Genomic DNA, 277,500 nt, shown 5'->3' on the forward strand with positions numbered 1-277,500 from the left:
GATGTAAACAATCTGAAGTACTGTCATTATATCCACCGCGATTTGTCCAAAGTGTGAGAAATAAATAACTTATTGTCAATCCATCGCAATCTCAGTCCTGCTTAGATCCCCGGCTGCCTCTCGAGTGGCGAATCTGCGAGTTCTACTATGGAAAAGGGATCTTTCATGAATATTAATTACGCAACGTGACGTATGCTGAATGGCGCGGAATGATTTGGCCGTTGGTGCGTAGGCGGTTAGTCTGTTGGCGAATGAGCGGGTAAGAATTCCCTTATGAATAATAAGTAGGCACTTGAGTTGAAGGTTACTAAGCAACGTCAGCATTATCTGATTAATATTCATAAGAGAAGTCTTTGCCGTAGTAGGATATGAATGGAACAGCGACTATGGAAACTCCAGTAGGCCAGAAATTACACACGATGGACCCAAACAACACTGAAATGTCTTAAACTGACATCATTTGTATAAATCCATGACCCAGACATACTTTGTGTCTGTTTATTGCGGAGACAGCGATACATAAAATTAAAAATATACTAATAATAAAATCTTTAAAATGATTATTTTAATACACGAAAAAAAGATTAATTTCAATACAATGGTATAAATCTGAAAAGAAAACTGTGTTTACTAAAAAAATGCTTAATTATTATTATAATTATTATAGGTAAATTATGCATAATTGCATTATACAAATAAACCAAACCATAAGTGCTGTTAATTAATATTAGCCTACTCAACTCACGTCACACTATGTCTGCTAAAGATTTAAATAAAAGGTATTTTGCGCCACCTTCTGTCCATCTTGAACTGTATTCATCACCAACTGATAGGAAACAAGTCTACTGTACAACATTTAAGATAATTCATATAAATAACGCATCAAATTTTTGTTAAAATAATTTCTGTCTAAAAATATATTGCTCTAAAATAGTCTTAAATATAAAAGAATAGCAGAGTCTAAATCACAACTGTAACGATAACGGCTCAGAGAAATGATACCCACTGGAATCATAACGATTTTTTCCCGCTGATGAACGATAAACATTGTCAGCCAATTAGAATCCATCTTGCTTTAAAGAGCGCGAAAATTAATAAATAAATAAAGTAGCAAAGAGGTGAAAAAAAAGTTGAAAATATTATGTGAAATGAGTGACATTGAACCGTGTGCTCGTTGAAGTTCACACAGCCCGGCAGGGGGCGAGAGAGCTCAAAGCACATAATACAGAATAAGAGTCCCCGAGTAAATCACAATAAAAACATCATACTGAGTAGAATGTGAAAGAACAAATGTAGTAATAAAATAACAAAAAACTTTGCGTCTTGAGAAAATATTTTATTGTGAAATAAATGAGTACAAAGTCAAAACCTGTACTAAAGGAAAATGGCTAATCTTTATATAATGTTATAATTCTATAGAAATTAAACAAATAATAGCAATACAACGCCTTACATTCAAAACAGCACACATCTTGACAGAGAGGACACACTAGTCATTTTACAGTCATCATAAAATAAAATAAAAATAAAATAAATGTGTAAAGACAGAAACAACAGGTGGAGAAAATGAATGAAATTACATAATAAAAGTTCATATTTGACTAAAAATATAAATCTTTGACCTCAGGTCAAGTGTCAGTGAAAACGTGCAAATTGGTTTATCCAACAACATAATTTCTTCAACTCAAAAATAGAGGCAGTGCAGCAAAAGTGGGCTTTCTTGGCATTTATCTGAGCCTATGGTGCACACTAAGGCATAAAATCAGTGTTCCTGTATCTGATGATGTGTTTCCAGACATTCTAGTGCATCATCATCGTCATCATCGTCATCAGGCATACGGAGGTGGAAGCGACTCGAACGGCAGAAGCCGAGCTCTTCATCATACACTCGACCCGAGACCAGGAGCCGTTGTTCGGCTGCGCTTCGATGCCCAGCGTCTTACACAACACATTATACACATCCACTGTTCGCATGGGGCCGGCGCGGAAGTTCCTCTTGAAGTCTGGAGAGAAGGAGAAACATCATAATGATAAAATTGTTTCATTTATATAACAATTATGCAAAAAATATAAAAATTATTCAAATATAAAAATACACGCTGACATTTAAATGTCTCTTCTGCTCACCAGGGCTGCTTTTATTTGATCAAAAACGCAGTAAAATTGTGAAATATTATTATAATGTAAATCAACTGTATTATATGTGAATATATATTAAAGTGTAATTTATTCCTGTAAATTTTCAGCATCATTTCAGTCTTCAGTGTCCCATGATCTGTCAGAAATCACTCTAATATGATGATTTATGATTATTATCACAGTTGTGCGGATGCATATTTCTGTGGAAACCGTGACCCAGATTCTTTGATGAATCAAAAGTACGAAATTGATCTGAAATAGACTCTTTTGTAACATTATTAACGTCTTACCTGTCACTTTTGATCAATTTAATGCATCCTTGCTGAATAAAAGTTAATTTCCTCCAAAAAAAGTAAACATTTTCATGGTTAAATTATAAAAAAATATTTTAAAAAAAAGGTTAAAATAAATGGTAAATATGTATTTTTTATATATATTTTAAATTAAATATTTTAGTTGTATTTAAAATATTTGAATTATTTTATACTTTAATTAAATAAATAAATAAATAAATAAATAACAGTTTCATAATACTTTTTTTTACCATTAACAATATTATTGATATCACTTTTGATCAATTTAATGCATCCTTGCTGAATAAAAGGTAATTTCCTCCAAAAAACGGTAAACATTTTCATGGTTAAATTATAAAAAAATATTTAAAAAAAAAAAAGGTTAAAATAAATGGTAAATATGTATTTTTTATATATATTTTAAATTAAATATTTTAGTTGTATTTAAAATATTTGAATTATTTTATAATTTAATTAAATAAATAAATAACAGTTTCATAATACTTTTTTTACCATTAACAATATTATTGATATCACTTTTGATCAGTTTAATGCATCCTTGCTGAATAAAATTATTAATTTCTTCCAACAAAAAAAAAATGAATGGTAGTAAAAAAAATTACAATAAAAATAATCTTTTTTAGTGCTATCAAAACGATTAATTGCATCTAACATAAAGGTTTGTGCTAAACAAACTTTTATGTGAATAAAATAAATGCAATAATACAATTTAATTAAAATAAGTAAAATATAAAAGTATTTATTTAAAATAAAATATAAAAAATAGTGCTTTCAAATTGATTAATCACTATTAATCGCATAAATGTTTGTTTATATAATAGACGCACACAAACACACTCACACACATAACAGCACTATTTTTTTAATAAATACTTTTATATTTTAATTATTTTAATTTAATTGCATTATTCCATTTATTGAATTCTTTTGTTTGTTTTTTATAAAGTATTATTTATTATTTATGAACTTCACCTGGTCCTTGTGCCAGAAAGAATCCCCTCATGTCCACAAACTGGTTGTCGTACCCGTGCCACCCGTGCTGCCATCCCTCCGCTTCTGTCGAGCCGTTCTTCCAGAAGGGCAGTTTGGCTTTACTCTGCAGAGACGGGCAGAAATCAGTGTGTGGGTGTGTGTGTGTTCTCTCTTATCCAGCTCGGGGTCATGGAGGGACGTTGATGTTTTGGTAGTGATGGAATGACACATTATCAAAGTTATTTCAGGCAAGCACACAAGAGGAAGACTGTTGTTTCTGGGTTTATGTGCAAGACTGACTCATTCATGACCGAAGACTTTCCTGTCAGAGGTCGAATTGTACAAAAGCAACATATGGTGTTCTCCTCTCGGACTGAAAAATGTTTTTCTTTATCGGATTGGTGCAAAACTTGGCAAAGGGTTTGACACTTCCTGTGTGAACACACAAAAACTCATGGTCCTGTAAAATAGTCCTCGCATTAGAAACGAATATAGAGTTTCCTCTAGTGGAAGCGTTCGGTACTGCAGCCGAACACACTCGCACTGAACGCTCGTTTACTGAGAGATCAGCTCACATGTGCTTAGCTTGGATTTTCTTGCAGTTTTAGAGGAAAACGTGCTTTTGAAAATATATATTTCATATTTAAAAATGTAATCGTATTTTTATGCATTTTTTTATAACAGTAACAACAATTTTTATAATAACAATTTTTTTAATTTTTTAAAACTTTTTTCACTTCAGGAATAATCTGGCGTGAAATCAGGAATTAAACTTCAGTCTGTCGCTCTAAAGCGTTTAAGATTCACCACGGTTTAAGTCGGACATTTAATATTCAGGTCTACACTCAAAAATAAATAAATATATTATAAATACAGCGAAAATATTATTTAGTATTAAAAAAATATATCAAACTCAAATATAGTACATTCATTTAATTGACCAAAAACTAAAATAAAACATTCTGTCGTCTTTGAGTGACATGTGAAGAGGAACAGTTACACGGAAACCCAGATCCTGCAGGAGCGGATGGGGAAAGTTAGCGCAGATAAGCACAAGTAAGTTTGTAGTTTTGGTTGAGTCACTTCACTATATAGTGTCACTGTAGCATAGATATCTACATCTCCATTTGGTGAAATCCTACAACAAGGCCGTTGTGGACAGAAGGACGCCTCTGACCTCGGTGATGAACCAGCCGGGCTCGGCCACGAGCGTCAGCGGCGACACGAACCGCCCGCTCCTGTAGTGGAAGCGCTGCGGGATCTCCTGCTTCTTATACACATCCATGTTCCTCACGCCGCTCAGGTTCTGATACATCTGAGGTATCACACACACACACACACACACACACACACACACACACACAGTCGGGTTAGGCAACTAAAGTTCATACTAAACATCAAAATGTTTCGAGCTCTTGTGTTTGTTTATTTGTTTGTTTGTTCTGGCCCTGTCGTCACTGGTAAACATGAGTGTGATGTAACAATGTTGTTTATTTGTTTATTTGCTTGTTTGTTTGTTTTGTTTGTTTGTTTGGCCCTGTCGTGACTGTTAAACACGATTGTGATGTAACGATGTTTGTTTGTTTGTTGTTTGTTTTGGCCCTGTCCTCACTGGTAAACACGAGTGTGATGTAACAATGTTGTTTGTTTATTTGTTTGTTTTGGCCCTGTGGTCACTGGTAAACACGAGTGTGATGTAACGATGTTGTTTGTTTGTTTTGGCCCTGTCGTCACTGTTAAACATGATTGTGATGTAACAATGTTGTTTGTTTGTTTGTTTGTTTGTTGTTTGTTTTGGCCCTGTGGTCACTGGTAAACACGAGTGTGATGTAACGATGTTGTTTGTTTGTTTTGGCCCTGTCGTCACTGGTAAACATGATTGTGATGTAACAATGTTGTTTGTTTGTTTGTTTGTTTGTTTATTTGTTTGTTTGTTTTGGCCCTGTGGTCACTGGTAAACACGAGTGTGATGTAACGATGTTGTTTGTTTGTTTTGGCCCTGTCATCACTGTTAAACATGATTGTGATGTAACAATGTTGTTTGTTTGTTTGTTTGTTTGTTTATTTGTTTGTTTGTTTTGGCCCTGTGGTCACTGGTAAACACGAGTGTGATGTAACGATGTTGTTTGTTTGTTTTGGCCCTGTCGTCACTGGTAAACATGATTGTGATGTAACAATGTTGTTTGTTTGTTTGTTTGTTTGTTTATTTGTTTGTTTGTTTTGGCCCTGTGGTCACTGGTAAACACGAGTGTGATGTAACGATGTTGTTTGTTTGTTTTGGCCCTGTCATCACTGTTAAACATGATTGTGATGTAACAATGTTGTTTGTTTGTTTGTTTGTTTGTTTATTTGTTTGTTTGTTTTGGCCCTGTGGTCACTGGTAAACCCGAGTGTGATGTAACGATGTTGTTTGTTTGTTTGTTGTTTGTTTGTTTGTTTGTTTTGGCCCTGACATCACTGGTAAACCCGAGTGTGATGTAACGATGTTGTTTGTTTGTTTGTTTGTTTTGGCCCTGTGGTCACTGGTAAACACGAGTGTGATGTAACGATGTTGTTTGTTTGTTTTGGCCCTGTCGTCACTGTTAAACATGATTGTGATGTAACAATGTTGTTTGTTTGTTTGTTTTGGCCCTGTCATCACTGGTAAACCCGAGTGTGATGTAACGATGTTGTTTGTTTGTTTGTTGTTTGTTTGTTTGTTTGTTTTGGCCCTGACATCACTGGTAAACCCGAGTGTGATGTAACGATGTTGTTTGTTTGTTTGTTTGTTTGTTGTTTGTTTGTTTGTTTGGTTGTTCTGGCCCTGACATCACTGGTAAACCCGAGTGTGATGTAACGATGTTGTTTGTTTGTTTGTTTGTTTGTTTTGGCCCTGACATCACTGGTAAACCCGAGTGTGATGTAACGATGTTGTTTGTTTGTTTGTTTGTTGTTTGTTTGTTTGTTTGTTTTGGCCCTGACATCACTGGTAAACCCGAGTGTGATGTAACGATGTTGTTTGTTTGTTTGTTTGTTTTGGCCCTGTGGTCACTGGTAAACACGAGTGTGATGTAACGATGTTGTTTGTTTGTTTTGGCCCTGTCGTCACTGGTAAACATGATTGTGATGTAACAATGTTGTTTGTTTGTTTGTTTGTTTGTTTATTTGTTTGTTTGTTTTGGCCCTGTGGTCACTGGTAAACACGAGTGTGATGTAACGATGTTGTTTGTTTGTTTTGGCCCTGTCATCACTGTTAAACATGATTGTGATGTAACAATGTTGTTTGTTTGTTTGTTTTGGCCCTGTCATCACTGGTAAACCCGAGTGTGATGTAACAATGTTGTTTGTTTATTTGTTTGTTTTGGCCCTGTGGTCACTGGTAAACACGAGTGTGATGTAACGATGTTGTTTGTTTGTTTTGGCCCTGTCGTCACTGTTAAACATGATTGTGATGTAACAATGTTGTTTGTTTGTTTGTTTTGGCCCTGTCATCACTGGTAAACCCGAGTGTGATGTAACGATGTTGTTTGTTTGTTTGTTGTTTGTTTGTTTGTTTGTTTGTTTTGGCCCTGACATCACTGGTAAACCCGAGTGTGATGTAACGATGTTGTTTGTTTGTTTGTTGTTTGTTTGTTTGTTTGTTTGGTTGTTCTGGCCCTGACATCACTGGTAAACCCGAGTGTGATGTAACAATGTTGTTTGTTTGTTTGTTTGTTTGTTTGTTTGTTTGTTTGTTTTGGCCCTGACATCACTGGTAAACCCGAGTGTGATGTAACGATGTTGTTTGTTTGTTTGTTGTTTGTTTGTTTGTTTTGGCCCTATCATCACTGGTAAACCCAAGTGTGATGTAACGATGTTGTTTGTTTGTTTGTTGTTTGTTTGTTTGTTCTGGCCCTGACATCACTGGTAAACCCGAGTGTGATGTAACGATGTTGTTTGTTTGTTTGTTGTTTGTTTGTTTGTTTGTTTTGGCCCTATCATCACTGGTAAACCCGAGTGTGATGTAACGATGTTGTTTGTTTGTTTGTTTGTTGTTTGTTTGTTCTGGCCCTGACATCACTGGTAAACCCGAGTGTGATGTAACGATGTTGTTTGTTTGTTTTGGCCCTATCATCACTGGTAAACCCGAGTGTGATGTAACGATGTTGTTTGTTTGTTTGTTGTTTGTTTGTTTGTTTGTTTTGGCCCTGACATCACTGGTAAACCCGAGTGTGATGTAACAATGTTGTTTGTTTATTTGTTTGTTTTGGCCCTGTGGTCACTGGTAAACACGAGTGTGATGTAACGATGTTGTTTGTTTGTTTTGGCCCTGTCGTCACTGTTAAACATGATTGTGATGTAACAATGTTGTTTGTTTGTTTGTTTTTGCCCTGTCATCACTGGTAAACCCGAGTGTGATGTAACGATGTTGTTTGTTTGTTTGTTGTTTGTTTGTTTGTTTGTTTTGGCCCTGACATCACTGGTAAACCCGAGTGTGATGTAACGATGTTGTTTGTTTGTTTGTTGTTTGTTTGTTTGTTTGTTTGGTTGTTCTGGCCCTGACATCACTGGTAAACCCGAGTGTGATGTAACAATGTTGTTTGTTTGTTTGTTTGTTTTGGCCCTGACATCACTGGTAAACCCGAGTGTGATGTAACGATGTTGTTTGTTTGTTTGTTGTTTGTTTGTTTTGGCCCTATCATCACTGGTAAACCCAAGTGTGATGTAACGATGTTGTTTGTTTGTTTGTTGTTTGTTTGTTTGTTCTGGCCCTGACATCACTGGTAAACCCGAGTGTGATGTAACGATGTTGTTTGTTTGTTTGTTGTTTGTTTGTTTGTTTGTTTTGGCCCTATCATCACTGGTAAACCCGAGTGTGATGTAACGATGTTGTTTGTTTGTTTGTTTGTTGTTTGTTTGTTTGTTCTGGCCCTGACATCACTGGTAAACCCGAGTGTGATGTAACGATGTTGTTTGTTTGTTTTGGCCCTATCATCACTGGTAAACCCGAGTGTGATGTAACGATGTTGTTTGTTTGTTTGTTGTTTGTTTGTTTGTTTGTTTTGGCCCTGACATCACTGGTAAACCCGAGTGTGATGTAACAATGTTGTTTGTTTATTTGTTTGTTTTGGCCCTGTGGTCACTGGTAAACACGAGTGTGATGTAACGATGTTGTTTGTTTGTTTTGGCCCTGTCGTCACTGTTAAACATGATTGTGATGTAACAATGTTGTTTGTTTGTTTGTTTTTGCCCTGTCATCACTGGTAAACCCGAGTGTGATGTAACGATGTTGTTTGTTTGTTTGTTGTTTGTTTGTTTGTTTGTTTTGGCCCTGACATCACTGGTAAACCCGAGTGTGATGTAACGATGTTGTTTGTTTGTTTGTTGTTTGTTTGTTTGTTTGTTTGGTTGTTCTGGCCCTGACATCACTGGTAAACCCGAGTGTGATGTAACGATGTTGTTTGTTTGTTTGTTTGTTTGTTTGTTTGTTTGTTTTGGCCCTGACATCACTGGTAAACCCGAGTGTGATGTAACGATGTTGTTTGTTTGTTTGTTGTTTGTTTGTTTGTTTGTTTTGGCCCTATCATCACTGGTAAACCCGAGTGTGATGTAACGATGTTGTTTGTTTGTTTGTTGTTTGTTTGTTTGTTTGTTTGTTTGTTCTGGCCCTGACATCACTGGTAAACCCGAGTGTGATGTAACGATGTTGTTTGTTTGTTTGTTTGTTTGTTTTGGCCCTGACATCACTGGTAAACACGAGTGTGATGTAACGATGTTTGTTTGTTTGGCCCTGTCGTCACTGTTAAACATGATTGTGATGTAACAATGTTGTTTGTTTGTTTGTTTATTTGCTTGTTTGTTTGTTTGGCCCTGTCGTGACTGTTAAACACGATTGTGATGTAACGATGTTTGTTTGTTTGTTTGTTTGTTTGTTTGTTTGTTTTGGCCCTGTCCTCACTGGTAAACACGAGTGTGATGTAACGATGTTTGTTTGTTTGGCCCTGTCGTCACTGTTAAACATGATTGTGATGTAACAATGTTGTTTGTTTGTTTGTTTATTTGCTTGTTTGTTTGTTTTGCCCTGTCGTGACTGTTAAACACGATTGTGATGTAACGATGTTTGTTTGTTTGTTTTGGCCCTGTCCTCACTGGTAAACACGAGTGTGATGTAACGATGTTGTTTGTTTATTTGTTTGTTTGTTTGTTTATTTGCTTGTTTGTTTGTTTGGCCCTGTCGTGACTGTTAAACACGATTGTGATGTAACGATGTTTGTTTGTTTGTTTTGGCCCTGTCATCACTGTTAAACATGATTGTGATGTAACAATGTTGTTTGTTTGTTTGTTTTGGCCCTGTGGTCACTGGTAAACACGAGTGTGATGTAACAATGTTGTTTGTTTGTTTATTTGTTTGTTTTGGCCCTGTCGTCACTGGTAAACATGATTGTGATGTAACAATGTTGTTTGTTTGTTTGTTTTGGCCCTGTGGTCACTGGTAAACACGAGTGTGATGTAACGGAGCAGAGCGCACCTCCTCAAACTTGTCCTGTTTGGGCCACAGACTGACCACCGGCCCCCTGTCCATCATCTTAATGACGTGTGACATGTCAATGAAGTTCTCCAGTTCGATCACCTTCTCCATCCACTCCAGCTCCGTCATGCCGTGATCCGAGAACAGCACCACGTTCACATCATCTCTCATGTTCTTCTCCTGACGAACAAACACACGTGTTTCAGATGTTCAGATGGTTCTTCCACTCTCGCAGCCCAGTTGAACATACCTTGATTTTCTGGTTGAGTGTCTGGAGGGCCTGATCCAGGGAGCGGACGGCCCGCTGTAGTTCAGGAGAGCCGGGGCCAAAGTGATGCCCTTCCACATCTATCTTCTCATAGTAAATAGCAGCCATGTCTGCTTTATTGCTCCTGTTGGAAACATTCGAACCAAATCATCTCATAATAACAAACACACTTAAAGGAGTAGTTCACTTTAGCTGATAATTTACTCTCCCCCGTGGCATCCAAGATGTCCATGTCTTTCTTTCTTCAGACGAAAATAAATTTTTTTGATGAAAACATTCCAGGATTTTCTCCATATAATGGACTTCAATGGGGACCAAACGGTTCAAGGTCCAAATGAGAGTTTCAGTGCAGCTTCAAAGGGCTTTAAACCACACCAGACGATGAATAAGGGTCTTAGATAGCGAAATGAGCGTTCATTTCAAAAATAAGTAAAAAACTTCGCGATCATTTGAGCTTATAAAACTTAAACTTTGTTATTTATTTTTTAAATGAACGATCGTTTCGCTAGATAAGACCCTTATTCATCGTCTGGTGTCGTTTAAAGCCCTTTGAACAGTTTGCACTGAAACTCTCATTTGGACCTTGAACCGTTTGGATATATATTGCGCTTCGAGTGTGTTTGTGAAAGTCCCGCCCCTTCCCATAACCTCCAGTTTAACACACAACTAACTAACTCAACCAGGCCCCGCCCCTTTATTCTGCGCATGAATTATTATAATGAGGAATATTGTGACGTGTTCGTTCCCGGGAGAAACTCCAGACTACAATGGAGGCGTTTCAGGAGTTCAGGAACACTGACACTCATATAGAGAAGAACTGGAGCGTTTTCATGATCATTGATCACACACTACAGAGAGATGAAGATGAAGATGTAAAGAAAGCATGATAGGTCGTTACTTTAACATATTGAGAGCGTTCTCCATGGAGTCGGTCAGGTTCTTCTCTGAAGGATTGTACACGTATTCCTCACAGAACGAAGGTCTGACTCCAAGAATCGTCACTTCACAACCTGAACGGACAGAAGCACACATTACAATATGGTGATAATATGCAAATTAATGTTTAAAATTAATTAATTAATTAATTAAAAAATAATAATTAATCCACTTCAAATGTTGACTACTGTATGTATGTGTATATATATATATTTATTTATTTTTTATTTTTAACTTAATTTGAATAAGCCTGGTCCCACATTGTTCTCTGTTGATGCGCTCTAAAAAATGCTGGGTTGTTTCAACCCAAATTTGGGTCAAATATGGACAAACCCAAATGTTGGGTTAAAAATGCAATTAAAAAATGTACAGTTGAAAGTGAAAGTTGAAGTTGGGGTAAAATTTGAAATTACATTTTTAACCCAACATTTGGGTTTGTCCATATTTGACCCAAATTTGGGTTGAAACAACCCAGCATTTTTTCAACATTTGAAGTGGATCAAAACTTTTCATCAAAAGTTATACATGAATTTTGAACTTTTTTGATCCACTTCAAATGTTGTCCACTGAATATATAGAAATATATATAGTTTGTCCATATTTGACCCAAATTTGGGTTCAAACAACCCAGCATTGTATAGAGTGTGGCATACTGACCTGGCCAGTAGTACATGTAGACTCTCTTGCCCAGCTTCTGCATGGTGACCCACAGCGGCTCGGACCCGTCCCACCACAGGGGTAACCGGCTGTCCGGATTGGTTCCGATCAGGAATTCCTTCATGGTGTCCTTATCCCACATGTAATTCCCAGTCATCTGGTGCACCTCGCAGTAGCGTCCTGTAAATGAGGAGCGAAGCCGATGTTTAGTGTATAAGTGCGTCATTTGGGACACAACTACTATACAGACCATAAGAGCTTTGCATTGCTCATATATTTCATATCTCAGGAGACTCGATATGTTTCCATGTGTGGATCGCTATCAATACCAACAATGGATGATTTCTGTGTCGATGGACATTAAACCGAGCATTGCTGTGCGTACAGGCCACTAAAATAAGATAAGTGGGTTTATTCGCACGGTGAAGGCATATAAATGTTACTAATCTTCTTAGAATTAAGTTAAAATTCAGTCTAAATATTGTTGCATTTATTATGTCTAAATAGTTACATTTAAAAAACGATTTGAACAATATATTTTAGATTTATTGTAACAATAAAATATTATGATTATATATCATTCACAGCTTTTGAGGGCAGAGCTCTTGAAACACACAGCGCATTTATATATTTAATTAAATTTCAGATAATTTGCGATTCGATCATCAGTCGGTTTCCAGAAGTAAAAACTGTAATTAATTTCCTCCATTGGGAAACAGATATTTTGCGATAACTCACAAACCTTTAAGGCTGATAAGCGATGGTATTTTCAAGCATTATTTTGGCTATTTTGTTTTAAAATAATCATGTTTAACAGCAGAATACATGGTGAAAACTACATTACCCATAATGCTGTACAGAAAATTCCACCAATCAGAGGGCCAAAAAAGTTACCCCGCCCACTCCAATGATGCACTGCCAATTACATAATCGAGTCAGTCTCTGTACACTCAAATATTTCAATATATATTATGCATATTGTGCAATAAACATGAAATAGATTTAGCGTATTTAAATGAGTTTTGTGTTTCTACATTTCAGTTTTTAATTCATTCGCAATGCTTCATGGGATTGTAGTTCTTCTCACTCAAGCTGTCTTGTATGGCGAGCCACTTTAGCTTTTATTCATTTAGGATATGAATTCTTGATATCAAGAATTGAATTGCTGATATCTGTAATTGTATTTTCACTAGTGAAATGTCACCACAGGCTGCCATTCAAAATCAATTGTTGATATCAAGAATTGAGTTTTTACTAGTAGAAATATCATTTTTGATATCAATAATTACATTGTCACTAGTTGAAATGTCTATTCTTGATATCAACAATTCAATTGGTACTAGTAAAAATGTTAATTTTTGATATCTGAACATGTATTTCTGATATCAATATTATTTCAGATATGTAAAATGTCTTTCTTACTAATCACATTCATGATATCAGAAATTAACATTGTCACTAGTAAAAATGTAATTATTGATATCAAAAATGATCATTGTTACTAGTAGCAATCCAATTGTGGATATCAAGAATAGACATTTCAACTAGTAACAATTGAATTCTTGATATCAAAAATGAAGGTTTTTACTAGTAATAATTGTATTTCTGATATTTTCAACTCAATTCTTGAAATCAACAATTGGTTTTGAATGACATATGGTGACATTTCACTAGTGAAAATACAATTGTTGATATCAAGTAAACACGCTACAGACGCCACATAGGCTTTTGCATGAAATTTTAATTTCTAATTAGTTCTGAGATGTTAATGTACAGTCTGCAGGACTGCCCAGTGTTTAAGAGTCTGAAGCGCTGACTCTACAGAAGTTCACAGTGCAAAGAGCAGGGTCAGCGCTTCCAAGAAATGCCAACATTAAACAAGCAAACACACTCTGTTAATAACACCAGAGCGGGTATAAAACCATCAGAGCGTCCAGAACTCTTGGCCAACCCAACGTAACACATTAACAAATCACAAATACTATATGATGCTCAACAAGTGTGCACGTTTAAATATAAATTATGAAGTCTCTTTTGTGCAACAAGCTGCATTTATGAGTACAATAAACATACAGTAAAATCTGAAATATTATTCTAATGTAAATCTGCAGTTTTCTATGTGAATATATAGTGAAGTGTAATTTATTCCTGTGATCAAAGCTGTATTTTCAGCATTATTACTCCAGTCTTCACTCTCAGAAAAAAGGTACAAAAGCTGTCACTGGGGCTGTAGCTTTTCGAAAGGTACACTTTTGTCCATTTTAAGTACTAATTTGTACGTTTTATGTGCTAATTTATACATTATGTGCTAATATGTACATTTTTGGTGCTAATATGTACATTTCAGGTGCTAATATGCACATTTTAAGTGTTGATATGTACATTTTAGGTGTTAATATGTACATTTTAAGTGTTGATATGTACATTTTATGTGCTAATATGTACATTTTTGGTGTTAATATGTACATTTCAGGTGCTAATATGTACATTTTAAGTGTTGATATGTACATTTTAGGGTGTTAATTTGTACATTTTAAGTGTATTTTAACTTAAGTGCTAATATGTACATTTTTGGTGTTAATATGTACATTTCAGGTGCTAATATGCACATTTCAGGTACAAATATGTACATTTTAAGTGTTGATATGTACATTTTAGGTGTTAATTTGTACATTTTAAGTGTTGATATGTACATTTTATGTGCTAATACATTTTTGGTGTTAATATGTACATTTCAGGTACTAATATGTACATTTTAAGTGTTGATTACCAAAAACCAGGACACTCGGCCCAGCAAACACATGGGCCAACTCAAATGATACTCGAAGTTTACTCAAAGATAACTTATTAATTTCAATACATTTAAAGTAGGTTATGCCTCCTCTGTATGGATAGAAAATGGTTATATTGTTATATGAAAACAGGACATGTCCTGGGAAAACAGGACAGTTGGTAACCCTAGATATGTACATTTTAGGTGCTAATATGTACCATTAAGCTACCAATATGCAGCCTTAAGGTACAAAAGTGTACCTTTTGAAAAGGTACAGCCCCAGTGACAGCTTTTGTACCTTTTTTTTCTGAGAGTGATTCAGTGTCACATGATCCTCAAATCACTCTAATGATGATCTGATGCTCAAGAAACATTTATTATTATTACCAGTGTTGAAAACAGTTCATATTTTGGTGGAAACAGACATAATTTGTATGTTTTATGTGCTAATATGTACATTTTTGGTGCTAATATGTACATTTCAGGTGCTAATATGAACATTTTAAGTGTTGATATGTACATTTTAGGTGTTAATATGTACATTTTATGTGCTAATATATACATTTTTGGTGCTAATATGTACATTTCAGGTACTAATGTGTACATTTTAAGTGTTGATATGTACATTTTAGGTGTTAATCTGTACATTTGATGTGCTAATATGTACATTTCAGGTACTAATATGTACATTTCTGGTGCTAATATGTACATTTCAGGTACTAATATGTACAGTTTAAGTGTTGATATGTTCATTTTAGGTGCTAATATGTACCATTAAGCTACCAATATGCAGCCTTAAGGTACAAAAGTGTACCTTTTGAAAAGGTACAGCCCCAGTGACAGCTTTTGTACCTTTTTTTCTGAGAGTGATTCAGTGTCACATGATCCTCAAATCACTCTAATGTGATGATCGGATGCTCAAGAAACATTTATTATTATTACCAGTGTTGAAAACAGTTCATATTTTGGTGGAAACAGACATAATTTGTATGTTTTATGTGCTAATATGTACATTTTTGGTGCTAATATGTACATTTCAGGTGCTAATATGTACATTTCAGGTACCAATATGAACATTTTAAGTGTTGATATGTACATTTTAGGTGTTAATATGTACATTTTATGTGCTAATATATACATTTTTGGTGCTAATATGTACATTTCAGGTACTAATATGTACATTAAGTGTTGATATGTACATTTTAGGTGTTGATATGTACATTTTAGGTGTTAATCTGTACATTTTATGTGCTAATATGTACATTTCAGGTGCTAATATGTACATTTCAGTTACTAATATGTACAGTTTAAATGTTGATATGTTCATTTTAGGTGCTAATATGTACCATTAAGCTACCAATATGCAGCCTTAAGGTACAAAAGTGTACCTTTTGAAAAGGTACAGCCCCGGTGACAGCTTTTGTACCTTTTTTTCTGAGAGTGATTCAGTGTCACATGATCCTCAAATCACTCTAATATGATAATCTGATGCTCAAGAAACATTTACTATTATTACCAGTGTTGAAAACAGTTCATATTTTGGTGGAAACGGATGATTTTTATTTGCTGCACCGAAAGTTCAAAAGAACAGCATTGATTTGAACACTATTTAATGCATCCTTGCTCAAACTAAATCTTCCTTGTTTAAAGGCATTGATGAATGTTATTCTATGAGAGATGAATCATGGCACAGCTTTGCTCTCAGTTGTGTTGGGTTTCTCTGTGAAAGCTTCGTGCGAGGGGAATGTGCTCAAACAAAACACCAGCATCAGCAAAGCATCGGCAGGGATTGTGAACGCCGCCGCAGGTCAACACGTGTGTGCTGGAGCTCAGCCCAAACAACCCAACATATGCCTCTCCCATAACTAAACTAAATAACTCAATTCCTACACAGTGTCCCTTTAAATAAATAATGTACTCGGATATTTCCATCTGCTAGTTTACTGTTTTTCTGAAACAGATGTTTGAATCTAAGTGAGAGCGAGCTGTTTCTGTGGTTATTGTGGAGAGAGATAAGACTGGTCTCTGTTATCAATAAACCCAAACAACAAAGAGAGAGTTCCTGAGGACCTTTACACTGGAAGAGTGTCTCAAATCTCACATCAGGATTGGATTAGGCGTTGAAGCCTGTGCCAAGGTGTGCCATGCTTGTGTAAGGCTTCACAAACACATAATTAGAGTTCATAAAATCTCAGCTTACTACATTATAAAGGTGAAAACTGTTTTAAAAAGACCTGCACTGACTAATAATCATGGAGGACTGCAGCACAAGATTGTAACTTATTTTAACATACCAACTAAGGTAGGGCTAACACTTTACAATAAGGTTCATTAGTTAACATTAACGTAGCCTATTAACTAACCATAATTTTGTTGATCTTTGTTAGTGTTCGTTAATAAAAATCCAGTTTTTGTTCATGTTAGTTCACAGACAGTGCATTAACTAAAGTTAACAGGATTTTAATAAAGTATTAGTTAGTAAATGTTGAAATTAACATAAACAAAGATGAATAAATGTTGTATACGTGCAGTTCATGCTAATTATCGTAGTTAACTCGTAAAGTGTTAGCTAGTGGCTATTTATGATTGCATTTGTTGTAAAAAATAAATAAATAAATAAATAAATAAATAAAAAGTTGGTAAGGCCCACCTGTCATGAGAGAGTAATAGTTTGGATAGGACAGACTGGGGAAATCTGGAGTGAGATAATCCACTTTTACACCGTTTTCCACGATCTCTCTGAATCCGGACAGGTTTTGTAAATCGTCCATGTAATCATAACGGAATCCATCGATGAGAAACACCAGGAGTTTGCGGTTAGCGTCGCAGCATCGCGACAGGAGCAGGAAAAACGCGACGCTGATGTTCAACGCGACGCGAGTCATGATGAAGCTGAAGCCGAACTGACGGAGAGAAGAAGAGGCTCGATCATCTGATGATTCAGGAGAACTCTCCGGCACAGTGGGCGTGTGTGTGTGTGTGTGTGTGTGCGGGGAGAGAGAGTCCACACACACACACACACACACACACACACACTGACTAGACGGATCCTTCAGGAGGACTTTTTTCTTTTCTATTTTTTCTTGCGTAAAAAATCCCGTATTTTTTACGGAATAAAGCTGGCAACTTTGGTTGCCAGAACAATTCTGTTAAAAATACATTAAAACTGTAATCACCTTTACAGAAATAAACCGTATTTCATTTTCTGAAATTTGTTGATGTATACCCACCCAGGTGAAAAAGACGTCCAATTAAGTGTTTTAAAAATGTATTGAAATATGTTTTTAGTACAATACAAATATAATGTAATGCATTTACACTTAATTGGACGTCTTTTTCACCTTTTGAAAAATTGATTTCGGTTTGGTACCAAGCATATTAATAACACCACATAGACACATAAACAACATTAAAAGCTGGATTTTCACCACAGACTTTAAGTTACATCTAATTTGACAACATGAAACAAACAGACTGATTGCCCCTCGACTAATCACTGGTCTAGTAGTCACAGAATTATAATGAAGTACTATTCAACTCAACAAAAAAATAAATTAATTAATTTAAAAAAAACTCTACAATTTAAACGAGTTCAGACGATTCTCAACTTCCTCCATCATGCACAACAAGCAGAATCTGTTTACCTTCCATTCGAAGATTAATTAACATGCAAATTGGCCGATTTGAACTCAAATGAACCTCAACAAAGTCCTTTTCAAACCCAGCTGAAAGGAAAGCTGGGAACTCGAGCTCGCTGTTGTCACGATAGGCCTCTGTTTTGTCCACGACGTTTCCGTTCACAAACATATTTACAACCTCCTGTATTTACAACCTCCAATATTTTCTCCTGTTTAGAGGCATGTAACCTACAAAACACTCTCGGCCTGAAAACTCTTGGCCTTCAGTTTGCTCTAGTCTACACAATCTGTACAGCACTGACCTCTCGTGTCTGAAAGCTAGTAAAGCAGAAATATTACAAACAAACTGAAGTGTGTTTAGTCCGCCACTGGGTTGTGCAATAACCTTAACTTTATACCCTCGTTCAACTGTTAAACCGGCTAAATAGAGGCTTTACACACATACATTCACCAGTTACTGAGGGGAATTACACCTGTGTTAAACACATGTTGACTTGTCTTGGATCGTGTAAAGTTGAGTTGTCATATATAAAAAAATAAAAATATAAAAAAAAAAACACACGCGGAGACTTAGACGAAAAAAAAAACATACTGATAATTCACAATGAAAATATACAAGTATATTAATCATGTCATAAAGTAAACAAGAATGCGTTTTAGGCATAACTTACCTGTCCCTAACGGTGGACTTGAAAAAATTAATTTTTGATATGTTTTATCTTACCTCAAGGGCATCCAAGATGTAGGTGTCTTTGTTTCCACAGTATTTTCAATTTTGACAATTTTCAGTCAAACCGTTGTTGTCTATCAGTCATACACTGGAGGCTAAGGGGGTCCACCAAAGAGCAGCACAGAGAAGTCCAAATTAAACATGATTTAATGACTCGTAAATGTAAGTACACATTGATGGCCTAAGACACGAAACGAGCGGTTTGTGTGAGAAAACCAACAGTATTTATATCGTTTTTACCTCGTGCAATGATAGCCATGACAAAATGATCTAACGGCACGGGAGCTTCGGTCTGCGCATGTGCTGGAAGTGATCGCCTGCGCGGCTACATCACTCTTTGTTTATACAGAGATTTCGGAAGTTTTACCTTTCACTAAACATATTTAGATATACGGGAAACCGCAATGGAAGACGATTTCGGTATATCTAAAAATGTTTAGTAAAAGGTAAAACTTCCGAAATCTCTGTGTAAATTGAGTGACGTCACATGCAAGCGATCACTTCCGGCGTAACATTGAACTGATTCAGTTCGGTTCAGTTGGACATTGAACAACTGATTCAGATCACTGTGATTACACGAGGTAAAAACGATATAAATACTGTTGGTTTTCTCACACAAACCGCTCGTTTCGTGTCTTAGGCCATCAATGTGTACTTACATTTACGAGTCATTAAATCATGTTTAATCTGGACTTCTCTGTGCTGCTCTTTGGTGGACCCCCTTAGCCTCCAGTGTGTGACTGATAGACAACAACGGTTTGACTGAAAAATGTCAAAATTGAAAATACTGTGGAAACAAAGACACTTACATCTTGGATGCCCTTGAGGTAAGATAAAACATATCAAAAATTAATTTCAAAGTGAACTATCCCTTTATTGATCATCCATTTTACTTATTTTGTTTTATAAATGGTTTCATTTACCCGAGCTTCACTAGACTTTTTTCCCTATAAAAGATTTTCTACATTTTATGATTTTATGGTCAAAAGGCATTGAATACCGCAGGAATTATATTCATTCATATAACGTTTTAATAGTCTTGAATTAGAATAAGTTCCTCTCGCATCATCTCTTCTCTTCTCTGATGATGTGGGCGGGGCTATAACCTGTCACTCACATGAGATCAGCCAATAGCAAACTACAACCATCCCCCGCCCACATTTATTCTTGTCCCAGAAGCGTTTCACTCGAATAAGAGCCACGAGAAACTAATTCAATTCAAAAGCGGATTTGAGTAAAACAACCATGGAAAATGACTCCAATATAAAAACACAACCAGACCAAGTGATTCTCTTTAATGTCTTCAGTACAGACACACAGCAAACAACCCAACTCTGGCCCAAACAGTGTAGTCTGTCATTTATTGTCATGATCACGTGATTTTTATACACCAGAATCATTACAGAAGCCCTTGAATGTGTATAAAGATCGCACACATTATCCAGGACTTGAATACACTGCTGTAGACGAACACAAGACAAGCAGCACACACATACACACACACACACACACACACACACACATCTTTTTATGTTCACATACAGTAGAAAGAGACACATTAAAAAGATTACATTTTTCTTTAAAAAAAAACCAAAATCATAAAAACAAGTGCTTTGTTTCGTCATAAAAACCACTAATTCACACAGGATTGTTTACATCACAGGGCCTATAAATGTAAAACGCCATTGCATAAAGGTATAAAAATATATTGGCTCGCACTGAAGGTCTTAAGATAAGTTAATATTATGCTGTTTATGTGCATATCTGGTAAAACGTCATGATTGCGAGCTACTAAAGTCACTGATTCCTCTCCATAAGGTGCTCGGGCGGCTAAAGGCAATTAGGCAACGATCCCTCCTATTTACACATTCAGAATGGCTTACGGACTCCCTGAATTTCAGCTCACGTGTCACTTCCTGTTTGGGAGGATGTGGTTCAGCTCCCGTGGGATGGTCCATGTGTGTCCCGTGAGCTCATAGGTCATGGCTAAAATGGCTGATAGTGTTCTCCACGCGTCCACCTCGGGGTTTGGTCATCAGCAACTCTTGACGGAGGACTTGGACACGTCGGGAGTCTTCATGATGACGCTGGCTCGGCTCTCGTGGGCCGCCGGTGCGCCCGAGGGTCCCGGCGGGAGCGGGGATGAGGGGAAGGGGTTGTCCCAGGACGTCCCACCAGGGAAGGGGGCGGAGTCTCGGACGGTGGTTATCTTGAAGTTGGGCTTGTCGGGAGAGATGAAGGAGGACATGCCGGGAAGGGGCATCCGCTTCTTGTCTTCGAGTCCGAACAGTGAGGCCTGGAGGCGCTGCAGGAAACACAAAAGCACTGTCAGGGATCATATCGCATATATGGACACTAGAATATACAAGAATACTCAGATTAAATACCAGCACAATCTTTTAGAAATCGGAGAAAAAGTAAAAAATATATATATATATATATATATATATATTACGTTTCTATTTCTTAAATTTAAAAATTTCCATGTATTATTTTATTCAAAATTTTAATTAATCTATTATATGTATTTATTATTTAGGCTTAAATAAATCTTTAAATATTCTTATTAAAATATCTATTAATTTATTATAATCAAATGTTTTAGTTATGTATTTGCTTTCATTTTATTTTTTATTTTTTTACACTGTTTTAAAATTATTAAATAAAAATGTAGTTTAATCCCATTATTATTTCACACATTTTTTTTTTCAAAATGTAAATATTTCTTGACTAAAATAAATATTTCTTTATTATAATTAAATGTTTCATTTTAGTTATTAATTTATTTGTCCTTTTTGCACTTATTTAAAATCAATTTGCATTCATTAAATGAAATGTAAATGTATTATTTTATTATTGTATGTATTATTTTAATCAAAATTTATGTTTATTCTATTATAATTATATATTTATTATTTTATAATTTTTAAATCAATTAACATTTAATTTTAATAAAATGCATTTTTTTTATTTTTAATCAAAATTGTTTAATATATTAGAATTATTTATTTATTTATTATTTAGGCTTTTTTTCATTTAAATATTTTGTATTAAAATATCTATTTATTTATTATAATCAAATGTTTTAGTTATGTATTTGCTTTCATTTATTTTATTATTTTATAAGTTTTTATACAGTTTTAAAATCAGTCTGCATTTATTTAATAAAAAAAATAGTTTGATCCCATTATTATTTTACACATTTTATTTATTAAAAAATAGAGATTTAAACATTTCTTTACTAAAATAAATATTTCTTTATTATAATGAAATGTTTTTAGATATGCATTTACTTTCATTTTATTTATTTTTCCTTTTTACACTTATTTGAAATCAATTTGCATTTATTAAATGTAAATGAAATGTATTATTTTAATCAAAATTTAGTTTATTCTATTAAAATGATATATTTATTATTTAATTATTTACACAATTTTAAAATCAATAACATTTATTTTTAATAATAAAATAAAAAATATAATAAAAATTCTGTTTAATCTCTTATAATAATTTATTTTAGGCATTTTTATTAATTTATTTTTTATTTAAATAAATCAATATTATTATTAAAATGTCTTTTTATTTATTAAAATAATACATATTTTTTACTTTACTTTCATTTTATTTGTATTACTTTATTAGTTTTTACACTGTTTTCCTCTAGACTGGCTTTCGGCCCCCCCGGGGTCCAGGACCCGTTTGAAAACCCCTGTGAACTGTGAACACGCAGATGTGTTGCTAAATCGTTTTAAAAGCAGTGGTGAGTGTGTTTTTAACAGTAACTGAGCTTCAGTGTCGCGATCCAGAGCACAAAGGTCTGTCAATATTCCTCTAACCAGGAAACATCACTATATTTTCATGAATTACAACCTGAAGTTATGTCATAAACACACACACACTTCCTTTTGTTCAGATTACGATAATCCCCGCCACACACACCACTTCCGCTTCAAGCCTTTCATTGTTCTCTCCAGAAAGACGTTAGTTGGCGTCCACACACTCAGTGTTTTAACAGCTCTCAGATCAGTGATTATTTACAGCTGCTATTGTTTCCCTGGCAGAGTCGACTATCACACACTGCAGATACACACACGCTTCCTGACGACACACTGAGGACACACACCTTCCAGAAGGGCTTGAGAAGCCAAACATCAGGAGGGCAGACAAACACTAACAGCGGTGCAGGTGTAGGATATAAACCGCCGTAATATTTGATAAATTCATTAAAAATCGGTTTATACACACACACACACACACACACACACACATATATATATATATATATATCCTTTTTAGTCATTTTTTATTTGTTACGAAATAAAATAATATTAATATAATATAAAATATGCTGTTCATTGTAAGATTAAATCTATTATAATCATATATTAATTGAAATCAATTTGTATTACTTGGTTTTCGATATATATAATATCCATATATAATCTATTTATCTATCTAAATTAGAATTATTACAATTAATTATATTTCTAAATGATATATTTTTTTATTTAAATCAATTTGTTATTTATTTATTGTATTATTTGTTGTGTGTGCGTGAGTGTGTGAGAGTGTGAGTGCATGTGAGCGTACACTCTCTCTCTCTCTCTCTCTCTCTCTCGCTCTCTGCGTCACAGATCTGAGGCGCAGGAACCGAAAACAGCGGCTCGATGTCACACACACACACAGATCCACGTGGACACACACAGAGCGCTCGCAAACGGGAAATAGGAAAAGCCACAATCTCAGGCATCAAACATAAATCACAAGACCAGGCATTTAAAACATCGACATTAGTTGTGTGGCTTTCAGTGTGTGTGTGTGTGTGTGTGCTGCTTTTCAACACATCTGTCTTCCAAGCGGACTAACCTCTCTCCCAGCAGATCTAATGTGTGTGCGCTTTAAAAATAGACCAAAATATTGATGATTCATCTCTCGCACGTTTTGCCACAATTAAAGAATTCCACCTTAATTGACACAACGTTAACAGGAACTGGGTCAAATTGTCTAAGCGTTTAGCGTAGTTGTGCTTGGAGTCGATTGATTTGTGATGATGATAGTGATGAATCAGAGTAAATTGTGCAACACCAGAAATTGTAGACACACGTTAAAAAAAAAAACAACTAGAGAGAACTTGAAAATATTAATAAGTGATTATGTTGTAGTCAGTGTGTCACAAAGTGGTTTTGTGTGTTTTCGTTATTAGTTATTGGCCGTCTATTATTTATCCCAGGTGTTTCTCATTTCTCACGCCCCCTTGTTATCTTGTCTAACTCGTTTGTCCTTGATTATTTAAGCCCTGTGTTTCTGCCCTGTCTTTGTTGGTTGTTTGAATTTATGTGTGTTACGTTGGTGCTTTCATGATTCTCGAGTCCTGCTTCTAGTCTTGTGTCTTGTTTCAAGTTTGTTAATAAAGCTACACTGCGTTTGGACCCAGCCTCAGCTCTGTTTCTCCGCACAGCGTCACACAGTGTGAGCTCTTTTGACTTTACTATACGTTTTTTGTTTGTTTCCACCACAGAATAAAATATAATTAAAGAAAACAATTCTCAGAATGTTTATATCTCACAATTATGACTTTATAACACACAATTCTGACTTTATAACACTTTATAACACACAGTTCTGACTTTATAACACTTTATAACACACAATTCTGACTTTATAACACTTTATAACTCACAATTCTGACTTTATAACACTTTATAACTCACAATTCTGACTTTATAACACTTTATAACACACAATTCTGACTTTATAACACTTTATAACTCACAATTCTGACTTTATAACACTTTATAACACACAATTCGGACTTTATAACACTTTATAACTCACAATTCTGACTTTATAACACTTTATAACTCACAATTCTGACTTTATAACACTTTATAACACACAATTCTGACTTTATAACACTTTATAACACACAATTCTGACTTTATAACTCACAAATTTGACTTTATAACTCACAATTCTGACTTTATAACACTTTATAATACACAATTCTGACTTTAAAACACACAATTCTGACTTTAAAAAACAATTTTGACTTTAAAACACACAATTCTGACTTTATAACACAATTCTGACTTTATAACACACAATTCTGACTTTATAATACACAATTCTGACTTTGTAACACAATTCTGACTTTAAAACACACAATTCTGACTTTAAAAAACAATTTTGACTTTAAAACACACAATTCTGACTTTATAACACAATTCTGACTTTATAACACACAATTCTGACTTTATAACTCACAATTCTGACTTTATATCTCACAATTCTGACTTTATAACTCACAATTCTGACTTTATATCTCACAATTCTGACTTTATAACACACAATTCTGACTTTATAACACACAATTCTGACTTTATAACTCACAATTCTGACTTTATAACTCACAATTCTGACTTTATAACACTTTATAATACACAATTCTGACTTTAAAACACACAATTCTGACTTTAAAAAACAATTTTGACTTTAAAACACACAATTCTGACTTTATAACACAATTCTGACTTTATAACACACAATTCTGACTTTATAACACACAATTCTGACTTTGTAACACAATTCTGACTTTAAAACACACAATTCTGACTTTAAAAAACAATTTTGACTTTAAAACACACAATTCTGACTTTATAACACAATTCTGACTTTATAACACACAATTCTGACTTTATAACTCACAATTCTGACTTTATAACTCACAATTCTGACTTTATAACTCACAATTCTGACTTTATATCTCACAATTCTGACTTTATAACTCACAATTCTGACTTTATAACACACAATTCTGACTTTATAACTCACAATTCTGACTTTATATCTCACAATTCTGACTTTATAACACACAATTCTGACTTTATAACTCACAATTTTGACTTTATAACACAATTCTGACTTTATAACACACAATTCTGACTTTATAACACACAATTCTGACTTTATAACACAATTCTGACTTTATAACACACAATTCTGACTTTATAACACACAATTCTGACTTTATAACTCACAATTTTGACTTTATAACACAATTTTGACTTTATATCACACAATTCTGACTTTATAACACACAATTCTGACTTTAACACACAATTCTGACTTTATAACTCACAATTCTGACTTTAAAACACAATTCTGACTTTATAACTCACAATTTTGACTTTATAACACACAATTCTGACTTTATAACTCACAATACTGACTTTATAACACTTTATAATACACAATTCTGACTTTATAACTCACAATTTTGACTTTATAACACACAATTCTGACTTTATAACTCACAATACAGACTTTATAACACTTTATAATACACAATTCTGACTTTGTAATGCACAATTCTGACTTTATAACACACAATTCTGACTTTATAACACAATTCTGACTTTAAAACACAATTCTGACTTTATAACACAATTCTGACTTTAAAACACAATTCTAACTTTATAACACACAATTCATAGAAATAAAGTCAGAATTGTGAGATAAAAAGTCGCAATTACCTTTTAAAATGTTTTATTCTGTGGCGTAAACAAGCATATGTAGTTGTAGTTCACCTTTTTTTGCCCAGTAATATCAGATAAATACCATAACCAGGTTTAATATTTTGTTCTAACCTCAAATTTAAAAAAATATATAAAATATTTTCCTCATATTTAATGGTTTAACCAGACTTATAGGATCATTAAAAACAAATATCCCTTACTATTACCCACAACTGTATATTAACCTACACATAATGAATGCTTTTTTAATGCATTCACAAAGGCACTTTTACAATACATTTTTTGCAACATATTTCTGCATCAACCTTCTATCCTTCACCTAAAAAGGCTCACGGTTAAACTGTGTGTTTATATTGTTTGTTTGTAAGCAGCCAAATAGATTTATACGGTAAGGTACAGTTGGTTTATAAAGATCTGGCAAGCTTCTACAAGACTAATTATAAAACATTACACTGAGGAAATGACCCGAGAATAGTTTACTCAAAGCAGCTGTGCCAGCGCTCGCTCAGAGCATCACAGTATCACACACAAGAAGCCGACGTGAACCAGCGCTCGGGTTAGTTAGACAAACGACTGAGCAAACAGTTGAGCACTGACAGCGCTTTAAACGTAACCCTCAACGGCCACAACAAGCCTTTCACAGCCTCGAGACACACACAGACGTCCTCTATGCACATATGCAAATGCCAGTTTGTGTTGCTGTGTATTCAGTACAAGAGTGCGATAAAGCTTTCTTTGAATATCTGTGCCGTCAAACCGATAAGCTACAAATATATTCTCCTCAAGCTATACAAGCATGACGTTTATATGATAGCGCCTCGTGTGGCGATGCTGAGAATGCAGCTCGCATTTACGTTTTAAAAGAAATGAAGGTTTTTGATAAAAACATTCCAGGATTTTCTCCATATAATGGACTTCAATGGGGACCAAACGGTTCAAGGTCCAAATGAGAGTTTCAGTGCAGCTTCAAAGGGCTTTAAATGATTCCAGACGATGAATAAGGGTCTTATCAAGCGAAACGATCACTCATTTAAAAAATAAGTAAAAAAGTTTAAGTTTTATAAGCTCAAATGCTCGCCTTGCTCTGTTCTGTGATGCGCGTTCGTGACTCTTCTGTTCATCAAAATGGACGAATCTTTTTTCGAGTCATTTGGTTCATTCAACAAACGAAATGACTCAAGGCGAGCATTTGTGCTTATTAAACTTAAACTTTTTCATTTATTTTTTAAGTGAGCAATTGTTTCGCTTGATAAGACCCTTATTCATCGTCTGGTGTCGTTTAAAGCCCTTTGAAGCTGCACTGAAACTCTCATTTGGACCTTGAACCGTTTGGTCCCCATTGAAGTCCATTATATGGAGAAAATCCTGGAATGTTTTCATCAAAAACCTTCATTTCTTTTTGACCGAAGAAAGAAAGACGTGGACATCTTGGATGACATGGGGGCGAGTAAATTATCAGCAAAAGTTTTTTTTAAAAGTGAACTACTCCTTTAAGTATTTTAAACTAAAGTAGTAGTTCACTTTAGAAATTAAAATTTCCTGATAATTTACTCGCCCCCATCTCATCCAAGATGTCCATGTCTTTCTTTCTTCAGTCGAAAAGAAATGAAGGTTTTTGATGAAAACATTCCAGGATTTTCTCCATATAATGGACTTCAATGGGGTCCAAACGGTTCAAGGTCCAAACGAGAGTTTCAGTGCAGCTTCAAAGGGCTTTAAACGACACCAGACGATGAATAAGGATCTTATCTAGCGAAACGAGCGGACATTTATAACAAAATACACATTTATATACTTTTCACCACAAATGCTTGACTTGCACGTTTTTATGTAATCACGATGAAAGGTCAGGCGGTAAATGTAGAGTAGAGTGAAAAACTCCATCTAATTTTCTCCTCCAACTTTAAAATCATCCGACATCGTTGTTTTACCTTTTATTTGTAAATGGCGTTTGACTTAGTCTTTGCACGTTCGCTCTGCCTGTACTTACGCCTACATCACGCTTGACCTTTCAACCTGATTACATAATGTGTGTCGCATCACAGCTCGTGCAAGACCAGCATTAGTGGTTAAAAGTATATAAATGTGTATTTCGTTATAAATGTCGGCTGGTTTGTCTAGATAAGACCCTTATTCATCGTCCAGAATCGTTTAAAGCTGCACTGAAACTCTCATTTGGACCTTCGACCCGTTTGGACCCCATTGAAGTCCATTATATGGAGAAAAATCCTAGAGTGTGTTCCTCAAAAACTGTCATTTCTTTTTTTTTCCCGACTGAATAAAGAAAAACATGAATATTGGATGAAGTGGGGGTGAATAAATTATCAGGAAATTTTCTTAAATGAACTACTCTTTTAAGGAATAATGGAAAAATTATTTATCCATGCATCTTTTATTTTTAATGCATGTCTCTTAATCTTGAATGAGAATAAATTCCTCTCGCAGCATCTCTTCTCTTCTATGATGATGTGGGCGGGGCTATAACCTGTCACTCACATGGCTAAAACACAACCATCCAATCAAATCCACACAGACTCAATCAAGCTCCGCCCACATGTGTTCTTGATATTCAGAACAATAGACCACAACTTCTTTCATACCAACTTTAAGTGCACTGTCATTGTGTGAAATCAACCGTCGCAGTGTGTTTTGGCCGTTAACCACAATTCATTTCGTCACAAGCCCTGAGGCAGTCGCATTAAACCAACAAACCTGTACACAAAAGGATTCTGGGAATTGCTTGTACACACCCATTAAAAGCACTCTTCGTTTTGGCCACTTTCACTGCATTAACAATGCTGTTCTGTGTCTTATAGTTTTTTTAAATGTTATTTTTGCACATACCTCTTTGGAGTCTTCCTCGCTGGCGCTGTCTGTGTCGCTCTCTGCTGGAAGACAAAAGAAAACAAATCAGATTTATCAGGGATTTCCTGACTGACAGGTTATCGGATATGGGTGGATAAAACAAAAATACTCGGCGGTTTGTAAGCCATAGATATTCAACACTTACACGATTTAAAAGTTAACAGATACAGTGTCCTCAGGGACGGTCATTATTTCTAATGCTTTACATTCGAGGCGCCTTTTTTTCTACACGTTCTTCTTTTTTTAGTGTGTTTGACCATCAAAACACTCCAGATCTGTGTTTCTGAACTCCTGAAACGCCTCCATTGTAGTCTCGGGAACAATATTCCTCATTATAATAATTCATGCGCAGAATAAAGGGGCGGGGCTTGGTTGAGTTAGTTAGTAGTGTGTTAAAGGGGCGGGACTTTCCCAAACACACTCAAAGCGCTCGACCAATCACAACACACTGCTCCAGCCGACCAATCAGAGCACAGTGTGCTTTCAGAAGGCGGAGACAGGAAGTAAACAGAGCGATACTGACAGACTGGGAAGAGAGGAGCCGCAACAATGGAGAATAATCTAGTAGAGCCTGAAAATACATCAAGACTCTTTAAAAGGGTGTAATAAGGGCTTTTTAAAGTGTTGTGGAGATACTGGATGATACACTCTAAAAAATGCTGGGTTGTTTTAACCCAACTTTGGGTCAAATATGGACTAACCCAGCCGTTGGGTTAAATTTTTACATTACATTTTTAACCCAACATTTCGGGTTTGTCCATATTTGACCCAAAATTGGGTTAAAACAACCCAGCATTTTTTAGAGTGTATAAATCATAAAAACTAAAAGAAAGTCTGGCATTGTGTTCGTGTTTACCATAAATATCTCAACACTTTCATCCAGTAAAACCATCACTTTGAGCCCCAGGCACATCTGAGTAAAAAAAAAAAAACAGGATTGTTGATTGGAAAACACAGAACAACAGGACATGAGTCAACATTCCCGTCCGTGTGCAAGAGATACCGAACAAGTGCTCATAAGCCAACAACGAGTTCATCCCGCATTCAACACGGTCAAGTTTTTTTTTTTAACTACTGCAGGAAGTCATTTGCATTCCTTACTCGTAACTCGCTCCCGTAGGGAAAAGATGAAGCTCGTTAGGAAATGCTGTGACTGTAAGCTTGTTGGGACTGAGTATTAAAGTCACCATGACCATTTTATGGAATATTGCTCATAAATGATTATCCGTGCACATCATTATTGTTTTAATAATGTTGAATCAGAATAGCTTTCTTCTCTGGGGATGTGGGCGGAGCTTTAACCTATCACTCACATGAGATCAGCCAATAGACCATTTCGCAAGATGTAAACAACACTGGTCCAGAAGCACTTCCTGTTTCAGTTTTTTAACACTACATATAAGCTGGGATAAAATACAACCAACAGAACATTTAAAACTGAATCGAAAATTTAAACAAACATCTTTAAGATGTTTTCTTTACATGTGAAATAAAGAAAACAGTTACAAACTGAAACAGGAAGTGCTTCTGGACCAATGTTGTTTACATCTTGCAAAATGGTCTATCAAACCACAACCATCCATTTAAATCTAAATTAAATCTGTTCATCATATAAAGTGGAAATTTGGACTAAACCGGTCAATTCGTAAGGATTAGTTTTACCATCTCTTTATGAACTTTTTGAAGCGTCGATTTCGATTCTGCTTATCGATTTCTAATTTCGATTCCAATAAGGTAAAAAAAAAAAAACATTTAGTCTTATTGTAAAACATTTAACTGAAGCTTTAACATTTAACTCGGGACTACAGGTGAAAATTATTCTCATTTACAGTCTTTACAGAAATGTTAGTCTGTCCATTAAAGTGCACTGTCCCGATTAAATAAATAAATAAAATAAAATAAAATAAATAAATAAGCTGAATACCACGAAAGAAGGTTAAATAACACTCACACAACTAGCCGAACTAATATGAATATCGAGCATTATTAAAGACAAAAAATTAGCAAATCGCAACAAATAGATGAAACTGAACAAAGATGCGATTGAAATAAACCGTGATTAACTGTAACTGTATTGTAAAATAACACTGCGCTTCATGAATAAAATATACATTAGATATTTTAAGCGTTTTCACTCTTTAATTGTTTGATTAGTGTTAATGCAGGAATATTAGTGCTGTCACTTTAAGAGCCGTCCAATAGTTACACAAACACACACATATGACATGTTAAAGGGATACTCCACTTTTTTTGGAAATAGGCTCATTTTACAACTACCCCACAGTCGAGTTTTACCGTTTTCGAATCCAATAAGCTGATTTTCTGATATTTAGAAGAATATCAGTGATCAGACAGTTTCTGGTCTCATTGACTACCGTAGTATTTTTTTTCCTACTATGGAAGTCAATGAGACCAAAAATTATCTGGTTACTGATATTCTTCTAAATATCAGAAAATCAGCTTAATGGATTCGAAAACGGTAAAAAAAACACAGAGGGAGTTGTAAAATGAGCCTATTTCCAAAAAAAGTGGAGTATCCCTTTAAAATACTCACTAAAGGAATTGATAAGAAGAATCGAAATGGATTTTCCCAACCTTACTCAAAGCGGTAGTTGCGTAGCTGTCAATGGAGGAACAGAAATCTCTCAGATTTGATCAAAAAAGATATTAATTTGTGTTTCGAAGACGAACAAAAGTCTTACGGGTTTGGAACGAAATGAGGGAGAGTAAATAATGACAGACGTTTCATTTTTGGGGGAATTAACCCTTGAAACACTTCAGTGCATCACATGCACGTATAGCTGGACTGAATCAGGTGTGTGTTCTGGCCTCAGCGTTACACATTAACTCCGTTACAGTACAGAAGTACGGCCGGCGTGACGCAGACGCGTGTCCTTGAGATCTCTAATGGACATTGAACAACACGGCCAACACACACACACACACCTCAACGCCTCAAAACACGATTCAAGAGGAGACTCAAGCTCATTTAAAATGAAGACCTTTTTCTCAAATAAGGAGCGCAGTCACACATTCCAGTAAAAAATAGCTAAACATTGTTAAAATACAGATACATTTACTTGAATTAGCAAGCATTGGGGTCAAAATAAACTTCAAAATTCAAAAAGAAGATTATTTTTTTGAGCCCATTGGCAGATATTTAGTCAAATCTAAAAAATGTAGTCTAAAAAATTCTAAAAAAAAAAAAAAAAAAAAAATCTAAAAAATTTAGTCAAATAGTCAATCAGAATTAAGTAATGTCATTTTGTTTTGATGAACTTTTGACTGTATCTACTTTGCAATAAATGATTTGCTTCCTCAGTATTGCATAATATCTAAATATCTAAACGTTCTTGAATAAACATACAGTGACCTATGATATTAAGTCTTGTGTTCTGAAATATTTATAAAAAATAAAGTTAGTTTATGCCTTAAAACAAAAATAAAAATCCGAAAATTAACTTTTTATGCAAACTCAATTTATTTCAGACTATATATATTTTCACAAGTAAATGTCTCTTGATGTGAGAATGTTTCTAATGCTGATTTGTTTGTTCACAAACACAAGAAGGGCTGCTTGATTGTGGCAAAAATCATAATCACGATTATTTGTGTCAATATTGTAATACTATGAGTGGGTCACATGACCAAACCTTGTTTATTTAACGATAGCAGTGTATTTCAAGTATATATATTTGTGGGATATAAGTTTGCAATGACAAAATTTTAGATATCAGTGAAATTTCACAATTCCTGATATCAATTTCGATAGAACAAAAAAATATAAAAAAAATAAGTAAACCATCAGTATTACAATAAAAAAAGGCAAATTACAATATATAGGTGAATCTCAAAAAATTGTATTTGTGTCCGTGGATTTGCCTATATTTGATTTGGTGTTGAAAATGGAAACGTCTTTAGATGTTGAAAATCGATTCAATGAACACTTCAGTCTCAAAAATCGACCAGGATTGTTCACAGAAGTGACAGCCCTTTACATTATACGTACATACTATTTTTTAATATCACGCACATCCCATTTTGCGAAAGTCGCCTTACATGATTTTACTGATTTGTACGTTAAGTTTGGGCTTTACAGGAAGAGTGACAATAATTGTTTAATAATCGAAATCAAAACTCAATTGCGATTTGCAAATCTATCGGGTTTGGAAATTCCTATTGATTAAAAAGTGGAGATTAAACTGCGTCATCACGGCTCAAACACAGTTCAGTGTGTGCAAATCTCCAAAATTACACCATCAAAATTTGGACAGATGTAAGGCTCTGAAGGCCATGCTGGATTAATGTGAATATAGTCAAGGCTAAGTTATGGAAGCTTGTTTCCACTAAGGAATACAAACACTGAGATTTTTCCATCTCACAATTATGACTTTTTTTTTTAAATTGAGACATTAACTGGAGTTATTTATTAAGTCAGAATTGCAACTTTATTTCTAAGAATTGTGAATTTATATTTCATAATTCAAAAATATATAATCACAAATCTGACTTTTTTTTCCTCGAAATTGCAATCTTGCAATTTTTATCTTTCAATTGCGACTTTATATCTCGCAACTTGCAATTGCCCAACAAAAGTCATAATTGCATGATACAAACTCACAGAATTCATATAAAACAACTTTATATTTCACAATTTGGACTATGTAACTTGCAATTGCGAAAAGATTGTAAGATATAAATTTTCCGAGTATAAACTCGCAATTGCAAGTTTATATCTCCCAATTCTGAGAAAAAAAGTCAGAATCATGAGATATAAAGAAACTCTATATCTTGCAATGTGGACTTTATAACTCGCAATTGCGAAAAAGTCCAAATTGAACGTTAATTTTATGCAATTCGGACTTTTAACGTACAATTTGAGGGAAAAAAGTCAGATTTGTGGGGTATAAATTAGCAATTGCAAGAAAAAGTCAAAATTATGAGTTTATATCTCACAATATTAACTTTATAACTTACAATTGCGGGAAAAAAGTCAAAATTGTAGGATATAAATAGTTCTGAGAAAAAAAGTCAGAATTATGAGATATAGAACAACTTTATATCTCGCAATGCGGACTTTATAACTCGCAGTTGAGAAAAAAGTCTAAAGTGAACGGTTAATTTTTTGCAATTCGGATTGTAAACGTACAATTGAGGGAAAAAGGTCAGATTTGTGTGATATAAATTTGCAATTGCAGAAAAAAGTCACAATTGCATGATATAAACAGTTCTGAGAAAAAAAATTGAGGGAAAAAGGTCAGATTTGTGGGATATAAATTTACAATTGCAAGAAAAAGTCAGAATTGTGTGATATAAATTTACAATTGCGAGTTTATATCTCGCAATATTAACTTTATAAATTGCAATTGTGGAAAAAAAGTCAAAATTGCATGATATAAACAGTTCTGAGAAAAAAAAGTCAGAATTATGAGATATAAAACAACTATATCTCGCAATTTGGACTATATAACTTGCAATTGCGAAAAAAGTCCAAATTAAACGTTTTTTTTTTGCAATTCGGATTGTAAACGTACAATTGAGGGAAAAAGGTCAGATTTGTGGGGTATAAATTTGCAATTGCACAAAAAAAGTCACAATTGCATGATATAAACAGTTCTGAGAAAAAAAAAATTGAGGGAAAAAAAGTCAGATTTTTGGGATATAAATTAGCAATTGCAAGAACTTTGAATAAACTGTGAATTGTGAGTTTATTAAAAATTTTGTAACTTTATAACTTGCGATTTGGACTTTAAAACTTAGTTGCAATTGCGAAAAAAGTCCAAATTGAACGTTTATATTTTGCAATTCGGACTTTTAACCTACAATAGAGGGAAAAAGTCTGAATTGTGAGATATAATTCGCAATTGCAAGTTTATATCTAAAATCTGAGAAAATTAGTCAGAATAATGAACGATAAAAAGATATTGTTTTTTGTATCCCGTGTCGGACAAAAGCTTCCATACTAAAGGGATGCGAGTGCACGCGTCCAACCAACCTCCGTACGAGGAGACGGGGGAGATCTGCAGGGGGTAGAGGTCGCGGAGGTCACTGGAGGTCACGGCCTGATCCTCGTTCTCCGTCACCACCTCGATGGTCTGACACACGTCAGGAAGGTCGTTGATGATCAGGTGGTCGTCCCGCCCGTCAGCCTCTGAGGAACGGCAAGAAGGAAGAGAGAGTGAATATGGAGAACAGTGAAGTGGGAAGTGAGTGTGTTTTCTGTATCTGTGTGAGATTTCATTTTTCACCGAGCACACATGCAGCTGAACTCGATTTCCCATGACTCTATAACCAAATGATGCAGTGGAAACCATGTTAAAAACAAATTAACCGGCTGAAAGGCTTTTTGTAAATGAATTACGTTGCTGTTGGTTTATTTCTTTGCCAATTCAATGTGTATCGCAAACCTCGGCTCATATCAATGCTGACTTGCAAAAACAAACACACACTGAGCTCACCTTTTACCCCGATAGTGTGCATTACTGAGTCAGGAGGACGTGAATAAACACAGAAACAAGGAGATCTGGATAAACAGGTTTGTGGGATCATATCACCTCCTAAATATTAAAGGATGAATCTTGTGTTGACGAACATGTTCAAGTCATATTATTTCTACTATTTGTTTTTTAAATAAATGTTTTGCATAAAGTGCATGTCATTTGTGTACTGAATATAATTCATGTTGATTTTTATTGAACAAAAATAAAATTTTTGGTCATTGAAATAAAGCTGAAACAAATATTTGTTGAAAAATTGGTGGCATGAAAATGTTGAAGCACTAATATTATTAAGTAGAAATAACAAAAAGTGGAATAAAACTGAATTAAATATAAATAGCAATATTTAATGACAAAAGCACATCACAAAAAAAAAACTAAATTAATGTGATTTTTTAACTAAAATAATGATATAAATAAAAACTTAAATAATATAATATTAATTTTTGGTAACTGAAATAAATCTGAAATAATAAAATAAAACATAAATATTTGTTGAATATTATGAAACGAAAAAAAATTGTTGGCTTTAGCAAATAAACTGAAATGTGTTTATGTTGAAGCACTACATTTATTATATGCAAAAACTACAACTGAAATAAAAGAAAAGCACAACAGGAAATTAATATAAAACCTAAAAAACTAAGAATATTCAAAATATTAATAAAATGATGATAAAACTAAAATAAAAACTAAAATAATATTAATTTACATTAATTAGAATTAATACAATTTTAGTATGGGAATTTGGTGGGTAAAAAAAAGTCAAAAATAATCCTAAAATAATATAAAAGTCCTTTTCTGCTTTGATTATGGGGTGGAATATGAGTTTCATATTTCACAACTCAAAGTTTGAGGTGTTTGAGAGAAAGGCTGTGAAGCGATGCATGTGTTTTATAATGTAGGTGAACTCGGACAGGAGAGGCACGACAACATCAGGAGAAGCCTGAAGCATTGTGGGTATTTGCAGCAAGTGACTGAGGAACACTGAACAAACGCTGTTGTGTTTTCAAGGAGCCTTTCATATTCGCTCACACCACAAGTCATGCTTTTATTCTTTTTTAAAGAGACTCCTAAGATAACCCTGAGAGAGAACACATTTAACACACTTATTATCAATAATACATTTTAATAAAATATTTTAAATTATATTTAATAAATGATTAATAAATAAAAATATAAAATACACATTAAGTTTCTCTTTAAAAAAGCATGACATCAATGGCTCGATGTGTAGGTATTATTATTATAATTATTTTAATTATAATTCTTTGTATTTTCATATACAATAATTTTATATTATTATTATTATTTGTATCAAATATGAGATTATTATTTTAATAAAACAACTAAATATTTGGGGGGAAAATGATACAACAAAATATTTTAAAAAATAAAAAATAAATACGCATTAAGCAATTCACAAGTGTTTCAGGGGTATTTTAAGTAATAATATTTTGGTAATTATTTTAGAAATAATTTTTTTTTGTATCATTTTCCCCCTAAAATTTTTGTTGTTGATATAATTATAATTAAGATGATAATTTAAAAATATTTTATACAAAATACAAAACATTATTATTAAACTAATAATAATAATACCTTCACAACAAGCCATTGAAAAGTGTTCATTTTTAGTTATTAAAACATAACAATAATATAATTATCTCCCAAGTTATCTTAGGGGTCTCTTTAAAAAACAAACAAAAGCATATAATATTTATAATATAATATAATATAATATAATATAATATAATATAATATAATATAATATAATATAATATAATATAATATAATATAATATAATATAATATAATATAATATAATATAATATAATATAATAACCCTTTCAAATTCTGTCCAACCAGAGCAGAAGTCATTCTTTATTAAATATAAAGTTATAACAGCCCTAAAACAAATCACTTGAATGGCTTGATATGTATTTTATATTTGTATTTAGTAATCATAATAATAACAACTTTGTATATATTGATTAAATCTATGCATCAAATATGATGGTGATTTGCAATTTGGGGTGAACTATCCCTTTAAGTAAAAATGTTTTTGGTTGAACTAGTGTCAATAAGCCCAGTTTTAAGACACTCATCATAATGGCGTCATTTATCGGTCAATTCAACACCTGAGAATCACGACCTGGTTGTGTGTAAAAGTGTAAACAGGAAAAAGTGTTGAGAACAGGTTCCACCTGTGTTAGGTCACATGACCGTGGCACAGGTGTGGCGGGTGGATCCGGACTGTACCTGTGCCGTAGTAATCCTCCTCCTGCTTGACAGTCACCGGGGACGAGCCGTTGCTGTTCTCCCAGCTGGAGGCCTCGGGACACTGGTTAACACACACACACACACCTGAGTCAACTCGGATAACAACCTATATATCACTGCAGCTTTTCTGACTGCACACAACAACACACACCCAAAAGTGAGAGTTCATACCTTCAGCTTTTCTTCTTTTTCAGCAACTCGCTTCTTTCCTGTGAGAAACACACACACACACACATCTAGATCAATGCATGCAAATCATGAAGTCCTTTTAAACCCCAAAATCAAATATTTTCATATGTTACAGCATGAGCATATATTATTGAAATTATAATTGTTATTTATAATTATATGATAATTATGTTATATATTATATATATATAAATACACACACATGCATGTATATTTAAGAAAAAAAATATTTATACAGTATATAAAATATTTATATTTATATAGAATATAAATTATATATAAATCTATATACAGTATATACATGAACATATGTCTTAAATATATTCAAGCATGTGTGTTATATATATTATATATGCAAAATAATTATACACAGTGCACCCACATTTATTATGTAAACACAAACTTTTATTTTGGATGCGATTAATCTTTATTTAATTTCTCTATATTTTCTGCCAGAATATTATGGCCATTGTTAGACCTACAGTACCTGAGGATCTTAAATAACTTGCGAAATTTTTGAAGTTTAAAGAAAAGAATAAAAACATCCTTAACATTGAGCTTTGCTGTACTAAAGGAAGAGACATTAATAACAATTAATAATGGGTTTTGATTAAATGCTGTTCTTTTTAACTTACTATTCATCAATAAATCCTGAAAAAGTATCACAGGTTATAAACATTGATAATGACAATGATTTCTGAAGGATCATGTTTAATGATGATGATTTGCATCACAGAAATAAATTATATTTTAAAATATATTACAATAGAAAACTATTATTTTAAATTGTAATAATATTTCACAATAGTACTGTTTTAAAGAGCATAAGACACTTCTATTTACAAATATTAAAAATGGTAATGTTTCCAAACTTTAGACCGGTACTACATGTGTATATGTATAACGATTGCATTGCAGTAATGATAAGTTGAAGAAAAAGGTATTATATTGTCCTGGAAATAATGTAGAAAAATTAATTAATTAAAAAAAATTGGGGGTGAAATATGACATGAACATATTTTCTTCTCAGCTTTTGTGAGACACATCACACAGACTAAGTGGGATCATAGCAGAATTATTATAGTTAACTAACACTAAAACCATGAAAAAAGTGTCACTTCAAAATAAATTTAATTTTAACAAATAAATTAAAATGTAAAAAAAAAAACCTTCAGACTTAATTTTCATGCAGTTTAAGTTCTACTCAAATACCTAAACTGAAATAATAATTCATAAAAACTGTTTAAAAACAAACTAATGCAAATGTCCAAAACGCACAACAGGAATGCCAAAACTTGAACTAAAATTAAAATGGTATCACTACAAATACCACTTGAGTGCTATGGTTTGAAATGAGAAATGTCTTTAAACTCCACATCATCATGTCCAGGCATGTCAGGTGTGTGTCTGTGATGAAGTCAGTAGCAGTGTTTACATGGACCCTAATAGTGTTGTCACGGTACCAAAATTTCAGTATTCGGTACCGATACCAGTTAAAATTCACGGTTCTCGGTACCAATTTCGGTACCAAAGCTTAGTTTAAATTTACATATATTTAAGTGTTTATCACGGTTACAAGTATGGAAACTGTACATTCGTATTATAAACACTTTAGAAAAAGATTAGATAAAATGACATAAAATAAACAATAGTATACACTAACACATTTTTAAAGTTGTTTGTAAAGTTTTAATCCATTATTTATTTAATGCACAATGAATTAAGTGAACAAACATGAACAATCAGGTGTTTGTAATAAATAACATTTTCAAACATTAATTAATGTTGTAAACATATATTGTTCACTCAATGTGTTGATAACTAAGTAATGTTTATGAATGGTATCTTTGTAGCATTACCATAAAACATGTTTTATTTGACTTGACTGTCCTTTTATTTAATCTAAAACGGCATTCATATTTAATTTTAAAAAGGCTTTTTAAACCTGCTGAGTTATAAAGGCAAGAATACGCCTAGAACTGGCATTGACATTAAATGATAATACTAATACCATAGTACTCTGGTGTCGGGTAGATACTACTGTGCTCATGTACTCGTAAAACTACCCCGAAAGCACTTTAGAGGCCGTTCACATGTCGCGCGTGTTTTTTAATTATATTTTTGCGCGTGCTTATTCTTTCCAAAGCGCTTGCTCTCACGCGGCGTCTGTCGTTGCTATGCAACGCCAACGAGTTTTTATTAGGAGCGCGCTTGAATCACGCCTATATTTGAAATTGCGAATTTGCATGTAATCGGCCTCTTATGGCAACGTGACATTAGCCTAATCCAAAATATTTCCATATGTGGCTCTTTCCTCCTTTCGTTTCAACAAGTGGATTCAGAGAGAGAGAGAGAGCCATATCAGCGTTAAAGAGGACGCAACTGTGCACGTTTCAGACATCGCGTCTAGAACAGAACTGGATTAACCTGGTACTCGGTACCTAGAAAAGCTGGTACCGTAACATTTTTTTTTTTTTTAGTACCGACTTGGTACCGAAGTACCGAGTTTTTTGACAACACTAGACCCTAATAACCCCGCTGGAACCGCACTCCTGAACCCTCATCCCGCAGCAGTGCTCATCAGAGAAATACATACATATAAAGTCTGCTCTTTAAAACGAAGAAAAGAAGCGATGAAGGAGAATAGTTGGTGCAAACAGCGGGAAACTATATCCGTGCAGTGTGAACACTAAAGTTCAAAAGGTGTCCGTGTAAAGGTTGCTAGTGCCAGTAGGGGTGCGTGTTATCGACTGACCTCTCTTTGAGTGCCTCTCAGACGCTGACAGCATCTTGTAAACTCTGAAGGCGTTTGTTCCCTTTTTGATGCTTTTGTCCTTCACCTCTTCTATGTCGGGCAGGGAGTTCATGGCACAGCGGAAGTTTGCCTTCCATGTTTTGGGGTCCGGTTTGTCACCTGGTTGATATTTACCTAAAGAAATGGCAGTGGAAAACCAGACACACTTATAATATAGAATAACATTTCTTGATCACTTCAGCTTCTTATATTTGTATTGCCTTCATTAAATACAGATGTAGAAATAAACTATATATAAGATTGAGAATATCACATATATACTGTTTATATATATATATATATATATATATATATAGTGTTGGAATCTTTGGATTTATCAAATAAGTGGCCTCCCAGTACACCCATCAACCAACTAATAAAACCCAGCATCCTCCCAGTACACCCCACCAACCAACTAGAAAAACCCCAGCATCCTCCCAGTACATCCCACCAACCAACTAGAAAAACCCCAGCATCCTCCCAGTACATCCCACCAACCAACTAGTAAAACCCCAGCATCCTCCCAGTACATCCCACCAACCAACTAGTAAAATCCCAGCATCCTCCCAGTACATCCCACCAACCAACTAGTAAAATCCCAGCATCCTCCCAGTACATCCCACCAACCAACTAGTAAAATCCCAGCATCCTCCCAGTAAACCCCACCAACCAACTAGTAAAATCCCAGCATCCTCCCAGTACATCCCACCATCCAACTAGTAAAATCCCAGCATCCTCCCAGTACACCCAATCAACCAACTAGTAAAACCCCAGCATCCTACCAGTACATCCCACCAACCAACTAGTAAAACCGGCATCCTCCCAGTATATCCCACCAACCAACTAGTAAAACCCGCATCCACCCAGTACATCCCACCAACCAACTAGTAAAACCCGCATCCTCCCAGTACATCCCACCAACCAACTAGTAAAACCCGCATCCTCCCAGTACATCCCACCAACCAACTAGTAAAACCCGCATCCACCCAGTACATCCCACCAACCAACTAGTAAAACCCGCATCCTCCCAGTACATCCCACCAACCAACTAGTAAAACCCGCATCCTCCCAGTACATCCCACCAACCAACTAGTAAAACCCCAGCATCCTCCCAGTACACCCCACCAACCAACTAGTAAAATCCCAGCATCCTCCCAGTACATCCCACCAACCAACTAGTAAAATCCCAGCATCCTCCCAGTACATCCCACCAACCAACTAGTAAAATCCCAGCATCCTCCCAGTACATCCCACCAACCAACTAGTAAAATCCCAGCATCCTCCCAGTACATCCCACCAACCAACTAGTAAAATCCCAGCATCCTCCCAGTACACCCAATCAACCAACTAGTAAAACCCCAGCATCCTACCAGTACATCCCACCAACCAACTAGTAAAACCGGCATCCTCCCAGTATATCCCACCAACCAACTAGTAAAACCCGCATCCTCCCAGTACACCCCACCAACCAACTAGTAAAACCCGCATCCACCCAGTACATCCCACCAACCAACTAGTAAAACCCGCATCCTCCCAGTACATCCCACCAACCAACTAGTAAAACCCGCATCCTCCCAGTATATCCCACCAACCAACTAGTAAAACCCGCATCCTCCCAGTACATCCCACCAACCAACTAGTAAAACCCCAGCATCCTCCCAATACATCCCATCAACCAACTAGTAAAACCCGCATCCACCCAGTACACCCCACCAACCAACTAGTAAAATCCCAGCATCCTCCCAATACATCCCATCAACCAACTAGTAAAACCCGCATCCACCCAGTACACCCCACCAACCAACTAGTAAAATCCCAGCATCCTCCCAATACATCCCATCAACCAACTAGTAAAACCCGCATCCACCCAGTACATCCCACCAACCAACTAGTAAAATCCCAGCATCCTCCCAGTACATCCCACCAACCAACTAGTAAAACCCGCATCCTCCCAGTACATCCCACCAACCAACTAGTAAAACCCGCATCCTACCAGTACATCCCACCAACCAACTAGTAAAACCCGCATCCACCCAGTACATCCCACCAACCAACTAGTAAAACCCGCATCCTCCCAGTACATCCCACCAACCAACTAGTAAAACCCGCATCCTCCCAGTACACCCAATCAACCAACTAGTAAAACCTGCATCCTCCCGTTACACCCCATCAACCAACTAGTAAAATCCCAGCATCCTCCCAATACATCCCATCAACCAACTAGTAAAACCCGCATCCACCCAGTACACCCAATCAACCAACTAGTAAAACCTGCATCCTCCCGTTACACCCCACCAACCAACTAGTAAAATCCCAGCATCCTCCCAGTACACCCCATCAACCAACTAGTAAAATCCCAGCATCCTCCCAGTACATCCCACCAACCAACTAGTAAAATCCCAGCATCCTCCCAGTACATCCCACCAACCAACTAGTAAAACCCGCATCCTACCAGTACATCCCACCAACCAACTAGTAAAACCCGCATCCTCCCAGTACATCCCACCAACTAACTAGTAAAACCCGCATCCTACCAGTACATCCCACCAACCAACTAGTAAAATCCCAGCATCCTCCCAGTACATCAACCAACCAACTAGTAAAACCCGCATCCTCCCAGTACATCCCACCAACCAACTAGTAAAACCCCAGCATCCTCCCAGTACATCCCACCAACCAACTAGTAAAACCCCAGCATCCTCCCAGTACATCCCACCAACCAACTAGTAAAACCCGCATCCTCCCAGTACATCCCACCAACCAACTAGTAAAACCCGCATCCTCCCAGTACATCCCACCAACCAACTAGTAAAACCCGCATCCTACCAGTACATCCCACCAACCAACTAGTAAAACCCGCATCCTCCCAGTACATCCCACCAACTAACTAGTAAAACCCGCATCCTACCAGTACATCCCACCAACCAACTAGTAAAATCCCAGCATCCTCCCAGTACATCAACCAACCAACTAGTAAAACCCGCATCCTCCCAGTACATCCCACCAACCAACTAGTAAAACCCCAGCATCCTCCCAGTACATCCCACCAACCAACTAGTAAAACCCGCATCCTCCCAGTACATCCCACCAACCAACTAGTAAAACCCCAGCATCCTCCCAGTACATCCCACCAACCAACTAGTAAAACCCGCATCCTACCAGTACATCCCACCAACCAACTAGTAAAACCCGCATCCTCCCAGTACACCCCACCAACCAACTAGTAAAATCCCAGCATCCTCCCAGTACACCCCACCAACCAACTAGTAAAATCCCAGCATCCTCCCAGTACACCCAATCAACCAACTAGTAAAACCCCAGCATCCTACCAGTACATCCCACCAACCAACTAGTAAAACCCGCATCCTACCAGTACATCCCACCAACCAACTAGTAAAACCCGCATCCTCCCAGTACCTCCCACCAACTAACTAGTAAAACCCCAGCATCCTCCCAGTACATCCCACCAACCAACTAGTAAAATCCCAGCATCCTCCCAGTACACCCAATCAACCAACTAGTTAAACCCCAGCATCCTACCAGTACATCCCACCAACCAACTAGTAAAACCCGCATCCTCCCAGTACATCCCACCAACCAACTAGTAAAACCAGCATCCTCCCAGTACACCCAATCAACCAACTAGTAAAACCAGCATCCTACCAGTACATCCCACCAACCAACTAGTAAAACCAGCATCCTCCCAGTACATCCCACCAACCAACTAGTAAAACCAGCATCCTCCCAGTACACCCAATCAACCAACTAGTAAAACCAGCATCCTCCCAGTACATCCCACCAACCAACTAGTAAAACCCGCATCCTCCCAGTACATCCCACCAACCAACTAGTAAAACCCGCATCCTCCCAGTACACCCAATCAACCAACTAGTAAAACCAGCATCCTCCCAGTACATCCCACCAACCAACTAGTAAAACCAGCATCCTCCCAGTACACCCAATCAACCAACTAGTAAAACCCGCATCCTCCCAGTACACCCCACCAACCAACTAGTAAAACCAGCATCCTCCCAGTACATCCCACCAACCAACTAGTAAAACCAGCATCCTCCCAGTACACCCAATCAACCAACTAGTAAAACCAGCATCCTCCCAGTACACCCAATCAACCAACTAGTAAAACCAGCATCCTCCCAGTACATCCCACCAACCAACTAGTAAAACCAGCATCCTCCCAGTACACCCAATCAACCAACTAGTAAAACCCGCATCCTCCCAGTACATCCCACCAACCAACTAGTAAAACCAGCATCCTCCCAGTACACCCCACCAACCAACTAGTAAAACCAGCATCCTCCCAGTACATCCCACCAACCAACTAGTAAAATCCCAGCATCCACCCAGAAAACCCTAGAAATCAACTATAAACCGTAGCAACCATTCAAAACTCCCAAACAACAACAATGCCAACAACAACAGCTCGTCTCGGCAAATGCAAAAACAGCATCCGAGTTTTAACCAGATCGGCTTCAGAGTACGAGATTTTCACACTCAGTCGGTATGTGTGTGTTTATGTTGACACGTGTCAGTGTTCATGCTGACTGCACCTGTATGTATGGCCCAGTTTCGGAAGAGAGGAGCATCTTTCTCCACATCCCATCCGTGTCGCGCGGCGTGCATCCATGGAATCTGGAATATTCTCTTCTCCTGCAGGCAAAGAACATGCAAAACATGTCACGGACCAAGACACACCCTGCATGTGTGCACTTTAAAATGACAAAACACTTCACGAGTAATAGCATCGTGCTCATGGCGATTATAGTTTTAAAAAAAATCCATGCTATAAAAAGACTAGCACAGTCACTGTACCTTGTTGACCCATTTGAGCCCCGGTATTTTACACGAGTTTATCTGCTCTTCTAACCACGGCCTCATACGCATTCTCTCTACCGGCATGCTGTCCTAGAGAAAAAGAGAGAGAGATCTGGCATTTGTCACGGTTTGACAGCAGCTTTTCCTCCTTCAACAGGTTGTACATTCCTTCATGACTTTCCAGGAAGAAAGATGACAAACTTTAACCCCATTTCTGAAAGCAAAGCACCAGGAAAGACCGTCTGAATCACAATTTACTGAAAGTTACGGCAAACAAAATGATTATGAGAAGATTGGTTTTTGCTCCATGAGTCATGCCCTGAATGACAACACAAACAGAGGACGCAGAAGTGTGTGTTCGTGCATGTGGCTAAACCTGTAATATTGATCATGCATGATGACAGACATCAGAACTGCATGATGTTTCTTGATTCTTGAATATGCAAATCAAAAGTTACCGATTGACCAATTTGAGCTCGTAAAAAGGTTTATAGTTAATCACAAAGAAAACGCACTCTTTAAAATCGTACGTTTGTCACTCAGACCTTTGAGCTTTTATGGTCCATTACGAAGTGAACAACAACATGCATGCATTTCACTGCATACTAACATGAGAATTATGATGCAACATTGTTAAAACACAATCACAAAACCATAACTCAATAACTAGGGAAGCATGACGAAATACTGGTCTTATATCAGCTGATGTTAGCGTTTCTAGCTCACTTGTACTGGATATTTCACTTTATGTGCCAACATAAATGGAAAGCATTAGATTATGAGCTCTATTTCTTAAAGAAACCCGTTTTTAACATGCCATGTGAATATCAAGCTATATGTCTCAGCTTATCACTGATACAGATATTGTTGCACCAGTTCGTGACAGACTCTTTCCATTGCAGTGCCAATGTTACACCCATGTAAGTCAATAACAATATCCACAAGTCCATGCAAACTTCTCAACAGCATAATTTGATAATAAAACACGTGTTATTCAATAGGTCTGCACTGTACTTACTGTAAAATGACATTGTGGCGTCCAAAGTGGCCCAATCATTCTTACAGTACACTGAACCAGAAGACTTCAACCTCCTCAAATAAGTGTGTTAGTGTTGTCAAGTCAACTCAAAAGTGAAAATAAACATTCCTTGATTCCCATTGGATCCAAACACCCCTTGACTTTCGATTTTACACTCACCCTACGTGGCCTACAGCATAAACATGCACTTATATTCATGCGAGCCCCCATAAATACATGCGGAAATGCGATTTATTACCTGCGACGCGTGGAAAACACTCCAGGAATAAAAGCAAATAGTCTGTGAGGAGTCTTGACAATTTGTAGTTCTCGATAACAAAACGAAAAGTCAAATGGGCTTGATTTCGCTCTTCAGATCGAAAGCAAAACAAGTGAAGGAAACAAGCGCTTGGGTGGAAATCCCCAGTGTGCGTGTGTGTGAGTGTGTGGTGTGCGCTTACTTCGTGTTTACAGATCCTACTATGGTGCGGAAGGGTCTCATGAATATTAACGACGTGGCGAGCCGTTCGCGAGCTGATTGGATGGCATACGAGGAGGGCGCAGTGACACGGAAAGCTTGACTCATGAATATTAATGACGTAGCGAGACGTTCGCACACCGATTGGCTGAAAAGCAGAGTTGGTTTCTTATACAAAAAAAATTAACTGGGAAAATCCATAGTACAAATAATAGAAATATCTTTGTGTTACCACACAAGGAAAATACATAGTATATCGCTCGTGAATATTACGAAAAAATATTTTTTTATTGTATATTTTTATTAATTATTAATTAACATCACTGACACCTTATTGTATTAAATATTCAATAGTATATTGTTTATATCGCAATACTACATATTAATGAATCGAGCACTTTGAAATTCACATTTACTGGAGTTAAACCCAAGAAACGTCTTTGGACCCACTTAATATTCATGAGCCTGGTCTTTGCCATAGTAGTTTTTAGCTGCTCTGCTTATTGGCTGCAGGCTGAAATGCGAAAGTCGATTTCATTTTCACTTCCTTGTTGTTTCGTTATTGCTTCTTAAAGGCGAAGTTGCAGCGTGCAGAAGTGCTGGCTGTGTTGGACTAGAAAAATGCCCAAAGTTTCATGTTCCTGAGAGTTCAGTTGTGATATATCACATATATTTATGTGCAGACTGTATTCAAATTTGCATTCGCAATGTTTTTTGTGTAAGTGCACATATTAGTTCAGTCCATCCCTGTAGCTGGAATGACATTTGCAAAAAAATCATGAGTTTTAGAGATGAGATTGGCAATGCAAGTTGTTAGTTAAAGGTATAACGTCAGCTGTGCAATGCTATCCTCATTGTGTCTACAGTCCACACACACACACACACACAGTGTCATATCTTATCTCTGCTGCCAAGCCCTGCAACTCCCAGCATATGATGCAACACACAAACTCTAGCAACACAAACTCCATTTAAATAATGCATTAGACTCACAGTCTTTACTAGAGAAGTATAATTGCAAAAGCATTTCTAAAACCCACTTTCTTTCTTAAATCATCCGGGTTTTCCCCTAGTATAGGCTAGTTTTGAATCAAACAACACACAAAGGAAACAGCTTGCTGGAGATTTGAGAAACAAGACTGAAACAGAAATAAGGTTAAGGTTTCGAGGAGCAGTTCTGCTTTCTGTTGCATTTCTCAGGAACACACCTTGTTTTTCAGCTGATCTGGAACATCGCGCCACCTAGCGGTGAAGAAACACTGTTCTCAGATCGCGGGGGGATTACGTCAACAAACTGCATGCTGGGAAGTGCACTGTAAAAAAAATTGAAATCACAACGTTTATCTTTTGTCAAATCAACTTAATTTATGTAGAAAACATAAATATTTATGCATAAATTGTACATAAAAATGTTTATGCATAAATAGTAATATGATAACATACTGTAATATTTTGAGTTTCTGATGATTAAATCAATGTTCTAACTTAATTTTTCCATTTCAATGAGCTTTTAAGGCAACCAGATTACTTCATTTTTTAAGTTAAACCAACAATATATGTTTACAGTTTTCAAAAGTAATAGCATGAGTATTTATTTTTTAACTATAATTTAACATCAACTGAATATGTGTGTGTTTCCACATATGTAGACATTATACACTACCTTTAAGAAGTTGTTTTTGAAAGAAACACTTACAGTCATTTTTTGACTGTATTAGGGATTAATTTAAACTGAACAGAATTCACATATTAAATATATGTACATATTTTTTTTTAAATATTTAAACAAAAAAAAGTCTGTTTTGCTCACTAATGCTCCATTTGATTAAATCAGTGATATTGTGAAATATTATTAGTGTAAATAATGTGAATATATAGTAAAGTGTAACTTATATCCTGTGATCAAAGCTGAATTTTCAGCATCATTACTCCAGTCTTCAGTGTCACATGACCCTTCACAAATCACTCTAATATGATGCTCGACACACACACTTTTTATCTTTTTTTTTGACATTTCTCTTCTCATCTTTAGTATTTGCTCAACTCAAAGCTAATTACACAACGCACACAAATGAAATACAAAAGTAAAATGTTTATTTATCATCATTAAAACTGTGCTAATCTTTTATTCACATATTCTTCCTGTATGAATCTTTATTGCATGAAACATTCAACGACACAGGCATTCAGATGAGGCTTACAGAGCATATAAAGATTAAAAAAGAGCTGTCTGTCAAAACCAACACTGTAAACATGTCCCACACCACAACTAAAAAGAATAGATAGTCATTTAAAATCCTCCCATTAAAAACAGTACATTAAAATCAGAGTCTGTCACAGGCAAACCCAAAATTATTCAGACACCAGATTTCATTTTTGATATTTTTTAACTAGGACACTATAGTTCATTTATATAAGTGAGGAGAGACACATTACACCCAATAATTCTTCATTCCAGTCAAACTTATACAAATTTGGGATCAGAAATGAGCTCTGATGATGTTTTCTTCAGTGTGTTTTCTGTTTTACACACACACTGAACAACATGAAGCATTGCTTGAGCTAAACTAGTATTATCTAATTGTGTAGTTAAATTGAACAGATATTCAACATAATTCATGTGTGAGAGTCGAAGGACGGACAAAACCCGTCAAATATCCACTGATCTGAGAACGCCATTTATTCCCATTTTCTAAACTACAGCGAATAAACTGTGATAAAGTGAGAAGTGTTGAAGGTGTCTGAATAAATTGTACAAAAAAAGTGTTCAACTTAATCAGTAAAGAAAAGATGAATTATTTAGGGAAGTAGAGGTCTTTGGTCAGCATAGATACAATGCAAGGGATCTGTTTCTTCCCACCGAACCCTGGCGTATTACAGGAGGATTCGAAGTCCAGCGCCACCTTGTGGTTGACCCGCGTCATGATCTGCATGATCTCCAGTTGCTTGCTGTATTTTGTCAGCATCTCACAGAGCGAGGAGATGAACCAGGAGCCCTGAGCGACGTTCCTCCAGGCGTAATACCCTGAGGGGAGACGGAAAACACACGTTTGAGGACGAGTTTGTGTGAGGAAACTGCCTCGAGCGAGACGTCAGATACCTGGTGCCGTGGAGTACGCGTACAGGAAGTCGGCCTCCACAGGAATTCTCTTCGTTTCCGTGTCATCTGGACCATCCGTTTCAATGCCAGAGTCCAGTTTTGTGCCTCGACAGGCCTGGACACACACAGGGTCAACACATCCGTGAAAGAGCAACTAAAGCACTCTATGTGGTGTTTTTAATAGAGAAAACGTGTGTAAATTCATAAGTCGACAGCATAAAACACGCTTTGAAATCGCTGGTGTTTCTGACGTCACAAACGACCTTGTAACCAATCAGATCAACGTGTGATCGTCAACCAGTGGATCTCTGAGTGATTTTAATTCATTTAATTTTTCAATGTCATGCAAGATGTCCACGTCTTTCTTTCTTCGGTCGAAAAGAAATGATTTTTTTTGATTTTTGATTTGATTTATTATGGATTGGACAGACAACCATAATCCAAAGGATAACATGATAAAGTGTAAACACTTATTTCCAACATGGTCCTTGGTGTCAAAAAAAAAGACATACAAACATGTAACTATTATAAGACAAAAATAAAACATTGAGGTTTGAAGGTTGAAGGTTTGAAGGTTTTTGATGAAAACATTCCAGGATTTTTCTCCATATAATGGACTTCAATGGGGACCAAACGAGAGTTTCAGTGCAAACTGTTCAAAGGGCTTTAAACGACACCAGACGATGAATAAGGGTCTTATCTAGCGAAACTAATCTTTTTCCGAGTCAATTCGTTCGTTTCGTTCGTTGAATGAACCAAATGACTCGGAAAAACAGTTCGAACAGGAGAGTCACAAAGGAGCAGAGCAAGGCGAGCATTTGAGCTTATAAAACGTAAGCTTTTTTATTTATTTTTAAAATGAGTGATCGTTTCGCTTGATAAGACCCTTATTCATCGTCTGGTGTCGTTTGAAGCTGCACTGAAACTGTCTTTTGGACCTTGAACCGTTTGGACCCCATTGAAGTCCATTATATGGGGAATGTTTTCATCAAAAACCTTCATTTCTTTTCGACTGAGGAAAGAAAGACATAGACATCTTGGATGACATGGGGGTGAGTAAATTATCAGGAAAAGTGTTTTCAAAAGTGAACTACTCCTTTAAATCTGTATAATGAAGAAGACTGGACTCGTGACGCTCACCTGAATGAAGAAGAGCTTGGGTTTTCCCACCAGCGAAGGGCAGCGATCTCCTCTGAAGAGCTCAAACAGGTTCTTCAGCGGTATAGATCCATCCGTGCCATAAATCAGCCCGTCGTCTCCATGACTCAACAACACACACACAAACATGGCCGACTTACTGTGATCCTGCCGAGACACTGAGGATGGAAGACCTCGTGAGATTACAGGCCATTCAATCATTCTGATAATCAATCAGTGATCATGCAAAATATACCTTTAGTCAACAAATCCATCATCTGTGAGACAGTTTGATCATTTGTAGCGCTGACATTGAAGTCTAGCTTGGAAAAGGTCTCCATCACATTCTTTGCATCCTCGTCTGTCCCGTTACGAACTCCCATCCCTGTATAAAAGAGATTAATATGAGGACAAACAAACACCTGAACTAAACCTTTAAAGGGTTAACCCTCAGATGTTCCTCACGGCCTTTTAACCCGCAAATGACTTTTGCTGAATTGTGAATTTTAAAAAGTGTTCTCTTTGTCCACTTTGTACGGCTCTCGACCCTTTCTAGATCTACCGAAGAAAAAAATAAATAATGATATCAGTTTTATGTTAGCGTGAGAAAAACAGTAGCACTCGTGGTCTTGGGGTCTCCGAAGATGTTATTTTTTTAACAGAATAATAGTTTTTTAATGTATTACAAATGTAATTTTACTGTGTTTATTAATGATTTTACTCCACATTTGTGCAGTTTCTGGAGGATTTATGTACAAAAAACAGCTTGTGTAAAATTCACTTTATAAAAGACCCACCAAATTTCTAAATTTTACATGGTTTAGTGTAAATATTGTGCCCATATTTTCAAAAATGTAGTTTTAAAAGTAAAAAATGATCATTTTAGCCACTAGATGGCTATAGAGCCCCAGTATATGCTATTTGACTCACTGAAATATATCTTTTCACAAGTTTTTCCAATTGGATTCATATCTAAATTTCGTGAAATCATAATTCTAACAATAAAAATGACTTTATTGATGTTTAGAATTTTTTGTACTGATTTTTTTCTCAATAATGTTACATTATGAATCATTCCTGAAAAAGATAAAAAGTTGAATTTTTACAGTTTATCATTTATTTAATAGAACAGAATAATAGTTTTGTTTGTAAATTTACTCTGTTTATTAATGTTTTTATTCCACATTTGTGCAGTTTCTGGAGGGTTTATATACAAAAACAGCTTTTAATGTAAAATTCACCCACCAAATTTCTAAATTTTACATGGTTTAGTCTAAAATCTTTGCCCATATTTTCAAAAATGTAGTTTAAAAAAATTATCATTTTAGTTTAAACTATTAAATAGCATATATGGGCTATAGAGCTCCAGTATATGCTATTTGACTCACTGAAATATATCTTTTCACAAGTTTTTCCAATTGGATTCACATTTAAATATCATGAAAACACAATTCTAACAATAAAAATGACTTTTTTTTAATCAAAATTGAGCATATTTTTGTACTGATTTTTTTCTCAATAACGTTACATAATACATTATGAATCATAAGTTGAATTTTTAGAGTTTATCATTTATTTAATATAATTGTACAAATGTAATCTCCACTTCAGTTATAACAGATGTACAGTTATATTATATATCGAGTACAAACCGATGTTGTTTGAATTCTCCGCTGTAATGCGATCTCAAGCGTAATACACCGGATTGAACAAGCTCTTTCTCATGTATAAATGCAGATATTAGCTTGAAGATCAAGTGATGTAGAATCGAGCCGACAGCCAATCACACGCTCCGAATCGATCAAACTTCTACCCCGACTGCTTTTCTACCCGGAAGAACAAAAATTGTTCAGAAAAATAACCTGTTTTGGAGTGTTTTTAGTATTGTTGCACTTCATGAAATTACAATGACAATAAATTAATATTATTATTATTATTATTCAGTGATGTGGAGCCTGTAATTTCTAAAAAATGTGTTTGGGGTTTCATGACCCTTTGAACCTGTGTGTTGCTTCCCAGCTCTTACCTGTTTTCCTGTCGAAGTTCTTGTTGTTGATGATCACGCACTGTCCCAGACTGCCGTAGTTCATGTTGTACTGGAAAGCATCAGAGCGTGGTTTGGCATCGGTGTGATCGACTCCGGCATCGGTGAGGAACGGAGTTCTGCGAGAGCAAACACTTTTATGAGTCTTTCCTAATTAAAGTGGAAATTATTGCCGGTCACTTCAGGAAGGGGTTAGGTAGCAGATCCTTTCATTAACTTCACACTGTGAACTTCACAATCAACATGAAACGGAAACTGTGCTCGTCTTTTCTTCCCTATTGTGACGTATTGAGAATGAGGAGTTGACTCGGACTCGACTCTCTCTGGTCTCGGTCTCGACTCGGACTCGACTCTCTCTGGACTCGGACTCGACTCGGACTCGACCGTCTCTGGACTCGGACTCGACTCTCTCTGGTCTCAGTCTCGACTCGGACTCGACTCTCTCTGGTCTCAGTCTCGACTCGGACTCGACTCTCTCTGGTCTCGGTCTCGACTCGGACTCGACTCTCTCTGGACTCGGACTCGACTCGGACTCGACCGTCTCTGGACTCGACTCGGACTCGACTCTCTCTGGTCTCAGTCTCGACTCGGACTCGACTCTCTCTGGACTCAGTCTCGACTTGGACTCGACCGTCTCTGGACTCGGACTCGACTCGGACTCGACTCTCTCTGGACTCAGTCTCGACTTGGACTCGACCGTCTCTGGACTCGGACTCGACTCGGACTCGACTCTCTCTGGTCTCGGTCTCGACTCGGACTTGACCGTCTCTGGTCTCGGTCTCGACTCGGACTCGACTCTCTACGGACTCTGTCTTGACTCGGACTCGACTCTCTCTGGTCTCGGTCTCGACTCGAACTCGATTCTCTCTGGACTCGGTCTCGACTCGGACTCGACTCTCTCTGGTCTCGGTCTCGACTCGGACTCGACCGTCTCTGGTCTCGGACTCGACTCGGACTCGAGTCGGACTCGACTCTCTATGGACTCGGTCTTGACTCGGACTCGACTCTCTCTGGTCTCGGTCTCGACTCGGACTCGACCGTCTCTGGTCTCGGACTCGACTCGGACTCGACTCGGACTCGACTCTCTCTGGTCTCGGTCTCGACTCGGACTCGACCGTCTCTGGTCTCGGACTCGACTCGGACTCGACTCTCTATGGACTCGGACTCGACTCTCTCTGGTCTCGGTCTCGACTCGGACTCGACCGTCTCTGGTCTCGGACTCGACTCGGACTCGACTCTCTCTGGTCTCGGTCTCGACTCGGACTCGACCGTCTCTGGTCTCGGACTCGACTCGGACTCGACTCGGACTCGACTCTCTATGGACTCGGTCTCGACTCGGACTCGACCGTCTCTGGTCTCGGACTCGACTCGGACTCGACTCTCTCTGGTCTCGGTCTCGACTCGGACTCGACCGTCTCTGGTCTCGGACTCGACTCGGACTCGACCGTCTCTGGTCTCGGACTCGACTCGGACTCGACTCTCTATGGACTCGGACTCGACTCTCTCTGGTCTCGGTCTCGACTCGGACTCGACCGTCTCTGGTCTCGGACTCGACTCGGACTCGACTCTCTCTGGTCTCGGTCTCGACTCGGACTCGACCGTCTCTGGTCTCGGACTCGACTCGGACTCGACCGTCTCTGGTCTCGGTCTCGACTCGGACTCGACCGTCTCTGGTCTCGGACTCGACTCGGACTCGACTCTCTCTGGTCTCGGTCTCGACTCGGACTCGACCGTCTCTGGTCTCGGACTCGACTCGGACTCGACTCTCTCTGGTCTCGACTCGGACTCGGACTCGACCGTCTCTGGTCTCGGTCTCGACTCGGACTCGACCGTCTCTGGTCTCGGTCTCGACTCGGACTCGACCGTCTCTGGTCTCGGACTCGACTCGGACTCGACTCTCTCTGGTCTCGACTCGGACTCGACCGTCTCTGGTCTCGGACTCGACTCGGACTCGACTCGGACTCGACTCTCTATGGACTCGGTCTTGACTCGGACTCGACTCTCTCTGGTCTCGGTCTCGACTCGGACTCGAGTGAGGTGGTCTCGACTACAACACTGGACATTGGACAACATAAGTTTCATGGACAACATAAGTAATAATAATAAAATAATAATACTGCTTCTCCAAATACAGCTGTTTTGCACTTTGTGTGAGTTTGTTCCTGTAAGGTCCCTTATCTTTTAGCATTGCTTTACTTTCTTCCTTTTTTTCTCGTATTCTTAGATCCGTCTCTGTCCTGCCAAAATAATAAATGCGCGAAAATTTAAGAGCTCTGGAATGTTTAGTCGCGTCTATGGGTTCTAAAGGCGTTGCCCCTGGTAACTGATGGCGTCTCCATATCATGGCCGACCAGCTCAGACCCCGCCCACAACGGCACGTGACTCCTCATTCTCAATATCAGAGTGAAACACCTGTCACTCACACGAGATCCACCAATAGAGACAGAGCGGCACGCATCATCATAATTTGAAACCACACCCACACCGTCTCAATTGACTTTGTATTGTGTGAAGCGGCCTCCTCGTCAAATCTGACTTATACAACACTGGTCCAGAAACACTTCCTGTTTCAGTTTGTAACTGTTTTCTTTGTTTCACATGCAAAGAAAACATCTTAAAGATGTTTGTTTAACTTTTTGATTCAGTTTTATATGTTCTGTTGGTTGTATTTTATCCCAGCTTTTATGTAGTGTTAAAAAACTGAAACAGGAAGTGCTTCTGGACCAGTGTTGTTTACATCTTGCAAAATGGTCTATAACAAAAAACAAAGTCTAAAAGCTGCTATGTGACGAGGTGTACGGCAAACAAGCTAAAAAAAAAAAAAAAAATACTTTTTTTTATAAGCTGTCAACCCCAAAAAACAAGCGTTTAAGGACACAAAAGTGAAGCAGTTTGTTCACATATTTTTGTTTGTTTGAAGCAGTTTGTTCACATATTTTAGTTTTTCTTCTTAGAGGTGATCTGAATATTTGTGGGTTGAAAACTCACGAACCTGTTCTGCCCTCCAGTTATATTTTCCACATATACTCATTTTGCTCATTCCTGTTTTGCTGGCCTTTTGTGTTCACACACTATTCAAATGATTAGTCATACTATAAAAAGTCCCCTTGTGGTGTAAATCCAGCTTTTAGTGTTGTTTATGTGTCTATGTGGTGTTTTTAATACGCTTAAACCATGTGTAAATTCATAAGTCGAGTATTTCCTCCTTAAAACTGCAGTGAACCAAAGACAGTCTCAAAAATACGTTTTGAAAACGACCTTGTAACCAATCAGATCAACGTGTGATCGTCAACCAGTGGATCTCTGAGTGAGTGAGTGGAGGCGGGGCTAATTTGCATATTCATAGCACCCTGCATACTAAATGAGGCGAGGGTGTCGAGTTACATTCAAGATATTTAAAGGCATTAAGATTGCTTTTCCAAGGAAACCTATTATAAATATGTAATTTTTGGTGATCAAAGCATTTTCTCAGTCAACAATGAGTTCTAACTCATATCCTACATATATCAATCGACGGTTTCTTGCAATTAAATGTTTGTAATGAATCGATTTCCACCAAAATCAAACACATACCCTTGTTCTTCCCCTTTTCTGGCGTCCACAGTGTCTTCACCCCTGGGTTTTCCGTCCGACATGGTCACTAAAAGAACACAAAAGAAACAGATCTACTAATTAATAATGCAATAAATGTTACAAAAATAATAAATATAGGTATTATTTATTATGCGTTTTGTATCCTTGCAGTTACAAGAAATGTAGCACCAGTAAATTACAGTAAGTGTTTATCTGTAATGTCGTGTCATTGTATTCACATCCTGCTTATTTCCTTCCGCCATGATTTTGGTGGTAAAACCGCAAGGACATTTTTAGGTTACGGAACAATAAGCAATATATAATCATATATTCTGTTTGTGTCAAACTTGGGTTTTTGTTGAGTCAAAAACAAAACTGGTTTCAAAGATATTTCCTAAAAAAAACCCCAAAAAAACTAGCCTACAGGACGGGCGTGTCAAACTCCCTTAAAATACTAAGAGATAACTTGTTTCCTTCTTTCTAGATTTAGATGATCATTAAGTCACAATGATCACAAATATTATTATCATAAGATATACAAACATCATTTAACAGCTTGATGATTGATGAAGGCTGGGTGAGTCAGTGTCACCCAGAAAGTAGGTCAGGCAGTTTCTCTTTATTGCCCATGTCACATTATTAAGTTTAATGTTACTCTTCTTCTTCTATAATACGATACGTTTTAGTCTTAGACTGTCTCAGAAATGTCAAAAACAACACACAGACAGACTTAGACACAGACTTACACACAGTCACGTCTTGTTATCTAAACCCATTCGTCATTAAAAACACTCCAAAGCATGCAGAACTTTTTTTAAAAGATCAGTAAAAAAAAAGCAAAGGTAAAAATGCAATTAATGAGAATAACATAAAGAACTTACAGGTGTGTTGGCAGATACTTTAATTTCCTTCTGAAATAGAAACTGAAATACAGGTAGTTTTTATAATGAGGAAGTTGTGGAGGGAGCGCGCAGTTTACGGTAAATTCATAGGCAATGCTTGTATTAATTAAGCAATGTTTTTTTTTTTAAATCGACCAATAACGTAAGCCTACTCGTAAATATTAAATAAATTCCGCATACGTTGCCATTTATTACCATGACCAGTAGTAAAGTGTTCCGTGAGACTGTTGCTCCGCCCACATGACATCTACAACAAACGAGATTTTACGCATGCGCAGTAACATCACACATTAGGATCACTAGCGTGAGACGTTAAATAAACACACTAAATCATCTTTTGTGTATGTATTTATATTATACAGTAGTTGTCAGAAGTGATGTCTGGCCATGTGATTTAAGATATATATTCAAAAACTGTAGTTTTTTTTTATATATATATAATTTTTATTCACAGGCAACATTAGCCTACAAATTAACTTCTTACCAATGAATTAGTACGACTCTTTTGGTCAGTAAAAAAAACTTCTCGGTTAAATTTATGTTCTCTTCAATTGTATGCTACGTGTCAAATCAATCTGAAATCACACTATTTACACTCGTACATTAACTATAAGCAATTATTCAATAAAGAGGTCGATAAACTAATGTTAGTCAGTCAGCAAAACGAAATGCGCGCGACTTACTGTTGAAGACTGAGGTAAAAGCGCGTGCTGGAGAAGCGCGTGCAGAATCAGGTCAGAGGCGCGCAGTAAAGAAAGTTTCACGTTTTTATGATTGGTATGATTTCATACTATACGCTTAACCAAGGCTTAACATTTTTATCTGTAAAATTGGATTAATCTGAAAATGATATTGCATTTAATCCAGGTTTTAATAAATAAAGTTTATCTGCAATATATATATATATATATATATATATCTATACATTTTTTTTTTAAATGACACAATAATAAAACGTAAAAAATAACTTGTAGGAAACGTCTACTATATATATATATATATATATATATATATATTTTTTTTTTTTTATTTTTTTTTTTATTTTTTTTTTCATATACTGTATGCACACACAACACACAACATGCATTGCTGGATGCACAGTATTTTTATGACTGAATGATAGAGGCCACACAACAAAGTAAAGTCATAAGTGTCTCTGTGATCTATGGAGATAATTGTTCAAGGGAAAAAAAACATCTTTATTTCAAACTAATCTAAAATGACATACATTTACAGCATGCTGATCGAGTTCACTGACAAGAAATTATGCATTTAACAGATTTGAAGGTTTATCAAACACACTTAAAAGGAAATAAAAGCAGTGTTGCGTTCATGAAAAACAACTTGTATTTGCTTTGCATGTGCTTACACTCTAAAAAATGCTGGGTTGTTTTAACCCAATTTTGGGTCAAATATGGACAAACCCGAAATGTTGGGTTAAAAATGTAATGTAAAAATTTAACCCAACGGCTGGGTTAGTCCATATTTGACCCAAAGTTGGGTTAAAACAACCCAGCATTTTTTAGAGTGTACCTTAGCAAACAGCAGAACAAAACAAAGAGATTTCACTACAGTAAGTAATAAATCTTTATGGTATTCAGTCCAGCAAGTTCTTGAATTACATGCATTGTAAGTCATGAGAGACTGGAGGAAAGGTGAGGAACTGGGCCGTCTGTCCTGAAACACAATGACTATGCACTGATTCTTCAGTTATTGTGTTAAAGGGGCCTGAGTAAATGTTGTTCATCACCCGGATGTCATTATATAACACACACATTCCAGAATACCAGGCAGTTTAAAAGGGGTGTGTGTGACTCCAGATCTGCAAGTTCATTCAGCTTCAGTGTGTTGAGAGACGGCTGCGCTCACGGCCGCCAAAATGATCCTCTTTCTGGTTATTGTGGCTTTGTTAGTAGGATATTTTATTTTTCATAGGATTTTTGTTCATAGGAAGACCTTCACCGGCATAGCCAAACTACATGGGAAGACAGTCATTGTAACCGGTAGGTGAAACAGACGTTCGTGCAAAAGTTTATCTGCATGATTTCTCAGAGGTTGTTCAACTTCGTAGATGTGAACTCGGATGTGGATATTCAGGAAAGTACAGAGCTAAACAGTGGATGTGGAGAGAAGCTCAGACGATTATGATCATTTTAACATCTCTGACTTTTGATTTCAGACATTGCAAATACTGAAGACAAAAATGGAGTCTATTTTCTAGAAGAAATACTGAGCAATTCAGCAAAAACCTCCATTTAACTGTGATATTAAAGAGATATCACGATTGTTATTTCCTGTAAAAATCACAGAACTGAGAGTCTTTTCTTCTAAACTAAAACTAAATAATTATAATCATTAATCAGAATTAAAGCTGTAATAAATTATAAATATTATATCTTAAACTAAATTACTAAAATGACTAACTGGAAATAAATACAAACTAAAAATGAACTAAAAAAAATACAAAATAAAACCTACAAGCTAAGAAAAATGACAAAAGCACATACATAAAAAAATACGTAATAAAGTACTAAAAAGACTAAAAAAATAAAAGCTTCAAAATATTAATAAAAACTACACTAGTGTTGCATATTACAATCTAAAAAATGCTGGGTTGTTTTAACCTAATTTTGGGTAAAATATGGACAAACCCAGCCATTGGGTTAAAAATGTAATTTAAAAATGTAACCCAATGGCTGGGTTTGTCCATACTTTACCCAAAATTGGATTAAAACATTTTTAAAAGCATTTTTTAGAGTGTAGCATTGCATGACATATACTAGATAAAACAGAATATGTTTATATGGGCCTCAAAATGACTCCCCCAGAAACAAAGTATAAATTTTGTGGGGGGGAAAGTGTGTTTGATTTATTGACCTGGTAAATTGTAATGAAACCATAGTTGTGCTTCAAATATTTCTGTGGCCAATTGAGGTCAAAAGGTTGTGAAGGTCATAGGTGCAAATACTTCACATGAAGCTGATTCAGTGCCACGCTGAATCATACAGAACACATATTCATGTGTATTATAATCTTACCTGTGTCTGATGTGTGTGACAGGTGGGAACACTGGCATTGGGAAAGCGACCGCGTCTGCGATGGCGGCGAGAGGAGGCCGAGTGATTCTGGCCTGTCGAAGCAAACAGAAAGGAGAAGAAGCAGCTCGAGAGATTAGGATGGTGAGTGTGAGGAGGAACGGGGCAACATTTATATGTGTGTGCCACTGATGTGTTCGTATTGACCCAGTCGACATGTTTCTACGGTGGCCCTTAATGGACACACAGGTGTTTCGTGACCATGTTCTTCGTGGAAAGAAGCTAGCTCAAAGTACGCAAATAAAACACTGACACAATGATGAACAAGCAACAACAATAATATTAGCAATAACATCGTTTTACTTAATAATTAAGTCAAGTCACCTTATATAGCGCTTTTAACCAGATTCATTGTTGCAAAGCAGTTTTACAGTTGCTACTATTGTTTAGGCTTTAGGGTTAGGGTTAGGACCCTTAACTCGTTAATTAAGAAAAACAGCAAAAAAAAAAAATTCTCATGAAAAATTAACTCATTAATTCAGAAAAACAGAGCAAATTTTTTTTTCTCATGAAAAATTAACTCGTTAATTCAGAAAAACAGAGCAATTTTTTTTTCTCATGAAAAATTAACTCATTAATTCAGAAAAACAGAGCAAAAAATTTTTCTCATGAAAAATTAACTCATTAATTCAGAAAAACAGAGAAATTTTTTTCTCATGAAAAATTAACTCCTTAATTCAGAAAAAAGAGCAAAAACTTTTTTTCTCATGAAAAATTAACTCATTAATTCAGAAAACATGCAGAGAAATTTTTTTCTCATGAAAAATTAACTCATTAATTCAGAAAAACAGAGACATTTTTTTTTCTCATGAAAAATTAACTCATTAATTCAGAAAAACAGAGCAAAAACTTTTTTTCTCATGAAAAATTAACTCATTAATTCAGAAAAACAGAGCAAAAACTTTTTTTCTCATGAAAAATTAACTCATTAATTCAGAAAAACAGAGACATTTTTTTTTCTCATGAAATATTAACTCGTTAATTCAGAAAAACAGAGTAGATTTTTTTTCTTCAAGTGAATGCAATACACCTCCGTACTATTGCACAAACATTGTAAAAGATAGAATATTATAATACTTTCCTTATAGGAAACTGGAAATGAGAATGTGATCTTCATGCAACTGGATCTTGCGAGTCAGAAATCAATCCGCTCATTTGCTGAGAGCTTCCTGAAGGCCGAGCGCAGACTGGACCTGCTCATTAATAACGCAGGTAACACACAACGTGTACAGAAAAACAAACACAATTAAAGTGATGTCTTTTAGGATCAGGTGACACTGAAGACTGGAGTAATGATGCTGAAAATCACAGGAATAAATTACACTTTACACTCTCAGAAAAAAAGGTATAAAGCTGTCACTGGGACTGTACCTTTTCAAAAGGTACACTTGTGTACCCAAAGGCTGCATATTGGTACCTTACTGGTACATATTAGCACTTAAAATGAACATATTAACACTTAAGCTGTACATATTAGCACCTAAAATGTACATATCAACACTTAAAATGTACATATTAGTACCTGAAATGTACATATTAGCACCAAAATGTACATATTAGCACATAAAATGTATATATTATCACATAAAATGTACATATTAACACCTAAAATGTACATATCAACACTTAAAATGTGCATATTAGTACCTGAAATGTACATATTAGCACCAAAAATGTACATGTTAGCACATAAAATGTGCATATCATCACATAAAATGTACATATTAACACCTAAAATATACATATCAGCACTTAAAATGTACATTAGTACCTGAAATGTACATATTAGCACCAAAAATTTACATATTAGCACATAAAACGTATATATTATCACATAAAATGTACATATTAATACCTAAAATGTACATATTAGTACCTGAAATGTGCATATTAGCACCAAAAATGTACATATTAGCACATAAAATGTATATATTATCACATAAAATGTACATATCAACACCTAAAATGTACATATCAACACTTAAAATGTACATATTAGCACCTGAAATGTACATATTAGCACCAAAAATGTACATATTAGCACATAAAATGTATATATTAGCACATAAAACGTACAAATTAGTACCTAAAATGGACAAAAGTGTACCTTTTGAAAAGGTACAGCCCCAGTGACAGCTTTCGTACCTTTTTTCTGGGAGTGTGCTGTATATTGACATAGAAAACAGATTATTTACAATTGTAATAATATTTCACAGTTTTTACTGTAATTTTGATCACATAAAAGCAGCCTTGGTGAGCAGAAGAAAGTTTTTTGTGCTGAACTGTTGACCCCCAACATCATGACTGATACCTGTTGTGTGTGTGTGTGTGTGTTGTCCAGCACTGGCGTCTCCAGGACGCACTGAAGACGGCCTCGGGATGATCCTGGGTGTCAATCATATCGGCCCGTTCCTGCTGACCCATCTCCTGCTGGACCGTCTGAAGGAGTGTGCGCCGAGCAGGGTGGTCAACGTGTCGTCCTGTGGTCACGATCTGGGCACGATTGACTTCGACTGCATCAACACACACAAGGCGCTCGCTCTGGGCTCGTCCGACGCTGATCTGTTCAGGGCCTACACTAACAGCAAGCTCTGCAACGTGCTCTTCACCCATCAACTGGCCAAGAGACTGGAGGGAACCAACGTCACATGCTACAGCCTTCATCCAGGTCAGAGATCCAGAATGCAATGCACGCTCATTTGGACAATGCAGTCTATATTACAATTGGTTAAGTTATGTATTTCAGAAATGTACATATACAAAATCAGTTTAATTTAAACAAGGAAGTAATTTAATGCAGATACAACGAGTTCATTGCAGTGTTGGGTAAGTTACTCTAAAAAAGTAATTAATTACTAGTTAATTACCTCTTCAACAGTGTAATTAGATTACTGTACTAATTACTCTCTCTTAAAAGTATTTAATTACTTTTAATTACTAATTACTTTCAAAATCCCAAATCAATCTCAACCAGCTGAATAATACAAGGATAGACATGAATCTGTTTTAATTCTTTCAAATAAATACTATAAAATTGCACGAATTATCCTTAAACAGACCAACATTATAAAAACATACTTTTTAGCATCAGACAATACATTTTGATGTTAAACCCACTATTGTTTTATGTCTGATCTCATGACTTTCATACATATTTTACAATAATTACGTACGAATTTGTACGAGTGCGGTCGTAATATTTAGACACCTCATACGAATCGCTGTGAGATCGGATTGATCTATACACAGTTTTTACCTCAATTACATCAGAAGTAACTGTAATTAAATTACAGATAAATTAAGAGTAATCCCTTACTTTACATTTTCAAGGGAAAAGTAATTAAATTACAGTAACTAATTACTTAGTAATTAGTTACACCCAACACTGGTTCATTGAAGTTATGAATACTAGCTTATTAACAAATGCTTAAAATAAAAGAAATCTATTTTGCGTTTAGATTAAATTATAATACATTTAGTCTGAGAGGTTTATCTCCACTTCGGCAGCACTTACATGCACCAAATTTTACAGTTTTATTCCTACCTATAGTCTGAAGGTTTTTTTAAATAATTTAAACAGTTCAATCCTATAAAAACATGATAAAATGTATTTTTTCCCGCCTGTCGGCAGTATTTTCTGATTTATGAATAGATAAAAAGAAAAATACAAAATTCCTTCTGTAAAAACCTTTAACTCTAATATGTCAACAAAATCAAACTGTTCAGTTGTTATCAATTGTTCAGATTTCCGCTGTGTAAATGTTTAAAATCATGCCTATTTAATTTAAATATTTCAGAAAACTCGTAACACAAAAACATTTTAGCAGTTATTAATGTAATCAAATAACTATGCTGATATCTATTAGTTGCCATTTTTCTCTTGCACCCTTAAAAATAAAATTCCAAGTTTTTATTTTTTTTTTTTTAGCATATGCCATAAAATTTTGGCTTCCCAAAGAACCTTTCAGTAAACATTATTAATATAATATATTCTTTCAGTTCTAAAATAAACATTTAATTAAACTATATATATATATATAGTTTAATTAAATGTTTATTTAATTAAATGTTAATTAAATATATATATATATATATATATATATATATATATATTCAATTTTGTAAAAAAAACTTTTGCTGATAATTTACTCACCCCATGTCATCCAAGATGTCCACGTCTTTCTTTCTTCAGTCGAAAAGAAATGAAGGTTTTTGATGAAAACATTCCAGGATTTTCTCCATATAATGGACTTCAATGGGAACCAAACGGTTCAAGGTCCAAATGAGAGATTCAGTGCAGCTTCAAAGGGCTTTAAACGACACCAGACGATGAATAAGGGTCTTATCATGCGAAACGATCGCTCATTTAATAAATAAATAAAAAAGTTTACGTTTTATAAGCTCAAATGCTCGCCTTGCTCTGTTCTGTGATGCGCGTTCATGACTCTCTTGTTCGAACTCGTTCATCAAAACGAATGAATCTTTTTTCAAGTCATTTGGGTTGATTCAAAGAAAAAAAAAGATTCGTTAATTTTGCATGTTCAAGCTGCACTGAAACTCTCATTTGGACCTTGAACCGTTTGGTCCCCATTGAAGTCCATTATATGGAAATGGAAAGATTCCATGGATGTTAAAGATTTTTTATGGAACCATCAATGCCATTAAAGAACCTTTATTTTTGAGTGTATTCACCCGTGTGTCTTGCCTTAACAGATCAGTCCCAGTTTTCCTCCTTCTAACAGTGTGTTTTCCATGTTTGATGTGGTTCAGGGTCGGTGAACACAGAGCTCGGCCGTGACATCAATGAGTGGACGACGCGTATCCTCAAAGCCATCGTCGGATGGTTTGGTGCGACGGACCCGGTGTCGGGCGCTCAGACGACGCTGTACTGCGCTCTGCAAGAGGACATCGAACACCTGAGCGGACGATACTTCTCCGACTGTCAGCTGGTGCAGGTCAAGCCCGAGGCCAGAGATGACGGCATCGCCAAAAAACTGTGGGACGTCAGCGAGAAGTTGTGTGGCATGAGTTGAACACACAGACAACAAGGGCTGGTATTGAGACAAATTTCACAATTCGATTCGATTACGATTCGATTCAATATTGATTATTTTGGATATCAGTTACAATAAATGGCTTGAGTTGAACACACAGACAACACTGGACACTTTGCTGTGAAATATGTACTGTACTATTTTTGTTTTTGCACTTTCTCTTTTGGTATATAGTCGAGTCACCTTCATTTATACAGCGCTGTTGACTATATAGAGTTTTAACAGGAGATTACAGTCACAGAGAGTGTTTACAGTAAATCTAGAATAAACTTATTGTCCAGAAAAAGTTAGTTTAGATTGATTCACTTCAGTTGCCAAGATCATTAGTTATTAATTTAGGGGCAGCTTATATATATATATATATATATATATATATATATATATATATATATATATATATATGAAGAGTTCAGATGCAAAAGCCTCTAAATGCCATTTGAAATTTTCTTCTTTAATGATGATTTTTATCAAACTTGTATATTTAAGTTCAGTAATTTCACTTAAATGGCAATGATAATTACCTATTAATTGTTATTTAAGTGAAATCACTGAACTTAAATATACAAGTTTGATAAAAATCATCATTAAAGAAGAAAATTTCAAATGGCATTTAGAGGCTTTTGCATCTGAACTCTTCATATATATATATATATATATATATATATATATATATATATATATAAAAAAAAAATATATATATATATATATATATATATATATATATATAAAATGTATAGAGCTTAATCTTTCTGTACAAAATGACCTCAACAAATATATAACGTAATGACGAGTTTCAAACACACAAATGCTTTACTAGTAAATTACAAGTAGGAATCACACTTACTGTAATTACAGTAAGTCCAACATGGAGTAAATGGGAAACTCTAGATAATACACCATTTGCAGTGTTGGAGGGGCGTGTTGATTTGAAACATGGCGGAAACAATTATCAATAATATAATAGCATTATATAATTTTAGAAATCACTATTATTGAAATTATAGTAATGATAACGTGTTTTTCAGAACTCGAAATTTGGAATCGGCATGAAACACTTATCTAGTATCAATAATATCTTATATCTATAATCTATAAGCAAGTCAGTTGCAAATAGTGTTAATTACACAACTTTCAAAGTTTATTTTAGCTAAAATAAATTTAGTTGTGATACAATCCATAAATAAGGGATAGACATTAATATTTGAAGAGTTCAGATGCAAAAGCCTCTAAGTGCCATTTGAAATTTTATTCTAGATTGATGATTTTTATCAAGCTTGTATATTTAAGTTCAGTAATTTCACTTAAATGGCAATGATAATTACCTATTAATTGTTATTTAAGTGAAATTACTGAACTTAAATATACAAGTTTGATAAAAATCATCATTAAAGAAGAAAATTTCAAATGGCATTTAGAGGCTTTTGCATCTGAACGCTTCATTTGTTCTCCATTTTGAATTCAGATGTTGTGATTTGGGTTCATTGTTCAGAATCCAATTATGGAAACACTTTAATGTGAAATGCATTATAAAGGATTTCAGAATGTAAATTATAATTTATGTTCTTCACATAAACAATTGTAACCATTATAATATTGGCAGATTCCCTGTTGATTTAATGCATTTTACTTTCTAAAGGTTTAGTGCTGCTTTCAGGTACACCACCGATCATTACCACGTGACGCCACACACGCGACTGTTTTCATACTGTATTTGAATGTTTGTGTTTTTTTTAATAAAGAAATGTGTTCATGTATCTATCTTGCAATTTGTTGAAGAAGTGTCATTGTGTTTCAAACAGCAACTTCAGAAGAAGAAAAAGGCAAAATATTAATAAAATGGGTAATAAATTATTTGTTTAAAATGTTGTTTAGGGAAAAAAAAATACTGATTACTGGCTGATAAATACAGCTGAAAAAAATCTATGTTAGTTCTGGATTTGGTGCTATTTTATGGCATACAAAAATAAAATAAAAAATGCACCGTTAAACTATCCAAGCTAAGACCAAAAACAAGATTGAAGTATTTACTAAGCATTTTTTCTGGACAGGCAAGGAGGACAAGATTAGATTAGAGCAGGAAGGGGTTTAGACTAAAAGCCAGATCAAACGTCGGCCGTGACTCGGCAGTTTTTCTGCATGTTTGTTCAGGGACCTGTTGAACTACAAACAAGCATGTGCATAATTTTAGCCCAAGAAAAATGTAAAAGGCAGCAGAGGCCTCCTTCATATTCACACAATAAAAATGCATTTAAAATATACCTTGGGTGATCTACATCCTTAAATACATTTTTAGTTTTGTTTTAGTGCGTGTACCTCTTAAAAATAAAGGTTAAATTCCTTTGATAGTTCCACGAAGAACCTTTAACTCAAAGAAAAGTGTGTTTCTTTTAAGAAACTGTCGACTAAAAGCTTCTAACGCTTTAAGGCAGTGCTTTAATTTTTCATATTATTATCTTTTTTGTTGATCAAGTTACATTTTACTTTTACTAAACATAAATGGGAAATGTTCATTTTAAAAAATAATGCCTAAGTTGTACATTAATCTGTTTTTGTCCCGCTCGTCACATGAACTGAACCGCATTAACAGATGCATGTTGACATGCACGTTCATCATATCTATCCACAGTTTTGCTCGTTCATTCACTCAAAGCGTACACTCTAAAAAATGCTGGGTTGTTTTAACCCAATTTTGGGTCAAATATGGACAAACCCGAAATGTTGGGTTAAAAATGTAATGTAAAAATTTAACCCAACGGCTGGGTTAGTCCATATTTGACCCAAAGTTGGGTTAAAACAACCCAGCATTTTTTAGAGTGTACATTTAATCATTTCTGTGATAACACACGGAGCCCAAACGCAGCACCAGATCGTTTTACCCTAAAGCACAGTTTCTATATACGAGCCCTTTATCAGACGAGCTCGGGTGGGGCATTCTGGGACAACGGTCACACACTTTACCTTAAATACACACGCATCAAGAATAAAGGAATGATAAAGATATAGTTCTAAAAATCTTTCTGAATATTAAAGAATAGCAGTGAAACGGCTGGATCAATCAGACATTATTTATCATATTCAACAAATAATCGTTCAACGAATATCAACGAATTTGTATTTTGATGATCTAAATGATTGTGAATATTATTTGTCGATACCTACGCAACATATTAGTATTACAAGAATCTTTTCCAGCCATATAAGTTCTTTCTTATTGTACAAAATGTTGTCAACTTTTTTCAAAATAAATAAAAACACTAAATTACAAAAAAAAAACACATGTAAATGATTCAACTTCCAAACAAAATAATGTTTTCACAAGATGGAAACTATATCTCTGATGTCCCCAGAGTGTGTGAAGTTTTAGCTCAAAATACCCCACAGATATTTGTATATAATAAAAAAAATCTTCACTTTTTGAGGGTGAGCAAAAACACACCATGTCCCTTTAAATGCAAATGAGCTGCTGCTACCGGCACAGGGGGCGGAGCTTCAAGGGCTGAGTGTGTGTGTGTGTTAACAGCTCCGATTACCTCACACAGACACACTCTGAAAATTTCAAAAACTTTTAGCCTTTTATATTCAAACTCATATTTTATATTCAAACTTTATATTCAAATTGTAAGTCAGAAAGATGGAGAGACTCTGACAGACCGAGATGTGAAATTAACTATCTTCTAGACATTGATTAGCATATTCTATCCTAATAATCTATAAATCGTGTTCCCGGGGGCGGGGTTTATGTAAATTCTAGGGTTGGTGATGACACTAACTTGGGAGGAAGCTCATGTAGTTCTATCAGCCGTTTGTTGTAGTCCTTAAAAAGTGATTTCTGTAAAAGCAAATCTCTCCCTTTGCTCTGAACTTTGAGCGTTGTAACTTTGCAGATGTTGTTTATGCTCAAACCGCAACATTACACACTAACTACAGCTAGAAATCATAATCAACACCCCTTAGAGGTCGATATCTCAAATGAGCTTTCAGTAAGATTATGTTTGGTCGCAGTACCATACGCTTCCACTAGATGAAATCCGTCTCCCACTAATTTCCAATGCGCTCATTTTTGGCCGCGAACAAATGTGAAAGTCGCAAGTGTGATTTTTTATTAGGGCTGGGTATTGAGACAAATTTCACAATTCGATTCGATTCAATATCGATTATTTTGGATATCAGTTACAATAAATGGCCATTTTTCTCAAGGGAATCAAATCTCTGAACTAATGCTGTAAACTATGGGAGTCTAGTTGTAGCCTATAGGCTTCATTAGCCTAATATGAAGGTAATAATGAACTGTTTTGTAGCTATACAAACACTTAAATTACACTTTTAATTATTTTTATAATAAGAAGATTATATGAAATATTAACATTTAAATGGTGGCTGTCATAAAAACTTGACATGCATTAAATATTGAAGAACATTAAGATTATAATGCATATGTAATATGGTGTATATATTTAGCAAAATGCTCCTCTCTAGAGTTATTTTTTTTCTAGCTGACTAACGAGTTTATGTGGGTTTTCTGAGGTAAATATTTATGACGAAGCTGTTTAACTGACGTCTTTCCACGGTTGAAACGCTGATTGAGTGAATCAATGTGACATGATCCGGATTTGGATAAGTTGTCCTCTATCTTTAACACACTTTCAGATGCTCATTCATGTTTATTTGGCGCTGTGACTGGTATTATTAAGCCGGAAGAGAGATCAGCGCTGCTGCTTCTCCAGAGCGATCTCACGCCACAGCGACAAAACGCTGTTTATGTTTCTGAATTTCTAAAGAAAATGGACGTAATTTGAAAATTGAGACTTTGTTTCATATCAATAGTAACAAAGGACAAAGATTATTGCCATTTTTTGGATGCGCGCAGCCGCGATACAATGATCCATTCATTCAAATGAAACAGGATGACTAATCGATTCTTGAGATTTAAGAATCGATATCGGTCCGTAAAGATGAGAATCGATTAATATCGAGAAATCGATATTTATTAACCAGCCCTACTTTTTATACACACAAAAATATTCATGATTCTCACTTGTGATTTTTTTTTTTGCTTTAAAATAGACTCAAAACAATGCGTAATAAGATTAGAAAGTGAAATAAACTCAAGCTTTCATTTTAATTGACTAATCTAAGTATCCACACAATAAAGTCACAAAACTAATAAATAGTCTGACAAACTACCATTGTGTTAAATTGTATATTTCCCGAGTTACTGTTTTTCTGTTTCATCCAAAACCTGCTGTAGATTGTCATTGATGGTCTTAAGCTGATGTTCTGTTCCCATGATGCCCCTGGCTTCCATCAACATGGCAGGCATACACGATGGCCCATACTGTCAGGCAAAAGAAATGAAATGAGAAAAGGACAGAACAAAATAATCAAAACTGAACCCCTGAAGGCTTCACTACCGTCTCCACTTCATTGGGGTGATGGGTGCGGTGCGTCCGGTACTTCCTGTTGAGCTCCTGAAGGCTGGAGAGCAAAGCGGCCCCTTCTCTCAGAGACCTGAGCCTCAGCCGCATCTCATCGTGATCTTTCTGAAGCTCGCTCAGCTTCGTCTTCTCTCTGAAACACAGATAAATGTAGGGATGCACCGTTATGAAAATTTTGACCAATACCGATAACCGATATATCGGCCGATAAACTTAAATCCAAGTTTTTATCTAATTTTGAGAGTCTGATTGCAAAAACAAAAGTCTCACAATTAAATCCATGTCCCAAGCACACAATTATAACGATGTTCTCATTATAGTGTTATGTAGCTGATATAACAGATGTTGTGCCGAACCGTATTTTCATTTTTTGAAGAGATTTCAATCATATTTCAAGAAATTAAAAAACATAAACAGTGCTCAACAAGTGTCTCAGCTGAAGGGAACAATACATTATTTATCACCTTTAATATATCGGCCACATTTTCTTACCAGGCCGATAACGATAACATTAAAAATGAACATATATCGGCCGATACCGATACGCTGGCCGATATATCGTGCATCCCTAGTTAAATGTAATATAACTGTAATGATAGTTTTTGCACAACAGTTGTGACATCACAGTATAAAAAAGCCAATTAAATCAAGTTTTTGCTTACTTAATGAGTTCATAACTGGCTTCCACAAGCCTGGTCCTCTTCTGGTTAATATCTCTATTGATCTGAAAGACAGAACAAAGTTAATGCCTTCAAAACAAATGATTCAAGTATTTATTAGAATTAAAATACAGGTGAAACTTGAGAAATCAGAATATGATGCAAAATTTCAGTAATTCAACTTAAAAGCTGAAACTAATATATTATATAAATTTAATCAAATCATTAGAATAGTTAAAATTAGAATATTGTGAAAAGGTTTTCCCATAATCATCAACATTATAATTATTTTGTATATATAAATACATATGCATGCATGTATATATTTAAGAATTATTTAATAAATCCTGTATATATATATATATTATTATATATATATATATATATTATTTAGTAAATCCTGTATATATATATTATATATTATTATTATATATTATTTAGTAAATCCTGTATATATATATATATATATATAAATACATAATCTATATTATATATATGAATAAAAAATTTTCTTAAATATATACATGCATGTGTGTGTATGTATATATACAAAATAATCATACACAGCACACACACATATATTATGTAAACAAAAACTTTTATTTTGGATGTGATTAATCGCAATTGATCTTTGCACAGCCCTAAATATTATACAATCTAAAATATTACACTTGACACTTGATTAGTAATATTAACCGTCTAGTTCTCTTCGGTCACTTTTGACCGGAAAATAATTTGTAAAAACATTTATTGTATTGTAATTTCACCAGAATGGCATGAAACTGTGTGACTAGCGGCACTGGGTATGAAAACACACCATGTGACCACCAAAGGACATTAAAATTAATAATATAATGCAAATACTAATAAAATAATGCATGAAAACCTTTCACAATATTCTAATTTTGTCTTTGGCTGTGTCTTTTCATATCAGTAATCCATAATCATCAAAATTATAACAAATAAAGGCTTGAAATATCTCACTTTGCATGTAATGAGTCTATATAATATATCAGCTTCACCTTTTAAGCTGAATTACTGACATAAATGAACTTTTGGACCATATTCTGATTTCTCGAGTTGTAATGGCTACGTATATTTTCCAGATGAGAATCACCTTGTTATTGTATCTTTTCACAGACTTGAGTTCCTTTGTCGCTGTGATCTATGAACAAGTGGCACATTTATTATCATTATTATTACTATGACAGAAGCAACACTTCATTTATTTCTATGACAGACAACAATTTATTCTTTAATAGATTTATTTCTATGTAACAGTCTCACGATCTCCGAGATCTGCTCCTCAAACGAGCGGCTGACGGCGTCGATGGAGCGCTTCACGGGGTCAGAGGTCACGCTCTGCCTGCAGAGAACCACAAACAACAGTTTCAGGGTTCAGTGATTTGATTTGCTGAACTGACATCATGTACTCACTTATACTGAGTGACAAACTCCTGGAAAGCGTCGAGCGCCACGTCCAGATCAGTGGCACTTCTCGGATCTCGGGGTCTTTTAGCGGGACCGGCTGACTCTGCAGAAGGACGGATTACATTTATGCATTTGGCAGATTTGATTTCATCTAAAAACCATTTGCATTGCATTCAAGGAACACATTTTATTAGATAATGCATTACACAGTTTGGTATCGCTGTGATTCATCACTGTGCCGGTTAACTTTGTTCATGGCTAACTATATTTGAAACGATTTTTTTTTAAGTTCATATACAGAAAACGATTGTGAAAAATACTTTCAGAACCAAGAAACGTACACTATTGAAGCATTTGATGGCCATAATCATCAAAATTATAACAAATAAAGGCTTGAAATATCTCACTTTGCATGTAATGAGTCTATATAGTCTATATAGCTATATAACTGACATGGTGCCTCACATAAAAACACTTAGCACATACATTCAATACATAAAAAAAAAAACATACACATATACATATAAATAAATAAATAATAGGTAAAAAAAATAAAAAAAATAATATAATAAAAAATAATATAATAGTTTCACCTTTTAAGTTGAATTACTAAAAAAAAAAAATAGTAAACAATTAGTAAAACTTTTGCACAATATTCTAATTTTCATAAGCTGTCATCCATAATCATCAAAATGTCTGTGTTGTATTTACTTTATCTATGAATTTCTATTATGATCTTGTTTGTTGTAAAGAAGGGACCCCCTTGAAAATGAGATGGTTCATCTCAAGGGGCTATCCTTGAAATAAAAAAAATAATATATATATATATATATATATATATATATATATATATTTTATTAAATACTTAAAACCCCCCAGAATAAAAGTAAGTAATTATGTCAAAATGATTTTAACTCGTTCAGTACCTGATGAAGATAAAGACTTCCTCTTGTGTCTGCGACTAGACGATCTCCTCTTCGCCGCTTTAGGTTTCTCCATGCTCGGGTGCTGGAAAGGACAACAACAATTCTTTGTCCTAAAACACATTTTTGGGTGAAAAGGATGAAAGAGGAAGGATTTTTTTGACGAAGAAATGAATGTATGAAAATCTAATTTTATACTATATATAAATAAATAAATAAACATATATATAAAAACAAATAAATCAGATAAACTGCGTCACAGCTATATATATATATACATACATATGTACACACACATATATATATACATATATATTATATATATAAGCTGTGACGCAGTTAATCTGGTTTATTTGTTTAAATTGGTGAGTGAAAAAGATCATTTCAAACCACAAATCATATATGAAGATACTGATGACTAAACATACAAAACTGTCATCCTCATCCGTGAGCTCCTCTGAGGACGCCGGCGACCTCTGTCTCTGAGACACTCCTGGGGTCGGAGAGGTTTCCTTTGATGACCTCTGACCTTTTCCTGCTTTCTGGAAAAAGAAAAAAAAATGCATTCCAATTAAACTCTATATCTGAAAAGTACTTTCTTCTCTATTGAGTCGTATAATATCGGAGTGAAACGCTTCTGGAACAAGAACAAATGTGGGCGGGGCTTGATTGTGTCTGCAGGGATTTGATTGAATGTTTGTAGTTTGCTATTGGCTGATCTCATGTGAGTGACAGGTTATAACTCCGCCCACATAATCAGAGAAGAGAAGCAGTTTAAATCATCGCTAATAAACACTGCAATATTCCATAAACACAAGAATTGGCCATTTTGATTTCATGGTGACGAACAGATAGATAGACAACTGAAAAAATGAACATACAAGTGTCTGCTGAATGATTAAAGTCTCCCTGTGGTGTAAATCCAGCTTTTAATGTTGTTTACGTGTGTATGTGGTGTTTTTAATACGCTTAAACCGTGTGTAAGTTCATAAGTCATCAGTATTTCCTCCTTAAAACTGTGACCAAAAACACGCTTTGAAATCGCTGGTGTTTCTGACGTCACAAACCACCTTGTAACCAATCAGATCAACGTGTGATCGACAACCAGTGAGTGGAGGCGGGGCTCATTTGCATATTCATACAACCGTGCATACTAAATGAGGCAAGGGTGTCGAGTTACAGTCAAGATATTATGAAGTCATTATTTTGTTGATCAAATATGAGTTTTAAGTGATTAAATGATTGACTACAGGGACTTTAAATAGAAATGTAGAAGCGGTTCAACTTGAAGAGACAAGCGTCATCCTAAACGCTCACCTCGGACCCGGTCGTTCTTCTCTTGTCTGTATTCTCTCCGCCTTCTGATATAGTCGGTAAAGGTCTTCCTTTAGCTTTTCTACGACACAGAAAGCCTTTTCGTTATTATTATTACGGTGATGCCGAAACCCGTTGATCTGACACTCTACCTGACGACTGATCTTCCTCCGGGATCTGGGGTCCGAGACGGCTCCTGGTTCTCCTTGGACGAGGCGCTCTTAGAAACGACTCGGGCCTTTTCGTTAGCCTTAGCTTTATGGGTTTCCACAGCAGATCTCCGGGTCTGTTCTGGTCCAGGACTCAGGTCTTCCTCTAAAGCTGTGCTGTGAAGCGGGTTCCCTGCAGACGACAACAACCACACGCTAAAGTCACTTTATACAGAAGAGTTACTCTTTAGGGGTGTAACGATGCCGCATATAAAGCAAACGGTGGACTTTCTACACACCGTGAGGAGAATACTGATCTCCCTGGAAGAAACTGGCCTTCTCTATGGATGAGATGTCCAGCGCTCGTGGAGACTCAGTGCTCGCTTTCACAGTCTGAAAAACACACACTTCTGTTAATTGTCTGCAAACTTTAAGTGGATATTATTGCACGTACTGAATAATAAGTATAATACAATACACATATAACACACTGTTACTTCAGCCCACAGTTCAGGAAATACTATATGTAAATATAACATACTAATTTTAATATTATAAACAATAATACAATATTTGTCATTAAATAATATAAATATTTGTGATACTATTTATTTCAGGGCAATACATTGTATAATATTGCATTAGTAAAAGTAATAAATACATATACTAACATCAATAATAAATTATTCACTTATAATTCCTGAAAGATGTTGTTTTAATACCACCAATATTTAATTAATATTTAAGTGAATAATCATAATACATATTTAAAATTAAACATGTTATATTTACTTTCTGGCTTATTATACGCAAGTATGTATAATATTTAATACATGTGTGTCATATTGATAATAATAAATACTGCATTATATATCATACACAATGACATTAATATTGCTGGATAAAAACAAAATACAAATATTGCTGGTATTAAAAATACACGTTTCAGGAATTACATGTCAAAAAATCTATTAAAATTAGTAATATTAAATGCTATTATATCGCAAACAATACAATATTTGTTATTACCTAATATAAATATTGGTTATATTAATATTATACAATAACAATTTATGTAATATTACGTGTGTCATGTTAATAATATTAGTCATATTAATTACTACATAATGACACACAATATCAATATTATTGCTGGATAAAAAATACAAATATTGCTTGTTTTAAAACGACGTGTTTTGGGAAATACATGTTATGATTTCATGTCAAAAATAGAATGTAATTAGGATTCAAAACATGTAAGCTAACGTTAAATGAGAAAGCAGCTAATAAACACTCACCTGTAGCTCCCGCTGAACAGCTTTCAGTGTTTTCGTCATCCTATTCATCTTTACATTAAATTAAACACATATAATTATCTGCATAAACAACAACAATCAGAAAGTAACAACTGCAACAAAGTCGGTAGGGATAAGGAAGTGTTTTACCGCGAATGTTTGAACGCTTGGACTGAACCATCTCAGAAACGGGGGCCGACCAAACAACGTTAGGGTGTGTATTTCGTTTATATACAAAGTAGGAATGATATTTTACAATTTATTAGAGTATAAACTTTATAAATTTGAAATTAACTAAAGTAGTCACTTTTCATACATCATTTTCTTTAAAAATATTAAAATATTTTTTTTCAAATTACCCCTCCAGACTTATATACTTATATAGCATGTTCCTTCTCTGTTTTGTGTAAAGCGCACAAGGCGGGGCAACGCGTCATTTCCGTCTCTACTGCCCTCTGCTGTTCTGGCGCAAATTAAATAACTAAAATTACTCGTTTCATTACAATATTAGCAAACAAAGATGTTATGCTAATTTTATGTATAATTTGATTCAATTATGAATAATGAAAAAATAGATGTTTATAGTCTATTTGCAGTCAGGTTTGTGAATCTGAAAACATTTAGATTCTCTCTATATATTATATTTAAAAAAAATCTAAATAAAAATATTATAAATAAATAAATATGAAAATAAATACATGAGGGAATGAATAAATACGTAGGGAAAAAAGGGGGGAAAAGTTTTGTTATAGCGCCCTCCAGTGGTTATTTATTTACCTTACGATCTCTATGCAGAGTGGAAACGCTAGAAGCGATTCTTTAGTGGCTACTTCCGGTCTCTCGCTCTTTCCATCCGAGGTGGAAACACTATAAACCAAGGACGCGGGTGGTTCCGCCTAACTGACTGAAACCAGCTCAACAGAACCGCCACTTCCCCCGGGACCACAACCACAAGGTACTTAACCAAACAAAATCAGCGCTACGAAATACTCCGCTTTAGATACTTACAAATATAAACACTTTTAGTGCGGAATTCGCGATGGAAACACCTTAACTTGTGGTGTCGCAGAATTAGCATTAGCTTTGAAGTAAGTTAGGTGTGTTTTTGCAGCTCTAATAAGTGACAGGAAACGCATTTAAGCTTTCAGATCTAAATACAGAGTTTATTAATGTGCATTTAATTGATATCTGAGAGTTATTGACACTGTGAGGACGTGCTGTAGTCAAAAAGAGCAACAAAACGTAGCTAACGTTAGTTCAAATAAGCATGTTTATATATTTACTCGTATATGAATACCACAGGTGTTTTAATTCATATATTTATCTGATATAATGGTGTTTGTTTTAGTCTATCCACTGTATTGTTAGCAGTGGCCTGTTAGCTGTGTTTATTAATCACGTGTATTGATTAATATTATAATGTAATGCTAATGAATCTGTCATCTGCACATCTGACACCATCATTTATGTTTTTAGAGAGCTCTGGCTTTCTCATTCTCTTGAATTAGGGGATTTTTATTAAATCAGATCATATCAAGGACATTTGCTGATCACAGCAGACCATTATTAGTGGTGTGTCATAAGTGGGTAAATGAGGAGGCGAACACTGACCTGTCAATCATCACTGAGCTGATCATACAGTGTTTTGTTCTGATTATTGAGGTTGGAGAGTTTGAGTCGTGTGCATCTGTGTTTTCAGCATGGCAGCAGATTATTGCACGACCAAATCCTCTCTGTGACCTTCAGAAGTTCCCATAGGATCTTCCACATGTGTGCTTTTATTTTTGGAGAGGGCTTGCACATGTAGATTCACGCTACAGGATTTCTTTTGAGCAACTTTAAGGAGTGAGTTAATGTCAAAACGAGACCCTCGGTGAAACCCGAAAAATTACAATGTGGTGCAAAAGTTAATTTATTTCAGTAATTCAACTTAAAAGGTGAAACTAATATATTATATAGACTCATTACATGCAAAGTGAGATATTTCAAGCCTTTATTTGTTATAATTTTGATGATATAATTTATATATATATAATAAGAGTCTTTATAATATATTAGTTTCACCTTTTAAGTTGAATTACTGAACTTTTGCACGATATTAAACTTTTCGAGTTTCACACAATTAACAAAAAAACATAAAATTGGGCCTAAATGTAATGTATATAAAATTCAAACGTGTTGGTAAGAGGAAGAAATAAATAAATGACGGCTATATATTCATTTGTTTTACAAAAAAAAATGTTTTGTATCACTTTTATCATAATTTGAATATCTTTTTATCATGTAATGTTATTATTTATTATTACATTTACCTTATATGAGACGTTTCACTGTTTTACATTTAAAATAACTTTTTAAATTTGTGTTTATATACCGTAATATGTGCGTGTGTTTGTGGTGTACACACACTTAACCTATATTATATAAACACATACTTTGTTAAATGTTGAATATTAGTCCACATGACTATATTTCTACTGAAAATCTTCCTCAAGTTTTGTTGTAATACATATTTCAATTTAAACAATTTCATAATTAAAAATATAGTAAAAATCCTCTGCATTTATTTATTAACGCTTAATAAACGCTGATAAAATGATAAACGCTTGACATATCTCGTGCCAAGTTTACTACATGTTTGAAAAGATCAGTGTGAACATTATTTGTGTTACACAAAGTCACATCGTTTTAGATCGAAATGAGTGTAAATGTTATATATAAACCAGGTGAATGATAGACAATACTTTACAATAGACAAAACTTTTCACTTTACATGAACCCTTCAGATTATATATCGGAGTAAAACTGGGAAGTTGGAGAAAAAACTACATGTTGTGATTGAAATATACAGATAAAGTGCAATTAAATGTGTATTTTTGGATCTCAAAACTGACCAGTGCATGAAAATAACAAGATTTGCCTGTGGTTTCTTGCTTTGAGATGATAACGCACTCCTACACTCGTGTTTGATTCATTATATGCCACTTATTTCGCCAAATGACGAACGATAAAAAGGCAATATTTGAGGCTGAACGGGTTCAGATAAGCAGATGTCCTCCTGCCCTCGGTCTGTCTGGGACGCCTGATCTTTGGTTAGGTAACATGTCTTATCTCAGCAGTTAGTGACGCAAAAGTCTGGTTAATGAAACACGTCTGGCTCTGAACCAAGCGTACTTTTCACACAAGTCCTGAAAATTAAATCTTTTCCGCCCCCCAGTGGCCGGTCCCAGTATAGGTCATAAACCCCGCCTCCCCGTGTTATTCAACGGCACGTGACACCAACTAAACAATTAAATTACACTTCAAATATCATTTTCCAAAGACAGTTTCTGTCATTTACTGTAGTTTTTAATCACGCTGCTATAATTTCAAGTGTTTGTTTTTAGTTATTTGATGCGGTTATTGTTATTGAAGCATCAACAGGATCTTCGGAGGACTGAGGAGATTGGAGCTTTAAATTTAAAATCTAATTTCTATAATTTCTAAATAAAAGTGCGGGGCATGTGCTAGCGATCGATTCTGCGAGAGTGAGGGCGGGGCCTTGATTTCGCGGCTTTACTTCCTGCTCACGTCTGGTGCCGAGATCGCTACTATCGGGACACTCGCGGCTTCACTTCTTGAACAATGGAAGAGAGCGAAGGGGCGTCGTCCATCTTTTTTTTTTGTCTATGATCCGTCAAACGCACATATTTATAGACTAAACGCATGATACGTATGCGCTCGCCGTCAGCGTTTTCACAAATTCACGTTTTTGAAGTTTACACGATTTCTAATTTTTCAAATCTTGCGTCTTGGATCCTGTTTGAAGGTTTGCGTTCTCCAGAGACACTGCCGTCGTGCGAATTAACGGCCAGAACGCATTAAACGTTTCTGTTTTCTGTTCGAACGATGTCGTGTTAGCGGCCGCTAAGTGAATAACTAATGATCTCAATCAAAGCTAACTTTAATATCTGGACAATAACTTTATTCTAGAAGCCTAAACACTCTGTTACTGTAATCTCCTGTTATCACTGCTTTGAAACAATATACAGTCGATCAAAACCTTTCATGAATTTAACAAAATCCGTTCAACTTTGAGCTTTTCAACATTTTCGAATGTTGATTACATAGCGCTATATAAACGAAGGTAACCTGACTGCAAATTTCCTCTCTTTCACAGGTTAAAATGGGCGTCTCTTCTGCTGACCAATCAGATGCTTAGTTTCCCATGGGGGTCGTCACTACCATGGACCCGGATTCTGCCCGGCAACCGCAGGGCAAGTTAGGTAACGCTAGCCACGCTGTGATCGAAGCTAACGTGGGCCCTCGAGGAAAGCATTATCTGTGCGGCTCGTTCGCCGCGTTCACCAACATCATCGTGACCTTCCCCATCCAGAAGCTTTTGTTCCGGCAACAGCTTCACGGCGTCCGCGTGACCGAAGCCGTCCGACAGCTACAGCGCGACGGATTGGGTCGTTTGTACCGCGGGCTTCTTCCGCCTCTCCTGCAGAAAACCACGACCGTGGCCATAATGTTCGGCTTGTATGAGGATTTTTCCCGGTTGCTTCTGCGTCACGCGCGGAGTAGCGGAACGCCCGAGATTGTTACGCGTAGCACCGCCGCGGCGCTAGCCGGCACAGCTGAGGCAGCGCTAACGCCGTTCGAGCGTGTGCAAACGCTTCTTCAGGATCACCGGCACAACGGGCGCTTTAACAACACCGCACACACCTTTAGGACTCTCCTGCGGGATTACGGCGTGAGGGAGTGTTACCGTGGCCTAGTCCCGGTTTTACTGCGCAACGGCCCGAGTAACGTGCTGTTTTTCGGGTTGCGTGGGCCGATTAGGCAACGGCTTCCCGACGCCCGCACCCGCGCGGGTCACATAGCTAATGACTTTGTGTGTGGCGGGCTGCTAGGCGCGGCGTTGGGAATCATGTTCTACCCGCTAAACGTGGTTAAGTCGCGAGCGCAGGCCCAAGTCGGAGGCGAGTTCGTTCCCTGTCGGCAGGTTCTGATGACGGTGTGGCGGGAACGAGGCGGGAGCGTCGCGATGCTGTTCCGCGGAGCTACGCTCAACTACCATCGCTCTCTTCTGTCCTGGGGGATCATCAACGCCACGTACGAGCTGCTCCTCAAAGTTTTCTGATGGTGCACTTTTTTCCCAGTACAAGCCAAAATTGAGGGTTTCCCAGCTGCACTTAAATGCACAATCCACTTATACATGTAAATACTGGCGTCGTTGTTCAACTATTTCTTCTGTGGAATCGAAAAGATGATGTTTTGAAAGTTTTGGACCCCATTGACTTCCATTGGTTTCCAACATCCTTCAGAATATCTTGTTTTTTTTCTAGAAGAGATATTGGTTTGGAATGAATGATTGCTATTTTGATTTTTTTTTAAGTGTAACATCTGCACTTAATGACGTGCCGATGCTGATAAAGTCCGCCCATGTTACCCGGCTACTATAAGTGTTGTGGAGTGTATCGTATGTTTCTGTATTGGCTCTTTTACTCACTTTATTGGGGGTCTGTGGGACAGGGATTGAGGAAGCACGGTGTTGCACTACTGACATTACATTTATAAGTGTCACGCGCAGTTTAACTGAGCGTTCGTTCATGTGTGTGATTTGTGGATCCCACACACACACAATATCAAGCCCATGATGATATTGTTTTTGCCAATCAATCAGAAAACATCCAGATGTATTCGAAGATTTTCATGAAATGCTATTTTTATGTAACAAGTGCTTTTTGCGACATAAATGAAATGTTCACGTTTTTGTGGGTGGAAAGTAAACAATTACTCTAATTGCATTCTGGGTGTCATTATTGACGTTTATGATGGTTAGGGTTATTAATTTCTGTTTTATCCGTTTCTATACAATTTGGTGCATGTTATTTAGATTTTTTTTTTTTGTTAACTTTTCATTAATCAGTTCTCAATTGATAATCAATTTTATTTTGTTTCGCTTGAAAATGTTACGTTGTGACTTTAAACTAAAAAAGCTTATTTTTATTTTTACAGGAAAATCAAATGCTATAAATACAAGATGAATCCTTCTCAGCGGTGGCAATCCCATAATGCTTTACAAGCACAGTAAAAAACAATCAATATGGTGTTGAGGAATATTTGTATTATTTAGACTATTTCGCCTAATATTTGTGTCTTATCAGGTGTATTATGGGTATAAATGTTATGTATTACAGCTTCTCCATGCTAACACCATGCATGTGATTCGAGGGGACGTATTCGTCAGGTCTTAATATAGTGCTTTTCACAATATACATCCATTTCAAAGCAGCTTTACAGACTGGATCACTAGACTACAGTAATTAATTATTATATATTGTAGGGATGGGCAACAATTAATCGCGATTAATCGCATCCAAAATAAAAGTTTGTGTTTACATAATATATGTATAATTAATTTGTATATATAAATACCCACACATGCATGTGTATATTTAAGAAAAATGTGTTATTAATGTATCAAATATTTATATTTATATATAATATTAATTATGTGTAAATATATATAAAGTATATACAAGCAAATATTTCTTAAATGTATACATGCATGTTTGTGTATTTATATATACAAATGAATTATACACACTACACACATATTATGTAAACACAAACTTTTATTTTGGATGCGATTAATCGCGATTAATCGTTACCCATCCCTTATGTATTAGCTATCTTGTACATGATTTCAGTTTGAAAATCCCTCTTTTCTGCTGGAAAGTTAATGCTTATTTCTCTTATTTACTTGTATGGTTAAGATTTCTCCAACTCAGAGTTAGGATGCTGTGTTAAAAGGTAGTTGCCTATGTAGACAGCAAGGGAGGTGATCTACGTTTTGGAACAGCTCCTAAACTCTTAGAAGAAGAGATCCAAGTGAAGCTCGAAAAATTTGAATATGGTGCAAAAGTTACTTAAAAGTTGAAACTAATATATTATATAGACTCATGCAAAGTGAGATTTCAAGTCTTTAATGTCTAACATTTTTGGATGTTGACATGTTTTTGAGTTTTAAACATAATTTAACTGAGTGTAAAATGACCTAAAGCACAGTTTCCTATATATGACGCATTTACAATAGAAAAGAAAACATCTTTCAGTGCTCCCTCTGTCACAAAGCCACAGATCACTGTGTGTGTGTGTGTGTGTGTGTGTGTGTGTGTGTGTGTGTGTGTGCTCAATCCCATCATTACCTCAGTTTGAACTGTGCAAGTCTTCGTCTGAGTTTAATCCAAGGCCTAATCTGTAATCTCCTGCGAACTCACAAACAAATACAGTGTGACAATTCACGCTTTCAGGGACTGGTAGACTTATAAAACACAAAATATTGCAAAATAACAGATGTGAATAACAAATAAAACCAAATAAACATAAAATCACGCAGCGATTTATTAACATGCAAACCTCACAAAACGGGTCAATAACGGTAATATTTCAATATCCCAAAATCAACAGAAATGATGTTGCTAAAGAAAATTTTAAAATAATAATACATTAGTTCCATAGCAATCGTCATTCAAAAATCAAACCTTTATTATCATGAACGCAGTAGAGGGAATGCAAAGCATATTCTCGATCGTCCCTTCTCATTTGAGCTTTTTGTTTTGTGCACTTTGAAAGGCAATCGTCTGCATACGACACGTCTCAATACATACGGTCCTTACAAGCAGTTTTTTTGTTGCTACAAACGCAATGGCAGTTCATAGGACCTTCATATTACAGGAAGATTTCAAGTTCGATATGAAAGTAATTTCTGTGAGAAGAATGAATAATAACACGTTACATATTTGTCTCTTTCCTTCTAATGACAAACTAGCTTTGCGTCATCTGACTTGATAACCACAATCTGTGTGTGTGTGTGTTTGCTTAATGGAGTGTCTAATATGGGTGATAATTCTTTACATTAGAAAATTGCTTCCAGATGGCAAGTAACTTGAACTAAACGAGGATGATGTCATAATTCATCCATTGACCTCAGGTTGGTCATGTGATCTGGGTGATTTAATTATGTATTCTGGACGGAAGTTGCGCTTTTAAACGTGATCTGGAAATGGACATCATTTTAACTGGTCTGAGATCAGATCATGGCAACTGAATATGCTCAAGTACTTTAGAGTATAGATCATATTTTTATGATATACAAATCCTAAATAAGCGTCCTTAGACCTGAAACATACTTAACGTGCTCTGTTGCATAAACAAACCCAGGGGCTGATAGAGTTTCCTTCACATGTCAGATTTGTTGTTGTTCTGGTTGCTGGCTGTAATAACTTGCTCAGCAAGATTCTCTTCAAACGGTTGCTCAGCCATGATAGTAGGCCGTTTACGCTAATGTGCTGCAATGATGCTAAAAAGGCAGTGTGTTATGCGTTACGCTATGAAATTGAGCAGGGGCCTGTACCATGAAGCCGGTTTAGGTGGATAGCCAGGTGTGTGTAAGTTTAGTTAGCACCAACCCTGGGTTTTTGGCACTCTATGAAAGTGGTTTAGCGTGTTCATCGCCATAGTAACTCGCGCTCCACGGCTAACCTGATCTCAAACCGGACTTGGACCAATCAGCTGTGAGCAAAGTGATGCGATAAAGTCACTCCACCTGTTTCCACTCCACATTAAAGCTCAACACAGCAAATGATTTTAAAGACGAAATCGTCTGGCTTTTAGTAGTGCTTACTTAAAATATTAATTTTGTATGATTTAGGTGTATTATGTAATTATTATACCCTTAATCGATCACACATGTACAATTTTATTATTATGCAGAGTTTAAATGAATAATATATAAAGGTAATATAAATACGCTTTCGAATCGATGACTACATGTTCAATTCTCTCTGTATAAACTATATAAACTAACTGGAGACCGTTGTCCTCTTTCATAGTAAACATGTAAATTTGTTTAAATTCTTAATATTTTATGTAACAAGTGAATTGCGCAGCTTCTCTCGTTTCGAATGAGTTTCTCAGGCTGTTCGCGACTGATGATGTCACTCCTAAACTCAGGATCAAAGCCTGAGCTGACAGAGAGCATCATGGGACCAACAAACACTGGTTGGATTGGTTTAGTTTGGTCAACTCTAAACTAATCCTGCAACACTTAGTTTGTTCAACTACCATCATGGTACAGGCCCCAGTTGTCATTAGAAGCAACTGCATTGTGTGGAGCATGTTTCTGGCCTTATGGATGTTTAATACATACGCCACTTTAAAAAACATTTCCTAAACCTTTTTGTTTAAATTAAACAGAAGGCAAAATAAACATATACGCTGCGTTTGCATAATGATGCAATCGAAAAAAAAAAAAACGTTCACAACGATCCTCCAAGATTAAATATAAGGCCTAGGTTTGCCAGGGAAGTCCTCTAAAGTGAAAACATTAGTGATTTACAACAAATTGAAAATTATTTTGATATGTATAAAATGTAAGAAAGTATAATATGTGGAAAATTTCGGATACAAATCGTGAAGCTTGCATAGTCAAAAATGGGGGAAGAGTGAGAATTTGAGTGGTTTGGCTATCGGTGGGATTGCTACAGTAACATGGTGACAACGTTGTTGTGTAAACACGCCCCAATTGTGCTATTGCGTCTTTGGACCACACCAATCTCCGTGGTTGACAGTCAGCTGATAAGTCAATATAAAAACGAACATCAAAAGCCAAACCCGACACGCCGACATGGTTACAAAAATCCCAAACGGCCACACTTCTATTGCCATCAACTCTCATTCTACAGTCAGGAAAACCTATTGTAGACTGAATGAAATGAAAGTCCTTTGGATCGTCTGTTGAGACGCTACTGCATAAGTATTTGGGTTTTTTAGTGTTTTGTCCCAGCATCTACTGTTGACAGCAACATGGTGTCGGCCCAGATCCAGCCGCGTTTCCACCGCAATTACCAGGAACTATTTGTCCCAGGAACTTTTTCCCCCCAGACCGCTTGCTTACTGCGTTTACAACGCGGGCTAAAGTACCGGTCCAGGGCGGGAAGATTATGTAGTGACGTTGAACTGCGTGCGACTGCTCTTCCTAGCCTGCGCGTTTGATTTGAGTTTTGTATGGAGGAGATTCAAGCTGTGCTGCTTTTGTGTGCGATTGGTTTACTAACGAGGTAATTAACAAAAAGCGTATTCAGAAAGCTTGTAATGCTAGATATTAAAAGTAGACGTTTGTTATCAGCGGACATTGACCGTGAGATGGATGGGACGATCGCGCGCCATCGGGCACAAAGAATAGCGTGGCGAGAACCAATCAGCATGTTCGGCGCACAAGTCCCACCCCGAAAGTTCCTGAACTCTGAAAAAGTACCACCTCGCCAGCAGGGACTTTCTGGTGGGGGAGATTTTTACCCGGAACTTCATTTAGACCCTGGTTCCTGCGGTGTAAACACAGCGAGAACCACCCCAAAGTTCCTAGTTCCTGCGGTGGAAACGCGGCTTATCTGATACACATGGATTCCACACGACCCAGATGTAGGCCCGATCTGGTACACATGGATTCCTCATGAACGAGATCCAGCCCATATCTAATACACATGGATTCCACATCTGGTACACATGGAATCCACACGGCCCAGATGTAGACCAGATCTAGTACACATGGATTCCACACGGCCCACATCTGGTACACATGGAAACATTATGGCCCAGATCCGGCCCACATCTAGTACACATGGATTCCACACGGCCCAATTGTAGACCGAACTAGTACACATGGATTCCACACGGCCCACATCTGGTCCACATGGAAACCACATGGTCCACATCTGGTACACATGGAAACATTATGGCCCAGATCCGGCCCACATCTGGTCCACATGGAAACCACACGGCCCACATCTGGTCCACATGGAAACCACACGGCCCACATCTGGTCCACATGGAAACCACACGGCCCACATCTGGTACACATGGAAACATTATGGCCCAGATCCGGCCAACATCTGGTCCACATGGAAACCACACGGTCCACATCTGGTACACATGGAAACATTATGGCCCAGATCCGGCCAACATCTGGTCCACATGGATTCCACACGGCCCAGATGTAGACCGAACTAGTACACATGGATTCCACACGGCCCACATTTGGTACAGATGGAAACATTATGGCCCAGATCCGGCCAACATCTGGTACACATGGAAACATTATGGCCCAGATCCGGCCCACATCTGGTCCACATGGATTCCACACGGTCCACATCTGGTACACATGGAAACATTATGGCCCAGATCCGGCCAACATCTGGTCCACATGGATTCCACACGGCCCAGATGTAGACCGAACTAGTACACATGGATTCCACATGGCCCACATTTGGTACACATGGAAACATTATGGCCCAGATCCGGCCAACATCTGGTCCACATGGATTCCACACGGCCCAGATGTAGACCGAACTAGTACACATGGAATCCACACGGTCCACATCTGGTACACATGGAAACATTATGGCCCAGATCCGGCCCACATCTGATACACATGAGCCGCTTTCCGACCGGAGGGACTTTTGCAGTTCCTAAAACCTAACATTCCTATAACCCTTTTTTTCTCGTGTTCCGACCGGACTAAATTGGGGATTTTTTAGTTCCTCAGACCGTAGTTCCTATAACTCTTTCAGTACCTAGTCTAGAGCGAGGACTTTTTTAGTTCCCTTTCCCTAGGTCTACGTTGATTGGTTCAACTTATAAGCCATGCCCACTGTCAACACGGAACTTGTAGTCTGCCATACGCGGTGTGTTTTTGCAAAACATTACAACGAGGATTAAGACAAACATAACGCATTCAACCAGCCAATTGCTAATGCTAGCTAAACTTACCCGTCGTTTTGTTTGCCTCCTACGCTCGGCTCTTTTATCTTCTTCCATCATATTACTTAATATCATATTACGCTGGAGCCTTCGTCTTCTGTGTTTCTCTGTACAGAACTCAAGCATAATCTTTAAACGCCGCCGTTCGTTCTCTGTTATTAAGGTCCCGGCAAGGCAGAATAGGAACATTGCAATAGCCTCCTCCATGCTGGTTTGTTGTTGTTGTATGTGGCCGCAAGACCGTCGCCGTGCTTGCGCTACCCCTCCTACCAGTTCCTATGGCCACTTGGCCAGTGCGAACGCAAGCAGCAAAACCGAGTTTGGGGGAGAGTAGTTCTTAGAACTGTTTAGAGCAGTTCCTATAACTAAGTTCCTGTAACTACTTGGTCGGAAAGCGGCTATGGATTCCACACGGCTCAGATGTGGGCCAACACTATGTTGCTGTCTGGGGTGTCTGTTCACTTTGTTCCTTCAATCTGTAAAGAGCAGCACAACTAAACTAAACTAAACGTGAAAACGAGTGAAGCTTCATAACACTGTTTAACTCAGTTAGAGCAAGAGGTAGGGATTCACATACACCCAAAACAAACAAAATGCAGGTATGGCAAGTTAGAAACCACGGTGCACATATACTGTATGTAAAAAATAAATACATACTACAGACTGTACATACATCAGGAATTAAAGAACTGTTAGAAAATAGCTATGTCCGAATGCATAATTCCAGTACGTTTATAGGGAGACTTGGCAAGACAAACAGGTTAACATGTAACAGTCCTCACTTGTTAATTCGCTAACTGTGTGTGTGTTCACGGCACTTACTATTACTCTTGTGTGCCAGCACACAATCCGTTTTTAGATGCCAGAAAGGCATCGCTACTTTAAGTACAATTCTCTGCTCGCTCGCTACGATCCCTTGAGAGGGTCCCGGAAGGTACAGTTTAAAAGTTCAGAGGTACATTTCCATTGTCTATGTCTGGTGTCCGTGTCCGAAACAGTTGTGTGAGCGAGAAGACTGTTGAGATGAGAACCGTACACTGCTTGGCCAAGAGTCTGACACCCTCGCCCTCTCTTGCTGTTTCTACAGCACCTACAAACTCCTTATACAGGTCCACGATCTCCTCAAGCTTCCCAAGCGCCTCATCTGCATCAATATCCCCATGACATCCTCCGCAGTCCGAACAGGGAACTCGCATGCAGGTTGAGGCAAGTTGCACTAGAGCTTCAAAGCTGTTCCCGAGTGACACGAGAGCATCGTCAGGTGCCCATCCTACCCGTGTGGCTCTCTGGCATCCCGATGCCAACCTTCGTGCCTCCGTCTGAACCAGGCATCTCTCGGTTTCTGAAAGCGAATGCCTATTCACGTTGTCATTTTTGCATTCCCCCTTGAGGGTTGGAGGGTGTACAGTAGAAGGTCCTTTCTTCAACACTAAAATAAGTTCATTAATGTCTCGCTGCAAACAGGCATAGCCGTCTTTAAGCCCTGCACCTTTCTGACGGGTAGCATAATGGCGGCCTTGCAAAAAGCTGAGGGGGTTGTCTATTGGTCCGTAGTGGTCTAGAGTCAGAGATTCCAGGGGTCTGGGCGGGATCAGGAGTGGACTGAGTTCTGAGGATGTGGATAAGGGACGAGGGGAATCTCTGAGTAGGGATAGGACATTTGGAGAGGGACCAGAGAGGGTTGCAGGGGAGGCACCTGGGGTGGGTTGAGGTGGTTTACTGATCTGGTTTCGACGGGAGAATTCGTATACGGTCAGATCATCGTCAAAGCCGCAGTTGTCCTCTGTATCTCCGCTGAAACAGTTGGCGTAGACTGTATGGCAGCCACATGCGTCACGGTTTGTAGAGGACAGAGGGGAAGCATTGTCAAGTCGAATCTCTGAAGGGTTGCCTTTGTGTGATTGAGGTTGTTCGGACTTGCAGGTCCCAAAATGCCGGTGCAACTCTGAGGCTTCAGTGGACAATTTCTGCCTCAGGTCAGGATGGCTTGACGACATCGGAGGTTTCCCATTGATGTCCTTCACGGGAGTTGTGGACACTTCCTCCGGTCCGTCTTTGAGCTTCACAATGACTACTTCAGCATCTTTCTCTTTCCAGTCAATCAAAGATGGCACTGAAGTGGCCTTGGGGGACACCTTTAATTCGTGATTCACACCTGTCCCATTGGTTGCTTTATTACCTGCTGATGAAATAGTGTTGCTGAGTGCTACTGTCCCCAAGATCTCTTGGGAACGGGTGAGGTACCAGGGCATATCTTGAATTTTTCCACGCAAGGCTGTGGCAGACAGACGTCCGGACGAGCCTGTTCTGCTGGGGAAACTAGTCCCGGTTTGAGTTGGATCTTCAGGAACAATATTCACAGACTGAACTGAGGGAGAAGGTAAGGGAGATGGAGATGGGGTAGGAGTGGTTGAAGCACTTGTCGGTTTGACTGTAGAGCTTTTAGCCTTTAGTTCAGTTCTTAGGTTCTCATGACTAAGTGAAACACCCTTACTCAGTGTAGAGGGTGGGGAGGTACTGGAACCATTTCTCTGAGACCAGGGGTGTAGAGAAAGACCATTGGGGGGAACTTTTGCCTTTTCCCCAGGTTTTTGTAACTGGGCATCAACTTCCTTTGAGGGTGGGAGACCATTGGGGGGAACTTTTGCCTTTTCCCCAGGTTTTTGTAACTGGGCATCAACTTCCAGTGAGGGTGGCTGTAAACCAATGAATGAAGGCTTGGGAGGAATTGGAGGCTTTGTGTTAATCTGGAGGACTTTATTTTCTGTTTTTATAGTTTCAAGGGAGTCTGATGATCGTTGTTGTAGAGGAGCCTTTTTGTCTGCTGTTATTTTCCCAAATTCAGTTGTTCCTTTGGCATTTGTTGGCTCTTTCTGACTTGGCTTAATGTCTTGACTAAGTCCTTCAAGATCCACATGATTTGGAATAGTCTTCTTTTCTAGACAAGCTGGGATATGGTCAGATATTCCATTTTGATGTCTGGGTCCATTTTGAAGAGTCTCCAGGTCTACCAAGTTCTGCTGGGGAAGGGTAGATTGGCGTACAGCCGTAATTATTGAGGAAGACATTGGTGGTCCAGGGCCCGTGACTGGTTTAAACTCCATGGTTTCTGGCTCCATCTCCAGAAGGTGAGCATTTCGGCCAGGGATGTCCCCATTGCAGTGCTGGGCTTTCTGACCCGTAGAGTGGTTAGCAGAGAAAGGTTTAGGCTCCACAGGTGTAGGTTTAGGGGGCAAAATCATTGAGGGCTGATGGACCTCCAATTCAGGGTTCTTAGACTCAGGGATCCGAGGGGTGAAATGGTTGGCAAGTGAAGGTTTTTCTTTGACGTCCTCTGCTTCCGCACTGTCCTCCTCTTTGCTAGCTCTGAATTCAGGAGCTTTTATCTCGTCCACAATAACCTTGAGGTCATAAACGCTAAGAGAAGGATGCATGTTCTGAGAATTTGAGCTTTTCTCTGCAAAAGAAGAAGAGGTATGAGAGACTTGTACGTTTGATGAAAAAGCATCAATAAAAACTAGAGCCCGACCGATTTTGGAGGCCGATACCAATACAAATATTTTTGGGTTTTAAAATCCGATATTCCGATATATCGGCCGATATTTTATTTTTTTTCTATATTTTTTTTAAACTGGACATGATAGTCACAAATTTTGTCATGCTTAATTGAGTTAAGAGAACTGATGGGGATGAACTTTTAATTGTTATTCAAGCAATGTATGTATCGTGAACAACTCAACGAGAGAGTAGAGTGCCCTCTGGTGGAAAAACTATACAACTCCCAACACTCATGACATGGTTCAAGCGTGTTTCATCTGTTTTATGTTATTTTTGAAATATTCATTTATCGGCCATTATAACTGCCGATACCGATAGTTTGGAAAGTCCCTAATATCGGCCGATAATATCGGTCTGCCGATATATCGGTCTGGCTCTAATAAAAACCTAGATATTTAACATTTTAAAGGAATATTCCAGGTTCAATACTTGTGGTAATAATATCGATTACCTTCAGAAACATAAATTTGACTCATTACTCAGCAAAAATCATGTAAAATAAATGCAAAAATAATTTAGACAAATTTACAAATTAAATTTACATTTCTGCTTCCACGTTTAATTTCAAGTGCTTTAACATAACAGTAATTTTAGCTTGTTTTTTTTTTTTGGGAGGGACCAGTCAAAACATCTTTCTCTATTGCGTTCATCTGTTGCCGATGGAGCTCAACTTGTATTGAACCTGGAACAGTCCTCTAAGGAATGCACATGTTTTCTGGTAAAAAAAAAAGATGGTTCACTAACCTGTGAGGCCTTGGTCTGTGATGGGAGGGGTAAATCGATCTTGGGCATCATAAAATTCATCCTCCGATGAATAACTGTCCCTAGAGCCTTTTGTTTTTTCAGGGACATCTGAGGACACAGTTCCCTTCAGCACAGATTGTGCTTTTATTTTTGAAGATGGTCCCTGTGGTTTAGCTTCATTTGCCTGGTTCTTTGGGAAGCTGTTTCCCTCTTGTCTACATGCTGGATTGTTGTGAATCCTGGTGAAGAGAGCCTGAAAGTTCACTCCTGCTAACTTAGCATTTATGCTGTTAGCGGTACAGGAGGCTAACACTGCCTCAAATTCTGCTGACATGGTGGAAATGTGATCGTCATCGTCCTCCTCGCTCAATGCATCGTCGCTGGCCGCAGGCGGACTCGGCAAGCTGTCTGACATTTGCGAGAGTTCAGAGAAGCACATACCTGAGTTATTATCGTAGGTCAGGTCACGAGGCCGTCCGGGTTTGTTTGAACTGCCCCTGTCATGCAAACGCTCTGACACCTCTAAGAGGTAAGGGTGATGGACATCCAAACTTGAGGCCCCAGATACAAGACCAGAACTTGGCTTTTCTTCCAGAGAGACATCCATTTGGCCAAGCCCGCCAATGGCTGCCTTGATACTCTCCTCTAGTGCATTCAACGAGTTACTGGACAGACTGGAGAAGCTGCTGTTGACCCGAGGGTCCGTGTACCATCCAGTCTCCAACAGGGCGTCCATTCTCATGGCGTAATCCTCATCTCCAAAAGACTCTGCCTTGCTCGCCTCGTCTCCTTCATCCTCTAAAAAGGGATGTGTTACAATCACTCTGACTCTTTCTGCTTCCGCTTCGCTTTTTCCCTCGGCTTCCTCTCCTTCCTCCGTTCCATCATTTGTATGAGTGGATATAGTGTCTTCAGTGTCCAGCAGTCCCTCCATGGCATAGTCATCCTCTGAACAGTCTTCAGAATCGCTCCCACATCGAGAAACATACCCTACACCAACACATTAAAAGAAAGATGAGTTTTAAGAGAGAATTATTGACTACAGGGGGACTTTAATGGCTTCAGAAAACTTGAATTAAACAGTGCAAGAGAGAAAAAAAGGTCATGTCATATTACATGCCAGTACCTTCTTCCGCCGGAATGCGTCGCATTTTAGGTCTCGGTCCCCAGCGAAAAACATTGATGTTTGGGTCCACCAGCAGTTTGCAGTATCCGGCCAGGAGACAGGACAGGTCTTTCGCTGCTACGGACTCCATTAACAGGGCAATAGGCTGGAAGTTGCAGGAGAAAGAGATCGTCTGATAGTTTGTTTATATTGAAAAGGAGAGATAAAAACATATTTCTGTCCCTGGGCTTTTATCCACACCTGTATGTTTTGAAGGCCCAGTTTCAGCAATTTAAAGGGATAGTTCAATCAAAATTAAAATTAGCCCATGATTTACTCACCCTGAAGTCATCCTAGGTGTAATGACTTTCTTCTTTCAGGCGAATACAATCGGAGTTATATTAAAAAATGTCCTGGCTCTTCCAAGCTTTATAATTGCAATAAACTGTTTTTTAAGTCCATAAAAGTGCATCTATCCATCATAAATGTGGATCTATCCATCATAAAAGTGCATCTGTCCATCATAAAAATGCATCTATCCATGATAAAAGTGCATCTGTCCATCATAAAAGTGCATCTGTCCATCATAAAAGTGCATCTGTCCATCATAAGTGCATCCGTCCATCATAAAAGTGCATCTATCCATCATAAAAGTGCATCTGTCCATCATAAAAGTGCATCTATCCATCATAAAAGTGCATCTATCCATCATAAAAGTGCATCTATCCATCATAAAAGTGCATCTATCCATCATAAAAGTGCATCTATCCATCATAAAAGTTCATCTATCATCATAAAAGTGCATCTGTCCATCATAAAAGTGCATCTATCCATCATAAAAGTGCATCTATCCATCATAAAAGTGCATCTATCCATCATAAAAGTGCATCTGTCCATCATAAAAGTGCATCTGTCCATCATAAAAGTGCATCTGTCCATCATAAAAGTGCATCTATCCATCATAAAAGTGCATCTATCCATCATAAAAGTGCATCTGTCCATCATAAAAGTGCATCTGTCCATCATAAAAGTGCATCTGTCCATCATAAAAGTGCATCTGTCCATCATAAAAGTGCATCTATCCATCATAAAAGTGTATCTGTCCATGATAAAAGTGCATCTGTCCATCATAAAAGTGCATCTATCCATCATAAAAGTGCATCTATCCATCATAAAAGTGCATCTATCCATCATAAAAGTGCATCTGTCCATCATAAAAGTTCATCTATCATCATAAAAGTGCATCTGTCCATCATAAAAGTGCATCTATCCATCATAAAAGTGCATCTATCCATCATAAAAGTGCATCTGTCCATCATAAAAGTGCATCTTTCCATCATAAAAGTGCATCTATCCATCATAAAAGTGCTCCACAGGTTAATAAAGACCTTCTGAAGTGAAGCGATGCGTTTGTGTAAGAAAAATATTCATATTTAAAACTTAAAATAACTTTTATGAACTTCAAAACAGAAACACTAATTCACTGCCATTATAAAGCTTGGAAGAGTCCGGACATTTTTAAATATAACTCTGACTGTATTCGTCTGAAGGAAGAACGGATGACATCAGGGTGAGTAAATCATCTTTGGGTGAACGATCCCTTTAACAATGTTAATTTGAATCTGTTGGCACACGTGTACACACCTGGATGTCCTGCAGGTAAATCTTCACCATGCTGACTCGGTCAGACTCTGAGAGCACTTCTATTCGGGTGATGTAGTGGAAGTCAATGATGGTGGAGATCATGTTGAGCTGGTGATTTAGTATTTGACTGATCCCGTATCTCGCTCCCACAAGCAAACTCACCAGCGACTCCCTGTCCTGCAGCTGTAAGACACACATTTACACCAATGTTCATTAATATATAAAGGATATAGGTAGCCCATATCACGCTCTTTTACAGTGATGTGTTTCAGGCTCTACTAGATTATTCTCCATTGTTGCGGCTCCTCTCTTCCCAGTCTGCCAGTAACGCTCTGTTTACTTCCTGTCTCCTCCTTCTGAAAGCACACTCTGCTCTGATTGGTCGGCTGGATCAGTGTTGTGATTGGTCGAGTGCTTTAGTGTGTTTGGGAAAGTCCCGCCCCCTTCCATAACCACCAGTTTAACACACTACTAACTAACTCAACCAGGCCACGCCCCTTTATTCTGCGCATTAATTATTATAATGAGGAATATTGTGGCGTGTTCGTTCCCGGGAGAAACTCCAGACTACAATGGAGGCGTTTCAGGAGTTCAGGAACACTGACACTCATATAGAGAAGAACTGGAGCGTTTTACACACTAGAGAAAGATGAATGGAAAACAGTAGGTCGTCTTTATCTGATTCATGAATGAACTAATCCTATGAGCAAGGTCTTTTTAACGAATCACTCGTTTCAGGGTTTATTTTTATGCCATTGCGAAAGACGCAGCTATTTTATCCAAATCTCTTCCCGCCTAGAACAGCCAGCTTATATAACATGATCAAAATTAATATCCTTGAAAATGGGAGGATGCTTGACAAGATTTTATCCAGCGTAACATTATCTTCCAAAAAGAGATAAAAAAAAGAGGAAATTTACTTGGGAAAAATGCAATAAGGTTCTTCATAACCCCCAATAAAATATGCAAACTGGGAATCAAAAGGCTGGTGAATGCTGGAGAAAATGTGCAAATATAATGGCAGGATCTGAATAGAGAAATGCAATGAGTGAAATCTTGAGTATAACTTTAAAACAGAAATTGTAAATGATGTGGAAGTGGTTGAAAAGAGATGAAAAGATCACATTGGCTACAGAAAATAAGTAAAAAAGTGTAACCCTTGACATAATGTATTGCAGAATTTGATCGAATCATGTAATCATGAATGTGACCAGTGCATGTCTATGGATGTGTGTGTACATGTGTACACAAGTATATGTTATGATGAGTACATACATATGTATTGTAAGTTAGTGCTGGGCGGTGTACCGGTCCATACCGATACTGGGGTTTATTTTTGTTATGATATTAATATTTAATATTCCACAATACTATGTTGCTTAAACACTGTCGCACTGGTGATGCCATGAAAACCGAGCGTTTTTCAGCTAGGGTAGAAAATAGCCTATTATTTATTCATTTTGATGGTTTTTATTGTAAAAACCAAGCGAACATCATAAGTTGAACTCAGACAACACAATGAAATTATTTAAAAAGCCAGTTCGTGACCCCTTTAAAACTAGTGTGGAACCCAATATTCACTCAAGACAGTAATAAAAGGCATTCTAACCCAAATAATAATACCGTCATATATCGGAATTCGCCCAGCACTATTGTGAATGTTTTTTTATTTTTTATTTCTTTCTTTTATGTATTTGTATGGTAAAAAAAATAAATAAATAAAAAGAGAGGCAAATAAACACAGCGTGTCTGTGTCAAATACATTCCTGCTGAGTGCGTCAGGTGCAGGACGTCTCTCACCAGCATGGTGGCGCTGTAGCTCCTCCCACTGTACGACATCAGCTCCGCCATCTGGGTCAGATAGGCCAGCCGGGCCTGAGACGCAGAGATCACCTGAGGGGGCGACAGAGAGGCTCAGCAGTGGGATGCGCACGCTAAATACACATTCGACACGGAAACCCAGAGTGTTTGATTAAATGTGCAGGATATAACCTACAGGATCATCTTTGACACAATATACATATAAATATGTGCATATAAAAATATAAATATAAATATACACACTGCCGTTCAAAAGTTTGGGATCGGTAAGATTTTTATGTTTTTAGAAGTCTCTTCTGCTCACCAAAGCTGCATTTATTTGATTAAAAAAAACTAATATTGTTAAATATTATTACAATTTAAAATAACCGTTTTCTATTTTTATATATTTTAAAGTGTAATTTATTCCTGTGATCAAAGCTGAATTTATCATCATTACTCCAGTCTTCAGTGTCACATGATCCTTCACAAATTACTCTAATATGATGATTTGATGCGCAAGAAATATGATTATTATCAGTGATTTGATTATCAGAAACAGTTATGCGCAATTTTAGAAGTCTTCTATGGAAGCTTGTTTCCGCCACTGAATAAATAAAAAAATAATAATAATTGCGACAATTGTGAGATATGAAGTCGCAATTCTGAGAAATAAAGTCGCAATTCTGAGAAATAAATCGCAATTCTGAGAAATAAAGTCGCAATTCTGAGAAATAAATCGCAATTCTGAGAAATAAAGTCGCAATTCTGAGAAATAAATCACAATTCTGAGAAATAAATCACAATTCTGAGAAATAAAGTCACAATTCTGAGAAATAAAGTCGCAATTCTGAGAAATAAATCGCAATTCTGAGAAATAAATCACAATTCTGAGAAATAAAGTCACAATTCTGAGAAATAAATCACAATTCTGAGAAATAAAGTCACAATTCTGAGAAATAAATCACAATTCTGAGAAATAAATCACAATTCTGAGAAATAAATCACAATTCTGAGAAATAAAGTCACAATTCTGAGAAATAAAGTCGCAATTCTGAGAAATAAATCACAATTCTGAGAAATAAATCACAATTCTGAGAAATAAAGTCACAATTCTGAGAAATAAATCACAATTCTGAGAAATAAATCACAATTCTGAGAAATAAAGTCACAATTCTGAGAAATAAATCGCAATTCTGAGAAATAAAGTCGCAATTGCAAGAAAAAAAGACAGAATCAAGACTTTTTTCTCATAATTGTGAGTTTACATCTTGCAATTCCGACTTTATAACATAATTGCGAGTTTATATCTTGAAATTCTGACATCTTTTCTCACAATTATGATATAAACTCGCAATTGCGTCTTATCAGGCCAATTCTAAGGAAAAAAAAGACTTAACTTTTTTTCCCCTCAGAATAGTTTATATCTGACATTTCTAAACACGCAATTGCGACTATATAAATCAAATCTGACTTTATAACATGCAATTGAGCCTTTATTTCTCAGAATTGCGTGTTATAAAGTCAGAATTACGAGATGTAAACTCGCAACTGTGAGAAAAATAGTCAAAATTACCTTTTTTAATTTTCATTCTGTGGCAGAAACAAGCTTCAATAGTCTTCTCTTAAAAATCTTACCGATCCCAAACTTATATATATCTATATCTTTTATCTACCGCATGGCTTATCACACACACACACACACACACACCTTCTGCCGTGGCTCTAGCAGTGACTGGATCTTCTTCATGTGGTGATTGAGAGCTTTCCGCAGATCTTTCTCTCTCATGTTCCTCAGCAGGGTGGGAGAGATGAAGCTCTCTAAGCCAAACTCCTTACTGACACACACGCACACACACGCATGTTTAATGACAGTTTTATAATGCATCAGAGTATCTGTGAGTGTATCCGTGCGCTCTTACACAACACTCTTAACGGAGGCTCTCGTCGTCTGTCCGCAGCTCGCCAGTTTCTCGTGCATGTGGAGAGCGGCGAGTCTCAGCGCTGTGTTGCATTTCATCTCTACAGCGTAGCGTTCCTGTAACACATCTCCCACACTCTACACACACACACACACACGTACAACAGGGTTACTATAGTTCAAGAGGACCTGTGAAGTCATGATTAGAACATGTTTTCATGATGGATTTAACCCTTGTGCATCAATTAAAAAAGTTACACAGGTAAAAAGAGGACAAAAATGTCCATGTCAACAAAACTGTCATAAAAACGACTTAAATTTGGTATCATTTTAAAGAAGACCCTTCGCAGATTATTGCTGAAGTGAAAAAATAATAATAAGTAAATCCAAAAAAAAGTTATATAGGTATAAGTTTATGAAAATTATTTATAAAAAATATTTTACATAAAATATATATTTTATAAATCAGGTTGAACTCAAAACTGCAATAAAATCAAAGCCATTAATCTAAATAGGTTGTGTTCCAAATTTGAGGTTGATTTCTCAATAAATGAGCTTTCGGTAACAGTTTGTTTGGGTGTAGTAACATATTTTCCCCATCGGGTGGCAGCAAAACCCCACTGGAGCTCACAGTGACTTCTCTCTCAGTCTTACAAACACACACATATTTTTTAATAACACACATACTAACCACACTCTGACATCCATACCAACACACCCACACAAATATCGTTGCATAATTTATCCAGTTGGCTCTATAATATGCCGAAGCAGAAAACAGGAATAAAGTGATATTTGTTTTATAGGCCAAACTTAAAAAAAATGAAACCATCTGATAAAAAAAAAGTAAAAAATAAACATTTGAAGCCTTGCCATCAGAATGAAAGCCTCTAAACAAAGATTGCATAATTTTATAGTTAACTAAACCGGGGATTAAAAATGGCAGTTTTAATGGGGACATTTTTGTCCAAAAGGTGCTGAGAGGGAGTATTTTTTATACCTAATGCAAAAAATATATTTTTTTAAGAAAATAACGGTGAAATAGTAAAATTCCAATAAAAATACACACCTGTGCCAAGTTTTTTGCAGTTAGCTTTAACACAGGCAAAGTGATCAAAAAAACAAAACTGAAAAGGACAAAAATGTCCACAAGGATGCACAAGGGTTAACACACGGCCGCGCCGCTAACACACACCCGGACCAATGCAGCGCCAGGCGCGACGCTAGTGTGTTATGCTAGTTTCAGCCCGACGCAGTTTTCATTTTCAAGTCCGTTTCAGTAGCAAATGCATTTGAGCTTCAGACCGTGGGCTTAGATGGTTAAAATGGCCCCTGAGTGTGTGTTATTGTCCCCATATGTGAGTAGTGCAGTGTGTGACCTGGTGGAAGAGGTACTCGAAGGCCACGGGATCGTCCTGCAGGAGCTCCATGGGGTCTCGTGGGATGAAGCAGACCCTGAACAGACACCTGTAGTCGTGCGAATCCTTCTTCTGCACCACCTGGAGGAGCACAACACCTCGAGCGCTTATTACAAACTCCACTGGTGCAGTTATAGTTATATAGTGCTAGAAAATGGTGTCTTCATGCATGCATAGCACTTGTCTTAGGAAGTTACTCACAATCTAAAGTGATTTAACTGCAGTATTTTACGGAAAGATCCTTCCCAAAAAAAATTCACATCAGGAAGTTTTATTATTACATTCAGAAACAAATATTTTGCCTTTGCACTCATTATTAACAACATTTATTATAAACACCAAGAGTAAATCAATATACAGCAGTCAACATTTGAAGTGGATCAAAAAAAAGTTGTCGTAAGATAAGAACGGGTATTGTTCAAAATTCATGAAAGGTTTTGATCCACTTCTAATGTTGACTACTGTAGTTTAAGCAAAACTTTGAGTAGCGGCGAGTGTGAAATACAAATAACTTGGGCTGAAGTACCGTATGTTAATTGCATTATATCAGTTGCTTTGGATTATAACACGGAACGGCGGTGCACTCGTATCACTATGAGTGGGAGAAAGTGCAACAGCAATATGGCGGATTAAGTCCCGCCTCCTACAGAAAAGAGCCAATCACTGATTGTTAAATCGCAGATTAATCTTAGAAGCTCCAGTCTCTATAAATACAGTCAGTTTCTGAGACGCCGGGAAAACACTGCTTTCTGTCATGATTCGGGCATTTAGAAACAAAATCTATGAGACGGTGGTTGTCAGATTTCATTGGTGTTTCAAATGTGAAATTTAATCGTAATCTTTTTGATTTTTGGAGAATTTAATGTTTCGCCATTCAAAGAGTGAAAGTACTTGTCAAAAGAGCCTTTATTAGTTATAATTGTGATGATTATGGATTACAGATTATGAAAACCTCAAAGTCAAAATTAGAATATTGTGAAAAGGTTTTCCCATAATCATCAAAATGATAACAAATAAAGGCTTGAAATATCTCAATTTGCATGTAATGAGTCTATATAATATATTAGTTTCACCTTTTAGGTTGAATTACTGAAATAAATGAACTTTTGCACCATATTCTAATTTATAATAACATAAAGTAGCAATACAATAACATGGCAATAAAAAAAGAAAAACTGAAGGATGATGGAAAGAATCAGTGAAATATTTTTTGAACTGGCAGACTGGAATGAACTGTCCAAATGAACCAATTCACTAATATGAATCAGAGAGAGAGAGACTGTATGTGTGTTTCAATAATGGTGAACAGTAGTCGCTATATAGACTGAAGATGATGTGTGTGTTGTTTGCCTTCTGTATGAGCTCGTCCTCGTGCAGCAACAGTAGTTTAGTGATGCTGTATTGCTGTTCCAGGACCAGTGAGAAATGCTCAATCGAGCGAATGGACAGCCTTTCTTTCAGAGTCAACACGATGTCCTGCACACAGAGAAAACCACATCCACACAACGGCATTACGCAATCTGGACGTTAGTGAGAAGTCAAGTCCGCTTTATTTATATACAATACTGACTGTTTCAAAGCAGCTTTACAGAAAATAATGCAGCAAAGTTTCTTTCCAGAAGGAAATAGTGTCATTAGTCAGTTCAGTGATGCTTCATTTGTTGTAAAAAAGTTATTAGTTTAGTTTATTTATAGATTTAGCCACTCTGGAGAAAAGCGTGATGTCATGGTCCAGCTCAGTTCAGTTCTCATATAATGCTGTCAATGCAGGAGATCAATAATATTGCTGAATATTTAATGAAATTAAATGTGTGTAGAAGTAAAGAAGTAAATAGGAAATTATAATAAATATCCCCGCTGACTGTCGAATGCAGTTATACGCCTCAGGAATGAAGTAAATGACTCTCTTTATGAATCATTGGCTCACCCGATTGATTAGTTCGAACGGCTGATTCATTCAGGAATGAATCAGCCATTTGAACGAATCAATCGGGTGAACCAATGATTCATAAAGAGAGTCGTTTACTTCATCCCTGAATGAATCAGCCGTTTGAACGAATCAATCGGGTGAACCAATGATTCATAAAGAGAGTCGTTTACTTCATCCCTGAATGAATCAGCCGTTTGAACGAATCAATCGGGTGAACCAATGATTCATAAAGAGAGTCGTTTACTTCATTCCTGAATGAATCAGACGTTTGAACGAATCAATCGGGTGAACCAATGATTCATAAAGAGAGTCGTTTACTTCATTCCTGAATGAATCAGCCGTTTGAACGAATCAATCGAGTGAACCAATGATTCATAAAGAGAGTCGTTTACTTCATCCCTGAATGAATCAGCCTTTTGAACGAATCAATCGGGTGAACCAATGATTCATAAAGAGAGTCGTTTACTTCATCCCTGAATGAATCAGCCGTTTGAACCAATCAATCGGGTGAACCAATGATTCATAAAGAGAGTCGTTTACTTCATCCCTGAATGAATCAGCCGTTTGAACGAATCAATCGGGTGAACCAATGATTCATAAAGAGAGTCGTTTACTTCATCCCTGAATGAATCAGCCGTTTGAACGAATCAATCGGGTGAACCAATGATTCATAAAGAGAGTCGTTTACTTCATCCCTGAATGAATCAGCCGTTTGAACGAATCAATCGGGTGAACCAATGATTCATAAAGAGAGTCGTTTACTTCATCCCTGAATGAATCAGCCGTTTGAACGAATCAATCGGGTGAACCAATGATTCATAAAGAGAGTCGTTTACTTCATTCCTGAATGAATCAGACGTTTGAACGAATCAATCGGGTGAACCAATGATTCATAAAGAGAGTCGTTTACTTCATTCCTGAATTAATCAGCCGTTTGAACGAATCAATCGAGTGAACCAATGATTCATAAAGAGAGTCGTTTACTTCATCCCTGAATGAATCAGCCTTTTGAACGAATCAATCGGGTGAACCAATGATTCATAAAGAGAGTCGTTTACTTCATCCCTGAATGAATCAGCCGTTTGAACCAATCAATCGGGTGAACCAATGATTCATAAAGAGAGTCGTTTACTTCATCCCTGAATGAATCAGCCGTTTGAACGAATCAATCGGGTGAACCAATGGTTCATAAAGAGAGTCATTTACTTCATTCCTGAATGAATCAGCCGTTTGAACGAATCAATCGGGTGAACCAATGGTTCATAAAGAGAGTCATTTACTTCATTCCTGAATGAATCAGCCATTTGAACGAATCAATCGGGTGAACCAATGATTCATAAAGAGAGTCATTTACTTCATTCCTGAATGAATCAGCCATTTGAACGAATCAATCGGGTGAACCAATGATTCATAAAGAGAGTCATTTACTTCATCCCTGAATGAATCAGCCTTTGAACGAATCAATCGGGTGAACCAATGATTCATAAAGAGAGTCATTTACTTCATTCCTGAATGAATCAGCCGTTTGAACGAATCAATCGGGTGAACCAATGATTCATAAAGAGAGTCATTTACTTAATTCCTGAATGAATCAGCCGTTTGAACGAATCAATCGGGTGAACCAATGATTGATAAAGAGTCATTTACTTCATTCCTGAATAAATCAGCTGTTTGAACAAATCCAATGTCTAATTTCTCAGCCAGATTTGAAGTGCAAGTTAATTAGTTTAACAATTTAAATGGCTAGATAGATAGACAGCCCTAATAATAACTAAAATAAATCAAATTCATGTTAGCTTAGCCTAATGTTAACATAAAATAGTGTTTTTGCCAAATGCATATTTTCATCATTTCACAAAAATAAGGTTCAGAAGATGAATAAGTCCTGAACCCTAAACATCAGTCTCAAACCTTGACGGTGGTGGTCTTGTGGAACTTGAAGGCTTTGGTCTGGCCGTTCTCCAGGTAAACCTTCAGGACGTTGGGAAGGAAGAGAAGAGAGTTTCCCTGGACACAGTGAACAAAATATGGCAGTATTAAAAGATTTATTTTAGGTACACTCATATAACTATGGCTAGGCAAGGCGAGTTTATTAATATAGCGCATTTCACACACGATTGTAATTCAAAGTGCTTTACACAGAAATGAATTAAAAAGTACAAATATGATACATAGATAAACTTCTCATCAGGGAAAAAAAAAAAAAAAATCGGACCAAATTTAAAGTCCATCTGTATTATTTAGCTTATGTACTAGCATAACATACAGATGCCCGATTAGCCTGATAGCTTAGCATATACATGCATTTGTACTTACCCTACATGTATTCACAATCATCTTTAATGTAATTACTTGTTAATTTAACTTTTCCAACAGTTGATATTTGAAATCACCAAAATAAACACGCCCCTCCCCATTAGGATCTTGTTGGCTCCACCCTCAAATTTACAAGCACACTATGCAACACAGGCTCCTCCCCCCAAAATGAGTGGACACGCCCCTTATTGCTGATTTGTTACAAGTATTTTTTGCTGCTCAGTTTTTTTTAACTTTCAACAGCGTTTCTCAGAAATCACTTACTGCGCCTTTAAATGTCCAAATATTCAGTTAGAAAAATAATGTAGTGTTCAATTACTCACTTAATAGGCTATTATTAGTTTAAAGTCCCCCTGTAGTCAATAATTGTCGTGTATTTTCTTCCTTGACCAGCAATAATGACCACTGACGACTTGAATTGAATAAACTGAACTGTTTACTGAAGTTTCTGAACTTGAATCATTAGATACAGCGCTCGCACATGAAAACAATCTCTTTCTCTTTTTTTTCCTCACATACACTGATGCATTATTGGTAGAATTCTCTTAAAGCTGAACACCCCCATTAATGTCAAACTGTTTCCGTTATTATTAAAGATAACAAATTCACATTTCTATTCTGATTAATTCACAACATCCTCCCCCCCATGAACAAATGTTCATCAACTTAAATCTCTAATGCATAAAGCAATTGAACGGGTCTCTTCAACACAGTCCCTGTGGATGTACGCAAAGCACAGGATCTAACTTTGCCATCTCTGCCTGGAAACAGCTCTTCAATCTTTCCCAATTTCCAGGTTTGTCTCGGCATATTGACATCTCCTATGAGCACAACGTCACCCATTTTCAACTGAGTAGGTTTCTGCGTGTTGCAGGAATGTGCAGATTTCAGATCCAGTAGATAATCCCTCCTCCAACGATTCCACAGGTTGGTCATGAGTCGGTTTCTGTATCTCCACCTTCTTGTCATATCACCCTTACTCACAGTGGGATGATCATAGTCGGCTGGAAATGGTTTTGGAGGTAGTGAAGTGAGTCGTTCACCAACTAAGAAATGTGCTGGCGTTAGTGGCTGCGGCTCATCAAGCTCATTGTGAACAAAAGTGAGAGGTCTGGAATTCAGTATGGCTTCTACTTCTGCAAGAAGCGTAGACATTTCTTCAAATGTGAGCGATGCCTTTCCTAGCACCTTCCTCATGCTCATTTTCACAGACCTTACAAGTCTTTCCCAAAATCCACCCCACCAGGCAGCTCGTTCTACAATGAAACGCCAAGTTATTCCTTTTCCTGAGAAGTATTCCAGGATTTGTGGATCTTTGATGGCTTTCCACAGCTCACTAAGGTCTTGGTTTGCTCTTTTAAAGGTTTTGGCGTTGTCCGAATAGATGACTTTACACAACCCTCTTCTGGAAATAAATCGCTTGAGTGCTAACAAGAAACTCTCTGTCGACTGACTTGAAACCAGTTCTAAATGCACCGCTCTCGTGACAGCACATGTAAACAGAGCAACATAAGCCTTGCATAATGCACGATCACCCTTCACATACAGCGGTCCTGCAAAGTCTATGCCAGTCACTTCAAATGGTGGTTTCTCAGATACTCTGTCCCTTGGCAATGGAGCCGTGTCCTGCTGTGCGGGCTTGACTTTGAATCTCTTACACACAGTACATTTTGACAAAACACCTTTAACGATTTGTCTGGCTCTCAAAATCCAGTATCTACTTCTTGTTTGCACTAGTGTGTCTCTCAAACCAGAATGCATGATGAATTCATGGTTGTACTGGACCAGCAACTCACAATATCTGTCTTTGTTGGGCAAAATCCATGGATGTTTCTCTCTGTAGCTGAAGTCTGACTGTTGGAGTCTGCCTCCAACACAGAGCAATTCGTCCTCGTCCAGAAAAGGTCTTAAATCTCTGATTTTTGAGTCTGCGTTCAATGTCTTTCCAGCTTTCAGCGAACTGATTTCAGGACTGAAGCTTCTTTCTTGTGTCAACTTTATCCAATACTTTTCAGCTTCAAACATTTCATCTGCAGTCAACTCACCACGCATCTTGGAGCTTGAACTGGCATTATGCACAAACCGCTTAATCCAAGCAGTAACTCGCAGAACTCGCTTTAGCTTACTGTACTTCATTAAGTCCACAACAGGTTCCTTTTCTCGTTTTTCACCACTGCTGAGTTGCACCACAATCTGCTGATCTTGTGTTAACTCACTAACCACAATTTCGTCACTTGTCTCTTCTTCACTTTCTTCCAACGGATTCAGTGTAGTCAGAAATGAAGGTCCGTTCCACCAAATCTCACTTTCCTTCAGGTTAGCTACAGTCAGACCTCTGGTGGGAAGGTCTGCAGGATTGAACTTGCTCCTACAGTGAGACCACATTTCAGGATTGGTTAAAAGCTGAATTTCTGACACTCTGTTTGCCACAAACTGTTTCCATTTGTGAGCTGGACTGCGAATCCACTGCAGCACAATCATCGAATCCGTCCACATATGAACTTGATGAAGCTCCATATTCAGAGGCTTTAACAGACTGTTTCCGAGTCTCGCTCCAATTACTGCTCCCATCAGCTCAAGACGGGGCAGTGAGATCTTCTTCAATGGGGCTACCCTGGACTTTGAAGCAACGAGGCATGTTGTTTTTGTTCCATCATCAGCTACTCGAAGCAGGTAAGCAACAGTGCTATAAGCTTTCTCGCTTGCGTCACAGAACACATGGAGTTGATGTGCGTTGTGTCTATGCATGCATTTTAATCCATACCAACGAGGAATGTGTATGTGATGGATCTGTGGTAGCTCTGCACACCATCCTTGCCATTCTTGTGCAAGATCCGAGGGCAGCTCCTCATCCCAGCCAAGTCCTCGTATCCACAGCTCTTGGAAAAGACATTTTACTCGCACAGTAAATGGAGTCAGAAACCCTATTGGGTCGAATATGCGAGCAGATAGCTTTAGAACACTTCTTTTAGTATTCTCTCTCTTCGCTACAGCGTCCAACAGTGCAGTCAGGTCAAAAACAAATTCATCTGTTTGAGTTCTCCATACCAAGCCTAGTACCTTCAGCACTGATCCATGCGTTTCTGTCTCCTCAGCAGGTTCACTCATTGTCTCCTTCCATTTTTCCTTCAATGCAGCACAGTTGGTTGTCCATTTGCAAAGATTCATTCCAGCTGCAGACATAATCTCTTTTGCACCAGTAGTTATGTCGAAAGCATTCTCAACATCACTTGCACTCGAGATTAAGTCGTCAACATAAAGTGATTCTCTGATGATCCTTACTACTTCAGGAAATTGGTGTTCATATTCCTTCAGATGCCTTCTTACTGTAGCCGCTAGGAGGAATGGGCTCGGGGACACTCCAAACACCACTCTTGTCATCCGCAGTACACGTAGCCTTTCACCTGCGTCTTCATGAGGCAGTGCAGTGAACCATAGGAATCTCACTGCATCTCTATCCGTCTCAGCAAGAGAAATCTGCAAGAAAGCCTTTTCAATGTCTGCAGTAAAAGCAATCTCATTCAGTCTGAATTTGATCAGTATGCCAAGCAGATCTGGATTCAGGTTAGGACCAGTAAGTAGACAGTCATTTAATGATGGAACCCCAACTTCATGTGATGAAGCATCAAATACTACTCTGAGCTTTGTGGTTACCTTGTCCTCTCGAAGAACAGCATGATGAGGCATGTAATACTTTACAGCGTTTGAAGATGATCCATTCTCCACAACATCTTCGACAATGCCCTGCTGAAGGTAATCATTCACCACTTCATTATATCTGTGATACATTACCACATCTGACCGCAACCTCCTTTTCAGTCCTTCAAATCTTTTCTTTGCGATTCTGTAGTTATCTGGGAGCTCTGGTTTGTCAGGTCGCCATGGCAGCTCAACTTCATATCGCCCGTTCTTATACTGAGTAGTTTTTTCAAACATGCGAAGAGCATCCTCTTCTTCAGGGCTGTTGGACTGCTGCATGGTAATGCCAAGGGATTCGGTCTCCCAGAAGGCCTTCAAGCGTTCTGAAACCAGTGTGTCTTCATCAATATGGATGTGCATGCATGCTGCGTCAGAAACACTGGACATTGTGACTGGTCCCTGCACTGACCATCCAAAAATACTCTCAACGGCCACCAGTGCATCTGTGATTCTTTCCACTTGGCCTGACACCACATGCCAATAATAATCTGCACCAATCAGGAGAGACAACTCTGTATCACAAGTGCCTGGGTCTTGATAGTCTGCCAGCTGCAAGCCTTTTCGTTTCATTTCTGCTTGGATGTGCTCACCTGGAATCTTCATCACAGCAGTGCACACTTGTGGAGTTTCGAGAGCCTCCACTTCCACTTTCTGATCTTTGTTCCAGATGCTTTGCAGAGTTACCTTCACTGTGTTGCGCCTGGATGTTGCTGGTGCTGTGGATCCGAAGGTATGAAGAGTGAACGTTTCTTGCTTCATCACAGGTAATTTTAAAGCTCTCACTGTGTTCTCGCTGATGAAACTTCTCTGGCTGCCACCGTCCAGTAAGCAGCGAATGCTTTTACGTCCACCAGGTCCTTCTGCCCACGCTCTTACAGTCTGAAGGAGCACCGTGTTCTGCTTATCGGACTGCATTTTAACAGAATGGGAAGCAAATGAAGAAACTACATCATCTTTATCGTCGATGTCTGAAGTGGTTGTTTCTCCTTTCTCACACACAGTGCTATGATGCCTGCCACCACACACAGTACAGGACACTTTGGCTTTGCAGAATCTTGCTATATGCTTCTGTCCAAGACAAACAAAGCATCGTCCCAGTTTCATCAATTTTGCTTTTCGTGCAGCAATTTCAGTTACTGTACACAGTTCTGTTTTGTGCGCTGCGCTATCACAGAAAAGACAGTTTGGTATTTTTTGACTAGAGGTTTGCAGCACTGCAGCTGATGGCATGTTATGTTTTTTCTGCTTCATTTCAATTAATGTCTCTGGTCTTTTAAATGGTTTGTGATAGCGCTGGCTGTCTTTGGAATTACCTGACTTAATCAGTTGCATTGTTCTTTCTCTGCTCAAAATCTCGTTCTGCAGAAATTCCATAACTTCTGAGACTTTCCATTCATCACTGGATCCTCTTTGTCGACTGTACTGAAGTGCAATGTCTTCCGGAATCATTTGTAGCAGAACAGGGCATAACAAGCTGCCATATGCTTCTGATGCAACACCCAGCGATTCTAAGCTACGAATCTGTACTTCACATTCATCATAAAGTTGTCTCAAAGCACTCACGTCGTAGGATTTCTTCACTGGGCAGAGATTCAACAACTTGGTCATGTGCGCATTAATGAGCAGATCTTTTCTTCCGAACCGGTTCTGAAGCAGATCGATCGCGTGATCGTAATTGCTGTCGGTCAACATCAGTCCCGCTATAGCCTTTGAAGCAGCGCCGGCTACATATGTCTTTAAGTAATTAAACTTCTCTGTTTTGCTTAGCGCGTCATTTCTGTGAATGGCCGTTTCAAACTGATTCCAAAAGTCCTGCCACAAGCTAATGTCACCGCTGAACTTGTTGATGATTAACTTGGGTAACTTAACTGTTTGTCCGCGCTGCGCTGGTACTGCATCACGCGGCCTGCTATCAGTGTTTTCCCGAACTCTCTGCATCACGCGCCGCACGCGGGCTTTCGCGCTGATGACTCGCTGGCCATACTCCTCAGCGTCGACAACTTCATTTTCAAGATCCTCCACATCTGTATGCTCCTCTATTTCGTGATCTAACTCCAGCAGCGTTTCCTCTTTTGCAGATAACATGGCTAACAGTTCACATAATCTGTCAACGACTGGATCTTCCTTGCTAACCTCCGTTTCAATGTCTTGCAAAAGTCTCGTCGTGGAACCGCGCACAGCTCTCCGTTTTCTGTGTAGTCTTTCAAGTCGCTCCGCCATTTCGGATGTTGCTTGCAAGTTATCCCGGGTTTTCGGCACCAAAGATTGTCGTGTATTTTCTTCCTTGACCAGCAATAATGACCACTGACGACTTGAATTGAATAAACTGAACTGTTTACTGAAGTTTCTGAACTTGAATCATTAGATACAGCGCTCGCACATGAAAACAATCTCTTTCTCTTTTTTTTCCTCACATACACTGATGCATTATTGGTAGAATTCTCTTAAAGCTGAACACCCCCATTAATGTCAAACTGTTTCCGTTATTATTAAAGATAACAAATTCACATTTCTATTCTGATTAATTCACAACAATAATTGTATCCCTCAAAACAACAACAAAATTACAGATTTAAATGTTTTTTCCTAGAAAAGAAATCTTCATCTTCATCTTGAATGTAACTCGACACCCTCGCCTCATTTAGTATGCGCGGTTCTATGAATGTGCAAATGAGCCCCGCCTCCACTCACTCACAGATCCACTGGTTGATCTGATTGGTTGGGTAGTGTGTGACGTCAGGGTTGGGTTTACCTGAGTGTGTCCGTTGACGACCACCTCTTCTGCAAAGCGCACTTTAACGGGGTTTCTTCTCAGGCGAGCTCTCTTCTCTGCCGTTATGAATGAAGACTTGGGATTCTGAAAGCAAAAAGAAGCTTTTCTTTTAGGGGTGTAACAATGTATATCGTGTCACAGTATATCACAAAAATGCAGCAATATGTTTTATGTATAGTTCACCCAAAATAAAAATGAAATTAACGTTTTCACGCTTTGTGTCAGTACTATATTAAACTACTATATATAATGTTGAATATAATGTATAATAATGCAATGGGGAATATTTGTGGGTCCTGATAATGTCTGATGTTATCAGTAAAAGATGGCCGGCATTATTTTAAATATATCTAGTCAGTGACAGATTGAAAAAATATTTGTGTACTATAATTCTGTATTTTCAGCTTCAGAATAATGAATATTGTTATTCTGGTGTCTCTATTGTTCTGTAAAAGTGCATCTGTCCATCATAAAAGTGCATCTATTCATCATAAAAGTGCATCTATCCATCATAAAAGTGCATCTGTCCATCATAAAAGTGCATCTATCCATCATAAAAGTGCATCTGTCCATCATAAAAGTGCATCTGTCCATCATAAAAGTGCATCTGTCCATCATAAAAGTGCATCTGTCCATCATAAAAGTGCATCTGTCCATCATAAAAGTGCATCTGTCCATCATAAAAGTGCATCTATCCATCATAAAAGTGCATCTGTCCATCATAAAAGTGCATCTATTCATCATAAAAGTGCATCTGTCCATCATAAAAGTGCATCTGTCCATCATAAAAGTGCATCTATTCATCATAAAAGTGCATCTATTCATCATAAAAGTGCATCTGTCCATCATAAAAGTGCATCTATCCATCATAAAAGTGCATCTATTCATCATAAAAGTGCATCTATTCATCATAAAAGTGCATCTATCCATCATAAAAGTGCATCTGTCCATCATAAAAGTGCATCTGTCCATCATAAAAGTGCATCTATTCATCATAAAAGTGCATCTATCCATCATAAAAGTGCATCTGTCCATCATAAAAGTGCATCTATTCATCATAAAAGTGCATCTATTCATCATAAAAGTGCATCTGTCCATCATAAAAGTGCATCTGTCCATCATAAAAGTGCATCTATTCATCATAAAAGTGCATCTATTCATCATAAAAGTGCATCTATCCATCATAAAAGTGCATCTATCCATCATAAAAGTGCATCTGTCCATCATAAAAGTGCATCTATCCATCATAAAAGTGCATCTGTCCATCATAAAAGTGCATCTATCCATCATAAAAGTGCATCTGTCCATCATAAAAGTGCATCTGTCCATCATAAAAGTGCATCTATCCATCATAAAAGTGCATCTGTCCATCATAAAAGTGCATCTGCGAAAATAATAATCCAGCCCTGGACAATGACCTTGATCTGGGAAAGGCGCTTTATAAATAAAACCTACTGTTAATATTATCAGTAAAAAACAACAAACAAGACAACAGGACGAAGAATGGTCAATACACACCGTCATATTTCTGAGGATCGTCATGGTTACAGAGTCCTGGCAATCCCTGAGGGCGGAGCATAAATCATAAATCATAAGACATCATGACCTCATCACATTTACACCAGCAGAGTTCTCCAGAGGCGTCTGTCACCTGATCATCCGCTCCGTGTGTTCAGGAGAAAGATCTTCTACCACTTTATTGTTCACTTTTAGGATCTGATCTCCAGGAAAAAGCTGTCCGTCTGCTGGGCCTCCTACAAATAAACACACACACACAAGATTAAATCTGATACACTAAGTAGACTCAAATTAATTTAACACTGAATTTAACCAAGTTTACAAAGTGTATGCGTTACTTAGAAACATAAACAATACAGATATGTGCCAATGGTGTCGTCGTTTTTGATTATGAATGTGCCATTTTGAGTAAAAAATGAACTCCAATTGTCACAAAATGGCAAGTTACGGATAAAAATTATTTTAAAAAAATCAAATAAAAATGTCAAAAGCTCATGACAAAATCACAAAATCTTTCATTTAAATTCAAATTAAATATAAAGGCTAATTTAAAATATTAATAAATAAATCCGAGCTAAAAAATGTTTACTAAATATATTTTAAATATATTATATATATATATATATTAAACTCCATGAAAAAAGCCCATGATAAAAAAAAAACTTAAACTAAAATTAAAAATTAAATCTGAAAATATAAAACTTAACTCAAAACATGAATGAATAAGGTTAAAAATTATTTAAAAAAAAAATCAAATAAAAATGTCAAAAGCTCATGACAAAATCACAAAATCTTTCATTTAAATTCAAATTAAATATAAAGGCTAATTTAAAATATTAATAAAGAAATCCGAGCTAAAAAATATTACTAAATATATTTTAAATATATATTATATATATATATATTAAACTCCATGAAAAAAGCCCATGATTAAAAAAAACCTTAAACTAAAATTAAAAATTAAATCTGAAAATATAAAACTTAACTCAAAACATGAATGAATAAGGTTAAAAATTATTTTAAAAAAAATCAAATAAAAATGTCAAAAGCTCATGACAAAATCACAAAATCTTTCATTTAAATTCAAATTAAATATAAAGGCTAATTTAAAATATTAATAAAGAAATCCGAGCTAAAAAATGTTTACTAAATATATTTTAAATATATATTATATATATATGTATTTTTTAAACTCCATGAAAAAAGCCCATGATTAAAAAACAATTTAAACTAAAATTAAAAATTAAATCTGAAAATATAAAACTTAACTCAAAACATGAATGAATAAGGTGTTTACAAAGTTTACAAAGTGTATGCGTTACTTAGAAACATAAACAATACAGATATGTGCCAATGGCGTCGTCGTTTTTGATTATGAATGTGCCATTTTGAGTAAAAAATGAACTCCAATTGTCACAAAATGGCAAGTTACTAAACCTAACAGCAAAATGAATGATAAAATCAACCTCATTAATTATTCATTACACATGATGCTCACAAAAGTTGAGTAGTTTTACTTCATTTTATAACTTAATGAGCATAAATGAGTCGTAATGTAGAATTAACTTAGCTTTTTTAATTCTTGCCTGAACTAACCTTTTCATGTAAAAGTTACATTGTTATTTTCTGTAGTATTTCACCACAGAATCTTTTTTTCAGGCAGTTATAGCGTGCGAGAGATGCTTCTGTCGTATTGTGAGCTGTTTTTGCACATTTTTTATGTAGAAATGAATGCGATGAGATTCCTCGTCCTCGGATTTAAATTGTACGATTTTATGATCAGCAATCCTCGTAATGCAGAAATCAATCAACAGATTTTTAAAGTATTTTAATGCTGACCAAAACTAAATTTATTTGATCAAAAATACAGTAACATTTTTGAAATATTATCACAACTGTGAATATACAGTAAAGTGTAATTTATTCCTGTGATCAAAGCTGAATTTATCATCATTACTCCAGTCTTCAGTGTCACATGATCCTTCAGAAATCACTCTAATATGATGATCTGATGATCAAGACACAGTTATGGATTACTATTATTGAATATGTTAAATATGTCAAAGTTATAGTGATGAAGTTGCATTGTTAATTCATTATTCATGTCTGACTGAGAGTCTCTGCATTGCTCTATCCTGCCATTTACACTCATTTGTCTTCATGCCAAACACACACACACACACACACACACACAATTGTGTGCTGTAGGGCTGTGAGGTTTTCCCTCTGGGCTTTTATCAGCTGTTTCTGCAGCAAAGAAGAGAGACGTCAGCACTGCAGAATCAGTGTGTGTGTGTGTGTGTGTGTGAACACAGGAGCTTTGTTGCCAGATCTAGTGAGCGAATCGATAACTGTCTCCAGAAATGGAAGCTTATGAGTGGCTGATTTGAATTTGAAATGCTTTAAAAAGGCGGGAAACATCTTGTTTTGACATGCTAGAGATGTCAGAAATGGAATGAGTCTCCGTAACTAGGCAACAAAGACCTTATACACACAGAGTAGATGCACTTATATTACTTATGAACGGTGCAACACAATTATACGCCTCCTAAATAAAAGCGACTGGTAAAGTCTCCCCATCACTGCGGCCACAAACATGGCCGTCGAGAGAACAGACTCTCCGTGAAAGAGACTGAGCCGTCTGAGCCGGTTCCTGTGGTTTGATTCACTGTTATTAGTCAACAATCAGAGAGAGAAAAGATGGGACCTCTGCAATTACACTTTATCTCATGGAAATAGTTCATTGAAATGATGCAATTGACTGCAATGCATTCTGGGATTGACTTCTGTCATGCATTTCAAAGATTTTGGTCCTTTGACCAGAAGACTACTGTCTAGTTTTGTAATATTATGAATTATTATGAGATTGGGTTCAGACTGAGAATAGATGAAGCTGGTGTCAGAGTGTGTTTGTGTGTGAGAGGAAGAGATTGCGCACCTGCATCTTAATGAATGAAATAAACGAGAGGAGCAGGTGTTGAGCTCGCAGAACTGACATGACACACACACATCCTATCTAGGAGATTCACTTTTGACAAGCGAAACGATAGTTAGCTGAAACTGAACCCATTTTTTTGTTGCTTTAAATAAAATAAGACTTTTTAACTGAAATAAAATAAAATATGAAAAACTTGACTTATTCCCATGTACTGAAATATCTGAAGCTGAAATAAAAATGAACAGAAACTACATGATAAATGTTTTTTTTGTTTGTTTTTTTGACAAATACGTAAATATAAAATATAGTTTAATATATTTCATAAAAATAAAATTATATTTTAGTATAAAATCTAAAAATAAAAACTAATTCAAAGTATTTAAACTTGACAAAAATACAACAAAATGACATACTTTAGCTAAAATTAAAATTAATGGATCATATAAAATAAAAACGAATTGAAAAAAATATGTAATAAAAAAACACAAAAAATGACTAAAACGTTACCTAAAATTAAAGTGAAAATGGAAAATATAAAAATAATTTAAAAACTAGATTTTTTTTTTTTTTTTACAAAAACACAACAAAATGACAAACTTTAGCTAAAATTAAAATGTAATTCAAAATAGTAATAAAACATGTGTAATTAGAGAAAAAACACACACACAAAAGGACTTAAAATTTAACTAAAATGAAAATGGAAAAAATAAAAATAAAAACAAATTAAAAATATTAATAAATACTATAATACTAAAAATAACACTGCTTCTTATAAATATAAAAGATCTCGTCGTGCTGTTTCATGATCTCCTGCACTGTAAGGACAGCATCCAAACCCGGCTTCGCTTAGATCATAATCTGTGTTCAAAAACAACCTTCTCCGGCGCGTCCCGTAAGCCGAACTCCACGTGTGTGTGTGTGTGTGTGTGTGCACCTGCAGTGACGTCCCTGACCAGCAGGGGGAGCTGTGCTGAGAGACTGAAACCATGAGAGTCCAGGACAGAGTCTCGGATCACTTCCACCGTCACTTTCACCGGGAAGTTCTGCCGGCCCGAATCCCCGGAGCGAGACCTCCTGCCTCCTAAAATACGCTCCCTATGAGAGAGAGAGAGAGAGAGAGAGAGAGAGAGAGAGACATGTCTTTACTGTCACTTTTGATAAGTTCATGCATTCTTGCTTAAAGGAGTAGTTCAAATGTCCTGATAATTTATTCACCCCCACGTCATCCAATATTCATGTCTTTCCTTCCTCAGTGGAAAAGAAATTAAGGTTTTTGAGGAAAACCTTCCAGGATTTTCTCCATATAGTGAGATTTATAGTGAACATTACACACTAAAGACAGATGAAGATGCGAAAACACCGAAATATCAAACTACTGTACACACACACACTCATTCCACCTCAACAAGCACTGAAACTCACAAGCTGGAATTTATGGCCCATCTAAAACCTGCAACCCTAATTAATGTGAAACACTTCTAAGATCTGATTAGTGTGTGTGTGTGTGTGTGTGTGTGTGTGTTACTCCACCTGCTGAGAGAGTCTCTTGAACGCCGCAGCCATTTCCCCACGACCTGCTCGACCCGGCCGACCCGACGAGGAGATCGACTTCTGCTTCTCTCGCTCTCCTCCATCTAACTGAAGACAGAGAGAACGATGGAGAGAGAGATGGTATATTTATGCATAACATGGAAATGTTTTTTTATTGTTGTTGTTTATTTATTTATTTATTTTTTCACCTTTATTTATCTACATATATGTTTATATATTACTATTGCTTTGGCAATATTGTGCTATTTTACAGTCATGCCAATAAAGCTCATTTGAATTGCATTGAATTGAGAGAACGAGAGAGAGAGAACGAGAGAGAGAGAGAACGAAAGAGAGAGAACGAGAGAGAGAACGAGAGAGAGAATGATAGAGAGAGAATGGTAGAGAGAGAATGAAAGAGATAGAATGAGAGAGAGAGAATGTTAGAGAGAGAATGATAGAGAGAGAATGATAGAGAAAATGGTAGAGAGAGAACAAGAGAGAGAGAACGAGAGAGAGAGAATGATAGAGAGAGAATGACAGAGAGAGAATGAAAGAGATAGAATGAGAGAGAGAGAATGGTAGAGAGAGAATGATAGAGAGAGAATGGTAGAGAGAGAATGATAGAGAGAGAATGGTAGAGAGAGAATGGTAGAGAAAATGGTAGAGAGAGAACAAGAGAGAGAGAACGAGAGAGAGAGAATGATAGAGAAAATGGTAGAGAGAGAACAAGAGAGAGAGAACGAGAGAGAGAGAATGATAGAAATGTTTTTTTATTGTTTATTTTTTTTTATTTATTTTTTTTTTCACTTTTATTTATCTACATATATGTTTATATATTACTATTGCTTTGGCAATATTGTGCTATTTTACAGTCATGCCAATAAAGCTCAATTGAATTGAATTGAATTGAATTGATAGAGAAAATGGTAGAGAGAGAACAAGAGAGAGAGAACGAGAGAGAGAGAATGATAGAGAAAATGGTAGAGAGAGAACGCGGCCCAGAGAGAGACGCGTCTGCCCGTACTGTGAGCAGGGAGAAGTGGAGACCGACCAGCTGCCCCAACTATGAGGACATTAGAGGGACTTTTTACACAAAATTTGAAATACTTTACCCCTAAATTCATGCAATTAAATAACAAAACACAATTACAACATCTATTAGGTGAAAAAAGAGATTGTATCACACTAGCAGCCAGATACATTGATGCATGTCACAAAAAGAGAGAGACGACGACCAATCAGTGATGCGCCAACACACACACACACACCTGTACACCACACACTCATACGCATTGTTTTTCTAAATTCTTCACAGAATTTTTAAATGTTCATAAACTGTTCCATTTTATTTATTTTACACTGTTAATTTGTACAATCAATTTAAAATGCTGTATTATTTTACTATGTTGATGTCTTTATAATTATTCTATGTATTCCAAGCTTTGGCAATATTGTATGATGTACAGTCATGCCAATAAAGCAATTTTGAATTGAATTGAATTGATAGAGAAAATGGTGGAGAGAGAATGGTAGAGAGAGAACGAGAGAGAGAGAATGATAGAGAGAAAATGGTAGAGAGAGAATGATAGAGAGAGAGAATGAGAGAGAGAGAATGATAGAGAGAGAATGATAGAGAGAGAGAATGATAGAGAGAAAATGGTAGAGAGAGAATGATAGAGAGAGAGAATGATAGAGAGAAAATGATAGAGAGAATGAGAGAGAGAGAGAATGATAGAGAGAAAATGGTAGAGAGAGAATGATAGAGAGAGAATGATAGAGAGAGAGAATGATAGAGAGAGAATGATAGAGAGAGAGAATGATAGAGAGAAAATGGTAGAGAGAATGAGAGAGAGAGAGAATGATAGAGAGAAAATGGTAGAGAGAGAATGATAGAGAGAGAATGATAGAGAGAGAGAATGATAGAGAGAGAATGATAGAGAGAGAGAATGATAGAGAGAGAATGATAGAGAGAGAATGATAGAGAGAGAGAATGATAGAGAGAGAATGATAGAGAGAGAATGATAGAGAGAAAATGAGAGAGAGAGAATGATAGAGAGAGAGAATGATAGAGAGAGAATGATAGAGAGAGAACGAGAGAGAGAGAATGATAGAGAGAGAATGATAGAGAGAGAGAATGATAGAGAGAAAATGGTAGAGAGAATGAGAGAGAGAGAATGATAGAGAGAGAATGATAGAGAGAGAGAATGATAGAGAGAAAATGGTAGAGAGAGAATGATAGAGAGAGAAAATGGTAGAGAGAGAATGATAGAGAGAGAATGATAGAGAGAGAGAATGATAGAGAGAGAATGATAGAGAGAGAATGATAGAGAGAGAGAATGATAGAGAGAGAATGATAGAGAGAGAATGATAGAGAGAAAATGAGAGAGAGAGAATGATAGAGAGAGAGAATGATAGAGAGAGAATGATAGAGAGAGAACGAGAGAGAGAGAATGATAGAGAGAGAATGATAGAGAGAGAGAATGATAGAGAGAAAATGGTAGAGAGAGAATGATAGAGAGAGAATGATAGAGAGAGAATGATAGAGAGAGAATGATAGAGAGAGAGAATGATAGAGAGAGAATGATAGAGAGAGAGAATGATAGAGAGAGAATGATAGAGAGAGAATGATAGAGAGAGAGAATGATAGAGAGAGAATGATAGAGAGAGAATGATAGAGAGAGAATGATAGAGAGAGAGAATGATAGAGAGAGAGAATGATAGAGAGAGAATGATAGAGAGAGAGAATGATAGAGAGAGAATGATAGAGAGAGAATGATAGAGAGAGAATGATAGAGAGAGAGAATGATAGAGAGAGAATGATAGAGAGAGAATGATAGAGAGAGAATGATAGAGAGAGAGAATGATAGAGAGAGAATGATAGAGAGAGAATGATAGAGAGAGAACGAGAGAGAGAGAATGATAGAGAGAAAATGGTAGAGAGAGAATGATAGAGAGAGAGAATGATAGAGAGAAAATGGTAGAGAGAATGAGAGAGAGAGAATGATAGAGAGAGAATGATAGAGAGAGAGAATGATAGAGAGAAAATGGTAGAGAGAGAATGATAGAGAGAGAGAATGATAGAGAGAAAATGATAGAGAGAATGAGAGAGAGAGAGAATGATAGAGAGAAAATGGTAGAGAGAGAATGATAGAGAGAGAATGATAGAGAGAGAGAATGATAGAGAGAGAATGATAGAGAGAGAGAATGATAGAGAGAAAATGGTAGAGAGAATGAGAGAGAGAGAGAATGATAGAGAGAAAATGGTAGAGAGAGAATGATAGAGAGAGAATGATAGAGAGAGAGAATGATAGAGAGAGAATGATAGAGAGAGAGAATGATAGAGAGAGAATGATAGAGAGAGAATGATAGAGAGAGAGAATGATAGAGAGAGAATGATAGAGAGAAAATGAGAGAGAGAGAATGATAGAGAGAGAGAATGATAGAGAGAGAATGATAGAGAGAGAACGAGAGAGAGAGAATGATAGAGAGAGAATGATAGAGAGAGAGAATGATAGAGAGAAAATGGTAGAGAGAATGAGAGAGAGAGAATGATAGAGAGAGAATGATAGAGAGAGAGAATGATAGAGAGAAAATGGTAGAGAGAGAATGATAGAGAGAGAGAATGATAGAGAGAAAATGGTAGAGAGAATGAGAGAGAGAGAATGATAGAGAGAGAATGATAGAGAGAGAGAATGATAGAGAGAAAATGGTAGAGAGAGAATGATAGAGAGAGAATGATAGAGAGAGAGAATGATAGAGAGAGAATGATAGAGAGAGAGAATGATAGAGAGAGAATGATAGAGAGAGAATGATAGAGAGAGAGAATGATAGAGAGAGAATGATAGAGAGAAAATGAGAGAGAGAGAATGATAGAGAGAGAGAATGATAGAGAGAGAATGATAGAGAGAGAACGAGAGAGAGAGAATGATAGAGAGAGAATGATAGAGAGAGAGAATGATAGAGAGAAAATGGTAGAGAGAATGAGAGAGAGAGAATGATAGAGAGAGAATGATAGAGAGAGAGAATGATAGAGAGAAAATGGTAGAGAGAGAATGATAGAGAGAGAGAATGATAGAGAGAAAATGGTAGAGAGAATGAGAGAGAGAGAATGATAGAGAGAGAATGATAGAGAGAGAGAATGATAGAGAGAAAATGGTAGAGAGAGAATGATAGAGAGAGAATGATAGAGAGAGAATGATAGAGAGAGAATGATAGAGAGAGAGAATGATAGAGAGAGAATGATAGAGAGAGAGAATGATAGAGAGAGAATGATAGAGAGAGAATGATAGAGAGAGAGAATGATAGAGAGAAAATGATAGAGAGAATGAGAGAGAGAGAGAATGATAGAGAGAAAATGGTAGAGAGAGAATGATAGAGAGAGAATGATAGAGAGAGAGAATGATAGAGAGAGAATGATAGAGAGAGAGAATGATAGAGAGAAAATGGTAGAGAGAATGAGAGAGAGAGAGAATGATAGAGAGAGAGAATGATAGAGAGAAAATGGTAGAGAGAATGAGAGAGAGAGAATGATAGAGAGAGAATGATAGAGAGAGAGAATGATAGAGAGAAAATGGTAGAGAGAGAATGATAGAGAGAGAGAATGATAGAGAGAAAATGATAGAGAGAATGAGAGAGAGAGAGAATGATAGAGAGAAAATGGTAGAGAGAGAATGATAGAGAGAGAATGATAGAGAGAGAGAATGATAGAGAGAGAATGATAGAGAGAGAGAATGATAGAGAGAAAATGGTAGAGAGAATGAGAGAGAGAGAGAATGATAGAGAGAAAATGGTAGAGAGAGAATGATAGAGAGAGAATGATAGAGAGAGAGAATGATAGAGAGAGAATGATAGAGAGAGAGAATGATAGAGAGAGAATGATAGAGAGAGAATGATAGAGAGAGAGAATGATAGAGAGAGAATGATAGAGAGAAAATGAGAGAGAGAGAATGATAGAGAGAGAGAATGATAGAGAGAGAATGATAGAGAGAGAACGAGAGAGAGAGAATGATAGAGAGAGAATGATAGAGAGAGAGAATGATAGAGAGAAAATGGTAGAGAGAATGAGAGAGAGAGAATGATAGAGAGAGAATGATAGAGAGAGAGAATGATAGAGAGAAAATGGTAGAGAGAGAATGATAGAGAGAGAGAATGATAGAGAGAAAATGGTAGAGAGAATGAGAGAGAGAGAATGATAGAGAGAGAATGATAGAGAGAGAGAATGATAGAGAGAAAATGGTAGAGAGAGAATGATAGAGAGAGAATGATAGAGAGAGAATGATAGAGAGAGAATGATAGAGAGAGAGAATGATAGAGAGAGAATGATAGAGAGAGAGAATGATAGAGAGAGAATGATAGAGAGAGAATGATAGAGAGAGAGAATGATAGAGAGAGAATGATAGAGAGAGAATGATAGAGAGAAAATGAGAGAGAGAGAATGATAGAGAGAGAGAATGATAGAGAGAGAATGATAGAGAGAGAATGAGAGAGAGAGAATGATAGAGAGAGAGAATGATAGAGAGAGAATGATAGAGAGAGAGAATGATAGAGAGAAAATGGTAGAGAGAGAATGATAGAGAGAGAATGATAGAGAGAGAATGATAGAGAGAGAATGATAGAGAGAGAGAATGATAGAGAGAGAATGATAGAGAGAGAACGAGAGAGAGAGAATGATAGAGAGAGAATGATAGAGAGAGAGAATGATAGAGAGAAAATGGTAGAGAGAATGAGAGAGAGAGAATGATAGAGAGAGAATGATAGAGAGAGAGAATGATAGAGAGAAAATGGTAGAGAGAGAATGATAGAGAGAGAATGATAGAGAGAGAATGATAGAGAGAGAATGATAGAGAGAGAGAATGATAGAGAGAGAATGATAGAGAGAGAGAATGATAGAGAGAGAATGATAGAGAGAGAATGATAGAGAGAGAGAATGATAGAGAGAGAATGATAGAGAGAAAAATTAGCAGAATATCTCTCTACTGTCAGAGATAGAAAGCAGAGACAGATCCTAACCAGGTACAGGCTCAGTGATCACAAACTGGCAATTGAAACAGGAAGACACAAAAAATTGTGGCAACCAAAAGAAAACAGAACGTGTGATCACTGTTTGACAGGTGAGGTTGAGACGGAGATGCACTTTCTCCTAAAATGTGAAGCGTTCAAAGACACAAGGGACCTTTACTTTAACAAATTTAACTATATAATCCCAAATTTCATAGACCTGGATGACATTTCTAAGTTAAACTTTCTCCTGGGAGAAGGAGACAAAACTTATCTTGCTGCCCAATATATTCAAACATGCCACAACCTGAGGGGCAGTGAATGAGTGATCGACGCGCACGCGCGCACGCACACGCAAATATATCCAAATATTGTGTTAAGTGTTTATGTATGTGTGTGTGCATGTGTGTGTGTGTGTGTGTGTGTGTGTATATGTATATATATGTGTGTATAGAGTATTTGTATATGTTGTATATGCTTTGGCAACATTGTTTGAAAAACTTTCATGCCAATAAAGCCCCTTTGAATTGAATTGAATTGAATTGAGAGAGAATGATAGAGAGAAAATGAGAGAGAGAGAATGATAGAGAGAGAGAATGATAGAGAGAGAATGATAGAGAGAGAATGAGAGAGAGAGAATGATAGAGAGAGAGAATGATAGAGAGAGAGAATGATAGAGAGAGAATGATAGAGAGAGAGAATGATAGAGAGAAAATGGTAGAGAGAGAATGATAGAGAGAGAATGATAGAGAGAGAATGATAGAGAGAGAATGATAGAGAGAGAGAATGATAGAGAGAGAATGATAGAGAGAGAGAATGATAGAGAGAGAATGATAGAGAGAGAATGATAGAGAGAGAGAATGATAGAGAGAGAATGATAGAGAGAGAATGATAGAGAGAGAATGATAGAGAGAGAATGATAGAGAGAGAGAATGATAGAGAGAGAGAATGATAGAGAGAGAATGATAGAGAGAGAGAATGATAGAGAGAGAATGATAGAGAGAGAATGATAGAGAGAGAATGATAGAGAGAGAGAATGATAGAGAGAGAATGATAGAGAGAGAATGATAGAGAGAGAATGATAGAGAGAGAACGAGAGAGAGAGAGAATGATAGAGAGAGAATGATAGAGAGAGAATGATAGAGAGAGAGAATGATAGAGAGAGAATGATAGAGAGAGAATGATAGAGAGATCAGTCAACAGAACATGAGGACGAGGATAACACAGTCTGAAACATAATATTTAAACTCAACAACATCAACGTTGGCCATAATTCTCTTCATTAAAGGCCCGTGACTTCTGACGTTGTGAGGCATGTCGGATAGCTTTATGTTAATGAACTCCTAAAAGTTGACGTAATAGAGTGCCGAAGTTACGACATCACTCTGTAGGCCGAAACGCGGAAGTGAGTTAGCATTTTAGCACTACGGTTCCCTCGCTCTAAAGCCTATGGGGTTTTTGAATGGGTTTTTGCTAAATGGCCTGAAATAAGGTCTGTGGTGAACAAAGCCTCGAAATATTTTCACGTTTTGATCTATGACACAGAACACACAGTTATAACCTGCTTGTGGTTTTTTAAACTTTATTTTTAAAATCTTTATATAGGCTTCAAAATGTATAAATTTTGGATTAACTTGTAAAGATTATCTCTAGAAATATGAGTATTAACAGTTGTGCTGCTTCATAATTCTGTGGAAACCATGATACATTCATTCATTCATTAATATATATATATATATATATATATATATATTTCTACGCTTCTTTAATGAATAGAAAGTTTCAGCATTTATTTGAAACAGAAATCATTTGTAACATTTTAAATCAATTGAGTGCATCCTTTCTGAATAAAAGTAATAGTTTCTTTAAACTTACTGTCCCCAAACTGACAGTCTTACTTTAAAGTGTTTATGACATCATCTTGCACTCCAATCTTTTTGTCCAATCAAACGCTCAAGAATGAAAATGCCCCGCCCCACAGATTATTAAAGATTAAAGATTATTGAGTATTAAAAGGAGGGAAGGACAACTTCCTGTTTCAACAGGAACTACATCAGCATAGGAAAGGAAATTCATTTTGCATTTGTAAATGGGTAAAAAACATTTTACTTCAATTACTGTTGCATTTCAGAGTGAAACAGACACGGCTGATTTCATTCATACTCTCTCTCTCTCTCTCATATATGCTTATAGCAGTGGCGCAGGCATGAAGTGACACCAGGCCTGGCGTTTAGAGGACAAAACGACGTCACAAAAGACAAGATCCCACATGCATAATAACATCTAGAGATGATAGAAACACACACTGTGCCTCTGCAACACACACACACATTCAATCCGTCTAATTACCTGAACGTCTTCTGTCAGTCCTGCTGCTACAAACACACACGCATCGCTCTCTTCTAGCCACTCACTGCTGTGTGTGTGTGTGTGTGTGTGTGTGTGTTATCCTTACACACTCACAGACCTCTAAACTGCACTTCCAAACACATTCTGGACGTCTGATCAATACAGATTTCTTCCTCTGTGTTTCATCATGCTCAGAATAATCTGCCTGATTATGCACTGGTTCGCGTGGCATTGCATTGCTGGAGAGGGTCATGTGACCTTTAACCTTTGCTCTATGAGTCAATGATTGCATTCAGATTCAGATGTCTATGAGGTTTAGGCACTAAAACTAAATGCAATGCAAGCTATGCTGAGCATATTAATCCACAACACCGGACAGATACTCTGTGCAAACACACCGATGGAAATGCATGGACTTAAGATGGACACATATCGACGGTTAACAAGCTTAAACTAAAACTAATAATTTAGAGCTAAATTCTAAATTTTAATAAACAAATTTAAGCTAAGTATATGGAATATATACAGTATATATATATATACAGTATATGTATATATATATATATATATATATATATAATTTTTATTTTTTATGACAAAAGATCATGACAAAATGACTGAATCTTTAATTTAAATTCAAATTAAATATAAAAATACAAAAGCTAATTTAAAATATTAATAAAGAAATCCGAGCTAAAAAATGTTGTAAAAATGTTTACTAAATATATATATATATATATATATATATATATATATATATGAAACTCCATGAAAAAAGCCCATGATTTAAAAAAAAACTTAAACTAAAATTAAAAATGAAATCTAAAAATATAAAACCTAACTCAAAACATGAATGAATAAGATTAAAAATTATATAAAAATCAAATAAAAATGTCAAAAGCTCACGACAAAATTACTAAATCTTTCATTTAAATTCAAATTAAATATAAAGGCTAATTTAAAATATTAATAAATAAATCCGAGCTAAAAAATGTTTACTAAATATATTTTATATATATATATATGAAGAGTTTAGATGCAAAAGCCTCTAAATGCCATTTGAAATTTTTTTCTTTAATGATGATTTTTATCAAACTTGTATATTTAAGTTCAGTAATTTCACTTAAATAACAATTAATAGGTAATCTTCATTGCAATTTAAGTGAAATAACTGAACTTAAATATACAAGTTTGATAAAAATGATCATTCTAGAAGAAAATTTCAAATGGCACTTAGAGGCTTTTGCATCTGAACTCTTCATATATATATATATTTAAACTCCATGAAAAAATCCCATGATTTTTTTAAACACTTAAACTAAACTTAAAATAAGATTTTATAAGATAAATAAGATTAAAAATGATATAAAAATCAAATAAAAATGTCAAATGACAGCTCATGACAAAATTACTAAAACTTTAATTACTTTAAGAGAAAAGCTCATTTAAAATATGAATAATATACTATAATAATATAAAAAAATCCTAAAATAAAAAAACACTGTGACTGTACCCTAAATGTTTATATTCACATTCTCGCAGGCCTAAATATAACAGAAGCAGACAGAATAAGAGATAGAGAGCACCAGAATCGACCCGCTTTATGACACAGAACAATAATCATAAATCAGCGTTTTTGCCTTTTGAATGCAGACGTGTTCATCTCTCTGAAGATGCCTGAATCCCAGAATCAAAATGTTCAATTATGAAACTAATGTGATTCATCATTAAAGAATCAGAATCCAACAGTGTCAAAGCAGCCAAACTTAGTAAACTAATACTTAGGATTAATGATATGAACATAATATCACAGTACGAGCGACAGTATCTAACATCCATGATCCGATGGAGAAAATATTCAGATTCACTATGTAAATGCTGCTTCATGCCATCTATGAATATAAACCTAGTTTTATACGACCTCTTGACCTCCTTTACATTCGCGGCTCTCGTGGGGCAAACGTGATTAATCCCGCGAGCATTCAGAGCACTGAATGTGTGTGTGTGTGTGTGAGAGAGAGAGAGGTATTAGTGGATTACGCCCACCGGGTAAGGGTGTCATTTAGTCGTCTGCTGATCTGGACTGATCCGGATCTGCAGATCTGAGACCGCTTTAAGCAGGAGAAGCTACACACACTTCATCCCGGCTGGAAAAGATAATTGGATGAAAGTAAAGAGACTGCAGAGAAAATAGCAGGGTTTTGTGTAGGGAATTTATGCACGGTATAGACTAGAGTGTGTGTGTGTGTGTGTGTGCTGACTCAGGTAAGAGCTGCTGCCCTTGTGGAGTCATGAAGATATCAATGGTGATAGTTTTAACTCCTGTTCATCCATAAAAACATGAGACCTCTTTTCTCTCCACCTGCATTTCTCCATCTTACGAGACTCAGACCAAACCGCCGTTATTACGCCATTTTACAAAGTCTTGTTTTTGTCTCTACTAGAACAGGTTTTCCTGCTTGAATGTTGATTATTCTCCTCATATTCTCCATTGTTGCGGCTCCTCTCTTCCCAGTCTGTCAGTAACGCTCTGTTTACTTCCTGTCTCCTCCTTCTGAAAGCACACTGTGCTCTGATTGGTCGGCTGGATCAGTGTGTTTTGATTGGTCGAGGGCTTTGAGCGTGTTTGGGAAAGTCCCGCCCCTTTCCATAACCACCAGTTTAACCCTAAAAGCCGTATTCTGGACAAATGTGGGCAAAATAGTTTCGATTTATTTCTAAAAAATACTTCCCTTGATACTTCCCTTTTCCTAAGTTTGCCTCCTGAACACACAGTTTTTTTTTTTTTGACTCAATTCTACAATGTTAAGCGGGTGAAAAAAAAACTCCTTAATCTTGTATTTGGGTCAAAAATGGGCACCCATAGAAATGAATGGGAGAAACTGTAATTTAGAGCAATCGAAAATAAGACAGCAAAGTCACTTCTTCTTTAGGTTTTAGCTCTAAGAACTTATTGGAACGATATTTTAATGTAGTAAAAATAAAACATAAAAATAAGCATAATTTACATAGAAAATATGGTACTTTTTGAAGTAAACAAATTCAAAAATACCCCCCCCCCCCAAAAAAAAAAAAAACCCACCATAAATGGATAGACAAAACTTTATCGAAGACAGTAATATAACATTTATAATAAATAGAACTTATTTGAACAATATTTTAATGTAGTAAAAATAAAACATAAAAATAAGCATAATTTACATAGAAAATATGGTACTTTTTGAAGTAAAAAAAAATTCAAAAATACCCCCAAATTAAAGAAAAAAAAACACCATAAATGGATAGACAAAACTTTATCGAAGACAGTGATATAACATTTATAATAAATAGAACTTATTTGAACGATGTTTTAATGTAGTAAAAATAAAAAATGAAAATAAGCATAATTTACATAAAAAATATGGTACTTTTTGAATTAAATAAATTCAAATATACCCCCAAAATAAAAAAAACACCATAAATGTATAGACAAAACTTTATCGAAGACAGTGATATAACATTTATAATAAATAGAACTTATTTGAACGACATTTTAATGTAGTAAAAATAAGCATAATTTACATGAAAAATATGGTACTTTTTGAATTAAATAAATTCAAAAATACCCCCAAAATAAAAAAAAACACCATAAATGGATAGACAAAACTTTATCGAAGACAGCGATATAACATTTATCATAAATAAAAATTAGGATCACACCTGAGTCCTCTGTGCCCACATTTGTCCACAATTACAGGATTTGAGGGCTACCACACTACTAACTCAACCAGGCCCCGCCCCTTTATTCTGCGCATGAATTATTATAATGAGTAATATTGTGACGTGTTCGTTCCCGGGAGAAACTCGAGACTACAATGGAGGCGTTTCAGGAGTTCAGAAACACTGACACTCATATAGTGGAGCGTTTTCATGATCATTGCCATATCACCCACTCCTAAATCAAAGTTTGGGAATTAGTGCTGTCAATCAAACACCTAATGATGCTCACAACAACAAGCATCGCTCTATTCCTCATCTATTAATCAGAGTTTATCGAGTTATCAGTCATTCCAACAGGATCACCGTGTGGTTCAGAATCAGATCACGCCGGAAATCTGCAAAGCATCTATTAATGTTTCCTACAGTAACTCTACACCCTCCCTGCCATGTCTGTCCCAACCCCCATGTCCTCCCACACACACACACACACACGTCTATAATAAGCACCATGCAGACTGTTAAGTAAGACCACTTGCTCTCATCACGATCCATTACTGATAGAAGCACTTTTCAATATGTAACCGTAACCATTGAGCTCAGTAACTGGGTCACGCACTCGAGAGGATCTTCCCCAAAGCGAGACTGTAGATGCTAATCTGTTAGAGGACACTCAGCATTAGTATTTATTATATTTGCTTGAGTGCTTCACATTGCTGGTTGACTGCTCTGGCCTTCAACACTCATGCAATGTGACTGTGACCCAATGCAATGTGTGTGTGAGGCTGACCTACATGTAAGTTGATGCAAAAGCAATTACTTTCCATATAAATAGTCATTTATATTTATAGCTATACTTTTATGGAGAAAAAAAAATAATAATTGCTTTCATTGAACTCATGTACTATTCCTTCTATGCTTTTAATGTTGTTTATGTGTGTATGTGGTGTTTTTAATACACTTAAACGGAGTATTTCTTCCTTAACACTAGAAGTGCCAGAATTATTGTTTATTTCGTTGATGAATAATTTTCGTAATTATTTTCGTCAACCACATTTTTTCAAAGACGAAAACGAGACGATAACTAAAATAAAAACTAGGTTTGAATGACAAAAACTATGACGAAAATGTTTTGCGAAGCGGTCAATAGGCTAATAATAATAATAGATCAATATGACCGTCTATGGCCGAAATAGGTAAATATGAAGAGTACAGATGCAAAAGCCTCTAAATGCCATTTGAAATTTTCTTCTAAAATGACCATTTTTATCAAGCTTGTATATTTAAGTTCAGTAGTTTCACTTAAATGACATGAAAATGAAAATTTCAAATGGCGCTTAGAGGCTTTTGCATCTGAACTCTTCATATGTTTTTTTTTTTTTTTTTTTTTTTTGCCTTACGTTTACGTAACTTAATTTATATGAAAAGCATTTTAAATTAAAGCTGCAAGCAGCGATGGGCGGGCCCTCGCACCTGTAGCGCGTCGGGGTGTGAGGCGGCCGCGTTGCATATTCTGGAACTCAGCCGGTGCGGCTGTGAATTTGCTACGCTTCATTAAAGGTCACTTCCTGTTGCCAGCAGGTGGCGCTATGAATGTGGGTGAATGTCGGCATGTAGATTTGTTCAGGGCGGGACTCTTGTCAAATGTGTAAAATTTCGTTCAGATCTGGGCATTTACAGCCAAGTTACTACAACTTCCTGTTTCATTGCGAATCATCGACGCCACGGACACGCCCATCGACGAAAACGCGCAGATAGCACAACTTTACATCGTCAATGCCTTTAAAAGGCACAGCAGAAATTTTAAGTTGATCCGACTAAATCCCTAGGAGGAGTTCGTTAAAGTACGGAGTGTGTAAATCGTCCCAAATCGGTCGCCAAATTCAAAATGGCGGACTTCCTGTCGAGTTTAGGGTATGGGTTCTTGAGGCTTTTTTGTGCGTCTGGTCATGGTAGATGTACCACAGAAATTTCGTACATGTCGGTCAAACAAGCGGCGGGGGCTGCTTCTTTAAAGGTCACTTCCTGTTGCCAGCAGGTGGCGCTATGACTGTGGGTGAATGTCGGCATGTAGATTTGTTCAGGGCGGGACTCTTGTCAAATGTGTAAAATTTCGTGCAGATCTGGGCATTTAAAGCCAAGTTACTACAACTTCCTGTTCCATGGCGAATCATTGACGCCACGGACACGCCCATCGTCGAAAACGCGCAGATAGCACAACTTTACATCATCAATGCCTTTAGAAGGCACAGCAGAAATTTGAAGCCGATCCGACTAAATCCCTAGGAGGAGTTCGTTAAAGTACGGAGTGTGTTAATCGTCCCAAATCGGTCGCCAAATTAAAAATGGCGGACTTCCTGTCGAGTTTAGGGTATGGGTTCTTGAGGCTTTTTTGTGCGTCTTGAAATGATACACATCCCCACCAAATTTCGTGCATGTAGGTTGAACGTGGACGAGGGGCTAATTTTTTGCAATTTTCTAGGTGGCGCTAAGGAGCCATTTTGCCCCGCCCATCCGCGAAACCCACAAAATACAAAATTTTTCACCAGTCCTGACATGCGTGCCAAATTTGGTGAGTTTTTGAGCATGTTGCGGCCCCAAAAATGGCGCTTACTTTGCAGAAAAAAGAAAAAAAAAAATAATCCTAACAGTTTCAATAGGGTCCTCGCACTGTTAGTGCTCGGGCCCTAATTAAAATACAGACAATTTTAGGAAAAGTCAGGTACCAGCAGGATTTTATTATTTTTTTCAACAAAGCTATTGTAGATATAAAATTCAAAACGGTCAAAAAGACGTTTTAGTTGTGGCCGTTCTAGTGTTAAAACTGCAGTGAACCAAAGACAGTCTCAAAAACACGCTTTGAAATCACTGGTGTTTCTGACGTCACAAACCACCTTGTAACCAATCAGATCAACGTGTGATCGTCAACCAGTGGATCTCTGAGTGAGTGAGTGGGGGTGGAGCTCATTTGCATATTCATAGAACCGCGCATACTAAATGAGGCGAGGGTGTCGAGTTACATTCTAGATGTTTGAAGGCATTAGGATTTTTTCCCAAGGAAACCTATTATAAATATGTAATGTTGGTGATCATAAATTTGTTTTAATGGATAAAATGCCTACAGAGGGACTTTAACAGCAAACTACCTGTTTACACAGTGAAGGTTGCATTTATTCAAATATCTTAATCCCAGAGGGAGAGAAAGATGAATCCCTGTGTGTTTCTAATTGAAAATGCGATACATCTTTTCACCAGAGTAGCTTGATCTCACCTGGGTGTGGTTTGTGTCCTAACAGCTCCAGAACGCAGAAATCTCAGCGCGTGATTGGACGTCACATCTCTCTTGTGTGGATTGGCTGAGAGGTGGCAGAGGCGGGCCCTCACAACCATCAGGACCAATGAGAACTGATCTGCTAGGGAAACAATCACAATCATTATCATAATTAGAGTCTGAAATGTATGTATACATGAAGAGTTCAGATGCAAAAGCCTCTAAATGCCATTTGAAATTTTCTTCTTTAATGATGATTTTTATAAAACTTGTATATTTAAGTTCAGTAATTTCACTTAAATAACAATTAATAGGTAATTATCATTGCCATTTAAGTGAAATCACTGAACTTAAATACACAAGCTTGATAAAAATGATCATTCTAGAAGAAAATTTCAAATGGCATTTAGAGGCTTTTGTATCTGAACTCTTCACATGTACTACTAACATCATGTGAAAAAATGAAGGAAGTCTGGATGAAACAGAGACTTTTATGTCTATATTTGATTGTTTATACACACATGCATATTGAATATAGCAAGCCCCGCCCACATTTGTTCTTGTTCCAGAAGCTTTTCTTTTAGATATACGACTTTAAAACAATCTGAATCTACTTAGCAACGACGACTGTTTGATTGAAAATATGATATGAATATATTGAAAATATTTCCTTGAATAAGTCGTTTCAGAGCAAATACTTTGAGATTCGTTGTTACTAATGTAACTAATGTATTTGAAAGCCGGTAACCGATATATCGGCCGATAAATCGAAATCCAAATTTTTATGTGATTTTTGAGAGCCTGATTACAAAAACAAAAGTCTCATTATTAAAAGCCACGTTCCCAACACACAATTATAATGTTCTCATGATCAGCTGATATGACAGACCATGTATTTCTAATCATATTTCAAGCAATTCAAAACGTCTAAAGTGTCTCAGCTGGAGGAAATAATCCATTATTTATCGGCTTTAATACATCAGCCAATTAATGTTATCGCGCCGATAACGATAACATTAAAAATGAACATATATCGGCCGATACGGATACCGATATATCGTGCATCCCTAGAAACAACAACTTTAAAGCCATTTCAGAGCAAACACTTTGAGATTCGTTGTTACTAATGTAACTTCTCTGGTTTATGAGTGGCATTAGACTTGGTAAATCTGATTCATTTCTAAGAATTTAATTCAATGTATCAATTTCAAATGTTTCCTGAGAAAAAAAAAACTAGAGATGTACCGACATGAAAATTTGGGCCGATACCGATAACCGATAAATCTTTGTATTTGAAAGCCGGTAACCGATATATCGGCCGATAAATCTAAATCCAAATTTTTATGTGATTTTTGAGAGCCTGATTACAAAAACAAAAGTCTCATTATTAAAAGCCACGTCCCCAACACACAATTATAATCATGATCAGCCGATATGACAGACCATGTAAATCTAATCATATTTCAAGCAATTCAAAACATCTAAAGTGTCTCAGCTGGAGGAAATAATCCATTATTTATCGGTTTTAATACATCAGCCAATTTTTTTTATTGTGCCGATAACGATAACATTAAAAATGAACATATATCGGCCGATACTGATACCGATATATCGTGCATCCCTAGAAACAACAACTTTAAAGCCATTTCAGAGCAAATACTTTGAAATTCGTTGTTACTAATGTATCTTCTCTGGTTTATAAGTGGCATAAGACTTGGTAAATCTGATTAATTTCTAAGAATTTAATTCAATGTATCAATTTCAAATGTTTCCTGAGAGAAAAAAAAAACTAGAGATGTACCGACATGAAATTTTGGGCCGATACCGATAACCGATAAATCTTTGTATTTGAAAGCCGGTAACCGATATATCGGCCGATAAATCTAAATCCAAATTTTTATGTGATTTAATAATTGTGATTTAAAGTTGTTTAATATATAGGAAAACATTTTTATCGTGCCGATAACGATAACATTAAAAATGAACATATATCGACCGATACCGATACCGATATATCGGTGCATCCCTAAAAACAACAACTTTAAAGCCATTTCAAAGCAAATACATTGAGATTTTTAGCATTAGACTTCTAAGAATCAGTTCAGCCTGTTCAATATCATCCAAGACATCTCGAATATCATCTGAAATACACAAAGGCAAACCTTTTGACTCTGTGTGCGTAACTGCACACCTGGTCCGCATCCGAATCAGCAAATAAATCTGCATATCCGCACTAATCCTGATAGATTAATCTATTTTCTGTGCTGAGCCTCGTCCGTCGAGCACACACTTTATTAACGTTTCAGAGTGTGTGTGACTCTGTGACTTTCACTCCAGTGCACGTGAACTCATGCGATGGCGGCAGTCATGCAACAGTCACGAGAGGCTCGCGTACGTCGGGCTCGTTGGGTCTCGAAGCTTGTGATTTCTGAGAAACATGCATCTCGACTTTCCCAGTGTCCCCTACAGCAACCCGAGATATGACGCTTGCCCTCTTTACGCAGCATGTAACTAGCTCATGCAGACTCATGAATAATGAATTTCAATAATGCAGCTACTGTACTTGAGCAAGACTGATGCGCCAAAGAGAGAGAAAGGTGTGATGAGAGATGGAGGAAACATAACAATAGACATGGTGATTCCCATTAGAAAGAAATATATGGAGAACATATTGAGATCTAATCCAGCTTTTAATGTTGTTTATGTGTCTATGTGGTGTTTTTAATACGCTTAAACCGTGTGTAAGTTCATAATTAGAGTATTTCCTCCTTAAAACTGCAGTGAACCAAAGACAGTCTCAAAAACACGGTTTGAAAACGACCAATCAGATCAACGTGTGATCATCAACCAGTGGAGTGAGTGAGTGGAGGTGGAGCTCATTTGCATATTCATAGAACCACGCATACAAAATGAGGCAAGGGTGTCGAGTTACATTCACGAAATCAAGAAAAAAATTGATTCATTGTCATTTTGGTGACTAAAATGCCTCATATTTGACAAGATATAGGCTACCCAAGTCAAACATTTCTCAATTCTCCCAATTTAGTATCTCAAAGTAAAAATACAAACAATACAAAATTAAAACATGCTATCAAATCAATTTATAATATAATAAATATGAGCTATAAAGTATAAAATCCACATTCAAAACGTATAGTTCAAGATTAATGTAGTTTTCAATTTTGATTTTCAAATGTACTTTTACTTTCAAACCACTAATTTTAGTGAAAGGTTTTTGAGTGGATTTTCTTTTAAAGGGATAGTTCACTTTGAAATTAATTTTTGATATGTTTTATCTTACCTCAAGGGCATCCAAGATGTAGGTGTCTTTGTTTCCACATTTTCAATTTTGACATTTTTCAGTCAAACCGTTGTTGTCTATCAGTCATACACTGGAGGCTAAGGGGGTCCACCAAAGAGCAGCACAGAGAAGTCAAAATTACACATGATTTAATGACTCGTAAATGTAAGTACACATTGATGGCCTAAGACACGAAACGAACGGTTTGTGTGAGAAAACCAACAGTATTTATATCGTTTTTACCTCGTGTAATCACAGTGATCTGAATCAGTTGTTCAATGTCCAACTGAACCGAACTGAATCAGTTCAATGTCACGCCGGAAGTGATCGCTTGCGTGTGACGTCACTCAATATTTACACGGAAGTTTTAACCTTTTACTAAACATATTTAGATATACCGAAATCGTCTTCCATTGCGGTTTCCCGTATATCTAAATATGTTTAGTGAAGGTAAAAATTCCTAAATCTCTGTATAAACAAAGAGTGATGTAGCCGCGCAAGCGATCACTTCCGGACCGAAGCGCCCGTGCCGTTATCATTTTGTCATGGCTGTGATTACACGAGGTAAAAACGATATAAATACAGTTGGTTTTCTCACAAAAACCGCTCGTTTCGTGTCTTAGGCCATCAATGTTTACTTACATTTACGAGTCATTAAATCATGTTTAATTTGGACTTCTCTGTGCATGCCCCTTAGCCTCCAATGTATGACTGATAGACAACAACGGTTTGACTGAAAAATGTCAAAATTGAAAATACTGTGGAAACAAAGACACCTACATCTTGGATGCCCTTGAGGTAAGATAAAACATATCAAAAATTAATTTCAAAGTGAACGATCCCTTTAATAATAATAATCACAATAACGTTGACTCTTACCGTGTTCTCATTTCTCCTAAAGTAAACATAATTTGTCATTTGCAACTCATTTTACTAGCATGATGTGAGGAATCTCTGGGCGAAACTGGATATAACAGAAACTTGGATTCAAATGGATTGAAAGTGTGAAAAGGTTTTCATAAGCTGTAATCCATAATCATCAAAATGATAACAAATAAAGGCTTGAAATATCTCACTTTGCATGTAATGAGTCTATATAATATATTAGTTTCATGAGTTTCACCTGTATTGTAGTGAAGTAAAAAGTAAAATGTTACTCCAGTACAGTACAGATACTCAAAAAGTAAAATGTCCTTTACCTCTGGTGAAAACTAGAGAAAGTAAGCAGCATCGGCTGAGCGGTGCAATACAGCAGAGTTCATCAACAACCGGTCAATGAGCATCGGGCAAATCAACAGGCCACGCTTGAGTCTGACAACAGCCTGGCTTTCCAAAAATATGCTATTTTCTGCTTATCGAATATATAGAGCAACCCTGGAGATTTCAACCGGCCCACAGCGCCGAGAATAATCCCTATGGAGTGTGTGTGACCACTGGACACACAGTCCCCGGGGATCGATAGTGGTCGTGTCAGGCCAAACGGAGAGTTCGTCTCCATCACATCTGAGTGGGACAGAAATGAATGTCTGCTTGTGACTCTGACGCTTACAGCTCCGTCGAAGGAGACCGAACAGACGATAAATCTGGCATGCAATCCGTCCCTGCTTTACCGAAGATTAATGTTCCCTAAAGTTGTAATGTTACCTAAAAAATTTTAGGATTTTCATTGGGTAATGATTGGTATTGGCATTTTATTTTAAACATTTTACTTTTAATATATGTGTATCTAGAGGTCTGTAATGTGTATTTGTATGTACATATCTAGAAATGTGCATTATATTTGTGTGTGTATGTACTTTTACATATGTATATTGGCATTTATCATTATTGGTTATTTACTTATTTATTTTTATTTATTATTATTATTATTTATGTACCTTATTTTCTTGCTACTTATATGCTGGCATGAGGTGGGGGGTTGTAAAAATGTAAAAAGCTTTAAATAAAATATTTTAAAAAATAAAAATAAAAAAAATTAGGATTTTCAATTGGCTTTTGGATAAGCTCTGTGACCAACAAAGGTTTATGATTCACACTAGAGCCCGACCGATAAAGGATTTTGAAAGCCGATACCGATACAAATATTTGTTCGTTTTAAAATCCGATATATCGGCCGATATTTTATTATTTAATTTTTTTTTATTTCAGAAACGATGATAAGAGATGATCCGTCTCATTGCTATAACTGTCACGTGCAATTAAAGAAATACTTCAGTCACATTGTCAAAAGTTAAAAGGACAGTCAGTCAACTAGGGCTGGGTAATAAATATCGATTTCTCGATATTAATCGATTCTCATTTTTACGAACCAATATCGATTCTTAAATCTCAAGAATTGATTAGTCATCCTGTTTCATTTGAATGAATGGATCATTGTATCGCGGCTGCGCGCATCAAAAAAAAAATCGCAATAATCTTTGTCCTTTGTTACTATTGATATGAAACAAAGTCTCAATTTTCAAATTACGTCCATTTTCTTTAGAAATTCAAAAACATAAATAGCGTTTTGTCGCTGTGGCGTGAGATCAATCTGGAGAAGCAGCAGCGCTGATCTCTCTTCCGGCTTAATAATACCAGTCACAGCGCCAAATAAACATGAATGAGCATCTGAAAGTGTGTTAAAGATAGAGTACAACTTATCCAAATCCGGATCATGTCACATTGATTCACTCAATCAGCGTTTCAACCGTGGAAAGACGTCAGTTAAACTGCTTGTAATCAATGTGATCGTCATATTTACCTCAGAAAACCCACATAAACTCGTTAGTCAGCTAGAAAAAATAACTACAGAGAGGAGCATTTTGCTAAATATATAGCCACCATTTAAATGTTTATATTTCATATAATCTTCTTATTATAAAAATAAATAAAAGTGTAATTTAAGTGATTCATTCATTATTACCTTCATATTAGGCTAATGAAGCCTATAGGCTACAACTAGACTCCCATAGTTTACAGCATTAGTTAAGAGATTTGATCCCCTTGAGAAAAAATGCCATTTATTGTAACTGATATCCAAAATAATCGATATTAAAATCGAATCGAATCGTAATCGAAATCGAATTGCAAGCTTGTGAATCGAAATCGAATCGAATTGTGAAATTTGTCTCAATACCCAGCCCTACAGTCAACTACACTGTAACAACGTAACTATTACTAGCTAATTCCGCTTCGCTCTCGGCTTATTTAGCAGCAGCAAAACTGGACATGATAGTCAGTATAGTCAACGACTGTGTAGAGCGCCCTCTGGTGGACAAACTCTACAACTCCAACACTCATGACATGGTTCAAGCGAGTTTCATCCGTTTTTATTTTATTTTTTAAATATTCATTTATCGGCCATTATAACTGCCGATACCGATAGTTTGGAAAATGCCTAATATCGGCCGATAATATCGGTCTGGCTCTAATTCACACCAAGGATAACTATAACAATAACAATACTAGAATGTACATTTGTAACTCATTTTACTAGCATAATTGGCCGAAACTGGATATAACAGAAACATTCATCGCAAGGACTTGATTTTATAGAGAAACTGAGCTAAAACAGAGCACCAAAAGTCATTTTCAGAGGAAGACAAAGTACATTTTAGGTAATTGAAGACATTTTCCTTCATTTTTGCAATAATGTGCGCTACTAAATCAATAACAATCAGACCATCTTGATGATTTCATCTTGACTTTTAGGAGAGGCTGCGGTAGAGCATCTCTCAATCTGTGAGCTTCTTCTGGGTGGAGGAGAGTAAAATGGACATAAAAAGCAAGAGATAAAAGAGTGAAAATGTTCTTTAGTAGAGAAGATAGTGGCTGACGGTGTGGAAAGGGATGGGATGATGGAGGGAACGCCAGAACTGATGTGTACCTTGAAATGCAATGTAAGTCACTTCGGATAAAAGCGTCTGCCAAACGCATAGATGTAGAGACTGGACGTGAAAACCAGACATGGACAAATCTTACTACAGATACTGGTCAAACATTAGTTGTAAAGAATAAAGACTGCATTTAATGAGTCTATATAATATATTAGTTTCACTTTTAAGTTGAATTACTGAAATAAATGAACTTTTGCACCATATTATAATTTTTCGAGTTTCACCTGTGAGAAATGTGCAGAATTTGAATATCACCAACAACATAGAAACTCTCGCCCTTTCTCCTTCCGTCTCTCGCCCTTTCTCCTTCCGTCTCTCGCCCTTTCTCCTTCCGTCTCTCGCCCTTTCTCCTTCCGTCTCTCGCCCTTTCTCTTTCCGTCTCTCGCCCTTTCTCTTTCCGTCTCTCGCCCTTTCTCCTTCCGTCTCTCGCCCTTTCTCTTTCCGTCTCTCGCCCTTTCTCCTTCCGTCTCTCGCCCTTTCTCTTTCCGTCTCTCGCCCTTTCTCCTTCCGTCTCTCGCCCTTTCTCCTTCCGTCTCTCGCCCTTTCTCTTTCCGTCTCTCGCCCTTTCTCTTTCCGTCTCTCGCCCTTTCTCTTTCCGTCTCTCGCCCTTTCTCTTTCCGTCTCTCGCCCTTTCTCTTTCCGTCTCTCGCCCTTTCTCTTTCCGTCTCTCGCCCTTTCTCTTTCCGTCTCTCGCCCTTTCTCCTTCCGTCTCTCGCCCTTTCTCCTTCCGTCTCTCGCCCTTTCTCCTTCCGTCTCTCGCCCTTTCTCTTTCCGTCTCTCGCCCTTTCTCTTTCCGTCTCTCGCCCTTTCTCCTTCCGTCTCTCGCCCTTTCTCCTTCCGTCTCTCGCCCTTTCTCCCTTTCTCTTTCCGTCTCTCGCCCTTTCTCTTTCCGTCTCTCGCCCTTTCTCCTTCCGTCTCTCGCCCTTTCTCCTTCCGTCTCTCGCCCTTTCTCTTTCCGTCTCTCGCCCTTTCTCTTTCCGTCTCTCGCCCTTTCTCCTTCCGTCTCTCGCCCTTTCTCTTTCCGTCTCTCGCCCTTTCTCTTTCCGTCTCTCGCCCTTTCTCTTTCCGTCTTTCTCCCTTTCTCTTTCCGTCTCCCGCCCTTTCTCTTTCCGTCTCTCGCCCTTTCTCTTTCCGTCTCTCGCCCTTTCTCCTTCCGTCTCTCGCCCTTTCTCCTTCCGTCTCTCGCCCTTTCTCCTTCCGTCTCTCGCCCTTTCTCTTTCCGTCTCTCGCCCTTTCTCTTTCAGTCTCTCGCCCTTTCTCCTTCCGTCTCTCGCCCTTTCTCTTTCCGTCTCTCGCCCTTTCTCTTTCAGTCTCTCGCCCTTTCTCCTTCCGTCTCTCGCCCTTTCTCCCTTTCTCTTTCCGTCTCTCGCCCTTTCTCCTTCCGTCTCTCGCCCTTTCTCCTTCCGTCTCTCGCCCTTTCTCCTTCCGTCTCTCGCCCTTTCTCCTTCCGTCTCTCGCCCTTTCTCTTTCCGTCTCTCGCCCTTTCTCTTTCCGTCTCTCGCCCTTTCTCTTTCCGTCTCTCGCCCTTTCTCCTTCCGTCTCTCGCCCTTTCTCCTTCCGTCTCTCGCCCTTTCTCCTTCCGTCTCTCGCCCTTTCTCCTTCCGTCTCTCGCCCTTTCTCCTTCCGTCTCTCGCCCTTTCTCCCTTTCTCTTTCCGTCTCTCGCCCTTTCTCTTTCCGTCTCTCGCCCTTTCTCCTTCCGTCTCTCGCCCTTTCTCCTTCCGTCTCTCGCCCTTTCTCTTTCCGTCTCTCGCCCTTTCTCTTTCCGTCTCTCGCCCTTTCTCTTTCCGTCTCTCGCCCTTTCTCTTTCCGTCTCTCGCCCTTTCTCCTTCCGTCTCTCGCCCTTTCTCCTTCCGTCTCTCGCCCTTTCTCTTTCCGTCTCTCGCCCTTTCTCCTTCCGTCTCTCGCCCTTTCTCTTTCCGTCTCTCGCCCTTTCTCTTTCCGTCTCTCGCCCTCTCCTTCCGTCTCTCGCCCTCTCTTTCCGTCTCTCGCCCTTTCTCCTTCCGTCTCTCGCCCTTTCTCCTTCCGTCTCTCGCCCTTTCTCCTTCCGTCTCTCGCCCTTTCTCCTTCCGTCTCTCGCCCTTTCTCTTTCCGTCTCTCGCCCTTTCTCTTTCCGTCTCTCGCCCTTTCTCTTTCAGTCTCTCACCCTTTCTCTTTCCGTCTCTCGCCCTTTCTCTTTCAGTCTCTCACCCTTTCTCTTTCCGTCTCTCGCCCTTTCTCCTTCCGTCTCTCGCCCTTTCTCCTTCCGTCTCTCGCCCTTTCTCCTTCCGTCTCTCGCCCTTTCTCCTTCCGTCTCTCGCCCTTTCTCTTTCCGTCTCTCGCCCTTTCTCTTTCCGTCTCTCGCCCTTTCTCTTTCCGTCTCTCGCCCTTTCTCTTTCAGTCTCTCACCCTTTCTCTTTCCGTCTCTCGCCCTTTCTCTTTCAGTCTCTCACCCTTTCTCTTTCCGTCTCTCGCCCTTTCTCTTTCAGTCTCTCACCCTTTCTCTTTCCGTCTCTCGCCCGCTCTCTCCCCGCAGGATTGTGGGATTGCATGGCATCAAGAGGATCATTCTATGGGATCTGGCACTGAACACTCAAATCCAATTTGAACTGAGAACAAGGCAAGTAAAAGACGAGGCCAGACTGGGTCAAGACGGGCCGCAACACAGCAACTTACTAAAGCAAGAGCTAAACTTGCTAAATCACATGGCAGTGTCTTCAGTGCATTTAGGGGTGTGGTCCTGGTCAATCTCCTGAACTCCAAACTGAATGTCAGAATTGGAAAAAAGCGTGAATTTTGAGCGTGGCATGGTTGTTGGTGACGGGCCGGTCTGAGTATTTGTGTAATATATATAATATACTAAAATATTATATATAATATACTAAATATATAATATATTAGTTTCACCTTTTACGTTGAATCACTGAACTTTTGCACCATATTCTAATTTTTCGAGTTTCACCTGTGTATAAAACAACAGGTCAGAGACTATTAATATGGGTTTGGAGCAACATGAAGGTAGGTGAGTAAATGTCTATTTCTTTAATAATGTAATATTTCTGCTTATTTAATCATGCATTTCCTGTAAAGACGTCCAGAAGGGTGTTTTGACACAAAGCTCGACTGCTTGTCCACAGTGGGGTTCGTGCGCGAGCAGAGAGACAAGCTTTTAACCCTCCAGGTCTAAATGCCACTGACTTTTACAGATTCCTCTGAGATGTCATTTGGCAAATGCACGTCAAATGCAACATGACCAGTCCTATTGGCTGAAACACATACAGTAATAAGATGTGGCATATGCTCTTGAAACCCAGGACTAAAGCAATGGCGCAGACGTTCACAGCTTCGGTCCGTAACTAGGTCAGATTCGTTTCATCCAACACCCAGTGACCCACAGCCGAGCGAATGCTTTAGTCTCGGTATAATGGCGTTTCCTTTGCTTTGTCAGTAGTTTGTTGTTTGTGTTGAAAATGATTCCACGTTTCCTCTTTAGCACTAATTAAATCGGCCTTCTCTCCCCCGTTCTGCCTGTCAGAGCCGGCCATTAGCATAATAAAAGAAAGAAGCTTTTGTGCGACCTCTCAATTCAATTCCATCGGCGGCCGAGGGCTTTCAGTTCCCAGCATGCTGTTGAATCAGACACCATTTGGGGATTAATATTACGCATTTGCACATATTAATGGCTTGCATCAGTTAATTAGAGGATGTAGGGACTTCTGAGGGTCTGTGTCTTGGGACACGGTGTTTTATTTTTTATTTTATTTTCAATAAAAAGTCCATTTTAAATTAAAAAAATATATTTTTTAATTTATTTTACATTTTATTCATTTGAATTAGCTTTTTTGGTCTTCGGGTTAATTTCAGTTTATTTTTTAGTAATTTTGTTCTTCTTCATTTTATTAGTTTATTGTTTTTTGAACATTGCTATTTAAGTTTAATTTATTTTTATTTCATTAGTTTATTGATTTTTTTGAACATTGCTATTTAAGTTTAATTTATTTTTATTTCATTAGTTTATTGATTTTTTTGAACATTGCTATTTAAGTTTCATTTATTTTATTTCATTATTTTATTGTTTTTTGAACATTGCTATTTAAGTTTCATTTATTTTATTTCATTATTTTATTGTTTTATGAACATTGCTATTTAAGTTTAATTTATTTTTATTTCATTAGTTTATTGATTTTTTTGAACATTGCTATTTAAGTTTAATTTATTTTTATTTCATTGGTTTATTGTTTTTTGAACATTGCTATTTAAGTTTCATTTATTTTATTTCATTATTTTATTGTTTTATGAACATTGCTATTTAAGTTTCATTTATTTGTATTTTCATTTCATTGGTTTATTTTTTTTACAGTACATTGCTATTTAAGTTTAATTTATTTTTATTTTCATTTAATTGGTTTATTGTTTTTTGAACATTGCTATTTAAGTTTAATTTATTTTTATTTCAGTTTTAGTTTTATTTCCAGTGCTTCAACTTGTTTCAGTTTTATCCCAATCAACAGAAATGTTTTAGTTAATGACTGAAATGCCTGATTAAAAATGCATTAAAATCAATTGCTATTAGTCGGTTAGCTTGTGCTACACAACATTAACTTTTAGCAGATATAAGTTTTAAAGATGTAGTTTCTGTTTCTGCAAAAAAAAAAAACGAAAAAAAAAAAAACGTTTGTTTGACGTGATGCACACGAATGTTTGTCCCAATATGATTCTCTCTAGTATGAATTATTAACACCTCCTGATCGCGAATCATTAAAGCACTACATACACATAGAAACTAGCAATCTAAACCATAATTAAACAATTTAATAATCAATTAAAAGGGACTTTCCACCCGTATGATATTACGCTGTATCCACATTGGACCCGTTTGGAAAATAGATTCTGCGGCGCCATCTTCTGGTCAAACACGGCAAATTACTCACAGTGCATTCTGGGTATTCTCTAGCCGTTTGGCGTACATCGGTTGCACGCTCGTTATTGCGATGCATTTTGGGATAGATTGAGTGCAGTCAATCACTGTGGTTTCGGACAACACTATAAATGGCTGTTCCCTCAATAGTGCCATATTTAATGGTCTTACGATTAGTAGACACGAGGGGTCGCACCAATGGAGAAACAGAAGCGAAGCGGCTATAGGATCACATGTGCGATGACAACCAATCACATTACAGCCTTGAGTTGTGCGAGTCAACCACTGTTTACGTATACCATAGAAATGAGTGAGAAATTGCATTGAATAATAGGTGTCGCAAAATGATCCGTGACTTTTCTTACAAAACGGCATTTTTCAGTCGAAACTCTAAAATTAAACGAATCCAACATGAATGTGTAAGCTCAAACATGTTGAAGATTAGCCAATAGCCAATAGGCTGTCGGTTCATTAAACGATACGCTTCGGTGAAGCCTCTCCTCCAGTGACATCCATTCAAAAAACGTGACTTATTTTGGACTGTGGAAACTGGTTTGGATTAAAACAAGATAAAAGTGATTCAGATCAGCCGTTCAATTATGCAAAAATGCACTTTAAATGATGCTGGGTTGTTGTTAAAATATGGACAAACCCAAATGTTGGGTTAAAATGCAATTAAAAAATGTACAGTTGAAAGTTGGGTTAAAATTTTAAATTACATTTTTAACCCAACATTTGGGTTTGTCCATACTATTTTACCCAAGGTTGGGTTCAAACAACCCAGCATTGTTTAGAGTGTGCTTAATTTAGAGACTAATTGTCAAATTATGGAGACAAGAGAAGGTCAGAGGTCATCATACAGCAGAAAATAAACCTGTGTTTGTGTTTGTGTTTGTGTGAGTCATGATGAAGCGAAAGTGAATTTTGGTCACGGGATCGTCCTGTATTTCCTTATGTGTAATTACAGCAGAAAATACATTGCATGTTCCCCATTCATCATCACTGAGTCATCAACATGAGCCTGACACCACACACGCACACACACACACAAACTAATGCTTGAGAAGTGAGACATACAGAACAACAGTCTGGTTCAGGAAGCAAAAAAATTCCCTATATTTTGCATAACAAATGAATCTTTCAAAACAGAGAAACGAGTTCTCGGGGATAAACGCCGATGTTTCCTTTTGCAGAAGCCCAAAATCATCATTATTATGCATTATTAGCATTAATGTTGTTTTTAAAAATCATGTTTAATTGCAGAATTTACTGCATGATATGAATTGTTCATATACTTTTTCACTTCAACTCAAAGATTGCAATATTATCATTTATATTGTAAAACTTTTTTAATGCCATTGAATTGGAAAAAATTCAGGGAGAAATAGTTTGAAGCAAAAATGCAAAAAATAAATAAATAATAATAATAGATTTATATTTTACCAGATATTGGTTTAGAAAAATAGCATGATTTTCTTAAGATAAATTTATATACAATTTACTCTGAATTATTTTTTTCTTTTTATTTATTTATTAATTATTTTTTTTTTTTTTTTTTTAAATTTTATTTACACCTTAGAATTAGAACAACAAAAAAGGACAATGATAATAATAACAATACAAAATATATAAACAAAAAATAAGATAAATATTATAAATTTAAGGATGTGCAGGAAGAGGCAAAAAAAACTGGGTTTTTTTTAATTTACTGTTTAAAATAAACTTAAACAGTAAAATTAAAATAAACTAAATTTACTGTTTAGTTTATTTTAATTTCCCATTTACATAAGCTTGTTTCTGCCACAGAATAAAAAATAAAAAAGGTAATTGTGACTCACAATTTAAAAAATAGCATGTTTTAAACTTTAAACTAAATCTTTAAAAAAAAAAGTTATTCTGTGGCGGAAACAAGCTTCGATACATAACTTATTTCTTCATAGAGAGTAAAATATACATTAAAAAACACATATCTAAAACACTGTCCTGATATCAGCAAGAAATACATTGACAATATGCCTATTTAATGAAGATTCAAAGCAGTGTTTGTATATTTTGTGTAATAGGGGAACTATCTGCAATGCCAGAACGCATCATAATAACATGAATATCTACTTTACAGGATTAATCCAAAATAATTTCTTTGTATATTAAGTTACTTTTCACTTACAGGTAGCCTGTTTTTACTCCAGAATCAGCATGCACAAATCACACACACATACTCTCTCTCTCTCTCACACACACACACACACACACACACACACACACACACACACACACACACACACACACACACACAATAATCATGTTCCTTATGCTCTACACTTCCTGACACATTGAGATCATCTGTCTAGTTCAGTTGTCTGTGGAGTAGCACATGGCTGCGCGTGCACATCGCCTAATTGCGAACTAGTCTCCATATAAATATATGTAAAATTGCGCTAAAAATATCTAATGCTGCAGCATGAGGTCTCGTGGAGTCGACATGATGTGCTCAAGGGCCCGAAACGGAGAGATTGAGAGGGAGAAAGAAAGAGGTTGCATCTGCCACACCTCACTCATTCACAAACACGGACGGCGGCTCACTGTACGACAGAATCAGATTTACATCCCACAACACATGTGCAGTCTGAGCCATTTATAGTCCAAACGCATCGCAAACGCCACAGTGCGTCAAGAGCGCGTCTCAAAAAATAGCCAGCAGCGATCACTGAACAATAGTAAACACGCGAATGCTCGTCCGAGTCATTAAAGAGAATCGGTTCATTTGAACAGTTCACGTCAATGATTCTCTTAAAACGTTTCTGTGATTCGTTTTAAAATATAGTGTTATATTAAGCGTAACAGACAAAGCCAGCTCGTGTTGTTACGTTTGTCACAATTACTGTTTATTCAAGCTCAAGTTTGGTCGTTAAAAATACAAACGTGAGAACGTACTTTGATTAGGAGCCAATACTAGTTTTCACCAAAAATATGAACTAGGAAAGATTTCACAACGTGTATGGACATTTTTGCTTGATTTTTGCACTGGTACGTTCATCAACAACAACACAAACACACACATACACCAATTGATCTGCTAACTCGAATCGCTACAGACAGAATCGATTCATATGAACGAATCGTTTACGAACTGGACATCACTACAACCATCCCCAATCAGTGTTTAAACAATCATGATGTGACCACTATGACATTCAGACTAAAAACAGAAACGTTTATCCTGAACAACTCACAAAATCAATCCGTCCGGTCCGACGCGAAGTCCAAGATGACCTAACGTACTCCGCTCAGAAAGACTGTTTCCTCAATCCAATGTGTTGAACAGATTTGTCCAAATCCATACCGGTCATCTGATTCCAGACAGAACAAGTCATGTGTGTGTGTATCTAGTAAACAAAGAAGAAGAAAAAAGGACAATCTTTTGTTGGTTCTCCCGTTTAATCTTAATCCGATTTGAATCTTCCTCACCGTCCGTCTGTCCGAACAGCGGCGAGCGCGAGCGCACAATGGAAATGAATCTAAACCCTTTAAAATACACCGAATCTCTGAAAATGGTTCACAAACACATGTCTAATGAATGAACGAGCACGCAGAAGAACAACGGAGACAGCTGCACCCACCTCGTGGTTTGAAAGGACACCGGTCCGGTCCGGTTCGCGAGATGTGTGTGGACCGGTCCGGTCCAGAGATGGAGAGCCAGCCCGGGGATGAAGGAGCAGGTGAACAGGGCTGATTCGGACGGGAGGGATAAGTGTGTGTGGATGATGTTTGGGATGTGTGTGTGTGCTGGATGCTGTCAGGATAGGGACCAGTTTAATCCTCCATCTGAACGCTCTCCTCGGCCACCCCTCCCTCATCGCTCCTCAGTGATGTCCGAATCACTTTTTTGAAAGGGTTCTTTGTACTGATTTGGTTGAACCGATTCGCAGCGCAGACTGTGATGACGCGTTTTAACGGTCATCAGCATCGTAAATTAAATGTTTTTCATATTAAAAAAAAATGTATTTACATTTTAGGATACTTTATATAACATTACATTTGTATCAAATAAAATGTTTTATTTAAGTTAACGATGCTGTGAGGGTGAGTGTTATTTGCATCGTAAATAAAAGTTTTCGTGTTATTTGTTATTTTCTCCTATGACAAATCTAATCAAAAGGAATATTACTTAGTTAATCTGATACTTCTTTTGGCTAAATTTAGTATTTATAAATGTACATTTGGAGGAAATAAGCCTTCTTTAATTTATTTTTAAGGTCAGGAATTCAACAATACCTAAACACGTTTTGTTTAAAAAATAAGAAAGCAGCAAAGTGTGTTTCAATTTGTAAACATTTTCACATTTTTATTTAACTTATATATATATAGGCTATTTGTCTTTTCTTTATTTGTTTACTCATGTTCTTGACTCTAGTAGCTAAGTCTTTAAAACCTATGCACAAATTAAAGTTTTTTTTTTATGTATGTACATTTATAACACTATATTTTGTATTATTTTACCTTTGTATAAAATTATTAAAAAAACAAACAACAACAAAAAGTTAGCCTAATCCTGCAGTTAAGTGAGATAACATCAAACAAATTGTGTGAAGGTCGAAAATACAATTAAAATGCAGGAGCCAGCAGTATTTAATTCGAAAAATAGAAAAATTTATTAAAACATTTGCAGCAAAAAGATAAACTGATTAGTTTGGATTGAATGGGCAGAAGTTGAACTGCATCATTGTGTCAATATAAAGACTTATTGACGAATAAAACACTTACTGAGTGAACATTAAAAGTTTGAGGGCGACTTTAGGCCATATGTAGGCTAGATTACATATTACAATTTAGTTGCTGAGTTGTTTTAAATAAATCTAACAAGTTTGCTGAGGCGAATTTGAGAAACGTTAGATAGAGAAGTTGCTAGTAAATAGACAAGCTGTGCTGAGTTCGTTCGTGTAAATTAGAAAAGCTCTATTTTAGTCGTGGGATTTACCCTACAATTGTGTCACATAAACATAACTAAATATGTACTTGATCAAGTAAAAAGACGACGACTGTGAACACTTCAGAGTGACGCGTGTAATGAATCGACTGATCGAGCTTTGAATCGCCTGAACCGAAGTGTCCGACCGACTCTGAACGAACCGATTCGCTAAAAGGAATCAGACTTCTGCACGCTATCATCCCTCAATCCGATGCCTTCTGTTCCTCACACTCACACACACACACACACACACAGCCGTCTGCCCCCCTGGGGTCCTTCGCAAGGTCAGTCATGTTAGAAAAGAAGGAAATGAACGACTGGAGAGTAAATTGGACGAAACTACAAGTGTAATATGCACGACATATTATTTGTTAAAGCCAAAAGTCTCCTTTAATAAACAAATTTGTCGGAACGATACTAGCCTAATCCCTAATGTTTCTTAATCAACTTCCATATGTAAATGTCATCCTATATGCTTAATATCAGATCATTTCATTCATCATTCATATTGTACAAAAGAGCCTCGGTGTCCTTACATGGGCAGTTGCTACAAACCGGAAGTGTGCCGTCAGCCCACATGACCGGAACTCTATCACATGATCAGTGTTTTCAAAGAAAACTTGTATTCATTCACTCTGAGATCCTTCGCTTTATTACTGTAAGTAGCAGACTTTATTACCCATTATATATCCATAACCATTATTCGATATCTATAGGCATTTTAAACGCAGCTGGTCGTAAATAAAGCGATGCCATGAGTGTATAAGTTTAAAAGCAAACTGTGATATGAGATAATAGAGATGCTACTATATTAAAAGCAATTGTGCATCGTGTATGTTTTGCTCCTGGATTTGGTCTTTGCTCGATCATCATCTGGACTGGGCAGTGCTGGTCAATAAAGTATTGATGTGTCTGTCTTATATTCAGAGTCTCCTGCAGATCTGCATCAGTGAGGGGTCATCATGAGACTGGTGATTCTGGACGATTATGATCTGGCCAGCGAATGGGCTGCCAAATACATCCGGAACCGGATCATCCACTTCAAGCCCAGTGCTGACCGCTACTTCACTTTAGGACTTCCAACAGGTAAACTACATCACCAGAACATATGAATATCTGTCATGATGAATGACCTGAACATTTGTGAAATCAAAATCGACTTTGTTTACTTTCTTGCACATTCCTCCCAGCCTTATTAGGCACGTTGTGTTCTTAATATTTCATCAAAATGTAATAAATTGCTCTGTTTGTGACCTGGACTCAATGCCCACTTTTCACAATCCAGTCAATTCCCAATGGATTCACTCTGAAACATGTCAGAATGGGGGAAGATTATGATTATTCTATGATTATATAGATTATTATTAGTGCTGATGATTGCATCTTATATAAAAGTTTGTAAATGTTTACTATTTGTGTGTATCATATCTCACTCACACACACTAATTTTTCAATATACAAACTTTTATGTTAGTTGCGATTAGTCGATGTGACAGCACTAATATTATCCTAATAATTAATATGCTATAATGTGATTAATTGCAGGGAGCACACCCCTCGGCTGCTATAAGAAGCTGATCGAGTATCACAAGAGCGGAGACCTGTCCTTCAAATACGTCAAAACCTTTAACATGGATGAGTATGTGGGTGAGTGTGAACCGCATAGATCGCTTCTCTGGAGAACTGCTGAGTGTGTGTGTGTGTGTGTGTGTGTGTGTGTGTGTGTGTGTGTGTGTGTGTGTGTGAGAGAGTGTGTGTGTCTCATCCCTTTCTGTGTCAGAATCTGCAAGAAGATATTTATTAAACATTACACTACTCTTATTATATGCGTACTGTGAGCTCACACACTATATAGTAGGGAAGCATGTGATTTGGGACACAGCCTCTATTTGCATTGTGACATTCATGACTAAAGTCTCTTTATCATTAGAGGTTTTTATTGGCATATAAATCGGAATCCAAATTTTTATATACTTTTTGAGAGCCTGATAACAAAAATAAAAGTCTCACCATTAAAAGCCGATATGACAGACTTAACTGTTGCACTGAACTGTATTTTCCTTTTTTTGAAGTGATTCTAATCATATTTTAATCAATTGAAAAACTTTATGTTGAACTGAAGGAAGGAATAGGAAATAATACATCATTTAATAATGGATTATTTAATATATCCGCTAATTAAAAAAAATAGCTTTCATATATTGGCCAAATTTAAATATATCGGCCAAATTTAATATATCAGCTTTAATATATTGGCCAAATTGAATATATCGGCAAAATTTAATATAGCGGCTTTCATATGTCAGCCAAATTGAATATATCGGCCAAATATTATATATCGGCCAACTTTAGCATATCGGCTTTAATATATCGGCCAAATTTAGTATAAATCGGCTTTAATATATCGGGCAAATTTAATATAAATCGGCTTTAATATATCGGTCAAATTTTATATATCAGCCAAATTTAATATATATACTTTAATGTATCGACCAAATTTTATAAATCGGCCAAATTTAATATATCGGCTTTCATATATCGGCCAAATTTAATATATATTGGTCAAATTTTATATATTGGCCAACTTTAATATATCAGCTTTAATATATGAGATAAATTTTATATATCGGCCAACTTTAATATATCAGCTTTAATATATGAGATAAATTTTATATATCAGCCAACTTTAATATATCGGCTTTAATATATCAGCCAAATTTTATATATCAGACAAATTTTATATATCGGCCAACTTTAATATATCGGCTTTAATATATCGGCCAAATTTTATATATCAGACAAATTTTATATATCAACTTTAATGTATCGACCAAATTTTATATATCGGCTTTAATATATCGGCCAACTTTAATATGTCGGCTTTAATATATCGGCCAACTTTAATATGTTGGCTTTAATATATCGGCCACATTTTATATATCAGCCAAATTTAATATATCAACTTTAATGTATCGACCAAATTTTATAAATCGGCCAAATTGAATATATCGGCTTTCATATATTGGCCAAATTGAATATATATCGGTCAAATTTGATATATCGGCCAACTTTAATATATCAGCTTAAATATATGAGATAAATTTGATATATCGGCCAACTTTAATATATCAGCTTTAATATACGAGATAAATTTTATATATCGGCCAACTTTAATATATCGGCTTTAATATATCAGCCAAATTTTATATATTGGTTTTAATATATCGGCCAAATTGAATATATTAGACAAATTTAATATACTGGCTTTAATATATCGCCCAAATTTTATATATCGGCTTTAATATATCGGCCAACTTTAATATATCGGCTTTAATATATCGGCCAACTTTAATATGTCGGCTTTCATATATTGGCCAAATTGAATATATCTGCCTTAATATATCGGCCAAATTGAATATATATCAGTCAAATTTGATATATCGGCCAACTTTAATATATCAGCTTAAATATATGAGATAAATTTGATATATCGGCCAACTTTAATATATCGGCTTTAATATATCAGCCAAATTTTATATATTGGTTTTAATATATCGGCCAAATTGAATATATTAGACAAATTTAATATACTGGCTTTAATATATCGCCCAAATTTTATATATCGGCTTTAATATATCGGCCAACTTTAATATATCGGCTTTAATATATCGGCCAACTTTAATATGTCGGCTTTCATATATTGGCCAAATTGAATATATCTGCCTTAATATATCGGCCAAATTGAATATATATCGGTCAAATTTGATATATCGGCCAACTTTAATATATCAGCTTAAATATATGAGATAAATTTGATATATCGGCCAACTTTAATATATCGGCTTTAATATATCAGCCAAATTTTATATATTGGTTTTAATATATCGGCCAAATTGAATATATTAAACAAATTTAATATACTGGCTTTAATATATCGCCCAAATTTTATATATCGGCTTTAATATATCGGCCAACTTTAATATGTCGGCTTTAATATATTGGCCAAATTGAATATATCGGCCAACTTTAATATGTCGGATTTAACATATCAGCCATATTTAATCTGTCGGTCAAATGTTATTATCGGGCAGATAACGATAATATTAAAAGTGAACATATCGGCCGATACCGATATGGTGGCCGATATATTGTGCGACCCTGATTACTGTTAGGTTAGGGCTCGGGTTAGTAGAATAAAAGTTGACATGTATTTGCGAAGCGACTTACAGTCAGTAGATTGTCTAAAAGTGGACCATCACATTTGTTCCTGAATAACTCCTGGTGTCCAGGCCTGCCCAGGGATCATCCCGAGAGCTATCACTCCTACATGTGGAATAACTTCTTCAAGCACGTGGACGTCGAGCCGCACAACACTCATATCCTGGACGGGAACGCCAGCGACCTGCAGGCCGAGTGCGAAGCCTACGAGCAGAAGATCGGGGCCGCGGGAGGAATCGAGCTGTTTGTGGGAGGTGTGTCAATAAATCTGACTCAAGAACGCTTTATCAGACGCTGGAATACACTTCTAAATCTGCACACACAAAACTGGCTCTTTAAACAGTTTAGCCGCTGCAATAACAAACACATTTAATCAATAAGAATGATTCCAAATGCTGGATTACGCAACTCAATGTCTTAAAGGGACAGTACACCTGAAAACGTATATTCTGTCATCATTTAGTTGTTCTAAACTTGTATAAGTTTCTTTTGTTGAACGCAAAAAAGAAGATGTTTTGAAGAATGCCGGTAACCAAACAGTTGAGGGACTTCCATAGTATGAAATGAAAATACGGTCAATAGGGACCAGAAACTATTTGGTTACAGACATTCTTCAAAATATCGTCTGTCCCTTTAAGTCCTGAGCTTGCTGTAGCAATAATTGATTTTATATTTGTATCTGATCCAAATTTTGTGCAAATTTAGTGTTATTTCAGTATTATTAGTACTTTTTATTGGGAACACTATACAATAAGGTTTAATTTGTTAACATTAGTTAGTTACATTAGTTAACATGAACTAACGATAAAAAAAAATGAATGCAATACAGGATTTATTAATCTTAAGTTTTGTTAATTGCTACATTTACAATCAAAAAATCTATCTGTTAACTGATGAATTTAAAAACGGATAATTTTATTTGTTCATTTATTCAATCTCAATGATACTAAAATAACATTGGTTTAAGTTTTATAAGTATAAAAAGTTATTTTCATGCAAAGCTGCAGTAAAAAAAAACGTTTTCTTAAAAAAATGATGTTATTTTTATATCATTGAGAGATGCTAAACATTTTTAATCAGTTTTTATTTTTATATTTTCCATTTTAATTATTTTAAAAATAATTTTAGTTTTAGTTAACAATAACAACACTGAATGATAAATTTATGAAAAATATGATAAATTTATGATAAATTTAATTTTATATTTTCAATAAAAAGGATTTTAAAAGAAATCATATTTACCACAGAAAATGAACATTTTCCATGAAAAATAAGCGCATTGTCATGACGTGTCTGTGAGTTTTCACTGTTCATTCAATTTCACTCACTGTTTTATCACTTATTTAACTTTATCAGTTAATCTTTTACCAGTCCTGTCTTTTGTTGTTTTCTTCAGGCATCGGTCCAGACGGACACATCGCCTTCAATGAGCCCGGCTCCAGTCTGGTGTCCAGGACCCGAGTGAAGACACTGGCCAAGGACACCATAGTGGCCAACGCCCGTTTCTTCGGGAACGATCTCTCCAAAGTTCCCAGCATGACCCTCACCGTCGGAGTGGGAACGGTGATGGACGCCAGAGAGGTGAATCACACACGCGTGTCTGCGACAGGAACAGGAACGTAGAACACACACATCTTTTGTCCCAGTCAGATACGCTTTTGTTTGGAGCGTTTGTCATGTGCAATTCATAGATATAATTATCTTTTATAATGTAGTTACAAATGTTCTCTTTGTTATAGCTATAAACTGAACATGTGTCAATAAGAGACTGGAAATACATACACACTTTAACAGAGAGGATGCTGGGTAAAGTGTCCTTCGGGTCTCTTGGTTTTGTTGGCTTGGATGCCAGACACATTACAGCATCTCCTATAAACACACGGACCATATTTCACTCCAAAAAGTCATATTAATAATCAATTATTGTTTGTGTTAAGAAGTTCATTTTTTGGCCCATTAAGATTTTTGGCATTGTGACATTATTTTCCCAAATTCTGTTATATATATATTAATATTATTATTAAATTCAGTACAACAAATACAACTAATTATTTATACTTAGTTTATGTTACATATACTTAACAATTTAAAGAATAATATTAATTATGTTATAATTATTATATAACAAATATTTAGGGGGGGGGTCTGTTCTCATTACTATAATCGTAATACTTATTATTAATAAAAGTCTTGTTATTATTACTGTAATTAGCATAATTTGATAATAATAATAATTATTATTATTATGATGAAGAAATATTTGGGTCATGAGTCAAAGCTAAATCAAAGGAAAATATATATATTTGTATATATATAAGTATTATTATTATTACAGTAATAATCATAATATTAATAGTAATTATGAAGTAATGTTTGGGTCATGATTTAACCCTAAATCAAAGGAGACATATATTGTCATTACAATAATAATATTTGTGACATTTAACAATAATAATTTTTATTTTAATTGTAATTATTAATTCAATAATTAGATTAATAATATGTAATAATAAAATATTAATTATTATCATCATCATTACAGTAATGACTCATAATTTTTCCATTTAATTTAGAGTTAAATCATGACCCGAGCATTTCTTCTTCATAATAATAATTATTATTATCCTAATTACTGTAGCAATAATATATATGATGGTTTAAATCATGACCTGATCATTTCTTGAAGCGATGCACAGTTGGAGCCTCGCTGGAGAAGTGTAATGATGAATGCGTGACGTCTCCTCCTCCTCCTCAGGTCATGATTGTGATCACTGGAGCTCATAAGGCCTTCGCTCTGTATAAAGCCATCGAGGAGGGCGTGAACCACATGTGGACGGTGTCTGCCTTCCAGCAACATCCACGAACCATATTCATCTGCGATGAGGACGCCACGCTGGAGCTCAGGGTCAAGACCGTCAAGTATTTTAAAGGTATTTAAAAGCCTCGGGTCAAATTTTGACTCGCGCTCACAGAAAGTTGCTTCAAGATCAAAGAAACAGCAGTTTAACTGAATAAAAAGTTTTTATCAAGCGTTGAAAGGTAAACCAGTAACATGCTCATCCAGATTTACCAGTTCTGTTGCTAAAGGTTCTATTTCAAACCGGTCAAGACAAACTTTGAAGTTGGGTTGAGAAAGCAAGTATGAAAAAGCCAATACAGTCTATCAGAAAAACAGATGGAGGGATAAATGGATGGATGGATAGATAAATGGATGGATGGATGGGTAGATGGATGGGTAGATGGATGGATAGATAGATAAGTGGATGGATGGATGCATGGATGGGTAGATAGATAAATGGATGGATGGATGGGTAGATGGATGGATAGATAGATAAGTGGATGGATGGATGCATGGATGGATGGATAGATAAATGGATGGATAGATAGATAAGTGGATGGATGGATGCATGGATGGGTAGATGGATGGATGGATAGATAAATGGATGGATAGATAAATGGATGGGTAGATAGATGGATAGATAGATAAGTGGATGGATGGATGCATGGATGGATGGATAGATACATGGATGGATAGATAGATAAATGGATGGATGGATGCATGGATGGATGGATAGATAAATGGATGGATAGATAGATAAGTGGATGGATGGATGCATGGATGGGTAGATGGATGGATAGATAGATAAATGGATGCATGGATGCATGGATGGATGGATAGATAAATGGATGGATAGATAGATAAGTGGATGGATGGATGCATGGATGGGTAGATAGATAAATGGATGGATGGATGGATGGGTAGATGGATGGATAGATAGATAAGTGGATGGATGGATGCATGGATGGATGGATAGATAAATGGATGGATAGATAGATAAGTGGATGGATGGATGCATGGATGGGTAGATAGATAAATGGATGGATGGATGGGTAGATAGATAAATGGATGGATGGATGCATGGATGGATGGATAGATAAATGGATGGATAGATAGATAAGTGGATGGATGGATGCATGGATGGGTAGATAGATAAATGGATGGATGGTTGGATAGATATATAGACAGATTTATCATAATAACATCACTGACCTCAAACGTCTAAGTGACTGAAGCAGTTACAGCGGTTGAGGTGACGAGAGTAACTCCAGCATCAGTCGTGCAGCTCAAGCTGTTCCTCTGGTGCGGCTCGTCCTCTTTCTCTCCGAGAGCCGCTGTTTGAGTTCAGCGTCTCGAGGTCAGTGTGTGTGTGTGTGTGTGAGATGGCCGGTCGGTCTGGAATGTGTTTCTCTCTGAAACTCAATCTGTGGCTCTTAAAGGCTCAGTCTCTCCCGAGGGTTTAATATCTGCGGTTTCCTGCCGATCTTCTGCTCCTCAGGCCTGATGCACGTCCACAACCAGCTGGTGGAGCCCACGCTCAGCGTCCGGGACTACAGCGACTGAACACAGCAGTGTGTGGACCAGGGGTCAAGGAGTGTGTGTCGATGTAAAGCTTTCCCAAGATAACGTGTTTATACACTCCAATCGAGCGAGACTCCATATCAGCTTCAGTACTCCACTTTTAGGCCAGTATTCACATGAAAAGGGAAGGGTGTGTGTGTGAGAGAGTTATTGTGAGAGAGTGAGTGTGTGTGTGCTCAGAAACACTCTTACTTTAATCCTCTCAGCCAATGTTTATAACACAGTCACACTCTTTGACATCACTAACGTGAAAAACGCTTTCTTTCTTCATTCTGAGATGAGCATATACATCATTTCCTCTGGACTGGAGTTTAATCCGGAAACACTGAAGCTCAGCATTTCAAGCCAAACGTCTGTTTTCATGGACTAGGTCAATTTTGTAATAACACAAGCTACTTAAAGTTACCTTGAATGTGGGATTTAACTCCAAGACGACTTCGGGAAAGTGTGTTTTGTAATATTTCTGGTTAGATGTTACATAAATAAATTAGTGCTGTCAAACCAATCAGTTGCATCTAAAAAGTTTGTATATGTATATACACACACACAGAGACAAACTCACAAAAACACACACACAAACTGTTATGTTAGATGTGATTATTCAGTTTGACAGCACTAAATAAATACACTTTAAAGTCTTTTGAATTGTCCAGATGTGTTGGTGTTTGTTGCTCTACATATGAGCATTAAGGGTTAATGAGACCCACAATCATAGTGTCTCATATCCTGATAATCATCTACAGGCTGATCTGTGATCAGATTTACAAAAAAGTCTTACTTCAATGTCATTTTTATAAGATTTCAAGCACATTTTCTTGCCTTTTGAATTAGTCACTAGCAGAAGTGAGAATGCTGGGAAAGTGTATTTCCTCTTGTTTGCTTATTCATGTTGCCATATCGGAGTAGAGAAGTGTGTTTTTGAAGTTCACTAATTTTACACATGACGTACTTATATATTCTCTTCAGTTGCTGTACTTTGTTTTATATTATATAAAAATATAAAGTAAGTTGCGAGTCATTGTGCTTGTATTGTAAAACACACCGTAGTTTCATCTGATACTGTTTCTGTACTTCACTGTAATGTTCATGGGAAGGAGAGCATGTTACAAATTTATTTCCATTTAACTGTTAAATGAACTGACGGTTAACAGATTTGCACTCCAAAAGCCAAATCATTCTCTGATGTGTTTGTGTGCTTGATCTTAGATGGATGAATCAAATAAACAAAGTTTCATATATTGTCACTTAATAGTACAGTTTATATTTGTACGGACAGGATGAATGTTGCCCAGGTCATATATTCATGTATCTATTCGACACCCACACACACACATATATTAGAGATGCATGATATATTGGTATCAGCTGATATATGTTTATTTTTAATGTTAAAAATATTATTTAATGTGATGTTTTTGAACTGGTGGAAATATGATTAGAATCACTCAAAAACATCAATTATAATGAGAACATTATCATGGTGAGACTTTTGTTTTTGTTATCAGGCTCTCAAAAATTATATAAAAATTTGGTTTTAGATTTATCAGCCAATATATCGGTTATCGGCTTTCAAATATAAAGAATTATCGGTATCGGGCAATATATCGTTATCGGCTTTCAAATATAAAGAATTATCGGTATCGGCCAATATATCGGTTATCGGCTTTCAAATATAAAGAATTATCTCTATTGGCCAATATATCGGTTATCGGCTTTCAAATATAAAGAATTATCGGTATCGGGCAATATATCGGTTATCAGCTTTCATATTTAAAGAATTATCGGTATCAGCCTATATCTGTTATCGGCTTTCAAATATAAAGAATTAGCGGTATCGGCCAATATATCGGTTATCGGCTTTCAAATATAAAGAATTATCTGTATTGGCCAATATATCGGTTATCGGCTTTCAAATATATAGAATTATCGGTATCGGCCAATATATCGGTTATCAGCTTTCATATATAAAGAATTATCGGTATCAGCCTATATCTGTTATCGGCTTTCAAATATAAAGAATTATCGGTATTGGCCAATATATCGGTTATCGGCTTTCAAATATAAAGAATTATCGGTATCGGGCAATATATCGGTTATCAGCTTTCATATTTAAAGAATAATCGGTATCAGCCTATATCTGTTATCGGCTTTCAAATATAAAGAATTATCGTATCGGCCAATATATCGGTTATCGGCTTTCAAATATAAAGAATTATCGGTATCGGCCAATATATCGGTTATCGGCTTTCAAATATAAAGAATTATCCGTATCGGCCAATATACCGGTTATCGGCTTTCAAATATAAAGAATTATCGGTATCGGCCTATATCTGTTATCGGCTTTCAAATATAAAGAATTATCCGTATCGGCCAATATATCGGTTATCGGCTTTCAAATATAAAGAATTATCCGTATCGGCCAATTTATCGGTTATCGGCTTTCAAATATAAAGAATTATCAGTATCGGCCAATATACCGGTTATCGGCTTTCAAGTATAAAGAATTATCGGTATCGGCCTATATCTGTTATCGGCTTTCAAATATAAAGAATTATCCGTATCGGCCAATATACCGGTTATCGGCTTTCAAATATAAAGAATTATCGGTATCGGCCTATATCTGTTATCGGCTTTCAAATATAAAGAATTATCGGTATCGGCCTATATCTGTTATCGGCTTTCAAATATAAAGAATTATCCGTATCGGCCAATATACCGGTTATCGGCTTTCAAATATATAGAATTATCGGTATCGGCCTATATGTCGGGTATCAGCTTTGAAATATAAAGAATTATTGGTCTCGGCCAAAATGTTCATATCGGTGCATCCATAATATACATACACACACACACACACATATATACAGTATATATATATATATATATATATATATATTATATATAGTTTTATCATAGCTCTTGTTTTTTGTTTTAACTTTGTAAATTAGTCATTTAATTTTGTAATTTTATTCATATTTTTTTTAAGTATTTAAGGTTTCATTTATGGTTTTTGTAACTAATATATTTGTTTGCAAATTTATTTGTAATGTTTGCAACTAATATTTGATTTGATTTCAGTTTTATTTCAATTAACATAAATGTTTTTAATAGTTATAATTAACCATAATAACCCTGGCACAATTCTAATGAGAATATTGTGACAATATTCATAAATATTCACAGTGTGACAAAACAAGGATAATTTTCTTTATGCAAAATAAAACTCTTGATTAGTCTCGTCAGATTCCTGATTTCAGCAGCTCAAACACGGAGCAGAAACATTTCAGAAGACAGACCCCTGCACAACCACTGCAATGAGGAAAACAGAGCTGCCAAATACTTCTACATCCACTCAGTCTAAACGTTTCCAATGAAAACCCTTAGCTTGCATTCTCTGAATCTACTGAGAGAACAGCAATGTTTCAGCATCATGAAGATTAATTCATCAAACCTACTTTACGCTCCCAGAATAACATCACTCCGTTATATAAACTTGATAGCATTTCTGAATCAATCACCGTACTTTACATTGGCATGTTCACGTCCACAAATCAAGCCCAGTCTGTCAGGATTATGTTCCACTACGTCCGCTTCAGGACGCTGATGAAAGCGTCTTTCGGGACGTCGATGTTTCCAATGCGCCGCATTTTCTTCTTTCCTTCGGCCTGCTTCTTTAGCAGTTTCATTTTCCGTGTAATGTCGCCGCCGTACTAGACAAAGATCAAGAATCAGCAGCTAATCAAGCTAAACAACTTCAATATGAGAAGAGGTACTTACACATTTTGCTAGAACATTCTTCCGGTATGCTTTGATCCTAAAAGAGCGAATCGTGGATAAGGAGTATTAGGTTTTAGCAGAGCCCGTCTACGGAGAAACCTTATTAAGTCCTATTGTACCGAATTTTGGTTGTAGTTCCACCAGAGTTCCACTGGGGGGGCGATCGTCCGAGTGCAAAATGAATGGGAGTCTATGGAGCTAAACGGCTAAATGTGTCTCTTTCACCTGATTGCCGTTGAGAAATCTCAGATTTCATTGAAGGTTTTGCGAGTTCAACATGGGTTATAGGTCGAAAGGTGAATGAACGAGTACTTATGTCCTTTAGAATTCTTACAGGTTGAGTTGTTGTTGCCCATAACTTGCTAGCATTCTGCTAAAGAACGATGGTTGGTCAGTGAAGGACTGATTACGACCAGAGACACTGCTTGATGGGATCATGGCATCCGGACCAGAATATTAAGAACTTTAGTGCATGTGTGTTTACCTGTGTCGGCTGCAGAAAGTGCAGAGCACGAAAGCACCAAATTGACTGAAGGATTGCCGTAAAGCAGTATCTCTGGTCGTATGACGTCATTGACATTTTAAAAGTATTTTTAAAGCAAATAAGTGATATGTTTATTTTGAATAAAAAAAAAATTATTCATTGTTATTAAAAAACATTATTTCCTTCAGATGCGCACTGTTTAATGTGATGTTTTTGAACTGGTGGAAATATGATTAGAGTTGCTTAAAAACATCAATTATAATGAGAACATTATCATGGTGAGACTTTTGTTTTTGTTATCAGGCTCTCAAAAATTATATAAAAATTTGGTTTTAGATTTATCAGCCAATATATCGGTTATCGGCTTTCAAATATAAAGGATTATCGGTATCGGCCTATATGTCGGTTATCGGCTTTCAAATATAAAGAATTATCGGTATCGGAAAATATATCGGTTATCGGCTTTCAAATATAAAGAATTATCCGTATCAGCCAATATATCGGTTATCGGCTTTCAAATATAAAGAATTATAGGTATCGGCCAATATATCGGTTATCGGCTCTCAAATATAAAGAATTATCGGTATCGGCCAATATATCGGTTATCGGCTTTCAAATATAAAGAATTATTGGTATCGGACAATATATCGGTTATCGGCTTTCAAATATATAGAATTATCGGTATCAGCCAATATATCTGTTATCAGCTTTCAAATATATAGAATTATCGGTATCAGCCAATATATCTGTTATCAGCTTTCAAATATATAGAATTATCGGTATCAGCCTATACCTGTTATCGGCTTTCAAATATAAAGATTTATCGGTGTCGGCCAATATATCGGTTCTCAGCTTTCAAATATAAAGAATTATCCGTATCAGCCAATATATCGGTTATCAGCTTTCATATATAAAGAATTATCTGTATTGGCCAATATATCGGGTATCAGCTTTCAAATATAAAGAATTATCGGAATTATCAAATAAGTGACTCTAAAAAATCTAACACCCAGCAATGTGTAATTTATTTGCATCTCCTTTCGAATACAACATTCAAATTACTAGACAACAAATGATAGCCTGAGAAAAGTAGATTTTGAGGGGTATATCGCCATAGACCTCCATTCATTCTGCACTCGTCCTGTGAGCGCCCTCATGTGGACCCAGAGAGGAACTGCAACCAAGTTTACTGAGAGTGACATTCTCTGGTTTCATGTTATTTGGTGTTACGCACACAGTCCGACACTCACGTTTCTCGAGCGATGATCTTGCTGCCGATGGCCGCCTGCACTGCGATCTCAAACATCTGTCTCGGGATCGAGTCCTTCAGTCTCTCACATATGGCTTTTCCCGCACTGTACGCTTTTTCTCTGAACACAAGAGCGAATCAGAGCTGGTTTCATTGTTTTCTAGCGATCGCACCACAAACGGGGAAGATGTTAAGAATAAGTGCAGTAAACAGTAAAACGGTTTGTTCTACAAACCAGTGTGTTTATGAATACGGTAATACATTAAAAATATGGCTGCAAGCAGCAATTAAGCGGCCAAGCACAAAGACGACACGATAAGTCATGCTAGTATGGATGGGAGGCGTCAGACCAACTGAGCAATTAAAGACAAAATGCCTGAAAATCATAAATATAGATTTAATGGTTTATCACTTTTCACCAATAGGTGGCGCTGTGACCAAAATGATGTGGTGTGGTCAGACTAGGATGACAATGACACAAAGTTTGGTGTCAATATGCCGAAGCATTGCAGAGATACAGGCTCAGAGTTGTTTGGCATCACGCCTAAACTTTGCTGATGCGATATACAAAAACGGTAACGTTTCGCCAACGTAGTTTAGAAGTTCAGTAGTTTAGAAGTTTCCGACTATGGAAACATTGGTATCTATGTTCTCGGCATGACCCAAGGAATTTATTAAGACTATAAAGTAATTAGCATATTTGGAAGTTTAATCTTAATTTCTGACCACAATGTGGCGCTGCCCCAACACTTTTAGAGTACCTCCAGGGCATGGTGATGACATACTGAGTTTCATGAAGATATGCCAATGTGTTCGTAAAATATAACATTTTACGACAAAATTCAAAATGGCCAACGCCCAAAATGGTTGATATGCGAAATTGTGTTACGTTTGACTTGGCATGCTGCACCGAATCTTAAGAGACCAGTTCATACGCAATTTTTCATATCTCCTGAGCACTAAGTGACAATACGCCGAAACTGTGCAGGTAACCTCAGGTCGTGGTTGTCAGAACACACACCAATTTTGATCAAAATAGGCTAAAGCGTTGCGAAGATACAGCCTCACGTTTACTTTGGCATGCTCTTCGTCAAATTCGTTCATCCGTTAATCAAGAACGGTTTGACCAATCAACTTGAATTAAATATTTTCTTTAAAATACCAAACACTATCTAATCATGAAGAGATCAAGACTTACTTATGAACGATAATGGCGAGTTCCTCCACTGGCCGCCCGTTGAGGAGGAAGTCCATCTTAATCAGTTCAGCGGGTTCATATCCGGCATCCTCGTAATCAAAACTAGGGGAAAAATAGTAAACATATTTACAGAAGTGACAATAAACGGGCGGGGCTTGGTTGAGTTAGGTGTTCACACACCCCTGAGCGTTACTGACAGACTGGGAAGAGAGGAGCCGCAACAATGGAGAATATGAGGAGAATAATCAACATTCAAGAAGGAAAACCTGTTCTAGTAGAGCCTGAAACTACATCAAGACTCTTGAAAGGGCGTAATATGGCGTCTTCAAACATTTATTCATTCATGCGAGCTCACCTGGCGTATCCTGATGACATGGACTTGAGCTGGTCGTAAAAGTCCACAACGACCTCATTTAGAGGGAATAGGTACTTCATCATCACTCGATGGTCATCGATGTAGAACATGTTCTTCTGAACAGCCCTGCGGGTCTTCAGCAAGGCAGAGAATTGCATTGTGGGTTACGAAAATGAAGTGAGTTTTTGCTTAAAACAAGCAAAATGATCTGCCAATGGGGTCTGAAAAATAATGTTAATTCAAACCTAAACAACATTATTTCTCTTACCCCATTGGCAGATCATTTTGCTTGTTTTAAAGCTATAATATGCAATCGTTTTCGCCACTAGGGGTCGCTAACCTCTTACAATAACAAAGGCGTAGGTTGGTGACACATACTGTAAGCAGAATTATGAAGTTGTCGTCATGCCGATGGATCTAATAATGTTTATGGATGAGTGAATCAGTTGTCCACGTCTGTCGCCATGGTTACAATGTCATTATTTCTTTGGGAACTTTTGGGATATTGTAAGTATATAACGGCAGGAAATATTTGGGATATTTTATTACAAAATTCTTACATATTGTACCTTTAAGCAAAAAAATAGATTTTTTCCTCTAGAAAACAAGACTCATCTAGTAAATGCTTCTTGATTTAAGGATTTTTAGATATTTGGACTGGACTCAAGACACAAATACTAAGCAAATCTTCTTTTGCAGTCAGCGAATCTCACCTGACACAGACTCATGATCTTCCCAATGAAGTCGTCGGGTGCGATGATGGTTCCCATCACCATGGGCTCCAGATACTGCTCCACCAGCGCCCTCTCTGGGAAGTGAGCAGGGTTGATGATGGTGATCACTTCCTCACCGTGTTCCTACAAAAACACACTCAACTGAGGAATCGACTCTTCGACCCGCAAACGTTCATATATCAATGAACCGCTAACTGCCGTGCCGTATTATAAATGCATATACATTCCTGCATACTTCCTGCACACGGTTAATAAGGTCTTAAAGGAGTAGTTCACTTTAAAAAAAAAAACTTTTGCTGATAATTTACTCACCCCCATGTCATCCAAGATGTCCACGTCTTTCTTTCTTCAGTCGAAAAGAAATGAAGGTTTTTGATGAAAACATTCCAGGATTTTCTCCATATAATGGACTTCAATGGGGTCCAAACGGTTCAAGGTCCAAATGAGAGTTTCAGTGCAGCTTCAAAGGGCTTTAAACGATTCCAGACGATGAATAAGGGTCTTATCAAGCGAAACGATCGCTCATTTCAAAAATAAAAAAATAACAAAGTTTAAGTTTTATAAGCTCAAATGCTCGCCTTGCTCTGTTCGTGACTCTCCTGTTTGAATCTTTTTCCGAGTCATTTGGTTCATTTAACGAAAGAAACTAACGAATTGACTCTGAAAAAGATTCGTTCATTTTGACGAACGAGAGAGTCACCGACACACATTACGTCATCAGGTTGAAAGTTCACGCGTGTTCCGGTTGAGAAATGTATGGTACTAATTATCTCCTCCAACATCGTTGTTTTACCGTTTTTTAATGGCATTTGACCTTCGCCATTAAGACACATTCGCTTTATGAACACAGGCCTGTACTTACGCTTGACCTTTCAACCTGATTACGTAATGTGCGTCGCATCACAGCTCGTGCAAGACCAGCATTAGCGGTTAAAAAGTATATAAATGGTTATTTTTGTTATAAATGTCGGCTGGTTTGTCTAGATCAGACTCTTATTCCTCGGCTGGATCGTGTCGAGACTTTGAAGCTGCACTGAAACTCACATCTGGACCTTCGACCCGTTTGGACCCCATTGAAGACACTATATAGAGAAACCCTGGAGTGTGTTCCTCAAAAACATAATTTTATTCAACTGAAGAAAGAAAGACATGAACATCTAAGATGAGTAAATTATCAGGAAATTTTAATTCTGAAGTGAACTACTCCTTTAAGGTATTCTGGGTGGATTTTGAGGTGTTCTGGTTGTAGAGTCTCACCTTTATGAGTTTGGCAGACGCCAGCACAGCCTTGTACGGGACAGTCGGAGCCGTTATTATGACCGACGCGTTATATTCCTGCTCTAAACGCTGGTTGAACACCTCCATGTGCAGAAGACCCAGAAACCCCAGCCTGAGAGAGACAGACAGAGAAATGTACCTTAAAGGTGCAGTGTGTACTATTTTGGAGCATCTGTTGACAGAAATGCAATATCATATAACTATGTTTCCAGTGGGTTATAAAGACATTACATAATGAACCATTATGTGTTTATTAGCTTAGAATGAGGCGTTTCTCTCTACACACACCGCGGGTCCGCTTCCATCGACATGTTTCTACGGTAGCCCTGAACTTATTTCATCACTATGTTATGGTCAGCGAATAAAACACTGACACAATAATGAACAAGCAACAATAATATTCGCAATAACATATCGTTTTATTGAATAATTGACTAAAAATAATTTCGTAATTTATAACCTCGTTGCTACTCTCTGCTGTCTCAGAAGATGACGTCACTTTCTGTCGGCCACCATAAATTCTGTTGGGTGCGATTCGTAACCTCACCACTAGATGGCGCTAAAAATCACACACTGCACCTTTAAATAGTGAAACGACACGACTGAGCGATGAACTCAGTGACCGTGTGTGTGTGTGTGTGTACAAACCTCCATCCGGCTCCCAAAGCCAAACTACTGTCCCGCTGAACGGTCACGCTGGAGTCATTCAGAGTCAGTTTCTCCACAGCGCTTCGCAGGGCGGTGTAATCTGATTGGTCCATGGGATACATGCCTGAAAGAGTTACACAACTTATTCCCAACCCTCAACAAGCCCATATTATACTCTAACACACAGTCTTGATGTGTTTCAGGCTCTACTAGAACAGGTTTCATGATTATTCTCCTCATATTCTCCATTGTTGCGGCTCCTCTCTTCCCAGTCTGTCAGTAACGCTCTGTTTACTTCCTGTCTCCTCCTTCTGAAAGCACACTGTGCTCTGATTGGTCGGCTGGATCAGTGTGTTGTGATTGTGGTCGAGCGCTTCGAGTGTGTTTGGGGAAAGTCCCGCCCCTTCCCATAACCGCCAGTTTAACACACTACTAACTAACTCAACCAGGCCCCGCCCCTTTATTCTGCGCATGAATTATTATAATGAGGAATATTGTGACGTGTTCGTTCCCGGGAGAAACTCCAGACTACAATGGAGGCGTTTCAGGAGTTCAGAAACACTGCTCAAACTGCAACATTACACACTGAAGAGAGACGAAGATGTGAAAACAGCAGATTATACTGTGTAATATTAGTTTAGCACACACACACACACACCAGCGAACACCATGGCTTTAGCCGGTTTGAACCCCGGCAGCGCCTCCACAGGCTGTTTCTGCAGGTAAAGTGTGTCTCCAATCTGAGCCTCCTTCACTTCCTTCATCCCTGCGATGATGTAACCCACCTGACCGGCATACCTGAGGACAAAAGGTCAAAGGTTAAGCTAGCGCAACTTACAGAGACTGCCTGAAACATTCCTTCTTAGGGTGTGTATATGTAGTTTGGAAGGTTTTTAAGATGCCTTTTTGTTTTTTTTCAACATATGATTCTATTTCTGCCATAAACATAAGCACTGAATTAATTGAATATTTGCTTGGTTATCTTTTAAGGCCTCGGTTTTCAACCAGGAGTCTGCAGAATCTTTTATATTTTTATTTATCATTCATTTTCAAAATCGTGAAACTTTTTTATTTCTACACAGGGTTTTTGTCGTCAACTAAAACTTTTAAAAACATTTCTGTTAATTGAAATAAAGTTGAAATCAAATTAAATATATATATATATATATATATATATTAGTTGGGAAAAAATTATACTAAAATGTTGCCTTGGATAAGTTTAAGCACTAAAATTACTACATGAAAATATATCAAATGTAGAACTGAAATAAAAATAAATTAAACCTAAATAGCAATAGCTTAATTTTTTTTTAAACTAATAAAATGACAAAAGCACATAACAAGATGACTAAAAGCTAAACTAAAATTAACACGAAAACTAAAATTATTGTGCCTCCAAAACACAATTTTAATATTAATAACACAAAAACTAAAAATATAAAAATAAAAGCTAATTAAAACCAAAGTAAAATTTAAATCTTAACATTTTTATTTCTCATTCATTTTTTTTTCTCAAAATCGAGAAACTTTTTTTTTTCCTAGACAGGGTTTTTGTCGTCAACTAAAACTTTTAAAAACATTTCTGTTAATTGAAATAAAGTTGAAATCAAATTAAATATATATATATATATATTAGTTGGGAAAAAATTATACTAAATTGTTGCCTTGGATACGTTTAAGCACTAAAATTACTACATGAAAATATATCAAATGTAGAACTGAAATAAAATTAAACGTAAATAGCAATAGTTTAATTGTTTTTTAAAAGCTAATAAAATGGCAAAAGCACATAACATAACATAAATGACTAAAAATATAAAAATAAAAGCGAATTAAAACCAAAGTAAAAATTAAATCTGCCCCCAAACACATAACTATTAAATAACGATACAGTTATTAAATGTTTTCTCTATATAAAAAGCAGTTATGATAGTTGATGTTGAGGTGAATGAGTGGATGATGTGTACAGGCTCACAGTGTTTGGGTCGGGTGTGGGTCGGGTCTCAGGACGCCCAGCTCGTTGACCTCATAAGACTTCCCCAGGTGTGCCGAGACGACCCGGTCTCCCCTGGACACGCGTCCGCCGAACACGGCGATGTTGGCCACTACGCCTCTGTAGTGATCGAACGTGGAGTCGAACACGAGCGCCATGAACGGATCGTCCACTCGCGCCGTCGGACTGAAGCACACAGGGAACATAATAACGTGGATTTGCTTTTTAGAAAATCAAATTCCACTTAATTTCGACAGTCCAAACAAAGTTTGTGTTTGCATAATATATGTGGGTGCACTGTGTATAATTATTCTATATATATATAAATACACACACATGCTTGTATATATTTAAGAAATATTTTCATGAATATACTGTATATAGATTTATATACAATTTTTATTATATATAAATAATATTTTTTTTCTTAAATATACATGCATGTGTGTGTATTTATATATATATACACAAATTAATTATACACAGTGCACCCACATATATTATGTAAACACAAACTTTTATTTTGGATGCGATTAATCGTTTGACAGCCCTATAAATTATGCATAATTACATGCAAGTAAGTTTACCCTAACCCTATAGTACGAACATGTAGTTACTTAATATTACTCATATAGCGTAACCAAATTATGCATAATTACAAACCCTAACTCTAAATATACAGTGAGTAGATGTTGTTAATTAATATCGCTCAGTACTTGTAAATCACACTGTAACAAGGACATCTTAAAATAAAGTGTAACCCAACAACATACCGAACAAAAATACACTGTAGGGAATGAAGATGAGCAGGTTTCCAGAAAAGCACATGACATATGAGGATTTACCACAATAAACCGAAGCTTTCCTGATTCACTCACTTCCCGATACACTATTTTAGCTTTTAAGATTAATAGTAACTAAAAATGCCACTAAATGTATAATGTAATTTTGTGCTTCTGAAACAAATCAAGCATTTTTGATAAAACTTTAAGTTTAGAGTTCAATTCTCACTATTGTTAATTATCATGCAGCTGTTTATTAATACTTATAAAGCACATATGGACTATAATAAGCAGTAATAAGGAGTTTATTGAGGCAAAATGTTTAGTTAATAGTGAGAATTGGACCCTAATCTGCCATTTACAACTAAATTAAGCATTATCATTATCATTAGTGAAATACAACACAGTTTTGCTGAATTTTTCAATCAGCATAAAAACATTACAACAAACACTAGCATTATTTATATTTTTGTTTGCGGACAATTTAGTGACAGTAAAGACATTTATAATGTAATAAAAGATCATATTTCAGTTTTTATGAACTTTGAATTCTAAAAAAATAAAATGTATGACAGTTTCTGCCAAAATATGATCATCATAAATGTCCCATGAGCAGCAAATCATCATATTAGAGTGATTTCTGAAGGATCATGTGACGCTGATTCATTGTGGGCTTTGGGTGTGCATGTGTCCTGACACTCAATGATAATCAGTGTGTGCTGATCTTCTCTCTCACAGCGACCTCTTGTGGAGAAGCGTGACCGATACTCACGGAGGAATCCGCTTCACCACCTCTCGGAGGACTTGATCCACGTTTGTGCCGAGTTTCGCCGAGATCTGCAGGGAAAGATCGCCACAATTACTACAAATATTAAAGTGCTGTTATGAAGACAAACATCTGAACTCTCACCTTGATACACTCTTCCCTGGGGATGTCAAAAACCTTTTCAATCTGCTTTTCCACCCGCTCTGGATCAGCATTTTTCAAATCAATCTGACGATTAAAACAACTCGTTAAAATGACAAACGGCGAAAGAACCGACATTTGATGGTGTTTGAGTCAATGTGAAAATGACTAACGATCCTTACATTAAATAAAACATGATGACATAATACTAGGTCTGTCAAACGATTAATCGCATCCAAAATAAAAGTTTGTGTTTACATAATATATGTGTGTGCACTGTGTATAATTATTTTGTATATATATAAATACACACACATGCATGTATATTTAAGAAAAAATAAATAATAATATAATAAATTATATATGAAAATATTTCTTAAATATATACAAGCATGTGTGTGTATTTATATATATATAATAATTATACACAGTGCACACACATATATTATATAAACACAAACTTTTATTTTGGATGCGATTAATCGCGATTAATCGTTTGACAGCCCTACACAATACATAATATAAAACCGTCGTAAAAGCATTCAGATTAATAAAAAAATCAATGAATGCACATGCAAATATATTTAGATTAATAAAGATCATGTGGTCCAAATATAATAAAAACTATTAGGAGCAACATTTATGGTTTTCCTACTTGATGTGAAGACATTTCTGCCGTGCGTGTAAGAAACGCGTTTACAGTCATTCTACCTTGTTGATCACAGGGATGATCGTTAGTTGAGCCTCGAAAGCCAAGTAGAAGTTGGCGACTGTTTGCGCTTGAATCCCCTTTGAATTGGAGAAAGAAAAAAATTATTTTTTTTACTTTTAATGTCAATTAAAAAAGCCTGCAGTTTTCTAGTAACGATCGTTTATTTCTGCTGATATATGCGAGTATGTGCCAGTGTTGTTATTGTTGAAATAAAAATAATTTATTACTGTTCCCAATGAAGCTGAAATGCTAATATTACTAACACTGAAATTAAAGATAAATAGAAATATTAGAAAAAAATAAAAGCACATAACAACCAAAATGATATAAGGGCTGTCAAACAATTAATCGCATCCAAAATAAAAGTTTGTGTTTACATAATATATGTGGGTGCACTGTGCATAATTATTCTGTATATATATATATATATAAATGCACACACATGCATGTATTTAAAAAAAATATTATTTATATTTATATATAATATAAATTATATATAAATCTATATACATGAAAATATTTTTTAAATATATAAATGCACATGTGTGTATTTATATATATAAAATAATTATACACAATGCACCCACATATATTATGTAAACACAAGTTTTTATTTTGGATGCGATTAATCGTTTGACAGCCCTAATATATACATAAAAATAAAAGCTAATTAAAAATATTAATAAATTCTATAATAGTATATACATAACCCTGGTATATGCATATGTTCTGAAACTAAAATAGGGTAAAAAATAAAAAAAAAACTGTGTTTCTACTGTGTTTAATCTTCTGTAAATCATTAAATATATGAAAGTGTCATTAATAAAGTGTATTACCTGATTTGCATCTACAATGAGCAGAACTCCTTGGCAAGCGGATATGGAGCGAGATACTTCATAGCTGAAGTCAACATGGCCCTGAAAAATAGTGGAACCACTAAAATTATACAGATTTAAAGTGCCCCATTATACATTTTTTAAAAGCTCCTAATGTTATTTTAGAGTCTCCTACAACAGGTTCACATTCATCCAAGATCAAAAACACTTTATTCTCTCTTAATCTCCAGCTCTTTCCTCTCAGTCTCTCTAAGCCCCGCCTCTCTGAGAGCTGCTCTGCTGTGATTGGTCAGAAAGCAAACACTCATTATCATATCCGAATCTCAGCTCTTGATCACAGTGATACGAAAACAGCGTCTTCAGATAAACTACAGTGTTTGAAGGCGGAGCTAAGAGTCGCTGCTCAGCCAATCAAGACCACAGGCTGGCATTATGCTAATTAGTTACAAACCTACATAGAAAGTGAGACTGAATTACTGACGACTCGTTTCAGTTCAGAAAGACTTCTTTCTTTTAGGAGAAAATAACTTTGCAGACCTTTTACATCCACAAACAGCTCTATTACACGATATCTGTGCATCATTGTCATCTCACAGGTGTGTCGATGAGATTGAGCAGGTACGTCTGTCCGTCGTGCTGATAGAAGAGCGAGGCAGTCTGAGCTTTAACAGTGATTCCTCTCTCTCTCTCCACCTGCAGTTTATCCAGAACCTGCTTGTTACTCGCGGTCTTTGCAATGGCACCTGCGCACACAATCACGAGAAAGAAAGAAACAATTTTACATAATTCACAGGGAAATCTCTCCTGTCTTGGATGTGTTACAGTGAATCACCTGTGATCTCCAGCAGTCGGTCAGCTAAAGTGCTCTTGCCATGATCTATGTGAGCGATGATGCTGAAATTGCGAATTCTCTCCACCGGAAACTCAGACATGTCGAAACTGTCCTGTAACAGTCAAAGAACTCTAATTTAACATACAGTTGCGGAAACTTTTAAAAACATTTCGCCCATAGATTCTACTGTAAAATCATAACAGATTATTAGGGGCATAATGGTGAACATAGTCTAAGTTTTTTAGAAACTTACTCTAAAATATTTTGCTACTATGTTCAAATCTCAGTGTGTGTTGCAGCAGAAGTTTTTATTTAAAGACAGACGTAGTTTGGTAAGCTTGATTCCACCACAGAATAAAAATTAAAAAGGTAATTGCGACTTTTTATCTCACAATTCTGACTTTTTTTCTCGTAATTGTGAATTTACATCTCGCAATTATGAGTTATAAAGAAGGAATTGCACGATAAACTCGCAATTCTGAGAAAAAGTCAGAATGGCGTGATCTATAGTCGCATTTACGTGTTATAAAGTCAGAATTGCGTGATATTAAGTAGCAATTCTGAGGAACAAGTCACAATTATCTTTTAAATTGTTGTATTATGTGGTTGGGAACAAGCTTCCATAATAAACCACTTTAATAAAAACAAAAAACATTGAAATATTACCGCGGTAAGTGCCGCGCCGTTATTTTGTGTAACGGTCCGTTACATCCTTATACGTCATATATGTGTCGACTGAGGGCAAAAACAGGTCAAAGCAACACATTTACCTTCTCAGACGCATTAGAGCTGAAGTCTCTGACAGGACTGATGCTTTTCATCCATCTGTGTCTGATGACTGTACATGTGCTCACACAGCCCTGAGATCTGCGCTTAATGCGGCATATTTTAATCTCAGGACAGCGTTTGATAAAGGGCAGAAAGAGCCCGTGCGATCTAAACAGAGACTGACGCATCCTCTCTATCAGCGCACGCTATTCCTCAACAGAGAAGCCATGTCTTTAAACTTCATGTCGAACAGGAACAAAGATTCAAATCGTCATTCAAAAGCACAAATTCAGTTTTTAGAAACAGTCAATTCTACAGTAGATTGTGTAAGTTACTTCAGTGTGACAGCTACAGTGGGCCGCCATGTTGGAAAAACGTCATCAAACGTGTTACCCTCTAGGAATGATGGGAAGTGTAGTTTAAAAGAAAATCAGTGCATTTAGAATGATAAAATGTCCTCTGCGCTAATGTTGTATGATATTTTCGCAAAACTAACTTTTTTGCATAATTAATGTCTACATTTTTCAACTGGTGTTCAAATAAATAAAATAAATTTCTATAAAAATAAAATCTATCTGTTTCTCTGTCTGTCTGTCTGTCTGTCTGCTTGTCTGTGTGTGTGCGTATATATAAACAGTCATTACAAGGCTATATTATTATAAATAATTTAAAAAAAATTGTTTAAAAGAAAGTGGTATGCATATACATGAAAAAATGTATGAAGAACGAAAATGAGATAGACCAACATTTTCTCCTTCAATTCTTAAAAATAAACACTGAAAGAAAATGTAAGCTACTATACGTCTCTGGGATGAGAGAAAGAAATATTATCCTCTGACATTTATTGACATATGATTTGTGTAGTTTTATTTCCTGATGCAATAACAAAAACGGTTCATGCAAATGTGGAGGGGAATGGTTGAAATGGCCTAAATGGTCATTTCTGAATAAAAAATAATTTTCAAAAGCCCAAATGCGGCCCTGAGATCTGCTAAATCATATTGACAAACTTGCATAAATTGCTATTTCTCCGATATGTCAAACCTTTAACCAACTCGCAACAACAGTTTATTAACAACGTTTCTGAATGGTTAGTGGACTGGAGACGTGTGTGTAGTTGTTGTGGAGTTACATTGATCATCTCATCATCATGGTGAACTTTTACACAAGTGTACACCTTTCCAGAACAGAACAGTTTCATGCTTTGCTGGAACTTTTACCATTGCGTTAGAACTGATCACTGTTGTCTCTTGTGAAAACAAAATGGCGGCGCTGGGTTGCAAACGTGCAGATTGAGGTCCTTTTCATACGTCAGAAGGGGAGCGAAACTGATCGGCTTATTATATTAAGATACCAAGAGCTGATATGTGAAATAAATGATGTGTAAAATAACTGCGGGATGGATGTGAAAGTGATTCCTCATTGATGTGATGAGATCTGCTGCTGGTCTCTTCCATCTTCTGCTGTGTCTTCATGTCCTTCTCTAAATCCTCTCATTCGTACACTTTGATCTTCTTCTTTCTTTCCTAAAATCATCAGATTCTCATCATCTTCTTCACACTCTTAATATTTGCATGTCAAATCCATAATGATGATGATCAATGTGTCTGACCTGATGTGAGTCTCATGTAGACGTGAAAACCTCCTAACAGACCCAACAGAACCACCATCTGAAAACTCCAGACCAGCACATGCACTAGAGATGATGGACCCTCTGAACACAACACAGACACTGAAAACAACACAGACACATCAATCTGGCAATCAATCAATCAATCAATATATCAATCAACCAATCTCATGTTTACATATTTATTCTCACGTTTACAAAATATTTTGTCATACAGAATACAATTTTTATTAATTTCCCACTGAATTATGAGATCTGAAGAGCTGAAAGAGTTTGATTAAAGTTATTAATTATTATTATAAGCTAATACAAAATAGCAGAACTGTAAAACTGATTTGTAGATTACGACAGAATGCCATACTTCCACATTACACTGTTTTTGAGTGTGTAGTGTGTTTACTGTGCGTTACAGAAATAAAAACCTTCACAAAGATTCAACAGATTGATTTGCATGAGAGTGAGATCTTTGAGAACATGAGATTGTAATGAGTCTGATGAGAGAGTTACTGTACCTTCAACAATCACTTGAAGATCTGCTTTAAGTATTTCTATGCCGCTCGACTTAAAGACTTGTAAACTGTAAATCCCTGAATCTGCTCTGATCACAGAGTTTATTACCAGAATCCCATTACTGACTGACACAGGTCTGTTTTTAAAGAGATCACATTCTTTCTCATTTATCCTGTCATTCTTTATTTTACAAACTGGATCATTTTGTGTGTTGTAGATTCTCTTGTGTATCTTCAGGTCATTTTCACTAGAGTCCACCATCTTCAGTCTGAGTTCGTCTCCGAGAACAGCGTTGCAGGGACCAGACTGATCAAAACTGCAGTTATACTCCACACCTGAAGAACAAAACACACACACACACACACACACACACACACACATATTAAAATATAACACAAACATTCATAGAACTTTATAGGATCCTTGAGATCAATTTTTGATCAGTTTTCCATGAGCTTTTAAGTGTGTATATTTTCTAACTAATATTGTAACTTTGAGGAGTACACTAAGATACTCTAAGAACATGGGCAAAAGAGAATAACAGAGTAGAGAGAGAGAGAGATTATTAAATCGACTTGCTATTAAAAAATATTTACAAAAAAACATGATAAATACACAATACATAAAAATAAATGACACTTTCTTTCCTTTTTTTCTATCCAATGAGAGAGAGAGGGAAAGAGAGAGTTTAAAAAGATAGAAAGCACTATATAAATGAAGATGACTTCATCCCATGCCAGAGACTCAATTCCCGCTCGGAGCCGGTCGAGTGGGACCCGTTATCAAGTATAAAGCTGGAAAGAGCCAGGATATATTTTAATATAACTCTGATTGCGTTCAGATGAAAGAAGAACATCATATACAGCTAGGATGAGTTGAGGATGAGCAAATTATGGGATAATTTTGGGGTACTAACCTGTTAAGTTGCTGATATCTGTAGCGGGGTTATTATCACTAACTTAAACTATTAAACAAATTCAGTTAATTGAGAATGAAACTCAAATAAAAATATAAATATTAGTTGAAAAACTTAAAGGGTTAGTTCACCCAAAAATGAAAATTAAGTCATTAATTACTCACCCCCATGCTGTACCAACCCCGTAAGACCTTCGTTCGTCTTCGGAACACAAATGAAGATATTTTTGATTAAATTTGAGAGCTGTATAACTACCACATTGGCTCCTAAGGGACTGCCTCTTGACGGCCCAAAAAGTCAATGAAGAAAATGTTTAAATATCCCAAGTGACTACCGTGGCTCAACTATATGTTTATCAAGCGACGCGAATACTTTTTGTGCGAAAAAACAAACAAAAATAACGAGTTTATTCGACTATTTTTTTCTTCCTTGTAGGCCAGAACGAGACTTCCTTATAGATTTCCACGACGCATGCGCGAGATTTGCGATCTGCGTACACAGCTTACACTACTTCAGATCGCAATTCTCGCGCATGCGTCGAATATATATATATTTAATATATATATTTAAATAAATATATATATATATTTAGTATATATATACTTAAATATATTTAAGTGAAATTACTGAACTTAAATATACAAGTTTGATAAAAAATCATCATTAAAGAAGAAAATTTCAAATGGCATTTAGCGGCTTTTGCATCTGAACTCTTCATATATAGGCCTATATATATATATAGAGAGAGAGGGGAAGTAGCAGAAAACTGGAAACTGTTTTAACTGAAGCAATTTGCACTAAAATGTCTTAAACTATGTCAGTGCCAGATGCACACCAGTAATGAGTTTTATTTTCTAAGGCACATCTGTGAAACCAATAAGTGTTTTAATGTCAGAGCTTCATCATCAGACGAGTTTGATCTGAAAGTGGACTCACTCGCAGCAGTGTTCAGCAGCAGCAGCATCAGTCCAAAGATGAGCATCATTTCTAGAGTCCAGAAGAGCCGATAATCCAGCAGAAGAGAGATGATGATCCGTCACACAATCGCTAGAAGAGCCGCTGACACTCGCCGTATATAAAGACTACTGCGCACAATCTCTGAGAAAAGTAGAAGTGCAAGCACAAGTTACAAAAATAACTAATACATATGTGTCTTTTCTGCCCTTCCCATTGGCTAATGCTTCTGCATTCTTACATTTTCATGTAGACATTGTTATTTTTTTCATAGCTAAGGTGTTTTCCTTCCTGTGTTCACTGTAAAAAATAAACCGTAAATTTTACGGTAAAAAAATAGCAGCTGTGGTTGCCAGAACTTTACCGTTAAAAATACGGTAGGAACGTTAATGGTTTTACAGACTTAACTTAAAATTTACAGTAATAAACTGTAATTTATTCTCTGATAAAATGTAGATTTATTAACTTATTGATGTATTGATATCTGTTTAAGATTATTGTAATACACTGACAACCAACAATCATCACAGTAGTGATGAGACTTACATGAGCAATCACAATTCATCACAAGTGAATATTTGTATAAAGCAATACTTATTTAAAGAAGCTGCACAATGTCATTCACACAAACATTAGGTAACACACATGAAATTAAAAAAATGCAATAAACATTAATTTAACAACATTAAATGTAACATAAAACCCTAATGTACATAACTGATTAGAAAAAAAACAATAAAACTATGAGTAACCATAGTTATTTCAACAAAAATATATAAAATGTGAAGTGTCACGCAGGGAATTGTGGGAATGTCAATTTACGGTTTTTCACTGTAAATTATACAATGATTTGTTCTTTTTCACTTTCAAAAACTGTAAATTTAACGGTATTTTACTGTAAAATTATATCACAGTTATTTACCGTGTATAGTATGGAAACTTTCTGTTTACCGATTAACAGTTTTGCACTGTAGCATTTTTACAGTATTTTACCGTTAAAATCACGGTTATTTTTTACAGTGTTGCTTTTATAACTGAAAATGAGCATCACATGAGCATCGAACGCTTTGATGATGAGTAGATGAACAAACCGTCTACTGAAGAAAACACCTGTCACAATTTGCACATCATCGAACAACTTTTACCCAAGAACAAAATCATAATGGATGATGAGCCGTTATTTCACTAACAATGTAAAACGTTTCTCTAGAACAGTGTTTCCCAACCGGGGGTACGTGTACCCCTAGGGGTACGTGAGCAGTCCCCAGGGGGTACGTGGGATGATTCTCAAAAGACTATAACATTTTTTTTAAAACATCAAAACATTTCTCAAACTTTTCTCAAAACATTTTATTTTAGGATTGCATTAGAAGGATTATTTTAGAACTTGATTATTAATTTTATTGGTTTATTTTTGTATTTAAAGTTTGTAAGTAAAAAAAAAATATTATTATTAATCTTTGTTTTTGTATAATTGGTCTGAACATGTGAAGAAGTGAAAAGGTCATACAAATATTGAACAAAGACAAGTATTATATTATAAGAGTTATAGGAAGTAAAAATATCATTATTTACAGGTAAATTCAGGTATCACCTAAAATTTACACCAAATCTAAAACTCACACCGATCACATGCGCTTGTGGGGGTACTTCAGGCAGGATAAAATGTTTTGGGGGTACAGTACCCAAAAAAGGTTGGGAACCACTGCTCTAGAATATTGTCTAAAATATCTGGAGCATTTTTCTCAATGAAGACACAATTGAGGAACATGTAAAAATTCGTAAGTTGTTACATTTTCAACATTTCCTTTCAACTGCCGTGTTTCTAATGTTACACACCACTAAAACACAATTATGATCTTCTGCTTCAGAGCTGTTCAGCGGTCAGTAAACCCTCTCGGTTTCTCTCAACTAAACATAAAATAAATCACACAGCGCTTCAAAACTGACACTGGATCATTATTTGTTTCTTGTAATGTTTTGTTGTTCACTAGCTGGTGACAAAGTGAAGGAAAAGACAAGAGTACAGAAAAAATAGATGTGTTTTAATTGCATTGTTTGACAAAAAAAAACAAAAACTAAACAATGTATAAAGAACAGATGATTATTTATTTTGCACATTTGTTCTAATCAGTCAGGGTTTGTCCGGTTCTGCTCACCGGAGCATCGCATCATAGTCCGCTCGTAACTGGGCCGTTGTGTTTACACACTCGCAGTCTGTGTGTTTTGTGGTTGTTAGCGTGTGTGAACCTCAGAATACACACAATCGTCATGCGTCTGACGCGGCTGCTGAATGCTGGAGCTCATGAACGTCACTTCTCCATAATGAATCTCTTCTTCCTTCATCTTCCTCTTGTTCTGAGAGCTGACGGTGGCATATTCGACATCTGCAGACACAGACAGAGATTATACACAAGAGTTATGTTGCATTGATGTTGATAGTAAGCAGAGTACTAGAGACAGTCATCTAGATTGTAGGGATTAATTGAAGAAATTTACCATGAAACATAGCCTATTCAGATCTGTAACAACTGGGAATTAAGGAAGGGGAGTTTAATGAAATAAACTAAAAATAGTAAGGACCACGAGGAACAGCAAACATCTATCTGACAACAGACAGAGAACTGATGCTGCGTTCACATGCTATGGAAAGTAGGATATTTTCCACTTGTGAACTGGTATTTACCAGTGTGTTGCGTTCAAGTGCTTTTGTTGTCGTAATGTTGTAAAAAGATGGAGATCCAGAGCTGTTATTTAGCTAAAACTATTTTAGATTGCTTAAATCATCTGCAACAGAAAGAAGATGATTGATCGAAACTCAAAAGGTAAATAATATGCTAATATATTTTCTAGATCATGAATAGTATATATTTACCATTCACGACTCTCGCGGTGCTCTCCGCCTTTTTGAAAAGTTCAAAGGTTATCTCATCTCGGCAACTCGTCCATCAAAATATTCCACGAGTTGCCCAGTAAATACCACATGAGGGGGTGTCCATGTGCATTTTCCATGTCAGTTTTTGGTATTTACCATAATTACCATGAACGCAGCATTAAACACAAGGACAAACGAGCTTATTTACAAGACTAATCAACAGGGAAAACTACAAAACTACAAGCATGGCCACACGACACAGACACAAGAGGAACATAAACTACATCATAAAAGTCTCTACAAAACAACCTCAGCACTGGGATCGTGACAAGAACTTATTTTAAAACTATTATTTCATTTAACATATTTTTATCCCTATGGCAAAAAAGTTACTGTATTGCTTTATTTATATTAACTTTATTTGCATACTTATCTATACTACATTTCATTTATTCACACTATTCATTTTATTCACATTTATTTATACTCTTTATTTACATTTATTTATACTCTTTATTTATTTATATTGTATTTAAGTTGTTCATACTATTTATTTGAATAGCATATTTATTTATACTGTATTGTATTTATTTTTATTATTTGTTTTATTTGCCTATTTATTTATACTTTTTATTCATTTAATTTGCATAATTATTTATACTATTTATTTATTTATTAATTTATACTGTATTTTATTTATTTTTAGGCCTATACCTTATTTCTTTATTAAAGCCTCCCGATGTGAATCTCACCTGGTCTCTTCTGTTCTTCCTCTCTCTTCTGAGCGTCGTGTTCATTCACATGATCTGAAACTTCGGAGAAATACTCACATTAAGCATCTTAAAAAAAAAAAAAACTACGAGGAAATGTCAGGAATTGTTATCAGTCATGAAAGCTAATCAATAAACCCCCCAAACTGTTTCTGCTTTCATCTGTTTTCTATTAAAATAACTGTTTTTCATGCATAAATATATATATCTGTCATTATTTACTCTATGAATATCTGTTCTGTTCATTGGAACATCTGCGAATATCTGCTCCAATGCTGCTCCAAATGTTGGAGCAGCATAAAAGTGAATAAATTATATTTACTGTACATATTTTAATTTATCTGATTGTTTAATTTAATAAATGTAGCCTACAGATGAGGGCATAAAGTAAGTGATGAAGCCGATACTACATTTGCTAGCTGAACTCAACCGGACTGACTTCTTGTGGGTTTGAGCTGATTCTTCTTCTTGTAAAAGTAATAAGCCACGATGACCAGAAGTATAAGAACTACAGCCAGACATCCCAGAACGATGGCAATGGTTGCAGGATCGTTAGTACCTGTGGAAGGAAAACACAGGACAAGGTTATTAAGAGTTAAACACTAAAACGGCTACAAAATATTAATTCGTAAGTTGCTGCCTTAAATTTTTAAGTAGGCTACAATCAACTTGAAGGATTAAGTTATTTGAACTTAAATTACGTTAAACCGACTTGACTTGTGTTTCATCTGTTTCTGTCTTTCTATCATTCATCTGTTCTTTATGTGTTATTAGCATTGATTTGCATGAGGATGAGATTGTAATGAGTCTGATGAGAGAGTTACTGTACCTTCAACAATCACTTGAAGATCTGCTTTAGGTATTTCTACGCCTTGTGAGTTAAAGACTTGTAAACTGTAATGCCCTGAATCTGCTCTGATCACAGAGTTTATTACCAGAATCCCATTACTGACTGACACAGGTCTGTTTTTAAAGAGATCACATTCCTCCTCATTTATCCTGTCATTCTTTATTTTACAAAATGGATCATTTTGTGTGTCGTAGATTATCTTGTGTATCTTCAGGTCATTTGTACTAGTGTCCACCATCTTCAGTCTGAGTTCGTCTCCGAGAACAGCGTTACAGGGACCAGACTGATTAAAACTGCAGTTATACTCCACACCTGAAGAACAAAACACACAATTTTTCAATGTTGGAAATTTAAATTATGCAAAAATCATGCAGTAAGGCAAAAATCTATGGAAGCTTGTTTCCGCCACAGAATGCCAAAAAAAAGGTAATTGTGACTTTTTATCTCACAATTGTACTATTTTTCTCAGAATTGCGAGATATAAAGTCAGAATTGATTAATATAAAGTCAGAATTGCATATTATAATGTCAGAATTCCGTGAAATAAAATCGCAATTGCGTGATATAAAGTCAGAATTGTGTTATAAAGTCAGAATTGTGTTATAAAGCCAGAATTGTGTTATAAAGTCAGAATTGCGTGTTGTAAAGTCAGAATTGTGTGTTATAAAGTCAGAATTGTGAGTTATAAAGTCAGAATTGTGAGATATAAAGTCAGAATTGTGAGATATAAAGTCAGAATTGTGTGTTTTAAAGTCAGAATTGTGAGTTATAAAGTCAGAATTGTGTGTTTTAAAGTCAGAATTGTGTGTTATAAAGTCAGAATTGTGTGATATAAAGTCAGAATTGTGAGATATAAAGTCAGAATTGTGTGATATAAAGTCAGAATTGTGAGATATAAAGTCAGAATTGTGTGTTTTAAAGTCAGAATTGTGTGTTATAAAGTCAGAATTGTGAGTTATAAAGTCAGAATTGTGTGTTTTAAAGTCAGAATTGTGTGTTATAAAGTCAGAATTGTGTGATATAAAGTCAGAATTGTGAGATATAAAGTCAGAATTGTGTGTTTTAAAGTCAGAATTGTGTGTTATAAAGTCAGAATTGTGTGTTATAAAGTCAGAATTGTGAGTTATAAAGTCAGAATTGTGTGTTTTAAAGTCAGAATTGTGTGTTATAAAGTCAGAATTGTGTGATATAAAGTCAGAATTGTGAGATATAAAGTCAGAATTGTGTGTTTTAAAGTCAGAATTGTGTGTTATAAAGTCAGAATTGTGTGATATAAAGTCAGAATTGTGTGATATAAAGTCAGAATTGTGTGATATAAAGTCAGAATTGTGAGATATAAAGTCAGAATTGTGTGTTTTAAAGTCAGAATTGTGTGTTATAAAGTCAGAATTGTGTGTTATAAAGTCAGAATTGTGAGTTATAAAGTCAGAATTGTGTGATATAAAGTCAGAATTGTGAGATATAAAGTCAGAATTGTGTGTTTTAAAGTCAGAATTGTGAGTTATAAAGTCAGAATTGTGTGTTTTAAAGTCAGAATTGTGTGTTATAAAGTCAATTGTGTGTTATAAAGTCAGAATTGCATGTTATAAAGTCAGAATTGCGAGATAACTCACAATTCTGAGAAAAGATGTCAGAATTTTGAGATGCAAATATGAGAAAAAAAGTCTGAAAAAAAGGTGATATAAGTCTCAATTCCGTCTTTTTTTCTCGCAATTGCAACTTTATTTCTCAGAATTGTGACTTTATATCTCGCAGTTGTGAGATAAAAAGTCACAATTATTTATTTATTTTTTTTATTCAGTGGCGGAAACAAGCTTCTATAATAATCAGTGACTCTTTTAGCATAAATTAAAATCAGAAAAACAGTGATTTAAATTTTTACACAAAATGAAACTTCTACAGTATAAATGTGAATAAACACACACTTGATCTGATCTCAGTGAAACATCAGACCTCGGATCATCAATATCAGACATCAGTGGAAGACAACACTTTTACTCGCATGTTAATATTCAAATAAAAAAAAAACAAAGACAAAAAAATTGTATACTTGTACAAAATTCTTTGGCGTTTTGTAGTGAAATTACACAAAAAGATCACTGAAAGGTTCTTTGGAAACCAGACATTTATCTTCACTGGAAACGCTGCAAAAATCCCCTTCTGAAATCATCATTTTTAAGACAATGTGTCATTAGAGACACACCTACTATTACCAATCACTGAAAACTAAAATTACTTTAGAAACCCGTAATGTTACAACACAAAGCTTTATTTGTCAGCTCTGGGTGTTTCTTCAGTCTTTTTAGATAAAAAAAAAACTCTTTAAAAGGACAATTTTCACTCAATCACAATGTAACGTGTCCATTAAAACATTCAACATCACAGGAGAAATATATAATTTTAGTTTTTTTTTCTGAACTCTATGACTCCAACACCAGATCATAATAGATTTTAAAGGTAATAATTAACATGTACTACAAATAATAATTAACCACACCACAAACATTAAACCAAGACTTACTACCAAAACAATCCTTTTTCTGCTTTCCACTTCTACTCTAATGTACAGATGAACATGACTGTGACAAATTGCTTAATATGTTCCTCATATTTGGATAAAAGAATCTGCTAAATGAATATATATGCAAATGTAAATATCATGCATTTTAATTTTTGATATAGAGAAAGTTTAAAGTCCTGCTGTAGTCAATCATTTTATCCCTTAAAACTCGTCTTTGATCCCCAAAATGACATATTTAAACAATTTATTCATGCCTTAAAACATCTTGAATGTAACTCGACACCCTTGCCTCATTTAATATCCAGAGTTCTATGAATATGCAAATGAGCCCCTTCATAAGGCTATAAAAGTGCAAGATTTTCAGCACATGGGGACTTTAAACAATAAAACAACAATGAAATATTAAGTGTGAGCTAACCGATTCCAAAGCTGCTGTAATGTGACCTTCATATAAGTTGGAAAAGTAATAAAAGTGTTTGATCCGGTATCAGTTTGACTCACTTGCAGCAGTTTCCAGCAAAAGCATCAGTCCAAAGATGAGCATCATGTCAGGAGTAATCCAGCAGAACAGAGGAGGAGTCGATCCTGACTGCAGTCCGGCTGTGTTCTGGCTCTCGCTGAAACACGGCTTATGGTGAAACACGAGATTATCTGACTTCACAAAGAAAGGAGGAAGAGGAAGTTTCCTCATCTGAGGGCAAGACGGACAGACGCTGAGGGTCAGCAGTTTCTAGAAATACTTTCTTCAACAATGGTGACAAAAACAAACAAACAACTCTATACTTTTATCATCTCAAATGTGCAAATGCACTTTATGTTCAGAGATTATTAGTTTGAATCAAATAAACGTTCATCTGTTCTAGTTATAGCTACAGAAACACAACACTATTTCTGTGATACAGTGATACAGTATAAAAGCAGAAGCGCAGAGCAGCAGAACTTCACCAACCACAAAATAATCGTCTATATAGACACATGCATGTCACAGTTTAAAACCACTTCATCGAGTAAAACAGACTGAAGGAACAGACCAAAGATGCCTTATGAACTAAATAATGTATTCAATTCAAATTGGCATTGCATTTTTACAGCAACCTAGCCTAACACGTATCTTAGAACAAGTATTACGTTTTACACTATTACGTTATTTATGTATATCTAAAATATCTTTCCGTCAACATCAATGTTGATTTTATTAGGCCCTGAGGTTTTGAAACTGGAAGTGGGCAATGTGTGAGAATGGTGGTGTGTTCATGGTCTCACACATTCACCTGTAAGTTTGTTATTGGCATAATTTGTATTTAATTACATGACGCAGCACAAGTGTGTGGTGGACTAGTGTTTATTGCACTATATTGTTAAAAGGCAGTATTTCAGATACATGTATTTATTGTAAAAATACGTTTTTGAAATAATAATTAGAGTTTAGTAAGTTGTATTTTTGCATTATTTATTTGTATTGCAGCTTGTAGTGGGCAGGAATTATTGACACAGTGATAAAGAAACACGGATGAATGAGTAATAAGGATGTGCTTGATGTTAAAAAAATGTATTAGAAGTGTAATTTTCTGGAAAAGAGAACTCGTGTTCAGTATTTGCAAACTGACAAACTGCTTTGTGTGTGAGACTAAACGTCAAATACACAAGCAAATATGTAGAAATCATATTTTTCATGTAAACAGTCTTTTAACGAATCTGTTGAGATCGAATTAAAGATGTTTTGCATTGAGGAATATTTCTCATTTTTTCTCAGTTATTCCATTTCCAGATTCAATCATACATAGGCTCGTTATTCTTACATGGTTTAGTTTTCAAAAAGTGTCCTTTAAAACTCTTTGACAAACTAAAATACGTAAACTACATACACAGACAACATACACAAAACAATCTCGCCTGTTAGCCACGGTGCGTCTCTCGGTGATGCGGTTATCACTCCGCCCGGGTAGCAGTGCTTCGCCTTCTGAGAATATAGTTCCCAATATTAAAAGATGGCTGTGTCTCATATAACCTTGTTATTTGTACACTCTGTGACTATATAAATCACAACATGTAAATAGGAAAATGTTTGCGTAATTTTGCCTCTTATTGGGATTAGTACGCAAGCTGTAAAATGTACATCCAGTCTTTGTGCTAAGCTAGGCTAGCGAAAGGTATAGTGCTATGTATGGACTTATGTAACTCTGAGGGATATGCTGAATAAGCTAAAGTCCCAAAAAGTCGGAGTGTTCCTTTCAGTGAATTCGCTTTCCAGTGCTGTTCACACTGAGACCGGATCAAAAACATGTTTCCAGTAATCTGAATGGTTTCATGAGTTAGTTTGACACTCGCTTTGTGTGTGTGTGTGGTCTCGAAGAGAGAAATAACAGAAATAAATAAAAAGGAGAATTAGACTGATGGGGTGCGTCTGAAATCGCATACTTTAATATACTTTACGCCTATAAGAAAAAGAAAAAAATATGCTTTTGATTGTTTTATGGTTATTTCAATGATTATTCTTTTCAAACATTACAATCCATTTATCAATTATCTTTTTATCCAATATATCTTTTAATATAGCTACTCATAGTTTACTTGCATTTTATTCAGACCAGACGAGCTCTGCTTCTGTCACTTCTCTAAAAGTTGAGACGTGTCACTCGGCAAACTCTGTTCTAATATCAAGTGTCGCACGAGTGTGTGTGTTTTAGCATAAACTCATGTTGAAAAGGCTAATTTATTCTGCTTCTAAAGTGTTAAAAACAACAAGAGGACAGAATTTATTCTAAGAAAAGATCATTTTTGACATGATTAACAAACAGGCTACTAGCTCATATAGGCCTGCATTGCTTTTTTTTTAATCATTGTTTTATTATTTTTTATAATTAATTTAAAAAATATTTTTTGTCCATCACTTCTCGGTCTGACTGAATCTCACTAAATACATCAAAAAGTATGTTCTTGCAATAAAACATTTGCAATTGGTTTGTAACTGATGCAGGGATGAGATCCAGTCAGATCATTAAGTCCAATTTTATTTCGTAACAGCAGACGATCAAATAATAAATGAAGATTCAAATTAATTCATCCATAATCAGGATTAAAAGTTTAACATAAAATGAACCAGTATGGGTTCCATTTTTTCAGTTTTTAGTAGTTTTGGTTTAGACTTACTATATTCTGAGACATTCGAGCATTTGTGGTCAGTCTAATGATAAATGGCCAGTCTTTGGACATTCTTTAGATGTGGCCAGTCTTTTTTAATGATAAAGCATAAGCAAATGATAAAACATAAGTAAGAAATATATATTTTTGTTTTTTTTTCTTCATCAGTAATGCACAAGTTGTTTTATCTGTGATCAGCGCGTGGAGATTCTAACATAAATTGAAAAAAACAAAACAAAAAACCCTAAACCCTAAAAAATAAAAAATAAATCCTCTCCTGTAGTTTTAATAATAAATGATTATTGTATTAAACTTCATAATCTCATTGGAAGTAGTAGTAGTAGTAGATTCAGAAGGTAAAAGTTCTCCTCAGTATTTTGTCCCACAGTTTTTCAGCTAGGAGTTCATGGGTGGAATAAACATGGCAGGACTTTTACTTTGTGACCCCTGGACTTTACACCTCTTAGGCCCTGTCCCAATACTCACTTGAGCCCTAAGGCCTTCCTCGAAGTGGACACTTGTTGAAAGTGCACTTAGCGGAGAAAGAGCGCAAGGGCCCGAAGCTGTGAAGAGCAGAATTGGGACAGTTTTGCACACCTCAAAAAGCTACTCTTTTTTTTTTAACTCTTACCCAGCAACCTTTCTCTTAATGCTATTAATATTAAAACAGTTTTTGGCTAAGATATGTGATTGAGGTTTACCTGAGTTTATACTGCCTTACCATATTCACAGAGATTCGAAATGCAATGTTAATTGTTATTATGGAAATTGATATATGAAATTTCCATACATGAAAACAAAAAACAAAAAAAAAACATGACGTGTTGGTGATATATTTTGTATAGGCTATAGATTAAAATAGTCTAACATAGGCTGTATAAAATAAAATGACACAACCTTGTCTCTTTTTATTTTATTGACCAAGAATAGCCATTATTAAAGTATAAGCTTAAAAAGTATAAGTAGTATAAGTATAAGAAGCTATATAAGTCAACTAATAATTAAGTTAAAAGATTCAGTCAAACATACGTTTCAACGTTACAGTTAAATAGCCTAAATATATAGTTATGAAACTTCACTTTTCCCCTCAGCCAAAACGATTTTCCAGGGAACAAATCATAGAATAATGAGACCAAAGAAGATCGCCCGTCTGATATACACAAGCCGATTTATAGCTCATGTTTAACCACTAGACACAGAGCCCGCGGGAACGCAAGAATGACTAGCCGGGGCAAGGCTGTTGCAGGCGGGGTACATGAGCGCTGAGCACCCGCCGCCCTGTGACTACCTGGAACTCCGAACGTCAGATCAATTTTTTAAAATAGGCGCTATTTTTATAAATAAACCACAGATTTGAGCTTTAAACAACTATATTCTGGACTGAAAAACTCTTAAAACTACATTTCGTGACCCAATAACACAAGTATTTTTGAAAAATTCTTCACCACACCGGCATCCTTTATCTTCGGAGTTTCCGCTCCCGAACAGCACCATATCAACCGTTCTCCCCTACAAGGATTCTGGGTAATATCCTATAGCAAAGTGAGGTCTGATGCGCACTTACGAAAAGGGTGCATTAAGTGCCCTTTTGATCACCCCTGGAGAACACTATTAGAGGATTGGGACACCCTACGGTCTTGCACCCCTTAGCGAGAACGCGCATTGAGGGGCACAAGGAGAAGCCTCTCGCTGCATCCTGCGGTGGACATCCAACCCGGCCCCATCCAAGTGTGACGTCAGAAGCTACCACGCCCATGCCCAAATTGGACACATTCTCGTTAACATTTAAAAACAGGAAGAAGAACTATCGAGAAGAGAAGACTAGAAGACGAAGGTAACTGCGAAACAAAATGCACAAAAGTTTGCGGTTTTAGTGAACACTGTTTAACATAATACGAATGAGCTGTATGAGAATGAGATGTTACCTGTTGTAAGCTGCTCTTATCACTTTATTAGTAGTTTGTAATGTGTGGGGCTGATCACTTGACTAGCATGCCTGCTCCGCAATTAGCGCGAAAGCCCGCGATATGTAATCAATAAGGTTTGATGTTGTTTTAGAGCTATGAATTATCTTCAACTTATTGGTCATTTAACTCCCCTGTGATGTCTCTTGGTGTATTTAGTATCAGTATACTCTCAACTGAAACTTTTGTTATGTCTACTATATGTCTACTATACTATTATTATTATTATTACACCAATTTCATGTTTTTATTTGGATTAAGGGTAAATATAAAAATATATTATTTTAGTGTCTATGTGTGACGTTACATCCTGTAAATCTTATTCTACTTGAAAAAGAATATGAGATATATTATTGTACATTTATATTTACTTTTTTCATAGGCAATCATAAATGCCCTGACTGTCTCCTGACTGGGATATCTCCTCACAGGAGGCTGAGCAGGTCTTCCGTTCTGGTCTGGATTATCATTGCAGGTCAGAGTAGATTATTCATTATTTTTGCACAATGCCCAGTGCACCCTTTTGTTACTGATAATTCTGTTACAGTAACACAACAGTGACTGTTCTCTGATAACTATTTCAGTGAAGTGGAAGATTTTAACTGACATATTGACAAATAATTGAGGAAAGAAAGGAGACCATTCAATTGTTGGCTGTTACTTTTACATTTACACATTTGGAGTTTGGAATTACGTCAGTAACATGAATATTCAATTTGACTTTCTCTCTCTACAACTCCAACATTTCATAACTGTTTAGTGTTAAATCAGAAATATATATTTCATTTGAACATGTTAAACTCATTTGTATTTCTCTCCTTCTCAGAGTTGAAGCCATTCCTGCAGCAACTGGTGGAAAACGGGGGATCTTTTTGGTGCTTTTGTTCTAGCATAAATAATTTTGTTCTTGCGTATAATATAAATAAATACATATGTATATATAAGTAAATTCATGCTTGAATCATTCTCAAGTTTTGCCTTCTGATATTCTGGCCATATCATTTAGTGACTGCATGTGCTGATTCCATCGTTATTTTATCTGATAATGAAAATTAGTTAAACTTAAGTAGGTTAATCAATATACAGCATAATTCAAGAAACTAGGGCTCACACCACTTTTCAGTTGAATAAGATTGATATACATTTTTAATTTGTTTTGTATGAATTTACATTTTTTGTAAATGTCTTTGATGCATTTTGAATAAAAAAAAACATTTTATAAAAATACTCCTGAGATTAAATGTCTTTCGAACTATGTACATACAAACTAAAACAAGGGTCCTGTAACCGGGGTCCTAAAGCTGCAGCCTCCGATTGTGTAGGGATTTGCTCTAAACAACTGACATTGGTTATTTTAACAAAAAGTTATCACACTTGCATAAATGGGTCATTTTTTAACCATATGTGTAAACTTGATGTATTAACACAAAATATTACATTAAAAAAATCATTTTTGACCAAGATATTTTGAACGATGATGATATTTTGATATGATAAACTCATAAAACCTGTACAGAAGAGGAAGCGAGAGATTAACTGTTTTTTTATGTATTAGAATATTGTGCAAAAGTTAATTTATTTCGGTAATTCAACATAGCTATATGCCGTAATCATCAAATTTATAACACATAAAGGCATGAAATATCTCACTTTGCTTATAATGACTAATGAGTATATTATATATTAGTATATGATTTAAGGTTTACATAAATTCCATTCTGCCATTTCAAAGTAATTTGCTATAACAGGCATTAACAGGTGAATTCTTAATTTGTAAAAATGCAATATTTCTATAACCACATAGAAAGAAATGTTTAAAAACGTTTTTTTAAATTAATTTTTTAGAAGGGATAACTATAAGTGCAGTTTGGATCCCATATAATTAAGAAAGAGATAAAAACTCATTTTAGTTTAAATATAGATGCTCCCTTATGTTTATTATAGCAAAACCATGATTATTGATTACCATTTGTAACAGAAATACAAGAGAAATACAAAAATATCGTTTTAAGGTACATTGTTTACTTGTCATTAACTTACAAAACCAGTGAGCAATGCAAATGTATTGTCTAATACAGCTGTTAAGGGAGTGCTTGTGTTTTAGACGATTCCAAGCCTGCCAAAGCGTCACAATTTAACTGCACCAATAATCTGTAGTGCCACATCTCTACACAAATAACCTCATCTTTATTATAAATCAATAACTACTACGATAACAACCATAAACATATTCCGACAGGAAGCAGCGGCATTTTGCGCATGTGTACACGAATCACATCAAATTGAATCACGTGCCGTCTTTGGACATGGGCGAGGCTTCCGACGTCACACATGGATGGGCGTGGCTTCTGACGTCACACGTGGATGGGCGTGGCTTCTGACGTCACACTTGGATGTGGGCCGGGTTGGATATCCACCGCAGGATGCAGCGAGCTGTAGTTGGGCACAAGGGCGCAAGTGCGGATATTGGGACAGGGCCTTATATGGGTACTATGAATCAGACATTCTCTGTGTGAATTCAGACATATTATTTTGTATCATACTGTTTTTGTCTACTAAATGTTAAACGATTTCGGATGCAGCCTGTGTAATGGTTTCACTGAGTGGGGAAAAGAGACTTTAATTTTGAAAGGAACGGACCCGGTTCAACCCGGAAGTTGAACCCTCGGCAGTCGTCCCGGTGATTTCTAGTCTGTGCTTTAGTCTTAGAACATCTGAGGGGCTTATCTTTATTTTACTTATTTTCCCCCCGTTAACGGGTCAAATGTCCGCGCAGGGCGATTGTGAGTTCCTGGTGAAGCGCGCGCGCGAGCTCGTGCCACAAGACCCGTATGCAGCGAAAGCCTGGCTGATCACCGCGCGCACCCTCTACCCCACAGACTTCAACATACAGGTGATGATGAACACACACACGATCATATACAATAACAACCTCCCTGCACACACAATTTAGTGCTCTAGTCCGGGGGTTTTCAATCGTAGATGTAGATGGAGACCATCCTCATCCTATATAGTGTCAGATGTGTTTGAACTGTGAAAATAATAGCTTGTCTCACACAGTGTCTGAAACGGTTTGATTTAAGGTACAATATGTATTTTTTCGCCGCCAGAGGTCGCATTTTCAAAACAATAACAAAGACGAAGCTTGATGACGATGTGAAGGAGAGGGGAACTATGGGAGATCTCGTTTTTACCATCCTGAGATGAATAGAATTCACGAATTGTAGAAATTATATATCAGCTAATAAATTAGTTTTTGTAATGGGCGTTTGATCACACGTCGTAATGAATTAGCTGCAAGAATATGAATTAATAATTAATAATTAGTTACATTTTATATAGCGCTTTTCTGGGTATTATCAAAGGAATGGAATGGATCCTCAAGCACCACCAATGTTATGTTAATAACCTGTTTGTAATATATACCACGCCAATATTGATCCTGGTTTTATTTAAGTTTTTCCCAAAGCCTGCTTGCTTTAGTAGAACATTTAAAGTTTAAGTATGTTTACATTTTGGGTTTTTTTTTTTGTTACTCGATTGTTAACCATGATGACTGAACGACACAACAGCCGTATATTGTATTATAGATAATTATACATAGATACCTCACTAGTGGCTGTGAATATGGGCCCAGCCTTTCCGAGAGATGCTCTGCTCTGATTGGTCAGATGTCGCAGTCTGTTGTGATTGGCCAACTACTATATTATAAATAAATGTCAAATATTATTTGTATTTTTTTTAAATGTATTTTAGTTTAGTTTAATCTTCCAGGTCACTGTATTAAATTGGTGTGTGCGTGGAGACAAGCATCGATTCCCAGAGAATACACGAACTGATTAAATGTCTTGAATGTGCAGTGTGTATGCAGGCAGTTTTGTGTCTGATGTGTGTGTTGTGTTCATGTGTGTGCAGTATGAGATGTACAGCATCGAGCGCAACGCCGAGAGGACGGCCTCCGCCGGCAGGCTCCTGTACGACATGTGAGTCTCCAACACACACTTTCACTTTGGATGAGTTCATGTTTCTGTCGTGTTAAGTCGTGTTTCTGCTGCACAGATTCGTGAATTTCCCCGAGCAGCCGGTGGTCTGGCGTGAGATCGCGCTGATCACTGCGGCGTTACGAAACGACAGCCAAGACAAACACGCACAGTTTCTCAAAGGTGTGTGACCCACATCAAAATGGGTTATTTAAAGTTTTATGTGTTTTAAAAGCTCAACAGGTTCACATTAATCCAAGTTCAAACACACTTTATTTCCTCATTTCCTCTCAGTGTCTGAAACACTCAGTCTCTCTAAGCCCCGCCTCTCTGAGAGCTGCTCTGCTCTGATTGGCCAGAAAGCAAACGCTCATTATCATATCTGAATCTCAGCTCTTGATCACAGTGATACGAACAGTAACAAAAGTGTCTTTTATTGTTTCTTTTAGGACACAATAGCTTTATTTGTGATGTACTTTGATTTTTGAAACTTTTCACAAACAGCTTTATTACATGAAACATGAAATGTCATTTTTGAAAAGGCATTAAAGGGCAACTTTAATAATAATAATAACCGTAGTTTATTTAATAACATGTAGCTATTGTACTGTTGTTGAATAACAGGCATGTGATTATTGTGGTTTCTTTAGTAACTTTGTGTTTGTGTGCGTGTGTGTGTGTGTGTGTGTGTGCAGGTGTGTTTGAGACTCTTCCAGGTCCAGTTCAGTGTAAGATGCTCCTGAAGGCCACAGAACAGTGTTTCAACACGCTGGAGAAAGCCGAGATGCTGCTGCTGTTACTCAAGAGATTCCCGGAGTCTGTCGTTCAGCATGGAGTGAGTGGATTCATCACACACACACACACACACACGCGCCAATCTTTCCTTATACCCTTAATATATTTCATTTATTTGTCAGGAACAGCGCTCATTAAAGCTACACTGTGCAACTCTTTTAGTTTATTCTTAGCTAAAAACACTCTTTCAAAAATATACGTGCTCATTAATGCATATTTACTTCGTTCAAGTAATAAAGTATTCTCGTGAGTGTATAATACGCCATTGAAAATACATACGGGTAAGGGTTTCGCCATGTTGCCCCTCAATCTTGAAAGTACATTAGCCAAAGAGGGACATACCCGTTAATTAAGTTAACACTCATGGACGAGGTCGAACTGAAAGCCATGTTAATCTTGGACTACACTGGCCACCGTAGGAGTTAAAACGAAATCGGAATTGAGAGGAACAGAAACTAATATCAGAGCCCGTCTAACGGAGAGCACTTCCTATTAGTCCCGTTGTGTGTCATCTTGGTTGCAGTTCCATTAGAATTCCACTGGAGGTGCAGAATGAATGGGAGTCTATGGGGCTAAACGGCTAAATGTGTCTCTTTCACCTGCTTGTCGTTAAATTAACATAGATTTTGTTGTTGATTCCGCAAGTTCAATATAGATTATAGGCCAAAAGTCGAATGAACGAGTACTTATGTCCTTTTGATTTCTTACAGGTTAGGCTGTTGTTGGCCGGAGCACGCTAGCATTCTGCTATTGTGTGACGTCATCACAGTTTTGAACGGATTTTTAGAACAGATAAGTGAACTTAAAAATGCAATTTTCAGCTGAGTGTATTTTCTTAGCCCTCCCTTTTAAATGCAACTTTAAAATTACTTGACAAAAAATTACATCCTGAGAAAAGTGGATTTCTGGGGGTGAAACCCCATTGACTCCCATTCATTCTGCACTCGACCGCGAGCGCCCCCGCATGGACAGAGACGTGTTACTGCAGCCAGTCCAGAACCCGGAAGTAACCAGCCAGGCAGTGCCAATTCTCTTCAATTAGACATTCTCTGCTAATATTCACTGGATGGTCATATACCTTTTCACCACTAGATGGAGGTAAAAAATCACACAGTGTAGCTTTAATGAACACAAACAACACTGTATATGAGCCAGGCTAATATTCACCGGGTAGTTTCTTAAAAAGGCCTTAACTCAAATAAAACTCTGATTTAAGTCTTTTTTTATGTAAAGCACTGAATTACTATTGTATAAAATGTGCAGTATACACAAGCTAGCTTTGAAGGTTCTCACACATACGTTTAAAACATGTTAAACGCACAAACTAATAATTCTTTAAAAAACTAACGTTTTCCAACCTAATTTGACCTCTGACCTAAAGCTGTCGCGATAACACTGCGATACTGACGACCCAACCGCAGCGATATTCGCGTTTTCTTTTTTCGCACTTTGTGAAGGTTGCCGCTTGGTTTGGACACGGTGTGACAGCCGTACTCTGACCCTTGACCTCTCTTCCAGGTGAGCTTGGGAGAGTCCCTGTTAGAGGCGGAGACTGTGGAGGATCTGGACACGCCCGTCAACTGCTTCAGGAAGTTGTTTGGTACAAATTGAGCATCTCGTCATTATTTTATTAGTGTGTTTTTGTGCTTATTTTCCTTGAGCAATATTGTGTTGTTCTGGTTCCCAGTGTGTGACGTCCTGCCGCTGATTCTGAATAATCCAGAGATGTGTCTCCCCGTCAGTCTGCTGTATAAGTACATGCACAAAGCAGCCGAGTTTTATATCTGCTACGTCACAAAGGAGCCGTCGCCGGACGGACAGATTCAGGGTGAACGCGTGTTATTCTGCTGTTACTCTATGAGTTTGCATGTTTTATAGTTGGGCACATTTTGTTTTTTTTAAAGGAGTAGTTCACTTTTCAAAACTTTAGCTGATAATTTACTCGCCCCCATGTCATCCAAGATGTCCACGTCTTTCTTTCTTCAGTCGAAAAGAAATAAAGGTTTTTGATGAAAACATTCCAGGATTTTCTCCATATAATGGACTTCAATGGGGTCCAAACGGTTCAAGGTCCAAATGAGAGTTTTAGTGCAGCTTCAAATGTCTTTAAACGACACCAGACGATGAATAAGGGTCTTATCATGCGAAACGATCGCTTATTTCAAAACTTATTCCTTATTCTAAGGACAAATGCTAGCCTTGCTCTAGTCTGTGAGGCGCGTTTGTAACGTCACGTAATACGTAACTACGTTCAAAAGGTCACGGGCGACGTAGCCGGAAGTACAGAGTCAGTGTTTACAAGTTGAACGCATAGGTTGAACGTGCAAACTAACTCAAACGCCGTTTACAAAAAAAGGAATTAAAAGGTAAAACAACGATGTTTGACGATTTTGACTTCCGGCTACGTCGCCCGTGACCTTTTGAACGTAATTACGTATTACGTGACGTTACAAACGCGCCTCACAGAATAGAGCAAGGCTAGCATTTGTCCTTAGAAAAGTTACATTTTTGGAATAAGTTTTGAAATAAGCGATCGTTTCGCATGATAAGACCCTTATTCATCGTCTGCTGTCGTTTAAAGACATTTGAAGCTGCACTGAAACTCTCATTTGGACCTTGAACCGTTTGGTCCCCATTGAAGTCCATTATATGGAGAAAAGCCTGGAATGTTTTCATCAAAAACCTTCATTTCTTTTCGACTGAAGAAAGAAGGACATGGACATCTTGGATGACACGGGGGTGAGTAAATTATCAGCAAAAGTTTTTTTAAAAGTGAACTACTCCTTTAATTGCGTAGTAAAATTAGTAAACAGGAAAATAACAGAGTTAATGTTGCAAAGTTAATCGATTATTGAAACAGGCAACAGTGTCTATTCCAATAACATGCTGTTTTGTGATTGGTCAGGCTCACAGGAAGTGGGCGGTCTGAAGTCTCCGGGAAGGGGGCGGAGTCAGCGTGTTGTGATTGACGGGCTGTCGGAGAAGTCGTCGGTGGTGACGGAGCCGTGGGAGCGGATGCTGGAGATGGTGTGTGTCGTCGGCTCGCTCTGTGATTGGCAGGGAGAGAAAGGAAGCCGGTGAGAATGTGAACGATGTCATAGGGCCCTAATGTAACGACCTAAGCACATGGTCTCTGTTCTCTTAATGAGTAATGGGTGTGCAATAAACCAATCAGAGTCTCATCTGCGACTCCCTTTGAAAGCCAGTTGCGTTCATGATTGATGCGTATGATCAGCTCTTACTCTGTGTGTGTGTGTGTGTTGCAGGTCGTACCCGGAGCTCCTGCAGCGTGTCACGGAGTTGTGTCGGTACATGTCTGCCGCGGATGGCGAAGGGTTTTCCCGCTGCTGTGGTCAGATCGTGACCTGCTGCTCACTGGTGCTGTTTCACTGCGCGTTTCACTACGTCTCTGCCGTGCAGCCGTCGCTCTTCCAGGGTGAGTGTGTGTGTGTGTGTATATATATATATATATATGAAGAGTTCAGATGCAAAAGCCTCTAAATGCCTTTTGAAATTTTCTTCTTTAATGATGATTTTTATCAAACTTGTATATTTAAGTTCAGTAATTTCACTTAAATAACAATTAATAGGTAATTATCATTGCCATTTAAGTGAAATTACTGAACTTAAATATACAAGCTTGATAAAAATGATCACTTAGAGGCTTTTGCATCTGAACTCTTTATATATATATATATATATATATATATATATATATATATATATATATATATACACTACCGGTCAAAAGTTTTAGATCAGTAAGATTTTTTATGTTTTTAAATAAAGTCTCTTCTGCTCACCAAGGCTGCTTTATTTGATGAAAAAAAATGACAAACAGTAATATTTAGGGCTGTGCAAAAATTAATTGCGATTAATCGCATCCAAAATAAAAGTCTGTGTTGACATAATATATTTGTGTGTGCTGTATATAATTATTTTGTATATATAAAGACACACACATGCATGTATATTTTTAAGAAAATGTGTTATTCATATATAAAATATTTATATTTATATAATATAGATTATGTATTTATATATATATATACAGAATTTAAGCGCAAATAATTCTTAAATATATACATGCATGCATAGGTATTTATATATACAAAATAATTATATACAGCACACACAAATATATTATGTAAACACAGACTTTTATTTTGGATGCGATTAATCGCAATTAATTTTTGCACAGCCCTAGTAATATTGTGAAATATTATGACAATTTAAAATGACTAAATGTCTAAAATGTTTTCTATTTTAAAATGTAATTTGAAAGCTGAATTTAACATCATTAGTGTTGCTGATTACACATCAGTTTTCAGTGTCACATGATCCTTCAGAAATCATTCTAATACGCTGATTTTATGCTCAAAAAACATAAATTATTATTTTCAATGTTGAAAACAGTCATGTACCGTTTTTCCCCCAAAATTCTATGATGAATAGAAAGTTCAAAAGAACAGCATTTATTTCAAATATAATCTTTTCTAACATTATACTGTAAATGTATTTACTGTAACTTTTGATAATTGTAACTTATCCTTGATGAATGAAAGTATTTTCTAATTTCTTTCCTTCAAAAATAAAAAATAAATTCTTTCTGACCCCAAACTTTTGAATGGTAGTGATTAATGTTACAAAAGCTTTCCATTTCAGATCAATTCTTTTCTTTTGAACTTTGTATTCATCAAAGAATCCTGAAATAAAACAGTTTTCAACATGGATAATAATCATAAATGTTTCTTGAGCATCATATTATAATAATTTCTGTAGGATCATGTGACACGAGTAATGATGATAAATTCAGCTTTGATCACAGGAATAAATTACACTTCACTATATATTCACATAGAAAACCGCTGTTTTAAATTATAATAATATTTCACAATATTACTGTTTTTTTGTTGTTGTATTTTTTACCAAATAAAGCAGCCTTGGTGAGCAGAAGAGACTTCTTTTAAAAACATAAAAAAATCTCACCGATCTAAAACTTTTGACCGGTAGTGTATATATATAGTATATATATTAGTTGTGATTCATGAATCTGTGTGTGTCTGCGCTGTTGAAGTGATGGTGAGATGTGTCGTTACAGGTTCCCTGAGCTCGAGTCCCTGGGTCCTGCTGGAGGATCTGTCCGGTGTGTACACCGATGTGGAAGTGGAGCGAAAGCACACGCACAAGAAGCGCAAGCTGGCCGACGGACGAGAGAAGACCATGGTGAGTCTCAGAGGGCAAAGTTTATTGGTCACGGCTCTGGTCATTTTCCCTTGATTATTGTTAAGGTCAGTTCTGTGTGAATTTATGTGGTGTACATCAGTGCTGACTGTGTGTGTGTGTGTGTGTGTAGAGCTCTGATGATGAGGACGTGTTGGCCAAAGGCAGAGGGCGGCACATCGTGGTGAATAACACAGAGATGTCGAGTTGGGCCGAGACTTTGGAGCACTTCCGTACGGCCAGAGAGAGCTGGGACCTCCTGCACTCACACCAGAGCCTGGAGACGGGTATCTCCATCAAACATTCACAGCTCACTCTTATCTTTTTACCCTCTGGGGTCGCTCGGCCCAAATGGACCCACAGCATTTAAAAAAAAAATTAAAAATCATAGCTTCATCGGATAGGTCCGAAATTTGGTGATTTTGTTGGTATTTGGTGTATGAACACCCCAAAAAAATTAGGGACAGGATGTGAATAGTCTTAGTGGTTGTAAAAAAAATAGTCACACTCAGGACCTTCATAGGAAATGAATGGGAAATTGGCAAAAATGTGAAAATACAGAGTTTTTTTGTGCGTACAATCTACAAATCAGCCACGATCCAGAAAAAAAGCACACAACAGCATAGGGGTGAATCTATAAAACATCAAGAGTGCAAAACACACACACTTTTATACATATACACACTAATAAATTCAGATTACATATGTGTTTTGAATTTATAAAATGCTCAGTTTGTCCACCAGATGGCATCCATCTCATTTCAAAAATTGCTTTTATAAATAAATAAATAAAAAATGAATTATATTATATTCAATGGGGAAAAAATGGGTCATAATTATTGCATTAATATTAATTATAAATTATTTTTATTTTTGAAATTATCTCAAAACACCAAAAAAAAAAGAAAAAAATATTATAAAAAACAAGTTAAAAAAAATGTATGATTTTTTTTTTTTATAAATATGAAGTGTATTGTCACCCCGAGTATGACCATTAAACGAACAACCCCAGAGGGCAGCTGCTAATAAACTCCACGAGTCATTATTTGTTTTAAAGCGTAAATGAGGACTTGTTGTGTGATTGGTTTATTCCAGAGTTCGCTAAGATCTGCTCGGCGTGGAAAACTGAGATGTGGTTGTGGTTTCGGATATTCCTCACAGATATGATCATTTATCAGGTATGATTTGGGTTTGATTGATTGATAATATAGATCATATATTCGTGTTAACTCTTTATATATCTGTTTCTAGTTCAATGCAAATCCGTTAATTCTGTCAAACTGATTCACAAATCAATCTAAATGAGTCTGAATATTATTTTATTCCAGGTTTAGTTTAGTTAACAACAATATTTGTAATAGTTTAGGTTTAGTAACGATAATAACCCATAGGAATACATATTTTAAGGTAATTTCTGTGGCAAAAGTTTTGTTAAAGTTGTTCTTGGTTTGTGTGTGTGTGTTCAGGGTCAGTACCGGAAAGCTCTGTCCAGTTTAGCTCTGATGTCATCACTGCAGAACCAGCAGAACCAGAACTCCTCAAACCTGGAGACGCACAGGGCGATTATACAGCAGGCCTCCTGTCACTACGCCCTGGGAGAGTACAGGGTAACACACACACACACTAACCCGACCCCTTAACCTACCCATCACAAAAAACGTTATGCATTTTTAATAAAACACTAAGTGTTTTTAAAGCTATTTGAAATACGAGACCCGGGAAATGTCCCCATAAATCACGTTCACGTTGTAAAACCAGTGTCATTATAAAAATTTCTGTCCTCATAAACACACACACACACACACTCACCGCCTGTACTGGGTGTGTGCCGCGCTGTGATTGGTCAGATGGCGTGTGAGAAGCTTCTAGAGGTGGTCGCTGGTCTGACGCCCCAGAATCAGGACGCAGTGAAGAGCATCGAGGAGCAGCGCAAACCCCGGAGCAAGACCAGGAAAGGTGTGTGTGTGTGTGTGTACGCGCTTGTGTGTGCGTTTCGAAAACTTTTAGCCTTTTATGTTCAAACTGAAGTCAGACAAAGATGGAGAGACTCAAGAAGTGTCAACATCTGTCTTCTAGTAATTGATTAGCATATTCTGTCATGATGATCTATAAATCGTGTTCCCGGGGGCGGGGTTTATGCAAATTCTAGAGTTGGTGATGTCACTAACCCGGGTAGTTCTACCAGCCGTTTGTTGTAGTCCTTAAAAAGTGATTTCTGTAAAAGCAAATCTCTCCCTTTGCTCTGAACTCTGAACTCACACACTCTCCACTCTCTCTCTCTCTCTCTCTCTCCACAGGTAATGATCTGAGGCTCGTCCCCTGCACCAGTAAACACATCCTGCCGTTCTGTCTGCAGCTGATGCTGGCGTGTTTCAAGGTACCAGATCTGCACATCTCGCCTCACAGCTCAACATTTGAACCAAATTCGATTTACGCTTAACACGTTTTGTCTCTCTTTAAGCTGAGGGCTTTCACGGACAACAGAGATGACCTCGCTCTTGGTCATGTGATCGTTCTCCTGCAACACGATTGGCCACAGGGTGAGAATCTCTTCCTGAAGGCGGTGGATAAGATCTGTCAGCAGGGCAGTTTCCAATACGAGAACTTTTTCAACTATGTCACCAGTATCCTTCATGTTTAAACAATCGTTTTAAAGGGATAGTTCGTCTGTCCATCATAAAAGTGCATCTATCCATCATATAAGAGCATCTGTACATCATAAAAGTGCATCTGTCCATCATAAAAGTGCGTCTATCCATCATAAAAGTGCATCTATCCATCATAAAAGTGCATCCGTCCATCATAAAAGTGCATCTGTCCATCATAAAAGAGCATCTGTCCATCATAAAAGTGCATCTGTCCATCATAAAAGTGCATCTGTCCATCATAAAAGTGCATCTGTCCATCATAAAAGTGCATCTATCCATCATAAAAGTGCATCTGTCCATCATAAAAGTGCATCTGTCCATCATAAAAGTGCATCCGTCCATCATAAAAGTGCATCTATCCATCATAAAAGTGCATCTATCCATCATAAAAGTGCATCTATCACCATATAAGAGCATCTGTCCATCATACAAGTGCATCTATTCATCATAAAAGTGCATCTGTCCATCATATAAGAGCATCTGTCCATCATAAAAGTGCATCTATCACCATAAAAGTGCATCTATCCATCATTAAAGTGCATCTATCCATCATAAAAGTGCATCTGTCCATCATAAAAGTGCATCTATCCATCATTAAAGTGCATCTATCCATCATAAAAGTGCATCTATCCATCATAAAAGTGCATCTATCCATCATTAAAGTGCATCTATCCATCATATAAGAGCATCTGTCCATCATAAAAGTGCATCTATCACCATAAAAGTGCATCTATCCATCATTAAAGTGCATCTATCCATCATAAAAGTGCATCTGTCCATCATAAAAGTGCATCTGTCCATCATAAAAGTGCATCTATCACCATAAAAGTGCATCTATCCATCATTAAAGTGCATCTGTCCATCATAAAAGTGCATCTATCCATCATAAAAGTGCATCTGTCCATCATAAAAGTGCATCTGTCCATCATAAAAGTGCATCTGTCTATCATAAAAGTGCATCTATCCATCATAAAAGTGCATCTATCCATCATAAAAGTGCATCTATCCATCATTAAAGTGCATCTATCCATCATAAAAGTGCATCTGTCCATCATAAAAGTGCATCTATTCATCATAAAAGTGCATCTATCCATCATAAAAGTGCATCTATCACCATAAAAGTGCATCTATCCATCATTAAAGTGCATCTGTCCATCATAAAAGTGCATCTATCCATCATAAAAGTGCATCTGTCCATCATAAAAGTGCATCTGTCCATCATAAAAGTGCATCTATCCATCATAAAAGTGCATCTATCCATCATAAAAGTGCATCTGTCCATCATAAAAGTGCATCTATTCATCATAAAAGTGCATCTATTCATCATAAAAGTGCATCTGTCCATTATAAAAGTGCATCTATCCATCATAAAAGTTCATCTGTCCATCATAAAAGTGCATCTGTCCATCATATAAGAGCATCTGTCCATCATAAAAGTGCATCTGTCCATCATAAAAGTGCATCTATCACCATAAAAGTGCATCTATCCATCATTAAAGTGCATCTGTCCATCATAAAAGTGCATCTATCCATCATAAAAGTGCATCTGTCCATCATAAAAGTGCATCTGTCCATCATAAAAGTGCATCTATCCATCATAAAAGTGCATCTATCCATCATAAAAGTGCATCTGTCCATCATAAAAGTGCATCTATTCATCATAAAAGTGCATCTATTCATCATAAAAGTGCATCTGTCCATTATAAAAGTGCATCTATCCATCATAAAAGTTCATCTGTCCATCATAAAAGTGCATCTGTCCATCATATAAGAGCATCTGTCCATCATAAAAGTGCATCTGTCCATCATAAAAGTGCATCCATCCATCATAAAAGTAATAATTCCAGTCATAATTCAGAACAAATGTATTTTCATGAGAATGTATGTCCTTGACCAGCTTTACTAGATATTGACATGTTAGAAGAGTTTGCTTACCTCCGAACAACAGAAGGTGGGCGTGTCCAGCTGGAGCTGCTGCCCAATCAGGGGATGCTTATCAAGTAAGTCCCGCCCACATCAGCCGTTAAACTGGAAGTGATGACCGTGATCATCTGAGGTCTCTCCCTCCTTTCTGCTTCCTCTCTCCTTTTGTTTTGGACTTGATGAATCGGCTGCGGTTACGATGAACAACCATTAGCGAGTTTTCCTTACCCTGCTTTGTGATTGGCTCGTTCTGTTCTCTAGACGCTTTTTGAATGCATTTGTGATCAGTTTTATGGGCTGTGTCTGATATTGTGTCGTTTTTAAGAGGAATCGTAGCATCGTAAGCTCTGTAATGAAGCTGAGCTCTGTTTAGGGCCGGGAATCGTGTCAAATAAAAGACTTACGAATATAAATCATACAGTATTACTTTCGAAGTGTCCAATCTGAAATGAAGCATAAGTGAATCCCTTGTGTGAATGATTCAATGACTCGCTCATAAACACTTCACTGGATAAATCAGTGTTTTTTTAACAAATCATGTCCGACTGAAGCAAGAACTGGTCTGTTATGTGGAATATTGTAGCGATTTATAATTTATCATTAAAATAGGATGAAGAAAAGTGTCCCTCGGTTATTTTAAGCCGGATATTTTGCGATTAAAAACACATTATCCTGCTTATTACACGGCCTCTTGTCACCAGCGATATTTTATTGTCATTGAGATTACTATTATCAAGTTTTTGTAATTTTGTTGTGTGTTTTTGTTTTTTATACGTTGTCTATATTTTTATGAATTAATTTTTAATAATACAATTTTTATTTAGTTTTTTTATGTAGTTTTTTACATTTTCTATTAATATTTTCAATACAGTAAATCATTAGAAACAAAATATTTGGAGATAATGTCTCACTTTTCGTATAATGGCTTTTCACCACATAAATAATGGCATGATCAGTAATAAAATATTGATTTAATTAGAAACTGTTTTAAATACGATTTAAAGTTTCGTATACGATCATATACGAATTTAAAGTTTACGAGTCACAACGTAATCGTATACGATTTAAAGTTTCTTCTCAAATCAATATTTTATTACTGATCATGTCATGTGAAAAGTATTTAGTTTTTTTATCTAGTTTTTTTTATATTTTCTATTAATATTTTCAATACAGTAAATCATTAGAAACAAAATATTTGGCGATAATGTCTCACTTTTCGTATAATGGCTTTTCACCACATAAATAATGGCATGATCAGTAATAAAATATTGATTTAAGGAGAAACTGTTTTAAATACGATTTAACGTTTCGATTTAAAGTTTACGACGTAATCGTATACGATTTTAAAGTTTCTTCTCAAATCAATATTTCATTACTGATCATGTCATGTGAAAAGTTCAACACTTCAAGACGAACACTTCAACCCTGTTACCGTAGGCCCACAATAATACTGATGTCCGCCGGTGTGATTTTACAGTAAATACAGTCGATAACTGAGGCTGCGTTTAATTAAACGAGAGAGAGAGAGTATGTTCATCTGCGGTGTGATACAAGAAACATTAAAGAAGCATTGCTGTTGACGTCATTACCGGCCGATAACTGGCCTTGGAATGTTGCGACAGGCCAATCAGAACCAAGCATTTTAGAGAGGCGTGTCATATCTGGTGACGAGGCGTGTGTTCGGCTGTGGGAGTGTGTGTGCGCTGTGGTAGAGCTGGCGTTTGAGTTCAGCCCCGTCACTCGAGGTGCTGATGAAATGGTGTTTGCTGTCCGTAGGAACCCTAGCCCCGCCCTGGGGGCGGAGTTAAACACCCTGATGCTTCCAGGGGCTCAGAAGGCTGACAGGTACCCCGCCCCCTTCATCGAAACCCCGCCCCCAAACTCCTCCCAGCCTGCTCATGCGTTTACATTCTCCTTTTCGTTGTTTTCACTGGGTTTTCATTCTGTTCAAGCATTTTCATTTTGCAAGATTGTTCCCGTTCTCATACGGCTCCTTCTCTTTGTGTTTTACTCAAATGGCTGTGAAGTCTTTGAAGAACGTTCTTTTGTTTGTTTGACGACATTGTGTTTGTTGTTTTCATTGAATATCAGCGTTTTACATTTTTATGAGTGAATCTCACAGGAAATGTGAAGAAACGTCTGGGTCATATTTCACCCCGAGGATCGAAAGAAATGAAAATTGATTCCATTTGCATTATTTTCCTGACAGAATGTGGAAAAAGTCTGATTCTCATTATTGAAATGCGAAATATATTTTTATATAAATTGTTAACGTGTTTGTGAAGAACAAGTGAAAGTAGTGCTGCACGAGATCACGACTCTAAAAAAACTAAATAAAATAACAATCTAAAAGTTTAATCTAAGTCAATTATTTTAAAAATCTGTTTGAAGGAATGATTCAATGACTCGCTCATATCAAATATTTCACTTGTTTCAGTCCTAGGCGAATCTGCGTTTTTGAACAAATCATTTGAGTGAATGATTCAATGACTCACTCATAAATATTTCACTTGTTTCAGTATTAGACGAATCCGTGTTTTTGAACGAGACTCTTGAGTGAAGGATTCAATGACTCAGTGAAATATTTCACTTGTTTCAGTAATAGACAAATCTGCGTTTTTGAACAAATCTCTTGAGTGAATGATTCAATGAGTCAGTCAAGTATTACACTTGTTTCAGAACTGGACGAATCCTCGTTTTTGAACAAATCTCCTGAGTGAATGATTCAATGACTCACTCAAATATTTCACTTGTTTCAGTACTGGACAAATCTGCGTTTTTGAACAAATCTCGAGTGAATGGTTTAATGACTCACTCAAATATTTCACTTGTTTCAATAATAGACAAATCTGCGTTTTTGAACGAATCTCCTGAGTGAATGATTCAATGACTCACTCAAATATTTCACTTGTTTCAATAATAGACAAATCTGTGTTTTTGAACGAATCTCCTGAGTGAATGATTCAATGACTCACTCAAATATTTCACTTGTTTCAATAATAGACAAATCTGCGTTTTTGAACGAATCTCGAGTGAATGATTCAATGACTCACTCAAATATTTCATTTGTTTCAATAATAGACAAATCTGCGTTTTTGAACGAATCTCCTGAGTGAATGATTCAATGACTCACTCAAATATTTCACTTGTTTCAATAATAGACAAATCTGCGTTTTTGAACGAATCTCCTGAGTGAATGATTCAATGACTCACTCAAATATTTCACTTGTTTCAATAATAGACAAATCTGCGTTTTTGAACGAATCTCCTGAGTGAATGATTCAATGACTCACTCAAATATTTCACTTGTTTCAATAATAGACAAATCTGCATTTTTGAACGAATCTCCTGAGTGAATGATTCAATGACTCACTCAAATATTTCACTTGTTTCAATAATAGACAAATCTGCGTTTTTGAACGAATCTCAAGTGAATGATTCAATGACTCACTCAAATATTTCACTTGTTTCAATAATAGACAAATCTGCGTTTTTGAACGAATCTCCTGAGTGAATGATTCAATGACTCACTCAAATATTTCACTTGTTTCAGTACTGGACGAATCCGCGTTTTTGAACGAATCTCTTGAGTGAGTGAATGAATCAATGACTCACTCATAAAGTTTTCACTTTTTTTAGTACTGGACGAATCCCTGTTTTTGAATGAATCTCCTGAGTGAATGATTCAATTACAAATACATTGTCACTTGTCGCCACCTACTGGTGTAACAATGTAATCAATACATTGTTACTCGATCTTCAAAAATAAGTTTTGTTTGGCATGGAATATGAGCCAGACTTTCTTTGTGAGGTTCACCCCTATATGTACTTTCTGCCACAGTATTTGTGTGTGTGTGTGTCCAGTGTTTTGTTGGACGAGCTGTCCACAGCTCTTATCGCTCTGAATGTGGAGAAACTGCTGTTTCATTTCAGTTCTTCCTGTACTTTGAGACCCATATCAACTGTGTGTGTCTGTTTTCATAGACATCACACCGTAACTCGAGGAATCACCAAAGGAGTGAAGGAGGATTTCCGGCTGGCGATGGAGCGTCAGGTGTCGCGGTGTGGAGAAAACCTGTTCACTGTGCTTCATCGTTTCTGCATTAATGAAAAGATCATCCTCATCCAGTCATTACCCTGAGCGACTTATTTGACATATTTGACACGAGCCTCATGATAACAGACATGTTTAAAGTCACATCTAGCAGAACTCATTGTTTTATTTGAGGTATTAATTAACAAACGATAAAAAATATTCAGCATTTCCATGTTCTTTGTCTGTAAATGGAGATTATACTGTTAAATTCATGTTTTTTTACATTGCATTGTTGTACAATACTTCATGAACTGTGTTTTGTGTGATATATTGTTTGCTGGCAGCTCATGATAAATAAAACAGTGTTTCTCTAGATGTATACTGAGATATTTTACTAATTTCAGGCCATTCATTACTAGACATTCATGTAGTCTTTCCCAACAATGTTCCCCTGTAGTCAATCATATTATCCCTTAAAACTCATCTTTGATCACCAAAATCACATATTTAAATGTTTTTTCCTGAAAAAAAAAATGATTCATGGCTTAAAATATTGTGAATGTAACTCGACACCCTCGCCTCATTTAGTATGCGCGGTTCTATGCATATGTAAATTAGCCACGCCTCCACTCACTTACTCAGAGATCCACTGGTTGACGATCACACGTTGATCTGATTGGTTACAAGGTCGTTTGTGACGTCACCAGCGATTTCAAAGCGTGTTTTTGAGACGGTCTTTGGTTCACTGCAGTTTTAAAGTCCCCGTGAACCGGAAGTTGCAAACGATTTTTCTCCCGTGCTGTGACGTATTTCCAAGTGAAACGGAATATTGAACAGAGGGCAGGGTTTTACTCTAGCGCTCCTCCTCTCCATCTCTCGCTCATAGCAAACTAACGGTTTGAGGGGAGTGGTTAAGCGTTTCCCCACCCAAACTGTGAAACCTACGTCATCAACCGTTCCAGACCGGAAGTAACTTTTCAGATTTTGATTAAAGATTACCAAGGTAAAACATTTTTTTAATATATATTTACTTGCACGGATTAATTGTTCACCCAAAAAACTAGTAATATGCGCTAACAAAGTAAATAGGTTCAATTTTGATTTCACGGGGACTTTAAAGAGGAAATACTCAGCAATGCTGTCCACTTTTGAATTTACACACAGTTTGAGTTTATTAATAACACCACAGACACATAAACAACATTAAAAGCTGTATTCCCACCACAGAGATTTTAGAGCTTGGCATGGTCAGTAAAATGTTCATAAAAAAAAAATGCCCATTCATTTTTAAGATTTTATTAACGCACATGACTTTCCTAGTACATAATGACTATACAGACTAAATTAAAATGCAACATTGAACTTATGCAAAAATACATATGCTTTATAAATAAATTTAGCTTTTCATGTTACACGAAAAAGGACATGAAATATGCCTTAAAATCATGAAACATGAAGTACACCTTGATGCAGATGATATAAAACTGATTAATATATCACAAATTAATTATTGCAATAAATATATATATTCCTAAATTTGGCATGAAATGTAATATAAAAAGTGACCAGAAAAATGTCAACATTATATATGAAAATAGAAACAACAATGTGAAATTTGCGTTAAAAATGAATATTTTCACTTTCGCATATCAAAGTCTAGAGGACGAGCTCGAAATAATTGCTTTGTTTTTCGATTATAGAAATTGAGCTGAATTATTATGTGCTACGTGCTTTATTAATGTCATGCTTTTAAATATGTATTGCAACATTCCATGGCTAATGGGTGAATTAAATATAGTCAAACCAAATATTATTGAAAAAACAGATTTAATTTGATATATTCTTACTAGTGTGTGCAAGACAAGTTCATTTAGGTAAGTGAGGAGAGCAAAATAAAGTAACATGTGACGTATTATATACACAATAATTCTTCATACCAGTTAAATTTATAAAAATTTGGGACCAAAAATGATTCCTCCACTTTGAGCTAATGATGTTTTCTTCAGTGTGTTTTCTGTTTTACACACACACTGAACAACATGAAGCATTTGGTCACTGGTTGAGCTAAACTGGTATTATCTAATTGTGTAGTTAAATTTAACAGATATTCAAGTGTGAGAGTCGAAGGACGGACAAAACCAGTCAAATATCCACTGATCTGAGAATGCCATATTTTATTACCATTTTCTAAACTACAGTGAATAAACTGTGATAAAGTGAGAAACGTTGAATACATTTAGATTTGACTGTATCTTGATTTTAGACTACTGTCCCTGGTCGAGAACCACTGATCTAAATGAATATCAATGTTAGATCACTCTTCTTCTCTCTCCGACTGAATGGGAAGGTTGGCCTGCAGAGAAGCTCGAAGATTTGCCCAGAACAGCTTCTGCTTGGCTCCCTCTTGTGGCCACTCGAGATACGTGCGTCTGGACATCATGGCCTTGAGCTGGTTATACTTTGAGGGAATGAGATATGACGGCAGAAGTATAATGCTTTATATAAAGTTCCCTTGGCCTTTGGAATTAAAATATCCCCACATCATCACACACCATTCACCATGCCTAGAGATTGGCATGGGGTACTTTCCATAAGATCATCTTTCAATGCAAATCAAACCAGCTATTAGGCTAACTGAAGTAAAACCATGCCAATCTCTAGGTGTGGTGGAAGGTGTGTGATGATGTGGGGATATTTTAATTCCAAAGGCCAAAGGAACTTTATCAGGATGCATATTATCCTGGATCCATTAAATAACTGGCTTTTAAAAATAAAAATCTGCCTGACTCTATGGGAATTTAACACAGGGGTGCCCTGACTTATGCACCCTGTATTTAAAGGAAAAACATTTATTTATTTATGATACATTATTCATTCACAAAGAAAATTGGTGTCCTTAAAGGTTGGACTTTTCCTCATTTTTCTAATTAAGGCATTAAGATCAATATCCAAAAGATGATTTCACCCGACAGTCACCCGTTATTGACTGAGAGATGGAGCTTCATATGGCAGGAATAATTTCAATTTGTAGGCAAGCGTCTTAAAGTTTCTCCATCAGAGAAAGCATTTGTGTCCTGAAAAACCTGAAAAGCACTGTTTATTTCATTTGTATCTTTGTTATATTTCCTTTATACGTGCTTTTGCTTGTAATTTAATTTTTATTGGAGTTTTATTTTATTACTGACTTCTTGTCTTTAATAATGTTTTTAATTCATATTAGTTTTTGCTGTGGTGTCAAAATTGTAATAGAAAATTGTGAATTTTCACTGGTAGCTCAAATGTTGGAGTTATTACTGCCTATTTTCCCATAAACAGTTTTAATGGCAGGTACATTTTTTTTTCTTAAGTCACCAGCCAGTGAATCGGTGTGGCAAAAAGTTAGTTTTAGTCCCTGTATATGCCTATTGTTTGATTTTTATATATATATATAAAGCTGGTATCTTTAATAAGAGAAATCCTCTTTGAATGAACTTGAAGCATGCAGTCATGAGGACTCAGTTATTCAGTTATAAAGCACTTTTACCTCAGACTCAGCAAATACTGTTAAGTGTTAATTATTCACCACACCATGCAGGCTGTGTGTGTGTGACTAAGTAACCATAATATTTTATTTGAGCGTCTTTTATCGAATGATTTGAAGTATTTTAATGCACGAGGCGACGGCTTGCTCCTGACGTTAACAGTGTACTCGAGGCTGTGCTGTATCGTGAATAAGTAACGGCTGAAGGGCGTTGTTAGGCTCGACGTGAAGCGGAGTAACCCCTTTGGCCGTTACTTAATCAACAGCACTGGCCTCGAGTTCCTCATTGCTTTTATAAAACGGTTACCACACAATAAAAATATTAAAATAAAAAAATATGTATAGTGCAACTTTCATGAAGTGAAATCACTAAAACCCTTCCTTCCGCTAAAAAAATAGTCCCTGACAACATAGGAACCGCAGTGTTGCGCAGTGATACATAGAACCGTTGGGTGAAGCGGTAATAGCCGTGTTTTATCCATAGACTTTAAAAAATAGGTTTTATCGTGAATAAAGCGCAACTGTTGACCAATCAGAATCGAGGATTGGAACTAACCGTTTTATAAATGTAATTATGGCAAATCGTTTTTGTGCTCAGTGAACAAATAACTTAAAGACTGACTATTTGAACCTAAAGCTGTTGTATTGAGTCGGGATGCTGAAGAAAATCATCTCCATCTGTGTGTGTTGCTGTTCCTTGTTGTTTTCCTCCAGCATCCTGTATTATCAGTCACCTGATCTAATCAAACGCTCCTTTGGGCATCAGAGTGTGTCTCGAAACACAATCACACGCGGCGTCGAGGCGTTTCTGCCCTCGTAAAACTAGAGCCAGCTGTCCTGAAACTGCCATTGACTTCAATTGAGTTTGATCTTCAAGCCTGCGTGTAAACACACATGACGAACACAGCTCTTCATATTAAAGCTGTTCTTCATTCAGTGACGGGCTGAACGCATTGCTCGAGATGATGGAGAGATTCTCAGCGAACATATCCTGCTCATAACTACACGTTTTTATGAAAATTATCATATTTCAACCCGAGATTTGGATTATTTCATTTATTTTCAAATGCTTTACATGATTTTCTTCACCCCTGACCATTTTTGATTCTATAATAATATAAAATGATAAACTAGAATACTATAAAAAATAAATAACTATTTTGATATTTATTGTGTCATTATTTTCACAAATTATATCAGTTTCCATCATTACGAACAGTTTTACCCTTCAGGCTATAAACTTTAGTCGATGTGAGAAGAAAACGAAGAAAAATTAAGGTAAATATCTTTTTTTTATTGTTTGATAGCTTATTTATTTTTATTGTGCATAATAAGTCTATGCAAAAGGTGCATATTGTTAAATTGCATGCATTTAGGAAGGATACATGATATGCTTGCAAGATTGGTCTTTAGAATTAAATTTACATTTTTGAAAATGGATGGTTCAGAAAAAAAGATATTTATTTATTTAATGTGTTGTTAGTAGAAAAAAAAGAAAAGTCCAGCCATTTCAATGTTTATAGTATGAAATTTATTGTGTCATTTTTTTCACAAATGATGTCTGTGTTCATCATTACTAACACTATTCCCCTTAATAAACGTGTTCAGTCTTGCTTAATGAAGAGTTTGAGATGAAATATGGCACGTGAAAATGAAAAGTGTGTGTTCAGAGTTTACAGGAACACCCATCAGTTTCAGTAAAAGCCAAATGAAATCAACACCACATAAAACATCCTCTCTCTCTCTCTCTCTCTCTCTCTCTCTCTCTCCGAGATCTCCGGTGTTCACGCACGGATCTCAATGCGCTTCACCTTTTCTTTCCCCGACGATGCTTTTCTTCAGTTTTCCGGTTGCATTCGTGCTCCGATAGTTTGCTCAGGATGTTGCGAGTCTCATCCGTGTGTCTCTCTTTGATCCCAGCGCTGGTTTTCTCTGCTGTGGATTATAAAGCATCCAAGCTGTGGCTTCAGCCCCTGAACGTGACGTTCCTGCAGACGGGAGCGTTTCCCAGCGGGTTTCTCTGGGGCGTCGGGACCTCGGCGTTCCCGACTGAAGGATCCTGGGATGCGGACGGGAAGGGCGAGTCTGTGTGGGATCGTTTCACAGATCATCCCCGCACCAGTGATAGTTATCTCCAATGGGAAGAGGATCTGAAGTCAGTTCAGGATTTGGGAGTGAACTTCTACTCCTTCTCCCTCTCCTGGACTCGTCTTTTCCCGAACGGAGACGCGACGGAGAATCCCAACCCGGCCGGAGTGGAGCATTACCGGCGTCTGATCGGCAGGCTGAAGGAGCTCCAGGTGGAGCCTGTGGTGACTCTGTTCCACTGGGATCTTCCACAGGTCCTGCAGGAGCGTTTCGGAGGCTGGTTAAACCGGAGCATGGAGGACGTGTTCGCCGATTACGCCGCGTTTTGTTTCCGCACGTTTGGCGGAGAGGTCCGCTACTGGATCACGATGCATAACCCGTTCCTCCTGGCCGTCCTGGGGTACGAGACGGGGGCTCACGCTCCAGGGGTCACCGGGGGTCGCGCCGACCCCTTCATCGCGGCGCACAACCTCATCAGGGTGAGTTTGGGGTTAGAGGTCAGAGGTCACGCTCGTCTTTCAGAAACAGAGCTGTGTGTCACCAGACGTTTAGGAGCCTCCACTAGCCACAAGTGTGGGAGAACATAAAGGACAGTTACCAGGTGTTCAAAACAGCACATTTCAACCCAAATTCACTGTGGCTCATTTTTATTTATTTTGCATGGAGAAGATAAAGCCAAATTCTATTTTTGAATTTTTTTACGGGGCCATACATTATTTACTGTGATAATTTTAATATTTAACCAAAGTCTTTTTTTATGGGCAAAAAAGCAAGTACACACACTGTCGTACACACACACACACACACACTCTCTCACACACACCTACACACTCACTCACACACACCCACACACTCACTCACTCACATAATCACTCACTCACACACACCCACACACTCACTCACTCACTCACACACACCCACACACTCACTCACCCATTCACTCACTCACTCACTCACACACACACTCACATAATCACTCACTCACTCAGTAGATCTGCAGTGACTGATGATGCTCTTGTGTGTGTGTGTGTGTGTGCGTGTGTGTGTGTGTGTGTGCGTGTGTGTGTGTGTGTGTGCGTGTGTGTGTGTGTGTGTGTGTGTGCGTGTGTGTGTGTGTGTGTGTGTGTGTGCATGTGTGTGTGTGTGTGTGTGTGTGTGCAGGCTCATGCTAAAGCGTGGCACGTTTACGACCAACACTTCCGAGCTCATCAGAACGGTAAAGTCTCCATCACTCTCGGCTCTCATTGGGTGGAGCCTCATGACGGCAAGGCCTCGCCAGAGAATCTGGAGCACTGTCAGAAGTCCATGGAGGCTGTGATTGGCTGGTTCGCAGAGCCCATATATGGAAGTGGAGATTACCCAGAGTCCCTGAAGGCCTCGAACCGCGGCGTGATCCCAGAGTTCACTGCACAACAGAAGCTCTCAGTGAAGGGAACCGCTGACTTCTTCTCTCTGGCCTTCGACCCGGAGACCCTGCGGGTGGCCCAAGGACTGGCCCGGTTCGGGCAGAAGTTGACCTTTGACCTGAGGAGTGTTCTGGTGTGGGTTCGGCTCATGTACGGTGATCCGCAGGTGCTGGTGGCCGAGAGCGGCTGGTTCTCGGACGCTTCTGTCGGAGTCGAGGACACGATGGCCATTTATTTGATGAAGAAGTTCATCATTCAAGTCATGCAAGGTGTGTGTGTGTGTGTGTGTGTTTTAAACCCTGTTCACACCTGGTATTGACATGCGTCACAAATGTATCTCATGTGAATTTGTAAAATTTTATTTTATTTGGGATTTGCAAAAAAACATTTCATTCAGTCATTTATGCATTGTAAACGCATAAACACACATTTATTTGTTTCTAAATAATTATTTATTATAATTTTATTTATAATAAATAATACATATATATATATATATATATAAGTATATATATTTTTTTCTAATTGTTTGTTTTACATTCCTTTTTAATTAAATATTTTTTATAAATACATTTTATACAATATAAACTATTTATTTTTATATTATTACATTTATTTATAATATATATATATATATATATATATATATACAAACTTAGTTATTATATTTATTTATAATAAATAAACAAAGTATTTAATTATATTTAATAAATGCATAAATAAAAAGTATATATATATATATATATATATATATATATATATTTATAAATTATTTTATTTCTAAATATGTATATTTTACATTCATATCTTTTAATTATTTATACATTATTAAAAAATACATACATTTCCTTTATTTTTTCATTTAGTTTTTATAAATTGTATTCATAGTAGAGGTTTGTGACGCTGACTCTCTACATGTTTTTAAAGTTCAACTCAAGGCACATTTCTTTGCCATGGCCTATTCTTCCTTTTTATTGTATGATTATGGATTACAGACATGAAAACCTTTTTTCACAATATTCTAATTTTGACTTTGAGGTTTTCATTTCTGTAATCCATAATCATCAAAATTATAACAAATAAAGGCTTGAAATTTCTCACTTTGCATATAATGAGTCTATAATATATTACAGTAGTTTTACCTTTTACGTTAAATTACTGAAATGATTAAATATCTTTTGCAAGAATTTTTCGAGATTCACCTGTATGTATATAGTTATATACACTATACAGTATAGGCTATATTAGTTTCAGCTTTTAATTTGAAATACTGAAATACACGAACTTACGATATTGTAAAGTTTCGAGTTTCCCCTGTGTGACACACGAAAGGCGACGTGTTTGCATGTGTGTGTTCCCTCAGCCGTGTCCGTGGACGGAGTGAGTGTGTTCGGATACACAGCCTGGAGTCTGGTGGACGGGTTCGAGTGGAATCACGGATACAGCATGAGGAGGGGATTGTTCTACATCGACTTCAGTCAACCCGAGCGCCGCAGGATCCCGAAGACCAGCGCTCACTTCTACCGGCGACTGATCCGGGACAACGGGTTCCCGGCCCACACCACGCCTCACATCGAGGGCCGCTTCCCCTGCGACTTCCAGTTCGGTGTGTCGGAATCAATATTACAGGTGATTTTGCATCGATTTAACATTTTGAAAACTCTATACTTTTCCAAAATGTCCGTCTTGGCGAGTAACTACAGGTGAAAGTCGAAAAATTAGAATATCGTGCAAAAGTTCATTTACTTTAGTAAAGGTGAAACTAATATGTTATACAGACTCATTACATGCAAAGTGAGATATTTCAAACCTTTATTTTGTTATAATTTTGATGATTACAGATATGAGGTTTTCATTTCTGTAATCCATAAAAATAAAGGCTTGAAATATCTCACTTTGCATGTAATGAGTCTATATAACATATTAGTTTCACCTTTTAAGTTGAATTACCGAAATAAATGAACTTTTGCACCATATTCAGATTTTTAGAGTTTCACCTGCACAGTGTTTAAAAGTTTACCTCAGAATTTAATGACTATTTTGACAACTGAATGTTTAATTTTATGCGCTGATTTCACACAGCCGCCATTTTGAAATCGAAAGCGAGGCTCCGGTGGGAACAACCCCGGAAGTACATATGATAATGAAGATAGATGTATTTCACAATCTAAAGTATGAAAGAAATGTATGTACATTTTTAGAATGACTAATTTCTACATTAAACACACGCCATCGCATTCACGACTCTCTTATGATTAAAGGCGACACTTTCAAAATTATTTCAAAATGTCGGCTGCGCGAAATGTGAAATCAGCGTATACTGTTTTAAATTCTGCAAATAGACAAATCCATAGGCTTGTTCCAGTCTGGATATTCAATCTCTAAATTGGGAAAATGGTGTTATAAGATCGTGACATGAAATTTTGGGAAGATCGCTTGTACTATTTACATTTATTTACATTGCATTTCAAGGTACACATTTACATTCTTCTCAGTTCTTGCTTTCCCTGGGAATCGAACCCATGACCGTGGCGTTGCAAGCGCCAACGCTCTACTGTATGCAGTTGTGTGTATACTGTTAGTGTTTGTGTATCCAATGTATATTATTTGTGAATGTTTGATATTAATGTGTTCTCCCAGGTTCACCTGCACCCGTTCTCGCCCCAGTTCACGGATCCGCACCTGTACCGCTGGAACCACTCCGGCAACAGCGCTCTCAAACCCGTGACGGGGATCCAGCTTCGCAACCGGGCCGCCCAGTGCACTGACTTCCTCTACATCCAGCGCCACCTGTTTCTCCTCGGGGTCACAGGGTCGTCCCACTACCGGTTCGCCCTGGACTGGACCCAGCTTATGCCCAGCGCCGACCCGTCATCTGTGGACCCGGAGAAGGTTCGGTTCTACAGGTGTGTGTTGAGCGAGCTCGTCCGTAGAGGAATCCAGCCGGTCGTGACCCTGTATCTCAGCGACCGGTCGCAATCGCTGGGAATGCCTGAACCGCTACATGCTAACGGCGGATGGAGGAACCACAGCACCGTCGAGGCCTTCGCAAACTACGCTACGTACTGTTACCAGGAATTCGGTGGGTTTGTACAGACGTGGATCACTATTAATGAGCCGAACTGGTTAACGGAAGCGCACAACGGGACGGCGGAGGACAGGCGGATGGTAGCGCGTCACTTGCTACTAGCGCATGCTAAAGCATGGCGCGTTTACGATACGCGGTTTCGCCACCAACAGGGGGCGATGGTTAGTTTCACGCTTCGTGCTGATTGGGCCGAACCGGCCAATCCGTTCGTAGAATCACATGAAGCTGCACGGCAGGATTTTTTGTCGTTCGAACTGGGCCGTTTTCTAGACCCCGTGTTTGAGGGGCGTGGCAACCCTCTGATTGGCTTCACCGATGACGAGAGGGAGGAGCTTAAAGGGGCGCTGGATTTCATCGCTTTGAATCACTTCACGACACGTCTGGTGTCACCGTTGCACAAACCTTCACCACGAAACCCAAACCCACCCAAACCAGCGAACCAGGACCACGGATACTCGCTGATGACCGACGTCACCTGGCCGGCGTCACACCTGGGACTGGCCTTTGTGCCCTGGGGTCTCCGCAGGGTGCTGGGATGGGTGAAGGATCGCTATGGCGATGGCCTGCCCATCATCATCACAGCGTCAGGGGTGGATGATCAAGCATCCCTTAATGACCAGCTGAGACAGCGCTATATCAGGGACTACCTGCAGGAGGCGCTGAAAGGTGAGAAAATATTGTATTATTCTTTTATTTTATTATTTACTATTTTTTAATCTTATTCAATTTTTATAGTTTATTTTATTAATTTTTATTTTATCATTATTTTTATTTGTTTTGGTTTATTTTATTATTTTATTTTGATATTCTTTTTTTATTTTTTTTATTATTTATTTTTATTTTCTTTTAATATTTCATTTGATCATTAATTGATTTTATTGTTTCAATATTTTCATTTTAATATTTTTTTTGGCAAATAGCCTATCACATATTTTAGCACAACAGCGACCGTCCACTTTTAGCATTCGTTTGCTTCCATTATTATTTATCCAATTCCAGACTGATCTCATGAAGTAGCGTGTGTATGCCACGCGGCGTACTTCCAATTCGTATTTCCATTTTGGCGTGCTATCAAGACGCATAATCGCCTTTCAGCGTGTTTATGAACGCCGTTGACTTAACTAGGGATGGGTATCGTTAAGGTTTTATCGGTATTACTACTCTTACCGATACCGCTTATCGATCCGGTACTTTAACGGTATTCTTATCGGTTCTTTTTGGTGTTTTTTTTTTTTTAAGAATTAAGAACATAATTAAACTTTATATTTTGAAATGTAAAATAGAAAAAGCAAAACAAAGAAAAATATATTTTTGTTATGCAGCAGTGTGCAGGCTTTTTTTGTTTATACAAAAAGGATGCATAAGAAAAAAACAAGTACAAACACAAGAATACAATTAATCAAAGATACAAATTATACACAAAGTGCTTTAATTTCAGGAAGGTGTACTAACATCTTTTCAGGTAATTGTTTCTATCTGAAAAGAAACTCAAATATAAAATAGCACTGTATAGTTTATCATAGATAGAATAATGCTTATTAAATCTAAAGTTACTCATTCAAAAGCTGTGAGTGATTTTCTCTGGCTTTTGTTGTTTGATTTGCATTAATGTCTGAATCGTCAGCAGGTTTAGGCTATTAGACTGCTGCCCCTTTAAGACCGATTGCAGATCTAATGGGGACTGATGCACCATCATTTTCTTCCTATTATTTACGTCCATTTAAGACATAATTGTGTTTAAGTGAATACACTGTGTTTAAGTTAATCTCAGAGCTGGTCATTTTGACATTTTTATGTATATTTGATAGTTAAGGACGCACGAGCCCAAGTATAGGCAGTCCCTTTCGGAGCGTGCACCGCCTTGTGAACAGCGTCTCTTGCGCAGGTTTTTGTGTTTTTAATAGCCATTTTTTGATCTTGCAACAGTAGAAGACAGCATTTTGCAACAATCGCTGATGTTGCTGATTCTGACGGTTACGTTTGGGTTTTAGGAAGAACTGACAGCGCTCCGCAGTGCTGTGAAGTAAAGGAAGTTAAGCCGGACAGATCGTCTTGTTTTTTTAACGGTTTAATCTCAAATATCTTCTTTTTATAATCTTTGGAAGCCAAAATACAAAATATATTAGAATAATATCCCAGATCTAAAGTGTAACCACGTTGAATGTTAGTTCTGTCCTCATTGTCACTCATCATTAAGCATTCACTGTCGTGTTGCGCGTGCTGTGGCTTTGCGAGAGATCGCTCTCTCTCTCTCTCTCTCTTCTGAACTGCGAATTGCAAATTTGCATCACAGACTATGGTTTAATTAAAATATAGCTTATATATAGAAATGGCTGGCGAAACATGTTCAAGATAACTTCTTTATAGGAATAATAAATAGTAGCCCAACTTACGTGTATTTACTTAATTTCTCCAGTACCGACAGCACAGCGGTCTTTCAAAATTCAGTACCGGGGCCCGTTTAATACCGGGTTTCGGTACCCATCCCTAGGCTTAACGTTATATAAATATATGACTTACCTCAACCCCGTCCCTAAACCTAACCGTCACTGGGGTTAATGGCATTTATGACACGCGGAATGACGCGGACGTTAATGGCGTAGACATACGCGCGGATACATGCAGATAGCTCAAAATGCGTAGAGATAACACGCTACCCGACTCGAAAGTGGCGTGTATGTTTACGCAAAAGTCATGATGTCATGTTGCCAATTCATGTATTAAGCATTTAAAATAAAAATTCATTCATTAAACCATTAAACCCTGGCTAATAATTCATAAAATATCAAATATATATTAAAAAATTATCTAAATAAAAAACTTTCTAAAATTTGCATTTGTTTAATCGTATGTCACATGACCGTTAACCAGACCATAAACCATTATTCAAATATCAACTAAATCATACATGTAATATATTTCATAATTTCAAAAACAAGAAACAAAACAAGTTTTGAAAGTTTTTCAAAAAAATGCAAAAAGTTTTAACAACACTTTTGATTAAAAAAGGAAGTCTATCAATGATAATATGAGCGCCTTGCCTCAGCAAACATCACTAATGAGCTGTGATTATGAAACATGTTCCTATTATAGACCATTACACAAGATGTAAACAACACTGGTCCAGAAGCACTTCCTGTTTCAGTTTTTTAACACTACATAAAAGCTGGGATAAAATACAACCAACAGAACATTTAAAACTGAATCAAAAAGTTAAACAAACATCTTTAAGATGTTTTCTTTACATGTGAAATAAAGAAAACAGTTACAAACGGAAACAGGAAGTGCTTCTGGACCAATGTTGTTTACATCTTGTGAAATGGTCTATATAACAACAACATGAGAGATTAGCTGTATTGCAGAATGTGTGTGTGTTATCTAGTGTTATCTGTTCTAAGAACAAGAACACAACGTAATCAGCGACTCCTGCGCGACGCACCGGTCTCGTATCTCTCGCGGAGGAGCGATGACGTCAGTGGAGAGAGAGAGAGGACCAGGCCTGCACTTATGTTGTGTTTTGTTTGTTTTACTTTGCTTTGTTGTTTGTTTACTTTCACTTTATGATCATTGAAGTGTTTGAACGTTCGCCGGTTCCCGCCTCCTCCCTCCCACAACAACTAATTTTGTTACAAAAATAAAATATAAAATTTTAAATGGAAAAACTAAAGATAAAAAAAGTCATAATTTCTTTTTTGATTAGGCCTACATGTCACGTGACCATTGACTGAAATCAGAGAACCATGAACTAAATCATAAATATAGAATTGTGAATGCATTGATAAATTATTTAAATTTTTACTTATTTAACTTAAATTTTATTGTAAATATTATTAAATTAAAAATTGCATGAAAGCTGTATTTTGTTGCATAGCAATATGAGCTACTAACCTCTCTCTCTTCCTCTCTTTATCTATCTCTCCCTCTCTCTCACTCTCCCTTTTTATCCATCTCTCTCTCTCTCTCTCTCTCTCTCTCTCTCTCTCTCTCTCAGCTCGTGAGTTGGACGGGGTCAATCTGAGAGGGTTTTATATCTGGAAGCTCCAGGATCATCACGGTCTTCAGCTTGGTCTCTTCACCTCCGCCGCTCGTCACTCTCGACCCAAAGCATCCGTCGCCCTTTACCGTGACATCATCACCCGCCGCGGCTTTCCGTCCGCCGCCGACCTCCGACCTTTCACCTGCCAGGTCGCGGACACCCGGACGAGCTGTGAACTCTGCAGACACATCGCAGAGAACAAACCGCTGCTGTTCTTCAGCGTGTGTGTGTCCGTCAGCGTGTCGATGCTCATCATCATCTCTGTGCTGAGGAAGAGGAGGATGAGGATGAGGAGAGCGGTTAACGTCAGGGCGCAGAGACTCGCTGTCCCGCAGAGGTTCCACATGATGAGGGTCGCACACAGACCCGGCCGCTTACACTACTAACCATCTCGCCTAAACCTCACCACACACACACGACACTCGTACTTCCCGCGCACTTTATAACACAGCTTTCCCTCGCGGGTCAAATGACCCGAAGCCCTTAAATTAGACTTAATTATTTTTTAAATATTTTTTGGTCCAGAAAACTTGTATTATTTTATTTTGATAATATTTTTTCGATTGTTTTAATTAAATTTTTTTGTGTGTATTTATTTTATTTTATTTACCTTTAAATTACTAGATTTGATGAGTAAATAATAATATTATTTTATTTTGATAATATTTTTTCGATTTTTTAAGGCAATTTTTTGAGGGGTATTTATTTTATTTTATTTTATTTACCTTTAAATTACTAGATTTGATGAATAAATAATAATATTATTTTATTTTGATAACATTTTTTCGTTTTTTTAAGATAATTTTTTTGGGGTATTTATTTTATTTGATTTTATTTACCTTTAAATTACTAGATTTGATGAATAAATAATAATATTATTTTATTTTGATAATATTTTTTTGATTTTCTGTAAGGCAATTTTTTTTCGATGTATTTGTTTTATTTACCTTTAAATTACTAGATTTAATGAATAAATAATAAATAATTTAAGCACATTTCTCACATTCTTTCAACTTAAATTCAAAATAACTTGTATATTTCATATGCATATTTAATGCATAAACCTTTTAATTCAGCTCATAATATCTTACATTGGGGACCTTTTGTGGAAAAAAAAAAATATAACATGATATTTCATGACTTATAGCTCTAAATGGAGCAAATGAGCTGTTCCGCTGGGTCCTAAAGTACGTTTTTATTTTCAGTATGCATTTAGATACACATGTAGACATTATAAAATATTTTTTTTGTAAAGTTTTAGTTTAAATTTTTAGGTTTTTCAATGTTTATTGAAGCATTCCTCACATTTTATTCATTTCTATGGGGGTCAAATTGACCCGTGAGGGAAGGATTTGTTACTTTTTAACCACAAAAAAAAAAAAAGTAAAAAATTGTTAAAAATGTGTTTCGGGTCACAATGACCCGACGGAAAATGAGATCAAACATCTCCAGATTGGCTGAACCGGCCAAACACAAGACACTTTAAAATGCACACGTGTGTACAACCCAAACACCTGAACATTGGCCGTGTGTGATGATAAACCCTGTCAACTTTACACACAAGACACAAAAAAAAGCACTTTTTACACATCAAGAAAAATATACACCGGGATTTTATCAGTATCACTAGAAGTTAATCTCGCTAAAATATTAGTCTGAACTCAATGATGATTTAGACATTACACAGCTCTAATAGTGCATATTTTTAGGGAATAATTAATGTTAAGTGCTTTAACAAAAATACAAGAATCACATTTCTGATTTAAAACCTGCAGAATGATTCCTTTATTTACATCTATGTAAGTTCTCGACTGTTAAGCTGAAGTTGTATTGCAGGAACTGTGTGATATCTGTCCATTAGATGGCGCTGCTGCTGTTCTGTGAGAGTTCTCCTCACACTGGCTGTTATCAGTTCTCTGTCCATTAGATGGCGCTGCTGCGAATGAGTTCTCCTCACACTGGCTGTTGTCAGTTCTGATGATGAGTGGTTCCGCTTTTTGTACAATTTGATGGACTTGAAGTGAACTAGTAGAGGGGATGTCTGAAGGAAAAATGGAAACAGTTTAAGAATGAATCTGTGATGTTTTGTAATACTGTAAATTATAACAATAAATAATATAGTTTGAGAAGTGCTGTAGACCAACTTGTAATAAATCACCATCATGTGAAGCTGTGAAGCATTCCTGTGACAAACTCTCATTTATGAGGATAAAGGCATTTCAAACAGGTAATGCACACGCAAACACACACACACGCGCGCGCGCGTTTGAACTGCAGTTAAAAAATGAAGGATTAATGTTTATGTCACAGTCCTCCGTCTGCACCAGTCTGTCTCGTCATCTGCACTACACTTCCCCGGATCCTTTTGTTCTACTCCCGGACTCACTCCCCAATCAGCCACCTGTTCCTCGTCCTGTCATCATTATTTTCACCTGTTTGCACCTCGTTTAGTTTGATTCCTCTGTGTATTTAGTTCCATCCCATTCAGTCTGTCTTGGTCGGTCGATGTTGTTTATTGATGTTCATTGTGAACCCGTGTTCCTGTCTGCCTGCCTGTTTATATATATATATATATATATATATATATATATATATATATATATATATATATATATTAAAACCTGTTCTTCCCGATACTCCGGTCTCCTCGTTCCTCTGCCAGAGCCACACCGTGACAGTTTAACGCAAAAGATCAACACATCAATGTAAGAAATGCAACATATTCCCAATGAATCATTAATATTGGTGCTGTTTCAAATGCTTTTGTACCAGTATAGAGACTAGAGAGCTGTCACTCAATAAATGTGAGAAAGTAACTGTTACTTATTTAAAAAAGTAACTTGTATTGCGTACAAATAATGTGTTACTTTTAGTAACTTAAAAAGCTAATCTGATTATGTTACTTGCCCTAAAGATGTAAGTTACCTAACACTGATCATCAGTAAGACATTACAATAAGTTTCATTTTATGTAACACACAACACTGCAAATAACAGCATTTTTGAATAGCGTTCTACGACAGTGTGACAAAGTTATCATGTGTGAGTAGCACAGCAGTCCCTTAGGTTTATAAGTAGAATCCCAGATTTTTCTCGATTGATTAAGAGTCTGGAATATTTTAGTTCTGCTATGTTTTTTTTAGTACAGGGTTTCTGAGTTTTAACATGTGACGTATTATACACAATAATTCTTCATGCCAGTTAAATTTATAAAAATTTGGGACCAAACATGATTCCTCCATTTTGAGCTAATGATGTTTTCTTCAGTGTGTTTTCTGTAATTGCTAATGCTCTTTTTACACACACACACTGAACAACATGAAGCATTGCTTGGTCACTGGTTGAGCTAAACTGGTGTTATCTAATTGTGTAGTTAAATTTAACAGATATTCAAGTGTGAGAGTCCAACAGAAGGACGGACAAAACCAGTCAAATATCCACTGATCTGAGAATGCCATATTTTATTACCATTTTCTAAACTACAGTGAATAAACTGTGATAAAGTGAGAAATGTTGAATACATTTAGGTTTGACTGTATCTTGATTTTAGACTACTGTCCTTGGTCGAGAACCACTGATCTAAATGAATATCAATGTTAGATCACTCTTCTTCTCTCTCCGACTGAATGGGAAGGTTGGCCTGCAGAGACGCTCGAAGATTTGCCCAGAACAGCTTCTGCTTGGCTCCCTCTTGTGGCCACTCAAGATACGTGCGTCTGGACATCATGGCCTTGAGCTGGTTATACTTTGAGGGAATGAGATATGACGGCAGAGGTTCGAGGAGAATTAGTATAATGCTATCCATCCCTCGCATTACCCGTTGGTGATTGGCGAAGTAAAGCTCGTAGTGGCACCATTCGCTCTGGACGAAGTGAGACGAGAGAACGAACACGCACTTTCTGCTCTGCTCGATGCATCGGAGGATGTTCTGAACGATCGTTTTCCCCGGGATGAAGTCCCGCTCGTGGTGACACACTCGCAACCCACAATCGCCTTCGAGTTTGGGAAGAAATTGAGCTTTGACCCATTCGGCGTTTCGTTGGCTGTACGATACGAACGCGTGAAAGCGCAACTCCTTCATATCCTCCGCCGCCGTTTTGGAGGTTATTGCGTGTTTCTTGGCGCGTGTCCATTTCCAAATCATCTTGAGGTACCAGGGGACATCCAGGCGGCGGCAAAGAAGGCCGACGCCAACTATCAAAGTGATTGTCGGGATTAGAATAGTAATAGCGAGAATCCAGCCGTCGCAGGATATCTCGGGAAGGTAGAAGTCTTTAAGCATTGTGTTGCTTCGGGATTCTGGGTAACTGCATCGGTATCCTTCCGGCCAGTGGAAAAGAGTCACGCTATTGGTGTGTGTCGCTCGGTTATTGATAAGTCCCGCAAATTCACGCAAAGCACACGTGCAGATGAAGGGGTTACGGCTCAAGTCGAGATCTTTAAGATGTTGGCAAGTCTCGAGGGAGTCCGGGAAAGGCGAATGGAGGGAGTTTGATCTTAATAGGAGCTTGTGGAGGTTTGGGAATGCTTGACAAGTGGGAAGGTCGAGCAAACGGTTACCGGTGAGGTCTAAAACGCTCAGGTTTTCCAACACACGAACATCCGCCGGGACTAAGGCCACTCGGTTATTGCGGAGGTTTAAGATGCGTATGGAGTCGGGCAAACACTCGAAGACGCTCTGGTCAAACCCATTGGAGGAGAGGTCCACGTGGAGGACCTCGCGAGGCCAAACGCACTTGCCTTGCTCCTGGGAATAGCTAAGCGTGTTCTGACTGAGATCGACGTATTTCAGCGAGATCATGAGAGTGATTCTTGAGGTCAGCGGTCTGAGATGTTTCAGGTTGTTGCCTCTTAAAACCAGGTATTCCAGGTTTGTAAATGTATCGCATTCCTTGTCCGGACCAATCGAGAATATTTTTTCCGTCAGAGCGCAATCGGACAAGTCCAACGCCGCGATCGTGCTAACAGTCCGCGGACAGGTCATAAAGATGATGGGCGTTTGGGTTAAACTGACGTTCCTCGCGGGCATGTTTATGAAGAAGTCGTAGAGCACCCTTTGGTCGAAGATGAATTGGGTTACAGACGCTCGCGTTGTAGAGAAGGAGTCCAACACGCGGCTTGAGGACACATTCCCGCCCTTTTCCATGCTAGTCAAGGTTAAATCCGAAAAGGAAAGCCGTTGAATGACGGACGCAAATATAGTGTTTGCACATCTCGTCAGAACGTCCCATGTGGTTTCAACCGTGGAGATTTCCAGGCCAACGGTGCGTACCGTTCCTCGACGGCGTATCTCCTGGAGGACCTTCATCTCACGGTCCACTTTGGTGAACTCGACCTCTTTAAACGACGCAAAAACATCATTCGCGATTGCAATATCGTGGTTACTGGCGGAAAAGGCGATGATGGCTTTCTCCGCGTGCACATCCGTTAAACTCCTCTCTTCGTACATCTGGAGTTTGTCGGTATTAATAAAGAGCGTTTTTAAGGTAAGACTAGCAATGTGAGCGAAGTCTTCGTTGCTGATTGAAGTCGCACTCAGGCCTAGCCATCGCAGGCGTTTCAAGGTGGAAAATTCCTTCCCTAGCGCCATGACGGAAAACATGTTGGATGACAAGTCTAAGAACTGAAGATTTCCCGTGTTAAACAGGTACGGTTGATCGGAGAGATTCTGGAGTTTGTTGTGCGATAGATCGAGGATTTCCAAAGCCGGCGTTGAGTTAAATGTGTCCGTGTGAATGTTTTCCAGCGTATTCCAGGACAGGTTGAGGGAATGGAGTCGTGGTGTTGTGCGGAAGTCTTTGCCGCTCAGCGTTTGGATGCGGTTAAGCGACAGGTCCAGGTCTTCTGTAGACGGGTTCAGGCCGGGAGGGACCGAGGACAGGTTTTGAGATGAGTAATTCACTATGATCCTCTTTATGGCCAGACTGAGAGATGGGTGGAAACTCGTGACATACACACACACCAACCACCAGCCCGACGCCGTCATCTTTCTGACACGAGTGAGTCTGTGGGAGAAAAAAAAATGTCATTTTCATTTCCTATTTTAAGTCAACCGTATTATTGACTTGTCTCAGATTTCACTTTTAGTCCCTAGCATTAGTTTGCATTGTGGTTACACTAGCAGTATTTTAATTTACTGAAATTTACTTTTTCAATGTAAATTTTGGCAGTTCTGCAGTTTCTGCTACTTTTACTGTGAGACAAATTACATATTATTTAAATGATAGATAGACAGATAGATAGATAGATGGACAGACTGACAGACAGACAGACGGACAGACGGACAGATGGATAGATAGATAGATAGATAGATAGATAGATAGATAGATAGATAGATAGATAGATAGATAGATAGATAGATAGATAGATAGATAGATAGATAGATAGATAGATAGATAGATAGATAGATAGATAGATAGATATTTCTCTTACCCGTCTGCTGTGGAGGTCTGCTTACACTTGGTTGATCTCCATCTTATGAAACTGTATCATATTTAAATGATGTTGCTGCACTTCTGCTTTTCCGCTGTTTCACTTCTCTAAACGACACTTACCGACAGTCACCCGTTATTGACTGAGAGATGGAGCTTCAAATGGCAGGAATAATTTCAATTCGTAGGCAAGCGTCTTAAAGTTTCTCCATCAGAGAAAGCATTTGTGTCCTAAAAAACATGAAAATCACTGTTTATTTCATTTGTATCTTTGTTATATTTCCTTTATACGTGCTTTTGCTTGTAATTTAATTTTTATTGGAGTTTTATTTTATTACTGGCATCTTGTCTTTAATAATGTTTTTAATTCATATTAGTTTTTGCTGTGGTGTCAAAATTGTAACAGAACATTGTGAATTTTCACTGGTAGCTCAAATGTTTGAGTTATTACTGCCTATTTTCCCATAAACAGTTTTAATGGCAGGTACATTTTTTTTTTCTTAAGTCACCAACCAGTGAATCGGTGTGGTAAAAGGTTAGTTTTAGTCCCTGTATATGCCTATTGTTTGATTTTTATATATATATAAAGCTGGTATCTTTAATAAGAGAAATCCTCTTTGAATGAACTTGAAGCATGCAGTCATGAGGACTCAGTTATTCAGTTATAAAGCACTTTATTTACCTCAGACTCAGCAAATACTGTTAAGCGTTAATTATTCACCACACCATCCAGGCTGTGTGACTAAGTAACCATAATATTTTATTTGAGCGTCTTTTATCGAATGATTTGAAGTATTTTAATGCACGAGGCGACGGCGTGCTCCTGACGTTAACAATGTACTCGAGGCTGTGCTGTATCGTGAATAAGTAACGGCTGAAGGGCGTTGTTAGGCTCGACATGAAGCGGAGTAACCCCTTCGGCCGTTACTTAATCAACAGCACTGGCCTCGAGTTCCTCATTGCTTTTATAAAACGGTTACCACACAATAAAAATATTAAAGTAAAAAAATATGTATAGTGCAACTTTCATGAAGTGAAATCACTAAAACCCTTCCTTCCGCTAAAAAAAAAATAGTCCCTGACAACATAGGAACCGCAGTGTTGCGCAGTGATACATAGAACCGTTGGGTGAAGCGGTAATAGCCGTGTTTTATCCATAGACTTTAAAAAATAGGTTTTATCGTGAATAAAGCGCAACTGTTGACCAATCAGAATCGAGGATTGGAACTAACCGTTTTATAAATGTAATTATGGCAAATCGTTTTTGTGCTCAGTGAACAAATAACTTAAAGACTGACTATTTGAACCTAGAGCTGTATTGAGTCGGGATGCTGAAGAAAATAATCTCTCGACGTGTTTTCTGTGTGTGTGTGTGTGTGTGTGTGTGTGTGTGTTGCTGTTCCTCTGTTGTTTTCCTCCAGCATCCTGTATTATCAGTCACCTGATCTAATCAAACGCTCCTTTGGGCATCAGAGTGTGTCTCGAAACACAATCACACGCGGCGTCGAGGCGTTTCTGCCCTCGTAAAACTAGAGCCAGCTGTCCTGAAACTGCCATTGACTTCAATTGAGTTTGATCTTCAAGCCTGCGTGTAAACACACATGACGAACACAGCTCTTCATATTAAAGCTGTTCTTCATTCGGTGACGGGCTGAACGCATTGCTCGAGATGATGGAGAGATTCTCAGCGAACATCTCCTCTACAAGTTTTTATGAAAACTAACATATTTCAACCCAAGATTTGGATTATTTCATTTATTTCCAAATGCTTTACATGATTTTCTTCACCCCTGACCATTTTTGATTCTATAATAATATAAAATGATAAACTAGAATACTATAAAAAATAAATAACTATTTTGATATTTATTGTGTCATTATTTTCCATCATTACTAACAGTTTTACCCTTAAGGCTATAAACTTTAGTCGTTGTGAGAAGAAAACGAAGAAAAATTAAGGTAAATATCATTTTTTTATTGTTTGATAGCCTATTTATTTTTATTGTGCATAATAAGTCTATGCAAAAGGTGCATATTGTTAAATTGCATGCATTTAGGAAGGATACATGATATAAAATGCTTGCAAGATTGGTCTTTAGAATTAAATTTGCATTTTTGAAAATGGATGGTTCAGAAAAAAAAGATATTTATTTATTTAATGTGTTTAATGTGTCCAGCCATTTCAATGTTTATAGTATGAAATTTATTGTGTCATTATTTTCACAAATTATGTCTGTTTTCATCATTACTAACACTATTCCCCTTAATAAACGTGTTCAGTCTTGCTTAATGAAGAGTTTGAGGTGAAATATGGCACGTGAAAAGTGTGTGTTCAGAGTTTACAGGAACACCCATCAGTTTCAGTAAAAGCCAAATGAAATCAACACCACATAAAACATCCTCTCTCTCTCTCTCTCTCTCTCTCTCTCTCTCTCTCTCTCAGGCGCTGTAAGTCATGAGAGGATCAGAGTTCATGTTAATCATTGATCCAAGGTCCGTCTTCCTGCACTCCGAGATCTCCGGTGTTCACGCACGGATCTCAATGCGCTTCACCTTTTCTTTCCCCGACGATGCTTTTCTTCAGTTTTCCGGTTGCATTCGTGCTCCGATAGTTTGCTCAGGATGTTGCGAGTCTCATCCGTGTGTCTCTCTTTGATCCCAGCGCTGGTTTTCTCTGCTGTGGATTATAAAGCATCCAAGCTGTGGCTTCAGCCCCTGAACGTGACGTTCCTGCAGACGGGAGCGTTTCCCAGCGGGTTTCTCTGGGGCGTCGGGACCTCGGCGTTCCCGACTGAAGGATCCTGGGATGCGGACGGGAAGGGCGAGTCTGTGTGGGATCGTTTCACACATCATCCCCGCACCAGTGATAGTTATCTCCAATGGGAAGAGGATCTGAAGTCAGTTCAGGATTTGGGAGTGAACTTCTACTCCTTCTCCCTCTCCTGGACTCGTCTTTTCCCGAACGGAGACGCGACGGAGAATCCCAACCCGGCCGGAGTGGAGCATTACCGGCGTCTGATCGGCAGGCTGAAGGAGCTCCAGGTGGAGCCTGTGGTGACTCTGTTCCACTGGGATCTTCCGCAGGTCCTGCAGGAGCGTTTCGGAGGCTGGTTAAACCGGAGCATGGAGGACGTGTTCGCCGATTACGCCGCGTTTTGTTTCCGGACGTTTGGCGGAGAGGTCCGCTACTGGATCACGATGCATAACCCGTTCCTCCTGGCCGCCCTGGGGTACGGGACGGGGGCTCACGCTCCAGGGGTCACCGGGGGTCGCGCCGACCCCTTCATCGCGGCGCACAACCTCATCAGGGTGAGTTTAGGGTTAGAGGTCAGAGGTCACGCTCGTCTTTTAGAAACAGAGCTGTGTGTCACCAGACGTTTAGGAGCCTCCACTAGCCACAAGTGTGGGAGAACATAAAGGACAGTTACCAGGTGTTCAAAACAGCACATTTCAACCCAAATTCACTGTGGCTCATTTTTATTTATTTTGCATGGAGAAGATAAAGCCAAATTCTATTTTTGAATTTTTTTACGGGGCCATACATTATTTACTGTGATAATTTTAATATTTAACCAAAGTCTTTTTTTATGGGCAAAAAAGCAAGTACACACACTGTCGTACACACACACACACACACAGTCACATGCACACATAGACAGATTCACACGCACACTCGTGAGCACACACACTCTCACACGCACACTTGCATGCACACACACACACACACTCACGCACACACACATGCAGAAATGATGAGATCTCTCTGAGAAACAGAGCTGTGTGTCGGCTGACATCAACCAAATGACGTTTGAGCACACGCCACACACACTAACAGACACACACACACTCACTCACTCGCACACACAAACGCTCACTCACTCACACTTACACACTCACATGCTCACACACACACACTCACTCATTCACACACACACCCCCCCCCCTCACTCACCCACTCACTCACTCACTCACTCACATTATCTCTCACTCACTCACTCACATAATCACTCACTCACCCACCCACCCACTCACTCACTCACTCACTCACACACACACTCACTCACCCACCCACTCACTCACACACACACACACACACTCACTCACCCACTCACTCACACACACACTCACTCACCCACCCACTCACTCACACACACACACACACACACACACACACTCACTCACCCACCCACTCACTCACACACACACTCACTCACTCACACACTCACTCATTCACTCACCCACACAGTCACTCACTCACATAATCACTCACTCACATAATCACTCACTCACTCACACACTCACATAATCACTCACTCACTCACACACTCATTCACTCACATAATCACTCACTCACTCACACACTCACATAATCACTCACTCACTCACACACTCACATAATCACTCACTCACTCACTCACACACTCACATAATCACTCACTCACATAATCACTCACTCACTCACATAATCACTCACTCACTCACATAATTACTCACTCACCCACCCACTCACTCACTCACCCACCCACACACTCACCCACTCACTCACATAATCACTCACTCACTCACTCACTCACTCACTCACATAATCACTCACTCACTCACATAATTACTCACTCACCCACCCACTCACTCACACACTCACTCACACACTAACACACTCACCCACTCACTCACACACTCACTCACTTACTCACTCACTCACACACTCACTTACTTACTCACTCACTCACTCACTCAGTAGATCTGTAGTGATGATGCTCTTGTGTGTGTGTGTGTGTGTGTGTGTGTGCAGGCTCATGCTAAAGCGTGGCACGTTTACGACCAACACTTCCGAGCTCATCAGAACGGTAAAGTCTCCATCACTCTCGGCTCTCATTGGGTGGAGCCTCATGACGGCAAGGCCTCGCCAGAGAATCTGGAGCACTGTCAGAAGTCCATGGAGGCTGTGATTGGCTGGTTCGCAGAGCCCATATATGGAAGTGGAGATTACCCAGAGTCCCTGAAGGCCTCGAACCGCGGCGTGATCCCAGAGTTCACTGCACAACAGAAGCTCTCAGTGAAGGGAACCGCTGACTTCTTCTCTCTGGCCTTCGACCCGGAGACCCTGCGGGTGGCCCAAGGACTGGCCCGGTTCGGGCAGAAGTTGACCTTTGACCTGAGGAGTGTTCTGGTGTGGGTTCGGCTCATGTACGGTGATCCGCAGGTGCTGGTGGCCGAGAGCGGCTGGTTCTCGGACGCTTCTGTCGGAGTCGAGGACACGATGGCCATTTATTTGATGAAGAAGTTCATCATTCAAGTCATGCAAGGTGTGTGTGTGTGTGTGTGTGTTTTAAACCCTGTTCACACCTGGTATTGACATGCGTCGCAAATATATCTTATGTGAATTTGTAAAATTTAATTTTATTTGGGATTTGCAAAAAAACATTTCATTCAGTCATTTATGCATTGTAAACGCATAAACGCACATTTATTTGTTTCTAAATAATTATTTATTCATAATAAATAATACATATATATATATATATATATATATATATATATACTGTATATATATATAAGTATATATATATTTTTCTAATTGTTTGTTTTACATTCCTTTTTAATTAAATATTTTTTATAAATACATTTTATACAATATAAACTATTTATTTTTATATTATTACATTTATTTATAATATATATATATATATATATATATATATATATACAAACTTAGTTATTATATTTGTTTATAATAAATAAACAAAGTATTTAATTATATTTAATAAATGCATAAATAAAAAGTATATATATATATATATATATATATATATATATATATATATATTTTATTTTATTTCTAAATATGTATATTTTACATTCATATCTTTTAATTATTTATACATTATTAAAAAATACATACATTTCCTTTATTTTTTCATTTAGTTTTTATAAATTGTATTCATAGTAGAGGTTTGTGACGCTGACTCTCTACATGTTTTTAAAGTTCAACTCAAGGCACATTTCTTTGCCATGGCCTATTCTTCCTTTTTATTGTATGATTATGGATTACAGACATGAAAACCTTTTTTCACAATATTCTAATTTTGACTTTGAGGTTTTCATTTCTGTAATCCATAATCATAAAAATTATAACAAATAAAGGCTTGAAATTTCTCACTTTGCATATAATGAGTCTATAATATATTACAGTAGTTTTACCTTTTACGTTAAATTACTGAAATGATTAAATATCTTTTGCAAGAATTTTTCGAGATTCACCTGTATGTATATAGTTATTTACACTATACAGGCTTTATTAGTTTCAGCTTTTAATTTGAAATACTGAAATACACGAACTTACGATATTGTAAAGTTTCGAGTTTCCCCTGTGTGACACACGAAAGGCGCCGTGTTTGCATGTGTGTTCCCTCAGCCGTGTCCGTGGACGGAGTGAGTGTGTTCGGATACACAGCCTGGAGTCTGGTGGACGGGTTCGAGTGGAATCACGGATACAGCATGAGGAGGGGATTGTTCTACATCGACTTCAGTCAACCCGAGCGCCGCAGGATCCCGAAGACCAGCGCTCACTTCTACCGGCGACTGATCCGGGACAACGGGTTCCCGGCCCACAGCACGCCTCACATCGAGGGCCGCTTCCCCTGCGACTTCCAGTTCGGTGTGTCGGAATCAATATTACAGGTGATTTTGCATCGATTTAACATTTTGAAAACTCTATACTTTTCCAAAATGTCCGTCTTGGCGAGTAACTACAGGTGAAAGTCGAAAAATTAGAATATCGTGCAAAAGTTAATTTACTTCAGTAAAGGTGAAATTAATATGTTATACAGACTCATTACATGCAAAGTGAGATATTTCAAACCTTTATTTTGTTATAATTTTGATGATTACAGATATGAGGTTTTCATTTCTGTAACGTTAATCCATAAAAATAAAGGCTTGAAATATCTCACTTTGCATGTAATGAGTCTATATAACATATTAGTTTCACCTTTTAAGTTGAATTACCGAAATAAATGAACTTTTGCACCATATTCAGATTTTTAGAGTTTCACCTGCACAGTGTTTAAAAGTTTACCTCAGAATTTAATGACTATTTTGACAACTGAATGTTTAATTTTATGCGCTGATTTCACACAGCCGCCATTTTGAAATCGAAAGCAAGCGAGGCTCCGGTGGGAACAACCCCGGAAGTACAGATGATAATGAAGATAAATGTATTTCACAGTCTAAAGTATGAAAGAAATGTATGTACATTTTTAGAAAGACTAATTTCTACATTAAAGGGTTAGTTCACCCAAAAATGAAAATTCTGTCAGTATTTACTCACCCTCATGTTGTTCCAACCACGTAAGACCTTCGTTCATCTTCGGAAAACAAATTAAGATATTTAAGATATTAAGATCGCTCCTGCATACAGTCCATAGGCTTCTTGAGGGACTGGCTCTTGCTGTCCTCAAAGTCATTAAAAACATCGTTAAAATAGTCCAAGTGACTACAGGGGCTCAATCTTAAGTTTATCAAACGACGAGAACACTTTTGTACGCAAAAAAACAACAAAAATAACGACTTTATTTCAACTATTGGTTTATTTCTCCCTCTGCGCGAGTCAGGTTACTTGTTTAATAGCATAAGCTTCTGTTATTGTACGTATCACGCATCACACACACATGACCAGCGTCGGCCAATAGTGAGCCTACGTGTGACGTAGCTCTACGCAATCACACTACGTTAACTGACTTACAGGCTCATGGAGAAGGAAGTGAATTGTTGAAATAAAGTCGTTATTTTTGTTGTTTTTTTGCGCACAAAAGTTTTCTCGTCATTTGATAAACTTAAGATTGAGCCACTGTAGTCACTTGGACTATTTTAACGATGTCTTTAATGACTTTTCGGGGACAGCAAGAGTCATTCCCTTAAGAAGCCTATGGACTAGTATGCAGGAGCGATCTTAATATCTTAAATATCTTAATTTGTGTTCCGAAGATGAACGAAGGTCTTACGGGGTTGGAACAACATGAGGGTGAGTAAATACTGACAGAATTTTCATTTTTGGGTGAACTAACCCTTTAAACACACGCCATCGCATTCACGACTCTCTTATGATTAAAGGCGATACTTTCAAAATTATTTCAAAATGTCGGCTGCGCGAAATGTGAAATCAGCGTATACTGTTTTAAATTCTGCAAATAGACAAATCCATAGGCTTGTTCCAGTCTGGATATTCAATCTCTAAATTGGGAAAATGGTGTTATTAGATCGTGACATGAAATTTTGGGAAGATCGCTTGTACTATTTACATTTATTTACATTGCATTTCAAGGTACACATTTGCATTCTTCTCAGTTCTTGCTTTCCCTGGGAATCGAACCCATGACCGTGGCGTTGCAAGCGCCAACGCTCTACTGTATGCAGTTGTGTGTATACTGTTAGTGTTTGTGTATCCAATGTATATTATTTGTGAATGTTTGATATTAATGTGTTCTCCCAGGTTCACCTGCACCCGTTCTCGCCCCAGTTCACGGATCCGCACCTGTACCGCTGGAACTACTCCGGCAACAGCGCTCTCAAACCCGTGACGGGGATCCAGCTTCGCAACCGGGCCGCCCAGTGCACTGACTTCCTCTACATCCAGCGCCACCTGTTTCTCCTCGGGGTCACGGGGTCGTCCCACTACCGGTTCGCCCTGGACTGGACCCAGCTTATGCCCAGCGCCGACCCGTCATCTGTGGACCCGGAGAAGGTTCGGTTCTACAGGTGTGTGTTGAGCGAGCTCGTCCGTAGAGGAATCCAGCCGGTCGTGACCCTGTATCATCCCAGCAACCGGTCGCAATCGCTGGGAATGCCTGAACCGCTACATGCTAACGGCGGATGGAGGAACCACAGCACCGTCGAGGCCTTCGCAATCTACGCTACGTACTGTTACCAGGAATTCGGTGGGTTTGTACAGACGTGGATCACTATTAATGAGCCGAACAGGTTAACGGAAGCGCACAACGGGACGGCGGAGGACAGGCGGATGGTAGCGCGTCACTTGCTACTAGCGCATGCTAAAGCATGGCGCGTTTACGATACGCGGTTTCGCCACCAACAGGGGGCGATGGTTAGTTTCGCACTTCATGCTGATTGGGCCGAACCGGCCAATCCGTTCGTAGAATCACATGAAGCTGCACGGCAGGATTTTTTGTCGTTCGAACTGGGCCGTTTTCTAGACCCCGTGTTTGAGGGGCGTGGCAACCCTCTGATTGGCTTCACCGATGACGAGAGGGAGGAGCTTAAAGGGGCGCTGGATTTCATCGCTTTGAATCACTTCACGACACGTCTGGTGTCACCGTTGCACAAACCTTCACCACGAAACCCAAACCCACCCAAACCAGCAGACCAGGACCACGGATACTCGCTGATGACCGACGTCACCTGGCCGGTGTCACACCTGGGACTGGCGTTTGTGCCCTGGGGTCTCCGCAGGGTGCTGGGATGGGTGAAGGATCGCTATGGCGATGGCCTGCCCATCATCATCACAGCGTCAGGGGTGGATGATCAAGCATCCCATAATGACCAGCTGAGACAGCGCTATATCAGGGACTACCTGCAGGAGGCGCTGAAAGGTGAGAAAATATCGTATTATTCTTTTATTTTATTATTTACTATTTTTTTTCATTTTATTCCATTTTTTATAGTTTTTAATTTTAATTTAATTTAATTTTTTTTAAATTAATTTAATTTTATTAATTTTATTTCATCATTATTTTTATTTGTTTTGGTTTATTTTATTATTTTATTCTTATATTATTTTTGTTATTTTTGTTTATTTTTCTTTTTATATTTCTTTGATCATTAATTGATTTTATTGTTTCAACATTTTCATTTTAATATTTTTTTTTGGCAAATATCACAGGTTTTAGCATAACAGCGACCGTCCACTTTTAGCATTCGTTTGCTTCCATTATTATTTATCAAATTCATGTATTAAGCATTTTAAAAAAAATGTTTCATTCATTAAACCATTAAACCCTGGCTAATAATTCATAAAATATCAAATATATATAAAAAAACAATCTAAATATAAAACTTTCTAAAATTTGTATTTGTTTAACCGTATGTCACATGACCATTAACCAGACCATAAACCATTATTTAAATATAAACCATACATGTAATATATTTCATAATTTCAAAAACAAGAAACAAAACAAGTTTTGAAAGTTCCTTAAAAAAATGCAAAAAGTTTTAACAACACTTTTGATTAAAAAAGGAAGTCTATCATGATAATATGAGCGCCTTGCCTCAGCAAACATCACTAATGAGCTGTGATTATGAAACATGTTCCTATTATATAACAACAACATGAGAGATTAGCCGTATTGCAGAGTGTGTGTGTGTGTGTGTGTGTGTGTGTGTGTGTGTGTGTGTGTGTGTGTGTGTGTGTTATCTGGTGTTATCTGTTCTAACACAAGAACAGAACGTAATCAGCCACTTCCTCTGAGGTTCGACATCATGGGGTCAAAGGTCATCCTGCTGTTTATGAGAGTTATGAGATGGTGTCACATGGACATCATGGGGTCAAAGGTCATCGTGCTGTAATTCTGTCTCAGAGCGGTTTATGAGTGACCTTTGAGATGGAGTGACACACATGGATCAGGAGGAGACTATCTGTTCCTTGAGCCCAATAAAGGTTTTTTACAGTGTCTGTACGAATTGAGTCAAAGTGGCTTCCTCTCGTGTGTGTGTGTGTGTGTGTGTCCTGACAGAGTAGCCTTTGTGATTAATCTGTGAACACTGTGTGTCCTGTTCTTACCTGTGTACATATTTGAGAAACAGTGCTGTGTGTGTTGTATCTGGGTTTCCCACTGTGTTGTTCACGAACCCTGGCTGATAATTCATAAAATGGTAAATAAAAAATAAAGTTGTGGCGAGCGTGATCGAGGATGAGCGACTCCTGCGCGACGCACCGGTCTCGTATCTCTCGCGGAGGAGCGATGACGTCAGTGGAGAGAGAGAGAGGACCAGGCCTGCACTTATGTTGTGTTTTGTTTGTTTTACTTTGCTTTGTTGTTTGTTTACTTTCACTTTATGATTATTAAAGTGTTTGAACGTTCGCCGGTTCCCGCCTCCTCCTTCCCACAACAACTAATTTTGTTACAAAAATAAAATATAAAATTTTAAATGGAAAAACTAAAGATAAAAAAGTCATAATTTCTTTTTTGATTAGGCCTGCATGTCACGTGACTATTGACTGAAATCAGAGAATCATGAACTAAATCATAAATATAGAATTGTGAATGCATTGATAAATTATATATATTTTTACTAATTGAAATATTATTATAAATATTATTAACTTAAAATTGCATGAAAGCTGTATTTTGTTGCATAGCAATATGAGCTACTAACCTCTCTCTCTTCCTCTCTTTATCTATCTCTCTCTCCCTCTCTCTCACTCTCCCTTTTTATCCATCTCTCTCTCTCTCTCTCTCTCTCTCTCTCTCTCTCTCTCTCTCTCTCTCTCTCAGCTCGTGAGTTGGACGGGGTCAATCTGAGAGGGTTTTATATCTGGAAGCTCCAGGATCATCACGGTCTTCAGTTTGGTCTCTTCACCTCCGCCGCTCGTCACTCTCGACCCAAAGCATCCGTCGGCCTTTACCGTGACATCATCACCCGCCGCGGCTTTCCGTCCGCCGCCGACCTCCGACCTTTCACCTGCCAGGTCGCGGACACCCGGACGAGCTGTGAACTCTGCAGACACATCGCAGAGAACAAACCGCTGCTGTTCTTCAGCGTGTGTGTGTCCGTCAGCGTGTCGATGCTCATCATCATCTCTGTGCTGAGGAAGAGGAGGATGAGGATGAGGCAGAGGAGAGCGGTTAACGTTAGGGCGCAGAGACTCGCTGTCCCGCAGAGGTTCCACATGATGAGGGTCGCACACAGACCCGGCCGCTTACACTACTAACCATCTCGCCCAAACCTCACCACACACACACACACGACACTCGTACTTCCCGCGCACTTTATAACACAGCTTTCCCTCACGGGTCAAATGACCCGAAGCCCTTAAATTAGACTTAATTATTTTTTTTAATATTTTTTGGTCCAGAAAACTTAATTTATTTTATTTTGATAATATTTTTTCGATTTTTTTTTTTTTTTTTTTTTTTTTTTTTTTTAAGTCACTTTTTTGGGAGTATTTATTTTATTTTATTTACCTTTAAATTACTAGATTTGATGAAGAAATAATAATATTATTTTATTTTGATAATATTTTTTTCGATTTTTTTTTAAGGCAATTTTTTTCAATGTATTTATTTTATTTACCTTTAAATTACTAGATTTGATGAATAAATAATATTATTTTATTTTGATAATATTTTTTCGATTTTCTTTAAGGCAATTTTTTTTCGATGTATTTATTTTATTTACCTTTAAATTACTAGATTTGATGAATGAATAAATAATAAATACATAGTAATTTAAGTACATTTCTCATATTCTTTCAACTGAAATTCAAAATAACTTGTATATATGCATATTTCATGCATAAACCTTTTAATTCAGCTCATAATATCTTACATTGGTGACCTCTTGTGGAAACAAAACATATAACATGATATTTCATGACTTATAGCTCTATGGAGCTGTTCCGCTGGGTCCGAAAGTCCGTTTTTTTTTTTCAGTATGCATTTAGATACACATGTAGATGTTTAGGTTTAGTTTGATTTTTCTAGGGGTTTCAATGTTTATTGAAGCATTCCTCACATTTTATTCATTTCTATGTGGGTCAAATTGACCCGGGAGGGAAGGATTTGTTACTTTTTAACCACAAAAAAAATGTAAACATTTTTAAAAATGTGTTTCGGGTCACCGTCACAATGACCCGACGGAAAATGAGATCAAACATCTTCAGATTGGCTGAACCGGCCAAACACAAGACACTTTAAAATGCACACGTGTGTACAACCCAAACACCTGAACATTGGCCGTGTGTGATGATAAACCCTGTCAACTTTACACACAAGACACAAGAAAAAGCACTTTTTACACATCAAGAAAAATATACACCGGGATTTTATCAGTATCACTAGAAGTTAATCTCGCTAAAATATTAGTCTGAACTCAATGATGATTTAGACATTACACAGCTCTAATAGTGCATATTTTTAGGGAATAATTAATGTTAAGTGCTTTAACAAAAATACAAGAATCACATTTCTGATTTAAAACCTGCAGAATGATTCCTTTATTTACATCTATGTAAGTTCTCGACTGTTAAACTGAAGTTGTATTGCAGGAACTTTGTGATATCTGTCCATTAGATGGCGCTGCTGTTCTATGAGAGTTCTCCTCACATTGGCTGTTATCAGTTCTCTGTCCATTAGATGGCGCTGCTGTTCTGCGAATGAGTTCTCCTCACACTGGCTGTTATCAGTTCTGATGATGAACGGTTCCGCTTTTTGTACAATTTGATGGACTTAAAGTGAACTAGTAGAGGGGATGTCTGAAGGAAAAACGGAAACAGTTTAAGAATGAGTCTGTGATGTTTTGTAATACTGTAAATTAAATAATATCGTTTGAGAACTGCTGTAGACCAACTTGTAATAAATCACCATCATGTGAAGCTGTGAAGCATTCCTGTGACAAACTCTCATTTATGAGGATAAAGGCATTTCAAACAGGTAATGCACACGCAAACACACACACACGCACGCACATACGCGCGTGCGCGTTTGAACTGCAGTTAAAAAATGAAGGATTAATGCTTAACGCAAAAGATCAACACATCAATGTAAGAAATGCAACATATTCCCAATGAATCATTAATATTGGTGTTGTGCTGTTTCAAATGCTTTTGTACCAGTATAGAGACTAGAGAGCTGTCAGTCACTAAATGTGAGAAAGTAACTGTTACTTATTTAAAAAAGTAACTTGTATTGCGTACAAATAATGCGTTACTTTTCGTTACTACTAGATTAGCGTTACTAATCGGATTATGTTACTTGCCCTAAAGATGTTACCCTAACACTGATCATCAGTAAGACATTACAATAAGTTTCATTTTATTTAACAAAGTTATCATGTGTCAAATAAAACAGCTAAGCGGTAACTTCAAATACTTAAATAACCAAGACTTATAAAGCATAAAGTTAAAAACTTTAAAAAAATTTAAAAAAATAACTAGGAATGTTGTGCACTTATATTTATTTTGATAAATATATTTATGCTCATATATTTATTTTTAGTACTTATAATTGTGTTTTTTGAATTAAAACATTTTTTTTCCTATTAAGCTCTATGTAATTGTCTCAACTTAACAGTACAAAATCCCAACGCGTTGTCTAAACACACACCATTTATGATAAGTAAAAAATTCGTACATCCAGAGGGTGGCAGTATTTGCCATTTTGCCCAAACTTAATTTGATTGTAATCAATCTGCTTAAACATATGTACAACTTAAGTTTACTTAATGTTCGATTACATGATTGATTTGTGTTGCATTAACAACACATTAATTGTTCCAAAATAGCACACTTCAAGTTAACTATTAATTAACACACTTGAAGTATATTAAATTAGTCTATTAATTTTTTTTTACATTTTAAATTAATAAATGCTATTTTACATAGGCTATATTTTTTTATTATTAAAGTATCGTATTATTATTATTACTTTTATATACTTTTACTTATAAATGCATTTTATTATTTAATTCTGTTTTTTATATTTATTTATTAGTTTTTATGTTTTTTTGTGTTTTGCACTTCATTTTCCAGTTTCAACTGCATGCAGAAATATGAATGTAAAAACATTTTTGTCATGCCAAAAGCACCTTTAAACTAAAACGTACTGTGATGTGCAGACAACACTCGCTTACACTCACTCTGAATAAAGTAAACTAGGACAGAAACATGAAGGTTGTGCAAAAGTTAGTCAATACTTGATTGATGCCATGGGATGATGATTATATTCATGTACCAAGTCACATCAAAAATACTATGGTATTCCATCTTTATTGTAGCTACACAGCATTATTGTGTGCGTGCGTGCGTGCGTGTGTGCGTGTGTGCGTGCGTGTGTGTGTGTGTGTGTGTGTGTGTGTGTGTGTGTGTGTGTGTGTGTGTTGGTTGTGGTGTATGAACAGCATGGCCAACATCGCGGTTCAGCGGATCAAACGGGAGTTTAAAGAGGTTCTGAAAAGCGAAGAGGTTCGTTCAGCACTTACACACACATGTGTACATTTACTTTGACAGCTGTCAATCATGCCTTATGACTGACACATGTGCATTTAATCATGTGCAATGATGGACGGATCAATTGTGACTCACTCTGATCTGGACAGAATCCGCCACAGCTGTGATTTGTCTCGTTCATTGAGATGATGCAGTTTAATGTGTGTTTTGGGTGTCAGATACGCGATTTTGGGGGAATATTATGGGATGTTTGTCCCGTCAGGCCGAACCGCATTTAAACGAGTCCAACCCTCCGAAACAAGCCAAAACACATATCTCTGGCATTCAAATGTGTTTATTTGACCGATTCTGCTGTATTTATTGTGCTTATGCAGTGGTTTGATGTGTATTCCTGTGTGTTTGTGGTGTTTTTATAAAGGCCTGTGTGTGACTAGCCGCATGCTAACCTAAGGCCAGCTAGTGCTACATAAACACGCACGTTTACGCTTACGTTTGACGTTAAAACAACATTTTTATGCGCACAACAATTAATATTTGGGTTAATTTATGTGAGCTGACGTGTTTTTACGGTATGACAAACTTTTATGATAGTTTTGTCAAGGATTAGATAGCTTCGTCAGAATCACAACAATGATAAGATTGATGATTATTGTAATTACGGACGCACATTTATATTAAAACCTCCATTTGTGACTCGTGATTCATGTTTATTCTATAAATAATATAAGTTATAATGACATAATGTGTGTATTGAGTGTTGTGTGAAACTTTTAAAACGAGTGTAAACTTCAGCAAATGAACTGAATTTACCGACTAAATCTCTGATCCTTCATTAAGTATCTATCTTAAATAACATTATTTGGGTATCACTAATTATAGTGAGTTGTTACAACTGTCAGTCACAAATTAAGTGCTACAAATACCATTACCAGGGTACAAAAACAATGTTTTTGTGATTTTTGGTTGCATTTACCTTCTGATATCATCACTGTACCATGACTTGACTACAGCATCCCAGTTAACAAAAATATGTTTTGCCATAACTTTGAAAGAGCCTTGTCAAAAGTTTGTAGGATGTTTTTTGCTAGAGTGGGTCCTTTTGAATTTTGGATTTAGTTGCAAAATTTGGGGTTAATTTTACTTTGCCATTTAAGCCTGTGTTTATGTTTTAGGGCATCAAGAAAACGAATAGCTACCGTCCCAAAGTTGCAAACCTAAACCATACTTTCCGAGGCTTTTTCTGCTCTCATTTTGGGGACAAAAGCAAACAATTTTATGGAATGGATATTTATTTTTTGTTGACTAACTTTCCTGACATTTCTTTTTATTTTCACAGACAAGTAAAAACCAGATCAAGGTTGATTTAGTGGATGAGAATTTCACAGAGCTGAGGGGGGAAATCGCAGGACCGCCAGACACACCTTATGAAGGTAAGACGTTTCTGTCATACCTGATCTACCACATACACCTCAATTATTTTATGCCACGCCTGCCACACAAACAGCTGTCAAACTGTATTTTGCATCATTTTAATGAAAAATATATATTTTTGTGCAAATAAATAATCTTATTTCTCATTTTCAACCAGCATAGCACTTCTGCCATTTGATCGACTTAAAATGGTTTTAAATACAGATAAAACCAAATTAATAATTTTTTCAAACTCAAAAGTTATTCCTGAATTTCTTGTACTCATTTCTCAAATCTTTCCTTTCTGACATTGGAACGACAGTCATTTTTCTAAATGCATGCACTTGTTTAAATGTTTTTGTTTCTAAACGTTTCAGATGTCTTGGTGACACGTATGCATGCTTACTGGAGTAGATATTTACACTAATATGATGTTGATTTCATGAATTGTTTTTCCTCTAGTTTTATGTGTTTTTCTGTCTTTTGTCTGTTTTGTAGGTGGCAGATTTCAACTAGAAATTAAAATTCCAGAGACGTATCCATTTAATCCACCTAAGGTGAGTAAGGAGAGATGAAGCACAATCACAGAAAACAAGACGCATGCCGATTGACAACAACAACGTTTGAGACGGTTCTGATACATAATCTCATTTACTGCATGAAAACGGCGAAGCCGCATCTGAATGAAGCTTATTTACCTGCTTATTCTTCTACTTCTGTTGGCTGTGCACACACAATTTATTCTTTATTTACATTTATTTCTTTTTCTTTTATTCTTTCTTATTGTAGTGCAGATTTTTAGTGCAACATGCTGCATTAATTCGCCAAATATTCACACTTTAGATGCATTTTGTATTCCCTGAATTGAAACTGAATCACATAGTTAGGTGCTCGCTTCTTTACTTGTCCGCTGATGTTTTTCAGGTGCGGTTTATCACGAAGATCTGGCATCCCAACATCAGCTCAGTAACAGGAGCCATTTGCTTGGATATCCTGAAGGACCAGTGGTAAGATCACACTGAACGCACTATAGAGCTGTGAAGCAACAGTGAACACTGAAACTGATGAGCTCTCTCTCGTGTGTGTGTGTGTGTGTGTGTGTGTGTGTTTCAGGGCGGCAGCCATGACCCTCCGAACAGTGTTACTGTCACTACAGGCTCTTCTGGCCGCTGCTGAACCAGATGATCCACAGGACGCTGTAGTCGCCAATCAGGTATATAGACAATGATGCATTTATTAGGATTAACCCCTTGAGATGAATCATCTTGTTCGTTTCGTTTGGGTGTCAGGCTGATGTGGTCACTTCCTGTTTTCACTGTGTTTATTTCCTGTCTCACAGTATAAACAGAACCCAGAGATGTTCAAACAGACGGCTCGACTCTGGTCACATGTTTACGCGGGAGCTCCCGTCTCCAGCCCAGACTACACACGCAAAATAGACAAACTCTGCGCTATGGGCTTCGAGAAAGTGAGTAAAGCAACACACGCTCACAAAAACACGCGTATAAACACTAAATGATGTTTTTGAATGTTCAAAATGTTTACGGGAACATTTCATCATTCTTCAAACATGTGAACGTTACTTTTGAATGTTTTGAAACAAGTAGTAACATTTAACAAACGTCAGACGAACGTCCAGCTAAAATGTTGTCCGACAAAAAGAAAAAAAACAGCGTTCCATGAAAGATGTGTAAATAATGTTTTTGTGCTAATGTTCTGAGAACATAATTAAAAACCAGATAACACTGAATGATCTGGAAGAAGGTTTGTTCAGACCTTCATGTTCAGGAAATCGTGTACAGAAATGAGGGCCCTATGAAACCTTTTTATTTTTCCCCAAATTCCGTTTTATTTGATTTTTTGACTCCTTTTTATTGGTTAAATAAAATGTTAGTAATCATAAAGCATGTCTAATTAATTGAAATCATGCAACTTAATCAATTTAACTACAATTTATTAAAAATTACATGTTTAGGGCTCTATGACATTAATTTTATTAATTTTTTCTCAAATTTCACAAGTTCTGTGTTAAGGTTTCAGGATTCCATTTTAATGGTTTAATTACATTTTAATAATTAAAAAAGTATAAAAATAAATGTAAAAAGGATATTTAATAATTAAAAAAGGATAATTATACTGGTATAATTTATAAAATAAAATAAAAAAAAATTTTAATTTATAAAATAAATAAAACATTTTATTTAACATTTTATTTAAATAAAAAATAACATTTTTTTTTAAATTTTTAAAATAAATAAAAACAATTTTTTTTTAAAATATCTATAAAATAATTTTTCTGTTTTTCCCTCCAGAAATTCTGTTACGTGTTTAAATTTTCTGGTAATCAAAAAAGGTGTAAAATGATAATTTTAACTATATGATTAAATCAATATTACTTTTAATCATATAAAATAAAACACACTTTTTTGTCAAACAAAGTTTACATCTGTAAAATATTTCTGTCAGAATTTCTTCAAGTTAAACCAAACTTTTATTTTGAAGGGTTGCAGTGAAGGGTTACGGTGAATGCTCATAGAGCGGCTCTGGAGCTGAAGTTCATGCGTCCTCATATAGATGTCCCGTTTTTATGACCGGAGTCCACGTTTTCCCGCCTTATGGAATTCATAGTGCCCTAACAAGTGCACATGCTACGCTTTAGAAGCCGCTTATGTACTATTTAAAAGGTGTAGTGATTGTGGCACGTTTTCCTCTGTGCAGAACGCAGTAATAGTGGCGCTGTCGTCGAAGTCCTGGGACGTGGAGACAGCGACAGAACTCTTGCTCAGCAACTGAGTCCCACACGAGGAGCCGAAGCACCCGGTCTCACACAATCACTCTCTTTCTCTCCTCGCCATCTTTTCCATTCCTTTCCTCAAAATAGTTCATCCCAAACTGAAAACGTCACGTTTATGTTGTTCGAAACTCGTGTTTGTTCAGCTGAATGTTCACGCTGCTCTTTCTCTGCACAAAGAAAGGTTTTTGAACAACATGAGCGCGAGTTTAAGATGCGTTTACTTTCATTTTTGCGTGAACTGACTGTGAACTTTTCTATCTCTTTCTTTTGTTTACTTATTTTTGTTTGGATGTGCCTTTTTTTTCTTCTTTCTCTCTTATAATCTTCATCATCATCATCATCTCCTTCAGAACGGTGCAGCAATCTGACTCCAGCCCGACTGTAGCCCCGCCCCCTCGCACACACACACACTGCAGTCTTTCTCCCTCCCGCACAATCATTGGCTCTTTTATCTGGAAAGTATTTTTAAAACTACAGTGTCGAACAGAACGCCGTGAAATGGTTCCTATCACTCATAGATGTTAATCTCAAACATTGAAGACTGGAAAACACACACACACACACACACACACACACACACACACACACACAGATATTTGAAAGACAAGAGTTCATCTGTAAATAAAGCTATTAAAGTCTGTATAAATTAAAGCAATGTGGCAATGCCTTTATTTATTATTGCTTTGTGGAATAGTGAAATAAACACTAGTTTCATGGCTGAGCATGTGATGTTTGGATGATCTGTGTTTTGCATTGACTGCAGGTTCTGACACCACAAACACATTCATACTGAATATGAGCATGGAGATATAGCCATATATTTAAAAGTCTCTTCTGCTCAGCAAGGCTGCATTTATTTGATTAAAAATACACAAAAAACAGTAATATTGGGTAATATTATGACAATTTAAAATAACTTTATATATTTATAAATATATTATATTTTATATTTTTATATTTAAATTATATATTTTATATTTATATTTTACGTTTATATTTTTATACATTTTAAAATGTTCAGCATCATCACTCCAGTCTTCAGTGTCACATGATCCTTCACAAATCACTCTAATATGAGGATCTGATGATCAACACACAGTTATGATTATTATCAGTGTTTATAGCATTTTTGTGGAAACACATTTTATTTTTCAGGATTCTTTGATGAATTTAAAGTTCAAAAGATCAGCATTTATTTGAAATATAATCTTTTGTAACATTATAAATGTCTTTACTGGCACTTTTGATCAATTTAATTCATCCTTGATGTATAAATGTATAATAAAATAACATACTGACCCCAAACTTTGGAACGGTGATGTTTAACATTACAAAATCTTTCTACTTCTGATAAATGCTGTTATTTTCCACTTCATATTCATCAAAGAATCCTGAAATATAAAATGTAAGTTACTGTTCTCAACATTAATAATAATCATAAATGTTTGTTGATTATCAGATAGAGTGATTTCTGAAGGGTCATGTGACACTGAAGACTGGAGAATATGATAAATTCAGCTTTGATCACAGGAATAAATTACACTTTACTGTATATTCACATAGAAAACAAATGATTTACATTAGAATAATATTTAATTACATTACTGTTTATTTTGTATTTTTAATTAAATAAATGCATTCTTGGTGAGCAGAACAGACTTCTTTTAAAAACATAAAAATCTTACTGATCAAAAACTTTTGAACAGCAGTGTATATATATATATATATATATGAGCATAACAATTGGAGTAAAAAAATAATAATTTAGCAATGTCCAATGTCTTAAGTACGTTTGTTGTCTGTTAGTAATAGTGATATATATCACACACACATATATATATACACTCACTTAAAGGATTATCAGGAACACCTGTTCAATTTCTCATTAATGCAATTATCTAATCAACCAATCACATGGCAGTTGCTTCAATGTATTTAGGGGTGTGGTCCTGGTCAAGACAATCTCCTGAACTCCAAACTGAATGTGAGAATGGGAGAGAAAGGTGATTTAAGCAAGTTTTAAGCGTGGCATGGTTGTTGGTGTCTGAGTATTTCACAATCTGCTCAGTTACTGGGAGTTTCACACACAACCATTTCTAGAGTTTACAAAGAATGGAGTGAAAAGGGAAAAACATCCAGTATGGGTCAGTCCTGTGCATGGGCCAAAATGCCTTGTTGGATTCAAATGCTCTTGAATCATCTGTCCATCATAAAAGTGCATCCGCTTTGTTAGATGACTTGAGGGTGAGTAAATCATGTGCTAATTTTCATTTTAAAGTGAACTACTCTTAACATATAACTAAACCAAAGGCGCACTAGACACATGACGTATATATTGTATTTCGCTCCTGTGTTATTTCAGAACACGGTAATGATGATAAAGGTGTTATTCCCGTCACAATCACCACCTCATCTCCGTTACCTGTCCTCGAGCCCACCTGTTGCGCGCATGATTGACAGCTGAATAGCGGCGCGTCTGGTTACCGTAACGGCAACGCGACACCCGGAGCTCCAGTGACGGCAGATCGAGCGCGGAACGGGGAGAAGAGAGAGAACAGATCCAGCGCTGATGCTCTTGGGTGATCTCTGCTCGCGGGGATGGAGAGGATCTGCGTGGGGATGCTGTTCTTCTCTGCGCTGCTGCTCGTCGAAGGTGAGACACGCATAGTCGAACCAGATTATACATTCATACTCATTTCAGGCTGGTTTGGTAGGCGTAGTGGGGGTTAATTATGCAATAAGTTCTTCAAAGACAACACAAATAGTTCTAAGAACGTTTCGTTGACGTTAAGGTGTGAAAACGTCATTTTTGAATGTTCTCTGATCACTCGAAATGATTTTTAACGTTATTCGAACGAACATTCCATTTCAGAATTTTGCAAAGTTTATTATGTTTTTGCTTTTAAAAAGTGTCAGTGGTAAAATAAAATATTTTTCCCTTTGAATGTAGTTTTTTTAAATTTGTTTGTTCATGTTTTAGGCAAAAACTTCTATGTCTATTAATTAAATTATTTAAACATTGTTTTATATCTAATGTTTTAATATAGCTTTTTTCTTCTTTTTTTGTTTTAATATTGTTACACATGAAAGACATTTTGTTAGTTTGTTTTGTGGCCTAAACTTTCAGTATATTCACATTTATCAGATATAAATTGGTTTAGAAATCTCAAATTGATCCCAAACGTTGTTACAACAACCAGCCCATTACTCTAACAAGAACACATTCATGTGTAAAAACTGTTTTAAACCTGGTATATATGAAGAGTTCAGATGCAAAAGCCTCTAAGTGCCATTTGAAATGTTCTTCTAGAATGATCATTTTTATCAAGGTTGTATATTTAAGTTCAGTAATTTCACTTAAATGGCAATGAGGATTACCTATTAATTGTCATTTAAGTGAAATTACTGAACTTGAATATATAAGCTTGATAAAAATGATCATTTTAGAAAAAAATTTCAAATGGCATTTAGAGGCTTTTGCATCTGAACTCTTCATATTTTATGAATATTTGTTGGCTCTTTGACACAACACTTTAATCAGCTTCAGGGAACGTTCTCAGAACTTCAGCTAACTTTTTTCCAGTAATATAACATTTATTCAAAGTTATGAGGTCAAAAACATTATTTATACATTGTTCTTGAACTTTTTTCCAAACTTGTTTAACTAGGATGTTTTTTAAATGTTACTTCTAGTTTCTGCATGTGTGTGTGTGTGTGTGTTCAGCAGCTCATTGTGCTCAGGGTCGATACGCACACAAACTGCTGAATGATCTGATGGAGAATTATTCCACTGCTCTACGACCGGTGGACGACACTGACAAAACCCTGAACGTCACGCTGCAGGTCACGCTGTCTCAGATCAAAGACATGGTCAGTCTCTCTTCCTTAGTTTACTAGCCTACTTCATGTGGGGAAAACAACTAGCCATGACATCATACACTCAGTGAGTTTTCGCAGCTGTCAATCATGTGACATCATAGACTCGAAAAAATAACAGTTCCGAAAGTGAGTTTTCGTCGCTGTCAATCATGTGACATCATACACTCGTAAAAATGATGGTTCCAAAAGTGAGTTTTCGCACCTGTCAATCGACATCATACACTGGTAAAAAGAAAACTTCCAAAAGTGATTTTTCGTCGCTGTCAATCATGTGACATCATACACTCGTAAAAAGAAAATTTCCAAAAGTGAGTTTTCGCACCTGTCAATCATGACACAAAACACTCGTAAAAAAGAAAAGTTCCGAAAGTGAGTTTTCGTCGCTGTCAATCATGTGGCATCATAAAAATAATGGTTCCAAAAGTGAGTTTTCGCACCTGTCAATCATATGACATCATACATTGGAAAAAAGAAAAGTTCCAAAAGTGGTTTTTCGTCGCTGTCAATCATGTGACATCATACACTCGTAAAAAGAAAATTTCCAAAAGTGAGTTTTCGCACCTGTCAATCATATGACATCATACACTCGTAAAAAGAATAGTTCCGAAAGTGAGTTTTCGTCGCTGTCAATCATGTGACATCATACACTCATAAAAATTATGGTTGCAAAAGTGAGTTTTCGCACCTGTCAATCATATGACATCATACACTTGTAAAAAGAAAAGTTCCAAAAGCGAGTTTTCTTAGCTGTCAATCATGTGACATCATACACTCGTAAAAATTATGGTTCCAAAAGTGAGTTTTCGTCACCTGTCAATCATATGACATCATACACAGGTAAAAAGAAAAGTTCCAAAAGGGAGTTTTCTTAGCTGTCAATCATATGACATCATACACTCGTAAAAAGAAAAGTTCCGAAAGTCAGTTTTCGCACCTGTCAATCATATGACATCATACACTAAAAAGTTAGGCTAATCCTTCTAAACAGTTTTTTTTTATGAAACATTTTTGTTTCCCCAAAGAACCTTTCAGTGAGTTTAAAGAACATTTAGTCTAAAGAACATTTAAAAAAAATAATAAGTTAAGAATAAAATCTAACCTTTTTCACACCAAAGAACCCTTTTCTGCAAGTGCACATGCGATATATATGTCTCTCTCTCTCTCAGCCACTCTCTCTTTCTGTCTGTCTCTAGTTGGCATCTAATATTTACAGCAGTCTGAGAGTTTCTGCTCAGCTGACCTTTAGTAACGTCATATAGCTAATGCTAGACCTACAGCAGTGTGTGTGACAGCAGTAGAGAACGGACAATTTAAATGTTTTTATTCTGCATTACTTACTTACTTTACTGCACAAGACCAAATCAGATCTTGATTATAAGATCATGTGATAATTCTTTAAGATTTTAGGAGAAAACTCAGCAACACACTTTTAAACAATATAGATCATTTCAAAGCAGCTTTACAGTGTTAATAAGAGACTAGTACTGGGAATAATAGATGATAGGGAATGAGCTCTGTGCAGGACGAGAGGAACCAGGTGTTGATCGCGTACCTGTGGATCAGACAGACGTGGCACGACGCCTACCTGAAGTGGAATAAAGACGAGTACGACGGTCTGGAGGTGATTCGCATTCCCAGCAGCCTCGTGTGGAGACCAGACCTGGTGCTCTATAACAAGTACGCCCGTACGTTCATGCACATGTTAGCATTCCTCTGGAGATCTCTTTACAACTGCAGTATTAGAGCAAACACCATGTTTTTAAAGAACACCATGCTTTCCATCTTCCTCTGTCTCCATTGTAGTCTCGGGAACGAACATGTCTCAATATTCCTCATTATAATAATTCATGCGCAGAATAAAGGGGCGGGGCCTGGTTGAGTTAGTTAGTAGTGTGTTAAACTGGTGGTTATGGAAAGGGGCGGGACTTTCCCAAACACACTCAAAGCACTCGACCAATCACAACACATTGATCCAGCCGACCAATCAGAGCACAGTGTGCTTTCAGAAGGAGGAGACAGGAAGTAAACAGAGCGTTACTGACAGACTGGGAAGAGAGGAGCCGCAACAATATGAAAATAATATGTTTTTGAACATTCAAGCAGGAAAACATTTTAGAAGACTCAATGGCATAATAGGTCCTCTTTAACTTGAACTCTCTCTCTGTGTGTTTTGCTCTTCTAAACACACACGTGTGTGCGCTGGCAGGGCGGATGATGACTTCTCCGGGCCGGTGGACACTAATGTGGTGCTGCGGTACAACGGCGAGATCACGTGGGACGCCCCGGCCATCACGAAGAGCTCCTGTGTGGTGGACGTCTCCTACTTCCCCTTCGACAGCCAGCAGTGCAACCTGACCTTCGGCTCATGGACCTACAACGGGAACCAGGTACAAACACCAAACACAGCCGCCAGAAACAGAAAGGCAAAAGAGAGAGAGAAAAGTGCTTTTAAATCAGCACGTTTTCTTGAGATTTTTCGTTTTTAGTTAAAGGGTTTAAAAAGTTATTTAATAAAATGGGAAAGTTTTGGTTCATGTATATATGGTACTACTTTCCGACTAAAATAAATAACTGCATAACATATACTCTTCACTTAAAGGTGCAGTGTGTAATATTTAGGAGGATCTGTTGACCGAAATGCAATATCATAAACATAAATATATTTTCAGTGGTGTATAAAAACCTTACATAATGAAACGTTGTTTTTATTAGTTTTTATATTTTTTTTATATGTCGCTGTTTCGACATGTTTCTACGGTGGCCCTGAACGGACAAACACGTTTCGTCACTATGTTGTTCTTCATGCAAATAAGTTTCTAAAGTCAGCGAATAAAACGCTGACACAATGATGAATAAGTGACTATAATATTCACAATAACATTGTTTTATTTAATAATTAAGTAAACCTAATTTCTTAATTTACTTTTGTAAAGAAACCTCGTTGCTACTCTCCGCTGTCTCAGACGACGACATCGCTTTCTGTCGGCAACTTCTGTTGGGTGAAATTCGCAAACTCACCACTAGATGCCGCTAAAAATCACACACTGCACCTTTGATATATATAATATATATAGTGTGACATGCGTTAAAAAGTCGTGGTCTCGAAACGGTCTCCTCCAGGTGGACATCGCTATGGGGATGGACAGCGGCGACCTCTCGGACTTCGTGGAGAACGTGGAGTGGGAATGTCACGGGATGCCGGCCACGAAGAACGTGATCATGTACGGCTGCTGCTCGGACCCGTATCCCGACATCACCTACACGGTTCTGCTGCAGAGGCGGAGCTCGTTCTACATCTTTAACCTGCTGCTGCCCTGCTTCCTCATCTCATTCCTGGCTCCTCTGGGCTTCTACCTGCCCGCCGACTCGGGAGAGAAGGTTTCGCTGGGCGTGACGGTTCTGCTAGCGCTCACCGTGTTTCAGATGATGGTGGCGGAGAGCATGCCTCCATCCGAGAGCGTTCCTCTGATCGGTGAGTCTCGGATCTACTGATTAGCTGTCTTAGATAGGGTCATATTGTAATTTATTGACAGAAACAACGTACTGAAATCCGATTTAAGAGCAAATTTCAAATAACGTTTTAAATAATGCTAGCAACATGTTAAACCATGCTAGAAACATGCTATCAATGTGATAAATCATACTAGCAACAGGTTAAACATGTTAGCAATGTTAAATCATGTTAGAAACATGTTAGCAAAATGTTAAATTATGTTAGCAACATTTTAAATCATGCTAGTAAAATGCTAATCCATGCTAGCAATGTGTTAAATTATAGCAACATGTTAAACATGATAGCAATGTGCCAATTCAACATGTTAAACCAAGCTAGTAACATGGTAGCATAATGATAGAAATGTGCTAAATCAGGCTATGAGTGTGCTAATCATGTTAGCAACATGTTAAATCGTAATAGCAACATGCTAAATCATAATAGCAACATGTTAAACATGTTAGCAATGTGCCAATTCAAGCTAGCAACATGTTACATCATGGTAGCAGAATGTTAAAACATGCTAGCAATGTGTTAAATCATGCTATCAATGTGCTAATCATGTTAGTAATATGCTAACAACATTTAAAAACATGTAAGCTACATGCTAATTCACGCTAGCAATGTGTTAAATCATGCAAGCAACGTTAAACCATGTAAGCAACATGTTAAACATGTTAACAGTGTGTTAAATCATGTCAGACTAATTCTAGCACTGTGATAATTATGCTAGGGACATTCTAATCAATGCTAGCACTGTGTTAAATTATACAAGCAACAAGTTAGCAATGTTAAATCGTTAACAACATGCTAAATCATGTTAGTGACATTCCAACAGTGTGCTATATCATGTTAGCAACACGTTAAAACTTGTTGACAATGTGCTAAATTATGCTAGCAACATGTTAAAATACGCTAGAGCAATAAATATTTGTTATTATAAAGAGATTTTAAAACATGCTTTATATATATTTGTGTGTGCCAACAATTAAATTCAAACTTCAAGCTTTTAAAACTTTCAGGCACATTATGCCCCTCCCACAAAACAGCCAAATGGCGAAACTCGATTTTGAATTCCGATAGCATGCTATTCTGAACACAGCAAATTAGTGTCTATATCCTAGTGTGAACGTGCTGAGATCAGATAGACAGTGAATATTTAAAAAGACCGCAAGAAAGGGATCGACGCAAAGCTCTGTCTTTCTCCGCTAGGTAAGTACTACGTTAAAGGCTACGTTCTAGTTTAAAGCAGGCTAGCAACATGTTAGCAAAATGTTAAAACATGCTAGCAATGTGTTAAATCATGCTTCCAACATGCTAATCACGTTAGCAACATGCTAATCAAAAGATAGCAAGAGATTGACTTTGAGCTCTGTCTTCCTTCGCTAGGTAAGTACTACGTCGCGACGATGACCATGATCACAGCGTCCACTTCTCTGACCATCTTCATCATGAACATCCACTTCTGTGGAGCCGAGGCCAAACCGGTGCCGTACTGGGCCAAAGTTCTTATCATCGACTACATGTCCAAGATCTTCTTCGTCTACGAGGTCGGCGAAAGCTGTGCGTCACCGTTCGGAAAGTCGGAAGAATCCGAGCCCTTCGTTCGCAAACACAACAGGAACCTCAAAGAGAAACCAAAAGGAGCTCCGCCTCCCTGTTGCCCCGACGACGAGAAACCGGCCGCATTCCATCTGACCTTTAATCCCTGTGTTTACTGCACTTACCGTGGCAACGGCGGAATTCTCGGCTGTGACCCGAAGCTGGTTTGGAATGTCGAGTACATCGCGAACTGCTTCCGCGAGCAGAAGGCCACGTGCCTGAAAGTGGCCGAGTGGAAGAAGATCGCCAAGGTGATGGACCGCTTCTTCATGTGGATATTCTTCATCATGGTCTTCCTCATGAGCATCCTCATTATCGGCAACGCACCTTGAGACTGCTAACAGTCAACGGCTGGGAGGAGCGATGGCATATTCAGTTCGACTCGCATCCAGCTCAGTGTTTCCCCTAGTGGTTGTCCCCTGAAACTACTAGTGTCGCGGAGCGGGTGTGCTACCTGAGTGTGTGTTCGTGAGAGTGTGTGTGTGCAAGTGGATGTGAGCATGTGTGTGTGTTTGCGAAAGTGTGTGTGTGTGTGTGTGCGTGAGTGTGAACTTCGTGTCACACCAGTTTTAGACTATGGGACATTTAGAGCCGTTAACGAAGAGCTGATATCAGAGATCAGGTTATAAGGAGATGACGGCAGGTTTAGGGTTCAGGTTAAGCAGTTAGTGTTGATGTTAATTGGGTCAAATGAATCTCTTCACAAAGATAGATGTACAAGTGTGTGTGTGTGTGTGTAAGTTAATCTGAGTATTAATAATGTAGACCATCTTGCCTCTCGATGAGCACATCAGTTATGCCAGTCTTTCTGAAAAGAGATCTGTTGTTCATTAGAAGGCTGTAACCGGCTACATTACAGGAGTCACACACACACTTGCACACACACGCTTGTACACACACACTCACAGACACACACTGTCCTGTGTTTTATGGCTGTACTGGGAACAATTTACTTTTCAAACAAAAAGCACAAGTAAAGATGTTTGGCTTAACATGTGATTGGTTGTAAGCAGGTCTGAACATATAGTGCTCAAATAAACATGATCATTTTACTGAGCCACAAGACTTGCTGTGATATATGAAGTGTACATCATACATAATAACATATATCTAATCTGACAGCTTAGTGTTCTGTTCTTCCTTCATCGCACTGAGAAACTGAATGCTTTAAAAAAAAACGCTTAACGGAAAACAATATTTGGACCCGTCCCGTAATAATATTAAAATAAATAAATTAGATTAAAGCGATAAAAATAATAATAATAAATATATACTTTTTTTTTTAATAAATAAAAAATATATTAGATTAAAAGTAAATTGATGAAAATAAATAAATGCAACTTTATTTAAATAAATAATAAAATCATATATTATATTAAAATAAAATTGATTAAAATACTTTCATTTGATTAAAATAAAAATAAAATATTGATTTTAATAAAAATAAATAACTACATAAAACATTTGATTTAGATAAAAAAATAAATGTGATAAAAATAACTAAATAAATAAAAATTGGTTTAAATAAATAACAAGAACAAGAACAGTAGGAATAGTATGAACAAGATTATACTAAGTAACTAAATTATTCAATATATTTAAATAACATTAAATACATTTGATTAAAGCTAAAACATTTATAGATTTTATAATTGTATTTATGACAATTTTATCAAAATAAATAAGATTAATTTATGAATTGATTAAATCATTGATTACAAATAAAATAAATATAGTATAGTAATAAATAGAATAAATAAATTAATATTAAATTAAACTAAATTTATTCAAATCAATAAAATTTGATTAATTAATTAATAATGAACTAATACTTTAGATTTAAATAAACATATTAAATATATCAATAAAATTAGTTTTTAATAAAAATTAATAACTACATAAAACATTTGATTTAGATACATAAAAAATAAATGTGATAAAAGTAAATAAATAAATAAATAAATAAAAATAATAAAAGTAGTGAAAAAAGTAAATAAATACACAAATAACATAAAACTAAGTAACAAAAAATAATAAAATTTTATTAAATAATAAATTAATATAAACATGTTGATAAAATAAAAAATACGTATATCCAACAGTACAGTACTACGGCAATTAAAGAAAAAAAACGTAGTGATGTACTATAATAGAAAATAAATATTTTACACATTTATAATATAATTTGACATTATACTTGTATTTTTGTTCTATTTCTAACGTCATATCGTAAATCTAATCTGGTCTCTTTCACCCTGCGTGAAATTAACGGCAATTAATTAATGTCAAAAGTCAAAACCATTAATATCAAAACCGAGTACAGATGTTTTGTTATTATTATTATGCATCTGTCTCAGTTGCAGTTCCGGCCGTGTCCGGCAGAGGGCGCCAAATCCTCACAAACACCACTGAACATCTTTATTAACCGTTAACTCTTAAAAACAGAGTAAACGTGCTTGATAAAGTTACTTACACTGGCTTGGCGCTTTCATTTCGATTTATTCATAGTGTGATAGCATATTCTATGTACGTTATTTACTGTTGAATATCGTATGTAACGAGTTATGAGGGTTTTATCTAAATCTTAAGCGGGAAGTAAAATTTAAAGCACACGATATTCAGTGTTTACATGTGATCGCGTATTGGATTAAACGGTCGATTAAATATAAAGTGATTCATAATGGCACAATGAGTAAACCATTAGCCCCTACTGTGCACTTTACACGTAAAAAAAACCCTAGTTTGTTTCGCTTTTGAAATAAGTAACGTTGCCTTTTCCCTCGCCTCATCGTTCCCGCCTTGCGCCTCCCGTCGCCGTGGAGACGGAATCCTGCTTGCGTCATCATCTGACCATAAACGTCCAGTTTCAGACTGTTTATGTTTGGTAAAGTTTCCTCAGATATTCGCAGATTTATTCTTCTGAACACACGCGGACCGAGGAGACTTTCAGAGATTCAAAGATTGTTTTCATAATCACCGAGTTTCGGGTAAGTGTTTTTTGGTCATATTTTGAACATTCCGAAATAACGTTACTCAAACAACATGATCCAGTAACGTTAGTCTAACGTTATAAGACTTATTATATCATAACCGTGTTATTTCATTAAAATATTTCAGTGTTAGTTGTTGAATTAATCATAATCATCATTTAATCAGTGAAAAGTTCGGCTATATTCTTTCTAACAGAAGTTGAGTGTTTTGATTTGTGATTATCACTGTTGTTTATGTATTTAATATCTCTGCTTTAAAAACTTCTTTGTGGGAAATGATTTTTAAATCACTATGGTTATAATATTCTGTCGCATCTGAATGAAATTTGCTTATGTTTTTTGTTTATGTATTTTATATAAATAAATAAATACATAAATAACAAACTACTACATTCGATTGAAATAAATAGATTAAAACGAATACAATTTTATTTAAATAAATAAATGACACATTACATTAGATTAAAATAAATAAAAATAATTTATTCATACAAATACATTCGATAACGGAATAAATACAATTTGATTTACATATAATACATTAAGAAATACTTGATTAAAATAAATAGATTCAAATAAATCAATACATTTTATTTAAAAATAAATACGTAATAAAAACATTATATTTACAATACATTCATAATAAATTAACACTTTAGATTAAAATAGCTTTAAATAAATCAATAAATTACAATTTTATTTTGATTCCATTAGGCTGCTGTATCTGTCTCGCTTCATCATTTTGTCAAATGTTTTGATGGTAAAGTGTGTTTGTGCATCTTTCTTTACAATAAACATGAAATATTCAGAGTCTGGTCTTTGTATTTGTAGTGTTTTGATTGTTGATTGGATGAGGATGGTCAGGAAAGGAGCCTCTGCGCGGCGCTCATTCAAACACGGCTCTCGAACCTCGGGTCGTGTGTCTCTGCTGGATCCGGCCGCTCCAGAACCCGCTCCGCTCAACACCGACTCGTCGGATCCGGACGACCGGGTGTACCTGCACGCGGCGGCCATCTTCCAGAACACACACCTGGAGAGGCCCGCGGCTCAGAGGCTCGTCAGCTTCGGGAAGAGGTCAGAGGTCAGCGTGCCTGAGGTCCGGGGCGAGGCGTCTCAGCGGTTAGCGTTCCAGCTCGCTTTCAACACGCTCAAATGTAAGTGTTCCTCCCACACTGATGAAGAGGAACGGCTCAGGTTATGGCAGCCAATTATATAATTATTATAACCTATTAGTTTCTTACTGAGAAGTTCCAGTAGAAATATCTAAACATTCTTAAAGGGATGGTTCACTCAAAAAATTTTATGATGGTTAGATGCACTTTTATGATGGACAGATGCACTTTTATGATGGACAGATGCACTTTTATGATGGATAGATGCACTTTTATGATGGATAGATGCACTTTTATGATGGATAGATGCACTTTTATGATGGACAGATGCACTTTTATGATGGATAGATGCACTTTTATGATGGATAGATGCACTTTTATGATGGACAGATGCACTTTTATGATGGATAGATGCACTTTTATGATGGACAGATGCACTTTTATGATGGACAGATGCACTTTTATGATGGATAGATGCACTTTTATGATGGACAGATGCACTTTTATGATGGACAGATGCACTTTTATGATGGATAGATGCACTTTTATGATGGACAGATGCACTTTTATGATGGACAGATGCACTTTTATGATGTACAGATGCACTTTTATGATGGATAGATGCTCTTTTATGATGAATAGATGCACTTTTATGATGGATAGATGCACTTTTATGATGGACAGATGCACTTTTATGATGGATAGATGCACTTTTATGATGGATAGATGCACTTTTATGATGGATAGATGCACTTTTATGATGGACAGATGCACTTTTATGATGGACAGATGCACTTTTATGATGGACAGATGCACTTTTATGATGGATAGATGCACTTTTATGATGGACAGATGCACTTTTATGATGAACAGATGCACTTTTATGATGGACGGATGCACTTTTATGATGGACAGATGCACTTTTATGATGGATAGATGCACTTTTATGATGGACAGATGCACTTTTATGATGGACAGATGCACTTTTATGATGGACAGATGCACTTTTATGATGGACAGATGCACTTTTATGATGGATAGATGCACTTTTATGATGGACAGATGCACTTTTATGATGGACAGATGCACTTTTATGATGGACAGATGCACTTTTATGATGGATAGATGCTCTTTTATGATGAATAGATGCACTTTTATGATGGATAGATGCACTTTTATGATGGACAGATGCACTTTTATGATGGATAGATGCACTTTTATGATGGATAGATGCACTTTTATGATGGATAGATGCACTTTTATGATGGACAGATGCACTTTTATGATGGATAGATGCACTTTTATGATGGACAGATGCACTTTTATGATGGACAGATGCACTTTTATGATGGACAGATGCACTTTTATGATGGATAGATGCACTTTTATGATGGACAGATGCACTTTTATGATGAACAGATGCACTTTTATGATGGACGGATGCACTTTTATGATGGACAGATGCACTTTTATGATGGATAGATGCACTTTTATGATGAATAGATGCACTTTTATGATGAGTATGCACTTTTATGATGGACAGATGCACTTTTATGATGGACAGATGCACTTTTATGATGGACAGATGCACGTTTATGATGGATAGATGCACTTTTAACCCTTTGCACTTAATGCACTCACTCACTCACTCACTCACTCACACACACACACACACGCAGTGAAAGGGCGTCTGCCGGACGATGTAATGAGATTCACGTTGGATGTGTCAGGAGTGAGGATTGATTTCTCTGAGTGAGTGAATGACTTTGTGTGTGTTTGTGTGTGTGTGTGTGTGTGTGTGTGTGTGTGAGAGAGAGAGTGTGTGTCAGTGAAGAACATGTAGAGCCGGTGGTCTGACAGGCATTATCCATCATCAGTGTCCGAGTGTGGATTTACACTAATCCTACATTTCCCAGAATGCCTCTCTGCTGTCATTGGCAGGTTTGACAGCTCATCAGTATTCATTAGGCAGAATTAGGAGTTAAGACATGATCACACAAACGTCTTTACATGCACCCTAATTAGAGACGGTAACGAGATGCAGGCGCTCGTGGTGGAGCTGAATGTTAATCTCAAACGCTCAATCAATACAAACACACTCTCTGCAAAATATATCAGATCCTGATCTTGTGTGTCTGAGGGACATGTTCATGAGACGTTCAATAAATAAACTAGAATAATTATGAGTTTATTGTACAATACGTTTATAAAATACAATTATTAGTATTATTACCTGTAAAATAAATTAAATTAAATATAATATTAAGAAATATATTACTATTTTAATACTGTTATATTGTAATAATTATTATTAATAATAATAATTTCATTAATATAGTACAGTTGTAAAGTTAAATTATTGTAATATTGTTATTAAATAAAATATATTACAATTAAAATACTGTTATTTTACTATAGAATTATTTAAATAATTAAATAAAAGAAATAAATTAATAAAATGAATACAATTATTAAACATAACATTTTAAAAAGCATTACTAATTTAATATAGTTATAGTGCAATAATTATTATTATTTAATAATAGTTGTATTAGTAGAATTGTAAAGTAAAATTACTAGAAATATATTACAATTGTAATACTGTTCTACTGTAAAAAATATATAATAATAATTGTATTTTGTATTAAAAAATATTATTATTAACATAAAATATTATAATTATTCTTAATTTACTTAATATTTTCATGTAATAATAATACTAAAATCATCATTATACACTGAACAAAATGAATAACGCAACACTTTTATTTTTGCCCCATTTCTCATGAGCTGAACTCATAGATCGAAGACTTTCTATGTACACAAAAAGCCTATTTCTCAAATATTGTTCACAAATCTGTGTTAGTGAGCACTTCTCCTTTGCCGAGATCATCCATCCCCCTCACGTATCAAGATGCCGATCAGATTGTTGCACAGGTGTGCCTTAGGCTGTCCACAATTAAAGGCCACTCGAAAATGTGCATCTTCAATCTTTGAGTTCGGCTCGTGAGAAATGAGGGTAAAAACAAAAGTGTTGCGTTTTTAATTTTGTTCAGTGTGGTTATTATAGCGTCTCTGGAGAAAGCAGTGACGTCATCGTCCAGCTCGGTTTAGGTCTCAGACAATATCAATAATATTGTTGTATATTAAATGTTAAATGCCCCCAACCTAAGCAACTGGCAAGAACCCAAACTCCATACACTCTCTGGGTGTGTGTGAGGGATATACTCAATAATGTCATTAATGGATATATACACTTTTATGATGGATAGATGCACTTTTATGATGGATAGATGCACTTTTATGATGGACAGATGCACTTTTATGATGGACAGATGCACTTTTATGATGGACAGATACACTTTTATGATGGACAGATACACTTATGATGGACGGATGCACTTTTATGATGGATAGATGCTCTTTTATGATGGACAGATGCACTTTTATGATGGATAGATGCACTTTTATGATGGACAGATACACTTTTATGATGGACAGATGCACTTTTATGATGGACAGATGCACTTTTATGATGGACAGATGCACTTTTATGATGGACAGATGCACTTTTATGATGGATAGATGCACTTTTATGATGGACAGATGCACTTTTATGATGGATAGATGCACTTTTATGATGGACAGATGCTCTTTTATGATGGACAGATGCTCTTTTATGATGGACAGATGCACTTTTATGATGGACAGATGCACTTTTATGATGGACAGATGCACTTTTATGATGGACAGATGCACTTTTATGATGGACAGATGCACTTTTATGATGAACAGATGCACTTTTATGATGGACAGATGCACTTTTATGATGGACAGATGCACTTTTATGATGGACAGATACACTTTTATGATGGACAGATGCACTTTTATGATGGATAGATGCACTTTTATGATGAATAGATGCACTTTTATAATGGATAGATGCACTTTTATGATGGACAGATGCTCTTATATGATGGATAGATGCACTTTTATGATGGACAGATACACTTTTATGATGGACAGATGCACTTTTATGATGGATAGATGCACTTTTATGATGAATAGATGCACTTTTATAATGGATAGATGCACTTTTATGATGGATAGATGCACTTTTATGATGAACAGATGCACTTTTATGATGAACAGATGCACTTTTATGATGGATAGATGCACTTTTATGATGGACAGATGCACTTTTATGATGGACAGATGCACTTTTATGATGGACAGATACACTTTTATGATGGACAGATACACTTTTATGATGGACAGATGCACTTTTATGATGGACAGATACACTTTTATGATGGACAGATACACTTTTATGATGGAAAGATGCACTTTTATGATGGATAGATGTACTTTTATGATGGACAGATGCACTTTTATGATGGATAGATGCACTTTTATCAGAGGTGGGGACAAGTCACACATGGTCAAGTCCAAGCAAGTCTCAAGTCTTAACCATCAAGTCTCGAGTCAAGTCTCAAGTCGCAGTTCAGATAAATCAAGCAAGTCAAGTCAAGTCAAGGGTTCACCCTAAGCAAGTCAAGTCAAGTCCTGATAAGTTTCAAGTAAAGTCAAGTCACACTACTAAAATAAATAGAGGTAAATTTTTTCGATACATATTTATTTTTGCACAGAAAAGATGAACTTTTATACATATATTATGTATCTTACATTTGCTATATTAATCATATGCATATCTGTGCTACATTAATATCTGAAAATAAAATAAAATTGTGTTGTTTACACAGTCTAAGATGTATCGATTCTAAGATGTATAATCCAATCTGTCTAATTCAATTTAATTGAAACGGTCTAAAATGTATGAAATCTAAAATGTAATATCTTATATAAATGTAAAATATAAAATGTATGAAATGTATGAGAATATAAAATGCCATTTTTTTTAAATTCAGTAGTTTTTCTTATCATAGCCAACAAATGTCTTCGGAAACTCCTTTTCCTCGATTTACTGAAACCTATATGTAAAACGCATTTGCAGCTGCACAGCCGTGTATATATCTATGCTGCATATACAGACATCCCAACCTACAAGAATTCATTTCAGGGAGGTATATCTCAATGAATGTAATGTTAGGGGAGGGGGGGTAATATATGTTATATTAACATATTTAAAATATGTTTAAAATAAATATAAAATAAAAATGGTAATATGTTATATTAACATATTTTATATTTAATAAATATTACATATTAAATAATATTATGTATATTATATAGGCTATTAAATTTACATAAATATTAACAAATGATTGTTTTAATTATGGAATTCTCCATAATTAACTCCTAAACTTCAGTAGAGAACAATTCTTTGTAAGGAAGGAGGGGTTTCTTTATTGTACATTTATTTGCATGTAGTAGCCTATGTAGCATATGGTTTGCGTTGCTTTAAATTGGTCAGTACAGCGCTGACTATTGAGTGTCGCTAGGAAACACGTCCGCGCTGCGCTGACGAATCGGCTGCGCGGCTCGGATCATTGAACCGTGCAGATGACATGTCTGCGCGGCACGAGCTCTGTAAAGCCCCGCTGTCTCGTCCCACTTTTGGTTTGTTTGGCTTCCCATATCTCTGCCGTGCACACGCCGCACGCTATGTATGTTATACGCGCAGTATCTCGCTCTAGATTCCGGGAGATTTTAACTCATTTGCGGGCATCAGGGAGACGCTATCAATATGCGTGAGACTCCCGGAACTTCCATTTGGCGCGGTTTGAATTGAGCAGCGTAAAGGCACAGATGCCGATATATTGATGCTGACGTCATAATATATATTTTAATTAACTGTATTGCTGTTTGTTTATTATATGTTCAAGTCATTGTCGAGTCTTCCACTTCAAGTCAAGTCAAGTCTCAAGTAACTTGTTCTCAAGTCAAAGTCAAGTCAAGTCATTTTTGTACTTTAATCAAGCAAGTCACAAGTCCTGAAAATTGTGACTCGAGTCAGACTCGAGTCAAGTCATGTGACTCGAGTCCCCCACCTCTGACTTTTATGATGGATAGATGCACTTTTATGATGGATAGATGCACTTTTATGATGGACAGATGCACTTTTATGATGGACAGATGCACTTTTATGATGGACAGATGCACTTTTATGATGGACAGATGCACTTTTATGATGGATAGATGCACTTTTATGATGGACAGATGCACTTTTATGATGGAAAGATGCACTTTTATGATGGATAGATGCACTTTTATGATGGATAGATGTACTTTTATGATGGACAGATGCACTTTTATGATGGAAAGATGCACTTTTATGATGGACAGATGCTCTTTTATGATGGATAGATGCACTTTTATGATGGACAGATGCTCTTTTATGATGGACAGATGCTCTTTTATGATGGATAGATGCACTTTTATGATGGATAGATGCACTTTTATGATGAACAGATGCACTTTTATGATGGATAGATGCACTTTTATGATGGACAGATGCACTTTTATGATGGATAGATGCACTTTTATGATGGACAGATGCACTTTTATGATGGACAGATACACTTTTATGATGGACAGATGCACTTTTATGATGGATAGATGCACTTATACTGATATACTCAATAATGTCAAATCGCACAGCGTTAAAACAACCATCACGGTGTATAGCGCCGCACACCCCTAACGCTGTGTAATACTGCAGAGATGCTCCAGTAAGAGACGAGGTCCCGCTGAGGATGAAGCTGGTGAATATCTATAGATGAGGCTGTTTTGGTTTGGCGAGCGTGTTTCACATGAGGTCGATCACCTGAGAAAAGCTGCTTTAATCTGTCCTAACTCCACGCTGCACGATCAATACACACACAAACGTGACTCACATACAGTCACAGCTGGACACACACCATCAGGAGATGATCTTTATAAAGTACTTTACTGTTGTGCATTACATTTGCCCCCTCAGTGCTTTTTAAAATATCTGCGCGTCGGACTGATAAACGGCGGTTTAATCGATGCAAGACTGAAAAGATCAGGGCGGAACAAAAAACTTGATGGGTTTTCTGAATTTAATGTGAGATTTAATGCGTAAATTAGATTTAATGTGAGATTTAATGTGTAATTTAATGTGTATAATGTGGTCTGTGTCTGTAGCTCTGGTTCGATTCTCTCCCTCTCTCTCTCTCTCTCTCTCTCTCTGTCTGGAGATCAAATCCATAAGATGCAAATGAAGCCGGCTGTGGGAATAAAGGGCAAGGGCTTGATTGGTCAGGTGACCTTACGGGCGCCGAGATCACGTTCACTTAGTGGCGACTGCAGATTTTTCTCCCATGATTCCCCGCGGCTTCATCAGTTTTCATCAGGTTTCCGAGTGCAGGGACACGAGCGGAGGAGATTGGCTCGGGGTTTCTGGGATTGTTGCAGTTCACTGGAGGAGATAAAGGCTTTAGTCCACGGGGTTCACAGTGATCCTGTCCTTGAGTACGGCAAACATCAGGAGAGCGTGTAACTCATGCAAACGGCCTGATTAAAACTCTGGGCCAGAACGAGTCGTTTCTCACCCCTGACAGATAGACGGTGTGTTTTTGTGTGTGTGTATACATGCTTGCAGTGTGTGTGTCGCATCTAACAGATAAAGAAGAGAGATGGAGCTTCTTCTGTTGTGTTCATGTCTTTGCCCCTTTGATTTGCTGGTGCTTTCTCTGCGGTCGTCCATCACTGGACGCTCTCTGTCGTATGACTCCGCCCATGTGCATTACATCATCGCTTCTGCTTCATGACTCCGCCCAGAGCGATGATGACACTGATCCGGCATCGTTCATGAGTCTTGGTTTTCAATCGAACCCCCGAATATGATCATAATCATGCGAGGGACGCCCATCCTAAACTTTAAAAGGCATCTATATCATTTTTTGTAAAAAAGACAATTTATATGTGTAAAATATTATTTGGAAAGTATTTAGCTTCTATAAAGTTGCATTATTATGCTATATTTATTTTTAATATATTTGGTTTATTTAATGTAATATTTATGTATTTATTATTTTGCTCATTTATTCATTTTAATTTATTCATTTTAATTTCAATGTTTATTTATTACTTATTTATTTGTAATATCTTCTTATTTACTTATTTATGTTAATGTAATTATTTATTTATATATTTGTTTTAACGTAATTCCTCTTTATTACTTGTTTTTATAAAAGTATGATTATCTTTATTTTTACTTTTTACACAATTTTATTTATTTATTTTTGATTATTGTAAATTTTTTGAGATTTACTTTATATTTAAATTTTATTTATGTATTACTTGCTTTTGACTATTTATTTTAATTTATATTAATATAATATTAACTTATTTATTAGAATCTAATATTTGCTTTTTTATTTATTTACTTATCTATTTTTTTATTATTTATTTTTTGTTTGTTTTAATCTAATTTGATTATTTATTTTTTATTTATTTTAATCTGATATTTATTACTTATTTATTTACTCTTTTATTAATTTAATCTGTTTTTAATTATTCCTTTTATAATATATTTTTTAAATTTAATCATTAATTAACTTTTTTATCTAAGGATTTACTTACATCTAATTATTATTATTATTATTATTATTATTATTTTTCCCATCATTCCTGTAATCATTTTGAGGGAATTTCACTCCCTTCCCCCTTTGATTCCATAGTGATGACATCACGACTCCGCCCACAGTCCTGACATCATCGCTCCTCCTTCTTTAAAGCAGCATTAATAAGCGAGCCGGCATGATCTCGGATGAGCCGTTCGGTGTTCCTCCTCCTCCTGGAGTTGCAGAGCACGAGTGAGGCCGGAGATTTACTCCGTCAGGCGTTTCTCCAGATATTTATTCACATTTAGATTAGATTTAGATTTATTCTCCCTCAGAGGAGCGGTGTGAGTGTGATCTATGTGATGATGGTTTTTATCACTCTCTCCAGATTCTTCATCCTTCCCAGAAAGCAATTCTGCGTTTAAAAGACGTCTAATTGCCGCCCGAACTGAGATAAGGCAAAGTTTGGGCTGTCAGTGAACATATAACAGATGTCTAAAACATCGCCTATTCGCCTAGTCATCAAAAATAAACCAAACTAATGTAATCACTGTTTGCTTCGCTCACATGATGGAGTCATTAAACGACATGTAACCAAACTGAGGGTTATTGTTGAAGGCTCTTCCACCAGCTGTGCTCTGATTGGCCGGCAACGGAGCGGTGGCCACGCCCACATGCAGTGCTGACGCCTCATTAATGGATGATAAGGCCGTTTGTCTCCGATGTTCATTTGCAATGTTTGAACACAATTAATTGTGTAACGAGTCAAGGATCGGAAGGTTAATGACTGAAGCAACACGAGACATAAGTCAGAGAGATTTCCCCATGTATTAACACCCCGTGTGTGTGAGAGAGAGAGAGAGAGAGAGAGAGAGAGAGAGAGAGAGAGAGAGAAAGATTCTTCTCTGCGAATTGATGATCATGTTTGTTGATATTGGCCACACACACACACACACACACAATGTTCTCCTGTCAGGGCGGATGAATGATGTTTGTAGTTGTCATGGAAACAACTGATTGGCAGAGGCGGAGATCACACCTGTCAATCAAGATAACGCCTTATCTTCACTCACACACACATCATGTACAAGATTCCCGCGAGAGGCTTCAGGAGATTCTGTTCCCGCGGAAGAAAATCACAAATCCCTGATTTCCCTTTTACACTCTCTCTCTCTCTCTCTCTCTCTCTCTCTCTCTCTCTCTCTCTCTCTCTCTCTCTCTCTCTCTCTCTCTCTCCGCTCTGGAAGACAGATGTGTTCTTTATGATATGTAATTTCAAGCTCTATTCTCCAGAGAAATGAAATAAACCTGAATCCGGTTCTCTATTTTTACCCACTCAGGGAAAATGCGCTATAAAGTGTATTTTCGATTAAACGGCCGGAATCAGTTTTGCTGAATTATGATTGGTGTTGAAATGTTTTCTGTTTAAATGAATAATTTTCTCTCATGTTGTGTCCAAGCTTCGGGCTCTCAGTAATTACAGTCTTGCAGTCGTCTGAACTGCTGTTATGATATTAAAGGAGTAGTTCACTTTTGAAAAAACTTCTGCTGATAATTTACTCGCCCCCGTGTCATCCAAGATGTCCATGTCTTTCTTTCCTCAGTCGAAAAGAAATGAAGGTTTTTGATGAAAACATTCCAGGATTTTCTCCATATAATGGACTTCAATGGGGTCCAAACGGTTCAAGGTCCAAATGAGAGTTTCAGTGCAAACTGTTCAAATGTCTTTAAACGACATCAGACGATGAATAAGGGTCTTATCATGCGAAACGATCGGCTTATTTCAAAACTTATTCCAAAAATGTAACTTTTCTAAGGACAAATGCTAGCCTTGCTCTATTCTGTGAGGCGCGTTTGTAACGTCACGTAATACGTAATTACGTTCAAAAGGTCACGGGCGACGTAGCCGGAAGTACAGAATCAAAATCGTCCGACATCGTTGTTTTACCTTTTAATTCCTTTTTTGTAAACGGCGTTTGAGTTAGTTTGCACGTTCAACCTATGCGTTCAACTTGTAAACACTGACTCTGTACTTTCGGCTACGTCGCCCGTGACCTTTTGAACGTAATTACGTATTACGTGACGTCACAAACGCGCCTCACAGAATAGAGCAAGGCTAGCATTTGTCCTTAGAAAAGTTACATTTTTGGAATAAGCTTTGAAATAAGCGATCGTTTCGCATGATAAGACCCTTATTCATCGTCTGATGTCGTTTAAAGCCCTTTGAACAGTTTGCACTGAAACTCTCATTTGGACCTTGAACCGTTTGGACCCCATTGAAGTCCATTATATGGAGAAAATCCTGTAATGTTTTCATCAAAAACCTTCATTTCTTTTCGACTAAAGAAAGAAAGACATGGACATCTTGGATGACATGGGGGTGAGTAAATTATCAGCAAAAGTTTTTTCAAAAGTGAACTACTCCTTTAATACTGTGTTTGGTCTGAACTCTCTGAGGTTTGAGTCACGTGTGTGTGTAGTGCTGTGATTCAGTGTGTGTTTTCTCTTAATATTTTGTTCACCTGTGATCTAAAACGTGATCTGGTCAGTGTGTGTTATTTTCCGTGTGTATTTGAACACGTTTATTTGATCTCGTTTCTGTAGATCAGGAGCTTTTGGAGGACGTCTTGATTGACAGCGGCTTCTGTGCCTCACAGCCAATGGTGAGTGGAGGGCGGGACTCTGTGTGTGTGTGAGAGTGTGTATTTGTGAGTGTGTGATCTAGTGTGTGTGTGTGTGTGTGAGGTCATTTCTGTCTGTATGACTTTCTAATGAAACAGAAAGTCCATAAATGACTAAAAACTCCCAGAATACACTGCATGTGGTAAATGTGACTACTGATGGTCGTGGTGCAAACACACTCACAAATGCATTTACACACACTCTCACACACACACACACACACACTGGAGGCTGAAATACAGCCGCTGTAAAGGATGAATCGTTTTGTCCGCTGCTGGTTTGGCAGGTCGTTTCTCTGAATCTTAAGAGAGACTATAAACTCTGAACACAAAGAAGCTCAAACACACACACACACACACACACACACACACACACACACACACAATGACCTCTAACGAGCTGACGCTGCTATTAATCAGCACATTAACACACACACATGCTCTTTCAAAGCTCCGTTTCTTTAAGTTTCATCTATATCAGATATTAGTTGTCATCTATAAGAGAATATGAATAATTGCTTTTAATAATGTTCCCGCCTTACATTCTGTAATAAAGAATCATATGCGCAACCATATGTGTTCAAAAAGTGCAGTTTGAACGTCTTACACTAGCGATCCTCTGGGTTTAGAAACACTGGAAGTCGAGTTTAAAGTAGAGTATGGAGATATACTCAGTCAATGAGTTTATATTGAGACAAAGATAAAAAGATTGCATCTGATAACATTAGTTAACATTGAAAATACTTCTAAAGCATTTATTAATCTTAGTTATTTTCAACATTTACTAATATGTAAATAAAATCAAACGTTGTATCTGTTAATGATATTTAACTGACATGAACTTCAGCAGTAACTATGAACAGATGGATCGTTGTAAAACAGTATTTATGTTGTATTTACTCCAGTTGTTCTGTAATGGGCCTGAGCCCATCACACACACACACACACACACACACACACACACACACAAGGAATCTCCCGGGTCTGAGTCTGACCTTCACAGAGGACAAACACAGGGAGCCGGGAATAACAGAAGCTGCTGATGATCAGGACACACACACACACACACACTCGCTGGAGCGCTCTGGGATGATTTTGAACCCGAGTTCGTGAGTTGGGCGTGTCATGAACTGGAGACCTGAGAGCGCTTGATCATGTGACTGACCCGTGATTGGTCTCCATCACCTCGTCTGCTCGTTACAGGAGGAACAGCCTGTGTTTGAATACAATTTAGTAATAGCGCAGTCAATGTTTATATTGTTGTCAACGAATAGGACGCTAAAAATCACACACACTCACTCACACAGACACCACCCTACACACTCACTCACTTAAACACACACACATTTGCTGTCTAAAGGTATATAAAGTGTAAGTCTCTCTGTCTGCAGCCTGATGGGGGCATGAGTCTGGTGGCCGTTTTGCTCACTGACCTACTGGACAGGAAGTTCCTCCCACGCTTGCAACCGGCCAATCAGGAGCAAGAAGAGGAGGCTGTCAGAGAGGTGGAGGCGTGTCTGCTCAGGTGGGTCAGAGGTCAAGTGCTAATCTGCTGGCGTCTCTGTCTGTGTAACCCTGGTGCTCTTCGCTCATTTTCGCCAATATTTTTACGTATTATTATTATTTTTTTACTTCATTGCGATGATACGAAACTTGGTGAAGGTTTTGGCACTTGCTGTGTGAACACAGAATAAATCATGGATATGATGTGAACAGGTTTAATTGTCCTGTAAAAATAGTCATACTTTTGCTCCTCGCGGTCGGAAATGACGCATTAGAAATGAATGTAGTTTCCTCTAGTGGAAGCGTTCGGAACTGCAGCCGAACACACTCGCACCGAACGCTCATTTACAGAGAGATCAGCTCACATGTGGAACACACACTTGTTTTGATTTATGGATTTGATTTTCTTGCAGTTTTAGAATAGAATAGGTTTTTGAAAATATAGATTTCATTAAAAATTTTAAATAGTATGATTGTGCATTTTCCCCAACATTAAACTTAAAATTCTGTAACTTTACGTTCACTTTTTAAAATTGTTTTCACTTCAGCAATAATCTGCCGAGTGTCTTTAAAAAGAGTCTGTGCTTTAAAGCTTTAATATATTACCACAGTTTAAGTTGAAAATAGAATTTTCAGGTCTATGCGCAAAACGTGAATAAATGGATTATAAAAACAGCGTAAATATAATGTATTACCATAGAATCCCCTAAAATTACAAAATATTAAATAACAAAACATTGAAACGAAAAAGAAAAAAATATGTAATATGTAATTTTTGACTGTGATTTTTGATTACACATTAGCATGTTTCAGAATAGCGTGTGTTGTGTGTGTAAAGTGTTTGTTGTTATGTTTGAGTGACAGGTTCAGGACTAAACTCGTGGCGTCTTTGGCTCGGTGTCGGATCAAGCACGACCTACTGACCCTGGAGAACATCTTACCGGAGAAGATCCGGCACAGGCAGGAGAGAGCGAGAGAGCTGCCGCTGTACGCCTGGATCAACACACTCCGCAGCAGGTGCGCAGACTCACATACTCACTACAGACGACGCTTTAAACAACAACGCTTCGAACTACGGCACTTTGAACGACGACGCTTTGAAGGACAACGCTTTGAACGACAGCGCTTCGAAACGACGGCGCTTTGAACGCGGAGCTTTGAACGAGGACGTTTTGAATGACACTCTGAATGAAGACGGTTTGAACGACACCGTTTTGAACGAGGACGTTTTGAA

General features: G+C 36.9%; 19 protein-coding genes and 1 long non-coding RNA gene across 43 annotated transcripts in view; 9 read left to right on the top strand and 11 right to left on the bottom strand.

The window, feature by feature from the left end:
* Positions 1-124, bottom strand: part of snx25 (sorting nexin 25) — a 44,572-nt gene extending 44,448 nt beyond the window's left edge. The window contains exon 1 of the mRNA XM_039655059.2: positions 1-124. This exon is cut by the window's left edge and continues 725 nt beyond it. The gene's annotated coding sequence lies outside the window, so the exon portion shown is untranslated.
* A 1,197-nt stretch (positions 125-1,321) lies between these two features.
* On the bottom strand, positions 1,322-18,302 carry enpp6 (ectonucleotide pyrophosphatase/phosphodiesterase 6). Of its 2 annotated transcripts, XM_089135122.1 has the most exons (9): positions 18,191-18,302; positions 17,197-17,449; positions 11,774-11,953; positions 11,079-11,190; positions 10,163-10,304; positions 9,913-10,092; positions 4,603-4,740; positions 3,426-3,549; positions 1,322-2,003 (listed from the first exon to the last, which is right to left on the bottom strand). In XM_089135122.1, the coding sequence occupies exons 2-9, from the start codon at positions 17,429-17,431 to the stop codon at positions 1,801-1,803; spliced, it is 1,314 nt and encodes a 437-aa protein (XP_088991248.1). In that variant the 5' UTR covers positions 17,432-17,449; positions 18,191-18,302; the 3' UTR covers positions 1,322-1,800. The 2 variants fall into 2 exon arrangements, with proteins under 2 accessions (XP_088991248.1, XP_039511027.2); XM_039655093.2 differs by lacking the exon at positions 18,191-18,302 and having other exon boundaries at positions 17,197-17,508.
* Positions 18,303-20,194: 1,892 nt separating this feature from the next.
* irf2b (interferon regulatory factor 2b) lies at positions 20,195-47,369 on the bottom strand. Of its 3 annotated transcripts, none has more exons than XM_039655032.2 (9): positions 47,187-47,369; positions 45,907-45,999; positions 45,645-45,744; positions 41,038-41,211; positions 38,265-38,302; positions 38,073-38,154; positions 35,310-35,465; positions 29,294-29,337; positions 20,195-21,219 (listed from the first exon to the last, which is right to left on the bottom strand). In XM_039655032.2, exons 2-9 carry the CDS (start codon positions 45,991-45,993, stop codon positions 20,950-20,952), a joined length of 951 nt encoding a protein of 316 aa, XP_039510966.2. In that variant the 5' UTR covers positions 45,994-45,999; positions 47,187-47,369; the 3' UTR covers positions 20,195-20,949. The 3 variants fall into 3 exon arrangements, with proteins under 3 accessions (XP_039510966.2, XP_039510965.2, XP_039510964.2); XM_039655031.2 differs by lacking the exon at positions 47,187-47,369 and adding an exon at positions 46,928-47,112 and having other exon boundaries at positions 29,294-29,334; XM_039655030.2 differs by lacking the exon at positions 47,187-47,369 and adding an exon at positions 46,928-47,105.
* Positions 47,370-49,477: 2,108 nt separating this feature from the next.
* casp3b (caspase 3, apoptosis-related cysteine peptidase b) lies at positions 49,478-61,218 on the bottom strand. 2 transcript variants are annotated; one of them, XM_089135124.1, is made up of 7 exons: positions 61,200-61,218; positions 57,260-57,326; positions 53,669-53,805; positions 51,899-52,027; positions 51,646-51,821; positions 50,506-50,620; positions 49,478-50,430 (listed from the first exon to the last, which is right to left on the bottom strand). In XM_089135124.1, the coding sequence occupies exons 2-7, from the start codon at positions 57,319-57,321 to the stop codon at positions 50,201-50,203; spliced, it is 849 nt and encodes a 282-aa protein (XP_088991250.1). In that variant the 5' UTR covers positions 57,322-57,326; positions 61,200-61,218; the 3' UTR covers positions 49,478-50,200. The 2 variants fall into 2 exon arrangements, with proteins under 2 accessions (XP_088991250.1, XP_039511001.2); XM_039655067.2 differs by lacking the exon at positions 61,200-61,218 and adding an exon at positions 58,141-58,381.
* dhrs13l1 (dehydrogenase/reductase (SDR family) member 13 like 1) lies at positions 59,944-66,693 on the top strand. Of its 2 annotated transcripts, XM_089135123.1 has the most exons (6): positions 59,944-60,164; positions 61,222-61,340; positions 62,345-62,468; positions 63,598-63,924; positions 66,027-66,281; positions 66,395-66,693. In XM_089135123.1, the coding sequence occupies exons 1-6, from the start codon at positions 60,041-60,043 to the stop codon at positions 66,400-66,402; spliced, it is 957 nt and encodes a 318-aa protein (XP_088991249.1). In that variant the 5' UTR covers positions 59,944-60,040; the 3' UTR covers positions 66,403-66,693. The 2 variants fall into 2 exon arrangements, with proteins under 2 accessions (XP_088991249.1, XP_039511000.2); XM_039655066.2 differs by having other exon boundaries at positions 59,945-60,164; positions 66,027-66,693.
* Positions 66,694-71,496: 4,803 nt separating this feature from the next.
* On the bottom strand, positions 71,497-79,227 carry cenpu (centromere protein U). 2 transcript variants are annotated; one of them, XM_039655077.2, is made up of 13 exons: positions 79,128-79,227; positions 77,520-77,567; positions 76,521-76,614; positions 76,225-76,414; positions 76,076-76,154; positions 75,187-75,300; positions 74,762-74,843; positions 73,842-73,938; positions 73,692-73,770; positions 73,522-73,569; positions 72,408-72,469; positions 71,722-71,878; positions 71,497-71,645 (listed from the first exon to the last, which is right to left on the bottom strand). In XM_039655077.2, the coding sequence occupies exons 2-13, from the start codon at positions 77,565-77,567 to the stop codon at positions 71,523-71,525; spliced, it is 1,173 nt and encodes a 390-aa protein (XP_039511011.2). In that variant the 5' UTR covers positions 79,128-79,227; the 3' UTR covers positions 71,497-71,522. The 2 variants fall into 2 exon arrangements, with proteins under 2 accessions (XP_039511011.2, XP_039511012.2); XM_039655078.2 differs by lacking the exon at positions 79,128-79,227 and adding an exon at positions 77,667-77,766.
* slc25a51b (solute carrier family 25 member 51b) lies at positions 78,333-83,308 on the top strand. Its single transcript, XM_039655079.2, has 2 exons — positions 78,333-78,471; positions 81,676-83,308. Exon 2 carries the CDS (start codon positions 81,724-81,726, stop codon positions 82,639-82,641), a length of 918 nt encoding a protein of 305 aa, XP_039511013.2. The 5' UTR covers positions 78,333-78,471; positions 81,676-81,723; the 3' UTR covers positions 82,642-83,308.
* A 1,576-nt stretch (positions 83,309-84,884) lies between these two features.
* frmpd1b (FERM and PDZ domain containing 1b) lies at positions 84,885-149,483 on the bottom strand. Of its 5 annotated transcripts, none has more exons than XM_089135127.1 (17): positions 149,226-149,483; positions 133,535-133,673; positions 118,219-118,326; positions 117,623-117,783; positions 113,884-113,986; positions 113,751-113,796; positions 112,212-112,316; positions 105,356-105,451; positions 102,865-102,990; positions 101,476-101,595; positions 100,098-100,234; positions 99,887-100,013; positions 98,176-98,268; positions 96,376-96,558; positions 94,753-94,897; positions 93,627-94,616; positions 84,885-92,781 (listed from the first exon to the last, which is right to left on the bottom strand). In XM_089135127.1, the coding sequence occupies exons 3-17, from the start codon at positions 118,320-118,322 to the stop codon at positions 90,266-90,268; spliced, it is 5,052 nt and encodes a 1,683-aa protein (XP_088991253.1). In that variant the 5' UTR covers positions 118,323-118,326; positions 133,535-133,673; positions 149,226-149,483; the 3' UTR covers positions 84,885-90,265. The 5 variants fall into 5 exon arrangements, with proteins under 5 accessions (XP_088991253.1, XP_088991255.1, XP_088991256.1 ...); XM_089135129.1 differs by having other exon boundaries at positions 133,535-133,676; XM_089135130.1 differs by lacking the exon at positions 149,226-149,483 and adding an exon at positions 148,839-149,195 and having other exon boundaries at positions 118,219-118,322.
* A 1,612-nt stretch (positions 149,484-151,095) lies between these two features.
* On the top strand, positions 151,096-160,456 carry gnpda2 (glucosamine-6-phosphate deaminase 2). Of its 2 annotated transcripts, none has more exons than XM_039654994.2 (7): positions 151,096-151,232; positions 151,502-151,660; positions 152,120-152,221; positions 154,864-155,046; positions 156,189-156,373; positions 157,548-157,722; positions 159,130-160,456. In XM_039654994.2, the coding sequence occupies exons 2-7, from the start codon at positions 151,537-151,539 to the stop codon at positions 159,192-159,194; spliced, it is 834 nt and encodes a 277-aa protein (XP_039510928.2). In that variant the 5' UTR covers positions 151,096-151,232; positions 151,502-151,536; the 3' UTR covers positions 159,195-160,456. The 2 variants fall into 2 exon arrangements, with proteins under 2 accessions (XP_039510928.2, XP_088991266.1); XM_089135140.1 differs by lacking the exon at positions 151,096-151,232 and adding an exon at positions 151,250-151,406.
* LOC120465312 (uncharacterized) lies at positions 156,273-157,552 on the bottom strand. The gene is made up of 3 exons (XR_005618828.2): positions 157,462-157,552; positions 156,575-156,661; positions 156,273-156,392 (listed from the first exon to the last, which is right to left on the bottom strand). It is a non-coding gene; the product is annotated as an uncharacterized LOC120465312 (long non-coding RNA).
* Positions 160,457-162,405: 1,949 nt separating the features above from the next.
* On the bottom strand, positions 162,406-176,321 carry guf1 (GTP binding elongation factor GUF1). Its single transcript, XM_039654995.2, has 17 exons — positions 175,768-176,321; positions 174,998-175,109; positions 174,760-174,908; positions 174,166-174,246; positions 173,329-173,406; positions 172,621-172,704; positions 172,483-172,547; positions 170,911-171,114; positions 169,594-169,733; positions 168,936-169,059; positions 168,267-168,399; positions 166,989-167,132; positions 166,276-166,409; positions 165,921-166,022; positions 164,724-164,843; positions 162,990-163,026; positions 162,406-162,922 (listed from the first exon to the last, which is right to left on the bottom strand). Exons 1-17 carry the CDS (start codon positions 175,951-175,953, stop codon positions 162,794-162,796), a joined length of 2,022 nt encoding a protein of 673 aa, XP_039510929.2. The 5' UTR covers positions 175,954-176,321; the 3' UTR covers positions 162,406-162,793.
* Positions 176,322-176,570: 249 nt separating this feature from the next.
* On the bottom strand, positions 176,571-179,995 carry LOC120465414 (uncharacterized). Its single transcript, XM_089135141.1, has 4 exons — positions 179,758-179,995; positions 177,908-178,240; positions 177,378-177,497; positions 176,571-177,291 (listed from the first exon to the last, which is right to left on the bottom strand). The coding sequence occupies exons 1-4, from the start codon at positions 179,804-179,806 to the stop codon at positions 177,185-177,187; spliced, it is 609 nt and encodes a 202-aa protein (XP_088991267.1). The 5' UTR covers positions 179,807-179,995; the 3' UTR covers positions 176,571-177,184.
* Positions 179,996-181,799: 1,804 nt separating this feature from the next.
* LOC120465381 (uncharacterized) lies at positions 181,800-191,597 on the bottom strand. Of its 10 annotated transcripts, none has more exons than XM_089135132.1 (6): positions 191,383-191,597; positions 187,293-187,482; positions 184,247-184,582; positions 183,860-183,973; positions 183,403-183,462; positions 181,800-182,162 (listed from the first exon to the last, which is right to left on the bottom strand). In XM_089135132.1, exons 1-6 carry the CDS (start codon positions 191,386-191,388, stop codon positions 182,011-182,013), a joined length of 858 nt encoding a protein of 285 aa, XP_088991258.1. In that variant the 5' UTR covers positions 191,389-191,597; the 3' UTR covers positions 181,800-182,010. The 10 variants fall into 10 exon arrangements, with proteins under 10 accessions (XP_088991258.1, XP_088991264.1, XP_088991265.1 ...); XM_089135138.1 differs by having other exon boundaries at positions 183,403-183,456; positions 191,383-191,596; XM_089135139.1 differs by having other exon boundaries at positions 183,860-183,979; positions 184,250-184,582; positions 187,293-187,446; positions 191,383-191,594.
* Positions 191,598-194,533: 2,936 nt separating this feature from the next.
* ints10 (integrator complex subunit 10) lies at positions 194,534-210,874 on the top strand. Of its 2 annotated transcripts, XM_039655095.2 has the most exons (18): positions 194,534-194,789; positions 195,812-195,879; positions 195,956-196,059; positions 196,572-196,711; positions 198,190-198,271; positions 198,359-198,499; positions 199,577-199,748; positions 199,938-200,107; positions 201,773-201,897; positions 202,028-202,181; positions 202,990-203,072; positions 203,361-203,501; positions 203,742-203,850; positions 204,192-204,271; positions 204,356-204,518; positions 206,449-206,542; positions 208,242-208,310; positions 210,450-210,874. In XM_039655095.2, exons 1-18 carry the CDS (start codon positions 194,661-194,663, stop codon positions 210,604-210,606), a joined length of 2,181 nt encoding a protein of 726 aa, XP_039511029.1. In that variant the 5' UTR covers positions 194,534-194,660; the 3' UTR covers positions 210,607-210,874. The 2 variants fall into 2 exon arrangements, with proteins under 2 accessions (XP_039511029.1, XP_039511030.1); XM_039655096.2 differs by lacking the exon at positions 208,242-208,310.
* Positions 210,875-215,793: 4,919 nt separating this feature from the next.
* LOC120465298 (beta-klotho) lies at positions 215,794-226,776 on the top strand. Its single transcript, XM_089135143.1, has 5 exons — positions 215,794-216,588; positions 217,271-217,784; positions 218,879-219,144; positions 220,156-221,269; positions 224,595-226,776. Exons 1-5 carry the CDS (start codon positions 215,902-215,904, stop codon positions 225,023-225,025), a joined length of 3,012 nt encoding a protein of 1,003 aa, XP_088991269.1. The 5' UTR covers positions 215,794-215,901; the 3' UTR covers positions 225,026-226,776.
* Positions 226,777-227,250: 474 nt separating this feature from the next.
* Positions 227,251-231,174, bottom strand: tlr1 (toll-like receptor 1). Its single transcript, XM_039655094.2, has 2 exons — positions 231,071-231,174; positions 227,251-230,643 (listed from the first exon to the last, which is right to left on the bottom strand). The coding sequence occupies exon 2, from the start codon at positions 230,622-230,624 to the stop codon at positions 228,240-228,242; it is 2,385 nt and encodes a 794-aa protein (XP_039511028.2). The 5' UTR covers positions 230,625-230,643; positions 231,071-231,174; the 3' UTR covers positions 227,251-228,239.
* Positions 230,553-244,692, top strand: klb (klotho beta). The gene is made up of 6 exons (XM_089135142.1): positions 230,553-230,637; positions 233,513-234,378; positions 235,862-236,375; positions 237,485-237,750; positions 239,561-240,677; positions 242,583-244,692. The coding sequence occupies exons 2-6, from the start codon at positions 233,692-233,694 to the stop codon at positions 243,017-243,019; spliced, it is 3,021 nt and encodes a 1,006-aa protein (XP_088991268.1). The 5' UTR covers positions 230,553-230,637; positions 233,513-233,691; the 3' UTR covers positions 243,020-244,692.
* Positions 244,693-246,108: 1,416 nt separating this feature from the next.
* On the top strand, positions 246,109-250,616 carry ube2ka (ubiquitin-conjugating enzyme E2Ka (UBC1 homolog, yeast)). Its single transcript, XM_039655127.2, has 7 exons — positions 246,109-246,268; positions 247,590-247,683; positions 248,162-248,220; positions 248,588-248,670; positions 248,777-248,876; positions 249,003-249,131; positions 250,382-250,616. The coding sequence occupies exons 1-7, from the start codon at positions 246,197-246,199 to the stop codon at positions 250,454-250,456; spliced, it is 612 nt and encodes a 203-aa protein (XP_039511061.1). The 5' UTR covers positions 246,109-246,196; the 3' UTR covers positions 250,457-250,616.
* Positions 250,617-251,899: 1,283 nt separating this feature from the next.
* On the top strand, positions 251,900-260,487 carry LOC120465270 (neuronal acetylcholine receptor subunit alpha-9-II). Of its 3 annotated transcripts, none has more exons than XM_089135145.1 (8): positions 251,900-252,460; positions 252,558-252,701; positions 252,820-253,110; positions 254,185-254,327; positions 255,841-256,013; positions 256,543-256,723; positions 257,457-257,808; positions 259,219-260,487. In XM_089135145.1, exons 3-8 carry the CDS (start codon positions 253,056-253,058, stop codon positions 259,761-259,763), a joined length of 1,449 nt encoding a protein of 482 aa, XP_088991271.1. In that variant the 5' UTR covers positions 251,900-252,460; positions 252,558-252,701; positions 252,820-253,055; the 3' UTR covers positions 259,764-260,487. The 3 variants fall into 3 exon arrangements, with proteins under 3 accessions (XP_088991271.1, XP_088991270.1, XP_088991272.1); XM_089135144.1 differs by having other exon boundaries at positions 251,901-252,460; positions 254,182-254,327; XM_089135146.1 differs by having other exon boundaries at positions 251,902-252,460; positions 254,182-254,327; positions 255,859-256,013.
* A 1,569-nt stretch (positions 260,488-262,056) lies between these two features.
* The window catches only part of LOC120465401 (protein NSUN7), a 26,993-nt gene continuing 11,549 nt past the window's right edge, over positions 262,057-277,500 (top strand). Inside the window, exons 1-5 of the mRNA XM_039655126.2 lie at positions 262,057-262,418; positions 263,253-263,575; positions 274,687-274,745; positions 276,155-276,288; positions 277,131-277,283. Coding sequence (XP_039511060.2) covers positions 263,272-263,575; positions 274,687-274,745; positions 276,155-276,288; positions 277,131-277,283 — 650 coding nt within the window. The 5' untranslated portion in view covers positions 262,057-262,418; positions 263,253-263,271. The remainder of the gene's footprint in view (positions 262,419-263,252; positions 263,576-274,686; positions 274,746-276,154; positions 276,289-277,130; positions 277,284-277,500) is intronic.

This window comes from Pimephales promelas, chromosome 9 (assembly GCF_988280905.1).
Source record: "Pimephales promelas chromosome 9, fPimPro1.hap1.1, whole genome shotgun sequence".
Classification (NCBI taxonomy): Eukaryota; Metazoa; Chordata; class Actinopteri; order Cypriniformes; family Leuciscidae; genus Pimephales; species Pimephales promelas.

Bases quoted from the DNA above. Each gene is read 5' to 3' on its own strand.
- enpp6 (XM_089135122.1), bottom strand. From the start codon at position 17,431: ATGACTCGCGTCGCGTTGAACATCAGCGTCGCGTTTTTCCTGCTCCTG. The intron at 10,305-11,078 runs GTAACGACCTAT...TGTTTCCAACAG, and splicing joins AACGCTCTCAATATGTTAAA to GAGCAATAAAGCAGACATGG. The intron at 3,550-4,602 runs GTCAGAGGCGTC...CCGTCTCTGCAG, and splicing joins CCGGCTGGTTCATCACCGAG to AGTAAAGCCAAACTGCCCTT.
- irf2b (XM_039655030.2), bottom strand. From the start codon at position 46,966: ATGATTGGGCCACTTTGGACGCCACAATGTCATTTTACA. The intron at 29,338-35,309 runs GTTGGTTGGACG...TTTGTCTTCCAG, and splicing joins CCCCGTCTCCTCGTACGGAG to CAGAGAGCGACACAGACAGC. The intron at 21,220-29,293 runs GTATGTGCAAAA...TGTTTCCTGCAG, and splicing joins GCGAGGAAGACTCCAAAGAG to CGCCTCCAGGCCTCACTGTT.
- casp3b (XM_089135124.1), bottom strand. From the start codon at position 57,321: ATGTCGGACGGAAAACCCAGGGGTGAAGACACTGTGGACGCCAGAAAA. The intron at 51,822-51,898 runs GTATATTTTGCA...TTCCATCCTCAG, and splicing joins GATGGATTTGTTGACTAAAG to TGTCTCGGCAGGATCACAGT. The intron at 50,621-51,645 runs GTGAGCGTCACG...GTGTGTGTCCAG, and splicing joins CCAAGCTCTTCTTCATTCAG to GCCTGTCGAGGCACAAAACT.
- dhrs13l1 (XM_089135123.1), top strand. From the start codon at position 60,041: ATGATCCTCTTTCTGGTTATTGTGGCTTTGTTAGTAGGATATTTTATT. The intron at 61,341-62,344 runs GTGAGTGTGAGG...CTTTCCTTATAG, and splicing joins CAGCTCGAGAGATTAGGATG to GAAACTGGAAATGAGAATGT. The intron at 63,925-66,026 runs GTCAGAGATCCA...GATGTGGTTCAG, and splicing joins ATGCTACAGCCTTCATCCAG to GGTCGGTGAACACAGAGCTC.
- cenpu (XM_039655077.2), bottom strand. From the start codon at position 77,567: ATGAATAGGATGACGAAAACACTGAAAGCTGTTCAGCGGGAGCTACAG. The intron at 76,415-76,520 runs GTGTGTAGAAAG...TGTCGTCTGCAG, and splicing joins AGATCAGTATTCTCCTCACG to GGAACCCGCTTCACAGCACA. The intron at 73,570-73,691 runs GTGAGACTGTTA...ACTTGTTCATAG, and splicing joins AGGAGCAGATCTCGGAGATC to ATCACAGCGACAAAGGAACT.
- slc25a51b (XM_039655079.2), top strand. From the start codon at position 81,724: ATGGGGGTCGTCACTACCATGGACCCGGATTCTGCCCGGCAACCGCAG.
- frmpd1b (XM_089135127.1), bottom strand. From the start codon at position 118,322: ATGGAGGAGAGCGAGAGAAGCAGAAGTCGATCTCCTCGTCGGGTCGGC. The intron at 113,987-117,622 runs GTGCACACACAC...GTTTATTTGTAG, and splicing joins GGTCAGGGACGTCACTGCAG to GAGGCCCAGCAGACGGACAG. The intron at 113,797-113,883 runs GTGACAGACGCC...CTCCGCCCTCAG, and splicing joins CACACGGAGCGGATGATCAG to GGATTGCCAGGACTCTGTAA.
- gnpda2 (XM_039654994.2), top strand. From the start codon at position 151,537: ATGAGACTGGTGATTCTGGACGATTATGATCTGGCCAGCGAATGGGCT. The intron at 151,661-152,119 runs GTAAACTACATC...GATTAATTGCAG, and splicing joins CACTTTAGGACTTCCAACAG to GGAGCACACCCCTCGGCTGC. The intron at 155,047-156,188 runs GTGTGTCAATAA...TGTTTTCTTCAG, and splicing joins AATCGAGCTGTTTGTGGGAG to GCATCGGTCCAGACGGACAC.
- guf1 (XM_039654995.2), bottom strand. From the start codon at position 175,953: ATGCGTCAGTCTCTGTTTAGATCGCACGGGCTCTTTCTGCCCTTTATC. The intron at 167,133-168,266 runs GTGAGACTCTAC...GTGTTTTTGTAG, and splicing joins CGTCTGCCAAACTCATAAAG to GAACACGGTGAGGAAGTGAT. The intron at 163,027-164,723 runs GTGAGTGTCGGA...TCGCTCTTTTAG, and splicing joins AAGATCATCGCTCGAGAAAC to GATCAAAGCATACCGGAAGA.
- LOC120465414 (XM_089135141.1), bottom strand. From the start codon at position 179,806: ATGATGCTCATCTTTGGACTGATGCTGCTGCTGCTGAACACTGCTGCG. The intron at 177,498-177,907 runs GTACAGTAACTC...TGTTGTTTTCAG, and splicing joins TCTTCAAGTGATTGTTGAAG to TGTCTGTGTTGTGTTCAGAG. The intron at 177,292-177,377 runs GTCAGACACATT...TGATGATTTTAG, and splicing joins CTACATGAGACTCACATCAG to GAAAGAAAGAAGAAGATCAA.
- LOC120465381 (XM_089135131.1), bottom strand. The intron at 184,583-187,292 runs GTGAGTCAAACT...TTTGTTCTTCAG, and splicing joins TTTGCTGGAAACTGCTGCAA to GTGTGGAGTATAACTGCAGT. The intron at 182,163-183,402 runs GTGAGATTCACA...CTGTGTCTGCAG, and splicing joins GGAAGAACAGAAGAGACCAG to ATGTCGAATATGCCACCGTC.
- ints10 (XM_039655095.2), top strand. From the start codon at position 194,661: ATGTCCGCGCAGGGCGATTGTGAGTTCCTGGTGAAGCGCGCGCGCGAG. The intron at 195,880-195,955 runs GTGAGTCTCCAA...TCTGCTGCACAG, and splicing joins GGCAGGCTCCTGTACGACAT to ATTCGTGAATTTCCCCGAGC. The intron at 204,519-206,448 runs GTATCCTTCATG...CAGCTTTACTAG, and splicing joins CTTTTTCAACTATGTCACCA to ATATTGACATGTTAGAAGAG.
- LOC120465298 (XM_089135143.1), top strand. From the start codon at position 215,902: ATGTTGCGAGTCTCATCCGTGTGTCTCTCTTTGATCCCAGCGCTGGTT. The intron at 216,589-217,270 runs GTGAGTTTGGGG...GTGTGTGTGCAG, and splicing joins CGGCGCACAACCTCATCAGG to GCTCATGCTAAAGCGTGGCA. The intron at 221,270-224,594 runs GTGAGAAAATAT...TCTCTCTCTCAG, and splicing joins CCTGCAGGAGGCGCTGAAAG to CTCGTGAGTTGGACGGGGTC.
- tlr1 (XM_039655094.2), bottom strand. From the start codon at position 230,624: ATGACGGCGTCGGGCTGGTGGTTGGTGTGTGTGTATGTCACGAGTTTC.
- klb (XM_089135142.1), top strand. From the start codon at position 233,692: ATGTTGCGAGTCTCATCCGTGTGTCTCTCTTTGATCCCAGCGCTGGTT. The intron at 234,379-235,861 runs GTGAGTTTAGGG...GTGTGTGTGCAG, and splicing joins CGGCGCACAACCTCATCAGG to GCTCATGCTAAAGCGTGGCA. The intron at 240,678-242,582 runs GTGAGAAAATAT...TCTCTCTCTCAG, and splicing joins CCTGCAGGAGGCGCTGAAAG to CTCGTGAGTTGGACGGGGTC.
- ube2ka (XM_039655127.2), top strand. From the start codon at position 246,197: ATGAACAGCATGGCCAACATCGCGGTTCAGCGGATCAAACGGGAGTTT. The intron at 248,671-248,776 runs GTAAGATCACAC...TGTGTGTTTCAG, and splicing joins GATATCCTGAAGGACCAGTG to GGCGGCAGCCATGACCCTCC. The intron at 248,877-249,002 runs GTATATAGACAA...CCTGTCTCACAG, and splicing joins ACGCTGTAGTCGCCAATCAG to TATAAACAGAACCCAGAGAT.
- LOC120465270 (XM_089135144.1), top strand. From the start codon at position 253,056: ATGGAGAGGATCTGCGTGGGGATGCTGTTCTTCTCTGCGCTGCTGCTC. The intron at 256,014-256,542 runs GTACGCCCGTAC...GTGCGCTGGCAG, and splicing joins GACCTGGTGCTCTATAACAA to GGCGGATGATGACTTCTCCG. The intron at 257,809-259,218 runs GTGAGTCTCGGA...TTCCTTCGCTAG, and splicing joins CGAGAGCGTTCCTCTGATCG to GTAAGTACTACGTCGCGACG.